Source organism: Maniola jurtina, chromosome 7 (genome assembly GCF_905333055.1).
Source record: "Maniola jurtina chromosome 7, ilManJurt1.1, whole genome shotgun sequence".
Classification (NCBI taxonomy): Eukaryota; Metazoa; Arthropoda; class Insecta; order Lepidoptera; family Nymphalidae; genus Maniola; species Maniola jurtina.
Genome location: NC_060035.1, coordinates 7,661,639 through 7,944,262, shown reverse-complemented (window position 1 = coordinate 7,944,262; position 282,624 = coordinate 7,661,639). Strand labels below are relative to the sequence as shown.

Here is a 282,624-nt window from a genome sequence, read left to right as displayed (position 1 = left end):
GGTATTGACGTAACGATCCTCCGTAGCCATTGTGGCGGATTTACTTTAGGGTTCTCACTACCAATTTTAGTTTTATAGCACATCGACGTGACAAAAGTTTTATAAAACTAAAAGGTTTATAAACTTTTACAACAGAACAAGATAAAGTTGAAAACTAAAACCCGACTGCGATCGTTTTAATAAACGCTGAAATTTTATAGAAAAATTGTTTTTTTTTTTTTACCGCTTGGTATATATTAATGTTGTAGTAGATTTATATTTATGAACTCATCTTCTCTTTCATTTGACATCCCACTTAATACAAAAGCAAAAAAAATAATTTCGAAACCTCTGCTTTTTTGATGTAACATCCGTTAGGTAATTTTTTTCGTAAAAAATATAGCCTATATCACCCGGGCCTTTACAACGAATCAATTGACACCTCATTCATCAAAATCGGCCCTGTAGCTTAGGCGCTACGGTGGAACACACAGAATATGGATAGAAACATACATATTAAGTATATTCATACAGTATTCCCTTCCTATTGGCTTTGCCGCAGTCGGGTAAAAAAATTATAACTGCCTTGAATCCGCCTTAATATGTCTATTTGATTCTTATGTTTTCCACCGATGTTTATGAAACATATAGATACATACTCGTTTTTAAGGATTGAGTGATTAATAATTTGCGTATATGTGTCTGTCTGTTGCGTTATTTTGGCGCGATTTCGTGCCACATGGTAGACGATATTATTATTACAGTATTAGTTGTATCAGACGATTCCGACATAATGACTGCAACTGCCGACCTCAGATGCGGACGCCTTTACAACCCATCCACTTTAACAAAAAGTAGAGAGTTAGCTTAGATCCCAGGGATGGACAAAGGCTTCTAACTAATATTACTACTTACGTAATACTTTGTATCCCCAAAAATCAAAAAGTTCCCACGGGATTTGTAAAAACCTAAATCCACGTAATCAAACTTGCGGGCATCACCCGGTTCATTTTCATATAGATTTTGAAAATTCAGGCCCGGAGAAATAAATACTTCTTTGGTTGTTTCCATAAATTGGTGGAGAACGTGTGCAGTCTAAAGTGATTTGAGTGTAAAGTTTACCCGCTAAATTGTCTCAGGGCGCTGAAAGTTATGTAAGCTAATTAGGTAACCGGCCAATCTTGTTATCGTGCTTGACAGCGGCAAAGGGAATAGTTTTCAGTAGATTATTGTAGTTGTGTTTTAGTTTAACGTAGTATAAGTTTTCACAATTCTCTTGTTTTAATGAAACGACTTAGTTAAAATACAAACACTTTAAGCTCCATTCGTATATCGACCTCTAAATTTCAAACAGTAAGATCGTAACTAGATCGTTATCGTAAAAATTGTTCTCAATATAGAAAGGGCATTTCAAACCAGCAGTGGTGGTGGTATATTCTCTTGAAGATTTAAAAGCACTTACTAAACATTTATTTATATAATAAAAGCGTTCTGTTTCTATTATACTAGATGTACTTAATATTTCAAATGGGAAAGTGTGTTTGTCTGTCTGCTAGCTTTCAAGGCCCATCCGTTTTTAAAATTGACCTTGACGAGATTTTTAAAATCTAAATCCACAACAAACAAGTCCCGGTTACATTACAAATATTTGATACGGAGATAGCTTGCATCCCAAAGACGCACGGATAAAGTGTACTTATCCCGTTTTTTTCCCACTGGATTTTTCAAGAATCGAAACTTACGCGGATGAAGTCGGGGGTCTCATCTAATAACAAATAATCATATTAATGACAACAGTATATAATAACAAAGAAAATATTATTAAAATACCTACTCCATCACAAGTTTTCCTAAGTTACCTACGTTAAAAGCGTTACACACAGTAGCCATGTTTTGGTAGAAGCGAAACTGATGTAGGTACCTAGATTTCGCACCCCCTCGTAGTACATAATATTTCAGACTCCCAAGTTGTTTTATGTAAGCAGCTATGCTGAGGCCAACCACGATTTACGAAGCATCCACGTACAATAAATCTTTGTAAAGATAACAAGCCACAGACTACAGTTAATTTATTATAATACTCTCCAAACAAATTTTCTTCCCTGGATACGGATAAATAAATAAATATGGAAATTTCTGCCATAAAATTCCGCTCTATTTATCGCGTCTAGCTACAGTAATGAGCTTGATATTTACTTATATTTTGGACGGTAAGTTATTCAGCATAGTTTAGGTTTTATACCAAAAATCTGCGTCTCTAACGGATATAGAATAAATACTTCTTAGTCTTGCATTAATTCATACTTTTCCGAATCAACGGTTGGCATTTTTAACCCCCGACCAAAAAAGAGGGGTGTTATAAGTTTGACGTGTGTATCTGTGTATCTGTCTGTGGCATCGTAGCGCCTAAACGAATGAACCGATTTTAATTTAGTTTTTTTTGTTTGAAAGGTGGCTTGATCGAGAGAGTTCTTAGCTATAATCTAAAAAAATTGGTTCAGCCGTTTAAGAGTTATCAGCTCTTTTCTAGTTTTCTTGTAGAAAAGAAGGTTACATAACCGTTAGGTTCATAATATTATGTCAATAGACAAATGTCAAGCTGTCAAGATGGACGTTGCCTAAATACATAATTATTTATTTTGAAAATGATGTTTTGGAAAACTCAAATACTTTGGATCGTCGGGGGTGTTATAAATTTTTAATTTACACTTGTATACAATAATTCTTCAGCAGTCTAGTGTGTACATAAGGGCCTAGAAAATGTAATAATTATGCATGTGTTATCGATAAAGTGTGTAAAACAGTTAGAGTGTAGATTAACTAGTTAATCTACAGATTTCCAAAACAATAAGATAAATACAATAATGTCTTGTGATAGGACACATGAATGATTTATTAAAGTTTAGCCATGATTTGGAATAGTTCAGTAAATATCGATATGAAGACGCCCGTAGGGCCTTTGCACACCGCGTTTTTTAAACGCTCCGTTGACGCGCGTTTTAGAAACGTGCGTCGACGGTGCGCTTTTATCCTACAGAGCAGTTTGTTGTCGTTTGTATCGATACACACGTGCGTTAGCATCGCGTTTGTATCGATTCAAACGCGCGACACCGGCGCGTCTGTATCGCTACACACGCGCGTCTGTATCGATTCAAACGCGTGTAGAATTTATACAGGTGTGCAAAGGTCTACAGGCTGAGTCTGACTTGCGTGCGTATCGCGACTATAGCGCTACAAACGCGCGTCAACGGCGCGTTTGGAAAACGTGGTGTGCAAAGGCTCTAAGGTTTCTTCAAAGGCCTACCCACCTACCTCAATACCTACATCAATTTAAGAAAACATTAGGTAACACACTTCTACACCCACCTACTCGTACTTAGGTCGACCCTTTCGAAAATTTCTTGCTTAAAAGGCGTATCGAGTTCGTAGTGGAAATAAAACTACAATAATAGGACAACCAATATCTTTGATGTAACCTCATCCTGTGAAGAAAACAGACGGTCTCGTATTGATTCTGGGAAATATAGGCGAAAGCATTCATTCTCCGTCGTTTACTCTATATATACTTACCCACTTAGTGTCGAATGTCTGTCTATATAGTGTCTTACTGCACATAGAGCCGTGATAGCCTAAAGGTTACTCCTATTCCGGAGGTGTCGGGGGCTCGATCCCTCTAACTTTTCGAAGTTATGCGTTATAAGCAATATATCAAATGATTTAACGGTAAAGGAAAACATTGTGAGGAAATCTGCATGCTTGGGAATCACACTAATATTATAAAGGCGAAAGTTTGTATGTGTGTGTGTGTGTGTGTGTGTGTATGTTTGTTACTCCTTCATGCAAAAACTACTGGACAGATTGGGCTGAAATTTAGAATGGAGATAGATTATACTCTGGATTAGCACATAGGCTACTTTTTATCCCGGAACATAAAGAAGTTCCCACGGGATTGTTAAAAAACTACATCCACGCGAACGAAGTCGCGGGCATCAGCTAGTTCTCTATAACGTTCTCAAAGGTACCTATGTGAAGTCTGCTTATGCCCTATCCGCACTGGGCCCGGGTGACTATGGCTTAAAGTCTCTTTCTGAGAGGAGGCCCGTGTTCAGTAGTGAGCCGGCATTGAATTGCTAACGATGATTATGATTATGAAAGAAGAAAAAAGAAGAAAAGCAATTCAAATTGTTTGTCGATTACGTTGAGCTTCTAGTACCGTTATAAGCACATTACTATTCTGCTTGAGCACGGGGTTAGATATCACGAGAGCATGAGAATACCTGACATCGTTCTCAAAGCTTATTATCCTCGCGACAAAGCGCGACACGCGTACTATAACTTTATAATGCGCTTTTAATATCGGAATAATATTACTGCCTTGAAGCTGAATCATACATACAGTACCTACATAAAATCTGTAGCTAGGTGTCTTAATGTAATGAATTTTATTCTTTCTATAGAAACATCTTTATATTTTCACCATTTGTTTGTAATCTCCAGAAAGACTTGGATAGGTTCGAAATTATTCATAGGTTGCTCTGAGTATTACGATTTTTTCACTTGAGTGTTGGTATTAGTAAAGCGAAACCAAGCACAAAATAAAATTTTATTACCGCAGCTTTCCCCTTGAGATTCAACCTGTCCGTGGCTCGTTAATGGCTTTGGATGATCCTTCGTCACCGCCGTAAGTGCTCTAAAGCTCACGAATTCCTATACCTAACTATAAATGTAAGCATCCAATAAGTAAGTAAGTATTTCTTAGCATAAAATTCTGATGGAATATTGTTCTATACAATGCCAGAGTTTAATATTATGTTATCTTTAACTAGCTGTTGCCAGCGATTTCGTTCTCGTGGATATAGATTTTAAAAATCCCGTGAGAACTCATTGATTTTCCGGGATAACAAGTAGCCTATGTGTTAATCCAGGGTATAATCTATCTCCATTACAAACAGCCATATCCGTCCAGTAGTTTTTGCGTGAAAGAGTAACAAGCATCCATACATATGTACAAACTTTTGCGTAGGATTACTTATCATGGAATAGAATTTAGACGATCCTGATCACGCGTTCACACTCGTTGAAGGCGACATAATAATATTGTGATTTGTGTTGTGAACAACGCGTTATCATACTATCAACGCTACAAAGTTTTGTGCCGGTACTACTAATGGCTCGGCTACATTTTGATCGCTGCGTATTTGTGGCACGTCTGAAATGTAATATAAAACATTATATTTTCGCTAATTAAATAGGTTACATAAAAATATGATAACAGAAGCGTATTTGCTCGGCGTGACCTGATTAAATTACACCCTATTATTATAATATTTCGAAATAAAAGCGAGAATACAATTTAGCTTTTCCCCAGCCGGTTAACTTAACAACCGCGAGGTAATACTGAAATTGAGGCTTTAGAAATTCAACTCGTCGGCAACCGGTGACCCCGCCGTACAAACGAAGGAAGCACAACTATCGACCAAATCCCTGTAATTACACGTCACGCACACAAACTCAACATAAATTCTACGAAACTGGCCACTTAACACCTTCCGATACGCATTTGACACAACGTAGTGATTATATTTTTTTGTTTGACACTTCAATGAAATAATTTAATTTTAAATCGTATCGTAATCGTGCTGTGCAAATTACACAACTTCAAATTGAAGTCTAGGGTTGTCAGAAAATAAATGGGGTAATTTTGCCTAAAAATGAGGAATTTTTTTTTCATTATATTTAGACAAATTTATATTTTATTTTTGATGACAATCATAATAAAAGTAAATAGACAAGTGTTCTGGGAGCGAAGAGGACTGTTTTGTTAATTAAAAGATAAATTTAAATTGATTGAACAAAACTTATAACGGACGCTATACGGATAGCTAGAATATTTATCTTTATTTAGATATATTTTTTTAAGGTCATAAATGTCAGAAAACACAAGACAAATAAAATATGAACCCATTTTGAATAAATAACTTTGAATTTGGCTTAGAGAAAAAAAAAACCGCTACCCAAGAGCCGCTTTGTGTAATTTGGTAAGAGATCTACGATATAAGGATGTAAACTTGCCCGGTGTATAACACCAAAAGTAGTGAATAGTCTACTAACCCTGCGAGCTACGCTAAACAAAATCGCCAACTGGTACATACTTGGATTATTATTAAATATTTTTAGTGAATATATTGTGTTTTTATATTTGACTTTTCAACTTTTTAATTTTTAACTGTCAGGATACGATTATATAGTATATATGGTGATGGGCACCCTGTTAAGCAGAGATTTTCAATAGGGCCAGAGGCCCTATACTGTAAAATTCAAAGTTATGTAAAAACAGAGTAGGTAAATTTTAATACGTTGCAATCTATTATTATTATTTTTATCATCGAAAATCCATTGATTTGTAACTGTCATAATAAAGACTAATCTAATGAGATCTCATTTATTAATAATAATCATCGTGAAAGGGAAAAATAGGGAAAAATAGGAAAATAGGCAAATTTTCATATGTGAATGGTATCATTCCATAACGCACACATACTCATCAACTGACAGTTAGCCCTGCTTCATTTGACTTTTCGGAGCATACCATCCTGAGTATTTATTCATCCAAGCTCGTCGGAACCGAATTTCGAGCTGCCAGTGCTGTACGCCCTTCACATTTCAGTTTCATTCAATTTCTTTATTAACTTTCCTTTTACTACATGGTTATTTATTTTGTTGCGAAACGAATGGTTTTATTTGTACCTATAGTACGCGACAGGTTAGGATGGCAATCGGAAAATGAGGCCGGGGGACGGCCCGTACACCCGCACGTCACCTGCGCTCACCCGCAGTGGGTTAGCGCGGGATGAAACGTAAGGTACTTTCTATGAGATACTGTTTATGAATGAGAACTTGAATAAAATCCGTTGTGTAATTTACGAGATTCTCGCTTTCAAAGAGAAAATCAATTTCTTCGATTCCTTGGCACCTCAATGTTATCTTATTTTTCCCTTTTCTAAAACACTATAAAACTAATTCGCAATCTGTATCTGTTTTTGTATTTGCTTATATACCTACTAGACTTCTAAAGTCTAAGAAATATATGGAACTAAATTTATGTATGTAAATGTATGTATGTATGTACTTGGCTGCTATTGTTTTATTCCTAACTGATCCCAGGAGCCTTGTGACATCTGAGGTAAGTATCATAAATTACCTCTGGGAACAAGCATCGCCGTATGAGACGATGCTCGGATGGCTTTCTCCTGTCCACCAAAAATGGGAACGTACACTTAGCTTAGGTTTAGTTGGTCTTATTTAAAATATAAAATAAGTAAACCAATTATTTATATATTTCACCTCTTTATTTATATTTTGTGCATTTAAGTCAAAATCTCTACGTGGGTATATAGAGGGATGTGTTCTATAAACTTAGGCTCACTATTTGGCTACTAAATAATATGACCTCAGTGACAGTTCTTTTCAACAGCAGAATTGGCTGTTTGCCGATGCCCTTAGTTACCATCGAGATGCTCGATGGTAACTAAGGGCATCCAATACTGCTAGACGCTCAAGCGATAGAAGTCTTCAAACCAAAACAAAATTCTTAAGACAAATGAATAAAGCCTGTCTTTGTATTTAACATCGATACAAAGAGTCGTTATACTGTTATAAGTACTTATAACTTATTTGGGATACGCGGTTTCCGAATTAATTAGTAGCGACCGAGTTATGATCTCGGTCCCCTGACTTCGAGTTTCTCGTAGCAGTAACTTCGGGATAGAAGAAAGACAACATGCCACGCAGCCCATGTTTTAATCACAACTCTGTCACCAAACATTATCAATAATATTAATTACATCTCATTGAATTCTCATGAATAGTTTAATATATAATATTTATAACATATCATAACATGTAATCATTGTAAGGTCTCCACGATACAGGTTCCCTAGTGTGGAGGCCAAAGGCAAAATGACTGTAAAACTTCTTTGTCAATAAAAATTTATTTATTAACATAACGTTTAATAAATACAATCCATCAATCCAACCCATCCAATCCATCGAATACAATTTAAATATATAAAATACAAATATTTCTACCTAGGTATGTCCGCTAGAGAATTTGAAACTAGAAGTTTCATATTAAAATGTAAAGGTTCTATTTTAACGTTTTTTATTAAAATGTAAAAACATGCCATGAAAAGGAAATCAGAGCTTGCATATTTAAACTTAACTGAGAAACATAAATGAGCTTCTTCTTGAAAGAATAAAGAACAACACAACTTGATCAACGAGGTGCAAAAGTGTTCCATAAAAAGTTAGTGGTAGACTATTCATTGAAAAAATACCTTTTATTAAAAGCGCAATATTCCCCTTTTTCTTAACAATGAAAGTAAACATAATACACTTAGTAGAAGTAGAATTAGCTTTTTTTAAATCTTAAAACAATATAATTTTAAAACTTTTTCAATAGAGCTTGAAGTTTCACAATCAAAGTTTTTAAATAGCTTGAAGTAATTATTCGCCTTTCTTGACTTAACAAAAACCGCGAATAGACGAGTAGTCAAGTACTTAAGATAAAACTGTTAGGCAGATATTATTACTAGAGATTACATGCATGTTTTTAGTATAGATACGGTCTATTTCTAGAACAGCCAGCATTACCCCGATAAATGGACCAATCTGGTGTATGTTATCGACTTTTTGTCATTCAATTTTGCGCTAGACCTACTTTTTTAGGGTTCCTTACCTCAAAAGTAAGAACGGAATCCTTATCTAGATCTATCATCTGCTGCATTGTCACTTGCCGCCAGATGAGATCGCTGTTAAGGAATTAATTGTGTCGGAATAAAAAATAAATAAACTTTATAGCTAGGTGCTTACTAATTAATTAAAACGAGCAATTCTTCCTAACGAGCCCTGAAATCAATTAAGAAACTTAAGTTTCCATGTAATTAACCGGCTGTATGCGCTGCGTCGGTATCAAAGCTTTTATAAGCTCGCTCGTAACTCAGGAACATTTTAAATGATATGATGCAAACTTGGGGTGGAAGAATTTACGCTGTTTTATCTCGACGCCATTTTAAGCTTCCAAAAGTGCACAAGGTGTTTGTTTTGGGAGCTCGTATGCTGAAGAACAATTATATATGAGTCCATTCTCAAGCCACGTCTATACCAATAAAAATAGCTTTATGTGTCGTGTTGAGTGAAATAACCATATGTATCGAATTAGCAAACGCCATTTTTATTAGTGTTCTCTTCATAATTCTTACGCTCACATTAATTGAAAATACATGCACATTCATAAGGCTAGGCCTCTAGGATTCAATTTTATGGTCATCTAGACTTTGCTCAAAATATTAAATAATCAAATCAGTTGAAACGAAATTTCCTCGGGCCGCGCACCCTAACGATGGATGCATATTTTTCACGACGTTTTTCAAGGAATTGGTTTTTCGCTTTTGACCATTTATTGAGATTTTACGAAATCTCAGTGACCGTTTTTGGGAACGCGATCAAAACGGCTTCTAAACTCGTAAAAGGGTCATAAAGCAGAAAATTCTACGTCAACGCGAGTATATCTTATTTAATCTTAACAATTTCTGTAGTAAAGTTTTACGACACGCTTTATGGGCGATACCATTGCTGACATACTAGAGTTTATCTTACTACAGGTAACGTAGCTAAATCATTGATGGAAAAAGTTTTTTTTTAAGGCTAAGTAGATATTATATTTTAATAATTTTCGATTGATGTAATCCAACAATTAAATAAGGCACCTTTAAAAAAAAATGTAGGACATGTTCAAACACTCAACAGTCTATTGAAGAATCAGCAGTAACTACACTAATGTATATAATATACATACTTGAAAATTTTGATTGGTACTGATAGTTATTTTCGATTGACCATTATATTATTTTCTCGTAAAAATACTGCGGATTGATGAGTACCTTGCTTTTTCAATGCATTAATGTGCCTCCTCGTAAATACATTGTTTCAGTCTGAAGAGCCTTATTAAAACTAGCATATTTTTGTTTGGTTTAAAAATGGAATATTCGTACATGTTACTTATATTTATAGATAGATACGTCAAAACCATTCAGTAAATTGAAAACTATTGATGTAGGTACATACCAATCTTACCTGTCACAATTTACAAAATTTTTCAATATTTATTGTAGGTATTTATTAAGATTCTAAACATAAGAAAGGTATAAGATATAATAATCACTTTAGTGTGCAAGTTTCATTGCTTTCACGTCACGTTTTGTTTAAAAGACTGACTGTGAAACTGGCTTTTATTGTTCATAACTTCACAGTCCACAAGCACAATGTTCTGCAATTCGGAATGTACCTTGTTCTTTATGAGCAAATAAAAATACTCGTCTTATCGTTTTGAAATTGCCAACCGAATACTGATTGATGGTCTTCCTTCTCTCTTTTAGGTTAAAAATAGAATACTTTAAGGCACAATATGTTGTAAGGGAATCTTGCCGAAATTCAGGGTTGTTATAAAAAATAAATCCATACGAAATAGATATAAGATAAAGACAAAGATAATATAAGAGAAAATAATATCGCCGCTATTGTTCAATGCTTACACTGAACTTATAATGCGCATTACTCTTGAAGACTGGACCGACGGTGTTGCTATTGGAGGCTACAAGATATCAAATCTGCGCTACGCCGATGATACTACCTTGTTTGCGACCAGTGCTCGTCATATGGAAGAGCTACTTCTCAAAATGGAGCGCGTCAGTCTAGAGTTCGGATTAAAAATCAACCGCAGTAAAACTAAGATGATGGTTGTAGACCGTGCCAATAATAATTCGCCCGAAGTCACTCGAATTGCGAACTGCGAGGTCGTCCAATCCTACATATATCTTGGTGCTTTAATCTCGAACAATGGGGGCTGCGTAGAAGAAGTAAAGCGGCGTATGGCGATAGCGAGAACTGCAATGGACAAGCTAAAGAAAATATGGAAAAACAAAAACATCACAAAAGCTACGAAGATCAGGCTCGTTCGGACACTTGTTTTTCCCATTTTTCTATACGCTGCGGAGACGTGGACTTTGCGAACAGTCGAGAAGAAGAAGATTGATGCTCTGGAGATGTGGTGCTGGAGGCGAATGCTAGGAGTCTCATGGACTGAATTTCGCACCAACGTCTCTATACTCCAAGAACTCGGCATTAAACAACGTCTTTCGGCGTTAGTACAGGGTCGCATACTAAAGTTCTTCGGACATGTCTCCCGGCGTGAGAGTGACTCCATTGAGCGTCTTGTGGTGCAGGGCAAGGTGGAGGGTACCAGAGGGCGAGGAAGGTCGCCTACGCGATGGACCGACCAAATTAAGTCCGCTGTGGGCGGTGCCGTGCACGAGTGTACCAGAATGTCGACCAGCAGGGAGAAGTGGCGAATGCTCGTGAGGCGTGTAACATCTGCCCCCCAAAACGTCACTTCATGATGACCACGACCGCTCTGCCAAGAGTGTAACGACAAAGAAGAAGAAAGACAAAGAAGATGTTTGATGCAATCGGCTCCCTCCGAAGATTGCGTAATGTTCTTTCTATTCCTACTAAGGTTGCACTGGCTCAGTCTCTTCTTCCAATGACATCATGTATCACATTATGTGTATTATTACTTTATTTAATTAGTACACTTCTTCCACATTCTTTAATTTTTATCATAGTCTCTACCCTAAGGTTGTCTGGAAGAGATCGCTTTTTTAGCGATAAGGCCGCTACAAACATCTATTTTTGTTATAGTTATATATATTTCTTTATACAATAAAAAATATATTACCTACATAATATTCTCTCACATACCAACTAGCCTACTTTTAGTGTACCTAGCAGATATCTATACGATTCGGCTAAGCTACATGCACTTATAATAACTTACGTACTAACAATAGACTGAAGCTTCTTGAAAAATAAATAAGATTTCAATAACTTTAACTGCTTTAACATACCTTATAAATATGAGAATGTTCCAAATAAGTCCCACTCATGATTTTACCGTCTTCAGACTGTTAAGAGTAATACTTAGAGCATTTGAACTTACTTGAGAGCCTCCTCTTGCGTAATTGAATTAATAAACCTCACCCGAGAGCTCATCATAACACCCCTCGAGTAGCTTGTGAAATATGGATGCAGGTACCTATGTTGAGACACCCACATATCTATCTATCTGTATATAGGTCTAGTCATTTATATATTATGTATATAATTTGCTATTCTGCAGATATACATATTTTTCAAATATTGAGTTTAGACTGGGAAAATGTCATAAAAATGCGTGAAAATGTGCATAAGAGAAAAATATGAAAATTGAGTTTCACGATGTCGTGAAAGCTTGCAACTACCTACTTCAGTTGTAATTTGCTTTGCTTTCATGTAGGTATGTCACAAATCATATTTGCTAGTTTTGAAAGATTATTCTAATTTCTAGTGTCTGTAATCTGATAAACTACTCTGGTTTTGTGTTTTGTACGAAATAGGTAGGTAGGTAATAGCATATTATTAGATTAGAAAACTAAAAGTTTTATTCAATGACTAGTAGGTAAGTAGGCACCAACGACATTATGACATGTTACTTGGCGTATAAAATTTGTACTCGGTTATGAACAAGACCGAAAATATAAAACGCACTAGAGTAGAAGTGACAGTGCTCTACAAATGTGAGCCAAGCTTTGTAGTTTTAAGTCTCCAAGTTACGAGTAGATACGTATGTAACGTATAACTTACTTCTTATTACATCATATTTAATACAATTGGTAACTACCAAATATCAAAAAAAGATAAAATACCTTTGATGCACAGGGTAGTAGAGTTATTTCCTTCACAATTTCATGATTTTCATGAAGTAAAAGTATGTTTGGGAAATGCGGAAAGTTCCGCTAAAGTTGAACTAGTTTCGCTAAATGAAGCCGGCCCGCTGCAAGCTACGAGTTTTGCAGCTCGTTTTTCTTGTTGTTCGAATTGTTTGTGGTTCTGTTCAATTGTGTTCTACTGTTTTCGTGTTACGAAATGTAGGATTATTGGACTATGTTAAATCTTAGAAGGCGATTGAAGACCATGTTATAATATGTCGCCATTAGGTTACTAAGCAATGTCATGTCGCAATATTATGACTTGTAAGGGTGTATGGTGTAAACTATCAAAATAATCGGGCCAATTTTTTTTATCGATGTCAAGTAAGCCCCTCCAGGTAATTATAGTTACGTCTTATGTGCGAGTGGTAACAGGCTAACCTGAAAGTTTAAATCTACCAGGCATCGAACCGGAACACAAATCGCTGGGTTGCACATACAGTACTTACCTAATCCATTTGCTGGATGCGCGGTTGCTAGTCGAACGCCCTGGGAGGGCTTTCGACTAGCAACCCAGACCTACAATTTAGAAATTCTAAGTTTCTTAATTGTCTCTGAAGAAAACGGTACCGGGGATCTCTTAATTACGAAACAACAGTGATCACCATTGCGCCGTGGCGAGATTCAGATTTTCCATTATTTTGTAAGCTTGTGGAAGTGAAGTTTACATAAAATATCGTTATAAGTAGGTACTTACCTCAAAGCTACCAACATGTGTATGTTCGTAACAAAGTAGAATATCTTTCTTCCGTAACTGATTTCTAGTTAGGTCAATTTAGAAACTAAGTCTTTCTCTATTTCTCTCTTGGTTATTCCTGCGGCGATAAAAAGTGTAGTCCGCATCCACGCTGCGCCGCGTGCAGAATAGAACTAATAAAAATTGGATCCATTTGAGTTGTTTTTGAAAAACCAGCTAAGTGCAAGTAGTTCTTGCACAATCAGTGTTTCGTTATAAAAAAATGTGTGTCTCTGTCTGCTTTACTAGCTTTTCATGTCATCGTCACGGACATCATATACCAAGTAGGCACCGGGGCAACTATATCCTTGTATATTTATCACGTTAATGGAGATAATTATATAGATACCTATATAATTTTATAATGATTCCATTCCACACTTTTAACCAACTTACCTATCTACCTACCTAATAATATGTAAGTAGGTAAACTGTGTGGCAAAAGCTATACTGACAGATACAAAAGTGATTTCATGATCTATTTTTCTTTGGACTAAATATATTAACAGAACGCTCAAAATCGATGCGTTAAAAATTTGATGTGATACACCGTCAGTAGTCGTGTACCTAAGGTTCCTTGCAGACAAACCACAACCACCTCACCACAGTGCCTAGTGGCAAAACTGTTGCTAGGCACAAAACTATGTGAGCACAGCGATTTGCTGCCTCACATGCAAGCGGCTGTCCACACTACGACCACCGCATCGTGCCATTTTTATGAAATTTAAGGCAGCTACAGCAAGACCCATACATAGTTCACACACCACCATTGCCTGGCAAAATTATTGCCGTCTGTAGTTGTGATGTGGTCCGTCTGAACAGACACTAAGTCTGTCTACTCAGCACTGATGGTAGGCAGTCTGAATGACGCACTGCGGATTAAATCACATTTACAATCATGTCCATAGCGAGTTTTTGCGGCCTAAAGTTAACTGGGAGCTTTCTATGAAATTAGTTTTCCTCCTGACGTGGAGTAATATGAAATCAAAGTTTTTTAATATTCCCAGTAAGTTGTGAATCGAATTGGCTTGGTCGCAATCACAGCCAGAGGCATTTTAGAAAAACGCTCAAGCAACACTAAGCAGATAACTCTTCTGTTTTTAGGGTTGAAATAAATTATGAATAATTTAATGAAAATCTACGTTATATATAATTAGGTATTTTCAATAGTATTTTTTATTAATATCTGACAATCGACAATTGCATGAAATGCGTAACTTAGGTAGTACATTTTACACAGTTTCCAACACAGATTCAGGAATAATATCCAATGATCTTTTGCACGTTTTTTAAGAGTTTTTTTCTTATAAATTGACATCAAAACGTATTAAAAAAGGTATTTTTTTAACCTTTATCAAGCGTTCTAACGTTGGGTCCGTCGTAAGATAACGTCCTTTGTTTAAGTTCTATATTTTTCGTAGACCTGTTCCAGACGTGGCATTTTCGATGTCCCTTCTCTTTTTCGTTTGATTGCACTTGGATAAAAGTAGTCTGAAAGAAAGCCGTGAAATGAATTTTCAAGCCTATTTTATGAAAATGTTTTGTTTAAATCTCATTCTTTAAGTTTGTGTTTTGAAGTATTTTTTCAATATACGTATAATAGTGACGCTGGCATTTCCAGTTTATTTCAAGATAGGTATTATTATACTGTACTAATGATTACATCCCGTTACCTACGCGTCGCGTCCGTTCAGCTGTTAACCTAATATAAAGCCCCTGTTTTTAGGGTTCCTTACCTCAAAAGGAAAAACGAAACCCTTATAGAATCACTCTGTCTGTCTGTCTATCTGTCTGTCCGTCGGTCTGTCTGTTCGTTCGTTTGTCATGTCTGTCAAGAAAACCTATAGGGTACTTCCCGTTGACTTTTTAAGTTCACATCATTTTATGCCGATCTTTTTATTTTTGAAAAATTGTATAAAAAACCTGAATCTACATGTCTTAATGTAGGAACATAAACAACTCAGATTTATATCAGAATAGAATACATACAATAGAATATATTTTTATTCAAATACTTTTACAAGTGCTTTTGAATCGTCAAAATATTCTACCACTGGTTTGGAATGCCGTTCCTACCTAGTTCATTATGTTGAATATGCTTTTGTAAATGGAAATACCTTAGGGATATACCTATTTGTATAGCGTAAAGAAATAGCTGCAATATTCGACGAGATGCATACCTAATTCACGGGAGCCGTTGCAAATAACCGTGCCCTTTTATGCGGTTCTGCATCTATGCTCCAATAGGAGTGTTAATACCTACCGTTGATAGCTATTTTAAAAATAAATCCCCCTTTAAAACGTTGGAAGCTAAAATGTCATACATACTACAAAATACGTACCTACTGCGCATATTGTAAAAAATTGGTTTAGCATTTTTTGGGTAACTACAATATGTTTTTATGATTAGATTTTGTTTAGATTTTGCAGTCGCCGAGCTGCCTACTGATTCGCTAAGTCAGTGTTGTAACACTGAATGATAGCCACCAAGCTCATTCGACATTTATTTTTAATGCCTTGAAGGTTTTTCTACGAAAATTATTATAATATCACTCTTTGAAGCAGCAATGCAAACCAACCAATGTCAAATTAACTTGGTGGCTGTCATTCAGTGTTAGACCATGAGTTAGCGAATCACCCCGATGTATGACGTGCAGCAGACAAAAAACGTACGTTTACGTATATCCCCAAGTTAGACGATATGGTTACATTCTTCAGTTTGACCTTGGTAAAGACTGACTAAATCTCTGAAATTCTTTCTTGTCGACTTGCCTGGCGCAGTGATGGCGCACTGTGGTCATATCAGTGGGAGGTCCCAGGTGCGATTCCCGGCAGGGCAAATTTGGAGTTTTATAATTCCTAAATTTCCTCTGTTCTGATCTGGTGGGAGGCTACGGCTGTGGTTAGCTACCACCCTACATGTAGAAACCTAAGGGGTATAGATTTTAATAAAAATTGCCATACCAGGTTAGCCTGCTACCATCTAAGACTGCATCATCACTTACTACCAAGTGAGACTGCAATTAAGAGCTAACTTGTATTTGAAGAAAATAAAAATAAAATATAAACTGTCTAAGTACGAGTAGGTACCTACCTTTCTAGTTATTAGATATTTCGTGTCACACTTTTATAGGATAGCCTTTGAATTTAATTTTTGCTTTTGATTTTAATTACTAGTTATTTTTTGATATTTTGTAATATCTATCCAATGACTACTATCGCTTGAGCTGATCGCACAGAGCTTACTCTGTGCGATCACTTCTTATTAGCAGTTGCATTCACAGATTGATTTTTAGCAGCTTGGATAACTTCCTCAATTACGCTCGGGCCGGGCGTCCGTCGCGTCGTCGGTACACAAGTATTACAATAAGCTTTTAGCTCAACCATCTCGTTATGAAGTTACGGCTGCTAAAAAGGGTAGGTATATGATTAATGAGCATAGGCGGGAAATACTAGTAGCGGTGTGCATCAAGTCTTTATGATTGAAAGCATCTTAAGTTGGTTTTGCTTATTTGCACCGCTTCAGCGAACATTGCACAGCATTAAGTCAAAAATCAAGTTAGATCTCAGACTATGTCAGCAATTAGTATTTCATAGTTAGACAGCATTCGGATGCGGGAAGATAATTTAGATTCCATAATTCTGCTCTGAATCAACTGGATGACGACGCAATGTACCTACGTTTCGGCAATTTTAGACGTACTGTACGTGTTTACGTGCAACATTGTTTTGTCCACGTTATTTTTCTGGAAGATACTATATTTAGGAGATTTATAGGTAGGTACAACAAAATACCATTTATAAAAGTAGTAGTATATTATTTTCCCCTAAAGCGTAACCCTTAAAATGTAGTTTAGAGAATACGGTCTGCTAGGTAGCTAAATCACATTTTGACTAGGTAAATTATCACTTATAAATTAGGAAAATAAAATTAATAATTAGTAAAGCAGGGCACTGCTATTTTCAAGAACTGACATTGGGTCGTACCTATAGTACGGCACCTCAGTATCTACAAGGCCATACTGAAGAGCAAGTTGTTGATGGATTATCTTGGCTACTTGATTATGTCTGTGCAAGTATTCGCCGTTAGCAAGATAAGAACAACCGGAAACAATATGTCTAATTATACTTTTAATTAATAATATGAATTAATTATTATTGTAACAAAATAAACGGCAGATAATAAGTTGTAAAACTTCTACCTCTTTACAAAGTTTTCATTTATTTTTTAACTTCTAGGGTACAAGGCATTGTGTAACATTCTCTCGTTTAGTCAAATATTGGATCTGTATTTGAAGGACCCTATTATGTGAGACGAATTTGAGGTTTTTGCTGTGACAATATTGGACGTCAACGTTCGTTCATAAATATTTATTAAACCTTTCAGATTGACCGACAGGATTTGTACGACCCTACGACCATGTTATATTAGAATTTTATGATGATTTTTATTTCATTTCAGTGCTACTTTTTATACATATTAAGCATATTTTATTTATACGCTAGGTACCTATTTCACTTTAATAGTTCTCATGAATATAACATATCTACTGTTCAATTATACAAAGAGATTAGGATAACATAATATATTCTAGTACCTACCTACTTAGAATAAAAATATTTTGTATTACTCGTAAAATAAACTTCGACAAGTACTTTTGAATCGTCAAATGAATTTTCTACTACTACACTCTTTCCTAGGTATTTCCTACCGAGAAGAAGGGTGGGTGGAGGGATTGGTAGGTAGGCATTTTTTAAATACCGTATAGGTAAGTATTAGTTCTGCCTTTCTTTATAGTATAATATAACTCAACGGACTTGCGTTCTTTTTAGGATAGAAGCAAGGTTAGATAATTTAATAATTTTTACAATAAGGATTTTAAAAAGTTGACCTAAAAATAACTTCATATTAATTTTTCTTTTAAAAACCTTTTGTGTTTAGGTACTATGAGAAAATTTAATACTTCAGAGCTGACCTCTTAAAAAGATCGCTTATTTTATACCTTGTTTGTTAAATGAAGAGGGTGAATTTTTACGAGATCATAACGAAATTCTTACAGACCCTTCGTGCTACCTAATCGAGTTAACTTTTTGTGTTGAAAATTTTTAATAAAAATCCTGTCCGAAATATACGCATGCGGTAAATTTTTTACAATACGTCATAGCATTTTCACACCATCATTTCTCTACAACCTGAATACCTATTTTGGTCTAAACTTCAAAGATAGTTGATGTATCTCTATCAAAGTTTATCACAGAATTTACAAAGATGAAACATAGAGAAAGCCCACCGAATTCAGAATAGTTATGGAAATAGTAAGAACCGATGTGATCTCGTCGCCGCGGAAATATAAAGACTACTACCGTTACGGTAGTAACGTCAAAATCGTTTAAATGGATTTTGCTTTATAAATCGCGTGGACATGATTTTGATTTTGCGGAATGAAAAGTAGTTCGATGTATACTCCGGGATGTAAGCCAATAGGTACAAGATATTTCTGTAGCTTTCGTCAGTCATTTAAACGGATTGTGAAAAGGTAACAGACAGACAGAGACATTATCTAACATCACATTGCCTAAATTTGTTATTCAGATACAAGTTGCCCTTGACGGCGATCTCGCCTGGTGGTAAGTGAGGATGCAGTCTGAGATGGATGTGGGGAAATAAATCGGCGACACGCTGTTTCGATTTTTAAAAACAGGATTTCATCGCTATCGCTTTACTTATTTACGATTCTGTGAGGAAGGCCTACAAAGTTGTCACACGAGCTACACGCTGTAAAGCAATCTATCTCATACATATTTAAGACTCCAGCTTTTTTAACATGAACGACAGGGTTGAGGCAAAGCATTTTCCGCGCCACTAAGCACAATAAATTTAGCGAAACTTAACTATAATTCTTAACCCAATATGAATAGAGATCAAAATGTAACACAGACGATCTTGAATGGTAGCTAAAGACTAAAGTATCTACATTTATTCCACGCAAGATGTACAGAAAACAGTTTAATATCGACCTGAAAGAAATATAGATGGACGATCACATAATATAAGTCTATTTTGAAATTTTTGTTATTCGTTCCATTTTTACAAAAAAAAAATACGGGGAAATATATTTCTTATATATTATGTTGTTATACTTACGGTGGTGTTAGAAATACATGAACATACTACTAAATATTGATGCTTGTTTGTACATTTTATGAAAACAAATATTTTTTTGTTAGGTAGGTATTGTACCTAAGTGTCTGGCGTCTATTAGGACACCAAAACGAATCGCTTTAGTTGCCCCCATAATTTAGTATGAAATTATGTAGGTACATAATCACATAGTCGTGGCGAGGAATTTATTCTTATGATATTTACATATTATATGATTTATATTATATGATTTATTTATATTATATGATTTGATTCATCTCTATTGGATGCAAGGCTAAACAATAATAAATTGAACTCATAAGCTAAGCCATGATTAACAACCGTTAGTAATTCTTTTATATATTCTAGATTCTGAATATGTGAAGTTTAGTTGATTGACTGCATCACACAAAATGCATTGGCAAAAGTACCAAATATAAAACAACTTAGGTACTAAATATGACTTCATTTTGTGCATATATAGCTATATATTATGTGTTGTAGAATTATGTAGAGGCTTATACAGTAGGTAACTGACTCTATCTTGTAGCTAGTCTAATTAATATACGAGTACATATAATAGATCCTACAAGATAATAACATGATATGCTCTTACCGTTAAATACAAGCACGACCTTTAAATAGATTTTGATGGATGATGAAACCACAGTGACATTCTTACGAAGCATCATCAATCTTATGTCTTTCCGAAGGAGTGATTAATGCTATCGGGTATCAAAGGAAGCTGTGCAGGAAAAAAAGCAAGTAACAAAGAAAAAGTTGAACTATTAAAATTGAACCACAGAAAGTTTTTACTTTAGAATGATAAGGTTTGATAACAACAGACTTGTTCATCTATTTCAAACTATTACAAAACGTAATACCTATAATAAGTCAAGTAAATAAAAGTTTATAATAAATGCATGATATTTTGAAACCCAATTCTAGGTAATAATAATACAATAGCCTCTTACTGAGCCTTCACAAAAGCTTCCTATAAGTTAAACGAAGTAAAATTCTTCAATTTATTTAAATGGTTCTAGTTCTTTTTCAGTCAAACGATGAAAATTCGCATTTCGCAAGCGTTAATACTGTTCTCAATTTAACACACTTGCCGTGGTACGAAGGGGTTCGTACTTAATTAATAATTTCGGCATAAGCGTAATGAGCGGTTGGAATTCCGAGTCGGTGCTTATAAATTGATCTATTATTGTAATTAGAGAAGGCGTTATTCGCCTTCCCTCGCGCCGTGGTCGTTTATTTATACGAAGTATGATTTTTGCCGGAAATATGTAAAATCTTCACATAAATAATTCAAGAATGTATAGCTTTTTCCTGCTTTTTTTTTGAAAACTTGGAAGATGCTCGCACAACATCGGGAAGAATGGCATATACACGAGGAGGCCTTTGATCCGCATTGGATAGAAAGGCTACCAAAGGAGAAGAAGGAAAATACTAATATTATAAATGAGAAATTGTGTATGTCTGTTTGTCTGCTAACTGTTAACGACCAATCTGTTTAACCGATATTGGCAAAATTTGGTAGGTAGATGCAGAGATCATCACGGGGACAGACAAATGATAGAGCTCCCACGGGATTTTTAAAAATCTAAATCTGAAGCCGAAATTGCTGGTAGTATCTATTTGGTACATGGACAGATTGCATCTCGGAGACAAATAGGTATAGGCTACTTTTTATCCAGGACGAAATTCAAAGAATTCCCATGGGATTTTTTGAAAACCTAAATCCACGTGGATGAAGTAGCGGGCATCACCTAGTACCTATTTAAGTGTACTCTACAATATGAATACAGTATAATATTGTGAATATGTATAACAAACGATCTAACGAATAATTTTATTCTAAATAAAATGCACTGGCTGAACTAAGAGGGAGTGTAATTAACAAATTCGAATTAGCAGCAGAATTTTCCCGGGCGGTGCTTATAAATTGATCTTTTATTGAAATTAGAGAGCAAGACTGCCTTTCATTCTCCTATATTTATGTCAAGTGCGGTTTTCAGTGCCAAATTATTTAAGTACTCTACGAATTGAGTTACTATTATACTAACTAAACAAAAGCTGTTGTAGTTTTGTACTTAGTTATAGCGTCCATTTCCGCTATGTGAGTTTTAAGAAATTAAATATCACCTGCTTTGCGTTGAAGGAAAGCATCGTGAAGAAACCTGTATGACTGATAGTTCTCTATAATGTTCTCAAAGGTGCGTGAAGTCTAAGCCGCACTTGGCCAGCGTAGCGGACTATGGCCTAAACCCTTCTCACTCAGAGAGAAGTCCTCAGTAGTGGGCCGGCGCGGTTGGATTGATCATGATGATGATGATGATGATGACAATACTAATAAGTATTAATTCAAGAAATTTTCTTCATACTTCCGGGACGACAATTTTCTCTAAACAAATTTTACGGATATCATACTTTTAAAACCTGTTTTCGAATATCTGATTAAATTGTTAGAAGATTGTTCTTATTTGTCGCTAAACTAATAGGTCACTTCAACACATGAACAAGGTTTTTTTACCTAGGTTATACTTGGTATACGCTATTAGATATAGAAGTTGATCGTAAATATCTGAATATTCTACAATCATCGCAAACTATTTAATAAATACCTGAAAGTACAGAACTATTGTTAACATTGTTTTGAAAATCAAGGTTTGGGAAGTTCATAATTTATCTACAACCTGGGGGCGACTGCTAGTATAACTTTAACTGAGTAAATATCTCCCGAAATTGCATTACATTCGTACTTCATTTTGTGTGTTTACCTCTATAACTTTCGTCACTTGAAGGCTGAGATCTGTATCACTACTTTGACTTTGTACATGACACAGGATTTCAGTGTAATCTAAGTTGCTTTAGTACGCAAGGTAGGTATCGCACAAAGGAATTCTTGAGTGCGAACTAATCTTTGTAATTACGGAATGTTAATAATTTATTTTAATTTGCTTTTGTTTTCATAACCTGTAACCTAATTGAATTTCCATTTTTAAGAAGGTAACATGTTTTAGGTGCTGGTATGTGGAAGATTATGTAATGCTGGTTAAAATAATTATAATAATTATGTTATAGACGCATATTAGGATTGATATATGATTTTGAAATTTACATATAGGTAATAATATAATTATAAGTATTATATGTATAGTAAAAAGCGAACGAGCAGACGAGTCACCTAATATTATTATTATATATATATTATAGTATTATTATATATATATATTATTATATATATAGGTGATAACCGCCTCCTATGGACAGTAACCAGACTCCAGAGTAACCGCTAATGCGTTGCCGGCTTTTCAGGAATTTGTTGATCCGCCCCTTGATCATTTGAGAACAAGACGTTACAAACATTGTATCTGTCGTATATTTAAGCTACGTGGAATTACCATTCCATAAAAGTATCACATATTATGTAGGTACATTTCTGTTTCGTTATTCACGACATAGAACTTAAACTAACGTTATCTAAATGTCACTGAACAACGTATCTCGAACTATTTTCGTATTGGGAAACGGAAACACGATTAAGGCAGAACTTGGCGAAGCGAAACTAATTTGTGCTCGCACCTTTGAGAAGAAACAAGGGGAGAGACAACTTTATCTGTGTCTACTTAGGGACAATAGTAACAAAGGGAAAAATAATTTCTTTCGTTCAGTCTTTCTTCGAGATTTCTTTAAAGCTGTTATTTATAATGATAGTGAGTATTTTCACTATTTGAAATGTGGATACTTATGTAGGTATTTTATTTGTAACAATTTGTGTGAGAGACTTATGAAAAAAAATATTTATCATTAACAAATTGAATGGTGATTGTTTAAGACATCGACCTATTCGGGATGTTGGAGGTTCGATCCCAGGCACGCACCTCTTACTTTTCGGAGTTACCTATGTGTGTTGTAAGGAATTAAATATTACTTAACGGTTAAGGAAATCTCGTGAGAAAATCTGCATGCCTGAAAGTTCGCCATAATGTTCTCTAAAGTGTGTGAATTCTGCGAATCCGCACTTGACCAGCGTGGTGAACTATGGCCAAACCATTTTCCTTCCGAGAGGAGACCCGTGCTCAGTAGTGAGACGGCTTCGGGGTTATCATGATGACGGTGGTAACGTTTTAAAATAGAATCTCACTTATAGAATTCTTAGAAGTGTCGCCTGTGTGTGCCTATAATATTATGCATTGTTATGCAATGTATCGTACAAAGTTTCAACTCAATCGGATGAACAATGCGCGAACGCATAGTATACGGAATACAGAATCATTATTTTATATTTATGTAAAATACGAAAGCGTTATCACTTTTCACTCCATTTACCGGACGCTGCAGCTAGGTTTTTCCTCATCGCTGAATACGTTTAGCCTTACCATCATCCTTACTCAATCAAGCCGGGCCATAGGCTTTGAGTGTAGCGAAGAAAAGTCTACGAGCCGGCCAATGCACGTAAAACCTATTTAAATGTTACTTAGAGGGTTCTTTTAACTGAGCCATTTGTTAGCCTTTATTTATAATCGGAATTAATAATTTATATCACCTGCAGTAACAAACTGAATTCAAAGTTTTTCATTAAAATTTCTAAATAAAACCGGTCAAGTGCGAATCGGACTCGCTCGCGAACGGTTCTTTACTATCGTACAAAATTATGTACTTTTTAATTTACACAGCGGCTATTTTTTAAATTTTATTATTTGACTGTAAAAATTTCAACTCTCTACCTCTTATGGTTCATGAGGTACAGCCCGCTGACAGACAGAGAAACAGACAGATGGACAGACAGCGTTAATAGGATCCCGTTGGCACCCTTCGTGTACGGAATCATAAAAAAGAAATAAAAGGAAACTAAAAAATTCCAAGTTATTGCTGAATTTTTAGAGCGATTTCTAGAGCCATATTTCACTCGAAATAGCACGTTGGTAAGGGTTAAGAGCTTTAAATCTACAAAATAGCTCCGCAGGATATAAATTATTATTATTTTATATGTTACGCAGAAAATTGAGCAGAAATAATCTAGCCCATCCATATAAAAGTACTGCTCTGTACAATAACGTCAGCTGCTCACGAGCGCGGGTATTTTCTAGAACCCATGAGAGATATGAACTGCAATAAATTAAAAGAACAAAGCTATGTTTTGTGGGATGGAGGGATTGGTTTTTATCGTCGCTTTATTTATCTGCTAGCTGATTCCCGCGACTTCGTCCACGTTGAAGTTTTGAAAGTTCCTTGGAAACTCTATGATTTTCCAAAATAAAAGCAGTATGTCAATCTTCAAGTCTTTATTAACAGTTAATAAAGACTTGTAGGGTATCTTTTATTTTGAAAAATCAAAGAGTTCCCATACTAGCCAATTGTTATGAATTTAAGGAAGTAGGTACTGTAAAATAAGGTAGGTATTTAAATACGTGTATTATATGTATTTAAGACATGTATTCAAATTTTTTGAATAATTTTTGTTCGAACATTTAAGTTTATACCTCTAATTGCAATTACTGTGAAGATATTTATTGTTGAGTTGTACTCAATGACTGTATATCAGGTGTTAGGAGTGTAAAAATATATTATACTTAGTTCTAGGTTTACTTCGTTATTATCGATACTTACTACGGTTCAGGGATCTTATAATAAAACGTCGATGCTTCAACGTTATTGGCATGCGTCAAGTATTACCTACATTTAACGCTTGGTAGGCTATAAATGGACTATTTTTCTCGGATTTCACGTCATCCATACTAATACTAATATTATAAATGCGAAAGTGTGTCTGTCTGCTACCTTTTCACGGCCCAAGAGTTTAACCGATTTTGACGTTTGGTACAGAGTTAGGTTATATCCCGGGGATGGACAATGGACATAGGCTACTTTTTTCCCGAAAAATCAAAGAGTTCCCACGGGATTCGTAAATACCCATCTGCTTAACCGATTTGCATGAAATTTCTAACCGAGGTAACTTGCGTACCTACAATTGACATACCTAGGGAACTTTTTATCCCGGAAAATCAAATAGTTCCCATGGGATCTTTAAAAACCGAAGTTGATTCAGGATCATATCGAGAGTTCCCTCACTCTAGATCACTCTGTCAATATTCAATCAATTTAATTGATTGACCCATGTACCTACCTACGCAACAAAGCACAGTGATATAGCGTATAATACGTCATTGTGAACAGTGCAGATACAATTACTCCCTAGGCCCTCGTTATCGTGATAATGTATGCTTTTGTTAGTAATATGTGATTATTGGATTATTGATGAATTTACATATGTTTGCATAATGGCTGTTTACACGTTTCTATTAGAAAAACTATTTAGGCTTAGCATATGAGCAACTTATCACAGTACTTAGTTGTTTTCCCCACCAGCTATAACTGATACCTTCAAAAGAATAGCCATCTTCTAGGTAGGCGTGCTCCTCCTAAAGCTGCATCATCGCTTAGAGAATAATATGTGTCTACTACAATTTAGCTGTGAATTATGATTGCAGATGAGCGCAAAAAACTATAAGTTCCTACCTAGATAAGAAAAGTAGTATGTAGTTATAGAGGCAGTCACAGAGCATATCAGGCGGGTTACAAAACCAAAAATTATTTTTAATAGGGATACTACATGATAATAATGAAATAAGGCAGTTGTAGAAAGAGTTGTTCTTTGATCTCACATTCTAGGGCTTCTTCTAGAAATCTCTTAAAGTAATAAGTTGTGATTGTGCATGTTCTTTCAATATTTATGTTTTAAACTTAAGTTTTGGTGCAAAATATGTAAATAAAATAACTGGCTAAAAATGGTTTTTATTTAAATTGAGTTCATTTTAAAAACCCTAATATCGTATCAAAAGTTCACACAGCAAATCATCAATTTTTACTTTCAAAATACGCGGTCATAGGAGAAATGCCTTACATTTCCAACGGTTCTAATACAAGGTTTTTCACGAACAGTAAACACTGACACCTACGTCATAGCGAGCTAACAATGATGCTGCCTCAGCTAAGCTCGTGATTAGTAGGCACATAAGCTACACTCGTGTGACGCGTTTAATCAGAAATGCAAGCGTCATAGAGATTTACAATTTTACTGAACTACCTTTGATTAAGTGCAAAATATGCTCGTATATTTTTTCATCTACTTTCAGATATATTTCAATTATCACACTTAATATTATAAAGGCGAAAGTTTGTATGTGTGTGTGTGTGTGTGTGTGTGTGTGTGTGTGTGTGTGTGTGTGTGTGTATGTTTGTTACTCCTTCACGCAAAAACTACGGATTTGGCTGAAATTCAGAACGGAGATAGATAATATCCTGGATTAGCACATAAGCCACTTTTTATCCCGGAAAACCAAAGAGTTCCTACGGGATTTCGAAAAACCTAAATCTACGCGGACGAAGTCGCGGGCGTCAGCTAGTAATATCATAAAAAGCTCCCGTCATATTATATATGTGTGGAAAATAAACCTCTAACTCAATGTAAGAGCCACATTCCTGTTAAGTTAATTAAGTATCTACAGGCTACAGCCCCTTTTACGACGTCTTTATTTTATCACACCAGAAATGTGACCCAATAGCTTTTCTTCACCCCTATATTTTTATTTTCGCCAAATTCTGATACTTTACACATATAAGTATATATAGCTACTCTTTGTGAAAATAAAAGAATAAATGCTACAATTAAACTTAGTTTAAGAGTTTTTTTTTTAAATTGTATTGAAAATATACTACTTCTTGATCAAATACGACAAATCGAATTATCAATCATGGAACTTCTCCACTTCGACAAACGTCTGAGTTGAACAAACAATGTTAGTTTGCTCGACGTAATCTCAGACAGTTGGATACAAATATCCACAGTCACACTGTAAATATACAAGGCAAAATAAATGAACCTATTTAGATAAAGACTTCTGTTCTGTTCTGTTCTGTTTTACTATCATCAATTAGTCAGCTGCTGAAATTCCCTATTTGAGAAAATCAAGAAGTAGGTATATACGCCCATTTGTAGATAGGATGATAAATCGTCGTATCGTAAGCGAAATTTACTTCACTTCGACATCGGTTGACAATGATTGATATAAGACCTTGTTTATTTTTGCACTTTCGAAGCAAGAGAAGAGAGGTGTACCTTTATCTTAGGAATATATCGTTCGGTGGAGATATATTCGCTGAATCCACAATGTCACGTGCACGATTCTCAAGGCACTGCTCACACGAGTACGCGACAGGCCGAGATGGCAATCGGGGTATGAGGCGGGGGGGACGCTCCGCACACACGCAACTCACCTGCGCTTTACCGCACCGGGTTAGCGCGGGTGAGTTGTGGTGAGTGAGTTTAATTTCTTATAAAACTGAAGGCTATTAGGTAAATTAGGTAAAGGAACTTTCAATTTTTTTCTCAGTTTCTTTAAAGAGGTCGTCTCATTCATAATCAGATTCGACGAACTGCTGAAATCTAATTTTTCTATGTCACAAGCAGGAACCGTAATTTGGGAACTCTCTCAAGGAAATGCGGAGAAAGTTGTACGTTCAAGGAAAGTGAAAATTAGATTACGCTCTGATGAGAAAAATTTCACGAGGGTTTTTACGTTCATATAATAATTTGTGTTTGTAAGATATGTTTGGTTCAGTCTAGGGAATATTATTTAAATAAAGCAGCTACTGTGATTGCATTTTTAATATTGACACAATACTATGGAGTTTGGTCAGAGGTTTTAAGTCAGGTCGACTGAAATCCGAAAGGTTGGCGGTTCAATACCCACTCGTTGCAAAATTGTCGTATCCACTCCTAGCACAAGCTTTACGCTTAGTTGGGGGAGAAAGGGGAATATTAGTCATAATTAAAATGACTAATATTCTTAGAAAAAATTCTATCGCTTAAATAAAAAAGCCTTTTTACTGGATTTGTCATTGAAAAAAGATAGCCCGCATCACGATGTCATTAGAGTAGGCCCATTCACGGCCCATTCATTATAATCCTTTGTTTTCGTTTTGTTCGCAAATAACCTCCATTATTGTTTTGATAATGCATTTTAACCATTTGTTGTTTTTGTAGATTATTTAATTTTATTTTCCGTCTTGAGCAACTAAAATCCATTTGCAAGCCCAATAATAAAAGTGCATGTGTAACGTATTTTTTCTAAAGTATTTTTCCGAATAAACTGTAGGTAGGTAATGGTAGGTAAATAGAATTATAATGTCTCTCGGACAAGGTTCCTCTATGACGTCCAATCGTCAGTCAAACTACTAACTAGAACATAACTTCGCGTATTATAAAACTCCTCAGATGATATATTCACGACAACATTTACATATGTACATGTAAGTATCTTCTTTGAGACCGCATTTTAATTATACTCGCAACCCGCTCGGCGCATGCATATTTTCTTTTTAGGAGGTTACGGGGTCATCGCCTCAAGTTATTTAGAACATCGTTTTGTTAAAAATGTAGTCAATAAAATTCCCTTAGAATTTTCTGAAAAATATGTGTTTTCAAAATCTAATTTCAGAATTAAAACATGAATGTGAAGTTCTCGTCCGTGTTGGTACAGAATATGTTTTATATAAAAGTATTGCTACTGAATTAATTATTTAAAAAATCACAAAAGTAGGTATATCAGGTCTCCAGAGTCAGGTATTCTTTTAGAGAGAAGACTTAATGTATTCCTTACTTCACGTCGAGAGATTTTCACAAGGGGATTTAGCAGTGAATATTGATATTTGCAATTTCAGTCTATATAAAATATAAAAGGAGGAACTGACAGACTTATATATTAATGGATCTACTTTGAGATTTTCAAGTTAGTAAGTATTCTTTGTAATGTAGACTAAAAAGGATTTTTCGAGAACTCCACCGAGCAAAGTCAGGCCGAGAAAGTCAGCGCATACTTTATCAATATTAGTTTTTGTATAATAGAACAGTTATATTAACAGCCGCATTTACTTGTCTTACTAATAAACGCGAAGATATTTCTGTCTGTCCATTTGTCAGTCAGTATAATATATCATCTTTTCACGATAGGCTCAGACATAGCTTTCAGTTCGAAATAGACAGGTATTTAATTGATTTGCAGGATTTTTTGAGACCCAAGGAGAAATAGAAATCCTACGTGGATAAGTGGATAAATTATGTTCTGTAACAAGTTTATTTCTCGGAGCTTGAGAGAGTTAGATATAATTCGCAAACTTATCTATTTTGGTTGTGGCTGAGAGCTTAGCGTACACTTTTGTATCAGCATCGACAGTTCGATACTGGTTCGAGTTTAACCCTCTATCTCGGGGGGATTTAGGAACTTTGTATTTTAGCGACTGGCAAGACAACATTCTAAGCGTAGGTACTACATAGATTGGAGTAAAATATACACGAAAATACATTAAGTTTGACGATAATTTGTTACTGATGACTTTTTTACTCACTCAGGGATTAGTTGATTACCACCACTGATAACCGTGTTCAACATCAGAGACAGCAGCGATTCGAGGAATTTTATCGACCCATTGAATAACTCCTGGGAAACACATTAGGTGGTAAAAAGTTTTTTCACAGTTTGTAAGTGCGTACCTGAAATCACAAATACGGTGAACTATTCGAACTTAACATGGCTCTCTCCGTCACTTACTCCAATCGTAGTCCCGATTTCATTTGAATATTAAGCTACCAAAGTCTATGAAATTTTGCAGACATATTCTAGAAACTAATATCGGTGCCTGCGGTGTTTTAGATTTTTCTAAAAATATGTAGTTTTAAAATTACAGGGGCTCAAAGATTTGTATGTTAATTTTTAAGACCGCGTAACTTTGAAACCGAATATTTTAACGGAAATCTGGAAAACCACAGGCATAGATATTAGTTCCTGGAAAGTTTCTACAAAATTCCATTGAGTATGATTGGTTAGTATTCAAATGAGAGACGAATTACGTTTGTATGGAGAGAGACCCCTCTTAAAGTTTTTACAATAATTACAATTCTTTTTTTGACGCTGGTGGTGAAAGTTTGACATGTACAGCTATAAGGGAATTACGAAGTGGCAATGAGTTTCTCGATTGAAATGCGTGGAAATTTGTGTGTTGATACCTATTAAGTTTCGGTAATCTTAGTTCATTTTCTGGTTCTGTTTCTCCAGAGAAAAAGGTACGATTCGTTGTCTGTCTGTCAAGACCCGTCAAGGGAATCAAAGTCTATGGGTTACTTTCCGTTGACCTAGAGTCATGCAATTTGGCAGGTAGTAATTTGTTATAGCACAATTAAAGAGTAAAATCCGCAAACCCCTGAACACTTTACTAACTTTTATAGAATTAATATATGTATATATTGTAGAACACACAAAACGACCCTGTGCCTTTTCATTTGAATAATTGTGTTCCCATTACATCTGATGTCTTTGATCACTAGTTAGGTCTTTGAGCAACTGTGTTGAGAAATGTATGCTTCACCCACCTTCACAAGATCCCTTTCGAAGAGATAGTTGTTGCGCATCCACGCAAAGAGATGTTCCAAACAATTATACACTTAAGAATTACGTATACATTCTTTAATTATCTAGAGAAATACTTACTTACAGAGTACTTACTTTGGAACTGTAACAAATTTAGTAATATTATGTAAGTATTTTATTATTTTCAAGTAAAGTTAATACTGATACCAAGCACTTATCTTGTTTTATTTCTAAGGAAGGCAAATGTATCACTTACATAGTGCATTAAAGGTTTGTTTTGTTTGGGAAACACTTGATAAAATAAATAAAGGATAATCCCCAGTACAACAAGTGCGCCATAAATATTAAGAAGTGCATTAAGGCGTGTCTAGAATAAAGTAGCCATTAGCCATTGTTTCATTACAAAATAAAATATTCACTGAAAGGTCACTTTGAAAATGGAGTATACTCCATTTTCAAAGTGACCTTTCAGTGACTTTGAAAATGGAGTATACTCCATTTTCAAAATAACTTTTATAATAAATAAGTACAGTACAGTCCAGGCCTGAAATATAGCAATTACCGACCTCGTATAGTTTAATCAATCACTTGAAAAGTCCTCGGCTTCGCCTCGGCCTGTTCTTTTTTTATTATTATTACTTATTTATTTTATCGGCCAGTAATCGCTTTATTTCAGCCCTGAACTCTAATGTACTATTACGGGCTTGGACATGAATGTATGTATATTATTTTGATGTTTATCGTGATATAAAGTTTGAGTTAGTTTTCAGTAATCCAAAATCTGAATAGCTATTTACTGCCTATTACACCCGTGCCTATACACCCGTGTTTAAAACTTATATTAACTTGCCTAAATTCTAGTAAGAGTAAAAAATAAATTTTATGATTTGCCTACAGTGCTTTACTTTAGGGTTTGCTGTTCCAAGCACACAGTGTGTTTGTAACAGCAAAAAATGTATTCATATGACATAACATAATGAATCACATGTCAATAATAATAGCTAAACTTAAAAGTAAACTCATTATTAGTAAGCAGTGAGAATAACTGTAAAGACTTGAATGTTCAGAATTCAATTTATCATTCAACTTAAAAAATTCACAATTTTTTCTGTATACAATTATATCAAAATTATTAGCATTATATCGCAGAATGACGTAGTAAAAAGAAGAAACACACCGTGTATTATGCACCCTTACGGTCAAACCAAAAACCAACACACTTATGGTCAAAGCAATAAAATAAAAGAAACAAAATTGTCACATCCCTGTGGCAAATAGTGAGAAGTTGGTACTTTGGTAGTAAACGTTGGGGAGACAAGGCAATATTAAGTTTGTTTGGAGGATTTTGTAATAAATTATACATTGCATCGTAGGTAAGTATTACCATGAATTTGCATTGATGAAACTTTTACATACACGTAAGAAAATATCACGTTATTTTCGTGCTAAAGTTCGTAGACACTATGACATTAATCGTCCGACTTGTTTTGGTGCCAATGTTCGTATCTCGGCTGTAGGATAAGTAAACATATCTTTATAGCCCAGCTTACAAGTAGTTAACAAGAAAATATTCGATTCGGCTCGGCGCCCACAGCTCTTGGGTAATGGAAGCAGTTTCATAGTAAATATACCAGTTTTTAAATTTCATGACCTAATGGAAGAAAATATACCAATACAAATAATATATAAACTCTGCTTTGTAGAAATTTTAGTTATTTATATTATTGATACAAGCAAGCTTTATTTTACGGAACTTCAACACGTACCTACCTACTATGAATAAATAAACTTCTTTATAGGATTTGAGTAAAATCTTATTAGTAAGTATTCATTTTCTAATAGATGGAGTATACTCCATTTTCAAAATAACTTTTATAATAAATAAGTACAGTACAGTCCAGGCCTGAAATATAGCAATTACCGACCTCGTATAGTTTAATCAATCACTTGAAAAGTCCTCGGCTTCGCCTCGGCCTGTTCTTTTTTTATTATTATTACTTATTTATTTTATCGGCCAGTAATCGCTTTATTTCAGCCCTGAACTCTAATGTACTATTACGGGCTTGGACATGAATGTATGTATATTATTTTGATGTTTATCGTGATATAAAGTTTGAGTTAGTTTTCAGTAATCCAAAATCTGAATAGCTATTTACTGCCTATTACACCCGTGCCTATACACCCGTGTTTAAAACTTATATTAACTTGCCTAAATTCTAGTAAGAGTAAAAAATAAATTTTATGATTTGCCTACAGTGCTTTACTTTAGGGTTTGCTGTTCCAAGCACACAGTGTGTTTGTAACAGCAAAAAATGTATTCATATGACATAACATAATGAATCACATGTCAATAATAATAGCTAAACTTAAAAGTAAACTCATTATTAGTAAGCAGTGAGAATAACTGTAAAGACTTGAATGTTCAGAATTCAATTTATCATTCAACTTAAAAAATTCACAATTTTTTCTGTATACAATTATATCAAAATTATTAGCATTATATCGCAGAATGACGTAGTAAAAAGAAGAAACACACCGTGTATTATGCACCCTTACGGTCAAACCAAAAACCAACACACTTATGGTCAAAGCAATAAAATAAAAGAAACAAAATTGTCACATCCCTGTGGCAAATAGTGAGAAGTTGGTACTTTGGTAGTAAACGTTGGGGAGACAAGGCAATATTAAGTTTGTTTGGAGGATTTTGTAATAAATTATACATTGCATCGTAGGTAAGTATTACCATGAATTTGCATTGATGAAACTTTTACATACACGTAAGAAAATATCACGTTATTTTCGTGCTAAAGTTCGTAGACACTATGACATTAATCGTCCGACTTGTTTTGGTGCCAATGTTCGTATCTCGGCTGTAGGATAAGTAAACATATCTTTATAGCCCAGCTTACAAGTAGTTAACAAGAAAATATTCGATTCGGCTCGGCGCCCACAGCTCTTGGGTAATGGAAGCAGTTTCATAGTAAATATACCAGTTTTTAAATTTCATGACCTAATGGAAGAAAATATACCAATACAAATAATATATAAACTCTGCTTTGTAGAAATTTTTTGATTTGCCTATTTTAAATTAGCTAATTGAAATTGTTAATTAATTTCAAAACAAAATTAAATCAAAATTGGCTTAAAGTAATTCAATTAATATCTAGAACGAATTCGACAGATTCTTCTATTAAATAGAAAAAATACTGATTTAAATAGAATATAGGTACAAGAACTAAGAGCGCAATTATAACTGTAGTGATGATGTACCTAGCCTAAAGTAGAACGTTTGTGAAGTAGCCTAGTAGGTGCCACTTTCTGCAAACTGGGCTAGAATTCTCATAAATACATTTCGGTATGAATTTTAGTGTTTAATTAATATTTGTTGGATGTTTTATTATAAAGTCATGATCGTAACTCTTTATATTACTGTTAGCTAGCTAGGTACTCGTCCTTCCTCGTATAATAATAATCAATATAGGATATCGCTGTCGTGTCGCATTCGTATAGCTTGAAATACCTAATGTTTCCATATGTAATGCGCTTCGGGATAATGTTCAAGACTCGTATCTTTTTCGGTAGTGTTCTATCTCGGGGTATATTACTCCTAACAGAGTTGTTGATAAATAGTCTACCCTCGTAGCTATGCCTACGGCGTAGATGTGCTACGTAGAATTTATTGCCTGTTGGGTTTTATAAATTATAGTTTATCAGTCTTTGTTTAACAGATAAAATGGGCATAATATAGTTATTAATACTTGCACTTATATAGATTTTTCAGTTATATAATAATAAAACCATATTACAAAGTTTGTGGGTGATTACTATAGGTACCTACTCGTTAGCAATGGAAATGCTGAATACTAAATATGATTATAAAATGAAAAAATAAAAATAAATTGTTTATTTCAGGCCTTTGCCCACATAGTGTTAGTACAAAATTTACTTAAAAGCTACATTGGTACAAATTAAACAAAAAAAACTACAAAGTCATTTACTTAAATACCTACTTTCCGTTACATACTGAGGCACTAGGTACCTACAATTATATTGTAAGTATATTCAAACAATAGTTTCACTGTAATTGTGTGGAAATTGCAGAGTGAAATTACAAGCAACATAAGGTAGGTATTTCATAAAGTTAACTAATAAATCATTTCACTACATCGTTTATAATTTGTTCCATCAAACCCAAAACATAAACTCCATTGGATTGGAAGGGATTTGACACCAAGCCAGTCTCAATGACGCTGCGTAATTAATTAGGGTCCCGCAAGGTGTAGGTCCAGTGACGCAGGCTCCTGCAGAGGCTGAGTGCCAGAATCGTCAGTATCCGCCCAACCTCGGATGTGCTCGCTCGTAATCTGTGTACGTCATCGACGGAAACGGCAATCGCGCACGATATTTTTTTTTCTCATTTAAAGTGATTTTATTTTCACTGTCCGCAGCCCCAACAAAACAACTCACAAATAAAAAACATATTTTCTATCATTAATCAGGATTATTGTAGTGCGTTCGTTTATTTCGGATTTTTTGTTAATAAAGTTGAAATGGCGTGAATTTTTCGATGAAATAAATGTTTGGGGATTAATTTTGATTTGATTAATTTTTGCAATGTACGCTCGACTGTTCGATTGCTTTAATGAATGTTTGGTTATTTTATTTTTACGATAGGAGAATTTAAGATAACGTGATATGGTTCAGTTTTGATTACTTTTACTCTATTATAGTAAGTAATTTAATATTTTATTCAAATTATTATTGTATTAATCTAAGCTGTACATACGTACAGATTTATGTCATTATTTATTTATTACTAACTAGCCTTTGCCCGCGACTTTGCACGGGTGGACTACCCAAATTTCAAATCCCTATTTTACTCTTATACTTACTACTACTACTATACTTATATTTTATTGGATGTCTTTGTCATTATAGCTATATTTTAGCCCGATCCGTCCAGTAGTTTATTTTGTGCGTTGATAGATCAGTCAGTCAGTCAGTCAGTCAGATTTGCCTTTTATATATTTACATTATGCTGATATTATAGGATACGAATCATCTGTACATTTTGAACTGTTTCATAAATGTGACAAAGTTTCACAATATCACAAAAGATTTCATTTTTGCAAATAAATTTATTTTGGTTAAAAATTATTACAGAAAATGGCAATTAGTTACGCTGGTCACTGATGATACGATTTTTTGTTTTTAAAACCAATTTTATATTTTAAGATAAATCGTTAATATTTGAAAGTAAAATTGTTACTAAATGATTCAAGAAATTGAGTTTAACCGTGGAATCTTCGACAGAAAAGTTCAGTTGTCCATTGAACGGAAATCCTGAGGAGTATTTACATTAAATGGCTTCATTCTATTTCTGAGTAGGTAATAAATTTTTGTTAAGTAAGTAATTCTAAGCTAGCATTTTAGCGTTTAAAGTAAATGCCTGCTATACTATTATTTACTGCATATCAACTACAATGAACATCATAATCTGTTTATTTTAAATGTGGAGTACAGTGAATATACTCGTTATTTAATATATATTTGATTCATTTCAGAGATTAATCTCAAAGTAATAATGTATGTATTTACAAGCAAATAAATACACACATGTTCCGTATTGAAGCTATTAGAAAATGAATACTTACTAATAAGATTTTACTCAAATCCTATAAAGAAGTTTATTTATTCATAGTAGGTAGGTACGTGTTGAAGTTCCGTAAAATAAAGCTTGCTTGTATCAATAATATAAATAACTCTAATCTACAAACTCATATTTTACCATTAGGTAGATATGTTAAACACAGACCGCTTTTATTCCATCTTAAAAAAGCGAAAAACTAAACTTTTCATTCATACTTATGTTTTATTCAGCAAAGAATCCCCGGAATCGATGCTGATCGTGAATAGAAGGAAAATTCTTGCCGATCCTTGTTACAAAGTTCATTACTAATTCACGAGATGCAAATTTTGAAGTTAAATGTAATAAATTCAATATGTTTTCACATTATGTTTCCCGTCTCTACACTATTAGACATCACTCATACCTAAGACGGGTTAATAACTAAGATAGTTTTTATTGCGTCCGAAAAACAATAACAAACCGGTTCGTTCGGAATATGGAATGAAATTTATTACTTCATAATGCTGTCAAAATTTAACCGATGTAATACGTTTTATTCTTTACATAGTTTTTATCATAAGATTATTTACATAAAAGATGAATGCATATTTTATCCAAATTCGGTCTTTGATAGTCAACCAGATAGGTATTTCTTTAAAGAATTTCATTTCATTTGAATAACACTTGGGTGGAAATATCATGTATGGGATCGCCTCAGACTATCCGGTTTTATTTCTTTTCCCTAAATGATGAAAGTTCGATAATGGTACAAATAAGACCCTAATACATCACATTATAAGCGACAGATTTTCGTAGATAAGGCGAGTAAATGTCTTGTGCTTGCAATAAATCTTAATGATATATCACCACAAAGTTTATTAACGAGGAAGATTAGAAAATCAAGAGCGGTCGTAATTTAACACTTTTATCTATGCGTGTATCTAGTTATGAGAGTTCAGGATTCGTGAAAACTGAATTTGTTAGTCCATATAAACTTTAGCGCGATTTGATTTTATTCAAACATATGCCTGCCATGCATCGCAATGTGACCGGTACGGCATATATAGGTACGTTGATTGTACTAGTATGTCAGAAATCTTGATGCAACGTCAAACAAACAAACTGTACAAACTTTAAATTTTGTTTCATCATCATCAGCCTGTGGACGTCCACTGTTGAACATAGGCCTTCCCTAAAGAGCGCTACCACACTCGGTCCTCAGCCTTCCTCATTCAGCCACTTTCCGCCAGCCGCTTTATATCGTCGGTCCATCGTGCTGGAGGGCGTCCCACACTACGCTTGCTTAAACGCGGTTTCCACTCAAGGACTTTCCGGCTCCAACGGCCATCGCCTCTACGACAGGCATGGCATGATGCAGTACCTCACTACCCATGACGTTATAAATGCGAAAGTGTGTTTACTTGTTGGTTTCTTAGATTGTCCTTCAATCACTCCACAACGGAGCATCGAACAGACGTAATTTTTTGCATTGATACCTACAGTTGAAGACCTGGAGAGTGACATGGGCTACTTTATATAAATCAGAGTTCTCACGGGATTTTAAAAACCTATATCCACGCGAATGAAATCGCGGGTTTCAGCTAGTGTCTTATAAGATAGGATTAGGATAGGATTGGGTATGTTTAACATTTTCCATTACCCTCAAATGAAACGTAAATATTGATCTATAATAACGTATGACAATAATAAAATTATGCAACGGGTGGACTTTGACCCTACGACTTTATAGATTGAAGTTCGGTTCTACACTGTTTAGCTTTTCAAAACATTCTAAAGATAGTTGAACTGCTTCAAATAAATACTTTTCAGAAACTGATCTACCTAAGCTACGGTAGAGCGACTGAGACTTCAAACAACGCTATGCCGTATTGTCCTATCCTATCCTTTTGTTAAAATAAAGCGTCCTTTTTTTATATGAAAAGTTTTATCTTGACAATAGCCGAGAACTTTCATCTGTGGGTACAAAGCGTACATATTATTTATGTATGTAACGGCCTCAAAATTACCTACCTATATAACGACATGTTTGTTATTCGTAGCCTGTAGCTGTTCGTAGCAGGACACAGTTTAATCCAAGTTTATGTAACTCCAAGTTAATTAATAATAATATTTATATTCTGTAACGTGGAGTTACATGGATAGTGAATAATTAATTATTTGTTATCTTCTTCTTCTACTGTACAGCTCCTTGACTCCCTATCTCCGCGCCAATACTTGTGGCCGCCAGATACAACAGCATTTTTTGACTGGTAGAATAGCTTCTTCAGAATGTGTTTTCCTAGGTAGATGTTAAGTTTAAGCCTAAGAGCTAACAATAGCAGATAATATGCATCGGAAGCTCACCAATATCCTGGCCTAGGTAGTAGTATGTAGGTGATATCAATCTAGTACACAGCTACATAATATCATTTTCAATACCTAACATATGAGTGCAACCGTTATACGAATATGATCTCGTTACATAAAATTCGGAATAGAGAGAGCAAAAACTTTGCACATCGCTAAAGGCGTCTGATAAAGTGCTACAGAAAAGTTTGAAGTATTTTATATAATAGATTTTACGGAAAATATTTGCGTCAAAGCTTTCCGTAAATAAAAAGTTTTTAAAGATCTTCTATAATATGTAATGATAGTAATTCTCTTCCGTTTATTTTCGTTAGAGTTTGGGGATATAATATTTAAAACATGCAGTTCAAGCACCTCTACAGGAGCTATATGAAAATATACTATTACTGAAAACGCGCAAGCAGACTAGAGCGTCTCGCTACTAAAAATAAGCGATCGATTAAGCGAAAGTAATCATAGGGCACACCGTCTAAGCGCGTCGGTCGTTCTAAAATATGTTTATGCTTTATTAAGGAATTATTCGGCTATAAGGCTTTAATTCAATTGTTCTTAAATAACTATTGGGAGTGCCAATACAGCACAATGCACTCTCCAATTAGCATGATAAATGGAGAAGTAGATAAAATAAACGTTTATTTTGCCAAATCGAAACATCGATGCAGATACGATATTCATAGTTTACGGCTTATGCACATACATAAATATTGCTTACAATTTTGCAAAATGGTAGTAGGTATATGAAAAACCAAATGTAATTTTAATCAATTCGCTTCGAGTATTAAGTTCCACTGGAATGGCCGAATGCGTCAGAAAACCCGTTTTATTAAGAACAAAAGCTGCAATAACTATACGTTAACATGTACGTTTATTTTGCAATCATGTCGTGCGTCAGGATATATAAAACTTTTCTTGCCAAAAAAATTCAACAGAACATTTTTAGTAGAAAAAGTTGCATTGTTGCAAAACGTCCTCTTTTTTTAGTTGTCTGGAGGAAGGCACTTAGCGTTGTACGTTACTTAAAACTCTAATGAGCTATTTAAAAAAGAAAACTGAGATGTGTTAGATTATTGGTAAGAAAAGTTTAATTAATTGGAGCTTATTGTTTTGCCGAAATCTCTTTTCTTGGACCAACAAAATAGGCTGATTAATCAGGCTAAACAGCTCGAGGTCCTATAATTATAATGGTATCAAATATTCCCCAGTGGATTAACAAAGTTTAAAAAGGGCTACCCTTGTCATAATCCTATTTAAATTTCATTATGAACAGGTAGAATCGAATAATTTATACAGAACTTAACTTGGACGGTTTCAGGCTGGAGTCCTTCATTATAAAATTAAACTCAGTATAAATAAGTTTCCATCAATTTATTTCAAGGACCTTAAATTGGATTTCATTTTTAAGTAGGTATATTTTAAAACCATTTCAAGTAATATTTTTAAACTAAACTTTTCAAGCAAATCTAGAACCCTTTCAAACATTTAGACAGCCCAGACAATCACTGCCGACTACTGTATCCAGCATCACTTAATAAATATTTGTTTCTAGCTCAAATTGTACCTACGAGTACCTACATTATTAGCAGTCGCTGAGACGCGCGAAAGCGCCTCTATTTTGTAAGTTCATACACGAAAACCAGACACGTACGAACCGATTCGCTGTTCTGTTTCTAATTTCTAGGCATCACTAGAACAGAATCTGTTCTTCCAGTATTCCAGTATTCATACTATATATTCATATTATCACATGTTCACAAAATAGATGTGACATTTCACCGCGTTTAATAGCCTCATCGGGTGACAGAAGGGCTGGCTCATTTTTTGCGCGAAGGATCAGCCTGGCTGTCCAGCGCGGAAATGCAGCCAGTATTCTTGGCATCATTCCACGCGGGTATGATTTGTATAGTAATTAGATAAGGCTAGCTTTAAGTTTTATTGTTATATTTTCTTTATTAAAAAAAATAGATGTTTTTATTATTATTAGATAGTTCAACTATGGAGCCGTAGACGCTTTGATGGTCCGATGCACCCTTTATTCAGGCATGCTTTACTACGTCTAAATAAGTCGATATCATTATTAAATACATACTTAACCAAAAAACATTCTGCGAACGATTTAAGGTTATCCTCATCTTTACCGCAAGAATTATTGCTGATAGGAGGTGTCGTAAATCCTCCCTCGTAAGGAGGAGGGCGCTCGAAGTATTTTGATTTAATGTCCGCTCGTGTTGACACGTCCTGTTTTACGTGCTTATCGCAATCAAATACAAATAACCGATCTGTGCTTGTTAACGATTTAATATCATGACATTTGTTTGACCGGTGACGATTAGCGAGAAATAAGTTGAGCTAAAAACTAGAAACAAGTTGGTGAGCAACGAGAAGCGAGTGTGTAGTTGGAATGATTTTGTCGCTGGGCTATGAACGAGTGTGCGATTTTGAGTGTAGATGCTTGCAGCGCAGCGGTGGCTAAGACATACCTAGTACGTTTAATTCCTACATAAGCTGCGCTGTTTTGATTAAGTAGAGAAACTTCAAACATAGCTTAGGTATTCCATTGCCCGCTGAGTGACTCTGAGCTTTTTTATGAGAGCCACTATAAGTTTGATTGTATAATTTATTTCAAAATTTCCAAATAGCATAAATCTAATTCTTTTGGAAAGATGGTGGCGTATAACAAGAAGAAGAAGAGTTATTCCTTTTCATTCCATCTTTTACATGGAAGACTCGTTTAACCAAACAAAAGCAAAGATGCCCTCTACGATTTGATGTTTTCACGCCGTTAGGCACGAGTTATTGCCAATACGAGGTATCGTAAAACCTCCGTTTCGTATTGTGATTTAATGCTCGGCGCACACAAAGACGTTCTGTTTTACATACTCAAAATGTCTGAAATTGTGTTACTGCTAGTGTTGGTTTCTAAAATACGGTTACTGGCTCATAGGCTGATATTATAAACCCAAGATATTAAACTTAGTTTTTTAACTCGTTGATCAATATAGCGGTACACTGCACGCGCGCGTAATAATGGCAAACCTACCTACTATACCCTATCCGTGGAATTAAGTTAGTAACTAGCATTTTCTCTGTTTCATTTGGCTTTACGTAACAGAGAGAGCGTTATTCTATTCCATTCCATCAGCCTGTAAGCGTCCACTGCTAGACATAGGCCTTTCCAAGAGCGCGCCACCAAACACGGTCCTTCGGCTTTCTCATCCACCCGCTCCCCGTAACCTTTTTCAGGTCATAGGTCCAGTGCGGTTACCGGTACGCGGTCTCTACTCCAGAACACGTCCGCTGTCATCGGCCGACTGTTCTGCGACGGGCATAACCTGCCCATTGTCACTTAAAAGCTTGCTAATCCTTTAAAGCTATATCAGTCACTTTTGTTCTTCTGCAAATTTCCTCGTTCCAGATTTTATTCCTGACAGTGAACATAGCTCGCTCCACAGCGCGCTGAGCGACTTTTAGTTTGTGATCGAGGCCGACTGTCAGTGCCCACGTTTTTGCTCCATACGTCATCATAGATAGGACACACTCATTGAATATCTTAGTCTTAAGGCTTTGCGGTATCGACAATTCGAAGACCTGACGTAGCTTTGAAAATCCTGCCCAGCCCAGCTGAATTCTTCTGTGAGACTCCTTGTCGCAGTTGTTCCTGCCGAATTGTATAATCTGGCCGAGGTAGTTACATTCTTGAACAACTTCGATGCTGATTCGATTTATGTATGCGAAAGAGCGCTATACGTACTTATCATACTAGCCCGCGAAATGAAGTTAGCTCGTCTTCACTCGGATTTAAGTTTTAATTAGCTAATTATGTGAAAATCTTTTATTTTCGAGAAAAATTAACTTATGTCCATCTTTAAGATACAAATTGTGCGTCAAAATTTGTCAAACACGTTCCAGCGGTTGTGCAATGAAAAGATAACAAACAGACAGACACCCTTTTTCATTTACAACATTAGTACGGATTGAAATCTACTCATCAATATCATTGGTTATCTTTTACCAAACTCATATCGCTGCGTTTTAACAAGTTTCGAAGTAAGCGTAGATGCACACTTCCTTTGATACAATGCTTTTTGTCAAGGGTCGTATCCTAATGCAGTTTGGTGATTATTCTCTTTTAGAATCGCGGTTATTCCCATCCAAGGGATTTTAAATCACGCTCTAACATTGTATAACTACATCGATAGTAATTTCAGTCTTATATGCTTCAGAAAACATGCGGTAAAGTTTTCAAAATAGGTTTTTGGCGAACGAACATAAAAAGTGCTCTAATTACAAACAGTTAATCACTGTAATAGGAGTTGGCGAACTGTGAGATAAACGACGGTCTCCGGTAGTAATTATTCAGTCAGTAGTTGAGTATATGGGTGCATAAATATGCCTAATACAACAACTGGCAATAGATAACAACAAAAAAGCTTTAATAATGATGAAGTCCTCTTTAGAAATATAATTTTAAATGAAAAAGGTTTAATTTCATTTAGAATGAAATAAGATTAAAATGATTTATTTATGCAGTAGGCACGTAACTTTAATTAGCTTGTTATTATCGTCACTCGCTAGGTCAATAATATTAGAAGGAGATCAATGCACAATGTATAAAGTGTAGAGTCTTTTTGATAAATATGTATAGGTCGAGTGTCAATCGGGGTTTCGGGGTTTGAGGCAGAGGTTTGTGACGCCCCGTACACAAGCACGTCACACGATAAGCACAGACTGAAATATATCTCATACAGTCGTCTCGTTATACCTACGCAATAATCTAAACTTATAATTTCTCACGTAGATGCCGTTGGGACTACGTGAAAGATCTATTCTATCTCAACTGCTCTGTCTCTAGACTTTCAGTAACTTTATTTTTTTAAAGTTAATTTAAACCATCAAATAAAATTCTAAAAATCAGCGATGAAACCAATGACGATGCATTACAATTGAACTAACCGTGACTAAAAGTATCTATATAAAGTGCAGTGCTTAAGATATTGTACCAGTGTAATGTCGATGAAAAATAACTTGATTTGTTTGAAAATGCAATGGGCTGGCGGGGGGGAGAAGGTGGTGCTGAGTGGTTGCTTCGCCGATACGAAGCTGTGCATTAACTCATGGTGTCATTGATATCGGAACTGAGAAGCTCCAAGATGTCGGCAGGTAAATATACTAAATATGATAAGATATGTACCTATTTTAAATTGACGAATTAAATAGAACGGGGCTGTAACTTACAGATGAAATGTCAGAAGGTATAATATATTGCGCCTACCTACGAATTACCTACTCTACTAGGTTTAGCCATATGCTATTTAAATGTAATTAGGTAGATAGATACACACTAGTATAATATAATTATATCCAGCTGGTGTTTGTAGATACAACATCAAAGAAGGTTAAAAAATAAGTATTCCCGTGTTTTCTATTTTAATGCAAAATTTTCTTAACGATAAAAGCAAACTCTTGAAGCCTAATAAGACGCTGCGCAAGTGTTGCTGGCAAATTACACGGAAACTTAAGTTCTTTAATTGAATTTAAGTTTCTTTAGAAAAGTGCTCCTCCTTTAAATTGTAATTAGGCTCTTCTGTAGGCTTGAGCCTAAAGGGTGTATGTAGGACGTAAATTTTAAGGTAATAATGTACAGCATTCTTGGTAACTTAAGCTGAGGATAGGTTAACATAAAAAAATATGAATTAGAGTCTACAGATGACGCGAGAGATCATATATAAGTTAAAGATGCCCCAAAATTTTGCCTTACGCATGAAATATATCTGCTTTAGCTTTTTTAATGTTTATAGTACTATGATTACTTACAATTAAAAAATTTGTAAGAATTGCAAACGTTTTATGGTAAAACAATAAATAAAAAAGACTAGAGTAGGTAGCGTGCGACCTAGTACAACTAATATCGGAAGGTTGAGTTCAATGTAGGCTACGCGGGCCCGTCCTTCGATATATTATATCTTTGGGTGAAATATAATATTATTCAGGTACTTTGACAGCGGGATCAGCTGTGGCTATGATCGGAGCCAACTTGCGCTTCGGTTCAGCAGGCGCAACTAACTCCTCCGTCGTCAACAACACCAGGCTGTGTCCGCCAGGAGGCGCTGCGAGCGCTGCCGCGTTGTTGGCGCTCTCTGGACTTGGAATATCGGCGAACATTGCGCTCATGGCGGTCATATTGAGCAAGAAGCAGTTGAGAAGGTAAGTTTTTTGTTGTTTGTTATCCCAGTTAAAAGGGCTGTAACATATTCTTAGGGAAAGGAAATATTGTGTGGTGGACAAAAAGTTCGCGTGACTCAATCCTACACTGCCGCCATGGGACAAAAAATTCTTCCCCTCAAGTAGTGACACGCACAGACGTTTTATCTTCTCCGGCCCTACTCTGTCGGAGACTCGGATTTCTTAGGTACGCTCACTAGAGATCGAGATAAGACTGTAGTTTAGCTTAATTTAATTTGTAAATTGGATATCAGACCAGCTCTCGATTTTGATTGACTAAAAACAGAGGTAATGATCAGCTGGTGTTGATTTTTTTACTGAGCTTACTGACCGTATTCATTTCGCAAATGGAATGAATATAAATAAATGAATATTCCTTATATTTAGGGAGACACGTTTTATGTAAACTTCATTGAAATGTGATATTATTTTTGTTAAGTAGAGATAAAAGGTCGAGTGAAGAGCACACATTCCAGATAGTTGTTCCCCAACGGGTGGTTATTCTAAGTCCCCCCACTACTTCCGGCAACAAACATGACTATCTCTGTGTGACTGTGTGCGCGTGATGCCACCAACAGAAGTCGCTGGAGGGAGAACGCAAGAGTAGCAGTGAAGGAGAGTTCATAACTACAACCGCTCTGCCACGAGAGAATGATTAAATAGATTTTTTTTTTAAAAAAAAAAGGCCTCTGTCATCTCTAAGACAAAAATTAGAAGTTTCTACCATAAAAAATAGGTAATAGTGAAAAGTCGTAGCCGAATTTCGCATAGTGGCATTATTTTCTAAAAGTCTAGTTATATTCCAGTTTCACCTGTCTGACCCGCACTATAAAGAATAGCAGCTTGAAATATAAAACTTGGGGAGCGCGGTTATTTTCAACATTGTGCTTCAAACCTACTTATATTTCCTTGAAATATATTCCATGTAGTTCTTTTCCTTCAAATCAGAATACATAGGTTCATGAGAATATTATCTCTATAAAGAACAAAAGCGACGAAAGTTTTGAACTGCGTCCTAGCGCTAAAGTCTGTAGTGCAGTAGGATTATGGGATAATCCTATCAGAATCCAATCAGTGACGCCCGAAAGCTATTTCATATAGAAAGTCCAGTATTTCCTATGCAAATAAAATCAATACTTAGGTACAAAATGTAGTACTCAGAAACTTAAATTGATTGTAATTTGATACAAGTTTCTCCACTGTCTTGGTTATAATCGCCTAAGCGTTTAGGCTCTCTAGCAGCCATGGCGTCTAAACAATGAAACTCAAGCTTCTCTGTGGCAGCGATAACTTGCTCGAATGCGTCCCTTTGGACGCGCAAACTGCTCGAAGAAAGCCAGGTTAGGCTTCAAAGCTCGTTACAATACTACCCAATGAATATCCATGAGTGATTGCTGCCATACTTCTAAAACGCAATAATAACAAATACAGGCGGTACTTAAAGTCAAAGCAATTCCACAGCATCTGTGGCTAACGATTGTTATCATCAAAAGTTATTATATTAAGAGATGATAACGGAAAACGACGGCGGCTTAACGAGCTTTCTGGGGCAGTGAGGGAAAACGCCCTTCATAAACCACGTACAATCATCCAAATCGCAGCAATTATTATTTTGCAATAAAAGTAACAGCTTGCTAATGATACGTGACTGAACATCATAGGTCTGTTTTTATATTATTAGAGACAACCATATAGCACGTCATAATAGCCAGCTGTTGCTCCTCTGAATGTTTATACCTAATACTATATCTAATACCTTTATCGATTTAATGTAAGACTAGCTGATTCACCCGGCTTCGTTCAGTTCAAAGATATACCACTATGTAACATGTTGTACGCGCACTACACCCGCACCACAAGCGCACCATACATACGATACACACTACATGTGCATCACACACGCAACACACACGCACGCATACGCAATACACACGTAACATACTCGTACCTCGCCTGCGCTATGTACGCACCCCTATATATGCACCACTATCTCTATAGGAAATAGATGATGACCACGGCTTTATAAATATGAATTTGGGTTTTTCGAAAATCCCTTGGGAACTCTTTGTTGTATGTATGTATTCGGATTTTGCGGGACAAAAGGAGACCATATCCGGGATGCAAGCTATCTCTGCACCAAATTTCATCAATATCGATTAATTGAATGGACCGTGAAAAGCTGAACATCATAAGTGAAAACAGACAGACAGATAGTTATACACATGGATTATATTCTGTAATCACTACACATTGTTATCAGTACCCATATTAAAAATGCAAAAGTGTCTTTGTTTGCTAGTTTTTTGGTTTGTCCGTCAATCACGTCGCCACGGAGCAACGGACGACGTGACCTTTTTGCATGGGTATAGTTTAAGGACATAGGCTACTTTTATCCTGGAAAATCGAAGAGGCACCGCGGGATTTTTAAAAACCTTAATCCACGCGAATAAAGTCGCGGGCATCAGCTAGTGCTTGAATACAGAAACTCATTGCATTATTCGCTTTAAGGTACCTTCCTTTAATATTGAATCTCATAATAGTCTCACGATATACCTACCTATGTCAATATATTATTTTCGGATGACTGCGTGTTTCCATCAAGCGCTTCCTAAATTGATTTCAGTTTCCTAAATTGATTTTTTTTGTTCGCTAATCTTCCAATATAAAAGGTTGAGCTTATTAAAAATGCAAGTGAAAAGGAAAATGTATTTAGTATATAAGTATATCCATTTTTTTTTTTACAAAATAGTACAATTTCTTTTATCTCTTCTTTCTTCTTTTGAAATTATTTCACCTTTCTTAAATATAAATTACCAAATAGAATATGCATATTTAAAATATGAAAATAAAATATCCAAAAGCTTATAAATAAAAAATCCTGAAAAGCAAATTGTGCGTTATTTCACACTTTTGCTAGCGAAATTTTTTAGCGATTATTAACATTAAAAATTCCTTAAAACCTAGTTTTTTTTTAAATAACAAGCATGAAAATTTATTCATTAAAATGTACCTTCCCACATTGCTTAAGCAACAATGTTGTATGACAATGTATTTTCTTTGAACGGAAACAAGGTCAAGGGATCAAAACTCATACTCACTTTTGTAACATTTATCTTAAACTATCTATACATATAATGTTTGTGTTCTTTTGTGATATTTTACATTAATCTTAATATTCTTTAATGTTTAGGTAACTTATTTTCGTATTTGAACCTGATAGACTAATAAATGAAGTACAAAATTAGCATAATTACCATTTTACACAGAAATAATACTCAAATATACTTAATAAAAATAGCATTTTTATACGAGTGTAATAAGATACGTCATATATAACCGGAACCTGAAAATTCTGCATACCTACCACCAAGACGAATCGATGTTGCCGTACAATGGACAGTGAAAGTCTTAAATTGACTTAACTTTAAAGAAAATTCAAACTCGTAGCATGAGAAAAAAATCATAAAAATGTACCTTTGCACATTGCACAAGGTTGTAATCGTGCATCGTGGTTCATTTTACATCTTGAGATGGTAATGTAAAAGCATGTAAAAGTGTGTCAAGGTTCGGTATAGGTGTTGTTTTTATTAATGTGGGGACGCTAAAGATAACGTTGAATAATGCCCGTATTCACAATCATTACTATGAGGTCTCATAGTGCGCTCAAACGCATAGTGTAGGTTCCACCAATCAGATCATTGTAAATTGACGTGATACAGTAATCTGATTGGTGAAACTCACACTATGCGTTCGAGCGCACTATGAGACCTCATAGTAACGTTTGTGAATATGGGTGGTGTCTTAAGTTGCCTTCAAACCACGGAAATATACCTAATATAAACTTTTCTTGACCAGAAATATAACAAAAAATATTTGCGTCTTTATGTATTTATACGAGTTAAAATACGATATAGATACTTTTCAAATATCTACTTGTTCATTTTATTCAAATTAGAATTAGGTATAATAATAACTGACAATTGGATAAAATAAACTTACTTAAATTTAAATTAAAACTTGAAAAACATTAACGTAAAAACTAAAATGAATTAAATTATATCTAAAACCTCATCGAGACCACCACAGCGAGGCATACCCAAAAGGCTAGCTCTCGGGTCCCTTAAATAAATAATATAATTTTAATTTATTAGACTAGCAATAAAATACTTGTTATTATAACGTAGGTATATAAACATAAATTTATCATCCCGAAGCTAGCAAGCACGTCCCTAATTTCTTAGCATTCGCGTACATTTCGAGGGTGAGATAATATTTAAGTTTGCTACGTGAGACGCTCGCAACCATCATATCCCATGAATGAATAAAATCTTTGCATAAGAGAGAGGATGTCAAAACCAAAAAATGTATCAAAACGTAGGCATATTATGATGCTTTTAAAATTTAATCAATAACTATAGAAATAAAATAAAAATCTCGTATAAAAATTGTAAGATAGGTAATACAAATAGTATGGTGCCCAAAACGCTGACGCTATTCTTAATTTTTTTTTTTAATTATATAAAATCACAAAATAAAATACAATATTTACACATAATTGTTGACTCCAGCTGAAACCACGTAGGTTTATTTACCTGGAGTCGTACATTAATTCTAAATTTTAATGACTTACTATTTTAATATACTATGATAAATATGTGTACATACAACAAAAACCACCAACATTCAACAGAAACTCCTTCAAAGTTCTTATTACTATTAGATTTGGGCTTTTTTTGGCTACCTTAACGTCAGCACTTGAGGCACCAGACTCATGGATAATTTTTGTGATGCATTATTATTTATTAACTTTTTCCGACTGCTAATACGCGACTGCCCGAAATAGGAGTTAAATTATTTCAGAATTGATACCTATCTATTTATGTATGTAGGCATGTGAGCTTCTCTATTCCACCACAACTTCTAAGTGCTTCAACAGATTTGGATGAATCGTTATCATCCCGAGTGACACTGACTATAATTTTATTTGAAAAAAAGTCAGGCAGGGCAGTCCTGTTTTTTTTTTATTAAGTATAGCTTGTTTGCAATATATTATCTTTGTGCATCTGCCCTTAAACCCTTAGTCCAACCACTTGTTCATGATTTTAAGATTAAATTTTTCGACAGGTGGTCACACGGTCTGCTCTTCCACCAGGCAGTTGTGGACTGCGCACGAGCAGCAATATTGCTTCCACTCGGCATTGCTGTATTCCGATGTCAGCCTGTGTACAAGTGTTCACTAGTGGAAACTGCGTTCCTATTACTTGTGAGTACATTTTTAATTTTTATAAACGCCCATGACATTATGTGAGGTGGGCACGAGAAAGAGCCGCGGTTCTGCAGACACATACAGCTTTAGAAGTATCATCATTTAAACCTGTGCGTGCGGCCAAAGCAACTACGAAGCGGGAACGTCAGCCGCGCGGCGGTCAGTTCCACGATATTTAATGGTGCCATGGACACCAACGAGACCACAGCAGTCACGTAGATGTGCATTATAGATACGCGGCGTGGACCTCCTGCAATTCATACCGTATCCAACGTTCTGACGCGTTGGAGTAGCCGCAGCTGGAATACTCGTAGCACACGCAAGCTCACGTTTAGTGCACACCCTGATGCTGTGTAAGTCCGCGTGCATTGTATGTACTTACATAATCATTTTCTGTTTAACCAGCCCAGTTTATGGTACGAAATTGATGTGTCTGGAATAAGTTTGCAAAAATCACGTATAATTTTTATTTTATGGCTTGTCGTAAAAATTTCTTGCATATTGCACATGTGATATGTAATTCTAGAAGGCAATTGTTTGACTGGACCGAAGCCAGGGTGCATTCATACCTGTCAGCTTTAGAGGAAAATTCAATTACGTACAAAATAAAATTACGTAAAAATAAGAGCAAAAATATTTATTTGCCTAAGAAAGCTGTGAAAATACTGCAATGCAATCTATTGCATAATACAATGCATATTAGTTAGTAAATTATGTTTATTATTAATTATATATTTTATATTTAGTAGGTAATTAATAAATATCATCATCATCATCGTCAACCCATTGTCGGCTCACTACTGAGCACAGATCACCTCTCAGAATGAGAAGAGTTACGCCATAGTCTACCTAGCTGGCCAAGTGCGGATTTAAAACGAACATACTTAACTCCGAAAAGTTAGATAGAGGTGCGTGCCCGGGATCGAACCACGGACCCCCAAAGAGATCGTCTTTGTCTTAATCACTAATCACTGCTTTTTGATTATACAACATACTTAATATTAGCAATTCATGTTCAAAAATCTTAATTTATAAAAATTTAATAATTTCTTTCAAATTAGCTTCTTATATTAATTATTCTGTTTGTTGAAATGGAGTTGTAAATAAAATTTAATCCTTAATTGGCTTCTACATGACATCGCACTAGAGTGCTTGTTGATGGCGAAATGACTAATTAATATTTTAAACAGCAACATAATATATCAAATTATTTGTGTCGTATTCACATTTCACTACAAAGCTCAGACAAAAGTAATCTACTATAGTAGTACTATATGTATAGGAGTAGTATAATATACTAAATCGTGCTATTTACTCAATACTTAACACAAAGTAATTATAAATTAAAATCAGTTTTATAGAAAAATCTAGCAAAATTCTTAACGCAATGTGAAATGCAAGCATCTATCATTGTAATGTAGGTACCTAACTAGTATAAATACCTAAATATCTTAGTACCTTAGGTATTTACTAAAAGCAATTTTCGTACAATTTTTCTATAAAATAAATCCAATTCCTTTGAGCAAATTGAAAATTCATGAAGCTACTGACGGTCGACGGTCAAGACAAAGAGATTTTACCTGTGGATTGCGCTTTCACTCTGAAACGAAATAAAAATTACAGCGGTAATAAATTGATACATTTTCAAAGTGTAAATTGTCACAATATAATTTCTTTTTTTTAACCCCCGACCCAAAAAGAGGGATGTTATAAGTTTGACGTGTGTATCTGTGTAATTGTCTGTTGCATCGTAGCTCCTAAACTAATGAACCGATTTTAATTTAGTTTTTTTCTTTGAAAGGTGGCTTGATCGGAGAGTTCTTAGCTATAATCCAAGAAAATCGGTTCAGCCGTTTGAAAATTATCAGCTCTTTTCTAGTTACTGTAACCTTCACTAATTGCTGTCGGGGGTGTTATAAATTTTTAATTTAAACTTGTTTTAGTTCATAGTTACAAAAGTTAAAATTTATTTATTTTGTGTTTTAGTTTACCTCTATATCTACCTTCAATTCTTTTAAAAATAACGCACAAGATTGACGTAGACCGTAGTGTACGCATCAGTGCTTGGTCCCAGGTGTAAAAGCACAGTAAACGTTTTGTTTATTTAGCATTTTTTCAGAATTGAAACGCTTACTCTGTTTGCGATCAAATCTGTAGGAATATATCTATACTTACTAGTTACTAATATTATAAAGACGAAAGGGTGTCTGTCTGTCTGCTAGCTTTTAACGCGCCAACAGTTGAACCAATTTTGATGAGATTTGGTACAGCGTTAGCTTACATCGCGGGGATGGATATAGGCTACTTTTTATCCTAGAAAATCAAAGAGTTCCCACGAACCGATTTATATGAAAGGTTCAGAGGTAGCTTGCGTTCCGGAAATTGACATAGGAACTTTTTATCCTGGAAAATCTAAGAGTTCCAGCGGAATATTTACAAAACCTTAATCCACACGGACGAAATCGCGGGCATCATCTAGTTTGTAAATAGTGGTAAAGTAAACCATGTACATTAATTATTTATTTATTGTTATATTGTTTCAATACTATGTCAAATAAAATATAAGTACCTAATATTTATTTTAATCCGATTGAAAAAATTTCAGACCTTGCAAGTAATCTATCAAAATATAAAAAATATTGTGAATGGAACACTTACAATTTTAGTCAGGTACTCAAATTTTCTTACAAAACTCATAACAAGATTTGAATTGAATTGAAATCTTGTTTATTTTGCTAAGCAGAATGTAAGATTGCTGCTTTATACTTTGAAAAGCTATTGCAATGGATGGAATGGAGATATTTAACAAAATCTTAGCACCGAGAATTCGCTTTAGGTTATTTATAGTAATCTTTATTCTCCAACTTGTTTGAATATTTGAAGTAATATCTTCTACTTATTGAAAGGAAAGAAGGTTTTTACTTATTGAAGAATTTATTATATTCTTTATGTATTTATTTTAAATATTCATATACACTTACTTTATTTTTAATGATTTTTATGGATTTATGCTATTTTCACAAAACGTTCGGTCATTTAACCGGTAAACATAAAAAACAAGAAAATAGATTTTAATTACGGTCATTTTCAAACCACACTGCCTCAGTGGCAGGTTGCCAATTTGGCATTATGAGCAATTTTGTCCCAACGACGATCTTAGCAACATCCCGCCGGATAAGAGGCATACTAGACCCTTAAAACTAGTATAATCAGTTGGTGGCACTAGCTAATGCCATTTGTAACATCGTTGTTTTTATTTAAAAGAAAAGTTTAAAATGCTCCAATGCAGTAGAAAAACAAATTTATCATGGAAAGCTTTCTATCTAAGTTTTATTGATCGCTTTTGATATGGTACCTACCATATGATCAATATTAGCCAATCATAATAACCACGAAACGTGAAAAACCGTGATGGCTCGATTGATTTGCTCTTAAATGTATAATTATTATTGTTATCGAATGGCACTTGCATCTTTTTAAAACTGCATAATATTCTATGAACAAGGTATATAATGTACCTGCCATTGTGTTTTAAAAAGCCTCTAAGCACAATAGCTTAGATAACTTCTATTGTTCGAAACTTACACAATAAGATTCTTGTCTACATCGTTACTTTATCGATACCTCAAGGTTGGTACCCACGTGATGAAATTTTTTTTACCTACGTTTTAATAATTTGATGATTAACAGAATTGAAATAATAGTTTCAATCATGAGGAATAGCGGAAGAATCCAAAGAAACGACAAGTGGCAACCCTACAAGCTTACAAATCTACAAAAACCGAACTCACATAATATAATCTCCGTAATTGCGTAACAACAATTATACGCTTTTCCCCAGGTAACAGTCTCCACAGTCAACATGCTGACAACGGTACTGAACGACAGCCCTATATTCCCTGAAAACGAGGAGGAGCAAGCTGATTTATCGGCCCCGTTGCTAATGGATAGTCCTCAGGTAGCTACAATCACTTATTTCTATTATTTTACTTTGAACTTCTTTTGACCATAATTATTTCAGATTTTTTGATTGGTATACTTTGAAGATAAGGGGGGGGGGGGATATTTTTTTCGCCGTTTTGCACGATAAATCATCTCTTTTAGAATATACAGGTACCTAATAAGCCCTTTCATACGATACTCCACTTTGTATAGTTATCTTCTTACTTTGGAAATTGAAAATAAGTATTATTTGTTCATGAGCACATTTTTTTGTGTGATGTAACCACAAATTCACGGTTTTCGGATTTTTCTCCTTACCTCTACCTACAAAATTTATGATTCTAGGTCGACCGGAAGTACCTTATGAGTTTCAGACTCGACAGACAGACAAACAGACAGACATACAACGAAGTGATCCTGGGTTCCTTTTTCCTTTTAAGGTTCCTAAAAAACGCTGAATATATGTATCACAAATAACATTTATCCTGTTCACCAATTTAGCAATTTTATTACAGTAATAAATAATTCGTTCCTTAGAACATTCTATCTACTCGTGTATCAGGTTTTAGCAGTTCACTATCAAAAAAGGTAAAAAATCTTTTATCTCTTGCCATTGTAACGTTCGACATTGGCCCGCTAAAGAATAAAGATGACCGTGACCGAAAACTGAGTCACAATGTTACCTTTTTTATTTTTTAAGAAATCTCTATCTAATGACATAGATCACATAGAATACCCCACCAGAACATTGAAATGCCACAAAAATACCTTGAAAGAATATATTATTGTTCATGTCCACATGTCTAACATAATATAGATCTACACCTTTCTCATTATTGTAGTACACAATGTTTTCTGACAATTTAAATGAAATTGTAACATCATATGTATTCGGTATTGTAGTCAAGAATAGCGTCGAAATAAACATTTAGTTTAGTTGGTTCCTTTGTTTCAGTGCGTCCTTTTCGGCACGTTTATGATATGGTTCGCGTCTATTACGATAAACCTTGGACCCACTTTCTTATCGGGAGCGTTGGCGGCGAGCGCCGGCTCTTACGGCTCGTATGGCCCATCACCGTCCTGTCCCTTAGTGCGAGGACCGTTTAGACATTACGTACTTAATGCTCTATGGATAGGCGTTAACGCTGTCTGCGTTGGATTGACACTATTCCATTTACGGAAACTTCATCGGGATCTTACTAAGGTGCGTAGAATTTTAGTAGATTTACAGGTGTCTTTGTAAACAAACAAACAGTTACGAAAAGTTTAATCTAGTTACCCAACAGATCCATTACCACATAGCATATTACATTCATCGTAATAAGTGTTATAGTTTGTCCCACTTGTCCATGTTAGATAGGATATCGCATATCATTCATCGCTTTATAGCCGATCAATTAATTAGCAATAGCAACATAAAGGGTAGTACAAGGTATCTATCATTTTGTGATTATAACTTAATTTCATCTCTATGAAATTCCACAAGAGATAGCGCTCCGTAACTCATTTTAAATCACAGCGAAGCACGGTCACAGTATGTCTGCTGTGGTACGTTGGTTCTGATGCAAGCGATGTACCTACTATAAATATATAAAATCAGTTGGTAAATTGCCAATATTTTACCTAACTTTACATATAAGATTTAAATTTTCGCGCACGAACTTATTTGGAATAGCATCACACATGGCCGTGACATGTACTATTCCGAAAATTGTTTTCCCGAAGTCGTGAAGTTTTCGTAACAAAATTCAATGAAATTGGATAAAATTTAAATCTTATCGCATGCAGGCTAACGTAGAGGCTGTACGAGTAGCTGGTCTAGTGACCACGCTAGTCAGCATGGCAGGTGACAACAGGCGCATGGACTCGCTGCCCAACAGCGTCGGACCGAGGGTATGTACGCATGCATTGCATGCGTAGACTTCTTGCATCGTAATCTTCAAATTGCACAGTAGCGTAGGCTAGTGTGAATGTCTAATACTCTCAAAAGGATTTCAAACTACTACTTTTGTAACTAGGTACGCAAGTTTCAACGACTGGAAGTAACTTGTACTTATTGATTTTTATCTCAATTTTAGGCAATTTGAAATTTGAATTTCTTACTTAATTCCCCAGTTTTAATTAAATTTTAATTATAGATTTTTTCGATCGCTCCATAGATTCTTATCTCACGATTAGTATAGGCACCCGTCCTCTTATATGTTTTTTTTTTTTTCAACTTTAAATTAAAATCTTTTTCTTTGTAACAGTATACCTATCTACATTTTAATAAAATGATTATTCAAATTTAAACTAATGGAGAATATCTTTCAGACAGTCGATGGCGCACTGGCAGACGGTCAATGCCGTTCGACGGGTAGCGCCAATCTTCCACTTGGAGGCGGTCGCAGACTGAGAGGGTATCTAGCTAGAGTGGAACGCGAGGGAGTTCGCCGCGTGCGCATGTTCCTGGTCATCACTGCGGCGTACGTGCTATTCTGGGGGCCACTGTTCATCATAACGCTGCTGCACCACCCGGCTTTGACTTCACATGTAGCGTATGAAGTAAGATGCCATTATATCATTTTCATTGATACCTAAAAAGTAATAGTTTTTACAAAATAAAACATCATCGAAATTAATAGCTTTTATTGAAGGCAGCTGCAATATTCTGGCCCTTTTTTTAATACGGGTATTTTTGGCCCACTGAATACAAATCTAAACTCATTTTCAAGCAAAACAGCTTAAGACTGTATTGATTTAAGTCCAAAATTAATGATTTTGATCACTGAATACAAACTTTCAAACAAAACATGAAACTGAACTAAAATTGAGTCCTACTCTTGTGATTTCCATCAAAACGGTACAAATGAATCACAATGAAATTCCATAGCTTTCACTCAGTTTTCTGCTAGTCCTGTAAAATTTTATTTCAAGCAATTACTCCGTATTGCTTGCCAGCACATTATCGTTTCAACGATGTAATAAAGGTTCCGCTTCGTCAGGCAACTTTTTCAATATCAATCAACTAGTATAATAAGGTACTTCTTCAACAGCTGTACTTTCAAATCACGCTGCACATATCGTACGTGCACGCAGCAGTGAACCCGCTGTTGTTCCTCGCCCTGCACCGCGCGCTGCGGCGAGCTACGCTGCAACTGTGCTGCGGGTGCTGCGTGCACTGGAGTCAATTCGTACTGGCTCTCACTGCAGCCGGTAAGCTTCAGTGAAGTGATATAACCATTTCCCTTTCTTTTCCTTAGAATACGTTTTCAGGAATGAAAGTCTGATTGAATCTGTCTTTTGTATATTATGTTATAATTTTGGTCTATTAACGAAGATGTAGATTTCCCGTCTACACAGACAGATTTAACATAAAACTTTTCATGCTACATTAGTTTACTTCGAAGTTACATTGTTTCTACACAATTATAGTAAAGTAGTAAATGAACGAGCAATGTATTCAGTAAGATGACAGTCGTGAAAAGGAATGTTGATTCGTTCTGGTCAGCTTTGTTTTAATATTTGGGCATAATAAAACTTGTCTTTTAGGGTTCCGTACATGTTTATGTTTTTGTCACAGTGTGATGGTACGGTGTGATCGTCTATACTAGTGGTTAAGATTAGGCATTATGAAGAGATAAAATAAGAAATAAACTCAGCTGAATTATAGAAACACCTAGGTATTTAAGTCATGAGTTATTTACAAGTAATTAATTGGTACAGTACGTTGGGTGAACACGTAGACTTCTCGACCAGCTAACAGGTTTACACGGATTGAATTATAAAAAATTAATGTAAAATTTCAACTCCTCAAAATAAATATAATGAGTGGAGAGATTTGTTAATTTAGAACGTCCTGTTAGTGTGGAAAATCAGTTGATACGTGTATTTGCCTTATTTAGGCCATCGGTTTGAGACCAACCGGCATTCCTCAAGCACGGGGGGAGCCCTACACTGAAATCTCAGTCTTTTAGCATTGTTATCGGGGCACAGCACTTGGACCCTCCTATTTTCGCTGCGAAGCGTTTTCAATTGCCTAGGTACGGAAACCTAGGTTCTTTTCAATGAGCTCTGGGCTCGCCCCAAAACCATGGTATTTTTGTATATTTATATATTTGTTTGATTGATTGTCAATAAATTGGCCAATTTATTAGTTCGGAGAGTCCAGCTGTATAAAGACATGACGTGTTTGCTTTGTGCCGGAATCTCGCTGCTGGTACGTCACCAATCAACCATGTACCATATAATATCAAGCAAAGGAATTACAAAGTACAGCAAAACTAGTATTTTTATCTATTCAAAAACTCGGTGATTCACAAATTCAGCTGGCGTCGGTTTTAACAGATAATGTTACCTAAAATGCTGTTTGGGAAAGATCGGTACACCATAAAAAAAAAGGTACCTACCTGCCTCGCCATCTGTCCTCCGGAGGCAGCGTGTATTCCATTGTCTCGTTCAGGGTATTTTAGTAGGTAGATGAAATTTAGCTGTTACTCGAAAGTATCCTCGACAAGGTCCCTTTAAGGTGTCTTTAGCCTGGGATTCGAACCCAGCCAACCCTATTATCTTTAGTAGTGGAGAGCATTCTTGGTATATTAGTACTAATCGTTTTGTGATAATAAAAGTATAAGGAAAAACCATCGTGAGAATTTCACATAATGGTATAAAATACCATATGATGAAGGTAAACTTGATCGAGAGTTCTCTATGAAGTCCGCGCTCAGTAGTGAGCCGGTGAAAGCTGTTCATGTTGATGAAGACGATGTTTATACCGCGGTAGCTAGTAGTTTATAGCACACCACCTTATTTTAGCTATTGAGTAATTTTTCTACCAAATCTATAATTGTAACGACAAGTGTCATTCCATCAGACTGCATTAGACTGCTAATTCAATTTTATTCCCTATTTAATGCTGAATAAGAGCTAGTATTATAAATAGGTGCACTGCTGAAAAAAAAACCTAACCTAATTTTTACTTAATAATAGGAATTGTGATTGGTAAATAGGTCATATGAGAAAATCTTAATATTGGAGCTCAAGTTAGTTCGATACATGGTTTCTTCGTATCTTTGGCTTTGTTAATATTACAATACGATAGTCTAGCCTCCAAACAAATTGAATCTCCATTATTAAATGTCTAGGAAAATGTATCTAAATATAGCAAATAAAAGATGATAGTTATACCCAAGTGCATTTATTTCTGGTAAATAATTGTTTATTTACTCATACAGTTGAGTATTTAGAAAAAAAGAAGAGAAACTGAATTTATTATTTAGACTGGGAATTAAGTAACTTTATTACATTAATTAATTCTCGGCCGAATATTTGCTTCCTAAGCCATACTAATTATTGAAAGGGAAAAGCAAATATTCAAACAAAAAAACCCTTTCGGCTTTATATAATATTATGTACACCATTTTATCTAAAATACACACATGCCCACATAATCAATAGAGATATTATCTATAATTCTTACTTCTATAATAAAGTAAATTTTAAGGACACACATTATGCGTAAATTATAATATATTCATTATTTATTCTAGATATATTTGAATCCTAGTTCCACAAAGAGAAATGTCCCATTTCTATAATTTTGGATGCAAATCTAATAGTTATACACAATATTGTAACACCTCCTAATATCCAAATAATAATATCATCTCTAATTTAGTTTGTAAAATAATTCTTTACTCAAGATTTTTGGAACTGATTTTCAAATAATCTAGTTTAAAATTAAATGTAAATTAGTACATCACCATATATCAGCTTCTGCTGGCCCGGATACACACTATTTTATTCTATTTATAATTTTTCTATTATTAACTATACAATTGCAATATATTTCTACACTTAATTAATATTCACTGTTAGGCTCTACTGCACGTTGAGCCAGACCTCAATCGAATGTTCCTCTCGGTCCCCCAGTGTAGACTTAAAACGTCCACACGGATATCTTTTGTTCACGCCCATGATCTGAAATGAAAAAAAACCCAGCGAAATTTCGGTTTCTGATTGGTTCACTCTTGCGCACAGAATTACCCTGGCTGATGGCTAATTGGCTGAAAATAAAATGTATTTCGAACATCCCTTAATGGGCCGTACCTTTTGCTTTCTCACGCTCTTGCCTTGCCTAGACCACTCGCATAACACGTGATTACAATTTTGTACACTTGTAGAGATTTCTAAGTTAAAATTTACGACTTTTATCTAATTTATGACCGACCCTAACGCAATTTAGCTTTAGAGCAATTTATTTTGCCCTTTTGTTTTTTATACTTCCTTTCCTACAATTACTCAGAATCTTAACTAATTTATTTCTTTTCGTGCGAGATTTTTGTTTTTAAGAGCAAGGCTTCAAATTTCCGACAGTCATAAAACCGTATGACGGATGGCAAGGCCATCTCACGCTCCCCCAAAATAGATTTTTAATACACGTAGCTCCTTTTGTCCCTGCAGCTGTGCTAGTCGTTTCAAAATCTATTTTTCCCCTTATCTGTATTAGAACGCTAGTATCTGACCTCCTACGCCTATCTATTATACCCTCGGGCATGACCATAGCTATTTAACTCAGGTATCTCTTTGTTTAGTGTACCCCAAACTACCTGTTTTCTGTCCCTTTTAATACTCTAGTTTTACCTATCTTTCTATTTATCTACATAGTACCTAAACAAATGAATGGCATTGTAGTTACCCTTAACTTTACCAGTATGAACGTCTATTAATGTATATACATTATTATATGGAACTGCCCCTATTATGTACGGTCCTTCATATAAGCGCATGAATTTTTTTGTCAACTTTTTATCCGCATCTGACTTCGTAAAAGTCTTAAGTTTCACTAAATCTCCGATTTCGAATTGTATTAACTTATGATTTTTGTTATAATGTAATTGCCTACTTTCGGCCGCCTTATCTATGTTTTGTCGTGCCTGCTGTCGAATCTGTTCTAACGGTTCACCCTGTAAGTCTGCCCTCACCGATGAGTCAGTGTTGAAATCAGTCGATAGCAGAGTACGCTTTCCATATATAATCTCGTTTGGCGAATATCCCGTTGTAGTATGTATTACCTGATTATAACAATCTTCTATATCCGATAATAGATCTACCCATGAACGATGCGATTTGTCGCAATACGTCCTGAATAATCTACCTAACTCTTTATTAACCCTCTCTGTCGAATTTGGCCGCGGATTTCTAACAGATGTGTGCGTTAATTCGATACCTAGTTGGCGAATACCTAACTCGAAAACTTTTGAAGTAAAGTTCGCGCCTCTGTCTGAACATAATGTCTTAATTGTGACCTGCTTATGAAACTTTTTTACACAAGTTAAAGTAGCCTTCCCACTAGCCTGGCGTAGTGGGTATAGTCTGATTAACTTACTATAAGCATCTTGCATTACGAATATGTATTTAAACCCAAATCGTCCTGCTGGTAAAGGTCCAAAAATATCGCAAAAAACTCTCTCTCCTATTTCCTTCGCTATTACAGTTTTAATCGGCCCCGTGTGCGTTTCCAAAGCATGTTTTGACTTTTGACATGCCTCGCAAGCTCTTACAACACGACCTATTATACGAGACATATTTGGGAAATAATATTGACGTTTCATCAGAGCATAAACCTTGTATCGCCCGAAATGACCTACTTCTTCATGTATGCTAACTATCAAATCCCTTAGTATGTTCTCGGGAACATATAATCTTAAGATATCCCCTTTTATGTCTGTTCTATAAAGAATCCCTTCTTTAAGCACGTAGTACTTTGATTCAGAAGCGTCTGCTGTTTGCACGCGTCTAATTATCTCACTAGCAGTCTTGTCGCGACTTTGATAACTACCTATCTCTCTCCATCGCTCCCGCACTAATCGTCCTAATGATGTTTTAAATAGATTCATTTCAGGCCCCGTGGCCTTGTTAGTTAATACATCAGTGGTCCCCTTTAAGTGTCGAGACAATACGTCTGCTACAATGTTTAGTTTACCTTTCACATGTTCGACTGTGTAATTAAATCGCCCTATATAATGAACCCAACGTATCATCCTAGCGCTCAATAGTTTGCACGTCTGCAAGAATATCAGGCTTTTATGATCAGTCCTAATGACTAAATTCGCTCCTCTCAAATATGTTTCAAACTTTGACAAACTGAAAATGATGGCCCATAGTTCTTGTTCAGTGACTGTCCATTTGCGTTCTGTCTCTGTCAATGCTTTACTACAGAACCCTAATATTTGTTCTTCACCAGCTTCATTCAATTGATAGACATAACCCGAAACCCCCAAATTACTGCTATCGGTTTGTAAATAATAAGTTCCCTTAGGATCTGGGTGTACAAGAAGTATCGTGTCTATAAACAATTTCTTGACCCTTTCAAAACAATCGTTAATTTCCTCTGTCCATGACCATTTCGTATTTTGTTTTAATAGGTCACACAGTGGTTTAACCTCTTCGCTATATTTTGAAATAAATCTTCTGAAATAATTTATTAATCCCAGAAATCCTCGTAATTGTTTTATAGTCCGAGGTATAGGGAAGTCTAATATGGCTTTAACCCGTTCAGGATCCATACGTACCCCGTTAGTATTTACTATGTGTCCTAACAACTTTACCTCTACACATAAGAACCGACACTTCTCTAACCTTCCAGTTAAACCTGCGGTTTCTAATTTATCTAACACTCGATCTAAATGTTCTAAGTGTAACTTTATGTCCCCCGTAGTGAATATGACTATGTCGTCTAAATAGTTTACGCAAAACTCTCGTACTCCTACTAGGATATAATCCATTGCTCTCGAAAACCCTGCTACAGAAGTCTTTAATCCTTGAGGTAAAACATTATAAGTATACGTCTTCCCCATGAACGAGAACCCAGTATACTTCCTAGAATCTTTATGCAAAGGTATTTGAAAATAGGCATTATTCAAATCAATTAAACTGATATAATTTACTCCATGAAAGGATTGTAAAATCTCAGATGTGAGTGGAGGCGCGCCCGCGTCACCTACCATTTTCTTATTCAACTCTCGTGCGTCCAATAAGAGTCTTATTGACCCATCTCGTTTCTTTGTGAAAGTGAGAGGACTACAGTAAGGAGTCGCTTCCTGTCTGATCACGCCTAGTTTTTCTAACTCTTCTAATTCGGTTTTTACCTGTTCTCTATACGCCAAAGGTACCGGATAACTGTGTTTTACAAAAGGTGTTTCGTCTAATAGCTCAATAACGTGTTCGTACTTGTTTGTCAAACCTAAACCTTCCGTAAATACCTTACAGTGTTTGTTTAACACAGGTAGTAATAATTCCTTTTGTTCATTACTTAAGTTCGCGTCATCTAATTTTAATCCCTTAAATTTCTCATTATCTAAATTCATGTCTGATACACTTTGTTCCACTGGCCTAGAGTTTTGATTTAATATTAAATTAATCGTGGCTGCGTTCGTCTCTCCCCCTAACCTTTCGATTTTGCAGTCCGAATTCAGCCTAACACAAGACCTAACGCCCATATGTTCAATAGTCAAAGTGTGTTCACCATTACAGTTCACTATTCCTTTTACCCGCTCTAACCAATCGTATCCTAGAATCAATGACCTAGGAAGACGTCGCATAACTAGTACAGGTGCTTCAACTAAAGTACTACCTAACTGAAACTCTATTAGCACTAACCGATTTGTGCTTTCACTTCGCGATCCAAACGCGCCTTGTATTTGAATTGCTGGAATAGCGATCTCTGGCAATGTCCCATGTTCTCTTAGAATAGAGTCGTACAATTCCCTAGTTATTCCACTAATCTGACTTCCCGTATCTATGAGTGCACTCATACTTCTTCCATACAGTCTAACACATACTTCAGGTAACCTAGGTAAAGAATAATCAACACTCACATCGGTTTGTTCATCTAATTCATGATACATTGTGTACACATTCAAACCTCTCCTCATACAAGTTTCACAAGTCACGCCTAACTCATTACACTCTGTTACATTTTCAAACTGGTTTTCCAATAAGGTTCCTATACTCCTAATTTCAAATTGACTACTATACTCGTTATAATCAACGCCGCCTCTTAATAACCGCTTAAGTCCCTTATCTCCGGTCCCCAAACTCTGTCCTGGCTTCCATCCACTATTAATTAAGATTCTATAGACTACACCTGTCCCTTCGTGATCTGAGGTCTTTCTGACGCCCGTGCCACACAAGACTAACTGACTTGACCTCGTTTGTGTTGGGCATTCTAGTTTTTTGATGAACCCTCCCCCACATTCTTAGACACAGTAAGATTCTCGCCCTCTTTCACGAACGTGATAGCCGGCCTAATTTGTTTAGATTCGGATACCGTAGGCCTGTTAAAGTTAACCCTAGAACCTAATCGACCACGATAGCCGCGTCCCCTCGTCGAATTTCCCCTAGCTCTCCAACTTCTTGTTGACATTGTTGCTACAATAGGTCGTCTCGATGATGACTCATTGTATCGTCTACCTCTGTAATTATTACTAACAGTACCTCTCGTAATTTGCCTAGGTTTTTCAACAATATTTTGCTCTATGTTTCGAAGAAATTTCGCTCCGTTCATGATGTTAACTTCTTCTGTTCTAGTAAACCATAATCGCTGTATATCTATAGCATAATGTCGCATAATAGAATTGACCAAATCTCTCTCACTAAACGCAATAGTTAATGACTGCATTGATTCTGCTTGCTCAGCAAAATGTTCGGACATCGACATTCCCGAATCGCTTGAATATACCGCATTAATCAATTTATATCTTATAGATTCCTGAATTTGTTCGGTCCAATAATTTCGTCTAAAATCAATCTCGAAGTCAGCGAACGTAGTCCAGCCCTTCGAATACAAGTCCATAACCTTCCGAGCATGCCCCGAGATGCAACCTAACGCTATATCTATTTCGCGATCTAATCCATTTACCGCCCTTATATATTTCTTTAATCGTTTTAGAAAAACGATGGGGTTAGTGAATGGTTTTCCGTCGAAATTTGGTTTAGTTACTGACGGCTGTACAACATATAAATTCCGGGTCTCAGATAATGTACTTGTGCTCGCGGTTTCAAGATTCGACCCCTGCCTATCAGATTTTTCATTTTCATTAATCCCGTTCGACTCGTGTGAAGAAATGCTCGCGATTTCATTTGAACCGGTATTTGAATTTAACTGTTGTAATTTTGCTTCGAATTCGGTGATTTTTTTCAAAATCAACTCTAATGTAGCATTCCCTAAGGTCGTTGTTTGCTCGCTCGATTCTACGGTACTAACATCGCTTTGCCCCGCACCTACTTGCTTTGTTCTACGTCCTTTTCTACCTGAAGACATCCTTTTTTTTTTTTCAATTTGACCCTATTTCTTTTACCTACTTTGGTACTATTTTAAATTTTATTTGAATAACTTTCATAAGTCGCGAAGCCGTATTTTTAATACTAATATAATACTGATACTAATTGCAATCACATGTTTGGGTCTGCTTTGATTATATGTATTCTCAGAGTTTGAAAAAAATTAAGTCTGAGAAATAAGCAAGGAATAATAGCTCGATCTCTGTAGTATCTTCTGAAAACCTGTAAATTTTACATTTATAAGACATACAGCTTATTTCTGCTCTCCTGCTCCCCCTATACATAAATAAATGTAAATGTACAACATATAAATATAAAACAACATGCAGTGTGTCCTTAAAACTTATAATTTATAAATAGCAATGTAAGTTTATAAATTTTTCTCTCTCAAATACCCAATCACAATTTCTACGTTGTGTTATTTTTATGTTAATGTAAATCTAGTCATATCGTTATTTCGAATACGTACATAGATCCCTGGTCACTCGGCATCAAATTTCTGTGATGGTACGGTGTGATCGTCTATACTAGTGGTTAAGATTAGGCATTATGAAGAGATAAAATAAGAAATAAACTCAGCTGAATTATAGAAACACCTAGGTATTTAAGTCATGAGTTATTTACAAGTAATTAATTGGTACAGTACGTTGGGTGAACACGTAGACTTCTCGACCAGCTAACAGGTTTACACGGATTGAATTATAAAAAATTAATGTAAAATTTCAACTCCTCAAAATAAATATAATGAGTGGAGAGATTTGTTAATTTAGAACGTCCTGTTAGTGTGGAAAATCAGTTGATACGTGTATTTGCCTTATTTAGGCCATCGGTTTGAGACCAACCGGCATTCCTCAAGCACGGGGGGAGCCCTACACTGAAATCTCAGTCTTTTAGCATTGTTATCGGGGCACAGCACTTGGACCCTCCTATTTTCGCTGCGAAGCGTTTTCAATTGCCTAGGTACGGAAACCTAGGTTCTTTTCAATGAGCTCTGGGCTCGCCCCAAAACCATGGTATTTTTGTATATTTATATATTTGTTTGATTGATTGTCAATAAATTGGCCAATTTATTAGTTCGGAGAGTCCAGCTGTATAAAGACATGACGTGTTTGCTTTGTGCCGGAATCTCGCTGCTGGTACGTCACCAATCAACCATGTACCATATAATATCAAGCAAAGGAATTACAAAGTACAGCAAAACTAGTATTTTTATCTATTCAAAAACTCGGTGATTCACAAATTCAGCTGGCGTCGGTTTTAACAGATAATGTTACCTAAAATGCTGTTTGGGAAAGATCGGTACACCATAAAAAAAAAGGTACCTACCTGCCTCGCCATCTGTCCTCCGGAGGCAGCGTGTATTCCATTGTCTCGTTCAGGGTATTTTAGTAGGTAGATGAAATTTAGCTGTTACTCGAAAGTATCCTCGACAAGGTCCCTTTAAGGTGTCTTTAGCCTGGGATTCGAACCCAGCCAACCCTATTATCTTTAGTAGTGGAGAGCATTCTTGGTATATTAGTACTAATCGTTTTGTGATAATAAAAGTATAAGGAAAAACCATCGTGAGAATTTCACATAATGGTATAAAATACCATATGATGAAGGTAAACTTGATCGAGAGTTCTCTATGAAGTCCGCGCTCAGTAGTGAGCCGGTGAAAGCTGTTCATGTTGATGAAGACGATGTTTATACCGCGGTAGCTAGTAGTTTATAGCACACCACCTTATTTTAGCTATTGAGTAATTTTTCTACCAAATCTATAATTGTAACGACAAGTGTCATTCCATCAGACTGCATTAGACTGCTAATTCAATTTTATTCCCTATTTAATGCTGAATAAGAGCTAGTATTATAAATAGGTGCACTGCTGAAAAAAAAACCTAACCTAATTTTTACTTAATAATAGGAATTGTGATTGGTAAATAGGTCATATGAGAAAATCTTAATATTGGAGCTCAAGTTAGTTCGATACATGGTTTCTTCGTATCTTTGGCTTTGTTAATATTACAATACGATAGTCTAGCCTCCAAACAAATTGAATCTCCATTATTAAATGTCTAGGAAAATGTATCTAAATATAGCAAATAAAAGATGATAGTTATACCCAAGTGCATTTATTTCTGGTAAATAATTGTTTATTTACTCATACAGTTGAGTATTTAGAAAAAAAGAAGAGAAACTGAATTTATTATTTAGACTGGGAATTAAGTAACTTTATTACATTAATTAATTCTCGGCCGAATATTTGCTTCCTAAGCCATACTAATTATTGAAAGGGAAAAGCAAATATTCAAACAAAAAAACCCTTTCGGCTTTATATAATATTATGTACACCATTTTATCTAAAATACACACATGCCCACATAATCAATAGAGATATTATCTATAATTCTTACTTCTATAATAAAGTAAATTTTAAGGACACACATTATGCGTAAATTATAATATATTCATTATTTATTCTAGATATATTTGAATCCTAGTTCCACAAAGAGAAATGTCCCATTTCTATAATTTTGGATGCAAATCTAATAGTTATACACAATATTGTAACACCTCCTAATATCCAAATAATAATATCATCTCTAATTTAGTTTGTAAAATAATTCTTTACTCAAGATTTTTGGAACTGATTTTCAAATAATCTAGTTTAAAATTAAATGTAAATTAGTACATCACCATATATCAGCTTCTGCTGGCCCGGATACACACTATTTTATTCTATTTATAATTTTTCTATTATTAACTATACAATTGCAATATATTTCTACACTTAATTAATATTCACTGTTAGGCTCTACTGCACGTTGAGCCAGACCTCAATCGAATGTTCCTCTCGGTCCCCCAGTGTAGACTTAAAACGTCCACACGGATATCTTTTGTTCACGCCCATGATCTGAAATGAAAAAAAACCCAGCGAAATTTCGGTTTCTGATTGGTTCACTCTTGCGCACAGAATTACCCTGGCTGATGGCTAATTGGCTGAAAATAAAATGTATTTCGAACATCCCTTAATGGGCCGTACCTTTTGCTTTCTCACGCTCTTGCCTTGCCTAGACCACTCGCATAACACGTGATTACAATTTTGTACACTTGTAGAGATTTCTAAGTTAAAATTTACGACTTTTATCTAATTTATGACCGACCCTAACGCAATTTAGCTTTAGAGCAATTTATTTTGCCCTTTTGTTTTTTATACTTCCTTTCCTACAATTACTCAGAATCTTAACTAATTTATTTCTTTTCGTGCGAGATTTTTGTTTTTAAGAGCAAGGCTTCAAATTTCCGACAGTCATAAAACCGTATGACGGATGGCAAGGCCATCTCAACAGCTTACAACTACTTTGTGAATCGTTGTTTTCAGTATTTGTTGTTTAAATACTGTATAAGTGGTACATAACATCTCCAAAATTTTATATTCCTAACTGAATTAGTTTTTGAGATAGACCCTGTCATAAAATGGTCTACGACCTACAACTTTGGCAGCCTCCCATTTCACAATCTTTTTTTAAAAATAAAAAAGAGTTAAAATATGTTAGTATGAGCTCTACAAAATGGTACTCTAGATATGGTGAAAAGTGATATGGCAAGAAAAATAATTCCAGCTTCTTTTTCACTATAGAACCGCCCTGAAAAATAGTTTAATTCAATTTCTAATGATTCAATATTCTGTTTTGGCCCAGCGATATACACTAAATACCGAAATTTCAGGTTTGTCACTCATTTCGCATACGAGCTACAGACCCGCGACACGCTAACAGACAGACAGACAGACAGACATCAGAGTGACGTAAGACATTAATATAGGGCTCCGTTTTATACATTATATAACCATTATATACTCGTAATTAATACTTACCTAATTGAGGATTTCAACCCAATGTGAAAAGAAAGGAATAAATAGGTGAAGGTAAGGCTGTAAAATATTATGGTTGTATTATAGCCCAGTCTCCTCTCGCACCGTCATCGTTCTCGCCGGCCGCGGCGTCGCCCGAGCCGCCGCCCGCGCCGCCGCCGCCGCATACCGGCGCGCCCGCGCCTCACACGATGATGGTAATTACTTCTTATATGTAAGTGTTGACACCGTAATACGTGGTTTATCACTCGCACGCACCGCACGTACCCCTACCCTAGCGAGTTTCATGTAATGCGTATTCAAAACTCTTTTAGTTTCCGCTATTCTAGAACTTTCTAAACAATCTGTACGTTTCTTTGTTGTTTACAGTGTCTTACTGAACTTTAAAACTACCGAGCTATCAATCACCTACTGATAATGTCTGTGGTGTTGTTTCGTTTTTACCTACAACGTACAGACTTTTACTATAATGTCTTGAATTGCATGGTTTCAGTTTAATTATCTCTATGTCAATGGCGTATTGTGAAATCGTTGGCTGTGATCCAAGTGGTAGCGTCCCATAGCCGCCCTACTCGTGGTAAAATGATCTCAAAATCTCGATCTCAGAGTTGGGAGGTTGAGGAGTGTGATGCAGAGAGTATGTCGAGTGCGCGTGTGCAGGGAGACGAGGATATGATGGAGTCGTGGAGCGGCAGCGTGCGGCGGCCGCGATCGCCGAGCCCGCTCCTGCCCGTCGTCTGAAGCGCCCACCGCGCGCCCGCGCCGCCCATGCCCGCCTGTCTGCCACCTTCCGTGCCGTGTAAATAACACTCGGAGCAAACATCTCATACATATAATACGGATACTCATCTTCTCGTGCACACTTTAGTGTATAGAATCTGTCTTATGAATGTTGTTAAGTAGATGTACTTTTGAATATTAGAAGTAAGTAATCATAAATAATCAAAGATTATTACCTACATTATTGAAATCTAAGTATTCACTTTATGATGATAAATAAGTAAATGTCCCTATTTATAGATAGCTGTATTGTAAATGTAACAAAAAACGGAAAGCTCAATTCTAAAGAAATAACGAGTAGCAATAAATTTTACATTGACAGGACACAAATATTCAATATAATATAGATAACAATAAGAAATATTTTTGCGATCATTTAAATAAATATGACCATATAACACCAAACAAAGGGTAAGCCCATGAAATATAAATAGATAGATTAAAAAAGCAACTAATTGTAAGATGTACCTAACTTCATTTTATTTTGATTTTTCTAACGTTGATATTCAGTTTTTATTTGTGGGTAGGCAGGTATTTTTAAACCAAGTATTTTCTTTAATAGACTGTAAATAGGATTTAATAATCGTTGTAGTTAGTAATTTTTCAAAAATAATAATTATATCGCTCTATTCTTAAATTAAAAAAATGATAACGTTAATGCTATTAAAAAATTATTTGTAAAATTTGAAGAGGTACCATTTTATTATTTCCAATAAACCTACATAATTTTATCACTTATTTATTTTGCTTAGGTATAGCTAATAATTATTTTATGATACCCAGAAGTCCAATGATATACCGAAGTCTCATGATATTGGAACACTGGGCTAATACGAGATCGAACACTTCATAAATAGGTTACGTTTATACAGGCCGATGTAATGCAATTTATGTAACGTACGACAGCTCAACAAGGCTGGATATTATTAAATAGACATTCCTATTTAACTTTCTATATGTTGAATTTATTGTTGAGATACAGCAATTTCAGATGTTTTCTTATAATTATTTTACTTAGACAATTTAAATAGAAGCGTAAGACAAAAATAGTGTTTTGAATCGATTAATTATTTGAAAGTAGAGTTTTCAATACATCCTGCAAAGACTGATTTTATCATTTATTTTTTACACTTGTTATTATTTGAGAAACTAAAAACAAGAAATAAACAAAAAGGGTAAATTTTAACGTCCCGTATAAAGATATGGTGAATTGTAATATAAGTATTACTATTTCTAAAAACCTTTGAAAATATTTTGATCTGTGAAGTAGAGTTCAATTGTAAATAGATTTTAACCTTAAGTATAATGATTATACCTTAAACTAAGAAGAATTCCCTTCGTGATCATGCACCTCTATATATTTGAATGATTTGTACCTACTGGGAACACAGTATTAAAATTCTACTTTTCTATTTTAAGAATACTGACAAAAAACTTCAAATGGTTCAACCTACCAAGGTTTTTGACATAATTCATTAACTGACCTAAGAGTAAGCAAGCTTCCCACATGAATAATTAAGCAGTAGGTATAATATGTCTATTTGATTATATTAATTTGCTTGTGTACCAAATTATTAAAAGTGCCAAAGATAAGTAAAAAACCTGCTGACATAACAATTGAACCAAAAATTACGCACTTTTCGTACTAAGTATAAGAATATCAAGTATTATAAGCTATTGGTATTATTTTTATGATGCCCATTCATTAAAAATAACAATTTTATGAATTTTGTAACTCTGGATAGTTATAATATTAAATGTACATCGACTTGTTAAAAGGGTTGTAAATAAAACCAAACTGTAAAATATAATTAACTAAAATGACTAAGAGGTAAAATGTAAAACTTATATATGTGTTCTTATAACAAAAACAAATAAAATAACAATGTTAAAATAAACAAATAAACAAAGTGAAGTAACATAAATGATTTTGTTTTTCATACCCTTAGTTCCTATGAATGTATGCTACATAAATTATAATAAATTACGTAGGTTACCGTAAATCGAAGTGATTGAGGTAGGTAATCTACGTAAATCTTAAGTAGCTACAAAAAGCTTGGAAATATCCAATTATCTAATTGAAGAAAGGTTCATCATCATCCTCAGCCAATATGCATACCTACTATTGGACATAGGCCCTATTTTAAGTTGGGTAAACTTTCTCTGTCTTCGACCTTTCCCACTCATTCGATGCCAGCCACCTTCCGAGAAAAGTTATCCGTCGCCAAGGTAAAACTTGCTAGACGCTTTTCAAACTTATTTTTTTCATGAAAATCTATGCCTAGTACAGATTTATAGTCAACCTCGTGATTTATATTTACAACTAGCTGATGCCCGCAGCTTCGCCCGCGTGGATAGGTCAGATCCCCTGCAGCCATCAGGATTGAAAAGTTGGACTCGAAATTTTTTATGAAACAATGTCGCAAAGTTCCTCTATCGATTAAAAAAGAAATGACGCAAATCGGTTCAGAAATCTCGGAGATTTCGGTGTACACAGGTAGAAAAACACAACTCCCTTTTTGAAAGTCGGTTAAAAAAGTAGCCTATGTTACTCCCTGGTCAATTCTCTACTTGTCCGTGAAAATCCCGTCAAAATCGGTTCAGCCGTTCCCAAGATTAGCCTTTTCAAACAGACAGACAGACAGACAGACAGACAGACAGACAAAAATTTTAAAAACGTGTGATTCGGTTATAGTATCGTTCAAATAACCATATGACCTTAATATGCGGTAGTTATTTCGAAATTACAGACAGACACTCCAATTTTATTTATTAGTATAGATAATATTATTTTCCTTTTAATTGAACTTACAAATTCCTCATTTAATGAAAGGATTTTTTAGAATAAATTCTTATTAGGTATTTTCCGATATTTTCTTGCGACAACTACACCAACTTTTCCAGAAGTGACGAGGTACGGATATGTGCACTTATCTTTGAAAGTCTGAGTTCACCGAAAATAAACCGAAGACATCTGCCACTTGTCCGTTTCTTTTTCTTTTGGCTACCATCCATCTTGTTAAGCTGCACATTATTTTTCTTCAGTAAGTATATATGAAAATTTAATTTTTGGTTTTGTATACATTTATTTATTCACCACCAGCTTTCAAAACATTTAAAAAACCGGTCAAGCGCAAGTTGGACTCGCACATGAAAGGTTCCGACTTCTGGTACGGTACCATTCATGAATTATGATGATTTCGTGATTCATGATTCATGATGTACATACAAGATAATATAACACTACGTACATTTAAAAAATACACCCTGTGAAAATTTCAACTCTCTACCTATTACGGTTGATAAGATACACAGCGCTGACGGACGAATCCAACAGGACCCAATTACTAAGCCTCCACGGCTTAGTAATAGGGTCCTGTTGACGGACCGTAAAAAAATAACCGTAAAAAGAATCTTACGGAAGGTCGAAAAAAATCGTAGAATTCGTCAACGACCTCATATCAGAAATTTTCGGAGTCGGAACATTTTTTAAACAAAAAACACGCACGGGGCTAAATCTCGGCTGTAAGGTGGATGGGGTAGTAATTGGACACCTGTAGACCCTGTACTGGCTAAAAAGTCTATTGTTCTAGTTACCGTGTGAGTGACCACATTGTGTTGGTGAAAAATAATGCCCCGCAGCCCGGAGCTCAATAGATCTTAGATCAAAGAACTTAGATAAGAAGTAAGTAGGATCGATACATTGCTATAAAAAATTAAATTAAAAAAAAAGTAATTGTAGATGTCATAAGATTTTTTCCAAGGAGGTTTACATTGAAATTACCTTTCTAATTGTTTTTTAAATCCAAAAAAAAATTAGGAGTAAAAAATTTGTTGGCAATTATTTTTATATAGCAGTTATGCATTAAAAATGCTCTTTTGCGACCGTCGCGTCGCTCTGTTTATTTCAGTTTACTTGTAGCAAGTAGGTATATGTACATTTGTATTGATTAAATTATTGTGCCGACGTCATCAGCCTTGGTGTCTTGGAGCGTAATGAGCCGTCGCAAACGGTTATTATCCCCATTTAATAGTTCCACCATTACGGAAGTTTAATATAAAGCGCAGAAGCGGAAATTACTGAAGATATATTAAAAGATTAAACACAGGGTCCTTGTACTTTGAGCTATTGAGGCTTAGCTTCCGTTCCTCTAATATTCAGTCCCTAAATTGATGCTCTCTTGTGACTGCAACATGTCCAACACGGCTCCTAGAAGCTGTAATACAACAAGGAAACGTATGAGCTGCGCTATGGTAGCCGCATTGTTTGTCGCGTTTAATATATTGGGTGATGCCATAACACTTTTTGTAGGACACTATCAAATATCAAATCGCTTTCATGACTTTAACAACACCTTGTCGATGAGTAAACCGCAATTTGACACTGATTGTACTTGGGCTGCAGGCCTTCGTGGTCCAGGCTTTAAAATAGGAACCTTATATTTCGATGTACATAAGTAACGCTCAATCCTCTAGAGTCGTAGTACCTAAATGTTATTTTAGTCTCGCAAAGAGCCAGTTCACAGCTTTGTTTCACACATACTTAATGCTCCAAATAGGGTTTAACGTTTTAAATCGCCCATCGTTCTCCAACTTTCGAAATTGCTCTCTAAGCTCATTTGTATCGCGAATAAAATTGAACATAACATTGCAGATAACATTAACTAAATAGTATAAAGCTGTTAAAGGAATTAGAACTTTAATGAAACTATCTCGAATCTAACCTATTTATGTGCTCACATACTCGTAAAACTATGGGGGGCTAGCACGGAAATTGTAAATTATAATTAACAGGTTTTATTAACTTCTTAATGTTCTAATTGCAATCCGATAATGAAAAGAGTTCAAGAACAAAGTTTCAAACATTGCGTGTTGCCAGTGATTAATTCAAAACATGATCGCTAATACTATGAATCTCATAAAAAAGCACAGTCACTCAGCGGCCGATAGAGATACGAGCCGCTACGCTTGAAGTTTCTCTACATGATTGAGTCAGGAAATGAAGAGATCCGTAAAGTAACCGTCAGCTTTCAGCACGTCATGTGTGGACGCCGTTCGTCATCTAAAACTTAGATGTGAGGAAATTCTGAGTAAGTAATATTATAACAATAGCATAAGTACCTACAATTTGGTATATTTTTTAGTACCTATAGGTATGTAATACTTAAATAATATAAGTTCGATCATCTCAAAGGATATTTCCCCTGGGCGAGATATTTCCCTTCAGAGACTACTCCTCCAATGGTCCCTGAAAACCTACAAAAGAATATTTGAGATAATGATATTATAAATTGAAATTTTCCGAAACTTCATCTACATAAAATATTAAAATTCTGATTTCAGGCGTATATATAATTTCACATTTCAATGAAATTTCATTACCGATTGACTCTATTGAATGACGTAATGCTCTTTGTACGTTGATGTAAAAATATATAAAATGAAATAAATGTTAATTACTATAATATCTTAAAATTTAAAATACTTATGTACTTAAATAAAAAAATATATATACTTATATAAAATCCTATCAAAAAATTGACAAACATAGGTACATTGGTTTGTTTAATTCAAATAGCTGGTTTTGCGCAGTTATATGAAATTAGTGAAATAGGTATAAGCACTTTATTTTCGCGTAAAGATGCCATGCAGGAAAATAAATTTCATTAGATGTGTCCCTATATAGGTAGGTAAGTACGTAGTTTGTGAATATGAAAGTCAAAAGTTATATGGCGATAGAAGAAATCATATTTTGTAATAAGTGAAGTTGATATCGGAGATGGTAAAGCTACAGGGAGTCAGTGACAATTACTTTGGGAGTTGAGAGTTCCGCCCGGCTGAAGAAGTACAAAGATATTATTTCAATGGAAACGTGATATACATATCTTCGATTGAAATAGGTTTTCCTATCATAGCTTGTACCAGAAGAACTGCTGAACTGCGCTATTTATCGAAGCTATCCTATATTTTCTTAATTTGAATACTTATTGAGCAATCTAACAAAATGAAATATTGTAGACTAGATGATGCCCGTGACTTTGTCCGCGTGGGGTTTTGAAAATCCCGCGGCAACTGTTTGATTTTCCTAAAAAAGAAAGAAGAAAGAAGCCTATGTCCTTCCTCAGAATGCAAGCTATCTCTGTACCAAATTTCATCAAAATCGGTTCAACGGATGGGCCGAGAAAAGCTACCAGACAGACAAACAAATAGACTTTGACGCATTTATAATACTAGTATGGATGTGGATTATACTTCAAATGAAGTAAAAGTATTTCAGTACGTAACGACACGTTATAATTTTTCCGTTATTCTAGAACTAAGCAAAGAATTTATATATAAGAATTTATAGTAAAATGTAAGGATTAAATTCGAGTGGAATAAAGCGCGGCAGTATATACCTATGTATTTTTTATTTTACTGTGGGCTGTGTCCAATGAAGTGCTTTGTATCACAAAAATGCAACGATATATTTCCGTACACTACAAGCGAGGCCCGAGGCCACAACCTAATAGCCCAGAAAATAAAGGTAGGAATATGAATTTTCTATATTATAATAGCAAACTTCCTAAATCGATTCTGATGGACTAGGGCGTGCAAATCACTTTGAGCGATTTTAAATTATATCATCACGTATTGGTAGTACCAATACGTTTTGTATTTACCAACTTAGTACTTACCCTATCTTTGATAACAATAATTGAAGTTGAAGTTTCTTTCTACGATTTCAAAATAACTGTCATTTGCAAAAACTAGTAAGGCATTTTAAACAATTTATTCAAAAAGGAAAATGTGGAATTTCTTATATTTACAGATTTTTAACTTATTATTTGCATGGCATTGAAAAGCTAACAACCACTTTTAAATATTTTGTCTGTCTGTTTCCTAATCCTCGAAACGATTAAACCGACGTAGATGGGATTCGGTGGTTATTGCTAGTATGCTAGAATAAAAACCAAGAAGACAAGTGTAAATTAAAAATTTATAACACCCCCGACAAGTGAAGGTTACAGTAACTAGAAAAGAGCTGATAACTTTCAAACGGCTGAACCGATTTTCTTGGATTATAGCTAAGAATACTCTCGATCAAGCCCCCTTTCAAACAAAAAAAACTAAATTAAAATCAGTTCATTAGTTTAGGAGCTACGATGCCACAGACAGATACACAGATACGCAGACACACAGATACACTCGTCAAACTTATAACACCCCTCTTTTTGGGTCGGGGGTTAATAAAATCAAATAAAATATTTAAATTGTCACTGGGTGTTATAAGTCAAAACGCGACGACTCACACTCTATAGTATCCATTTGGTAAAATGAAAAATACACTTACCTACTCAGGGCTTACCTTCTGGTAGGTATAGGTACCTACACTTTTACCCCTAGCAATCACGTAGGCAATAATTTATACGTTGCAATTTAAATTGTACGTTTTGATTCTAAATTGTCTACTCAAGTTGGTTTTTTAATGTATATTCAATTTGTAAATCCAATAAATTAATACTGCAGAATGTGAGTGTATGTCTGTTACCCTTCCACGGTCCATCATCGTGCATCCCAGATACTTACATAGGCTACAATTTGCCCTGAAAAATAGAAAAGTTCCTACGGGTTTTTTCAAAACCTAAATCCACGCGGATTAGTCATGATTAGCATGGCTAATATTCTTTAAAAAAAATATATATTAGACTTATTGCTTAGGTGTTAATTTTTATTTAAGAATGGCTGATGCGCCGACTTTGTTCGCATGAATTTAGGTTTTTGAAAATCCCGTGGAAGCTCTTTGATTTTCCGGGATAAAAAGTAACCTATGTTACGTTAACCGATTTGAGTCAACGCGTTGACCCAAGATCTATGATTGGTTAGGTAAGTAATAATTTTATTTGATTGATAAGCGCTTTCGCAACTAGGCCACGCATCCCTCGATTACTATGGAAGTAATATGGAAACTAAGTGGAAATGGGAGGTAATCTCTGAAACTATTCATCCGATTTCCAAAATTCTTCTATATTTCATATACATACATATCCCGAGTGCTTTATGCTATAAATTATATATGCATTAAGGGCTCAGTCAGTTTTAAAAACTAAAATATATGGTGCAGTAAAATGAATCATATTGTAATAATTATTATAATTAGATCAATTTGTGGTAAGTGTGTCAACGTTGTCATAATTAATTACAGTCGGATGAAACATATTCCACTGTGGGTTACGGTATATTACAGTGAAATAAATATATTGCCGTAGAAATAATAATCCTATCTCAACGATAAGATAGGATAAGCCGTAGGGTAAGTAATTAGTATTTCATTAACTATTGAGACAACGTATAAGGGTTGAATATTATACAATCAACTATAATCATCCCTTAGCCCCCTAAATCCCTATCATTATAATATTATGTGCCGTTTCAATATCTTAAGGGTTTCAATACCTTCCCACTGAAGAAAGATGAAAGCCCGGCTTCGTTCGGGTGGGCTTTAATTGCATTGAGAATTAATGCAGGTGCAATTTTTTTAACCGAAATCAAAGCTGTTGCGAATATGGAAGGAATTAAAACGTATATATTAAAATTATGGTTAAAAGTCAAGTTTTAATAAACTATTAGACTGTATGCTATCGGTTTGCTGCTACCCGTTAACGAGTTCCGTCCTCCGTCTCCAAAACTAATCATCAGATCTTCACTAAAACATTATACTTCAGGTACCTAATTTTGATGTTAATTTATTGAAAATTTGATAGTACAACCTTTGTTAAAAAAGATGTGTCAAAATTAGTTAAATTAGACTCAGTCATGTAGGTAATTATATCGACAAAAGTTATTTATTCCTATCCCGAACGAACCCTAAACCCGAGATAAAAATATCCTATCTATGGATCTAAAATATAAGCTGATAGATGATGCTCGTACATTTGTCCACATGGATTAATATTTTCCGTGACCAAAAGTAGCCTTCCCCGGGAGGCAAACTATCTCTGTACTTTTCATTAAAATCAGTTAAACGGATGCTAGCACACAGGGAGACACACTTTTGCATTTAAAATATTAGTATAGTATGAATGAATATGCCAAGTTGCGTCCAAATCTGTTCTGTAGTTTCAGCGTGAAGCGTGCATAAACAGACAGACATAAATTAAATTCTGCTCTATCTATATCGATAATACTGCTTCCTGCAATTTATTTTAAAATACATTTAATATACCTACAGAAATTGAAGTCTGATTAGTATGACTGACATGTTTCCGCTCTACTCTACTTCGGTGGAGACGCACCCTAAAGCGCAACGCACATCTGCAGCTGTGTCTGCAGAGTGGAGTGGAGCTGAAGCGTAGCAGCCTCCTATTTTGATAACGACTCGGCTGCAAAAAAAATGAGTGTACCTAATATTTTCAGGGTTCCTGTGAGTTTATTTATTCCACCATAACTTCTAAATGCCTGAACTGATTTGGATGTAATGGGGTATCGTTAGAATCCTTACATGATTAATTATTTATTGATTAATAATGGAACTGAGTACAATTTTTTTGAAAAAAAAACAGTTTGGCGGCTGTATTTACCATTTTCAGATGTGGTTTTTTTTTACTTTTTAGATAGTTTTTTGACAGGGCAGTGGGCAGTTTTCGTGTTTTTTTTTTATTTTGTTAGTTAAGATATATTTTCATTAAACTAATTTCAAACGCAAGTCAAAGATTATAATATAACTTGTATAGAATTCATATATCTAAGTAAACCATTTGATTATGGCCCAGATAGGTTGATCCGCCCTTAATCAAACTAGTATGTTTCATATTCATAAGCTTGTTCAATATACCTTTATAAAGCTTGTTAAAAACAGCTTACTTAGTACTTTTATTTTCCAAGTCGCCATAAATTGGCAAAATGTTGCTCTCCACTCTCGTATTTGTTTGTCCTTTGTTACGTTGAATAATAAAACGGAAAAGTAAATAACGTCACATGTTAACATGCATGTGACTCTTAAACTTCTAGAAATAAGAGTTATAATACATAAAAACTTTCATAGCCTCAGACCGTCCAACTTGTGTGCTGGGATTGCGGTTTTATAAAAAAAAAAACAAATGCCTAGCCGTTATTGGCAACTGTCCGTCCCTACTCGAGAATTCCCTTGTTCTTTGATACAATGTAATGCCGTCTTGTTGATGAATATAATACTTTCAGTAGACCTAATAGGTTTATTGATTCATGTGTCATCATTGTCATCATTTAATATTTGAGGAGAGCAACCGCCCAGTTTCTTGCTGGTTCTTTTCTGTAGAAAAGGCTTTCCGAACCTGTGTATATTGGTTAGTTCTTTTTCAAAAGCACATGTAAAAAAATTTGAATAAAATCTTTCGTTTTCTATTTGTTTATCTGTATATAGTAAGTCATTTGCTTACACAATGCCATGGCACTATCAAGAAAACTCTTATTCTGTTTTTTTTTATTAGGTAAATAGGTGCTTGTGCCTCATTTACTTCCTGCATATAACGTAGCATAAATAATTATTTTAACTTATCTTACTAACTTTTACACTTTCAGGTCTTCACTGTTGCGCCGAAATACCAATTCAAAACACATGAGATTTATACTCCTACGTAGGGCTCATAAATTGTGGCTCACCTCAACCCGACGGGTACATAAACAACTTGGTAGGTATCTTAGATAATAATATATAATACTGACGCTGAACTGGAGCGAGGGAGAGCAATTAAAATAAGCATTGTACCATCATCTGTTAAATTGTCATTTTAATGGAAGTTCATTAATTAATTTAACGAATTGAAAGCACTTTGTATTGAATAAAAACTTTTTGGGGTATCATATAACTCGTATCAGAGACTAATGGATTGACCTACAAAAATAAAATAAAACTAACTTTCTCTAGTTTTATTTGCTTACTGGAGTGTTTTTTCAAAAGGATTCAGCTGAGCAATTCTCTTTTAGCAATGACATCCAATTTTTACGGACAAGGGACAAAACAAAATGGTTCCACGAGAAAGTGAGCGTGTTACCAAACCACTGATTAAGTAAATTAGCCACATGTACCTACCCACGTAAGCTTTCATACATATTATCATGAACAATTTTTATAGGCCGCTCTAACTTATATTAGGTAGTTGTTGGGGTTAACTGGAAAATCTTTGGTCATTAGGCAATCGATGAATCGAAGGGTAAAATAAATGGTGCGTAACAACCTAATTTAACCAGTGAAATCTATTAAGGTATGTATAGTACGCGACAGGTTGACATGGCAATCGGGGTATGAGGCGGGGAGACACTCCGCACATCCGAACATCACCCGGGTTAGCGTGGGGGCTGTGCGGGTGTGTCGGGCGTCCTCACCCCGATTGCCATGTCGACCTGTCGCGAACTATACATACACAAAACGTGACGACAACGACTCTCGATGGCAGGCAGCAGTTCGGCAGATTGTCAAAAAGAACGCGTGTTATACGATGTTGTGTAAGAAATTGTATGAAACTCGCCTTATTGCAGAACGCGACAGCAGCAGCGTTTCCGATTTCGTTGCGCGATGCTCCCTCTAATCCAATCCTTTAGAATAGATATTCACTAGAGGATAAATAGCAAAATGTTTTTTTTTTGTGTTTGCGCTTTAAGAAAAGCAATGATGGTGGTTGAGGTTGAGCGTGCTTGCTCAGAAAACCTCTATTCACTATTGCCTTGAAGGTATTTAGGCTGCATGTTGTATGTTTGCCACGGATAAAAGGTGACGCGCGACTCCCTGAAGAAGGTAGTGGGAAGCGAGTGGAGGAGGAAAGCGGAGGACCGCATTTGATGGCGCGCTCTTGAAAAGGTGGTCTTGGAAAGGTTCAGCCGTGGACGCATACATGCTTATGGATTGGATTGGATTGGATGGATAAAAAGAAAAGTTTATGATTGTTTGCAAGCTAAAATTATATACTTAGTTACGAAAATCATTGCTAGATTGCAAAAAATATTGTACCTATCTTTTATTTGATCATACATAATATTAATTATACTATACCTACCTATTTTCGATTTCAGATAAGTATATACTTATTATGTTACGAAATAAAGTAATAATACCGTAAAAGAATAAGACTGGCTAGATGCTAACAAGGGTGTAGGGAAAAGGGACAAAATGAGGACGGTCTGATTTCCACAGAACTGCAAAAACGCCTTCTTTTGATTATTGTGAGAGATGACATTTTCCTAAATTAAGACTCGACTTTATTTCGCTAAATGTAGAACGGAGTTTCTCGCTTCGCTTGTACCCTTAAACGCTATAATATTTTTAGAGGAATTTTGAGAGTCGAGACCGATTTAGTTAAACCTTTTAGTAGTCAGAGGGTTTGAAACTGTTCTTTTGGAAATCCTTTACAGCAGCCAGCTAGTCTCTTGAGAAGCGAATGGCACCTTGAATTTCATCACCGCACTGATTTGATGTTTTTAAAGTATGTAGATATAATAGACCCTTAGTGCTTTTACAGGCTAGACTATTTTGCACTATCTCTATAGACACAAACCACCTAGAGGTTGAATTGCCTATGTCTGTAGGTTATCGTAGTCACAACATGACGTCCTGGACAATTTCGCAGATTAAAACCACTTGTGTCCAGCGGCTCCTTGCGACTCGTTTGATGTGGTATGTCCACATAGCGGGGGTTTACCAACACTAAATTGTTTTACTGCGAGGTCGCCATTCTATCGCCTTTGTAGCTACCCAGCATCCATCGATCCACTGAGCTATGTGTCTACTCATTGCTACTCCGAACACAGAATATTTAATGGTACCTATCTACCTTTCAGGCACAACTTTGCAATTAACTAGAACGAAACATCTCTTTTTCCCAAATGAAAGTTTTTCGGCGCAAAGTTAGTCTATCGGTACAGGATATATTTCGGAGAATGTGCCCAACAACTTTTAAACCTGGTTCTTCCCTTAACTTTCTACTATCGTATCGCCAGGTATCGTCCAGATCTGCACACGTAGTACTTAGTCGAAATTCCACGGACACGTCATGATTTGCCTCTACGTTTCTAATTTGAACTAGGCTAGGATATGGAACGCCCTTCCATCTACTTGCGTTCTACCGACATCAGTTATCCCCTTCACTTTTAATATAGGTATAATCTATTATAAATTATATTAATATATATAAACTATAATATACCTTCAAGTCACGAGATTCACTCTTGACTTGAAGGTATAGAAGGCATCTTCTAGACAAGCGCACTCCGTCGTGAGGAGCATCATCACTTGCCAGCAGGTATGATAGCAGCCAAGCGCTAGTCTATAAATTAAAAAAAAATTGTCTCCATAGCTTCCTTCTACACTGACAACTGGCATCTGAATCATTGTACATATTGTATTGAACATTCTACGAAAACATTATTAAAACGAAGCCTTGCAGACAAATTCATCTATCTGTTGAAAAAAATCTTATATTTCCGAAGCCAGTAGGTAATGAATCATGCAATATTCCAATTTGTCTGAAGTTGCGAAGAAAGTTATTTTTTCATCAGAGTTAACGAGTGTCTATAATAATAATTCGTTACTTCTTTGGTGTAACGTAACTACTCACGTAATAAATGTCATATGTATGTATTACAAAATTTGTTTGAGCTCGGTAGTTTTGTATTAGATTTTTTATTTTCCGTGTTAGCCACATTAAACGTTATAATTATTACCCACTACATGACTCGCTCCGGCCACTGAAAAGTCCCGGCTGCGTACGGATGGTCTTAAGTTTAATATGTTTATGGCAACCTTTTCCGAGATAAATTCTATTTAGGTATTTACTTACCTCATAGTGAAAAGTTATATGAAACCCGTTCAATACTTTTTAGATTAACTTTAGATAGATATAGGCGTAGGGTGTGGTAGATTCACGCCTTTTTAATAAACAGACGCTGCAGGCTACCTTCACTTTTTATGTAGAGTAGAGACTAGCTGACTAATTGAACTTTTTCCTAAAACTTTCTAAATAGTGGCAAACACTACATTTAAATAAAACCTTACAAATTTTAAGCGAATAAGCAGAAAACCGCGTATCACTTTCTTTAAAAAAAAAAATTATTACATTATTTACATCACCTAATGTAAAGCTTTTTATATGTTTCAAATCCATCATAAAGTTACTTATCATATTGAAGGCTACTAAGTTACAGAAAAGCAAAATATTAACAAATTCATTTTCTTCACAAGATTTTTCATTAAAATATAAATGAATAAGTACATTAAATACATCGTTCAATTTCGCTTCCTACAGCTTATCACCTATTACATTTTTTGTAACACTGCTAGACTGTAGTAACTGTTTATCTAAAAGTAGAGAATAAAATATTTAAAAAAAAATTATTTTCTTACATAATTTTTCCTGAATGGAATCCAAAAATGAACCCGTTTGTTTTTATTTTTAGCTTCTCAACCATTCTATCGATTTCAACGACCACTATATTTAATCTATGCATTATATTATATTAACAGACCTAAAGAAAAGACCAACACACCAGCACAACAAAGAGGTCAAAATTTAGTTTACCACCACGAACTTTTACAGTTATATTCGCTTCAAATATTTAGCTTTATGTATTTTAGATTCTGTTCACGGAATTCAGTTCTACGTTGAATGTACGGAGCAGATTGAAGAGATTTAGTCGGGTCACTGGGGTGGGTTAATACTAGGCCCTTATTCACCATGACATTCAAATCGAATCTTGCTCATAACCGCAGTTTTGTGACCTTATTAGGGCCATAGCAGACACGATAATTTTAGCATCAGCGATCCATGGCTCATGATAGTTCTTTATATAAAACGATGTGAAAGTTAACATCATAAAGTGCGTATTAAGCTAGTAGTTAGTAGTAGTTGTAGTAATAGTTAGTGGCTTAAGCAATTTCGATGCTAGGGACTTTGTCAACGAAGGACTAGTGTATTTTGGGTTTTATTGTTTACTAGTTGACACCCGCGACTTTTTCAAACGATTCAGATTTTTCAAAATCCCGTAGGAACTATTTAATTTTCCGGGATAAAAAGTAGCCAATGTGTTAATCAACGGTTTAATATATCTCCATTCCGAATTTCAGCCAAATCCGTTGTGTAGTTCGTCTTGGGGAACAGTACCAACCAGAAAGATAGCTAATAGCTGACAGACAGGAAAACGCATTCAAAGCGCACTGGATGTACCGGGGTGTAAGTTTGTAAGTATGTCTATAAAAAAGAACAAGTCATTTGATACACTTGGATTGTCTGAATAATAAATAATTATTGTCTGGACAAAAGAAATTCATTCATAGTAAGTAAGGCAGTCAATGCGTGCAAAAAGTCAATATAAATATATGTTGCGTTATGGAAAACACATGTTTCTAATGTACGACAGACACTTATTTGGGAATAGAAATAGAAAAGTTTTTTATTTAAATAAACTTTTACAAGTGTTTTGAACATTTATACTCATATATTATGTATATGTAGGTAAATACTAACTCCTAAAGTAACATAATAATTATTTATAGCATGTTGTTACTTAATCCAAGTTCCACTTCAACGAGAATCCTTGGCAAAGAACATTTGCTCTGAGCTCTGCTGACTTTGCTGCTAGGTCCTAAACAAAGAGCAGGCACTGTCCCAAGTAAACAGTGAACCAATATCGAGTCCAACGAATGTATAGCTAGGCATAGATCATCGATGTATAACATGGATAGGTATAAACTAGAGGCAGAGATATCTCTGAAAAGAGGCCTCAACCTGACATGACAAGAGGACCGTCAAGAAGGGGTCTTTTTACCCGACTGCGGCAAAGCCAAAAGGGGGTAATGATTTTAGCAGTCTATGTATGGATGTATGTATGTTTGTATCCAGATTCTCTGTGTTCCACCGTAGCGCCTAAACTGCTGGGCCGATTTTGATGAATGAGGTGTCAATTGATACGTCGTAAAGGCCCGGGTGACATAGGCTATTTATTTTATACGAAAAAATTGAACGGATGTTACATCAAAAAAAGTGGAGGTCGCCAAAAATATTTTTTTGCTATTGTATCGAGTGGGATGTCAAATGAAAGAGGAGAAAATTTTGAATTCCAGGGTATACATTTACAACAACACTAAAATACACCAAGCAACATACAAACAATTTCACTCTAATATTTCAGTGTTTATTAAGACGATCGCAGTCGGGTTTTAGTAGTCAACTTAACTTTGTTGTCATTTGTAAACAAGTAAAATACCAACGTGTTTTGTGTTGTGTTGTCATTTTACAAATTCAATAATTGACAATCAAAAAGTATACCTATTGGACCTATTGTACCTATTTTGAGTAAATGCTTTGAGTTTGAGTTTAATCGTCACAGAAAAGTATGTCACCAGAACAATTCTCTCGTGTAAATCGAAAACCAGTAAACTACTAAATAAGGCTAGTGTTGTCTATTTTCAATGGCCAAAAATTCTAAAAGCCTTACTAAAGGTGTGTATTGACCTCTTATATAGGTCAGTTGGGTGGCGAAATGCCAGCACGACCCGATTGTCAGAGCGCGTCGTCAACAAATAAATTTTGGTTAGTTTTATATTACAAATTGATAGAGAATACTTGTGTACTGGTCTGTTAATGATAATGATAACTATTGTTATTGTCGATTCAACTGATGGACGAGTACGTACTGCTAAATATAGGGATTTAGTATGCTCTTGTGCCGATTTAGCGACACTCTGAGACTGGTTTGGTGTCGCCTGTTCGTCTAGTAAGAGGGTTAACCGACGCTGGTTCTTCAGATGTGAAATCCCAATTCCACTGCAGCTTCACGGCATGAAAGCTATGTCAACAATACTTATTCTATGAATTTTCTCAATTTCAAGTCACCTATAAGTGTCTCTGAGCTTTGTAATCAACCCCACAAATATGAGACAGTTTATTGGAATCGTCCACCTGATTCCGGGTGTTATGATAAGATCTTCGAATCATCAAGTAGTGCCATTATAGTCAAAATTTAGCTACAATTTTTACCTCAAAGATATCATGAAATAATTCTTCTTGCCCTCGAAAAAGTTGAAATAGCCCATCGGATGAGTCAAACAAGTTTTTGTCGGTGTTTTTTCCAGAACACTGGCCTTAAAAGGTCATGGAAAGGGCGGATAAACACACTCAAAGAGATGCTTGATGCTAATGCATCTATCTACCTAAGTTACTCATAGGTCGAAACTGTTTGTGATTGACAACAGTTCAAAGCGATCTTTTACTAAATTCGCCATATTATTACTGTTTCATTATAAACTAGTTCCCCGCCCTAACTTCACTCCGGTTTATTAATTAAATATATATGCCTGTGTCCATTTCAAATAGTGTATCTTTCAAATGGTGAAAGATTTTTTTCAAATAGGTGCTGTAATTACGGACATTACCCCCTTGTTGTTTTTTTTCTCTACATACACACAAATTCATAAAAGCACTTTTTGTTTATAATATTAGTATACATTAACCTACGAGTATAAAGCAACAGTCTTTGAAAATGGATAAAGAGCAATCAATTGCGAAGTTGGCAAATGTTGAGCGTGTATTTCAGTGTCAGTTGTAATTAAACGCTCGATGGCAAATGTGTGGTAGACCGTTGTGTTTATTGGCTTTGTTTAACCTACCTTAACCACAGATACAAGAGATCGTATGAATATCTACCAATTCTTTTATTCTTAGGTATATGCAAGAAATAGCAAGAAATACGCCTATTTAGATACATAACGCATATTTTGACACTCGTAAAGAAACCTATAATGTATTTTCCGTTAACCTGGAGTACTGAATCATTAATTTTGACAAAAAGCAACAAAAATAAAGGAAAAAATCCGGAAATTGATAATAATTTGTAGTTAAATCATATTAAAAAACTTTTTGAAATTACAAACTAACTAATTTTGCAATTGGAGATAATTTATGCAACACTGTAAGACTTATATCCTTCTAACGTACGGAACCCTCGGCCTCGGTGCGCTTGGCCAGGTTTTTTCACATATTTTTAATTTGCTGAATCTATCTGGTTATGGTTTCAAGCTACGCTAAAAGTATCTTTAAGTTTCTGAATGTTAAAGTGTTCGCCCTAATGATACGACTGGGACACAATGTAGCTGCAATGTTGAAGACTACGACAGTATTTCGAAATACGCTCTCCTGAATATAAATATTTCCTCAAGGCTCCGCTTCTGAATTATTCACATTGTTTATTTACTTTTTACTTCGCGGATTGCTAGGAAAATAATGATAACCTTTTAAAATGATTGGTTTGGTAGTGCCTCTCCGCAGAATGTATGAATGAAAGTAAATCGAACTGAAAATATTTACCTACCTAGGGTTGAACCTACTCGTAGTGACCGATATAGTTTGGTGTTCAGCTTTAGTCTTATTGATTTAATCACAATAATGATATCATCGTGTTCATCATTTTCGAAGCGAAGTTTGGCGCTTAATATGCGGGTAGGTTTCCTTTATATTTCTTCCCCTTCTTTTTACATTTTGGTTGAGCTCTGTCGACCAGAGAATTAAATATCACTAGCTTTAACGGTGAAGGAAAACAATGTGAGGAAACCGGCATGCCTGAGAGTTCTCAAAAGTTTTCTCAAAAGTGTGTGAAGCCTGCCTATCCGCACTTGGCCAAACCGTACTTGGCGCACTAGACCATTGCCAAACATATTTTGAGAGGAGACCCGTGCTCAGTAGTGTGTCGGCGATCTGATGGGTCGATAACGATGATAATGTTCTTAGTAAATAGTAGGTAGGTAAATGTAGATTTATCGGTACCTACAAAGTTTCTATCTTCTTCTTTTTGATAAATAGAGTTATATAAATAGTAAATAGAGTTGTCAGTTGCTTTGATGTTATAATCCGGTACAATGATACAGCGTTCTATTTTAAGCCTCACCAGCTACCATTAATCTTGTCTGGAAGTCTGGAAACATCAAGGAAGATCCGAGCCTGCGGTGTAAATAGATGCTATTCATCCGTAGTATTTACACGACGTTTTGGTAATTGGCTTTAGTTTATTTCTTATACAATCGCTATTTGGAATTTTATTTAAAAGTTAGGTAAAGTTGTAGTTTTCTACATACTAGTATGCAAGCAAGCATAAATAAATAATACCTTAAAACTTTACTAGAAAAAATCCTCACGCATCTATAGTTCATAATATTATGTCTAGCGAGCAATGGTAATTAGTAACTCCATTACTGGTATTAACTTAGAGGTAAATTACTAAGAAGGATTTTATTTTCTTTCAACCTCAATGTGGTGCCATGGTGGTGCCCAGCACACAGACCTAGTCATGGGTAACACTAACAAGTAACAACTAAGAGAACAACTCATTTTCCATACCTACTGACATTCTTAAAAACTGAAGAACAGCCAACATAACTTGAAAAATAAGATATCAATGTAAACAGACGTGGTAAAAAGCGTGGCCTCATTTACCTACCTGTCCTATGTATGGTAAGGTACGAAGCTTCTCTGCGTCACATATTCCACTTTAGAAATGTTTGCACAAGATAAAAAGTTACAAAACTTTATTTATGTGCTTTTACGTTCAAAAAACTAGCAAACAAACATTGATTTCACTTATTAAGTACCTTACTTATTTTCAGAGAAATAACCTACTCTTCTTACGTAGGTTTAAATTTTTCAGTAGGTAGGCATTATAAATTAAGTATGTGTGTGTTATTTAGACGTAGATCAAGCCTAGGCTTACGGTAAGTACCTATAAATTATACATAGATACCATGATAATAATAAAACTAAACTAACTTCCGTCACCAATAAATACCTCTTTCCGCTTTTTTTCGCATTTTCAAAATGCGTTACAACTTGCATCCGCGTGCTACATGTACACCCTTCGCGCTTCGTCTCGTTGTATGCTATCTGCTTTAGTCACTATTAAAATATAAGGTTGAGCGAAGACTTAAGCTCAGCATATTCAATGAGCCCATTAGAATATAGACTGCAGTTACCAGTCCTCACCGCATGGAAATGGAATAGCGAGGATATTGCCATCTTGTAAAAGACGCGCGATTTACCGTATCCACGTCACGTCGTGACTTCGTGCAAATTGGAATGAGTTTCGGCAATTTGTAATTTCTGAACTTTCTGAATTATTAGCTCAGTGAGGTCTGATTGATCTGTGGTAGGCTTCTTTACCACCCCTTACTTTCTAGTGGTTTTGGAAGTCGATTTTTAAATATTTTTTTTTATTTTAAGGCTTTTAGTGTAAGTAGTCGTTCTTTGGTACCTAGAATATCAATTTACCAGCAAAACTTTCCAAATCACACTTAGGAGTTTGCAGTACCCTGCAGGATCAGGTGGGACTTAGAATTCAATAGAAAGGTCTATGCTTGGCATTTATAATATGATTTCACCAGGAACATTTTCGCATCGCATCACATCACACCGCACCGCACCGAACCGCACCACACCGCACCGCACTCCACCATGCTATACCACAACACACCGCACCGCACCGCATCGCATCGCATAGCATCACACCGCATCGCATCGCATCGCACCGCATCGCACTGCACCGCACCGCACTGCATCGCATCGTTAAAAAAAAATATATACAAAAAAATATATTAAAAAAGCAAAACAAAAGCATACATAAAAAAACGGGCCGAATTGAGAACCACCTCTTTTTTGAACTGATTACCTACGATGCAGATTTCCCTTTCTACTATAGCATTTTTTTACGACGCCAATAAAAGTTATTCCCTTTTCTTTACATAAAGATTTGGTATCTTTCCTGAACGGATGGTACATATGAATACACGTTATTGGTGCGACTTCCAAACATAAATCAACTCTCATGCGTGACGTCCATGAGAACATGGCCGTTCTTGTCTGCAGTTAGAATATGTACAGATATATTATGTGTAGTGTTTGCTTGTGTAGTTTATGTTTTCACATAATTTATGGTATTTACGACGCTTAGAATATACCTGGACGAAGACGCGAGCATTATCTAGTACCTACTCTATATTTATTATCCATAACTTGTGTGTGTTCAGGCAAAGCAGTGAGTGCGAACACGATAACGGTTGCGATGGTTTTTGTATCCGTGATTAGCATAGTAGCTAATTATATTGTCCTATTTTACATTGCGAGCCAGTCTTATACAAAGTATTTACTTAAATAAACCACAATTTGCTTTCTAATAGCTTTAAACTTAGATAAACCTTCTCCAAGAAATTTGATTGATGAACGGGCGTGGCAGCAGAATCAAGTGAATTTTCAATTTCAAACTTATCCGGTCACAGATGGAACTCTGTAAATTCAATTTGTCGACCCTTTTAAGCTAACCGCGGGCATGTCGCCTCTATGTTATGTGTTTTGCTAAGACCTTTCCTTGTTAACACATCGCCAACTCTCATTAAGATGCTCGAAATTCCACATAACTTTTAACACTCAAATAGTTCTTATTTAACTTAATTTTTTTGATAAGAAATTACGGAAAATTGTGTTGACGGACTGACTGATTTTATCAACGTAAAGCTCAAACCACTGGATCGAGCTGATACAGATTACTATTATTAGGTTGGCATCCACTAAGAAAGAGTTTTTGATAATTCGGTTGAATTATCAAAAATTCCAATGGAATCTTTTTTTTTTTTCTTTAAATCTGGCTTTACTCTGATTAGCCAATGTCAAGTTTGTGATAATTTTCAAGTTATTGAATTTATACAAGTATGGACTCCGTCTGCGCCGGCGCCCGCCGACACACGCGCGGCGCCCCTTTAGAGCGCCTCCCAGTCATTTCCACCACCAAAAACACCAACTAACACAAATACCAGCCACTCTAACAAAAAAAACACTCCAAACAAGCACAGCACGCGCGCCAGCAAACGCCATCACAGACGAAGTCTCAATGGAATCTTTAATTTAAACATATAAATTCATGAAAATGAAGTCGCGGAAATAAGTTTACTGTAGTACAAATCACAATCGCCATTCGCGTTTGTCTGTGTAATTTACTCATAACTTTTAATAACTTCTAATTTTTTTGTTGTATTTTAAAGCAGTTTAGCACACCACCACATTCACAATTTGTCTACAGATTTCAGAATACGTAAGCCTAATACCTATCCGTTTAATAAAGCCGTGGCAAATCAACTGCATTGTCAATTACGTCTTTCGTTTGCGTTTGAACTATATTCAAATAAAAAACTATCCATTCTAAGTATAAGAACTATTTATTAGCGCAAATTTTCCTTGGTTGTGACGGATAGTAACTATAGGTAGACAAGCAAAGTAGAGAAGAAACTATTAGTCTCATTAAACCGCAAAGTATGGTAATCAATTAACCCATAAAAACTTTAATTCCAACAGTAGTAACAGCTAATCAATGTTGAAATACCTTCTGACTTGGCAAAGGCTCAATTGTTAATGAATGTTGGCTTGGGTGCTGTTTCCTATTGCACTCTTAAATGCGTGTTGGCTTAGAACTAAACATTTAAGTTTTATATAGGTAGGGTATTATAAAAATCTATTCAATTTTACGTATGGACATACCTAATTGACATTATATCTTACCTGTCTATTCATTCTCGAATCCGAAAGCGATTGCAGCATCAAGCGCTCTACCCACCAAAGCCGCTGAGACGAACCCGTGCGAGTTAGTGGAACAACTTTGGGCGGGCGGCACGAGAACCGCGGCATGCATATAGTTAGTGATACTCGATGAAAGCTGACGAGCAACTGAGCGAGTGGGGAGCAATCCGCCGACATGCCTCCGGGTAGCACGCACGGGTGCAAACCGTCGTAGGCATAAATGTTTCAAAATAAGCCCAACGGCTTTGCGGTGTGTAGAGCACTTTACCAGCCTCTTTGAGGTGGCTTTTGGAAATGTACGAATAGAAGAAGAATCCATGAAGTAGTTTTCCAAAAAATCGGTTGAGTCACAACAAATTCATAAGCTACGTTCTACTTGCACTTTCACTACAACTTGAGACGTGTCAGTCGAGCGGACTTTCCACTTCTCATCACTTTTATGAAAATTTATGAAAATTGCTGCATTAGGTACTTCGTTAATCGATCCGATACTTTGTAGCGTATTAGCACAGAGTATGGATAATAGATAGATTGCCTGTCATTGGGGTAGAGTCATGTGTACTTACTAGTTATCAGTTTGGTCAGCTGAACAATTGAACACGTCTGTGCTCCACTCCGCTTTAGTGGAAAGGAAGCTTTATTTTCTTTTAACGGAATTCATAAGGCTACTCTGCCAGTGTTCCACGTCTCATTGTGTTGGAAAACAACTCTGCATTTTCATGCTAAGTGTAATCTTGTAGTATGGAGATCGTTGATTACACTATTGTGTAACCATTGTATAACCAAATGAAAATAAGCCTTTGTTTCTGCACGGCCAGCAAAACAGCACAAAACGAATTATATTTTAATCGGCTTTACACCGAGTACGTATCAAAATTCATATGGAAACTGGTAGAAATTGCAAGAATATATCACGTTATATATTTTCGCCGCCAGGTGTGTTAGCCAGATAACCTCCGGGCAGTTTTAAATTAAAAATGTTTGTCTTTCATGTCTTCAACAAAACTGTGCTAAATCCATAACCATACTAATATTATAAATGCCACCCACTATACCGATCTTGGCGATTTTTTTTACAGAGATAGCTTGCATCCCGGAGACGGATATAAATAGATTAGGTAATTTTTATTCCAAAAATTAAATTGTTCCCACGGAATTCTTAAAAACCGAAATCCATACGGACGAAGACGCGGACGTAATCTTGTACATAAATAAAGCATACAAAAAAGTAAGTATCTAGATATCTGCTAAGCTCATAAACTTATGTAACCCTTGGGAATAGTGTAAAATAGCACTGATTGAACAAACAAGAAAAAGCCATTTAAAGTTGTGAAACAGTTTTTGTGATTCCGTAGATGCTGGAATCACCTGCTACAAACACATTTTAAGTGATCAGACACACACCCTTTCGCTGAATAACAATGATTAAAACTCTTGAATTTTTATAATAATAATGGGTTTTAAAGTTTCATCTAACATAATAATACGTACTTAGTTCAGCATCGATAACATCTGATTTTCCCTTTACTTAGAAATTACTTATTATATAATATAACCACAATAACTATGTACTAACTAAGTGTTTTTTGACTGGCGAAGAACGTAGTCCACCGTTATTATTTATGACGTCAAAAATCTAAATTTTTTGGAGGATTTGAAATAATAAAACAAAATATACATAGTATACCAACAACAATCGTTTTCGAGAGATTACAATCCGCATGAAAGTCATTTTCACATAAAAGCAACCAAGCGTTAGCTGGAATGGATTTGGTGAAACGTAGCAGCCATTTAGGAAAGGCGGAGGTTGTGGTATTATTCCTTTCTTCAGCTTTTACTCGTATGTCGCCCTAAAATGCTGCTTCACTGACAGTAATTCTGTGAACATAACAGTTTAGCAATTAGATAGCAACAAACGAATCGATGATACTCGTAGTTGAAAAAGTTGTAGAAGTCTATATAAATTCATTTAGCAACATACCACCGATTGCCCCATTAACATGTTTTACACATTCATTGTACTAAAGTATATTATGACTCGTTATTATATTAGTCATACCACAGAACATTTAATAGTATCAGACGCCTATAAAAATGATACCAGGTGCAGAGAGAACTGCCACTTGCCTTACTGTACGTACTGGCTTATAAAGCAAAACAGTAAATTTAAATAAAACATGGATTGAAACACAAATACTTAGAAAATATGTATTTACCGAAAAAAATGTAACATTTTAGGGGAGGAACTTGGGTCGAGTCCTCGATTCAACGTTTATGGAAAATGGTCCGAATGAAAGATTAATGAGTGGTGTGAGGCGGCTTCAGAAACAACAGATTTTTTTATCACCTTGAACCTCGACATTTTTTGCTTCAATGGTTGAAAAATTGTAAAGTTTAACAATTTTATTCGAAGCTTTTATTTGCTATAAGTACCTACAGTCAATACTTAGTAAAGAGTTATGATTATCCGTCCTAATATCAACACTAATGATAATAATAAAAATACGAAAATATGTCTGTCTGTCTGTAGCTTTTCACGGTCAAGATAAAAGTTTATCAAGTAACTCTACGAAATAGAGTACACATAATATAGCTTGCATACTTTCAGTGCCGGAAATCGCAGTCAGAAAAAGAAAGAGGGAAGAATTAAAAAAAGCAGCCAAGTGCGAGTCAGACTCGCGCACCGAGGGTTCCGTACTCGAGTATATTTGTCGATATTTTGCATGATAAATCAAAAACTATTACGCATAAAAATAAATAAAAATCTGATTTAGAATGTGCAGGCAAAGCCCTTTCATATGATACCCCACTTGGTACAGTTATCTTACTTTGAAAGTTGAAACACAATTTTTTTTAAATGATGTAACCACAAATTCGCGGTTTCCAAATTTATTCCCTTACTTGTGCTATAAGACCTACCTACCTGCTTTTCATGATTCTAGGTCAACGGGTAGTAGCCTATAGGTTTTCTTGACAGACACGACGGACGGACAGACGGACAGACAGACAACAAAGTGATCCTATAAGGGTTCCGTTTTTCCTTTTGAGGTACGGAACCCTAAATACAGTCGCGGGTATCATCTTGTATTAATTATGTAGTCGTACCTACTCGACCTATAAATCAAAAAACAAAATATAATGTGCAAACGATAAAATGAATGAAAATGAATGGAACTAAACATGACAGAAGTTTACCGATTGTTCCCCAATACCTTTTTCTCTCCACATCTGCCTGTGGGATTTCACCTTACATATTCTCGTGATAACTTATGAATCATGCAATATTTCAATTTCCCGTTTATAAGAAAAGGCATTTTTTCATCACACAAATAATATTTTATACATATCTATGATTTTTACCTCGTATCTCTTTTACACAAAATAGTTTATGTACGTAGATTGTATACGTATACGATTTTGGTTAGACTTCAATCAAGGAGGCAAATCTATGGAGCTAATAATAATATTTGTTTTGCGTCTTGCGTAGCTAATATTGTTGATGCAACAATATCAACATCCATACCAACATCTAGGGAGCTGTCATGTTAAGATACCGTGAAATAGGTTTCTAGAAGTAAAGATTCCATTTAAAGTCAAACAGATTTTTGCAACTCAATTGGAAAAAACAGTTATGGGAACTCGGTGTACCTAAGTAGTTACTTTCCAAATACCTAACCTCAAACTTCAGACCACATCTAACATTGGGCATCGATAGAGCAGAATCGCTTAGATACAGCTTGACCAATGATGTACAAATTCAACTTCAAATTATTTTTATTCAAGTAAACTTTTACAAGTGCTTTCGAATCGTCAAAATAATCTACCACTGGTTCGGAATGCCGTTCCTACCGAGAAGAACCAGCAAGAAACTCGGTGGATGCTCTTTTCAAGTATTCAATTTACAATAATAAGCCATACTTTAAAACAAGAGTGAATAGGCACCTTCTAGGTAAACGCGTCCCATCTTAGACCACATCATCACTTTCCATCAGGTGTGATTGTGGTCAAGCGCTTACCTATAGTGAATAAAAAAAAACTGTATACAAGCAATTGCAGCGCCATGTATTTCTGGAGCGAGTCAAATCCAAGCTTTTTTATCATTTACATAATCTTCGATTGTATAATAAGCTTTACTTTACTATAGTATAACCATTAGCCACAGTCTATAATGGATGCAATAATTTAACACAGATCATCCAGTGTAATGGTATAGCCTGGCAGAAATTTTAATTAAAGATAAATTATCATCATCTCAACGCAATGCCGGTCCACAATACAATAGCATTACTTTTAGACATGTTAATTTATTTTAGTTTAGAGATTACAACATTAGACATAGGTAGTCCGTACAAATTGAGAACTCACTCGCCATTTTAACTCTAAGTGTCAATTTTCATGTCAAAAGTACGGTTCACCTTTAGAGACTAAAATCGTACTCTTGGCATGACAGTTAGGCATGATAGTTAAGACACACAAAGTTAAGATGGCGTGCTAGATCTGATTTTGTACGCATTGTATGTGCGAATCCAGAGCGATTCAGGCTGCATAAAAATTGCTTATTTATATCTAGATTATAAACACGGATATACACACACACATTTGTAAATAAGCAAATCTTTCTTTTTAAAAAGGTTCTATTCAATCGCCCGCATTGGCATGCAAATGCCTACACTACCCACTCACGGTTTAAAGAGCTCTCACAAAAGGATACTTTATTTTCTGGGAAAATGATTTCTATTTTTAGATTTCCAATTATTAATAGTTAGTTTTCTTAAAATGAACCTACGTTGTTAACACTAAATGATGAGAAAATATTGATTAGGACATTACGAAGTAGGCAAATGATCAGAATAGAAAATCTATGTTTAAATCCAAGAGTAAGAAAACAGTACCGCTGAAGCCTGCAGTTTTAATTGGCTATTTAAATAGGTATTTATTTTTATTTAGGTTGATACAAAAATATAAATAAATACCTTTGAAAGATTAGATTATTGATCAAAATATCCAATTATTTTGCGGTAAACTAAAACTTTATATCCTATACAAATTCAAGTCAGCAATAAAAACATAAAAATCCCTCAAAGCGAGCAAAGGATTCCTCTGTGAGCACTAGCGTTAAGTACTCAAAGATAAGGTTTCCACAAGCAAGCAAAGGAATGAATTGCGTGTACTGTAGGTACACGTAATTCATTCCTTTGCTTGCTTGTTTTATTGCATTTGTTTATTGAATTTATTATTGATATATGGATGGATGCTTTGCATATAATATCAGTAGCTAGACATCTAAATTTTACTTACACCTACAGTGATTGATTGACATTACGGTAACAAATAAATTAATACACTGTACCCACTGATTTACTATGTACTAAGATACAATTCCTCAAAGACCGTATTTAATCTCAAATGAACAAAACAATTACCAACACCGGAATTCATAATCAAGATGCTTCTTCACATCAATCTAATCGACATGTTTCATAACTCACACGGAACCATTAACGCATTGCATAAAGGTTGAATATGACACATGTCGTTTGAATTGTATTCCAACGCTCCGGCTACACGCTCCGTCTTGCCTGCGCAGTTAAAACTGCACAGATAAGACCGAGAACTGCGCAGTCCAATCTTTAGCAGCTTTTCCAACTGCGTGGGATACCGTCTTGCCGTCCAAACGCACGTATCTAACAGCGCGGACTGGCTTGTGCAGTTAAGCTCTCAGGTAAGACGGAGCGTGTAGATGGAGCTTAAAGCTCCTATTTTGAGCATGAATTACAGCGTGAAAGTAGGTACTTTAAAAGAACAACGCATGTCGCACACTATGCATAAAGTTTTTTTATTTGATGACAAGCTGTTAGTCCTTGACTGCAATGTCACATGGTGTTAGTGACCCAATATGCCTTATCGATTTTTGTGCGGTGGCATCGTACCGGAACGCTATGCCTAATAGCATGTTTTGTGAAAGCTAATTTTACGAAAACCGGCTGCAGATATTACAAGAAATTGCAGGTATTTGTGAAGATGGATCAAAATGTACGTACTAATATGTTCAACGATAATTATATGATTTGTTGTGTGAGGAAATCTGATATATAGTAGGTATTTTATGACATCCACATAACTCGCCTTAAATAACGTAATAAGATTGCGAGTAGAATAAAATTACCTATCTACCAAATACAATATGCTTTGTGGTTTTATTGTTATGAGCAACAATGGAGGCTTACATTACATTGGGTGAGATCTCATTATGAGTAAATAGATCCGCATAATGGGTATCTTTTCTGAAAACAGGCTACTCTCTAAATATACAAAGTCTTTGAGGTATGTTTGTGTGAAAAATGTATATTTCTTCGATTTTTTCCTGTATCTACGCTAGAGATTCCTACTCTTAATTTATACTTAACTGACTTCCATTCTCATGTCTTTCTCCAAACTGTATTTAGAGTATCTGCATCTTTATCTTTTTGATATTGCTAAAAAAGGACGGAAAATTAACTTAAAATGAACAATTTAAAATTTTAGTTCTTACCTACCTTAGATTAAGGAACCTATAGGCACAACAAAAACACTATGCCCAAGACTGGCCTCTAAAGTCACGAGGTTTGACAGTAAATATAAGTTTGTCGTTTATATCTTAATACATTTATAGTATTCTAAGTTCTTCTCTTCATTCCAACTTGAGAGTAGAAAATGCTTTGTAAAGTAGGAAAAGTTATCAGTAGTAGACTCTAGAAGGAATCAAAAATAAACTAAAAATAATAATTATTTAATCCACATAGACAAATTTTTACTACGAATACTTTATGATACCTACTTACACAGACCATTTAAAGTGTATATACGTACACATAACATAGTATGTAATGTTCAAGCAAAAAGAGTTGAATTTTCAAACGACTTATTTTCGTTTATATAGTTTATCGATAATCGTTTTCCGATACCTATGGATTTGGTAAACTTGCAAGTATTCAGATAATAAATTTTGGCAATTTTAACTGGATATAAGAGATATAAGTAGTTAAAACGACATATTTTAAGTTTAAATATTTAAGCTTAAGTATTTAACATGATTGCTTTGTTAATAAAATAAATAATACATATTTAATTAATGCTGCTGTCTGTCGCAATCTACTGCATTCGTAAGCCTTTTGCCTTGCCAAAATGTCACTGCGCGTATTTAAAATAGCTTTTCACAAAAATGTAATAATAAGTAGAGCATTTTCCACTCGGATGGGTAACAAAACTGCAGCTAAGGTTAAAATATTGAGAATTTAACAACTGCATAAAGTACTAAAAAATTTAGTGATAACATATTATTTACCCTTTAATAAATTCCACTTGGTAACTGCAAAAGTATAAATTAACAAAAAAAATATACAATTGCCGAGTAGCACTACAAGTAAATGAGGTAAAAGTTTTACAGGCACAGAGTGAGGATGGTAGCTTATTCTCCTTAAGTACTGTGTAACTGGTAAGTACCTACCTGGGTAGTATTAACGCGCGAGATCAGTTTCATCCAGAAGCTGTAGTATAACTTTGTAAGCTAAAGTTAATTGGGTGTTAATCTGTTATTTTATATGAACGGGAGACTACGAGAAAAGCGATCTTTCATATTATAACTTTGATAGAGAAATACGCATGGAATTGGGAAGTACTTAAATACCAAATATTTTTATGAAAATACGCTAGTAGTTCACTATGCTAGAAAATATGACGTCTAATATTAATTTTAATTTTAACTGTATTACATTTTGCATTTTAAAATATATTTAGTTAGGTGCGAGTTTTAATTAAGTTTTTAAGCTCATTTTATATTCCGGTGCTTTTTAATTTCATATTAATTTTATAAGACATCTGAACGTTGAAGCTTTAATTAGTTCATAATTATTCTGAAGCTCCGTCGACCTCATTAGAAATGGACTTTTAAAATAGTTTGAAAGTTTCTTCGTTGAGGTTTAGTTATGTACCTTTATCCTGTGACATTACCTTTCCTAGGGTTCCGTAGTAAAACAAGAAACCCTTATAGTTTCGATCAGTCCGTCTATCTGTGTGTCGTATCCATTTTAAAAATAAACTATAAGAGCTTTTAGTTTGAAATATAGTACAGCTATAGAAATCTATTAGGATTACACAGAAACATTTAAATTTAAAAAGAAGGGTAGCTTCTGAACATATGAAAAATTGTACAGGATATGGTAATCCCATACTAAACGTTAGCACGGGGATAGAGTAAATCTCAAATAAAGCCCCACATAGTTTCCATTTCCTAAATTGGCTAGAGCCAAGGATAGAGAATATAGAGCTGATTGGTTTTAAATACCAATGTACCGTAGATGTACTCGTATCGTACCTCGGTGCCTACTCATAAATTTTTCAATAACATTTGATAATTATATTTACTGGAAAGTACAAATATAGGGAAACAATACTAATTCTAAAAACAAATTCTACATACGTGCCCTTACAAAAGCCCAATTTCCAGGTTCATGTTGTCATATTTTTCATACATACAAAGAACTACTATATTGCTTCACTGGATCGATAAACACAGTTACTTGCAACTGTGAGGACGTCAACACGTATGAGTATCAATACAGTCAACATACAAAATGGTGTTTGTTTTTATTTCGTTCTAAAAGCAATACTGTACTTGTAAATTACAGTAAAATTCGCGATAGTAATTCAAATAAAATGTACTGTAGACTATAAAACATCGATGCAAGAGCGGGCAATAGAATTGAAAAAAGAAGAATACACATACCTCATAGATATAATATATTATCTGTGTATTTAATCTAATGTCTACTGCTATAAACTCGTACTTCGCTCGTACTTTACTGTATTCTGAGTTCTGACCACTGTCGGTTATCGAAAGATACAAGTTTGATATAATGCGTAAAAAAATACTTCTCACGTGCCACTTCAACTTTGCTGTCAAATGTCATATCAAAAGTATGATTTTAATCCTCATTTTAAAAGTGAACTGTACTTTTGATATTACAGTTGATCTATAGAGTGGCGCGTGAGAAGTCATTTTGTACGGACTATATCAAGTATCAAATATGACAGTGATCTTTATTTGTGCTCTTCTTATTTGAAACCATAGAGCAGAGAATGTGTTTTGCTGTTGAAACGCCCTTATTTTTCAGTGGTAGTAGCGAACTTCCGCTACAATATGTATCGTAGCGGCGTAGCTTCGGCGTAGTGGAGGCGTAGCGGTGGCTTATCGGCAGCGTAGCCACGCTGGCTTTGGGGCAGCGTAGCAATGACGTAGCAGCGGCGTATCAACGGCGTAGCAGCGACACAGTTAGCACGCCTAGCGACTTTCACTGCGGCACACTGGGTCTTTGTAGGTATATTTTGGAGCTAATGAGTTGGATAGTTTGGTTACTTTTTTGATAATTACGGTGATAAACGGTGGAAAAATTCGAATTGAAAATTTTGAATCTTCGCCGTAAAAAACTTAAACGTTGAGAAGAAAATCGTGTCTACGTAAGTTGATTGCACCAAATGCAATGTATTTTTCGTATCAGCATTTTTGCATGCAAAACGAATTTTTGCATTAATTATTTTAAAAGTACTTGTAAAACAAAATAATTATTTTAACCATAGAACCAAAACACAACATAAATGATGTATTTCTAAAAGTTTATTTCTAATTTATTGTTAAGGTAAATAATAATTAAATAATATTCTGAAAAAATGATATCATAAATGAATTTTTGAAAGAAAACCTACATAACTGGGCATATTGTATAAGCTGTGGAGATTTATTTTTAACATAAAATTAATTTATATAACTGTGAGCCTTAAATAACCAATTGAATTCAAGAGACAAAAAGAGTAAACTGATCGTATAAAAAATTCTAACAAAGACTCAGTTAAAATCACTTGTAAGTATCATTTTTACTTTTAATTGAGTTTCTACTTTTATCGGCTCTGTTCACTTGTTTACAAAAGATTAAAGTAGGTAAGCATTTAAACTTTAAAGTCTATCAATGTTCTTAAAGTTAAAAGAACTGAACACAAAATAACAAAATAATCACAGCAAGTTTCTTGCCCGCAATAAAATCTTGTTAAAAACTTTTCTCGCTCCAAGAAAGAAGCTTTCGCTAACTTTGTATTATTACTTTTGGGGTTATTAGTATTTAAATTTAGTACGATACAATAAAAACTTTCAGTTATTTTGTTATTAAACACACAATTCGTGGTCTTACTGTGTTCATAGAAGTACTTGTACACCAGTCCAGTGTAGATTACAACGTGGGGTTATTCAAGGGGCGGACCAACAAATTCCTGAAAAACCAGCAACGCAACGGTTACCACCGTTGCGTTGCTGGTTTTTCTCTGGTGCTGCAAATGTTCATGGGCAGCGATAATCACTAAACATCGGGTGACCCGCCCGGTCGTTTGCTCGCTATTTTATTATAAAAAAAACTTACATCAAGTATTTACATAAAAGTCCTGCTTATGTAAATATTAGATACTGAGTTACATTTGGGCGGCTGCAGGGGGTGCGAAAGGAAACACCAGTTCCTTATCCTAATTTTATTACTAAAAATTTACATATTATAAATTAATTATTACATAAAATAATCCTAATTGCTCCGCCGATTTGTGGCGGAGGCTTCTAAAGCTAATTGTGATGTGTTCGTGCCCAGTCCTCGCGCATGGTGACCGTCAATTTCGCTGCGTCAGGCGTCAGGTTACGCGGCGACTGTAGGAACGGTTTTAGCAGGCACGTCTAGCGTTACGGCCTGACTATGCCTGCGTAACACCTCCACCCGTTGACCAGCGCATATTGAACAAGTTGGTTGGAGATATGCGCTGCGCTGGAGCATGATCTTCTGTCCAGATGTTTCAGAACCAGTGCGGTTTCTGAACTTCGGGCTTTCAGCCTCTATGTAAGTACCTGAATTCGTTCAAGTTGGGAGGTACGAAGGGATGGATAAAGGCTTAAGAATGGACTAGGCTTGGCTATGAATATAATATACTTAATTAAAATTAATGCCTACACTATAATATAATAAAAGTTATACCTACTCTGTAATAATTTTTAGAACCTATCTAAGTTTTATATAATGGGTATTAAATAACATATTAAAATGATAATTTAAATGATTTAACTATCCGAAAAATTTAATATTAATGTGTCAAAAGTTTTTTTTTTTTTTGATGGGTATCACATTTTAAGGTACAGTTATCGTATTATTATCAAGAATAGCACGAACTTACGCTAAACTGCATATCTATCCAGGAGAATCGTTAAGAATTTTTTTTTTTGAAAAATTAATCTAACGTCGAAAAACAGAAATTAAAATCAATTGCAAAATTAAGTCATTATCATAAATCATCATCTTTAAGGACATATTTGTTAAAAAGAACATTAAATTAGGAAAGAATAAGGATGTAAGGACTTGAACGATTCAAGACTTACTTTTAGTGCGTTTTTCCTTTCGCTGAATCGATTTTTGTATTCTCCTCTGCTGCGGCCGCCGGAAGGTAGGTCCCAGGATAAGATTTCCGTCACAATTGCTCGATGCAGGTGTAGACTGGAGAAATTCCTATCCTACCGACTGCGCCAGTTACATTTGGGCGGCTGCAGGGGGTGCGAAAGGAAACACCAGTTCCTTATCCTAATTTTATTACTAAAAATTTACATATTATAAACTAATTATTACATAAAATAATCCTAATTGCTCCGCCGATTTGTGGCGGAGGCTTCTAAAGCTAATTGTGATGTGTTCGTGCCCAGTCCTCGCGCATGGTGACCGTCAATTTCGCTGCGTCAGGCGTCAGGTTACGCGGCGACTGTGGGAACGGTTTTAGCAGGCACGTCTAGCGTTACGGCCTGACTATGCCTGCGTAACAACTGTCTTAATATAGTTTTATGTAATACTGAGGAACGTGTTACCTAATTGCTAGTTGCGACAGTTTAGTCCCTTCTGCTGGATGGAAGCAACATTGACATCAGTTACAAACATCATCATCATGATCAACCCATCCGCCGATTCACTGCAGAGTACGAGTCTCCTCTCAGAATGAGAAGGGGTTCGGCCCTAGTCTACCACGCTGGCCAAGTGCAGATTGCCAGACTTCAATGAAGAACTCTCGAGGATGGGACGCGGGCGACGTGCGCGTCCCAAGGTCGGGGGACGCACTTCGTTGGTGCGTCCCGGAGGTGCGTCGATGGGGACCGAGCAGGTCCCCGGTGGAGGGTCTGCCTTAGCAGACGTCGCTGGCTGGGTCGCGGTTGTTTGCTTCGGCCGTTCCCGTGACCCAGTCGCCAGGCGACGCGCAGTAGCGCCGCTGGGGTTTAGTGGGTATTCCGGTCGCCTCTCGGCCGGCGAGTCCCACATACCCTCCCTCCGGGGGGGATGCGTAAATGCATTCCCCAGCGTCAACAAAAAAAAAAAAAAAAAAGGTGTGCAGGTTTCCTCGCGATGTCTTCCTTCACCGTCAAAGTAAGTGATATTTAATTACTTGAGACTCACATAACTCCGAAAAATTAGAGGTGCGTGCCCGGGGTTGAACCCCCAAACTCCAATTAGGAGGTGGACGTCTTAACCACTAAGCTATCACAGCTTGATATCAGTTAATAATGCAGGTACCTAATAATTAATTCTAAGAGCATTTTTCCTTATTCCTATTTGATAAGGGCGCTTGAAATCAATGATACCCGAGCAAACACTTTTTCAGCCCACTTTTTCTATTGTAGGTTCATTTTCTTGTAATACCTTTACACATTTTACTGATGACCGATCAACCACGATAAGGGTTCTTTGGTGAATGAAACTTCACAGTAGGCGTATAATAATAATCGGAACAAATTCTGTGATATCCTATATAATATATCTACCATAATATAATTTAAAGAGGGTAGCGTAATGGATCAAAGCTCCAATGAAAGAGGACGTCTAGGGAATTTATTATCAACAATACAGGTTATACATTATATAAGGCCCTCACGTGACTAGAATAAATATGAGCGTACTTATAATAAAACTGTAACCGGACGATTCATGTACATTAAACATAATTATTAACTTGAAATTTTTTATCGATGAGCAATTCGATGTAGATATCGAAACAGTATTTATTTAATGTTTTGTCTGTTACAAATGTGTGCAGTCACACTTTTATTCTTTATGTAACAGTAACTTTTATTGATTTTTCAACTTCACTGGATAATTTTAGAATCGAGCTTGAACCAGACATAGTCAATTTAATATTTCTGCTTGTCTCTTAGTCAGGAGGTTGTAAATTGTAACATTATAATTATGGTATAATTAGAAGCCTGGATTCAGAAAACATATAGACACAAAAGTAAATATTTGGAATGCCAAAGACCCTACAAAAAGAAAGAAAGGAAAGGAAAGATTCTACGACTGCCCAATGGGGCAGATGTACTTATTATTGTTACTATTGTTACTTACTACTATTGTTACTTATTTATTGTTAATCCCGTGGGAACTCTTTGATTTTCAGGGATAAAAAGTAGCCTATGTCCGTCCCGGGGATATAAGCTAACTCTGTACCAAATTTCGTCAGAATCCGTTACACTGTTGTGCCGTGAAAAGGTAGCAGACAGACAGACAGACAGACAGACCACTTTCGCATTTATAATATTAGTATGGATTATATAAAAACTGTATCAAAATCGGTACGAGAGGTTTGAGAAAAATGTTAGCGAATTTACAAAGAGTAGGTAAAGTATTTTCTGTCTTCATAGTGTCCTTGGGGATAAAAACAAAAGTGGATATTAGTATATAGGTATTGTTTAGAGTTATTGTCATAAATGTAGCTTTTCATAATATTTACGCGGTCACCCGTAATGACCATTGTCACCAAAACCTAGAAACTCTTATATAACTAAATCTGCGAACAAATACAACAATAAAGTCTTTTGTAAACTTCTGTGGCAATTGGCCAAATTATATAGGTACCACTTGTCAGTAAGTAATAATTTTCTTTTTCTATGATATGATTTGTTGCAATCTTCAAAGTAGGGAGATTAGGTAACAACTAACACATATCTTTGAAGTATAGAGTGAGTGTATGAAAATCTTTTCACATAAACAAAACACAAAAAATATTTAGCTACTTAGGTATGTCCGTTATAGACTTTGAAACCATCCAACCGATGTGCGCCAAACCGGTTTCATTAGAAAGGCAATAATGCGGAGATGGTTTTAGACTACTAAAATAATGCATTGGGTTACATCCTTTTTTAGCGTAGTACTACAAGCCGGGTATCCGCTAGTTAATTATAAAAAATATCCGATTACAATTTAGTCAATGCTATCCTATCCTACTGCAAATGCTAAAAAATGCGAAAATGAGTCAAGTATGTGCACTTAATCTTGACGATATTTTAAAATAAATAATTTGAATCCTAACATAGGACTTATTATAAAACCTAAATACCTATACGGCCGTAGGCGCATGTAAAACCTATTGATTTACAAAAAAACCTGTGCTAGAGCTTTTTAACCGACTTCCAAAAAAGGAGGAGGTTCTCAATTCGTCGGAATCTTTTTTTTTTTAATCTTACCTGATAGTGACCTAGCTAACAAAAAACAAGTAGGAAACGGTTATTTTTTAATCTGTTTTATGAACATTTGTCTGGCATCTAGACGCATCAGACTCTTCAGCACAATGGCTGGTCATTAAATACAAGATGTGCTTGTGCGCGTGTGCTCATACTCCTAACTGCCATTATTTCATGTTTATTTTCCGCTTCTTGTACAAAAATAAGTATATTTTGCAGGCAAATAGTGATCTTGTAATCTAGTGAGCATGTTTGTCTACGTCACCCTTACTTAACATATATATTTTTTTATTTTAATGGTTTGATCCGTTTTGAACTGAGTACAGTTGGGACCAGGTGGGACCAAAAACGAAATACTAGGAGTGAATATAAGTACCTAATGCTAATGATGATACGATTTATTTTATTTTTAAATTGCGTCGGGGTCCAAAAATATTTTTTTCACTTCCCAGATTCATTGATGTTCATAATGAATCAAGAAAAAATTCTAAAGCAGAAGCTCGTCCCGAATGAGACTAAAACAATTTGACTCTAAAACCGCACTCAAATTAATGACGCGAATGGCGCGAATAGAAATTCTCTTCAATTCACAGCAGAGTTGTGCTCTCTCATTTTAAAATAGATCCATTAGTAAGAGCATTGGAAGAAAATACTAGTTATCATGGTTTGTTCCACTTAAAAAATAATTAATACTTTAACTCAAAATGAGACTTCACATTCTTCACATTTATGGATTGAATTACAGACAGACACTTCAATTTTATCTATTCGTATGGATATATACATTACTAGTTTTTGCTCGGTGCGCGAGCTGCTAAAGCAGCTCACGTGACGTGGTAAGGTTAACTTTATTATATCAAACCAAATTGATTTATTAAGATACACAATTCACCCCGAAAAACCCCATAAAATGACAGGCATTTCTATTTTTTGTAGAAAATGTAAGTCCGCCATCTTGGATTTGAAAATAAATGTCATTATCAAAATCAGCACCCTGAAAAACCCTGAAAACGATATCCATATTATTTTTTGAAAATTAGGATAATAATTTAGTAGGGTGCGTGGGTGCGCGGACCACTAAAGTGGTCCACGAGCATGCAGAGTTTGTTTCACCGAGTAGACCTTCGGATCCTGATCATCTTTTGCCATGAAACCACTCTTCCATCTTTTATAGCCTCCGAGATAGACACCGACGAAATTTGTACGGCGGCCATCTTGTTTTTCCAAAAAATTCCACTTTTTCTATCAATCGTTTACTACTTTCTTCAAAGATTGTGAGTTTCAACGAAATCGGTTGGAAAACAAAAGAGTTGCAAAAATCACGTCGGTCGCCATCTTGTTTTTCTGAAATGTCATAATTTTTCCCTACTTGCTTCCACCAGCCAAACACATCTGTCCTACATTATCGTATCGTTTTCCGTCTCTTTCTAGGAGAATGAGACATTCAATATTCGCCATACATTTTCTATGGGGAAAAAAATTCCGCCATTTTTAATTTTTTTTCTATTCATCGAGTAGACCTTCGGACCCTGATCATCTCTTGCCAAGAAACCACACTTCCATCTTTTATACCCTCCGAGCTGGACACCGGCGAAATTTGTATGGCGGCCATCTTTTCTTCGCCATTTTGAATTTTTTTTCAGCTTTTTGGCAATTGGATGACGTCATGAATGACATTTGCTCGAGCACCCCCCACCTATCTTCAATACCTTAAGCGGGCCCTCCACCCGTCTCCGAAACCCTCAATCATCAGCTCTCTCCATAATTTTGGCTTACTAACTTTTTGTTTTCTATACGATACCATCAGTGAAAAAAAAATTTTTCATACAAAATTTTACAGGAGTTTCTTAGTTGAAAATCTCGTAAATCTCCCCAAAAGTGGCAACACTGTTTCTATATTTCGATATTGCCGGCTGAGTCACACAATCGATTCATACATATTGACTTTCCAAAATGTTGCCAACTGCCTCAAAAACGTGATCAAAATTTCGAAAAATTAAAAAAAATACAAAATGGCCGCCAACTCGTTTCACACAAAGATTTTACACGGTTTCATAATTTTCCTATTAACTACAGGATATACTGCTCCCGATGACGTTTCAATCTTTCCTCTCGCTCGCACCCACACGAAAGGGGATACCGTGAAAAAGACCGTGTCGAAAATCACTTTTACTTTGATAAATTCCAGTGTTGCCAGTCTCCGGTGACAAAAATACCCAAATGTCATTTGTACGAGCAAAACACATAATCACTCATACTCGGATTTTGCTAAAAGTGCGTATTTCTATTTTTTACAATTTCCCGAAAATCTTGAAATTTCCCTAAAAATGGGGTAATTTTTTCCCACCGATCTATAAATCGAATCAATACGTACAACCGCTTCATAGAAGCCGAATCGCTCCGATGTTGCCAACTTTGGGATATTTAACTTTTAAAATTGCGTTTTTTCGTACCTCTAACATAACGGCCGCCATGACAGCCGCCATCTTGAATTTTTAAAAACCACTCCCGTTCTGTCAAAATACAGGATAATCGTGGGCGAAACACGAAAAAATAATTATCCTCGATTACCCCGTCTCGGATCTGTGGCGCTGCGGTTAGGGGTCGAAAAATGAAAATTTTGAAAACGCTACGGCTCGGCCGCCATTTTGTTTTTTCAATTTTTTCTACTTTTTTTATTAATTTGTAACCAATTTCTTGAAAGTTTGCAAAATTCAACGAAATCGGTTGGAAAACAACGGAGGTGCAAAAATCACGTCGGCCGCCATCTTGTTTATCCGAAATGTCATAATTTTTCCCCAGAGGGTTCCCGAAACCAAACACAACTCCCCTACATCATTATATCATTTTCCGTCTCTTTCTAGGAGAACAATTATGTCAATGAGTGAGTGAGTGAGTGAGTGGTAATCGAGCTATATATAGTATAATAACTAGTGTTTTGCTCGGTGCGCGAGCTGCTAAAGCAGCTCACGTGACGTGGTTGGGTTAAATTTATTATACTAAACCAAATTTATTTATTAAGATACACGATTCACCTCAAAAAACCCACAAAACGACACCCATTTCAACTTTTCTTTTAAAAAGTGCATGTCCGCCATCTTGGATTTCGAAATGATGTCATTACCAAAATCAGCACCCTGGAAAACCCTGAAATCGACATCGATATTGTTTTTTGTAAAAACGGGGTAGTTGAGGTTAATAAAGTAGGGTGCGTGGGTGCGCGGACCACTAAAGTGGTCCGCGAGCATGCAGAGTTTGTTCCACTGAGTAGACCTTCGAACCCTGATCATCTTTTGCCAAGAAACCACTCTTCCATCTTTTATAGCCTCCGAGATAGACACCGACGAAATTTGTGCGGCGGCCATCTTGTTTTTCCAAAATTTTCCACTTTTTCTATTAATCGTTTACTACATTCTTCTAAGATTGCGAGTTTCAACGAAATTGGTTGGAAAACAAGAGTTGCAAAAATCACGTCGGTCGCCATCTTGTTTTTTCTGAAATGTCATAATTTTTCCCTACTCATATCGCGCTTCAAAACATATCTCCCCTACATTATCGTATCGTTTTCCGTCTCTTTCTAGGAGAATGAGACATTCAATATTCGCCATACAAAATGTATGAGAAAATAAATTCCGCCATTTTGAATTTTTTTTCTATTCATCGAGTAGACCTTTGGATCCTGATCCTCTTTTGCCAAGAAACCGCACCTCCATCTTTTATACCCTCCGAGCTGGACGCCGGCGAAATTTGTATGGCGGCCATCTTTTCTTCGCCATTTTGAATTTTTTTTCAGCTTTTTGGCAATTGGATGATGTCATGAATGACATTTGGTCGAGCACCCCCCACCTATCTTCAATACCTTGAGCGGACCTTTCACCCGTCTCCGACATCCTCGATCATCAGCTAGTTCCAAATTTTTCCTCGATTTTTTTTTTGTTTTCTATACGAAACCATCAGTGAAAAAAAAAAATTTCATACAAAATTTTACAGGAGAAGTTTTTGGGGAAAATCTCGAAAATCTCCCCAAATGTGGCAACACTGTTTACATATTTCGATACTGCTGGTTGAGTCACACAATCGATTCACACATGTCGACTTTCCGAAATGTTGCCAACTGCCTCAAAAACGTGATCAAAATTTCGGAAAATTTGAAGAAAATACAAAATGGCCACCAACTCTTTTTGCAGAAGCAAATTAGATAATTTTACAAGTTTCCTATTAACTACAGGATATACCGCTCCCGATGACGTTTCAATCTCTCCTCTCGCTCGCACCCACGCGAAATGATCGTCCCTGAAAAAAGACAATGTCGAAAATCACTTTTTTTTTGATAAATTCCAGTGTTGCCAGTCTCCGGTGACAAAAATACCCAAATGTCATTTGTACGGGCAAAACACATAATCGCTCATACTCGGATTTTGCACAAAGTCCGTATTTCGATTTTTTACATTTTCGCAAAAATCTTGAAATTTCCCGAAAAATGGGGTAATTTTTCCCCACCAATCTATACCTCAAGTTCATACGTACAATCGCTTCATAGAAGCCGAACCGCTCCGATGTTGCCAACTTTGACATATTCGAATTTTAAAATTGCGTTTTTTCGTACCTCGAACAAAACGACCGCCATGACAGCCGCCATCTTGAATTTTTAAAAACCACTCCCGTTTTGTCAAAATACAGGATAATCGTGGGCGAATCACGAAAAAATAATTATCCTCGACTACCCCGTTTGGGATCTGTGGCGCCGCGGTTAGGTGTCGAAAAATGAAAATTTTGAAAACGCTCCAGCTCAGCCGCCATTTTGTTTTTCCAATTTTTTCTACTTTTTTTATTAATTTTTAACCAATTTCTTTAAAGTTTGCAAAATTCAACGAAATCGGTTGGAAAACAATGGAGCTGCAAAAATCACCTCGGCCGCCATCTTGTTTTTCTGAAATGTCATAATTTTTCCCCAGAGGGTTCCCGAAACCGAACACAACTCCCCCACATCACTATATCATTTTCCGTCTCCTTCTAGGAGAACAATTATGTCAATGAGTCAGTGAGTCAGTCAGTGGTAATCGAGCTATATATAGTATAACTAGTATTTTGCTCGGTGCGCGAGCTGCTAAAGCAGCTCGCGTGACGTGGTTAGGTTTATGAGTTGTATTAAACCGATTTTTTTATTAAGATACACAAATTACCCCGAAAACCCCATAAAACGACACTTATATCAATTTTTTTCTTAAAAAGTGCACGCCCGCCATCTTGGATTTAAAAATAAATGTCGTTATCAAAATCAGCACCCTGGAAAACTCTGAAAACAACATCCATATCATTTTTTGTAAAAACGGGGTAGTTGAGGTTAATAAAGTAGGGTGCGTGGGTGCGCGGACCACTAAAGTGGTCCGCGAGCATGCAGAGTTTGTTTCACCGAGTAGACCTTCGGACCCTGATCATCTTTTGCCAAGAAACCACTCTTCCATCTTTTATAGCCTCCGAGATAGACACCGACGAAATTTGTACGGCGGCCATCTTGTTTTTCCAAAATTTTCCACTTTTTCTATTAATCGTTTACTACATTCTTCAAAGATTGCGAGTTTCAACGAAATCGGTTGGAAAACAAAAGAGTCGCAAAAATCATACAGGCCGCCATCTTGTTTTTCTGAAATGTCATAATTTTTGCCCTACTCGCCTCCCCCACCCAAACACATCTCCCCTACATTATTGTATCGTTTTCCGTCTCTTTCTAGGAGAATGAGACATTCAATATTCGCCATACAAAATGTATGTAAAAATAAATTCCGCCATTTTGAATTTTTTTTCTATTAATCGAGTAGACCTTCGGACCCTGATCATCTCTTGCCAAGAAACCACACTTCCATCTTTTATACCCTCCGAGCTGGACGCCGGCAAAATTTGTATGGCGGCCATCTTTTTTTCGCCATTTTGAATTTTTTTTCAGCTTTTTGGCAATTGGATGACGTCATAAATGACATTTGGTCGAGCACCCCCCACCTATCTTCAATACCTTGAGCGGACCCATCACCCGTCTCCGACATCCTCGATCATCAGCTATTTCCAAATTTTTCCTCGATTTTTTTTTTGTTTTCTATACGAAACCATCAGTGGGAAAAAAAATTTCATACAAAATTTTACAGGAGGAGTTTTTGGGGAGAATCTCGAAAATCTCCCCAAATGTGGCAACACTGTTTACATATTTCGATACTGCTGGTTGAGTCACACAATCGATTTACACATGTCGACTTTCCAAAATGTTGCCAACTGCCTCAAAAACGTGATCAAAATTTCGAAAAATTAAAAAAAATACAAAATGGCCGCCAACTCGTTTCACAGAAAGATTTTACACGGTTTCATAATTTTCCTATTAACTACAGGATATACCGCGCCCGATGACGTTTCAATCTTTCCTCTCGCTCGCACCCACGCGAAAGGGGATACCGTGAAAAAGACCGTGTCGAAAATCACTTTTACTTTGATAAATTCCAGTGTTGCCAGCCTCCGGCAGTAAAAATACCCAAATGTCATTTGTACGAGCAAAACACGTAATCGCTCATACTTGAGTTTTGCTAAAAGTGCGTATTTCGATTTTTTACAATTTCCCGAAAATCTTGAAATTTCCCTAAAAATGGGGTAATTTTTTCCCACCGATCTATACCTCGAATCTATACGTACAACCGCTTCATAGAAGTCGAATCGCTCCGATGTTGCCAACTTTGAGATATATAACTTTTAAAATTGCATTTTTTCGTACCTCGAACAAAACGGCCGCCATGACAGCCGCCATCTTGAATTTTTTAAAACCACTCCCGTTCTGTCAAAATACAGGATAAACGTGGGCGAAACACGAAAAAATAGTTATCCTCGACTACCCCGTCTTGGATCTGTGGCGCCGCGGTTCGGGGTCGAAAAATCGAAATTTTCAAAACGCTACGGCTCGGCCGCCATCTTCTTTTTCCAATTTTTTCCACATTTCCCATTAATCGTTTACTATTTTCTTCAAAGATTGCAAAATTCAACGAAATCAGTTGGAAAACAACGGAGCTGCAAAAATCACCTCGGCCGCCATCTTGTTTTTCCGAAATGTCATAATTTTTCCCCAGAGGGTTCCCGAAACCGAACACAACTCCCCCACATCACTATATCATTTTCCGTCTCCTTCTAGGAGAACAATTATGTCAATGAGTCAGTGAGTCAGTGAGTGGTAATCGAGCTATATATAGTATAATAACTAGTGTTTCGCTCGGTGCGCGAGCTGCTAAAGCAGCTCGCGTGACGTGGTTAGGTTTTATTTTATTATATTTAACCAAATTTATTTATTAAGATACATAATTCACCCCGAAAACCCCATGAAACGACACCCATTTCTATTTTTAGTAGAAAATGTAAGTCCGCCATCTTGAATTTGAAAATGAATGTCATCATCAAAATCAGCACCCTGGAAAACCCTGACAACGACATCCATTTCATTTTTTGTAAAAAACGGGGTAGTTGAGGTTAATTAAGTAGGGTGCGTGGGTGCGCGGACCACTAAAGTGTTCCGCGAGCATGCAGAGTTTGTTCCACTGAGTAGACCTTCGGACCCTGATCATCTTTTGCCAAGAAACCACTCTTCCATCTTTTATAGCCTCCGAGATAGACACCGACGAAATTTGTTCGGCGGCCATCTTGTTTTTCCAAAATTTTCCACTTTTTCTATTAATCGTTTACTACTTTCTTCAAAGACTGCGAGTTTCAACGAAATCGGTTGGAAAGCAAAAGAGTTGCAAAAATCACGTCGGCCGCCATCTTGTTTTTCTGTAATGTCATAATTTTTCCCTACTCATATTGCACACCCAAACATATCTCTCATACATCAATGTATCGTTTGCCGTCTCTTTCTAGGAGAATGAGACATTCAATATTCGCCATACAAAATGTATGGAAAAAAAAAATCCGCCATTTTGAATTTTTTTTCTATTCATCGAGTAGACCTTCGGACCCTGATCATCTCTTGCCAAGAAACCACACTTCCATCTTTTATACCCTCCGAGCTGGACACCGGCGAAACTTGTATGGCGGCCATCTTTTCTTCGCCATTTTGAATTTTTTTTCAGCTTTTTGGCAATTGGATGACGTCATGAATGACATTTGCTCGAGCACCCCCCACCTATCTTCAATACCTTAAGCGGGCCCTTCACCCGTCTCCGATATCCTCAATCATCAGCTCTCTCCATAATTTTGGCTTACTAAGTTTTTATTTTCTATATAACACCATCAGTGAAAAAAAAATTTTTCATACAAAATTTTACAGGAGTTTCTTAGTTGAAAATCTCGAAAATCTCCCCAAAAGTGGCAACACCGGTTCCATATCTCCATACTGCCAGCCGAGATACACAATCGATTCATACATATTGACTTTCCAAAATGTTGCCAACTGCCTCAAAAACGTGATCAAAATTTCGAAAAATAAAAAAAAAATACAAAATGGCCGCCAACTCGTTTTACAGAAATAAATTTCATCGTTGTACAACTTTTCCAATAACTACAGGATATACCGCTCCCAATGACGTTGCAATCTCTCCTCTCGCTCGCACCCACGTGAAATGATCGCCCCTGGAAAAAGACCATGTCGAAAATCACTTTTTCTTTGATAAATTCCAGTTTTGCCAGTCTCCGGCGATAAAAATACCCAAATGTCATTTGAACGAGCAAAACACATAATCGCTCATACTCGGATTTTGCACAAAGTCCTTATTTCGTTTTTTTACAATTTCCCGAAAATCTTGAAATTTCCCTAAAAATGGGGTAATTTTTTCCCACTGATCTATACCTCGACTCCATACGTACAATCGCTTCATAGAAACCGAATCGCTCCGATGTTGCCAACTTTGAGATATTTGAATTTTAAAATTGCGATTTTTTGTACGTCTAACTTAACGGCCGCCATGACAGCCGCCATCTTGAATTTTTAAAAACCACTCCCGTTTTGTCAAAATTCAGGATCATTGTGAGCGAAACAAGAAAAAAATAATTATCTTCGATTATCCCGTTTCGGATCTGTGGCGCTGCGGTTCGGGGTCGAAAAATCAAAATTTTGAAAACACTACGGTTCGGCCGCCATCTTGTTTTTCCAATTTTTTTCACATTTTCTGTTAACCGTTTACTACATTCTTTAATAGTTGCGAGTTTGAACGGATTCCCTTAAAAATCAAAGGAGCTGCAAAAATGACGTCGGCCGCCATCTTGTTTTTCCGAAATGTCATAATTATTCCCCAGTCGACTCTCCCATCCGAACAAAACTCCCCTACATCATTATATCATTTTCCGTCTCTTTCTAGGAGAACAATTATGTCAATGAGTCAGTCAGTGGTAATCGAGCTATATATAGTATACTAGTGTTTCGCTCGGTGCGCGAGCTGCTAAAGCAGCTCGCGTGACGTGGTTAGGTTGAATTTATTTATTAGGATACACAATTCACCCCGAAAAACCCGTAAAACGACACCCATATCAATTTTTTTCTTAAAAAGTGCATGTCCACCATCTTGGATCTAAAAATGAATGTCATTATCAAAATCAGCACCCTAGAAAACCCTGAAAACGACCTTTACATTATTATTTTTAAAAACAGAGTAGTTGAGGATAATAATTTAATAGGGTGCGTGGGTGCGCGGACCACTAAAGTGGTCCGCGAGCATGCAGAGTTTGTTCCACCGAGTAGACCTTCGGACCCTGATCATCTTTTGCCACGAAACCACTCTTCCATCTTTTATAGCCTCCGAGATAGACACCGACGAAATTTGTACGGCGGCCATCTTGTTTTTCCAAAATTTTCCACTTTTTTTATTAATCGTTTACTACATTCTTCAAAGATTGCGAGTTTCAACGAAATCGGTCGAAAAACAATAGAGTTGCAAAAATCATATAGGCCGCCATCTTGTTTTTCTGAAATGTCATAATTTTCCCCTACTCATATTGCGCATCCAAACATATCTCCCATACATCAATGTATCGTTTTCTGTCTCTTTCTAGGAGAATGAGACATTCAATATTCGCCATACAAAATGTATGGAAAAATAAATTCCGCCATTTTGAATTTTTTTTTTGTTCATCGAGTAGACCTTTGGATCCTGATCCTCTTTTGCCAAGAAACCACACTTCCATCTTTTATACCCTCCGAGCTGGACACCGGCGAAATTTGTATGGCGGCCATCTTTTCTTCGCCATTTTGAATTTTTTTTCAACTTTTTGGCAATTGGATGACGTCATGAATGACATTTGCTCGAGCACCCCCCACCTATCTTCAATACCTTAAGCGGGCCCTTCACCCGTCTCCGATATCCTCAATCATCAGCTCTCTCCATAATTTTGGCTTACTAAGTTTTTGTTTTCTATATGACACCATCAGTGAAAAAAAAATTTTTCATACAAAATTTTACAGGAGTTTCTTAGTCTCGAATCTCGAAAATCTCCCCAAAAGTGGCAACACCGGTTGCATATCTCCATACTGCCAGCCGAGATACACAATCGATTCATACATATTGACTTTCCAAAATGTTGCCAACTGCCTCAAAAACGTGATCAAAATTTCGAAAAATTCAAAAAATTACAAAATGGCCGCCAACTCGTTTTGCAGAAATAAATTACATCGTTGTACAACTTTTCCAATAACTACAGGATATACCGCTCCCGATGACGTTTCAATCTCTCATCTCGCTCGCACCCACGCGAAACGATCGCCCCTGGAAAAAGACCATTTCGAAAATCACTTTTTCTTTGATAAATTCCAGTGTTGCCAGTCTCCGGCGACAAAAATATCCAAATGTCATTGTTACGAGCAAAACACATAATCGCTCATACTCGGATTTTGCAAAAAGTCCTTATTTCGTTTTTTTACAATTTCCCGAAAATCTTGAAATTTCCCTAAAAATGGGGTAATTTTTTCCCACCGATCTATACCTCGAGTCTATACGTACAACCGCTTCATAGAAGCCGAATCGCTCCGATGTTGCCAACTTTGAGATATTTAACTTTTAAAATTGCGTTTTTTCGTACCTCGAACAAAACGGCCGCCATGACAGCCGCCATCTTGAATTTTTTAAAAATCACTCCCGTTCTGTCAAAATGCAGAATAATTGTGGGCGAAACACGAAAAAATAATTATCCTCGACTACCCCGTCTCGGATCTGTGGCGCCGCGGTTCGGGGTCGAAAAATCAAAATTTTGAAAACGCTACGGTTTGGCCGCCATCTTGTTTTTTCAATTTTTTCGACATTTCCCATTAATCGTTTACTACTTTCTTTGAAGTTTACAAAATTCAACAAAATCGGTTGGAATACAAAAGAGCTGCAAAAATCACGTCGGCCGCCATCTTGTTTTTCCGAAATGTCATAATTTTTCCCCAGTCGAATCCCCCACCCGAACACATTTCCCCTACATCATTATATCATTTTCCGTCTCTTTCTAGGAGAACAATTATGTCAATGAGTCAGTGAGTGAGTGAGTGGTAATCGAGCTATATATAGTACTAGTGTTTTGCTCGGTGCGCGAGCTGCTAAAGCAGCTCGCGTGACGTGGTAAGGTTAACTTTATTATATTTAACCAAATTTATTTATTAAAGATACAAAATTAACCGCGAAAACACAATAAAACGACACCCATATCGATTTTTTTCTTAAAAAATGCATGTCCGCCATCTTGGATTTCAAAATAAATGTCGTTATCATAATGAGCAACCTGGAAAACTCTGAAAACGACATCCATATCATTTTTTGTAAAAACGGGGTAGTTGAGGTTAATAAAGTAGGGTGCGTGGGTGCGCGGACCACTAAAGTGGTCCGCGAGCATGCAGAGTTTGTTCCACCGAGTAGACCTTCGGATCCTAATCATCTTTGGCCAAGAAACCACTCTTCCATCTTTTATATTCTCCGAGATAGACACCGACGAAATTTGTACGGCGGCCATCTTGTTTTTCCAAAATTTTCCACTTTTTCTATTAATCGTTTACTACATTCTTTAAAGATTGCGAGTTTGAACGAAATCGGTTGGAAAACAAAAGAGTTGCAAAAATCATACAGGCCGCCATCTTGTTTTTCTGAAATGTCATAATTTTTCCCTACTCATATCGCGCACCAAAACATATCTCCCCTACATTATCGTATCGTTATCCGTCTCTTTCTAGGAGAATGAGACATTCAATATTCGCCATACAAAATGTATGGGAAAATAAATTCCGCCATTTTGAATTTTTTTTCTATTCATCGAGTAGACCTTTGGATCCTGATCCTCTTTTGCCACGAAACCGCACCTCCATCTTTTATACCCTCCGAGCTGGACGCCGGCGAAATTTGTATGGCGGCCATCTTTTCTTCGCCATTTTAAATTTTTTTCCAGCTTTTTGGCAATTGGATGATGTCATGAATGACATTTGCTCGAGCACCCCCCGCCTATCTTCAATACCTTAAGCGGGCCCTTCACCCATTTCCGATATCCTCAATCATCAGCTCTCTCCATAATTTTGGCTTACTAACTTTTTGTTTTCTATACGACACCATCAGTGAAAAAAAAATTTTTCATACAAAATTTTACAGGAGTTTTCTAGTTGAAAATCTCGAAAATCTCCCCAAAAGTGGCAACACCGGTTGCATATCTCCATACTGCAAGCCGAGATACACAATCGATTCATACATTCTGACTTTCCAAAATGTTGCCAACTGCCTCAAAAACGTAATCAAAATTTCGAAAAGTAAAAAAAAATACAAAATGGCCGCCAACTCGTTTCACAGAAAAATTTTACACCGTTTCATAATTTTCCTATTAACTACAGGATATACCGCTCCCGATGACGTTTCAATCTTTCCTCTCGCTTGCACCCACGCGAAAGGGGATACCGTGAAAAAGACCGTGTCGAAAATCACTTTTACTTTGATAAATTCCAGTGTTGCCAGTCTCCGGCGACAAAAATACCCAAATTTCATTTGTACGAGCAAAACACTTAATCGCTCATACTCGGATTTTGCGAAAAGTCCGTATTTCGATTTTTTACATTTTCGCAAAAATCTTGAAATTTCCCGAAAAATGGGGTAATTTTTCCCCACCAATCTATACATCGAGTCTATACGTACAATCGCTTCATAGAAACCGAATCGCTCCAATGTTGCCAACTTTGAGATATTTAACTTTTAAAGTTGCGTTTTTTCGTACCTCTAACATAACGGCCGCCATGACAGCCGCCATCTTGAATTTTTAGAAACTACTCCCATTCTGTCAAAACACAGGATAATCGTGGGCGAAACCAGAAAAAATAATTATCCTCGATTACCCCGTCTTGGATCTGTGGCGCCGCGGTTCGGGGTCGAAAATTCAAAATTTTCAAAACGCTACGGTTCGGCCGCCATCTTGTTTTTCCAATTTTTTTCACATTTTCTATTAACCGTTTACTACTTTCTTCAAAGATTGCAAAATTCAACGAAATCGGTTGGAAAACAACGGAGCTGCAAAAATCACATCGGCCGCCATCTTGTTTTTCTGAAATGTCATAATTTTTCCCCAGAGGGTTCCCGAATCCGAACACAACTCCCCTACATCATTATATCATTTTCCGTCTCTTTCTAGGAGAACAATTATGTCAATGAGTGAGTCAGTGAGTGGTAATCGAGCTATATATAGTATAACTAGTGTTTTGCTCGGTGCGCGAGCTGCTAAAGCAGCTCGCGTGACGTGGTTAGGTTGATAAGTATTAAAACGAATTTATTTATTAAGATTCAAAATTCACCCCAAAAACACCATAAAACGACACCCATATCGATTTTTTTCTTAAAAAATGCATGACCGCCATCTTGGATTTCAAAATTAATGTCGTTATCAAAATCAGCACCCTGGGAAACTCTGAAAACGACATCCATATCATTTTTTATAAAAACGGGGTAGTTGAGGTTAATAAAGTAGGGTGCGTGGGTGCGCGGACCACTAAAGTGGTCCGCGAGCATGCAGAGTTTGTTCCATTGAGTAGACCTCCGGACCCTGATCATCTTTTGCGAAGAAACCACTCTTCCATCTTTTATAGCCTCCGAGATAGACACCGACGAAATTTGTACGGCGGCCATCTTGTTTTTCCAAAATTTTCCACTTTTTTTATTAATCGTTTACTACATTCTTCAAAGATTGCGAGTTTCAACGAAATCGGTCGAAAAACAATAGAGTTGCAAAAATCATATAGGCCGCCATCTTGTTTTTCTGAAATGTCATAATTTTCCCCTACTCATATTGCGCATCCAAACATATCTCCCATACATCAATGTATCGTTTTCTGTCTCTTTCTAGGAGAATGAGACATTCAATATTCGCCATACAAAATGTATGGAAAAATAAATTCCGCCATTTTGAATTTTTTTTTTGTTCATCGAGTAGACCTTTGGATCCTGATCCTCTTTTGCCAAGAAACCACACTTCCATCTTTTATACCCTCCGAGCTGGACACCGGCGAAATTTGTATGGCGGCCATCTTTTCTTCGCCATTTTGAATTTTTTTTCAACTTTTTGGCAATTGGATGACGTCATGAATGACATTTGCTCGAGCACCCCCCACCTATCTTCAATACCTTAAGCGGGCCCTTCACCCGTCTCCGATATCCTCAATCATCAGCTCTCTCCATAATTTTGGCTTACTAAGTTTTTGTTTTCTATATGACACCATCAGTGAAAAAAAAATTTTTCATACAAAATTTTACAGGAGTTTCTTAGTTGGAAATCTCGAAAATCTCCCCAAAAGTGGCAACACCGGTTGCATATCTCTATACTGCCAGCCGAGATACACAATCGATTCATACATATTGACTTTCCAAAATGTTGCCAACTGCCTCAAAAACTTGATCAAAATTTCGAAAAGTTAAAAAAAATACAAAATGGCCGCCAGCTCGTTTCACAGAAAGATTTTACACGGTTTCATAATTTTCCTATTAACTACAGGATATAACGCTCCCGATGACGTTTCAATCTTGCCTCTCGCTCGCACCCACGCGAAAGGGGATACCTTGAAAAAGACCGTGTCGAAAATCACTTTTACTTTGATAAATTCCAGTGTTGCCAGTCTCCGGTAACAAAAGTACCTAAATGTCATTTGCACGAGCGAAACACAAAATCGCTCATACTCGGATTTTGCTAAAAGTGCGTATTTCGATTTTTTACAATTTCCCGAAAATCTTGAAATTTCCCTAAAAATTGGGTAATTTTTTTCCTGCAAACTATACCTCGAGCCTGTACGTACAATCGCTTCATAGAAGCCGAATCGCTCTGATGTTGCCAACTTTGAGATATTTGAATTTTAAAATTGCGTTTTTTCGTACCTCTAACATAATGGCCGCCACGACAGCCGCCATCTTGAATTTTTATAAACCACTCCCGTTCTGTCAAAATACAGGATAGTCGTGGGAGAAACCAAGAAAAATAATTATCCTCGATTACCCCGTTTCGGATCTGTGGCGCCGCGGTTCGGGGTCGAAAAATGAAAATTTTGAAAACGCTACGGCTCGGCCGCCATCTTGTTTTTCCAATTTTTTCCACATTTTCTGTTATTCATTTACTACTTTCTACAAAGTTTGCAAAATTCAACAAAATCGGTTGGAAAACAACGGAGCTGCAAAAATCACCTCGGCCGCCATCTTGTTTTTCTGAAATGTCATAATTTTTCCCCAGAGGGTTCCCGAAACCGAACACATTTCCCCTACATCATTATATCATTTTCCGTCTCTTTCTAGGAGAACAATTATGTCAATGAGTGAGTGAGTGAGTGAGTGGTAATTGAGCTATATATAGTATAATAACTAGTGTTTTGCTCGGTGCGCGAGCTGCTAAAGCAGCTCGCGTGACGTGGTTAGGTTGATAAGTATTAAAACGAATTTATTTATTAAGATTCAAAATTCACCCCAAAAACACCATAAAACGACACCCATATCGATTTTTTTCTTAAAAAATGCATGACCGCCATCTTGGATTTCAAAATTAATGTCGTTATCAAAATCAGCACCCTGGGAAACTCTGAAAACGACATCCATATCATTTTTTATAAAAACGGGGTAGTTGAGGTTAATAAAGTAGGGTGCGTGGGTGCGCGGACCACTAAAGTGGTCCGCGAGCATGCAGAGTTTGTTCCATTGAGTAGACCTCCGGACCCTGATCATCTTTTGCGAAGAAACCACTCTTCCATCTTTTATAGCCTCCGAGATAGACAACGACGAAATTTGTACGGCGGCCATCTTGTTTATCCAAAATTTTCCACTTTTTTTATTAATCGTTTACTACTTTCTTCATAGGTTGCGAGTTTCAACGAAATCGGTTGGAAAACAAAAGAGTTGCAAAAATCACGTCGGTCGCCATCTTGTTTTTCTGAAATGTCATAATTTTTCCCTACTCGCCTCCCCCACCCGAACACATCTCTCCTACATTATCGTATCGTTTTCCGTCTCTTTCTAGGAGAATGAGACATTCAATATTCGCCATACAAAATGTATGGGAAAATAAATTCCGCCATTTTGAATTTTTTTTCTATTCATCAAGTAGACCTTTGGATCCTGATCCTCTTTTGCCACGAAACCACACCTCCATCTTTTATACCCTCCGAGCTGGACGCCGGCGAAATTTGTATGGCGGCCATCTTTTCTTCGCCATTTTGAATTTTTTTTCAGCTTTTTGGCAATTGGATGATGTCATGAATGACATTTGGTCGAGCACCCCCCACCTATCTTCAATACCTTGAGCGGACCCTTCACCCGTCTCCGACATCCTCGATCATCAGCTATTTCCAAATTTTTCCTCGATTTTTTTTTTGTTTTCTATACGAAACCATCAGTGAAAAAAAAAAATTTCATACAAATTTTTACAGGAGGAGTTTTTGGGGAAAATCTCGAAAATCTCCCCAAATGTGGCAACACTGTTTACATATTTCGATACTGCTGGTTGAGTCACACAATCGATTCATACATGTCGACTTTCCAAAATGTTGCCAACTGCCTCAAAAACGTGATCAAAATTTCGAAAAATTAAAAAAAATACAAAATGGCCGCCAACTTGTTTCACAGAAAGATTTTACACGGTTTCATAATTTTCCTATTAACTACAGGATATACCGCTCCCGATGACGTTTCAATCTCTCATCTCGCTCGCACCCACGCGAAAGGGGATACCGTGAAAAAGACCGTGTCGAAAATCACTTTTTCTTTGATAAATTCCAGTGTTGCCAGTCTCCGGCGACAAAAATACCGAAATGTCATTTGTATGATCAAAACACATAATCGCTCATACTCGGATTTTGCGAAAAGTCCGTATTTCGATTTTTTTCAATTTCCCGAAAATCTTGAAATTTCCCCAAAAAATGGGGTAATTTTTTTCCTCCAATCTATACCTCGAGCCTATACGTACAATCGCTTCATAGAAGCCGAATCGCTCCGATGTTGTCAACCTTGGGATATTTAACTTTTAAAATTGCGTTTTTTCGTACCTCTAACATAATGGCCGCCACGACAGCCGCCATCTTGAATTTTTAAAAACTACCCCCATTCCGTCAAAATTAAGGATAATCGTGGGCGAAACACGAAAAAATAATTATCCTCGACTTCTCCGTTTCGGATCAGTGGCGCCGCGGTTAGGGATCGAAAAATGAAAATTTTGAAAACGCTCCAGCTCGGCCGCCATCTTGTTTTTTCAATTTTTTTGACATTTTCTATTAATCGTTTACTATTTTCTTCAAATATTGCAAAATTCAACGAAATCGGTTGAAAAACAAAAGAGCTGCAAAAATCACGTCGGCCGCCATCTTGTTTTTCCGAAATGTCATAATTTTTCCCCAGAGGGTTCCCGAATCCGAACACATCTCCCCTACATCACTATATCATTTTCCTTCTCTTTCTAGGAGAACAATTATGTCAATGAGTCAGTGAGTCAGTGAGTGGTAATCGAGCTATATATAGTATAATAACTAGTGTTTTGCTCGGTGCGCGAGCTGCTAAAGCAGCTCACGTGACGTGGTTAGGTTTATGAGTTGTATTAAACCGATTTTTTTTATTAAGATACACAAATTACCCCGAAAACCCCATAAAACGACACCTATATCAATTTTTTTCTTAAAAAGTGCACGCTCGCCATCTTGGATTTCAAAATAAATGTCGTTATCAAAATCAGCACCCTAGAAAACTCTGAAAAAGACATCCATATCATTTTTTGTAAAAACGGGGTAGTTGAGGTTAATAAAGTAGGGTGCGTGGGTGCGCGGACCACTAAAGTGGTCCGCGAGCATGCAGAGTTTGTTCCACCGAGTAGACCTTCGGACCCTGATCATCTTTTGCCAAGAAACCACTCTTCCATCTTTTATAGCCTCCGAGATAGACACCGACGAAATTTGTACGGCGGCCATCTTGATTTTCCAAAATTTTCCACTTTTCCTATTAATCGTTTACTACATTCTTCAAAGATTGCGAGTTTCAACGAAATCGGTTGGAAAACAAAAGAGTTGCAAAAATCATGTCGGTCGCCATCTTGTTTTTCTGAAATGTCATAATTTTCCCCTACTCATATTGCGCATCCGAACATATCTCCCCTACATTATCGTATCGTTATCCGTCTCTTTCTAGGAGAATGAGGCATTCAATATTCGCCATACAAAATGTATGGAAAATTAAATTCCGCCATTTTGAATTTTTTTTCTATTCATCGAGTAAACCTTTGGATCCTGATCTTCTTTTGCCACGAAACCACACCTCCATCTTTTATACCCTCCGAGCTGGACGCCGGCGAAATTTGTATGGCGGCCATCTTTTTTTCGCCATTTTGAATTTTTTTTCAGCTTTTTGGCAATTGGATGACGTCATGAATGACATTTGCTCGAGCACCCCCCACCTATCTTCAATACCTTAAGCGGACCCTTCACCCGTCTCCGATATCCTCAATCATCAGCTCTCTCCATAATTTTGGCTTACTAACTTTTTGTTTTCTATACGACACCATCAGTGGAAAAAAAAATTTTCATACAAAATTTTACAGGAGTTTTCTAGTTGAAAATCTCGAAAATCTCCCCAAATGTGGCAACACCGGTTGCATATCTCCATACTGCCAGCCGAGATACACAATCGATTCATACATATTGACTTTCCAAAATGTTGCCAACTGCCTCAAAAACGTGATCAAAATTTCGAAAAATTCAAAAAATTACAAAATGGCCGCCAACTCGTTTTGCAGAAATAAATTACATCGTTGTACAACTTTCCCATTAACTACAGGATATACCGCTCCCGATGACGTTTCAATCTTTCATCTCGCTCGCACCCACGCGAAATGATCGTCCCTGAAAAAAGACAATGTCGAAAATCACTTTTGCTTCGATAAATTCCAGTGTTGCCAGTCCTCGGCGACGAAAATACCTAAATGTCATTTGCACGAGCAAAGCACGTAATCGCTCATACTCGAATTTTGCTAGAAGTGCGTATTTCGATTTTTTACAATTTCCCGAAAATCTTGAAATTTCCCCAAAAAATGGGGTAATTTTTTTCCTTCAATCTATACCTCGAAACTATACGTACAATCGCTTCATAGAAGCCGAATCGCTCCGATGTTGCCAACTTTGAGATATTTAACTTTTAAAATTGCGTTTTTTCGTACCTCTAACATAATGGCCGCCACAACAGCCGCCATCTTGAATTTTTAAAAACCACTCCCATTCCGTCAAAATTCAGGATAATCGTAGACGAAACCAGAAAAAAATTATTAGTTTCAATTTCCCGTTTTGGATCTGTGGCGCCGCGGTTCGGGGTCGAAAAATCGAAATTTTCAAAACGCTACGGCTCGGCCGCCATCTTGTTTTTCCAATTTTTTCCACATTTCCCATTAATCGTTTACTATTTTCTTCAAAGATTGCAAAATTCAACGAAATCGGTTGGAATACAAAAGAGCTGCAAAAATCACCTCGGCCGCCATCTTGTTTTTCCGAAATGTCATAATTTTTCCCCAGTCGAATCCCCCACCCGAACACATTTCCCCTACATCATTATATCATTTTCCGTCTCTTTCTAGGAGAACAATTATGTCAATGAGTCAGTGAGTGAGTGAGTGGTAATCGAGCTATATATAGTATAATAATAAGTACAAAGAATAGGTACTAGAAAGGTTTAAAATTACTTCTAGTTTACTTTACACTTATGTAGGTATGTCTACGCATATTTTTGTTTGCAGTAAAATACGGTCAGAATTTTGGTTAGTTAAGTATAATGAAACTTTCATGATCACATTGCTGCGGGTAAAAATTCAGTTCTATCGATCATACCCCGGCATAATCATACTTTTTCTTTGTGTAGGTCAAAAGTGACTAAGTAGAACCTACCTTTGATATCCCTATCAATCACTGAAATAGACATTTACAAGTACGCTGGAAGAGGCGTGCTTGTGCCGATTCGAAGCGCTCTACACCGAGGAAACCGAGAATTAAAATTGACAATTTGTGTCAAATTGTTCAGATATCTCAAATTTGTTCCAAGTACGCCCACAACTGACACAACAAAATTAGGAAGATCTAGTTGCTTTAAAACAATCGCACGTCCAAAGTACCTACTTGTATGAGTAGAGATCAGTGTTCCTAAGGTATTCTAATAGTTCCGACATCAATGGATTCAAAAATATTTAAAACTGTGTAGTTATCTACGAGATATTGAATTTATTATGGTGCTGAATTATAGATTTTCAACGTAATTTCAATACAAGGTCGTAATAAGAAGTACCTACCGAATACTTTGTTTGCTAAACGGCCTAATTTCTAAATCCAAAGGTGGAAGAAAAAATACGTATTTCAGGTAAACAAAGGGCCAGCGTACAAACGATTCTAATGATCCTATTATTTATTCAGAGTCGTCGGAGCAATGACGGGCGTTATTAATGTTAAAGGTTAATCACGTTATCTATTTGGACGGGCTGTTCAGCGTTCAGGATAAAGATTTATCTATAGCTAGGTAGAGTTATTCGGTCTCTCTAAGGTTCCATACAAACGAACAGCATCGTTGATAGTGATCTAACTGCAAAATTGCAATTAGGATGCAGGCTCGGGCGGCAGATTTGATTCATTTAACATTTTATGTCTAATGCAAAATAAAACAGCATTTACAATATTTATAACTAGAGGATGCCTGCGGCTTCGCCCGCATGGATTTCGGCTTTTTTAAACCCTGTAGGAACTCTTTGATTTTCCGGGATAAAAAGTAGCCTATGTCCTTCCCCGGGATGTACCCAAAGTCTGTACCAAATTTCATCAGAATCGGTTCAGTGGTTGTGCCGTGGAAACGTAGCAGACAGACAGACATACACTCTAACATTTATAATATTAGTAAGGATTTGACCATTTAATTAATGCAGGCTCTCTACAAAGAAAGTATTTAGAAGCCTTCTATCTTAATACCTCGTACCTAATTGTATCTCGTATTATAGAACTGTTTTCAAGATTACTTCATTCTCTTTTACTCTATAGCTATATAAAGGTAGGTATTGTAACTGCATTTTTAGCAGTTTTATATTTGAATTTAAATAAAAGCACGTAGGTATGCAGGAATACATTTACATAATAACGCTGCATAAAAAGTAGACGCCAGACGTTTTAAAACGTAAGCGTACATTCTTTTTATAAGACAAGATAATATTCGTACCTAAAATTAGAGTTTTTTTCGTTTTTATGATAATTCTACTATATAGTATACTCGTAGTACTTTAGTGGCATTTCTAAAGTAAATTCTGTAGGTTAGTATCTGTAACCTATTGAGTTGAGAGTTCCTGGATACGTCAGTTAGTTTGACGTCGATACCACATAAAAAGGCCACTGGGGCAACCTTCAGTTTTATTTAACCGTTTGTACCCATCGATGTATATGGATGGGCCCTTCGAAGATAAAAAACGCGCTCAAAAAGTCAATAGAATTTGCAAAAGTCTCTTGACTTTGTCAATGACGATGATGTAAGATTCAAGCGTATTTTTGCGGACGGAATTGTATGGGAAAGGCTAATCCATATACATCGATGTTTGTACCCGTTTACGTACACAATGTTTGCTGGAGTATTATTAGTAACTTTACTCAAAGATTTTGGATAATACCTTAAGCGGTGTAAACCTAAGTTATTATACCAAATAGTAATAAATTGCTAGTGCTGCGCAGGTATAATATCAGATGTCTTTACGCTAAATGGCATAGGTAGATTGCCCCAGGCGCCAGGTACCCCCAACGCGAAAAATTATAATAATATTATGTTCCTTTCAATATAATATAAGTAGACACTTGTAAAAATAATATAAAACGTGAATCTTCTAAATGAGTAGACACTTGAGAGTGACCGTGGTGGATGGGAATTGGGTTGGGCACCCGCCGACCTCGACTTACCCAACCAAGAAGGAAGAAAAGGGATGGGGTAAGGGTGGTATGATAAAGACCTACATTTCTTTAGAATCTTATAAGAATAGTAATAAACATGAAGAATAATAAGAGCGTAATTTTAATTTACTACAATATTTCATTTTATTTTTATCAAACTGTTCCACGTTACGAAAGTTTTTACCAATTCCTAAGTAAGGATAACCTAGGTATACTTAAATAGGCTACTCTGATGTACTTAATATTTATTTATGCTAAAGATAATAATAATAATATACGAGTGTGATCATGAGAATAAAATATTTTTATTGTAGTGACTAACTCTTTCTTTAGAGTCATGGATACATCACTGCAATTAAAAAAGTTTGATTAAAAACAAGAATTGGGCTTTATTAAAATTCTTATTCAACCGGGTCATCGTACATTTGAGCTTCGGTAAAATGATAGGATCGACGACACAAGGCACAACTCGATCTGGCTCAGTGGGATTTTTATTCTGACGTTGAATAAATTCTGCTAGTATACGTAGGTACCTAATAGGCGTGTCCCCAAGCTAAGATGATATGATAAGAAACAAGGACCCAGCGCTAAATAGTCGTCAAAAGGCTAGCGTAAGGAAAACCTAATTACAAATTACATATCCGCCCTCATGCATGAAATAATACCTAATTATCTATGCTTATCTTGTTTGGGTAAAGGTTCAGTTGCCGCGTGCAGAGATGAACCTAATTAAGCTATTATGCTAATTGAACAACAACAGTAGCAACAGCTGCTGTTCTAGTAATATTCATCATAATACATATAAACCCTTAGGTACGTTCATACGAATATATTTCTGGGTTGAAAGAATACATGCCAAAATCATATTGAAAAAAGGAAATGAAAAGATCTATAGTAAGACCCACCAACGCTCACTGCCTCTGAACGTGAAAGCTGAACCGTAAACGAAGTACAAGATTGTTGAGCTCTGAACACTATCTAAAGTGATATCTAAAGTATTTCTTTATCCTGTAAAATTACGATAAATAGGCACTGTGAACTGAGCCCTGTCACAGCTTTCACATCACGTCATATCTTTTAGTTTACTGCTCCCAAAACGTGATAATGGTAACACAGAACACGCTACAAGTTCTAACCAACTCTCGGCGTGCCAATAATTCCCTGAATACCGCAGTCTTGTGCTCTACACTTCTGTACGTGCGGTGTATGTAATACGATGAAATTTCTATTTTCTAAGGAAGGATATCTATATTTTCCTGACTGGGTAAGTACAATCTATTTTTTTCTAATAATGATAATTTTAGCCAAATCACGTTGCTTAGGCATTCCAATAAATTTTTTGCGTCCAGATCTGCTTTTTTAGGGATAAGTTGATCAGGTATGAATACAAAATCCTAAATATAATATGTATAAGATAAAAATCTCTACAATAGAAAGTCGACGTAAATTACAAATTTTCCGTTTCAGAGAGTCAGTTATTGGAAATATCTCTCCTTCCGTCCCTCGTTTATCCTAATAAAATTTTATCCAATTCAAATTATTATAATTAATTGATCGGATTAGTTTTTATAATTCTATTAGGTGCTTTAAACGAGCAATTCTTATAAATACTCGTATATACTTAGCTGATGCCCGCTACTTCATCCGCTTGGGTTTAGGTTTTTTTATAAAAATTCCGTAGTAACTATTTGATTTTCCGGGATAAAAAGTAGAATGTCACTTTTTGGATCTTCAATCTACATATCCATGCAATAATTCAAGTCGTCGATCCGTAGCGAACTTGTGGCATGATTAGATAACAAGACCATCAAACAAACATACTTTCGAAAACTTACTCGAAAACGGATCTAACGATTTGGATAATGTTTTACTTTGCCAGTCTATCTAGATGAGTGTTATCCCTAAATTCCCGCAAGATAACGCCCAGCAAATCGAAGGAACCAAAATAACTGCTAAGTACATACGATAAAGCTGACAGGCACTTCTGGAACTTTAACTGAAGGTATTCGTACTACTACCATTAAACCATTAACTTTGGTTCGGTGTACAAACAAACCAATAACCATCAGACCATAAAACCAGGATCGTTTAGATTGTTATAGAAATAGAATGTACAAAACCAGCTAACCTATCAAAATAGGAGAAGAAATAGGTTTACCGTTCGTTTAACGCCGCTATAAGCGGATTTATGAATTTGCAAACGAAATTTACCTGCCAAACAAAGATAGTCGGCTTTGTCCTTTGTTACGTTGTGGCTTTTATCAACGCTTTTAGGCATTATAATACACACTATTCGCTCAAGGCGATGTTATATAAACGTGTAGGTCACATACTGTAATTAGGTACATACCTACAAGGTAGGTACATACTTATTCAAATGCCGAAATTCCACCATTAGCAATTAGTAAGGACCGTTACAGAATGAAACTCCCGATCTTTTTTTGTTTTTTTTTTTTTTTTTGAGTAGAGATACCCACTTGAAGAGGTGCGGATAAAGAAAACGAACCAAAAATTAATAACAATATCGCGAGCGGCGAAAAAGTTATCGCGAGTGAAACAAGCGCGAAATTTTTTCTTGAATTTTATAGACTCTATGCTTACGTTATTAAATATCAGTCGTGTCATACTCTCGTCATTAAACTTTTGAACGAGGACTTATTGCGAGGTAGGACATGTGATTTATTAGTTGGCAGTCTTCACTTTAGGTGTCTATGTAATATACCTACCTACTCCTTACTATTCTATTCTTATCTTAGGTCTTAACCATAAACTACTACCATCAGTTTTGAGTTCATGATTTTAATTAGATTTTAACAGTTTCACGGCACTTGCTGACCTTTATTGTTCACGGAATGAAAATCTGCAGTAAGGTATTTTAAATCCGCACTATAAATTGGCACTCCATTCAGCTCGATGCTGATAATAGACTAGAGCAACAGAAGCTCCAGCATGAATAATTCACTTAATCGAAACTAAAGACGAAGTGCTGGCAATTTCGCTTCTGCTAATTGTTAGGATCAACTTAAGTAACAACTAGTTTCAGACAGTTTTTTTTTATAATTTAGTGGCCTATCTATAGAATAAATGACCCGATGCTCCGATTTTTTCTTACCGTGTTTGATTTCTATTGATTATAATTTCAGGACTCCCGGGTTTAAATGTTCATAGTAGTTTAGTTAATATCCGTAAGTAAACCTAGGTAAGTACATACTCGTTTTGATACTTTAATTGTGCATTTCAATCCAGACTTCTACCCTTTACTGCATTGCTCAATATAGTTAGAGTGCAAACGACAATAAATTTAATGCGGTTGTAAGCCTAAATTATCGTAGTGTGCCCTAATTAAGCTATCAAACAAAGATTAATTCGTTGATAATACATATGTATTATAGGTGGATAATAAATTAGATTTATCCTAGCCAATATACCTACATAGGTATGTATTATAGGCGGATAATTAATAAGATTTATCCTAGCCAATCATTACCGTTTACCTATCCGATAAAATCAAATAAATTATATTCTACCTTGTCATCAGCAATCCGTTGAGGGTTGGAGATAAAAATCTGATATATAGTTTTTACCCGACTATGGCAAAATCAAAGGAAGGATAATGTGTTTAATAGTATTTCAAAATTCTAACTAGATTTTCTCAGTGGATCAAGTTTATATCCTAGGCACTAGCCTACTACCTAAAGTATACATAACTAGACGAAACCAATACTTTGAATAGAATTTTTTAAAGCGAAAACAGAAAAATGAAATAAAAGAGCGTTAACACTCTTCCGCGAGCGTGCCTTCTAAAAATTGTACCTACCTATAATACTTAATCTTATTGGATGTCAAATGGATCAGTAACTAGTAGTAGGTAAATAAGTAGGCATACCTGGCTATAAAGTATAAAGTTATAAACACAGATAGAAAAACACTCTCTCAGACCAGAAAAAAGATTTTCACGTATATCACGAGTAGGTACGTAAGGGATTTTCCGGTCGACAGTTCCATCTATCAACCTCACGTTTTCGAGAAAAACCGTTTTTGAACACGAATGAAAATGGACTAAGTATAATACATAGGTAGCGATTAGCCCGTAATCATTGACCTCTTCCAATACAAGTAGGTACGCTGGACCTGCGATTGCCGACTTGTTTTTTGCCACTTCGGCGCTCATAGCAGAAGTAACCGTCATATTATTATGAGCGTACTCGGAACTAAATGTCAGTGATAAGACATATGGCAACACCATGTCAACACGAAGACCATTTGACACAAAGAATTCCTGCTAGGTAGGTTGGTTGGGCGCTTCGGTTCGCGTAATGGCACAAAAAATATTGTAATTTTGTATGGCACAACTCTTCCAGCGTAAATACCTATTTGTAGATACTATTTCCACTTCAGTGTGCTTAATTAAAAAAGGTTAAAGAGTGTCTCTTTAAGGGGTAGGTACATACCGTTTCCATGATTTTTAAACCATAGAAGTAACAGCTAATCGGTTCATTTATTTCCATATAGGTACTAAGTTTCTTAGGAACCCACATAAAAGAAAATGTTATGTTTACTGTTGTAAGGAAACATCGATTTAAAGTTTCCTTACTATAGAAAATAGTACAAATTGCGCGCGACATGATGTCTCTAGCTCGATTGTTTGATGTCATTGCTATTGCGTTTGGCCTAAGTCATAAAAGAAAAGACCTAAGTTCATTGAAGTATAAGTAATTATTATGGTTATCTTACAAGAATTTATAATCTTTCCAACACTTTCCAACCAATTTTACTAAAGTGTCTTACCTACACTTGACGGAAATTCATAATTTGTGGAACTGGGCCTGCATCTTGCTGGGTATCGCAGCCTTGGAGTGCCTTTAGTCCGTTTGAACCACGGTCCCTTCACTGTGTACGATAAAATCTTTGATACAATTTTTTTTACAGCCTAATATCTAATAGACTATGGGCAGTGCTGTCCTTTTCACAGTGTTCTGTGCAATAAAAGTATAGCACTGCTGGTGAGCGTGCCATTTTGGTTTAGTTATGTGAGCAATCCTTATGTAGTATCAATAAATACAGCGGTTTTGCCGTTGTAAAATTGCACCACGCATCTAAGTTCTATATCAGTGTAAACAAGAACAACAATAACGTTTCGAAGCTACGTCCAAAGTTTTATCAATAGCAATGATCCATATGGAACCTCAAAGAATCAAGAAATATTATATTACTAGACACTTGTTTGTTAATCTATTGACAAAAACTTTAGTAATTTATCCTAACTTCGTGTGCGATCCTCAATAATTTTAGCTGATGAATAAAGTTATGCCATATTCCACTTGCCGTATGCTACTACCACAGGTTTATTACAACGCTCCAACAACTGGAATAAGTTCTGTTCGTCTCTAACACTCGATTATTATCTTAAAAACAATACAAGTCCCGAAACTAAGTTTATTAAAGTTCTTTTGTAGATACAATTCTCACTTATTCGTACTTAATCTCAAAAATGAGCTGATTTTATCGGCATACCTATATTGCCGATCAACGCTTATGGACTAAGAAAGCTGAACTTTAAAGTTTCTCTGCGTATTGTCCCCAACATAGGCAAGAACGATCAGCGACTATGAAGTTTGGATCATGGTGGCTTTGAGTTATAACAGGTCTGCAATATAGATTTATTTCTTTTGATCAATCGAAAATAGCAAATTAGTAACACGATCTTGATATGTATTTTGGGTTATAACAGTTCGCAAATATCACATAATATCGACATCAAAATTATACACATTAGAAATGATTTCTTGCAATTTCAAGCTTTCTAAGCTAATCAATCATCATCATCCCATCAATCCATCGCTGACTGGACACGGGTCTCCTATCAGAATGAGAAGGGTTTAGCCATAGCTGGTTACCAAGCTAGCCAATTGATTGAGATTGGCACACTTCATACACCTTTGAGAATATTAAGGAAAATTCTCAGACATCCAGGTTTCCTAACGATGTTTTCCTTCACAGTTCCTTCAAAAAGTATATTGAATTGCTTGAAATGCATATAACTCCGAAAAGTTAGGGGCGCGTGCCTGGAATTGAACCCTGGAACCCCTGGATGCTGATTGCCGACGTCTTAATCACTAGGCTATCACTAAAAATCAATACCTAAGAGCAAGCATTTTTTGAGGAGGTAGGTATACTTCCTTGTGAGTTGTGGAGACGAATAACGATCATCAATCAATGCGATCTCAGACTTACCTACTTACGAGCACATGAGCTTACCCGGAGCTAAGAGACCGGAGATATATTTGAGATTGTGGGTAATACCCGCGAGGGTTCGAAAATTTTTTTGAAGATAAAATGCTCTCTGATCTTTGCTGTTTCTAGTTTGCTCTGGCTAGAGTTACGTGAATCATTTAAAAATAGTAATGGTGACCTTAGCGAATTTTGACCATGGTAGATGGCAGCAGATTTCAGTCAAAACGGTCTAAATTATAGTAGAGTTTCAACAACTTGCAGTCAGCTCCTCCTGTAAAATTTAATTTCGGGCAATTACACTGTTTTGTTCACCAGTTCCCTAGATATGTTTTGTTTATGTACCTATATGATATTATTGTGTTTGTTGGTTGTACGGCTACTGGCTAGACCTCTAAAATAGTGCTGAATTTAAAATGGCCCAACGTGTCCGCGGAGAACCGCAATGCATATTCTGACAGCCAGCAGCGACGGTCTGTGGCTTTGTACAAATTCGTTGTTACTGCAAATGTTAACGAAAATATAATTAGCACTCAGTCTCATAAATTAAGTCATACCTATTATTACAGGCATAAATGCAATAACTAACATAGTAAAAACGACATTATAGCTACCATCAATAGTGTCTCCTGACTTACGAGCTGAGTAGGTGTAGGTACCTATGGTGCGCGACAGGTTGAGATGGCAACCGGGATGGGAACGCCCCGCACACCCGCACAACCCCCGCGCTCCTACACTCACCCGCTGCGGGTGAGCGTAGGTTTACGGGGCGTCCCCTCGCCTGAATACTCCGATTGCTGTCTCATAAGATAATCGACCAAGATAATCCGGAGACAGTTTGGTAAAACTCTATGAAGTCAACCTCTAAAATATTCTATAATATAACTTTTAATTCTTACTTATAAGCTGTGATAGCCTAGTGACTAGGACGTCCACCTCCTAATCGGAGGTCGAGGGTTCGATCCCGGGCACGCAACTCTAACTTTTCGGAGTTATGTGCGTTTGAAGTGCCTCCGGAAAACATCGTGAGGAAACCTGTGCCAGATACTCATATGATATTATGTAATATGTCAAGACTCAGCCACCGTGTAACGTTGTGAAGGCGTAACATTTTTTTAAATAAATAATTCAAAGCATGACACAATACTGACGGACAATGTTACCCGCCACCACTGCGTCTTAGACGAGTTGTCCCGTGCAGCCGCTTGAAGCAGGAGGGCACCTCTGCCGCGCGGCGCGTGCGCAGCAATGGTTAGGGTAACGCTCGAATCGTTTTTTCACGTCAGACGCGTCGCAGTGAACATATCTAAAGGTAACGTGTTCCTGTTGGGAATACAGGAACACAATATCCCTTTACCTGCACTACCAACTACTCCAGTGATCTTGTAAACCCGTTATACGGGTAAGTACTGAATTATTCGCCGTAGGATAGTTTTATATCGTAGCTAACCCACGTGTCATGGATGACCTTGCATTGTTCTTTAGAAAATCATTTTACCATATTTTACGTTAATTAGCCAATGCAAGCTTTTCATTTTGTTTAGTAATCATTTAATCTTGTTTAAAATTATATTAGCCTTTATAATACATCTACCTTCTTACTATGTAAATTATTACTAGCTGCCTTCTGCATTTAATATGATCTTTTCTTTTGTACCTATGTTAACGTAGCTTCACTCTTTTACTTGTAACTCCGTCTGATTGTGACCATGCATACTACCATCTCACGCTGTGCTTCCGCTTGCTTGTACCGCGTGGTTCACGATCGGATGCGTAGTGAGAAACTTTGCTCACCCACTGGAATGTGCGTTCCAGGTTTCACTGTGACCCTCAAGATTCACTGTGACCCTCAAGATTCCCGGTACCCCTCGAAGTTCTTTGTGCTCCTTTGGTCTACGCCAGGCACGCTTACTCGTGGCACCCTCTCCTGGTGTCACGAACCTCCAGGCGCACCTCGCGGCACCCTCTTCTGGTGCCACGAACCTCTCCACACCTGGCCGGCGGCCTGCCACCGAGCACCAACCAGCGCGCATTCCATTTCACCGAAGACCATCTTGCCGGGTCCCGCTATCTCCGGGACGTCACCGCACGGCACAGCAGGGAAGTACCGCCTACTGCAAGCCTTAGAGACTGTAGTGACAACCGCGAAAACCTACGACCCTACTTACTACTAAATAAATTCTTGTGTTGACTTTGGGGTGTTTCTTTAATCTCTTCACCACTGACCGACCCCCAACGTCACAACCGGTTTGGAAAGCAGGTTCTACTAAAAAGCTGGCAATAAACTCAGCAGTTGCTCTTTTTAAAACACAATGTTATATTGGGTAAACAATATGCAATACATTATACATAAGCAATTAAGGAGTTAACGGGTTACTACCACATTTTCCCATCACTAACTTTTCGATGTAGGTAGGTACCTATACGAAAGGTCAACTGTTGAAACAAAATACAAACGAATTGCGCTAACGTTTATTACCTCTCATCTCATTTAGGAACCCATCCTATAACAAGATTCAGGAAATAAAATGCTGATTCGCTTTGGTGCGCAAACTCAGCACTCAACCCCGACAACATTTTTCCTTTATTAGTCAAAGACCTCGACGTTTAATCGCGATCAGCCATGAAGAGGTTGATTGATATCGATAAAAAAGATATCATGAAGCTTTTGCGGTTTTTAAAATAGATACTTACCTACTTAAATCTACACGAACATCTAGTTACGATAGGAATAACTATATGGTGACCGTAACTATATGATTTTCAACAGTGAAAAGTACCTAGTTAGTTAGTATCTAGTATAGTTATCTATTTAGTCTTAAAATCTCGTCAAAATCGGTTAAGTGAATGGGCCGTGAAAGTAGCAGACAGACAGACTGACGGACGGACAGACTGGCAGATAGACAGACAGTGACAGTTGCGTCAAGAGTCCCTAAAAACCGGCCAAGTGCGAGACGGACTAGCGCATCGAGGGTTCCGTACTTGGGTATTTTTTTCGACATTTTGCACGATAAATCATTTTTCGACATTTTGCGCGATAAATCAAAAACTAATATGCAGTTTAAGAAATTAGCTAATAGTATCGACTAATTTGTGAGTAACTCATGTCAAACTCATTATTTTGACTAATTTCTTAAACTGAACACTTTCAAGTAAAGATTTTTATGTAATCCTGTGTAGATGATAGTGTTACTGTACCTACTTCCATCGTCAGAATTAGAATGCCATATGCCTACTTTGTCGTATTACTTTATAAATTGCGAAAAACCAAATTAAATTTGAATTTCGCAGTCAAACCCGCCTCATGCACCTTCAGTAAAATAGTTCAAAGTTCAAACCCCCTCCAAATTGGCGCTAGCGTAAGCAATTGGATGCCGAGTTTGAAAAAACAGTAGTTAGGTACCTACCTACGTAGGTACGTACCTAAATAATTGTTAGATAGGTAATTAAAATTTACCGCTCTCTTTTAAATTTACCAACTGGCTACAGCTGCTGTATATTAGCGGAAACTTTTTACAACTTTAGACCTACACACGAAGATTGTGCTCCTTTTGGGTACCTCTCATATTATTACCTTACCTGTTCCTTACCTTTTTTTTTTTTTTCTCTTTCTGTTCTGGCTTTACAAAGATTAGACAATGTCAAGTTTGTAACTAGTTATTTGTAACAAGTTAAACTATACAAGTATGGACCCCGTCTGTGCCGGCGCTCGCCGACACACGCGCGGCACCCCCTTAGAACGCTTTCCAGTCAGTTTTAACAAAAAAAACACTCCAAAAAGGCAGAGCACGCCCGCCAGCTAACATCAACACAGACGAAATCCGTGCCTTACCTAGCCTAGCTACTGTCTTTATTGTATTTATTTTCATAATCTATTTTTTTTTTTTTTTGGACTTCGTCTGTGATGGCGTTTGCTGGCGCGCGTGCTGTGCTTGTTTGGAGTGTTTTTTTGGTTAAGAGTGGCTGGTTTTTGTGTTAGTTGGTGTTTCTTGGTGGTGGAACTGACTGGGAAGCGCTCTAAAGGGGCGCCGCGCGTATGTCAGCGGGCGCCGGCGCAGACGGAGTCCATACTTGTATAAATTCAATAACTTGAAAATATCACAAACTTGACATTGGCTAATCAGAGTAAAGGCAGATTTAAATATATATATAGATTTTTTTTTTTCTTTAAATCTGGCTTTACTCTGATTAGCCAATGTCAAGTTTGTGATATTTTCAAGTTATTGAATTTATACAAGTATGGACCCGTCTGCGCCGGCGCCCGCCGACATACGCGCGGCGCCCCTTTAGAGCGCTTCCCAGTCAATTCCACTACCAAAAAACACCAACTAACACAAAAACCAGCCACTCTTAACATAAAAAAACACTCCAAACAAGCACAGCACGCGCGCCAGCAAACGCCATCACAGACGAAGTCCAAAAAAAAAAAAAAAATATTATTAGACAATTTTTAATGACGTAATCCAAGACGTGCTGCCATGTTAAAGTAGGTATGTGGCGGTTGCTCACACCGAGACCGCTGCCGCGCGTGAGGTGGGACCACACCTCGCGCCATCCCTTCTTGCCCCGCGCTCCGCACCGGACCGCGGCGCGGCGCGCGCGCATCGTGTCTCGACTCTCGAGTAGTAGTCTCTCGCCGCACCTACCTACCTACACGCGCTTGTTCCGCGTGCGCTTGCGTTTGCCTATTGTGACCGTTACTCATTGTAAATATAAATAATAATAAAAGTAAATAGTGTGTCGAATTGTGTGTATATATTCCCACAGTGGTATCCCCGGCGTTTGGCGTATTAGCAATCGCAGATAGGTACTCGGAACATTCTTCATAATTTTGTGAGCGTCGCACCACAAGCCGGTGGTCCAACTATAGGCGGAAGCGATTTTAAATTTTTTTTTCTTTTTTAAAATATGGCGCAGAACGGAAGTCGAGCAAGCGATGTAGATACTAAAAGTGACGATCCAGAGGTCCCCGGGGAGGTATCAAAAATAGGCACGCCATTGCGTTGCCCACCTTTTTGCCCCGAAGAGGCAGCCTTATGGTTTGCGCAACTAGAAGGACATTTCATTCTATCTAAAATAAATAGCGATACTACAAAATTTTACTTCGTTACGACGCAATTAGAGACGAAATACGCCCTACAAGTCAAAGACATCATAACGAATCCGCCTGCTGTAAATAAATATGACAAATTGAAGACGGAGTTAATTAATCGCCTTTCTGCGTCTCAGGAAAAGCGCATTCAACAATTACTGAGCCACGAGGAGTTAGGCGACCGCAAACCTTCACAATTTCTTAGACATTTGCAGAATCTGGCTGGACCTTCGGGGGCTTCTGACTTCATCAAGAGTATCTGGACAAATCGCTTACCCCAAAACATACAAACCGTAATCGCGTCTCAAATTGCAGAACTTGAGGTAGAAAAACTGGCAGAAATCGCAGACCGCGTACACGAAATAGTTCCCGCAGCACCTCAAGTCGCAACTGCTTCGGCATCCAGCAGCAGTAACGCTGACATGGCGAAAGAGGTGAGTGAACTAGCCAAACAGGTAGCACTACTGGTGACCAAATTGGATAGAGGAAGAACACGTTCTCGTTCTCGCACAAACCAACGAAGGTATGATCGCTCGAGCTCCTCTAGGTCTAAACAACCACCTCCAGACCACCCGCACTGCTTTTACCACTATACTTTTGGAGCCAAAGCGCGGAAATGCAAGCAACCGTGCACTTTTAATTCGGGAAACGTACAGGGCGGTCGCAAGTAGCGGCAAACGACTGTCCTTCTCCAACAGGCCGCTTATTTGTCACCGATCGTACTTCAAAGATACAGTTTCTTGTGGACACGGGTTCTGACTTAAGCGTTTTTCCTCGATCCGCCGTTAAGACGCCGTGTAAGAAATCTAAATACGACCTGGTAGCAGCTAACAATACAGTCATCCACACATACGGTCCGAGACAACTACACCTGAACCTTGGACTCCGAAGAAACTACACCTGGAACTTTACCGTAGCAGATGTTTCACGACCTATTATTGGAGTTGACTTCTTGAGCTTCTACAATTTACTTGTAGACTGTCGAAACCAACGCCTTATTGACAACGTGACATCACTCTCAGTTCCAGCTACAAATATCCGATCTGTGGAAGATATTGCATCTGTAAAAGCGGTAGTCGGAGAGACGCCATACCACCAAATACTACGGGAGTTTCCAGAAATCACGCGACCCCCAGGAATACACTCATCAGCTAAGCATAACACGCTTCACCATATCAGGACAACGCCAGGACCTCCAGTTTCATGCAAGCCTCGACGCCTCGACCCGACACGAATGCAAATAGCTAAAAAAGAATTTGAAGACATGCTTACAAGCGGCGTAGCTCGGCGTTCAGAGAGTTCTTGGTCTTCTGCTTTACACCTGGTGAAGAAAAAAGATGACGGTTGGAGACCCTGCGGGGACTATAGAGCATTAAATTCCAGAACGATCCCCGACAGGTACCCCATCCGACATATACACGATTTTTCTTACCAGCTCTCAGGGTGTTCAATCTTTTCAACAATTGATTTAGTCAAAGCCTATAATCAAATAGCTGTAAATCCAGAAGATATTCCGAAAACAGCAATAACTACACCTTTTGGCCTTTACGAATTTCCGTATATGACGTTTGGCTTGAGAAACGCGGCCCAGACCTTCCAAAGGTTCATGGATGAAGTCTTACTTGGTCTTGATTTTTGTTACGGATACATTGACGACATCTTAGTTTTCTCCGCATCTCCTGAAGAGCACAAGGCCCACTTACGCCAACTGTTTGAGCGCCTGCGACACTACGGTGTCGTTATAAACTCATCGAAGTCTAACATTGGCCAGTCTGAAGTAGTCTTCCTTGGATACCGTGTATCGTCTGAGGGTACTAAACCTCTGGAGTCTAAAGTCGAAGCAATAGTAAACTATCCAGTACCCAAGACGGTAAGAGAGCTGCGACGGTTTCTAGGAATGATTAATTTCTACCGACGCTTCGTTCCTAATGCTGCGCATCTACAAGCTCCCTTGAATGCCCTCCTAGCTGGTCCAAATACCAAAGGATCTCAACCAGTGCAAATGACTCCAGAGCTACTAAAGGCATTTGAAGAGTGCAAGTCGTCACTGTCAACAGCTACTCTTCTAGCTCATCCGGATGCATCAACAGAATTAGCAATAGTGACAGACGCATCGGATTCTGCTATAGGCGCGGTGCTGCAACAGAAAAAAAATGGCGTATGGCAACCTTTAGCTTTCTATTCGCACAAGCTTAGCAGCGCGCAAAGAAAATACAGTCCGTATGATCGAGAGATGTTGGCTGTCTACGAAGCCATTAAATATTTCAGGCATATGGTCGAAGCGAGAGTATTTGCCGTTTTCACTGATCATAAGCCACTTACCTTCGCCTTTAAACTGAACAGAGACAAGAACTCGCCAAGACAATTCCGGTACCTCGATTTCATTGGACAATTCACAACGGATATAAGGTACTTACCTGGAAAGGAAAACGTAGTCGCAGACGCACTGTCCCGTATCGAAGGGATAACACCAGCTATCAACTTTGAAGAACTCGCACGATTTCAGGAAGAAGATCCTGAACTGCAAGACCTCCTTCTTCACGGCTCCACGTTGAAACTGAAAAAGATGGCTACACCTAACAATAACTTACCTGTTTACTGCGACACTTCTGTACAGACGCCTCGTCCGTATGTAACACCTCAGCTAAGAAGACAAGTGTTCGATTCACTTCATAATCTTCATCATCCCGGAAGTTCAGCTACTATACGACTGGTCTCTCAACGTTTTGTTTGGCCAGGGATTCGTAAAGACTGTAGAGAGTGGGCTAGGCAATGCTTGCAATGCCAAACTAGCAAAATTTCTCGCCACACTATCTCCCCTCTTTCTTCCTACCTTACTCCTTCTTCCAGATTCTCTCACATCCATCTCGACATCGTAGGACCGTTACCCCTATCTTCTGATTTCAGATATTGCCTTACCGTCATCGATAGGTTCACGCGATGGCCTGAGGCGTATCCCTTAAAGGACATGACAGCAGAGACCTGCGCAGCTGCTCTAGTATCTGGGTGGATAGCTAGATTCGGCTGTCCTTCACGGGTGACTACAGACCGCGGCCGAAACTTCCAGAGCCATCTCTTCAAGGAACTCACCACCCTGATTGGCGCACGTCACTTCGTCACCACAGCCTACCATCCAGCTGCTAACGGCATCATAGAACGGCTACATCGTCAACTGAAGGCGGCTATCATGTGCCACACCTCTTCACAATGGACGGAAGCCCTTCCAGTAGTCCTCTTGGGTATGCGAAGCTCATGGAAAGAAGACATTCAAGCGACGCCTGCTGAACTCGTCTATGGAGAAGCTCTTCAACTACCCGGACAGTTCCTATCTCCGAAGCAAGATTTTACTACAAGCGACGTCACTCAATATGCCACCCGTCTTCGGTCTTATATGGCCCAACTCACTCCCAAACCTACTTCTTGGCATACAACTTCACCATTTTATATTCCCAAAGACCTAAATACTTGTTCACATGTTTTTCTCCGTCGAGACCATGTTCGAAGTTCACTAGAACCCCCTTACAGCGGACCTTTCAAAGTCTTGAAAAGGCAACCGAAATTCTTCTCCATTGATATCCACGGGAAACCAAACAATGTATCCATCGATAGACTGAAACCGGCATACGTCGCGAGAGAAACAAAGGTTCCAGAGATAGACGCAACACCTACGTCATCAACTTCCACTGCTACTCCTAGCACCACTGAAGCGAAGAGGACAAGAAGTGGCCGGCTCGTCAAGTTCCCTGATTATTATCGACCGTAGCTGGTAGCTACAGTCTAGCCAGGGGGAAGATGTGGCGGTTGCTCACACCGAGACCGCTGCCGCGCGTGAGGTGGGACCACACCTCGCGCCATCCCTTCTTGCCCCGCGCTCCGCACCGGACCGCGGCGCGGCGCGCGCGCATCGTGTCTCGACTCTCGAGTAGTAGTCTCTCGCCGCACCTACCTACCTACACGCGCTTGTTCCGCGTGCGCTTGCGTTTGCCTATTGTGACCGTTACTCATTGTAAATATAAATAATAATAAAAGTAAATAGTGTGTCGAATTGTGTGTATATATTCCCACAGGTACTTTACCCTAGATTTACCACAAAACTGGCCAGCAGAGTAATTTTAGGGTATAAGGTTTGAGTAATTTTTAGAATAAATTGTTGTTAAATAAGATGATTAAATAGGTACACAAAACATTGATTAAATAAACTGAAATTAAAACGAAACTAAAAATAAACTAAATTATTAAACATTTATACTAAATCCATTGCAATTAATATTGTAAATGAGAAAGTGTGTCTCTCTGTTTGTATGTCTGTAGCTTTTCACGGTCCATCGATTTAACTAGTTTTGATGAAATATGGCATATTTGAACAATGCAATTTTCTGTCCCAGAAAATCAAAAAGTTCCCATGATATTTTCAAAAAACCTCAATACTCTATAGGTAACTACATCGAAGAAGTCACGGGCATCATCCGTTTGGTGAAAAGAGCGGTGGTTCTAGAGACGGATACGGAAAATCAAAAAGTTCCCACAGGATTAAAAAAAACTGAAACTTATTACATTGGCTCTAAAATTTATATAATTAATTATAATGTTATATCATGCGAACGAAGTCGCGAGCAAAAACTAGTTACGACTAAGTAGGGGTAAAAATAAATTAAGGGCTGGCAACACAGTATCTAAGAAATGTCAACAATCGAAAAAAATGTTGCGTGGTGACGGTGAGAAATCTGTAATGTGATGATTAAGAAAGAAATCTAAAATGTACAGTTTAGATTTGATTTAATTTACAAATCATCCTACGTTTTGTATTAGATATATTATAAAAGAAGTGAAAATGTTAACACAGGTGTATTGGATATAAAATGTCCGAGGCGAAACCTGATGTAGACAAACGCATTGAGTTTGATTCTATTTTGCCTGATACAGGTATTTTGTTTTACGAAGAATGTCCTTCAGAGTATGAAATTGAGAGGCCTATACTGTTGCCATTGAAATCTTCGACACAAACTCGTTTCGAGCAGCTACAACACGAGGCAGTGCAAGTGTGGAAAAATAAACAAAAAACATCAAAAAGTAACGCAGCATAACTCGGTGTCCAGTGAAGTGTTATAGTTATTATTATCCAAAATGGCTTATACGTTGTTCATTATAGAAATAATATCGGCGTTCGTCCTAGCAGCCACACTCTTGTATCGATATGGGGACTGTTATAGAAACCACATATTGGTCACTATGTCTGTTCTTACAGCATGGTACTTTTCCTTTGTTATTATGTTTATATTACCTTTGGACATATCTTCAGTAAGTATTTGATAATAATAAATAAATGGTAAGAGTTTTAGTCTAAAATGCAATACTAACCTAAGCTTTGGTCTGTTGCAATAATTTCTCAATTAGCAAGAGACTAACAGTTAATTTGAGTTAGATATTATGTTGTGGGTTCTAAAAACCAATTTTTTTTTCTGATAAGTATTTCTTAAACTACTTTTACCAAAATCACTTTTTAGATATAGGTTTTTTTAATTTGGATACAAGTTGACTTCAATCTCACCTAGTGGTAAGTAAGGATGCAGTCTAAGATAGAAGCGGGCTAACCTGGAAAGGGTATGGCAGTTTTCATTAAACCCCTTTAGTTTCTACATGGCATTGTACCGGAATGCTAAATCGCTAGGCACTTGGTAAGGTGGTAACTAGCCATGGCCAAAGCCTCTCACTAGACAAGACCAGTTTAGCACCAGGGAGGGATGGCAATATAAAACGATTATTCTTTGCAGACAGTGTACCGCCAGTGCCTCGACACAGCAAATGCTGGGCTAACTACTGTAGCTCCACAGATTAATATCACTAGCACAATAGCCCCACCAGATAATCATTGTCAGAAACCATGGAGCTATGTGCCAGATGCTGTGTTTCCCAACCTGTGGAGGGTTGTGTATTGGACATCACAGTGTTTGACATGGTAAGGGCAAGTAGTATTGTCATACACAAAAGGGTTGCAGTGAGACAAAATATTTTAAAAATAATGGTTTGTGCATGTGAATACACAAACCCAAGGTCATATACACAACACTCGTATATATACATATGTATGTAACATACATGTTCACACATGCTTGCACACACACACACACTAACTTTTTTTCAGGAACTACCTTCTGCACTATAGGTTTTCCTAGTGCAGAAAGTACTAGTGTTTATGCACCATGTCCATGTTTATAGCACACTAGCTGACGCCCGCGACTTCGTCCGCGTGGATTTAGGTTTTTCGAAATCCCATGTTAACTCTTTGGTTTTCCGGGATAAAAAGTAGCCTATGTGCTAATCCAGGATATTATCTATCTCCATTCCGAATTTCAGCCAAATCCGTCCAGCAGTTTTTGCGTGAAGGAGTAACAAACATACACACACACACACACACACATACACACACACACACACACGCACACACACACAAACTTTCGCCTTTATAATATTAGTGTGATAAAATAAATTTTTATTCTTATACAATCACAACTAGCCAAAGCTAGTTACTTTGACCATGTAAATTTAAGATAAACATTGCCAAATATTCAAATTAGCTTATATATCCCCTAGGATGCAAGCTATCTATGCATATCCCTCGTAGCTTTACTTGTAAGTTAACATAATTAAAATTATCATTACATCATTATCTTACAAAGCCAAAAAGTTACCATCAAAAAGTGTACAATGTTACCTATTTTGAAAAAATGATTTGACTTTTGACAACTTTCTTTTTTGGACTGGTACTCAGCAATCAAAATCATTATACAGTAGAAACCTAAATCTAGAGACCTTTGTAGAAATTACAATGAATTATAAAAAAACCAGTAAGAAATATTTTAGATATATTTTCATTTCCTGTTTCAGGCTCATTATGCCAATGATGCAATCATACAGCAAAGCAGGGGATTTCACTGTAAAAGGAAAGCTGAAGTCAGCCCTAGTTGACAATGCCATCTACTATGGCTCATACCTACTCATCTGTGTTATACTTCTCATATACATAGCGTTGAAACCAGGAGTATATTTAGATGGACCTAAGATAAAAGCCATAGCATCATCAGCGAGTAACACATGGGGCTTATTCCTATTGATCTTGCTTCTTGGTTATGCTTTGGTTGAAGTACCAAGAAACTTGTGGAACAACTCAAAGAAGAATTACACTTTGACATACAGTTACTTCAAGGTAGCTAAATTGAGTACTGACAAGTGTGAGGCTGAAGAAACAGTAGATGAAATAATAGAGGTAAGAGACTAAAACATATCCGACATCCGTAAATGTTTCCACAAAAATTCCTTAATTTGATACACAATAGTTTAGTTTTAGAAAGAAAAAATATTTAATTTCAGCTACCTACTTGTAATTTAGAAGCTATGTTTATTTAATATTTACTTTGTAACAAAGAAAATTTTTCACCACCCAATAGGTGAAAAATCCCAAAATAAAATTTATTTAAAAAAAACAAAACAATAGAATTAAGTCCTTACTTTTACTTCCAGCTGACAAAATATATATATATAAAATGGATATAGGGAAAACCTTCGGGCGCCAGCCAGCTGGATAGAAATCTCCACAGATAGACTTGCCGAGGCCTGGACTTTTAATCGCAAGTCAGAGATTCGGTCCACCTAGCCGTGCTCTCTATTCCGGGACGCCAAATGTCCTCAAGAAATAAATATTGGTGAATAAAAATCAAAGAATTTAAAATTTATTATTAAAAATTAATTTATTAAATTTCTAAAGTTTTATACAAATTTTATTTATTAAAGAGGAAAAAAAAAATATGACAATTTATAATAGGTATCGCCCCTTTGTTCTTGTCTTAATTTTATATGTCTTATATATAATTATCAAAAATAAACAAACTTATAGTACCTGGGCCACATGGCCACACACTAGGTTATAAAAAAATAAAGTCCAAATTATCACAAAATTTGTTAAAATAGAGAATAAGCTAGGCACATGTCGAATATCTAACTAATTCCACAGGCCGAAAACTGCATTCCATCACACCAATTCCGGGATGGAATCCGATATAAAACGTAACATGTACGATCCAAAATGAAATTTACGGGAAAATCCTCATGATAAATGCTCAAATGAGGCGTTAAATGATAACAACCTAGGATCAACGATCTAGGATCAACGGAGATCTAGGATCAACGATCTAGGATCAACGGCTGTAACAAGGAAATGTTAGGTTAAAATTTTCATTCATTTTCTTGTTGGAAAATTCAATGTTCTAATGGCGAGATTGGGTAGAAAAATGAACACTTACCGCTAAAAGCGCCGTGTCCTACCACTCTATAGCCCTCTGGCCCATAAATATGTATTATACTTATTTAGTTTAACTTTCACATTTTAAAAATTAATAATTGACGAGCAAATGTTTGCGTGTCTATGTAGGAAGAAAAAGTGAACCTTCAAAATGGCCACCGAAAGATGCCAACTTCATTCGGTAAACGAGCTGTCAAAAATGTTACTAGTTTTTTTTCCAATATGAAAGAAGGTTTGACAGATCGTTGAATTACATTCCCAAACGTCACGCCTTAGAAACGTCATGGTGAAGTTTGGGACACTGACATATGACGTATAAAAGGTCTACAAACAGATTTCAGGTTATGTTAATAAAAATATGCGATCTAAATAAAGGATGTAACGGGACCGCTAAGGTACACGTTACAATTTCCCCTTTCTAGAGAAAAGAAAAAAAAACCTTTTTTTTTTCTTTACCCTAAACAATTCTATAAGACAAAACAAAGGGAACTACCAAACAAAAGGAAAGTTAAATATCTAAATTTATGTAAGCCAAAACAACCAAATAATCATTAATAAATACAGATTGAGAAGCAATCCATTAAAACAAAATTCCTAAACTAGATTTGCATAGTAGGTATTGGTATACTACTGTCCAAGACACTAGCATCAACGCTGTGAAATGGCAAACCAAACTAGCGAAGAAGGGAAGAAAACTTTCTAAAGAGTGTGTGATTAGGATTGGTATACTACTGACCAAGACACTAAGCATCAACGCCGTGAAATGGCAAACCAACCTAACACAACATAAGCCAAAATAAAAAGAGTCTAGAGTTAGTATGCAACTGATCAATCCACTGAGGCACCCTCGCCGCGTATTGACGAACTAACCTAGCTAAGGGGTTTTCGGAATGGTATGCAACCGAACAAAGCACTCAGGCACCCTCGCCGCGCATTGTCGAACCATCCAAAATAAAGATGCGCTACAAAAGAGCAACACCTAAAACATCGTCCTGCCTTAAAGCAAGGACCTAGCGAACATGTCCACATGTGTGAGACAAGGCCAAGGATGAGTACTAAAGACTCACATAGAAAAAAATATATACATCTACTTGCCCGATAAAACAGACACAAGCAGGAGGATAACATGGAGCATGTGCCAACCATGATCCCACAAAAGATCTGTACATATTTACAAAACTACCTGACTGACTATAGCAGAACAAGCAGGAGGATAGTACGGGGCATGTGCTAAACCGTAATCCCTTAAAAGAAAACTATACATATTTACAACAAAATTAGGTAATACGGTGCAAACAAAGGCAAAACCGCAACCAAAAATGAGTTCTTCAAGAGCCTGGTAAAACGAAGCAACTGCATAACCGCTACCAAAAGATCTCTTATAAACAGAACTATAAAATCAAAAATATACAATATATACAAAAAAAGGAGGTAATGCGGAGCAACTGCATAGCCGCAACCTACAAATCGGTAGGACTGACAAAGGAGCCAAAAAAAATCCTACACAAAATAATAATGAGTCCTTATTGTGTTAGCTTCTGCTAGATTCTTTTCCTGTTAAAATTAATTTTAAGTTTTAATTTTGTCAAATTTTAAGAATATCTTTTATATGGTATCTACCTATACTATTTTTTTCCAAATCTTTTAATAAATATACATTTTCTGAAATTTTCTTTATTATTTTACATTTAACAAATTTAGGGGCTAATTTTGCGGAAAAGAAAGAAGCAGCATTGGATTGCACAAAGTTGCGCCTCCAAACTGTGTCTCCAACACAATAAGAAATGCTTTTTCTTCCTTCATTGTAGTATTTGGCATTTCGTCTATATGACTTGGCCAGATTACTAACAGTTTTATCAAAAATATTACTCAAAGTAAGAAGTGCGTCCGAATAATCTGAACGACTACCAATAGTTAACTCTGAAGGGTCAGAGATAGAATAAAATTTATGTAAGGATCCATCAAGGAAAACTTCCCTACCAAACATAAGAAAATTAGGTGTGTATCCTGTAACTAAATTAATAGTGCCATTAATAGCTGCCTGAACATGGGGTAAATATTTAGACCACGTTCTATGATCGTTCTCAACATAGCATGCTAGACAAGTCTCAATAGTCTTATTAAAACGTTCAACTGGGTTATTCTGAGGAGTATGTTATGAAATATTTTTGGAATATTATATTCTTTAGCAAAATTCAAATTTATTTAAGTTATTTGCAAGTCTAGAATCTTTTAATCTTTGATATTTATTTATCTAAAATGCTGAATGAATTTAAAATCTTTTGAAAGTAAAATAATAATAACATCTAGGTAACAGGACTTCGTTATCAAAATCTGGTCCAAACAAACGATCAGAAAGTCTGTGTAATTCGACGGTGCATTTGTCATACCAAATAACATCCTAACGAATACAAATAGACCACGACCTGGGACTACAAACGCTGTCTATTCTCTAGAAGATTCTTCTAACAAAATTTGGAAAAAGCCTAAAAAAAATAGATAAAATTAAATAAAATAGATTTTCCATCGTCGTGCACCTATCATTTTCAAGAGAAAACTGGCCACAGCGACACCTATCAAGTTTTTGGCTCCGTTTCTTACAAAGAAATGGCCTTTTTAGGTAAGTAGCATTTTCACTAGTAACACATAAATAATAGTAGTATAAAAAACCTCAAAATAAACTGCGCTTATTAACTAGGCGAGCACACTTAAATTGCTATGCTAAGACAAACATCTTAGTATCTAGGCATACAATATTCAAAAAAGAAAAAAAATAAGTTACAAGAATACAAATCACCTTAAAATATTACAAAAATACAAATTAAGACAAGAACTAGAACAATTAAAATATTTATTCACCAATACTATGAGAATCAACACAACTAGGTTCCCAAATAAAAATCAGTCCCTGTTCGGGGCTGCCAATTGTAACAAAGAAAATTTTTCACCACCCAATAGGTGAAAAATTTAAAATAAAATTTATTTAAAAAAAACAAAACAATAGAATTAAGTCCTTACTTTTACTTCCAGCTGACAAAATATATATATATAAAATGGATATAGGGAAAACCTTCGGGCGCCAGCCAGCTGGATAGAAATCTCCACAGATAGACTTGCCGAGGCCTGGACTTTTAATCGCAAGTCAGAGATTCGGTCCACCTAGCCGTGCTCTCTATTCCGGGACGCCAAATGTCCTCAAGAAATAAATATTGGTGAATAAAAATCAAAGAATTTAAAATTTATTATTAAAAATTAATTTATTAAATTTCTAAAGTTTTATACAAATTTTATTTATTAAAGAGGAAAAAAAAAATATGACAATTTATAATAGGTATCGCCCCTTTGTTCTTGTCTTAATTTTATATGTCTTATATATAATTATCAAAAATAAACAAACTTATAGTACCTGGGCCACATGGCCACACACTAGGTTATAAAAAAATAAAGTCCAAATTATCACAAAATTTGTTAAAATAGAGAATAAGCTAGGCACATGTCGAATATCTAACTAATTCCACAGGCCGAAAACTGCATTCCATCACACCAATTCCGGGATGGAATCCGATATAAAACGTAACATGTACGATCCAAAATGAAATTTACGGGAAAATCCTCATGATAAATGCTCAAATGAGGCGTTAAATGATAACAATCTAGGATCAACGATCTAGGATCAACGGAGATCTAGGATCAACGATCTAGGATCAACGGCTGTAACAAGGAAATGTTAGGTTAAAATTTTCATTCATTTTCTTGTTGGAAAATTCAATGTTCTAATGGCGAGATTGGGTAGAAAAATGAACACTTACCGCTAAAAGCGCCGTGTCCTACCACTCTATAGCCCTCTGGCCCATAAATATGTATTATACTTATTTAGTTTAACTTTCACATTTTAAAAATTAATAATTGACGAGCAAATGTTTGCGTGTCTATGTAGGAAGAAAAAGTGAACCTTCAAAATGGCCACCGAAAGATGCCAACTTCATTCGGTAAACGAGCTGTCAAAAATGTTACTAGTTTTTTTTCCAATATGAAAGAAGGTTTGACAGATCGTTGAATTACATTCCCAAACGTCACGCCTTAGAAACGTCATGGTGAAGTTTGGGACACTGACATATGACGTATAAAAGGTCTACAAACAGATTTCAGGTTATGTTAATAAAAATATGCGATCTAAATAAAGGATGTAACGGGACCGCTAAGGTACACGTTACAACTTTTCCATCACATCTTTGAATAAAATAGACTGAGTCAGCCCTTCACCATTAACTTCCTTTCCTTAATTTAATGTTTCACATGGTTCCTCCTCCTAATAAAAATCCTACCAGTGACTATTCACAGCTCCCTTTCAGTATGATAGCATTGACAGCCTGCTATGCAGTTGCCGCCGAGCTTTATAATTATTTAGTATAGTACGCGACAGTTGAGATGGCAAATCTATTCGAATATTATAAATGCGAAAGTGTTTCTTCGTTTGTCCGTCCTTCACACCATTACTAAGCAACCAATCGACTTGATTTTTGGCATAGTGATAGTTGAAAGGATGGAGAGTAACATAGGCTACTTTTATTCTGGATAGTCATTGAGTTGTGATAGTCAATCTAAATCCACGTGAACAAAGTCGCGGGCATCAACTAGTATGTTGTAAAATTGACTAATCTTATCTGTATAACCATGTCTTTGTTTTTATATTAGCCCTGTACCTACAATGAAATAAATAGAGATTGTAGATTATTATCATAGTCTGATTAGTTCATACACCTTGTTAGTAATTTGTCAAAATGATACAATAAGAGATTTAGTGAAATGGAGAACCCTCAGACATGTGGGCTTCCTCGCAATGTTTTCCTTCACTGTTAAAACAAGTAGTATTTATTTGTTTAAAATACATATTACACAGTGAGCGATGTCTGAGAATTTTGGTCGCGCCAAGACTACAACACTCACCACTTCTGTATAAACCACGTCTCATAGACTAAACCTTTAAAACGAAAAAAATTAAAAAAAAAAAGCCATGCTAATCATGACTAATACTCCCCTTTCCCGTCCAAGTAAGCGTAAAGCTTGTGCCAGGAGTGGGTACGACAATAGTGCAACAGGTGGGGTTTGAACCGCCGACCTTTCAGAATTCAGTCCGCTTCTCAACCTTTGAGCTATCGAGGCTCTAAATTGCTATTGCTTTGTCCTAGACATTAAACTCAGTGACAGCAGCCGTGGGACCGGGTCACCCACTACATAGGCATGTGGAAACGATAGTGCAAAAGCTGCCAATACAGCTGCGAGACAAGCTGAATTCACGGGCGCCGCCGGAAAGACCAACGGCCCCGTCTTTCAAAAGTCTTGTAAACTTGCACAAGAAAGTAAGTGTAACAAATGGCAATTTAAATTTTAAACCATTTAATTCATGCTAATACTAAATGTGTCTGTCATTTTCACAGCCCGTCCGTTTAACTAATTGTGTCGAGTACTAGTTTTATCCCAGGAGATCGAAGTATTTGCACAGGATTTTTGAAAACCTAAATTACGCGGACAATGTCGCAGGTGTCATCTATTAATTAATTCTATTTCAGTGCTTACAGGGTAAAATTGGCATCTCCCGCTAAATTCACAAATGTTTCTTACATAATGTAAGTGTAGTTAGGGGGATGTTTAGCAAGGCATTGCAAATGGTGTGTGAGCAGTTGGGAATAAAACGGCATAATTCCAGACGATCAAAGCGTTGCACGTGCTGCAACGCACGGAGACGCAGTGGGGGTTGATGCTGGAGCGAATCTTCCACCTGGAAGACGTGGCGGCCAACGCGCGCTCGCCCGACCACCGCTTCCAGCACACCTTCCACACGCCGCGCCCCCGGCTGCAGCGGCTGCTCTACCCACCTATCATTGGTACGTTTTTTTTCTCTCGTCTGGCTTTACACAGATTAGCCAATGTCAAATTTGTAGTTATTTACAAGTTAGGGAAACTATATAAGTATGGACTTCGTATGTGCCGCCGACGCATGCGCGGCGCCCCTTTAGAGCACTTCCCAGTCAGTTCCACCACCAATAAACACCAGCAGAACACAAAAACCGGCTTTGTCTATCTGTAGTTGCCCGTACGAGTGAGCGAGACAGATAAAATTGTACATACAATGCTCATAAAGAAGCACCGTTTTTGTCAGGTGTCCCATAAACCTAACGGCTTTTATTTTGTTCAGAATGGTACTGGGAGTGCCTCCTTAAGCAGTACTTCCTGAAAGCCATGGGCGTGGTAACTTGCGTGCTGTCGGTGGCGGTGGTGTGGTCGGAGCTCACGTTCTTCTGCAAGAAGCCCGTGCTGTCCATCTTCGCGAATATCAACAACGCGGCTAAGGACAGCTACAACTATGCCGTTATCGTCGTGAGTATAGTTTTTAGATAGATAGAAACCAAAGGAGTATGGTTTAATGAAAAACTGCCATACCCCTTCCAGGTTATAGTGAGTCAAAAATGGCTTGATCATGATGATGATGATTTGTGTTTCAGTCGGTATCAACGCTAGTGATCGCATACATGTTCTACTGCGCGTACTCGACTGTTCTCAAGATCCGCCTGCTCAACCTGTACTACCTGGCGCCGCATCACCAAACCAACGAGTACAGCCTCATATTCTCCGGCATGATGGTGTGTCGCTTGACGCCGGCCATGTGCCTCAACTTCCTCAGCCTCGTGCATATGGACTCGCACGTCATCAAAGAAAGGGTCAGGGAGACCTTTTACACCCAGGTGTGTGTTTTTAAAAGCTTTTCATTCGTTTTTAGGGTTCCATATCTCCAAAGAAAAAGAAACCCTCATAAGATCACTTCTTTGTCTCTGTCTAGACCCATCAAGGGAATCAAAACCTATACGGTAATCTAGTTGACCTAGAATCAGGTAATTTGGCAGGTAACAATGTCAATGTTTGGCAGGTACATCATAAAAAATGTGTGTTATTTGTTGAAAAATGATACAGAACCCTTCGTGTGTGACTCCGACTCGTACTTGACCAGTTTCGATAGATGATTATGATATCATAAGAAACTCGTGAGGTATTATTATGTGATAGATGTGATATTAGATGGCTTATTTATTTTTAGATAATGGGTCACATGGATGTCCTGGGTATAATCGCGGAAGGATTCAACATATACTTCCCTATGCTGGTGGTCATACTGTGCCTGGCCACGTACCTGTCCCTGGGCAGTCGGCTGCTGTCGCTGTGCGGCTTCCAGCAGTTCGTGGGCGATGACGAGCTCACTACCGACTTGGTAGACGAGGGCAGGGAAATCATGAAACGAGGTTTGTACTGTATTCTGTGTGACTTTTAGGGTTCCGTACATCAAAAGGAAAAACGGAACCCACAAAGGATCACTTTGTTGTCTGTCTGTCTGTCCATCTGTGGTTTTTTTATTTATCGTGCAAAATGTCGAAAAAATACCCGAGTACGGAACCCTCGGAGCGAGAGTCTGACTCGCACTTGGCCGGTATTTTTAACTGGGACAGTCCGGGGAAATCCAAAACTATAGGAGATACAGGGAAACGTGAGTCGTCTCTTAAAATAAATTTTGTCAATTTTTTTTTTTAATGTCGATCGTCTCAATTTAATGTAAGGCCGCGGAATATACACCTCTGTAAGTTTTACGAGGCTCTGTAGGCTTACGAGTAGATACGGAGAGAAAGCAGCACATATTAGACCTGTATAAGTATAAAATTTGTTTCCTAAAACTAGAAAAACGCAAACGGCAACGTGCTGAAGAATCTATGGCGCGGCGTCGGGACTACAGCGAGCGCTTCTCTAACTACAGGTCTGCCAGAGACGAGCAGGACGGAGGTAATACGACTTACATGATCTTTACTTAATCTTTTTTTTTCTTTAAAAGAAATTAGTTAACCAAGTTTCTCATGCTGACTAATATTCCCTTTTCCTAACAAAATTTTCTTAACAAACAACCTAAATTATTTTTTAAACACTATCATAATAATTTGTAAATACAAAAAAAAACCTTTATTACAAAAATGTGTAGCATAGTCACGTCAAAACATTGTGGAGATAATAATACGTGTTACCTAGAATCTGCCATGAAATATGCAGGTTTCTTCGCGATATTTTCCTTCCCATTTCCAAAAAAAAACGTGTGATCAAACTTACTACCCGTATCATTTTATTTATTTTAATGCTTTAAAAATACACCTCTAGCACTAATGAGGCCGCTATAGCTTTGAAACTGCACACAAAACATTACCACAGCCTAAATACATACATCATGCAGTCAGTCGATAAAGACGTCTAGACAAAAGAAAAAGCAGTCACGGGGGATATACCGACCAGCAAAACAAACTGTTTTTATTAGTAATTTTGTCTTGGGTATGTAGTTGCTACAACCTACAACTGTATGTATTTACTGTGTATGCGCTGTGATAAAATAAAGCTTCCTAACCACTTCAGTCTGTGTTTTCTGTTCTTTAACTGTTACTTTACTTGAGGTGGTAAATAATAATAATAATAATCACACCTCCAGCACTAACGCCACCACGGTTTTGTACTTGCACTGAAAACAATACTATTATCAGTTATTGTGCATGTCGGTCACATTCCAGCCCGCACCGGGCTCCTCAACGACGTCGACTCAGACTACTACGTCACGCCCAACTCCGACCAGTCGTACAAGCAACCTGACCCGACGTACGCCCGACCGGAGCTCAGCATAGAGGACGAGCTCGACCAACGGTTCGGGGACAGCACCCTGCCTGCCGTGAGGACGGAGTTCGACGGCAGGCGACGGGAGAAGATGACCATGCCGCCGAGGGGCCTGTTCGACGATGTATAAACTCTTATCCTTAAGGCGCATGAGACGGGTCTGCCCGCGAAATTCAAATTTAATTTGGTTTTTCGCAATTTGTAAATTAATACGGCAAAGTAGGCTTATGGCATTCTAATTCCGACAATGGCAGTATCATCTTCACAGGATTACATAAAAATCTTTACTTGAAAGTGTTCAGTTTAAGAAATTAGTCAAAATAATGAGTTTGACATGAGTTTACTCACAAATTCATCGATACTATAGCTAATTTCTTAAACTGGACCCTTCCAAATAAAGATTTTTATGTAATCCTGTGAAGATGATACTGCCATTGTCGGAATTAGAATGCCATAAGCCTACTTTGTCGTGTTAATTTACAAATTGCGAAAAACCAAATTAAATTTGAATTTCGCGGGCAGACCCATCGCATCCACCTTAAGCGCACGTAAGTCTTTTTAATTGACATCCAAAAAGCAGGAAGTTCTCAATTCGGAGTGCTTTTTGATAACAATTATGATAGAGGCCTTGACAACACAGACAACAGAAGTCAGTTACTTTCTTCCGTCGACATTGCCGCGGAAGTAGGTATTTAGGATTTTTTATAGTATTAACGGTAGCGCAAGGAGCATAATATGTGAGGAGAACTAAACCAAACCTCAACTTTATCCGGTATTTTTACTGTATAGTAGAAATTAAGAAAAATGCGAGCCGTTGCGATGCGACTCTGCGTTTTACGGCGCTAATTTAAATATCCAATTTTGTGAAGGTATACAGACTTTTGCTATAGTATTTTCGAGATACCATAATATAGTTGACACTTCAAAGTTGACAGTTAAAGCGATGGACCCTTACCAAATCTAGTCGATATTTTTTTTTGTATGAAGCAAACACAAATGAAATTTTGAAATTGATTTTTTTATTTAATTTATCAATGTATTGTCTTAACTTTCCTTAATTTAAAGTATACAGTTTTTTTTTTCTGATTACTATTATGTATTTCCGTTTGTAAAACGGAAATACTTAATAGTAATAAACGTTGTATGGGTGAAACGGAAAATTTGGGAGCTGTCAGTCATATCACGATATCTTGAAAATAGTGTAAATAACCTATCGACAGGACACTTGTTTGGGATCTAGAAAACGGTAGGATACACCTGGATAAATTGCACCTTATAGTATCCGAAGTGCTTTGGCAGTAACATCTTATCAATAGCTTTTAATGTCTCGGTCGCAGGGTCTATACCATCTTGTCGATCTTCATGTACATACTCGTAGTTCTAAAATTGGTTCAGCTTAACATTAAATCCTTAAATGTAATACAAAATATACTTTTACATAGTGGCCTTGTTGAAATAATGTTTATAATTTTATAAATAGTAAAAAATAAAGTCGCCTTGTTACTGGCGTTAACATAGCATAAAAATATATACTTACTGGTTTAGGAAAAGATGGTATTGATCAAAAATGTAAAGTTAAGTATATAACTTGCCTAAACTTAATATTTTGACCAACATTTACGACAGAAAAAAAGCGCCTACTTGACGAACGTACGGCACCATTTTATAGTATTTTTTTGAAGCCAAGAAAATATTTCAAAGGCATGTGGAGATATTTTCGATGACCTCGATTCTTATTAGCGGGAGGTCGCGGGTTCGATTCGCGGCAGGGCAAATTTGGAATTTTATAATACCAAAGGTTAAAGGTTACCACCATACCAGCGATTTAGCGTTCCGGTACGATGCCGCGTAGAAACCAAAGAGGTTTAATAAAAAGTGCCATACCCCTTCCAGGTTAGCCCGCTTCCATCTTACACTGAATCATCACTTACCAACAGGTGAGATTGCAGTCAAGTAACTTTTATCTGACTGAATAAAAAAAATTATGGCGAATAAGTATTTCATTTTAGATAGGTTTATATTTATAGGGTTTATCCTAGAATAATGAAGTTGTGGTATGAAATTTTTGTCATTTAAATTAAGTATTCCATTACACCATATTCCATTTAAGTATTGGCATTATGTTCTAAAATAATTAATATAGTATATTTTGTCGAAAAACCGTTTCGGACTAGTTTATGACTTAAAAATAATTCATCTGTGCATAAATACTGATAGCAATAATTTTGGGTTTATAATTTCGAAAATAGAGAAAGGAAATAATACTTTTGGAGTAGGTACGTACTACATTTTTCGCAGTTTAACACTGTAATTAGATCATTTTAGTGAACTGGCAAAATAAAAGAAGGCTTGCCTTATGCTCTGACTATATTTGTTTTTCATTGATAGGTGCTTAAAATTTGTAACAATCAAAATATTAAACAGTTGAGTATACCTTCATGAATTAGTATAATTTGTATGTTTAACAAATCATAGTAAATTAATACTTTAATAAATACTTTTAAATAGAATAAGATATATATCGATTATTAATTTATGTGTATAAAAGACTAAAGTGATTTTATTTGTACAAAATATTATTTAGTTTTGTCCATTGTTTTCGTTGTGTACGTAATTGATTTAAAACTTTGTTAAGTATACCTATAATAAATAATGTTAATGTACAGCCCTATAATTTATTGAAAAGAAATCTAATCGCATTGTACCTATGGCTTTTATAATGTTCATAGAATATTTACCCAAACCGTGAGTACACTATGATGTTTATAGTTTGTCTACTGAAAGTTGATAGTGAAAAATGGTGGCTTTAAAAAAGTTAAGTCGTTTGTTTATCTAGGAGTAAACTGATTTTTGTTAATTTTTTTTTAAATATTTTAGTTGTAATTACATAGTAGGACAATTGCTTACCCTAATCCTATAAATTAATCGATATAAAGGTTTCACATAGCAGAAAACATAAGAACTTAAACTGAACTACCGACTACATCAATAATATAATTTATATCATAGTTTTTATAAAAATATGTATCAGAATAATTTTATTAATCAAAGTCAAAATCATTTATTCAAAGTAGGTACAATTGTACTCTTTTTGATGGTCAAAATTATTAAATTTGTACGATATAGTGGTGATAATTAATTACGAAACTTAAAACTAAAGCTACGAGGGTTCCAAACGCGGCCAAGTCTGAGAAAAGCCCACAACATACTCAGCCGGGTAATGATTTCTATTGGATTTACAAATTAGAAATTATTTATTGCAAATTAGATTCCACATTTCCAACTGCTATACCTATTGATGGCCCAGGTATAAAATTATAAATCCTGCAGAATTTAACTAATATAAAATATATTAAGTATTACAGGTACTATCATTTATTCCGTAGTGTTGTACCATGGTGTTTCTAAAAACGCTAAAACATCACTATCAGCTTTCGTTAAACAGACTCCTGTACGAAGCTATTTTAGGTCAATAGATGTAACTTTTCTCACAATGGAAATCGCTAACAATAAATATAAAGTTTTCAAATACCCTGTTAATCATGATGATTCGCAAAGAATAATGATAGCTGATACTATAGTAACTTGGCGTCCATACTTAGTGCATTTAAATATTTTAAGAGCTTTAGTTCCCATTGGTTTTTATTTTACTTCTCTTTTTCAGTAACGGCTGAAATTAATAATCAATCTATCTGTAATCTGTCGATTAGTAATTTTGTTCAATTTTTTGTTTCAAATCTTTATTGCAGACAAATAAAAGGATTTACAGAAACAATTACGACTATTTATTTATTTATACATCTTTATTGCTTACTACAATAGGTACTGCAAAGAATAAAAATACAGGATACACTTAAAACAAAGGGCTATAATTATATATTTTAAGTTAGGGTTATAAGGGGACTATGTATAGAACTACACAACATGCAAATGCAATCTTGCAAACCTTTGGTTGGAGAAAGGAAAAGACAATTGTTGCAAGCGGAATGGAGCTGAAACGTTATTTATTCAATAATCTGTGGCCCTTTTTGACAAAAACAATTGCAAGCTTATCGACAGATTACAGATAAATTAATTGTTATAAAATCCAAAAAGTAGGTGCATAACTCACACTTTTGGATTTTTATTTTTGGGCATTCAAAGACAAAGCCATTTATTGAAAATAAGGTACCATTGTACATTTTGATTGTCAATCGTAAAGCTTTAACGGTTCCAAACGCGCCCTGGCCTGAGAAGAGCTCATAAAAAACTCAGCTTCTTTTTAGTATCCCCATTTTAAAATATCACTTAGAATTTATTAGATAAGCCTCAACATCAACACTTAATTTAAATAAAATAGTAAGCATTTGTTTTTACGGCTATTATAGTTTTGTGCTATTTTATGTTTATAAGATTAGCCGATGTGCTTTAACGGACGTTGCCAGATCTTGTTCTGTGATAATCTTACTCAACAATAACTTTCGTTGTAAATGTTAGTGATAACTGGTACGTGTATATAATTATTCGTTACTGACGTCAATTCAAATGATTATTTTCACTTATTATATTATTATTTATTCCATTCCAAATTCTTGTAACGCAATATATTATATTAAATAAATTCATGTGATAATTTCGATTGTCTTTTTTTGTCTTTCAACATGAGTGAACAACAAGAGTGGTCTTTCGGACGCTAGTTGATTCAAAAGAAATAAAACAAAAGTCTTATGTGGAAACTCATATATTGGGTATAAACTCATATATTTTATGTCAGTTTTTGTGTATAAATAAAAAGGTAACACTGGTGTCCACTATTTAAAATAGACTTTTATAGCATCTACTTTAGATCTCAGCTCGTGTGAGGATTCTTTCGACAAGTCTTGAGCGTATATTTGGTAAATATCACGTAATTTGCTTATTTCTTCCGTTTTCTTTAGTTCTGTAAAAATACACAGATATGAATACAGGTAATACACCTTTCTTTTATAAGTATTTACACATTTTAAACTTACCTTTTAAGCGTTTGATCATAATTTCCATTAAATTAAGCGCGTCTCTCCTATTTCTAACTTGATTACTGTTCTCTGCAAATAAAAAAAAAAACATTAAGCAGAAAGAAACCAAATGAGTGAATAACGATCTTCAGTAACCACATCAATTTTTACGATAAAATTTCTCCAAATCCATACTTCCATACTAATATTATAAATGCGAAAGTATTTGTCTGGCTGCTCAATATTCACGACCTTTCCGTTAAACCATTTTTTACAAAATTTGGTGCAGAGATAGCTGTATCTCCAGGAACGTCCATAGGCTACTTTTTGTCCCGGAAAATCAAAGAACTCGCATGGGATTTTAAAAAACTCAAATCCACATGAGCGAAGTCGCGGACATTATTTAGTAAATAAAATAAAGTCATCCTCGGGGTTTTTCTATGAATTCGCTAATATCTGAAATTTTAAATAGATGTCTGACGAAGACTGTCTATTTATTATGTTTAATACATCACAAGTCACGGGTCACTGCATACCTACTATATAAAAAGAGGGTAGTTGTTTACTTACTGAGTGTATATTCTATTATGTTAGCCACATGGTCAGTCACGCTGCTGATTGCCTTGTCTCCGTTCGACAGCGCCACGTTGTCAGTTTCCATTGGCTCCCCGGCACTGTTAAGTATAGCAAGCTTTTCCACTACACCGGCAATGGACGCCAAAATAGCCAGTTGTGTCGATCGAGAACTTGTCGGATACGCTTTGGAGCAATGCGTGAAGAAAAGATCTTGGTATTTTTCTGCAAGAAGCCATACTAATATTATTAGAAGTGTAAAAGCGCATCTGTCTGTCTGTTATTTATCTACTGCTAAATTGATCTTGACGAAAGGCACAGCTTGCATCCTATAGACGACAAAGCGGACTTTTTCCCGAAAAATTCTAACAGGATTTTTAAAAAACCTGAACCCACCCTTATGTCGTAGGCATCACCTATTTGGTACAGAGTTAGCCTCCATCCTGGAGACATAGCCTACATTTTATGCCGGAAAATCAAAGAGTTCCCACAGTATTTTGTTATCTGTAATGTGTGTGAACATGTGCGTTTGTATGAGTATGCGTGTGTATACATAAATGTATAATGACCTTGTGTGTGAGGATCCTTGGGCCACGCTTTGCCCAACAGATCATAAGCGGCTTCTTTGAGCGCAGTCAGCTGCTCCCGCCTCTGTCTCACTCCATCATTGTCTTCTTCATCTGAATCCTTGTCCATAGCCAATTCATCCTAAAATAGCAACGTAAAATAGTTTTAACTTCATTACATACTTCAGCTTCACTATTATTTATCACTGATTTTTATTTCGCAAGGCTTGGACGGCGAATTTCGGATTTAAAACAAAGCAGTTAAGGTTAACTTTAATTTGACGTTTTAATGTTCGCTCGAATTTTACCAATGTTTGCGAGAAGTGAAATCTCATACTAACCCCAAGGCCCGTAACGTGTAGTTGGACAGAATCTGCTTAACGATCTCATAGAGTGGACAGAGGACGCGCACCAGAGCGACGAACTCTGTTGTATAAGCGCGTGTTACCGAGCAAGGCGTGTTGTGCTTACCTTGGACAGAATCTGCTTAACGATCTCATAGAGTGGACAGAGGACGCGCACCAGAGCGACGAACTCTGTTGTATAAGCGCGTGTTACCGAGCAAGGCGTGTTGTGCTTACCTTGGACAGAATCTGCTTAACGATCTCATAGAGTGGACAGAGGACGCGCACCAGAGCGACGAACTCTGTTGTATAAGCGCGTGTTACCGAGCAAGGCGTGTTGTGCTTACCTTGGACAGAATCTGCTTAACGATCTCATAGAGTGGACAGAGGACGCGCACCAGAGCGACGAACTCTGTTGTATAAGCGCGTGTTACCGAGCAAGACGTGTTGTGCTTACCTTGGACAGAATCTGCCTGACGATCTCGTAGAGTTGATGGAAGCGGTCGCAGCTGGCGGCGGGGAAGGCGCGCGCCAGAGCGACGAGCGCGTGTCGCTTGTACACCGGCTCCTGCTTGCGACTCTCCGCTACGAGCGCGTCCACGCACTCCGTCGCTAGCACGGGAGACATGGCTGCCTCGCCTTCCTTAACGCTGCAAAATAGGCTTGTGACTTATTTTTTTTTTTGAAAGAATATTAGCCATGCTAATCATGACTAATACTCCCCTTTCCGCTCCAATTAAGCGTAAAGCTTGTGCCAGGAGTGGGTACGACAATAGTGCAACGGGTGGAGTTTGAACTGCCGACCTTTCAGAATTCAGTCCGCTCCTCAACCGTTGAGCTATCCATATACATATACTCGTAGGCTATGATGGTAACATTTTGAGTATATAATTTTATTTATACGTTTAATGGCGTCTAAGGTAAGCACTCACACGCATAAATCCGCTAGAGCCTCTAAGATGTGTTGTTTGCCGTCAAACGTCTTCCCCTGCACCGCCGCGAGCAGGGAGCGGATGAAGGCTTCCCGCTCCTCGCCCAGACCACTTGACATCTCTTTGCATATCGTTTTTATTGCATTTGCCGCCTGAAAAAGTAGAGGACAGTGCACTTAGTATGAGATTTTACATCTCACCAACAATCGTAGAATTCAAACGTCGAACACACTTCTTTAATTATTATTAACTTCGAAGTAAAATGGACGTAAAGCTCCTTAATTTAAAGTCAAAATTCAGCACCACTGATTTTAATTTCGCATGGTTTTCGCTTGAGCGCTGGCTGTAGATGTATGGACGAACTCGAGCTTTAAAACCAGGCAGTTAAGGTCCATTTTACTTTAACGCTAAAGAGCTTCGACGCTCGAATTCTATCAACGTTTGGTGGGATGTAGAATCTTATAATCTTAAGGTTCTTTTCCTTACTGCCGTCCTAAAGCTAAAGTGTCGTTAACTACCAAAACCAAGTTTCGAGATATGATCAAAAAAGCGCGAATTTATAAAGAAATGATGCCATTTGACAACTAATAAACGTATACGAAACTTGAAACTATAGAAATGTAGAGCAAACAGAGCACTTTCGAATAGCTGTATTTTTAAGTTTCTAGAGTAAATAATAATTATAGCAGGAGAGTTTTGGCTTTTTAGTCTAGCATTTTTTCTAACAACGGCTTATATTTACATAACTTAAATGTCGTTAGATTACCCTTTAAGACGTTTATGGCTTGGATTGCATTTACTTTTTGTATCTTTTTACGGAACTTAAAAAGATTATATAATTTCTAAAGTAAAATGACTCTAAAAGACTTTAGCGACATTATATGTTAGGTTATGATCCTAAAAACTATCAATAACAAAACACTTAAATGCGGCTCTTGTAATTTAAACACATTTTAGTCTAGAACAATAGAAATGATTTGTTTCCAGTAGCGGTTTTTGGGGAGACTTGCTAAACTAAAATGTGGCTTATTACAAAAGATCGCACCGTAGCGACGTTTTAGGTTAGCATTGTTTATAAATATTTGAGGTTTTCCAATGAAAGTGACGGTAACTACAACAATTGAAAGATCATCAGTCCGAAAGTACCCATGCTCGTCTAGAATCTCCGTTATGTACCGATGAGCAGTCAGTGATCCCTGTTCACGAGCTCCTCCAGTCCGGGAAACACACACAAATTCGATTTTTCCGTCGATTGACATGCCACCCCAGAACATGCTCGATCCCCCGCCATATTCTACTCTTTCTTCTATGCAAGCCTGAGCAAATCATTCGCCTTGTCTTCTGTACACTCTCTTTCGCCCGTCATAATAAAATAAAGATACTCTTGTCTCATCCGAGAAGAGTCCAGCCCTCCATTGGTCGAGGGTTCAGTTGACATGCTCACGGGCAAATTGCAACCTTTCCCTTCGATGCTGTGCAGTTAATTTCCGACCCCTAGCAGGTACGCGGACCGCAATTTTCTTCTCTCGCAACCTTCTTCTAATCGTAGACGTGCTCACTGTAGCTCTGCGAACTTCTCGGAGCTGCCGTTGCAGCTCAACGACATTAAGGAATCGATTGCGCGAAGAAGATATCACAATAAAGCGGTCGTCTCTTTCGGATGTGCAGCATCGTTGACCTGATCTTTGCCTCCGGATGTAGCCCCCAGTCTCTTGAAACCGTTGGAATACCCGCTGCACGGAAAAACGACTCAAATTAAGTTGCCGTGCCACATCACATTGTCGCATCCCTGATCACAGTAGTGCAACCACTTGAGCGGCTTCTTCAGCCGTAGTGTCCATCTTGAGGGTTAGTTTTCTTGCGGTTAGGGTTAACGTCAACTCTCAACCTCTTCAACGTTTGGATGGTGAATGACCTTATTTTTTACTTATACTGGCCATTTTATAGCCCATGAAGTTCAAACAAGCCGTGGTCCCTGTAATGAGGATTTTTGCAACATTTTCTTTGACGTCCCGTATTCAGAAGGTTTATATCGTTTATGAAATGTAACTATTATTTGATAAAAGGTCGTTAAACGTTCTTTGCATTGATATCAATAGTGTTTGGGTTAGATGTACGGCCTTGGTAATATTACAGGTTAAAGCCTCATTTTCAGAGGTGCGATTTTTGTGACGCCGAGTGTACTTTAGCATTATGAAATCGTAGTTTGTTTGCTTGCTGAAAAGCTACTTCATTTTATACACATAGAAAAAACAATTTTAAAACATGAAATGTTTTTGCAGTATTACAATAAATATTTGAAACAACAAAAAGACACACCTCTTACGGCGAGTCTTTTTGTTGTTCTTGCCACTAGTAGCTAGTTCATTATTGATTTATTTTAATATTAACCATTAATATAAATATAAATAATGACTAAATTGATTCACAATAAAGTTACAACCTGGCGAGATGCGGGAATAGTTAGAGACATTTAAGTTATGTATTGCGGGATAGAGTCATTTCAGTCTAGGAAACAATATTTTTTTGCAAAATATAACTAAACTGTAACGCGTTTATGTGTGATTAAAGATATTTTAGTCTAGCATTTTCGTTTAAAGACATTTAAGCTATGGAATTTAAGAAAAAAACCTTGTAGCAATAAAAATTAATGCCGCTTAGAAACATTTTAGACTGGCAATGTCAGTTAAATACGTTTAAGTATTGTTATTATATAAACAGGTAGTTACTTAACGACGTTCTTCATATTGCTATATCAAAAACTACAGCAGCTAGGAAAATACCGGTTAGATTGGTCGATAGAAAAAAAAATTCTGAGTAAGATAGTGTTAAAAAGTCAAATTTGACCAAATGTTGGTTAACGACGTTTTAGCTTGAGGAGGGCAGCTTACTCTTAAGGCTTTGCAAGTTTCAACTTTACCGCTACAGCTAGCGTACTACCGTAATGACAGACTTGGTTTCTTGATTTCCAAAACATATTATGTATGTTGTATAAAATGAGATCTTAGAGATAGATCTTTGCAATTAGGCATTGTAAGATCTACATCTCCTGAGCATGCTCCGGTGTCGGGGCGAAACGTACGCCGAGTGGTTTGTCTGGTTTAGCGAATTATAGCAAATTAAACTTTTGGTCCCTTGTATGTCCAAAACATAGGCATCTTATTTAACATGTTAACTGTAATATACTGACCTGTATCTTCTTTGTCCAGCTGCCCGACACGAGCGCCTGCTCAATGTATGCCCGGATAGCAGGCAAGTGTTGCCGGATGCCGCTCTCGCGCGTTGGGCTCATGTCGGACCAGATCTCCTCAAATGTTTCCACCGTCGTCGAATCTATACATATAAAAATCGGTCAAGTGCGAGTCGGACTCGCACACGAATGGTTCCGTACCACTGTACAAGAAATAACACTTTTTTAATTTTTTTCAATTTTAATGCACGCCATTAAAATTTTGGTTGAAAATTTATATTTTGCTTTCTCTTTTTTATAATTTTTTAAAAGTTTTTCTCTTTTATAATTTTGAATGACAACGTTGCTAACTAACCTATCGACAGATTAGATTGATTATTTTAGCTGTCAGCTTGAATTCTACGGGAATCCGAATGTGTGTGAAATGTGATTCTACCATGTCAATGGTCCTTACCATCTTCTTTAGGCGCGTGCATGGCCAAAAACACTACAGGTGCTAAAGTCTCTTCATTGTCCTTTATATGCTCGATCTTGGCCTTGGCCACGGACTTCAGAGTCAACGCGATCGCCGATCTTGACGCATCGTCTTCCTTTGTTTCGTACAAAGTTACCAATTTCTTCATTAACTTCTCTATTGATTGAGGCTAAAAAACGAAGCTTAGTTACTTTAAAGTAGTATCAATGACTTTCGTGTTACATGGCATTTGAAATTCGTTATCGCTGATGAGTAACAAAATATACACAACGCACGAGAGTAGAAGAGATAGCTATCAATGAATGTTATCCAAAAGCGGTGCGGTTGATTCTAGCACCTTGGGGTCCCAACGTCTATCGGTTTTTCGAACTACATATGTGCCTCGCCCATTGCCACTTCAACTTTGTAACGCCTTGAGCTCTTTTAATTACTCTGGTTCTCTAACAGATGTCCCCATTTGAGGTATTAGTAAGCGACAGTTGATACAATATGGGAAAGGCAGGCCAAAAGTAGAATGTAGTAATGTTGATACAATAAAAAAATCCTAACCTTAGCATATGCAGACACTTGACCGAGTGCCTCGGCATAGTTTTTCCTTACTGTCGCATTTCTATCGAAAATCCCATTCAACAGATTGGACATGATCTTTCCCGCGACTGGTTCAAGTTCGGCTCTCAAGTAATGTGCGGCGAGAACTAAGAAATGCGCGCACGCAACCTTCGTGCCGAGTTGCGGCGATTTAGTCAATTCTAGTATACTCGGTAACATTTCCTTGAAGGTGTCGATGGTAATGAATGGCATACACTGGAACGAAATCAAAAATGTTTTTAAACAGTCCTATTTGATACCTTGGATAGGGTTTCAAGTCAAAATATCATATGAAAATAAATAAATAGGAAAACTTCTAAAAAGGCAGATATTTTTTTTCTCTCGTCTGACTTCTTTACACTGATTAGCCAATGTCAAGTTTGTAGTTATTCACAAGTTATGGAAACTATATGTATAAGTATGGACTTCGTCTGTGCCGGCGCCCGCCGACATACACGCGGCGCCATTTAGAGCGCGTCCCAGCCAGTTCCACCACCAATAAACACCAGCAGAACACAAAAACCGGCCACTTCTCACAAAAAACACTCTTAAAAAGCACCGCACGCGCGCACGCAAACGCCACCACAGACGAAGTCCAAAAGGCAGATATTGACACATGAACGGCCGAAAATAATAATTATCAATTATTTTGCAACATTGTCATTTGTCAAAAAAGACAATACAATTTTAAAAAAGTAACGTTGCTAAGTAACCTATCGACAGATTACAGATAGGTCTGATTATTGCCTATTAATTTTGGCCGTTTATGACGAATTTGGAATTTGAATTGAAAACGATTAATTACAATTTTCTAACACTTTGTGTCTAATGAAATTTCATTTGGCTATTGCAAATTCCATTTCTATGTCGTTAACTTACCTTAACAACGGTGTCAGTGGTGTAATGGTGCCGGGCCGCGCTGGCGCGCATATCGTCCAGTAACTCGCGCGAGCCACTGTCCGCCAGTGCTGTGCTCAAGTACGACAGTTTAGCGGATTCCAACTCGCCCGCCGCACCTACTAGAGCCGGCACTAAACGCGGCAAGAACGGCGCTAAGCTGCTACCCGCCGCTGTCACTAGCTTCGACACTGTTTGCAAACTATGAAAACCAAAACTATATAGTTCACGCACTTATACATAGACAAGTAAACTCCAACCATTACGTGATTTAAAGAAAGAGGTCACGAGTCACGACCATCGACAATGAAGAATGCGACGCAGAGACATAGGAGAACACTGAACAAAGGCTTGATAAAATATTAATTTTAATTAATTAATAATAATAATTAATTAAATAAATATTTCAATAATCAATTATTATTTATTTCATTTCAACAAAATTCTAGACACAATTTGAAACTCCTTCGTTTATACTCCTTTGTACATACAAAGGAGTATTGAGTCACTTGCAGTAGCACTTGTACATGGTCGCATTAGTGACCCTGCTCTCTAAAGGAGAATTTAAAAAAAAATTCAAAAGAAAAATAAAACCGACTTCAAAAACCAAAAACACTAAAAAGTAGAAAATAATTTTTGTTTAGCTACACATGTAATGTACCTAGGTATGAAGTCGAGCGAGCATATTAAAACAAAATTAGAAATCCAAGAGTGAAGCTCGCCCGACTTCATACCTAGGTACATTACATGTGTAGCTAAACAAAAATTATTTTCTACTTTTTAGTGTTTTTGGTTTTTGAAGTCGGTTTTATTTTTCTTTTGAAAATTTTTTATTTCACAATTTTTAGTGGCCCCACTGTACTATAATATGCTATGCCCAGTTAAAACCCTACTGTTTACTAAGCTATTACAGTGATCGCGAGCAATTTGCTCTTATCCATTGAGGAGTTCTGTTCTCCATCTCCGAAGATATTCATCAGATCTTCACCAAATTTATATGGGACCACCTGCACAGTATACCCTTTCAAACAAAAAAAAAAAAAATTCCAAATCGGTCCAGGGGTCTTTGAGTAATCGGGGAACATACATAAAAAAAAAAAAAAAAAAAAAAAAAAAAAGATCCCGACGAATTGAGAACCTCCTCCTTTTTTGGAAGTCGGTTAAAAATAATAATCAACAACAACCTTTACAAAAGTTTTCTAATTTAAATACATACATATTATGTATAAGCCCGTGCGGGATAGCGCGTATGACATGTGGGTGTGCAGGGCGTCCCCCAGCCTCATACCCCGATTGCCATGTCGACCCGTCGCGAAATATAGTTTAGTAACTTCCCCAATTCCATAATTTATACCGTGTTGTTCAGACACTCCAGTCAGCGAATTTCCCCAAAGGTAGTTTTGAAAAGGTTATTATTTTAGGGATTAAAAGAAAGAGCATGGTTTTAGAAAGTTTTAGAAAATTATGATTTAGTATTTTACGTTTTATACAACCAATTGTCAATAGAAATGGCAGCAATGACGCAGACTAAGCAAATTGACTCACCTAACACTCCTCACTTCTTTAACCAGATTCGTTATCCCTGTATCAAGTAGAACGGGCAATATTGCAGACACGATTTCCTTCCCGTCTTTACCCTGGTTAACATCTGAAGCCTGGATGCATAGCTATCGACAAAAAATGTATTGAGCTTTTCGCACTGCGACAGAACTTCAGAAGCCGCCTTTTTAGGGTTCTGTACCTCAAAAGGAAAAAAGGAACCCATATAGGATCACTTTGTTGTCTGTCTGTCCGTCCATCTATCTGTCGTGTCTGTCAAGAAAACTTATAGAGTACTTCCCGTTGATCTAGAATCATGAAATTTGGCAGGCAGGTAGGTCTTGTAGCACACGCAAAAGAAAAATCTGAAAACCGTGAATTTGTGCCTACATTACAAAAAAAAATTAAATCAGATATAAATGGCGCAGTCCGTCATTAAGTTGCAGTGTTCTACATGAGTTAGGTGTATCCTGTGTCGTACAGGGTAGACGGAACCCTTCGTGTGCGAGTCTGACACGCACTTGACCGGTTGTTTCTTGAAGGATCTGGCCAGCACTTACGAGTTTTTTAAGGCTATGTACTTACTTTGGAAAGTACATTGGCGGCGCCGCTGGCGGCCTGGCGCGTGCCCTCGTGCACGTCGTCCATGACGCGGAACAGCTGCGCCCACAGCGTCGGCAGCTGCTCCAACGACTGCCGCAGGTTTTGTGCGCCCCTGCACACTCATAGTCAGTGAACAGAATCGCCGGGTCACTACTGAGAACGGATCCTCAAAATGACAAGAGTTTCGCCATAGACTGGCCAAGTGCGATGTTAGCACGCAGGCAGCCCTAAAGTAGCCCTATTTTTCTATAGTTTTACGTCTACATAGCCTAATATTTGACATATTATCGATTCAGGATCTAACCCAACAGTTCCCTCACTCTAGTTCACTCTCCCACTAGTGATTAGACTATCACCGATTAATTCACCGCTCACTATCCAAATACCAATTTCAATGGATATAAATTGAAAAATAAAGGATGTTCATACAAACTTTTACACTTTATATAGACACCTTAGGGTAGAATTTCCAAAAAATCGATTCTTAGTGAGTAAAGCAAGTCACTATTACATATTTTGTTGACTTTGACTTAAAATATATTTTTGGGCTGTAATAATTTTATTGAATAAAATATTATGAATTACTGTACCTTAACAGATCTGTAAGAGCGTTGCAGCAGGACATTCTGACTCGCCACTGATTCGACGTCATGTTGGCCACCAAGTCGTTCAGAATCTCTTTATGATACTTATGAACCTGGATAAATCAAACACAAATTGTCTATCAATAATTCCGTCGTAATCACTGAAATTGACATAAGCAAATACACTGAAAAAGGCGAGCCGAGTGGAATGGTGATTCAAGCCCCACCGAGCGTATCGGAAATTAAAATTGACACTTTGTGTCAAATAGTCTTCGTGTTGACTCTATGTTGACAGGAGAGATGTTTCATCATTAATACTTAGTTCCACTCACTTAGCTCCACTAACAGTTAGTTACGCTCACATGACATTCCCTGCTGTTTGTCATCACCAAAATGGCAAAAATCAAGTTGCTTCAAAAATAGGCCGTAGGCGCAGGTCCAGCCTAGGTATTAGTAAAGGTCAGTGGTCGTAATTAGACGTCACTTAGCACATAAAGAGTCTTAAATATTAGGTCGAAACGCTAAAACACGTCAAACAAAATTTTAGATAATGTTAATAACTTTTGAGATGATTTTAGTACTCGGGAACGGTGATAATTATGAATTTTTAATCCATTTGTAATCTGTCAATAACTCAGCAAAATTGTTATTTGTCAGAAAAGGGCAATTTTTGACAAATAACGATTTCGGCCCTAAGGTGAGAATAAAAACAGAATACTTGCAGTTTGCTGTGTGTTGGGCACGATGGCATGCCATATGCTGGCCATGGAGTTCTGTATTCGCGGCGTGGGATCGAATCGATATCGATACAAGCGTGGCACGATTCGAGGCAGATGTTCACTCAATTGAGCGCCAGCTTGAAGCGCTATCGAGTGGAAACCGAATGCTGCTCCTGATAAACAAGAGACATACTTATAGAGTGCACCAAAACCATTAACTTACATTTCTATAATCATTGACAGTGGCTATTATTTATTGTGACCATGATTTGAAAACCATTTTCATTTGAAAACCATAGCAACTATGCTATGGGCCTGATAATAAAAGCTCAGTTACTCAGCGAGCAATTGATGTTCTTTAGGTAGTCAAACTAAGAGATCCATATTAGAACCAGAGTAACCAACATAGCTTAACGAGTTGCCAAGCTGAAATAGCCTATTGGATCGAGATACTTGAACGGCGACCCCCCACCGGAAAATGCAGGCCCAAAAGAGAAAATTTAACTAAATTAGTATGTAAGAACTTTGAAATTATACTAACCTCTCTTGGAATTCCACATAGAATTATGATGTGCCAAGTGCATAAACTTGTACAGTAAATCCGGTTGATTTAAATCCGAGGCTAAAGAACACAGTTCTTTGTATGTAGAAAGATTGCCTCTAAAAAATTGACACTGATATAGTTACAATATAATTCAAAAGCATAAATCCATACTAATAATATAATAGCGAAAGTGTCTGTCTGCTAGCTTTTCACATGCTTTTTTATAGACACAGACTACTTTTTGTGCCAGAAAATTAAAGAGTTCCCATTGGATTTTTAAGGGCTCGTTGGTTTAATCGATTTTAACGAAATATGGTAGCTTGCATCCCCTATAAAGACAGGCTACCAAAAAGTTTATCCACTGCAGCTCTAACTTGGTCGGTCGCGTAGATTTAGCTTTACTAAAATCCTATGGAAACGATTTGATTTTTCGGCACAAAAAGTTGCCTCACTCTCGAGGTATTTTTAACTATATACACGAAAAAAAACACGTCCATCTGCTACCCTGCTGAGGCGTGATTGAAGGGCAAAGCAATAAACCAACAAGAACGCATAGTTTCACATTTATAATACACCTAGGTAGTGATTGTTTTACGTACCCAGTAGGCGCAGTTCCCAACTGTCCTTCCTCAAATATCTTAGTATCTTCCGTCACTTGTGTTACGGAGCGCTTACCACTTGTAAGCTGTTCTATAATTTGCGCTACTAACGCCTTCTTCTGACTTTCATCTGAATTTTGATATACCAGACTTAGCCCTTTGCTGGCTACGTCTTGAACAATATCTGCAAAATATTCATACTGATATTATAAATCAGAAAGTGAGTTCTTTACAATCCTGTAGAACAGTATAAACGTAGGTGACGTGACGTCGTCTTAAATTGAATAGGGCGATCAGGCAACGAGCAAGCGAAAGGTGCTGATTGATTACCGCCATCCATAAACATTTAAAGCAGAGGAACCACCAATGCGTTGCAGGTCTTTGTTGATCCGCCCCTTGAATAACCCCATGTTGAAATCTAGTGAGAACATCGTTTTAGTCGCATCGCTGATTTAAATTAAATTGCATAAAAACTTAATTTTACTACACAAACTCAATTTTAATATTTCTAAGGATTTGTATTCCTCCATGCTAAGGTCGTCACCCCCTTTAGTTATTCTAATAATGGTAGGATCTGTCTTGGAATGATAATGTGGCTTCCTAGATCCTTCATATAAGTACAACACGACTAAGAGGACGAAATTTCGATTCTTATTCTATTTTATTATTATCAAATTTAAGTAAGTCTAGCAAGTAAGTTCAATTTCCGGTACCCAAGTCGATTACCCATCCAGTCACCGACACAGTAATTGTTTAATATGCGCTGTTACCAACTAGGCCACACATCTCTCAACGAAACACAAGCAAAGTTCGTCAACGGTATATTAAAATATTCTCACCACTATTCTCTGATAGGAAATCCATGAACTTATCCTGTAGCTGTTGCAGGGAGCTCTTTATTGGCTCGCGCTCGGGGCAGTTTTTCAGTAATGCTAACAACCAAATACTGGTGGCCTAAGGAAAAAAATTACATTAGATAAGTTAACTTTTGAAGACAACAGCAATGTCTTATCAATATTTAGCGAAACATAATATCATTATCATTAGTTCATCATCATTAATTGGTTTATAAATTGACTGTTAAACAAGTGACACCGTAATTACTTAAAACGCACATAACTCCGAAAAGAGTTGCGCACGCGGAATGAACCCCGGAACCCCGCCCTCCCTTTCGCCTCTCCCACATAAAAATTCATGTTCAAGGTATTGTTATAGTCCGAGTTGAAAAGAACAAGCGTTAAACACGTGTTTATTTGAAACCTGACATTTCCCATGTAAAAACTGTCAAATGTCAATTTAGTTGTCAGTTAAAAAAATGTTCTTTTGTGGTAAGACTTTCCAGTGTGTAAATGGCCTTTCGTATGACTTACCTGTCTAGAGTGTGGGTGTGGATGTTTCCCAATTTTGAAAAGCTCTAATAGTAGCCATTTTAATAGATCATCATTTTCTTTCAGCGCTTCTATGTCTTTTATTTTCGCCTCGCCCTTTGAACAAAACAAGTATGTATATAAATCTAAAATATAAATAAAAGGTTTATAATTCAATAAATAAAATTTATTTGAAACTAGATGATGCCCACGACTTCGACAACTGCGTAAATTTAGTTTTTCAAAAATCCCGTGGGAACTCTTTAATTTTCCAGGGTATAATTGCCCATATATAATTTGCCCATGTCTGTCTCCAGGAAGAGCTATCTCAAAAAGATGATGCTCGCAATTTCGTCCACGTAGATTTAGATTTTTTTTAATAGTTCCGTGGGAGCTCTTTGATTTCTCGGGACAAAAAGTAGCCAATGTCCTTCCCTGGGATCTCTGTACCAATTTCTTCGATAACGGGTAAACAGATGGGCCGTGAAAAGCTAGCAGATAGACATACATTTTCGCATTTATAATATTAGTAAGGATATAACATTATTACCTCTTTAGGCAGTTCGGTCCACAGATCTCTGTTTTCGTTAGAATTGACACCTTCTACACAAAGCACTAAAGATTCGCCTATTTGTAGATGAATTTCAAATTCTTTACTCTAAAACATAAAAAGTACATTTAGCTCACGTATGATTTATGGTAATCTCATTTTTTTAAATAATTGAAGTTTCACTTACATCTTTAGCCATTTGTAAAAATCCTTTAACAATTTGTTTGGAGAACACAAGTCTTTCGCCGCAACACATTAACCCTAACGTATACAACGACCTTTCTTTAACTTTTGATGGTATTTTTGCATTTCCCACTATTTTAAACAACCTTTCGGCGACTGAGAACTTCGTCACTTCACCTTCGGAAACTGAGGTGTTACTTTCGTTGACTTTGAAAGGGTTCTCGCTTGCTATTAGAGATTCTTGACTTGGAGATGAGTTAGGTAATGGTAAAGCAGAACATCGGACTAGGAGGGATATTGCAGTACACGATGTACTCACTAAAAGTGTTTGAGGATTTGATAAGAAGTTGGCTGAAAGAAAAATTGAGGAAAAAGATAAATACACACCTACATATGATGTTTTAAAAATCAAGATTTGATTAGTATTTCTTTGTAATATTGCTTTCGCCTTCAAGGTCGTAGTATTTGAGTCAAAGGGTTCTAGACAACAGTTTTTAGTCAAACTAAGTACAGAATAGTGTACTTAATCAATTTTTTTTTGAATAAAACTTATCTCAATCGGCCCAGTAGTGTTTAGCGCACATAAAAAACCTAGTAGAGATATTATGAATATAGCTTACCAAGACATATTACACCTTCTCTAAAAGGTTCCCAACTACTAGGATTGAATCCTTTTCCACCGAATTTGCCGCGTCTCGACAAAACTATACATCTCTCACACAAATGGGTGAATGCCATCAAATAACCACACTGAGACTCCAAACTCTTGTTGCTGCGACTCTGTACTACACATTCGTTTATTTCCTTCTCTATGTCCGTTTTATTACTTGTATGGACAGAAATTATAGCGTAAATAGCCGCAGATGTTTCACGGATTTCTTCCTTAGTGCTGGTTGCGAAAAGATTCTTCATAAATGGCAGTAATACAGTGTATTTTTCAGCCATTTTTGATGGCACACAGCCCACAATATCCAAGAAGCATGTTAAAGGCATGATACCTTAAAACAAATTACTGATAAAATATAATTATAGGTATATTAATGATAAGTAACTATGTATTAGCTTTTTATCAAAAGCCTTACGTCCAGCTAAAGCGCGTGGATTCAAGCCTAAAATCGCTGATTGAAATATGTATGGATAAACAATTTGATCCGGCGTATCGCTGATCGACCCAGTTTTATAGTATGGCGAATTAAAGCAATTCGATTCGACTCGGTAAGCTTAGTGAACGCCAGCTTTAACTTTTCAGATAGAAAGTCCCTTTCCGCTTGGCAAAATACACATCACTAGTTTAACCCGACCGAAATCCTTGATTGCTTGGAAACAAGAACAGAGCAGAGCTTGACGTGTTCAGCCTCATTCAGACCAATCAGATTCAGAGATGACGTGAAAATATGTCCTTACATGTCATGTCTTTTGCTAATAAACTGATTAACTAGTCTCCATCTCTGCTATTGTGAAAAGGGCTATAGTGAGATATTTAGTAAATCTCATTTTTATTTAAAACATGTACTTACCTGGAGAAGCGTTCAAAAGTGAAGTAATCATCGTTAAATATCTATCGAGCACCTCGGTTTCCAACAAATTTTCTTGGAAGTATTTAGCTAACATCGGTGAGGTGGCATTGGGATGCTTTGAGCAATCTTTGAGGTTTGCGTCGCGGTTTAGACACATCCTCAAATACCTCAAAATCTGGAAGTGTAAATATTTGTTATTACAGAATTGTGAAGTATCAGAGTTGGGCTGTAAAACTATACATAATTAAATTGTCTAATCTATTTGGTATCTTTGGTATAAGCATCACAAATGTGAAAATCGGTCTATGAATACAAGGGCATTATTTGAACAAAATATATACCTAAGTAAATTCTCTATCAAACTCATTGTAAGTGAGATAGTTTTTCTTTTTTTTTTCTTTAAAAAGCATATTATTAGCCTTGCTAGTCATGACTAATACTCCTCTTTCCCCTCCAATTAAGCGTAAAGCTTGTGCCAGGAGTGGGTACGACAATAGTGCAACGGGTGGGGTTTGAACCGCCGACCTTTTGGAATTCAGTCTGCTCCTCAACCGTTGAGCTATCGAGGCTCAACGGTTGAGTTTAGAGATAAGTTATATGGTTATACATTAACATCTTTTAAAAATTACCTCTTGATATGTCTGTGGATGAAACTGCAGAACGTGATTGCCAACCACAAACCTGTGTTTAGCGTTCGAGCCCTTCTTCCTCTTTTGCATCTGATCCCATATGTAGTTGACCACGTCCTTGAACTTCGGTACTTTCAACTGCGCCTCTTGGGCTTTGTCTTTATCTTTAGAAGTTACATCCTCATCTATATTCACTATGTTATCGTCTTTTACTGAGACGTTGTTCACAACATCCTCTATTTCGTTCGGTCGTGATGTACCGTACAGACATTTAAGAGCTTCCGTTGAAACATCATCTTGACTAAAAAAATATTAAGTTACAAGTTATGCCAAAATGCTGCATAGAACGAAATAATATTTAAAATCTGTTTCTGGATGGGGACTGGGGGACGTTTTTTCCCATTGTCCTTTATAATTTACACTCGTTTTAAATAAACATTTCAGTGACCCGCATTCGTTACACATATAGCGGCGTATATAGCGGTGTAGTGGTTAAGACGTCAGCCTCTTAGTCTGCTGGTCCATGGTTGAACCATGGACCTCTAAATTTTCTGAGTTATTAATATTATATATATTTATTATACACTTTATTTGTACCAAAAGATAAAAAAAAATATGTGCATTTTAAACAATTAAATATCACTTGCTTTAATGTTAAAAGAAAATGCATGCCTGAAAGTTATCCATAATGTTCTCAAAGGTGTGTGAAGTCTGCCAATCCGCACTTGGCCAGCATGGCAGACAATGGCCAACCCTTTTCATTTTGAGAGGATACTTGTGCTCAGTAGTGAGCCGGCCATGGGTTGATCATGAAGATGATGATGATGATGATTAGTTACATACCTGTCTCCGCTGGCCAATAACAGCAAATATCTTGAGGGGACGTAGTCTTGCGGGAACACCGCTGCTGAGTAGCGCATAGCGATGTATCGGATCATAGGCTCCTCACTATGCATGTAACTGTTTGAGAAAATGTTATGGATACAGTAGAATAAACTTATAAGCGTTATTATGGGTACGCTAGAATAAACTTTTTGGCGCTGGGCTGGACGCAACCCTGCTCCAGCTTCCCCGTGTGACGTGTATATCGTTGGTCTAGACTCTTGAGTCTAGAACCCGCGAATCGAACCTAGGACTTCGTCTAGACTCTAGTCGAAGTCCTGGGTTCGATTCGCGGGTCGTGCCAAAACTAGGCATTCGATTGAGTTTTTGTGCCTAGAATTTTTTTGTACTAGCTCGGAGTTGGAAGTCGGTGATTTAATTCCTAGCCTCGGAGAGCACGTAAAGCCGTTGATCTTACGCCTGATCTCTCTCCGGTCGTGTCGAATTTTCGTCCCATCAGACTATGAGATTAGGGGAATAGATAGTACACCTGTAGACTATAATATTTCCCGCGCAGATGGCGACGTGATCTCTCTTACACACTTGAACGCAGTAGTTTTATAAGCGGGAGATCCTGGGTTCAATTCCCGGCAAGAGCGATTTAAGAATTGAAGAGGCTCTAGTCGTGGCTAGTTACCAACCTACCGCCGATGCCGCATAGCCGCAAGTTAGTTCGGTTCTATCTTAGACTGCATCATCTAAGTGATGATGCAGTCAAAAAAACTTACTGATCTAATAGCGCAAAGAGCGCGAGTGCTTGCGGCTCGTCGAACGGACTCGGCCTCGGCTTCTTACTCTCCGAGCTCTCTTCGTCGTCCATTTTATCGCTGGACGTGCTGGCGCCTTCTGACGTGTCCATTGGCTCCACTTTATCTGCACGAAAATTTTGACAACTGTATTGTAGTATGAAATTTGACGCCTCACCAACGTTGATAGAATTCTAGCGTCGAAAAAACAACAACAAACAATAATATCAGAATAAAATGGATCTAAACATCTGTGGTTTAAAGTCAAAATACAATACCACCGATTATTATGGTATTCATATGATTTGAAAACTTTGGATAGCAATAGCTAATTATACCATTGATCGCAATCGATTAACTCAAAAGCTAGCAGACAGCAAGATACACTTTCGGATTCATAATATAAGTATAAATATACAAAAAGCCAAAAGTTAATAACTATATAGATATGGTATGATGTTACTTTTGAACATGGCTTCTAGCATATAAACGGTATGTGATTTCAGGTGGAGTCAACAATTTCATATAAAAAAATGTAAAAAATCTTTGAATAAATAAAAAAAAATCACCTTCAGGATTGATCTTGTATGCCACGGCCATCTCTAACAAGGCGTCTCGTAGCGCTGTCCTCATCTCGGGCACGGCTTCTGGAATCTTCTTCACAAGCTCCTCGAGCAACGCGAATTTGTCGCTGAACGACTCTGGACATTTTAGTGCTAGTCTGCCTATAAAGATTAATAATAGGCATAATTGCGATAAATGACCAAAAATATTACGCAAAAAATATTGATTAAAAAACCGGCCAAGTGCGAGTCAGACTCGCGCACCGAGGGTTCCGTACTAGGGTTATTTTTCCGACAGTTTGCCGCATGCTTGTTAAGGCTGCATATGCAAAAATAATGTTTCGATTTGTAGCATTCCACATTGTCGCATTTTCTACTTCGGCGTAAAAGTCTTTAGACACAGTTTATACGGAAGTGGTGAGTGCAGAAGGCATGCCTTCTATGACTGGTACATCATTCATTAGACAAACGGATTGTGGCACGCGGACCGCAATGTAGAAAGTCTTGACTATTCGCCACTTGTGTATAAACCATGTTTTATGACTTGAAAACAGACCTAAACACATGTAAGCCTTGGGCTGGTGTTCTGCATGTTCTTCAGATCTTATTAACTTCAATAATCCTCTCAAGAATATAACCGCCACCTTTGCCAGCTGAGCTTGATCTCCGCTAAAAAATATAAAAATATTCACACGCTATTACAAATGGGTACTTAAATTAAAGCAACTCTTTAATTTTTGATTACAGATTACCAGGTGTATTTTCGGTAAATTGCCAACAAAGAAAAAATCTATTGACGTCTCAAGCCACTGAAAAAGACTGCACATGACAACATACCTGTTGATTACATTCAGTAGAAACATGAGCGCCATATTACGGAGACGTGAATTTGTGTTCGGATCAAACAATGACGAAAACACTACCTGTAATCAAAAAGTACTATTATGTTACTTGTGAATAATAGCTAGTACTACTCTTAATCTCGAGTAATATTATATCATCTGAGTAACACCTAAATGGCCTTTTACCCAAATGAGGTAGATTATGTGTTTAGCACTGTCTTTTATCTATACTAATATTATAAAGAGGAAACCTTTGTATTTTTGTATGTTTGTATTGAATAGGCTCAAAAACTACTGGACCGATTTCAAAATTTCTTTTACCATTACTTAGAGGGATTCTTCCGAATCCGTATAGGCTATATTTTATCCCGGAAAATAGATAGGATTTTTCGTGGTAGTGTCCACCCGTGCGAAGCCGGGGCGGGTCGCTAGTAGGATATACTTTGGAAAGTGTGTTCACGCACTTCACTACCTCATTACACTTTAGACACACAACCCGTTGCCATTGCCATCTCAACCTGTCGCGTACTATAGGGTCCATCATTGGCTTCAATTAAGCATGAATTCTCTCAAGCGCAAGCTTATATCGCAATAAAAAAACAGTGTGTATTGATCGATTTACCGGTTCTATAAAAGTTACCTAACTCACATTTCATTAAATAAAATTAATCACTGTGTCTTTTCAAGAGTCATACGCTATTTATGACATCTTGAAACATCAATATGTAGTCTGTTTATATTTTTTGGAAATTATACTGTTACATATCTTATGCTTACCTGAATACAGTGCGGAAACATGATTGCTGGACCAGTTGCTTTATTGAGATATTGAATCAATTTTAAACGGAGTCTTGTACACGCAGGTACCTACAAAGGTCAAAGACAAATCATTTATTCAAATTGGGTACTATTGTACTCTTTCTGATTGTTTATTGCTAAATTTGCAATACAATGATGTAGTGGTGATAATTCATTAGGTAAGCGTGCAAAGCTGATGAAAGTCATATAAAATAATTCACATTTCTACGAACGAATCTTTTTTGAATGCCTGCACAGCGCACATTCGCCCACATTCACACAGCCTTATTCGCTGAACTCTGCTCATTATCATACTAAATTGATTTAAAAAGTTACGTTTTTAATTCTGGATGGTTGAGTGTATTATCCAATGTTAGGGATAATATAATCAAGACAAACTACTCACAGTGCTTAAGGGAAGAAAATGTAATGACCCACTTCAGTCTTCCAAAATTGAAAGAAGTCAAACATAATTACCTTCCGGTCATCGGCGGGGACTTTCAAGCCTGCCCAAGTGCCCAAGTACAATGCATATAATGGAGACACTACTGTAGGCTGTGACCAGTCTACTGAGCTAAAAACAAAGTAAATGCTTCGTTAATTTGGCACAAACATACCACCAATTCTTTTTTTGAAATAAACCTAATATTAAGTGCATAGGAGGGACTTCGTCTGTGTTGGTGTTAGCTGGCGGACGTGCTCTGCCTTTTTGGAGTGTTTTTTTTTTTTTGTAAAACTGACTGGAAAGCGCTCTAAGGGGGTGCCGTGCGTGTGTCGGCGAGCGCCGGCACAGACGGGGTCCATACCTGTATAGTTTAACTAACTTGTTACAAATAATTACAAACTTGACATTGGCTAATCTTTGTAAAGCCAAACGAGAGAGAAAAAAAAAGTGCATAGGACAATTTAGTACATCATTGTACTCTGAGTAGCAAAATTCTCTCAGGTTACAAAATAAGATCTTTTCATATGTGCATACCTGTTGACCCTAATCAGTGGGCTATTGGCGTGATTGGCGATGCTGAACCGGGAATCTGCCGCCGCGACGATCAGCGGTAGCAGTATGTCGCTTGAGTTAAATATATCTTTGCTTATGAAGTTAACAATTGACAATTTCATCTAAAATGTAGAAAAACAGATATGAGGCACGGTTTTATACATGAATATGTGATGACTCATAGCAAAGATATTACTGTCAATATACGTTTGACATTAGTTAAATTAGAGATTAATTTAAAACAATGAAGCCACATCTTAGCCACACGCCACTTCTGTATAAACTGTATTTGCCTGTGCCTTGGACCAAATGGATTAGCCACTAATAGACTGGTGTCCTATTCTGTGATGAATATGAATATGAATGAATAATTGAATACCAAACTTAACCACTGTGCAAAATATTATAAAGGAAAAAGTCATTTTCGTCAGCAAGACTGAAGTAATCGAACAGTTCCTAAATCTTATTTTTATGATGTCTGTGGTATTTATAATGGGCTCTCAGTAACACTAGACACTAGAAATCTCAAAGATATTTTTATTTTCACATTAAAAGAGTTAACAAGGTAGGTACATACCTCTTCAAGTTGGTTAGGATTAATTTGATGTTTTTCTACAATCCTCTTGTATGATTTTAGACTCATACCAGGTGGTACCTGAAAATCGCTTTCACCTGCATTCGGTAGAGCTCTAGGAATAAAAGGAGTATTTAAAAATATATAATATATATATAAGTATATTTAACATAATATGACCACTTTGTTAAATCTAGATTTCAACTACTACAGAATGATTAGAATTAACTTTTATTTATTAGAAAGTAACCTTAGAACTCTACATTATTTTGGGTACTGATTTTTCTACAGTGGGATATATTTAGGGTAGGGTGTTCAAGTACCCCCTGTAGGGTGTAAATATGACCCCCACAACTAACATGCACACATCTAAATAATATCTGTCGCCGCGTGATGGACTGATTAAGAGTGTGACAGTAAAGTAAAATATTCTGACACTATCCTGTGTATATACATAATACACATATAGAAATATTATTAATAGACATATTATATTATGTAAACTTAACACTATGAGGTGCTTTGGCTCCCCAGGTAGAGTTCTAACTTCTTAGGTAATCTTATATGGGGCACTAAAGGACCCCACTCTCAATGTACCCCACTTCAGGAAAATGAGTTATCCAAATTAGTGGTTAGTGTAACAATACAATAATTACTTCACTTGAAATTTAAAATATTGTTGTCTCATTAAATTGACTCACCTATATGGCAAAAGGAGCACATCAGTTGCAAACTTTAAAATCAATGCAGATACTTTTGGCTTCTCTTTTAAATTAAGACTTTGCTCCTTAATATCACCCAGCAATGGCATCACTAACATTAGAATACTGAAATAAATGACAATGGATAAAAAACTTGCAAAGGTATGTACTTGAAAAGATTGATAGTATTTCTATTTAGTTATCCATATGAAACTGCTTGCAGGATTTCTAGTTTTGCCTGTGCGGTCTATTGGGTTTGTATTTTGTAAAGTTCAGTGTTCACCTAGTCTAAACAATGAGCTTTATTTGCTCCTACCCTTATCACAACAAGCACTAAGATTGTCTACTGCACAGAATTTTCATGACATTACCTACATAGAAATCCCCACAGTAAAGGAGGAAATAGACAGGTCACTTAAGGCCTACAAACTTGAGCATCGTAAGAACAACTTATCTAACCAGCGTTTGGATGTCAGTGTTGGATTTTCCACCTAAACACAAAATTGGTCAACATAATATAGTATACTAACATAATACTTTATATTGAAGCACAGTGTTGGACTGTACCAAGAACTGATTGCAAATAGATGAGACAGAGAAAAAAATAACAAATAGTTTACTAGGTAAAATGACCAGTATTATTATTTACCTATCCTGGTGTGCCTGTGGTTTATTCTCAATTGCTTCAAGCAACACTGGAGCTAAATTCATTTGTTGCTCCCGTGGAAGTCTTGGGAAACCCATAGTTATATAGATAATGGTAAAATTCTGTAATAAACAATGCAATTTTTATTTTATTTTATTATTAGGGACTTAAGGTCACATTGGCATCCTTAAAAAGGTGTTAATTTGATTTCAAACACAGATATTTTACGTAAATTAAGAGTTCTAAAAATTGTGTTATCATTATGATAATGTTTATTAGAGAAAAGCATAGCAAACCTTTGGAGCTAAGACATTTTCCTAAAATCTATGAACTATTTAGACCAATCATATATTTTATTTGCAAAAAAAAAAACTAAAGTGAAATACTTACGATAATAAAACTATTGGCTGCTGGATCTTTATAAAGCTGAAGAAGTGTTTCAACAGGAAGCTGCACATCGTTACGGCATTTAACCCTCTTGTTAACATGAACCAAGAGTTCCATTACCTTAGTACGAATCTACAAAATTATTGTTTATTTGCATTTTATGTCCATAATTTGCAATGTAAAAATATAGTGAAAACATTATCTGACAATATACTTAATTATTATTTATAACCATCACTAACAGCGGTTTGCACTTTGTATATTTATGCACAAAATAAGCTTATAATATTAAAATTATAAGATCCCAAACTCATGCCAGCAACTCATTTGCATGGATTTAGGGTAAAACTCCTGTTGGAACTCTTTGGATTTCCAGGATAAAAGTAACCTGTGTCACTCTCCAGGTCTTTATTATCATCTTTATCTCTTTTTATTAATCAGTTACTCTGTAGCAGTGTGGTTGAATGACTAACAAACATGTTTTTTATTATATATTATTTTTATAATAAACTGCCATATACCACTGCTAGGTTAGCCCGTTTCCATCTTAGACTGCATCTTCACTTACCAGGTGAGATTGCAGTCATGGGCTAACTTGTTTCTGAATAATAATAAACAAATGGGTTCATTCAACAGCTACAACAACAGCTAGTTCATGTGATAATGTATTTAACTATCAATGACTGGCACAATATCTACTTAACATCAACATTTTTTTAATAATATAAAATAAACTCTATACAAATAGTTACTTGCAAAACAACACGCACCTGCTCATGAGGAGAAGATAGTTTTAGGATAACGGGAGGCAGAAACCTATTAAGGCAGCTCTCGAGTTGATCATCCGAGTCGGCATTTCCAAGCCGTAAGAAAACTCGATCCAATAAAACTGCAACAAACAGCCGGTTCAAGTTGCAAAAGTTATCGACTTCGACATGTTGTACGTGCAAAATTAGCGCGCCTTACTTACGTGAATCATTGGAGCAATCGTTACTACTTTCTGTTACTTCCATTTCAGACATTTTTTACCATTTGCACACTGATGTTTCCAAGCTGTTTTACTTCTTTTCAAATCAAAATCACTGAACACATCAAGAACCAAGATTTTAGACCAACAATCAAACAATGACATACAAAAATTTGACTGTCAAGTGTCAGTGTCATTGGTCTAACATGGATCTAACTCTCTAACCAGACTTCGTCTGTGTTGGTGTTAGCTGGCGGGCGGGCTCTGATTTTTTGGATTGTTTTTTTTTTGTTAAAACTGACTGGAAAGCGCTCTAAAGGGGTGCCGAGCGTGTGTCGGCGAGCGCCGGCACAGACGAGGTCCATACTTGTATAGTTTCCCTAACTTGTTACAAATAACTACAAACTTGACATTGGCTAATCTTTGTAAAGCCAGACGAGAGAAAAAAAAAACTCTCTAACCTAAATCATGGACCAATGATGTACCGCTGTACCGCGTACAGTGCGTCAAGGATCTTTTGTTCTTTTCCTTTTGATCTTTGTTGTGTATTCAAGTGCCAAAAGAACCTTGTCGTACTGTATGTGGTGTTGCTGAGTAAAAATCTGAATTTCACTGGATTTTTTTAAATATTGGTCATTTAGTCCCGGAGATTTAGAAATTATTAAATTCCAAACCCCTGCTGGTAATTGAACCCGGCACCCCTCACTAATAAAATCACTGCGCCAGGAAGATCTTCAAGGAGGGTATTCTTATTTTATTACAATAACCAGAAGATAAAATAGTACCTATTCTATTTTATTATTTAGAAAACATTCAACAAACAGTAATAATAAGTAAAAGCAAGACAAGAGCGCCTGCGGGTGTACCGACACTATGTCAGTGAACAGATCTGTAACCACCACACCACCTAGCAACTACCACGCCCACATAAAAGTGAATATGGAAATTGGGGAAAAATAAAACAATTATTTTTACTTTGAATTATTATCTAAAATATATTAAAATGAGGAAATTAAAGGAGTAAATATTTAATTTATGCAGTTCCTAATAATATCACATTATGCACAATTTAGATTTATTTTTTACTATTGACTGGATGAAAAGGAAAAATAATTAAAATTAATTTCTCAGAGTGAGTGTATTCTTGTTTATAAGCAATACATAATACATATAGATTTATAGAATGTTACAGCACAAACGCAACATTTTCTAACATAACACAGCACTCAGTCACTAATCTAAAATAATAAAAAATCTTGATCACACTCTTTAATAATAAAATTGTCATTAAAAAGTATTGAATTTTATTTGTAGAGAACTTTTTTAAAACATTTTACATCTACTTACTTCGTATTTCAGGAATGTTTAAATATTTGATTTAAAACAATAATACAACCATGGCCGTAGCCAGGAATTGATTTCAGGAAGAGTTTTCTGAGATTTTTTTTTCAATTTTAGCCATAAATAAATAAAATACTCCTAAGCTTAACCAAATGCTACCAGCTCACGTACTTGTAGCCAGCTAAAACTAGGTGTAACCGCACTTTGTTTTTTTAGTCGTGACCTTTAATTTTAACAATAATTTTGTTTCAGTCTGTGATTTTAGGCCAGCCTTTTACCTACGGCCATGAATCTTGAATACAACCTATGAAATACAATCATATCCGCACAATATAGCGTAATTTATTAATTAATTATAAACAAATCCATCACTACTTATATTGTACCATATCATATCGGTAATTACATTCTAAAATAATAAAAAAATTCAATAAGCACACTTATAAGTTCGTAATTCCTGCTATTCAATACCATGAGCAAATATCATGACAAGGCCAGGCTCCACCATCATGTGGTCATCGACATGAGTGTTGTCACACTGCAGCACAAGTACAGCTTGTTTCCCAGGCACTCTTTTGCAAACATATTTCTCGTACAGCCTGTAAAAATAGAATAATGCATTGAGCATTATAAGGGATAGCATGTGGAAGTCCCTAAAAGAGACCTACTTCCACCAGTGGACAAACCTTGTTTTGATTTCTTGTACATACCTTCTATTATTTTGTCTTGTTTCTAGAGATGACAGGCCGGGAGGCCACCGTCGTTCGTGGCAGTTCTCCATCAAGTCGTCAATAATGTGGGGAGGGCAACCCGACTCTGACAAACTTCTCTTGATCATCATCTGTTTTGAAATTAACTTTACTTGTATTTATTTGTATTTTCATAATTTTTATAATAAGAGTAATTATCTTTGTACACAAAAGAGAAACTGATTGACTGAGTTATCAATGTCCAGCTCCCCTGGTCAAGAGAAACTTGAAATTTGATTTGATAAGAGATATGCTTTCTATAATGAAAATATTTTTTTAGAAATTCCACCTGAGTGAAGCTGGGACAGCTTAGCTAGTCCCTACTATTGTTGTATTTTAACAGTTTGTCTGCACTATCCTAAACATTTAACTGATTAAGATGAAACTTTCACAGTTCTAAAGTATAATATGGTGAGACTTATCGGCAAAATTAATAATGATCCGAGTAGCTTATTAACATATTAGTTACTAGCTGACGCCCGCGACTTCGTCCGACTGGATTCAGGCTTTTCGAAATCCTGTGGGAACTCCTTGATTTTCCGGGATAAAAGTAGCCTATGTGCTAATCCAGGATATTATCTATCTCCATTCTGAATTTTAGCCAAATCCGTTTAGGGGTTTTTAGTGTGTGTGATTTAATCACATCACACTTATAATATTATAAAGGCGAAAGTGTGTGTGTGTATGTTTGTTACTCCTTCACGCAAAAAGTGATTAAATATGAATTGATAAGTTGTTATTTTCAACTTGAGCAAAAACTACAGTTTTATATTACAATAACATAGAGCTTAGGTCATCACCACAGCTACCAATCAAATCCATAGATTTATTATATTTTGAACTCATTGTTAGGACATATATACTTTATTTTCATTACTAACAGAAATATTACATTATAGTTGATTTATTCATGCTTGTAAGTGCTTGACTGCATATTTCTCTAAAAATAAGGGACAAATAAGATATCGTTTTGCTTTAAATATTATGTATGCAAAGAACATTGCTTTCTAAATCCCAATTTAACTTGCTGATTCGCCAGCTTAAAGAAAAAAAGTTGCCCTATAAGTATTTGGATGGGATTGGTTTCAGCGTGGACCTGTAGGCACAGCTCGCCACACCGCGCGGGTGGTGTGGCGAGCTCGGCCGCTGCTATATTACCACCTGCAGGACGTCATCGGGAGTGGATATCATGCCGCCCCAGCGCGTGACGCGCGCGCGGGCAAGCGAGTTGGCCCAGCGGATCACTTCCTCGCGCTCCATTTGATCGGCGAGAGCGCGCATCGCCGGATTAGATACCCGCATCGCACGCATGAATTCCTAAAAAAAGCATTCATCAATTTTACACCAAACATAAAGTTCAACTATTAGAAAATTGGGGCGCATGGGACATTATAAATGGAATGTCATCTCATCTATCTCGTCTATCTCACAATGAAAAAGGGGTTGTAAGGTACTCACTTTAAGCAATGCCAATTCACGTTTATGCTCATTGATGATGAGACGTTGCTCAGCCAGCTCTTGTTGATAGTCATTGAGCTTGCCCTGCTGAGAGGTGATGAGGGCGCGCAGCTCACGGACACAGTTGTGATCGCTCAACTCATCTTTAGGTATTACCAAGCCACAGCCTGCCTCACACGGTACCGGCCGTTTGGGATTAAATTCACCTGTTACATCAATATAAAATACAATTTTGATTGTCAAACAGTTAATTAATAATGAAATTGGATGGAATCTATAGTACTATATATTACAATTAAATAACTTGCAGTATTTATTTCTTTGTAAGTTCCTTCACACAAAAGGCACTCAAAATTACTGTAGTAACAGAAAACTGAAATACTGATCTATTCATGATCAAAATTTTTATCCACTTGGATTTGAAGTACTAACTTAACTTCACTCTTGCAAAGTCATTAGCAAAAGTTAGAAACATGAACAGTAAAAAACATACTTTGTATTTTATCAAACAACATAGAAATATGCAAATATATTGTGATTATAATTAGATAGATATAAATTAATTTATTATTTTAAAGCAATGCCAGTTTTTTACAGAAAGGATAGCTATAGAATAGATAAAGTAATCTTAAAGTAATTCTATAATAATATACATACATTCAACTAAATGTGAAGCCAATGAATCTAGTTTTAATACAGAATTGCATCCATGAGGTGCATTATCACAACTTGTACATAATCTGAAAATGTAAACATTTATTAGTTACTAGCTTGTACTACCATCTGTGTGGGTAGACTTTTATCAATTCCTTGGTATTCTCAAAACGTTTCTTAGTGGGGGTCTACGTTATAGAGATCCTACATTCAAAATCTAATATTTTTAGACTTATCAGTCTGACATGTGCATCAGTAATTGGACTGCCAGTCATATGAATATAGGGTGATGGTAAAACCATTATATTCATACGAATGTAGGGTGATGGTAAAACGTCACAATTCCTATGATGGGTTATAGGGGAGGTCAAATGCTATCAATATCAAAGATGGCCCATTTTTGAGTTATTCATTGTGATTACTTATGACACTAGCGAAGTACTAATTTTCCTTATAACTATGTATTGTCAGAGAAGGACCCATCACATAGCCATATTCATAATAATCAGAATAAAATTGACCACAGCACATTTTGACAGTGAACTGCTTTCTCCCTCTAACTTTTAAATATGTATAAACAAAGATAAACAAAGCAGTTTTTGATAGCCTAGTGGTTATGACGTCCAGCCCTTATTCAGGATGTTTGATTCTAGGCACACAGAGTTTTGTGCATTTTAACTAATTAAATATCACTTATTTTAATGGTGAAGGAAAACATTGTGAGGAAACCTGCATGCCTGAGAGTTCTGCATAATGTTCTCAAAGGTGAAGTCTGCTGATCTACATTTGGCCAGCGTGTTACACTAAGGCCAAACCCTTCTCATTCCGAGAAGAGACCTGTGCTCAGTAGTGAGCCAGTAATGTCAATATCATCATGTCAATCATGTTTGTCAAAAAGGGAGTTTTTTTTAAATTTAAAATTAAGAAAATTCTTCCTTATTTTCTGAGATTTTTCTCAACTAAATTTCAATTTATTATACCTGTATAATATTGTTGTATCATGTTGGATATAGCTATCTATATCTATTTAATGATGTTTAAGTGCTCCAGAATAAGGAGATTTCGGTCTTTGTATTGGGCAGTGTGAGTTCAATAGGATTATGATAGGTAGGAGTTCAAATACAATACCATTTTTTTTTTAATGAAAACAGATAGCTTGTTTAAAATAAACAGTACAACTAAACAGAGGCTCCAAAACTTATTAAAAAGATCAAAGTGGAACAGTGGAAAGACTCATATGCTCATTACCAACAAACCAGTGGATTGCTAGCAGCAACTGTAAGTAAAATTAATAATTTTAAAGTGAACCTACATGACATCATAACCTGAAATTAATGTGCAAGAAGCAAGTTAATATAGTACACAGCAGTTACGAAATGTCATACCTGGAAAGTAGGTTACGAAGTATTCTCGGAACAGGTCTTAATTGGCTAGCTGTCACTGCCTGCCGGTCTACTGGACATGTTGGTTGACGACTAATCCATTCTGTTATGCAGGCACGACAAAAAGCATGCTCGCAAGCTGGTGCCTACAACAACCCCAATGGAAACATTGATTCGGTTATGGAATAAGTAGGTACTACATTTATTTTTTTAAACCTGTCACAACACAAACCTGCAAAGGATCCTCTAAAACTCCTGAACAGATAGGACAAATAAGTTCTTCATCGACGTCACCTTGAAACCTTTTGATTTCAAATCCCATTCTTGGTTTTGGGCCTGGGAGACACTCATCGGTTGTTGGTATGTATTGTTAGAGTTAACAGTCAATACACAATCAAATAAAGATCACATTTATCAATAGATTTGTTCCACCAAATCCAACTGAGAATTAGGAATTAAACGAAACAAATAAGCTTAGGCAATAAGTACCTATAAAATAACAATGAAATAACAACAAAAAATATTAATAAATTGCACTTTATGTAAAAAGTACTCTGCTCTGTGTGCACAGATCTTTTTTAACAGTTTATAGCTCTAGATTCTAGCTCTTTTTAACCTGTTCATAACGGACATACTCTGTGCCAGTGCACAGAAAGGTTGGCCAATCGGATCGATCGACAAGCGTTGGGCAAGCTCAAAAGTACTCTGTGGCCAAGCTGTAAACTGCTGTAAACACCCGTCCACACGCTTGCCAGTGCTTGTTGATGGCTTGTTGACTGTTGTTTGTTGTTTACCACAGTCACAAGGCCACAGGCGTGGGGCGCGTCCATAACAGCACGTTTACAGATGGTTTGCAGCCTGTCCATGCCATAAATACGATATGAAGTCAATGGTCCAATCATTGGTCCAATCATGATGCTAAGCTTTACCTCTGCCAGTTTTTCACAATACCTCTATGGATTTTATGATTTATGCTCGTTGCATAATGGCAACATCATTTTTATCTGCCAAACGACAAACGTCAAAAAAACCAATCCATTTAGCAATTTCTTTATAAGTTTCTCTTGTAAATTATTTTTATTTAGGTGATGTATTTAAGAAGAAGCTGTTAACAATATGTATTTTGTAACTCCTGTGATTTAAAAATAAGTTAAGAAAATCAGTGGTCAACATGAGTGTTTTTAAGTCTGCGATGGGGTACTTCAGCTCTGGAGGTGCCAACGGTGGCAGCGATAATGATTTTGTTGGACAATTTGTTGAAATAGGGAACATGAAATTGAGAGTGAAAAAAGTCATCGCAGAAGGTAAGCATTATTCTATTATAAGTAAATATTTGGCTATGTTCTAATTTTGTGATTGGTACTCTCTGTACTGATTGGGGGCGTCGAAATTCATTGTCTTAGGTTTTAGACTTCCTGCTTCGTGAAAACCTTTGAAATAATTGCTCAAATAACATTCAACATATTACTGACCACCTGATACTGGCGACTTCGTATGCGTGGATTTAGGTTTTTGAAAATCCCGTGGGACCTCTTTGATTTTGCGGGATAAAAAGTATCCTATGTTACTCTCCAGGCATTTAACTGTACCCATGGAAAAATTACATTAATCTTTTGCGACGTCATTGAAGGACAAACCGACAAACAATCACCTTTCGCATTTATAATATGGGTAGTGATTTATTCTGAAATTCAATTATTTACAAAATATGAAAAAACTGATTACAGCTGGGCAGTTACCATAAAAATATGTCATATTGCACCTCCAAAGATCCAGGATAATCTAATCAAAATCTTTCTTTTGATTTGCCATTATAGAAATATTTTCAATATCTAAACTCACATAAGTTCATCAGAATATGCCTAACTTGTTTGAAACTCATTTGGGGTCCTTATTACTCCTTATCGCTGAGTGTTTGTGTGATGTGGTGCAAAGCATACTCCTGCTTGCTTCAAGTGTCTACTTTCCCATGTGTCGCACAAACACCTCCCTAATAAGAATCTAGGGTGGGTTTGAAGTTAGTCAGTCCTATTCCGATTTATTTATGATTATAGGTAATAATTTATTTTTGCAGTCCTTGGTAAAACAAAATCAACAGTTACAATTACTTTTTCATACGACTAAATGACCAAGTTATGAGCGAAACTTAAAAATTTCTATTGTTCATTGGTCTCCACTCTCAAGTGACCTTAGAATACTCCTGCCAAATCCTGCATATTTTCATAAGATCAAAATAGAAAGTATCCAACATAAAATCAGGTTCCTAAAACATTAAATCACCTTCATTAAATTTCTTCCGAAAAAGTCTGTTCAGATTTATACTTGTCTTAAACTGCAGAAGTCCTTTTTTAAAAAAAAAATACCCTGTTCCACTTTATTTGTAGAAACATAGTTGATATTGGTTTTCTAGTTAACATAGCAAGGGGGCCAGTAGATATCTACTTCTGGAGCTAGATTATTAGTACCCTCACATTTTGCATGTGTCTAGACAAAAAAAATTACATAGATAACTAAATCCCCATTTTAATTCATGCTTCTTGTATAACAAATCTAGTATTGACTATTTTATGGTTACATTACAGAAATTTAATTAATTTGTTACACTGTAGGAAACACAAACTAGTTGCACTTTTATTATGTTTTTGTTTGTTTAGTATGTATATTTGTGAAAACCTGTTAGATAAGTTGTAAGCCTATGTAGTACAAAAAGCTGTTGGTTTTCCTGATAAAATATAACAGTCCAGCATCTTTAGAAACAAGCAGGCCGGCTGGACGGCGTGGCGTGGCATGACGTCGCGTTACTAAAATACAGTCAGTTGTGTATTAAAAAAGAATAAAATAGTATGCTACGATAACTACTGAACAGATTTTAATAGAATGTTGGATCATTTTATCAGACAACGATTTAATGGAAATAAATCAGATGGCTTATTGGTAGCCAATACCAATTCACCATTTACCTAGTTCCAGTTTCAGCTTAGGAGTGCTGTACCTTCCAGCACCAGGATTGAGTTTTTTTAAATAAAGAATATTAGCCATGTTAATCATGACTAATTCTCCCCTTTCCCTCCGATTAAGCGTAAAGCTTGTGCCAGGAGTGGGTATGACATGACAATCAGTCCGCTCCTCAATGAGCTCCTTCGTTGAGCTATCGAGGCTTTAATCGGTAATAATCGAGGTTAGGACTTAATTTTTAATAATGGAGTATATAATAATTAGTATACAATATCACTTTACCATCAGTAGTTCCAGAATCACCACAGCTTAGGAATGATGTACCTACCCTCCAGCATCAGGATTGAGGAGTTTGGACTTGGAGTACAGTGATGAAACTATGTTTGGTACCTACTTAATTCACCACAACAGTTGTTGAATCCTCAAATCGAGGCTGGCAGTACCCCTGCAGCCTTAGAATTCCGATTAGAACTAGAAATTTTAATGGACTATCTTGCAAACTTCCTCTATAGAGAAAATCAGACTATTAATGCAAGCTATCTGTGCATCAAATTACATTAAAATCAATTAAATGTATGGCTTGTGATAAGATAACAGACAGTCAGACACACTTTTGCATAGTGATATATTTTTATGTCATCTCTTAAATATTATTGAATCAAATCTAATTACTTAAAACTATTTTTCATTAAATTTGTACAATTTTCTAAAAATTCTGCCATCAAATTGGTTTTTATTATTATATCAGGTGAATAATGTTTGTTCCTCTTCGATTTGTTAACTATAAAAACACTTCTCAATTATCTGTTATTACAGGTGGTTTTGCATTTGTGTTTGTTGCTCAAGATGTATCCTCAGGAGCAGAATATGCCTTGAAAAGGCTAATGGCTGCAGATGAACAAGCTAATAAAAATATTATACAAGAAATTAGCATATTAAAGAAGCTATCTGGGCATCCCAACATAATAAAATATATAGCTGCTTCATTTATCGATAAAACAAAAACAAGCCATGGAATGGGGGAGTATTTATTATTGACAGATCTGTGTAGTGGAGGAAGCCTAATGGAGGCATTGCAAAATAGAGGGCAAGCATTCCCACTTCCCACAATCCTAAGGGTATTCTACCAGACATGTAAAGCAGTCCAACATATGCATGCGCAAGTGCCTCCTATTGCACATCGTGATCTCAAATTAGAAAATTTCTTAATATCGAATGAAGGTAAGCCTTAAGCCTTTTTCTCTGCTGGACTAGTTTTCACAGTTACACAGAGTGTGATTTAATTTTTATTTCATTATGAAAATTTCAGGTACAATTAAGTTGTGTGATTTTGGATCTGCCACCACAGATGTGTTTGCTCCTAATCCTTCTTGGAGTGCAAATCAAAGGAATATGTTAGAGGAAAATGTAAGTTAAATTATTTACTTTTTGTTTTTAACCCCCAACCCAAAAAGAGGGGTGTTATAAGTTTGACGTTATAAGCTAAGGTGTTATAAGGTGTTATAAGCTCCTAAACTATTGAACAGATTTTAATTTAGATTTTTTTGTTAGAAAAGTGGCTTGATCGAGAGTGTTCTTAGCTATAATCCAAGAAAATCGGTTCAGCCATTTGAAAGCTATCAGTTCTTTTCTAGTTACTGTAACCTTCACTTGTCGGGGGTGTTATAAATTTTTAATTTACACTTGTTATTCAAATTGTGATATGAAATTTAATAGACTTTATGATAAAATTTAGTAGTACTTATTCAAAATATGATTTGAATTGAAACATTGTATATTGATTTTGCATAACAACAAACTTTTTCAGTTGGCCCAGTTCACAACACCAATGTACCGTGCCCCAGAGATGCTAGATACTTGGGATAACCGTAAAATAGACCATGCAGTAGATATTTGGGCATTAGGATGTATATTATACACACTGTGCTATATGCAACATCCTTTTGAAGACTCTGCTAAATTGGCGATCCTGAATGGAAATTATAACTTGAATCCCAATGATCAACGCTACAAATGTTTCCATGAAATTATAAGTGAGTATTCTTTAGTCAATATTAATTGAAAGGATCTTTTATTGGTTAATGATTTTAATGCATAGTATACTTTACAATAAAAGAAAGTAGTGGGGAAAACATTAATAAATACTTGTTACTCTTTGGCATTTAATGGTGTTAGCATTTAATGGTATACTGGTTTAATTACCACAAAACTTACACTTACATAAAACACATGCATTTGTATGGGTTTACAAGTTTAACATGTGTTTGAACTATGTCTTAAGCTTTTTGTAATAGTGAGTAAGTATTTATTTGTGGGGACTTCCTTTAAACCTGTGTTGCTGAGTAGCTGAGTATACTTTTTTTTTAACTATACATATAATAGGTGTGTGCTTGCTTGACTGTGATGACACCGCAGATTCTGTAAAGGAGGTAAATCTACGGATGCCTTGCGGTCCGATAGTATAAAGTCGAGGGGTAACTATAGAGAATAGTACCTACTCTCCGAAATATACTATCCTTGTAGAATACCGCCCATGTTCCTAACTCTAAAGCTTAGAACTGACCAGGCATCGTCGCCGATAACTCGTGCGGCGATCGACCTGACAATAATACTACCATAATTTTTTATATAGGAGAAACTGATCAACTTATGTACAGGTTAAATCACTGAGTCTTTCTCTCTCTTTGTCCTCATTGCTGAGGCTCATACCCCTTTCCTTTAATCACATAATTATAGGGGTTTTCTTTCATAGATAATGCGGTGGGTTACTAGAAAGTCCCACATACAACTCAACTAAGAGAAAGAGACTTTAACTATTAGGTTTTTACAGTTATTTTCAGATGTAAGTGATAATAAGAAGGACCGACGATGGGTTAGCGTGCTCTCAGAGGCACGGAGGAAACTAAAAGGCCTCCGGAGTAGGTCTCATCCAGTTTCCGAATTGGGTCAACTGTTAGTTAATAATCGCCATCGATTGATATGAGTTTTCACATCAACTGCGTCTTGCATGCACATTTTGTCTGTAATATAAACGCCTGAGAGCGTGAGCTAGTGGGTAACGCGAGGGCTTGTCCGCAGGTGGCTGCCTGACGGTGAACCCCGAGGCGCGGCTGGCGATCAGTGGCGTGCTGGAGCGGCTGGCGGCGATAGCGGAGTCCAACAACATCAATCTCAAGCAACCACTCAAATTTGAGCGTAAAAAAGTTGAACAATCTGTGGCCACTAGCTCGCCAGGTAATAAGAAGTCAAGTAAATATTACACTACCATATCTTAACGCGCCGCGGCCCATCGGTTCTTGTGATAAACGAAGCGCCTTAAGTGTCCAAAATGATTTGCAGAACTTCACACCCGACCGGTCCATTGTTTTGTTCTGTTGCATTTACAACTCGAGCTAAAAATGGTCAAGCATTTTTTGACTTTTTACACTCAAATTTTTTTATTTTTCTCATGAGATTTGTTTTGGATTGAGTTTCATACCTGATTGTACAGTGTCTTTACTTTTAAATATTGATTACCGCCAAAACGAGAATCGCCAAAGGTAAGAAATATATTGGATAAATTGTTGGCCATTTGAGAAGGTAGTATAGCATTTATTTGACTTTTACAATTTTTTACTTTCTACTTACATTAATGTGAATTATGATTTATGTATAGGAAAATAGCTTGAAAGGCGCTACTTGCTCTTTGCGGTATCTCACATAAGCAAGCAAACTACAAAGATGTTCTGATAAGAATTCAATCAGAATCGAAAGAATGTCTTAGTTTAATTTTATTTAAAATTAAACTCTATTAGTTTATAAAACACTTTTATGACCAAAAAAGACAGTACACATTTAAAAAGTGTGTACATTTTTTACTTATTAGGTAACTTTAAGTTATGATATGCTAGCTACATATTAATTGCACTATTTTATTATAAATCAAGCCATGTACACATTCCCGTAGGTCTAAACTCTAAGAAATAATATTTTCACAATTATAAATATAAATACCACATACATAATAACCTAAACATTTTTTTCATTAATAGAAGATAAAGATGTACTGTTCAGAAGTTACATTTTTAAATAAGATACCTAACATTCAAGTATTTTTTTTGTATTTAAAACAAAAGGGAAAACATAGGTTTTTAATATGCAGTGGGTTTATTTGGTTGTGCACAATTTTTTTGACCTAGAGTAGTGCCATGTTTTTCCGTAGGGGACTTTGTGAAAGAAATAGCACTACATTTAGATCTGTCATTACTGACTCTTATTTAGAGAAATTGAGTACAACCGAATAAGTACCATATCCATTACCATCTGGTCGTTTATTTTTCGCTACTAACACCTGGGAAAACAAAAATATTTGAGAAGTGCACTAACAATAGGTGGCTTTGCAATCGGCACTATTAAAAGTTTATGGATTCGCTCTGTGTCTCACATTCTATTTGTGTATTACTAGTCGATGGTAAAATTATAATACTAAATAATATAAGCTTATTAATTGTACAAATCATAACATGAATCATGGATTTATGAAGACAATATAAAATTAGAAATATTACATTTAGGAAATATATGGAGAGCATTATAATACGTGTTTCCATATTTTTTTTGTCCTCATTTAGTCGCTTATACAAATATTGGGCTAACGGCAATCTTTCGATGTGTTAAATCAATTCATAACTCATTTTTGTTTATTTATATCTAATGTAAGGTAAAGGGGAAATAAACTGATATATATTATCATTATTGGTTTGTTTTTATTTATAAGACACTTCATGGAGTAACAATGTAAGAGGAATACTTTTGAATGGATTTCAAGGAAAACTTAAGGGTAACTTTGAAATTTAAGCTAGCATTTTGCACTAACAATTCAGGTAACATTAATTAATAACGCTTACTAATTTCACAGTATTATGTTATTAACATTTACGAAATGTTTTATAGGAAAGATGAAGAATTTCTAATGTGTCTTCAAGAATGTTTACAAAGAACTTATGTAGGTAATATACCTAATATATTTTTGAAATATTATCTGTAACTTCAATCATATAAAAGACTACTTTAGGACTTCTGATTCAGACTTTTCTTGTAAAAATATTCATTTTCTATTCATTTGAGTTGTTACATTTACATAATACGTAAATACGTAGTTAAAATTACACATTTGTTCAACGCCTTGAGTTCATTTGTACTTCTACTATACTATTCCTTAAAAAGTAGTTTATCTGCTATATTAAGAATCGGTTAAAACCTGAATAGAGAGGGGCCAAACAAGTATCTTGGAATGAATGGACAAATTTTTTTGCCAATCTATAAGTACTATTAGTTGTTATTAAAGTATGGCCTTGTTTTTAGATAAACTACGCAACATAACTGTACCTTACAGGTAATTGATATTATTTCTTTGTAAATCGTTACAAATGATTAAGCTCGTAGATACCATTGCACGGTTAATGTTTTAACTAGATGTTAGGGCTTGTATGAACTCTTCTCCTCTGGGTCCTGGAAAAAGTCTGGGTTTCTCTGATGTCCACTCTCATGTTGGTACCACTCTCGCAGAGTACCTAATCAACTTTGCGAGAGTGGTACCAGTTTTACTAATAGATAATATGGGCAAGGAAGGACAAGCCCTAAAGCAGAAACATGCCCAGATATGATCAGAACATAATATGAAAATGAACTGTTAAGGTAGGTGTTCATTGTCGAAATATATTAAAATCAAATTCAAACCTTAAAGCATTTATTCAAGACTAGCTTATGCTCGCGACTTCGTCCGCGTGGACTATACACGAACCCCTATTTTACCTCCTTAGGGTTTGAATTTTCAAAAACCTAAGAAATGGTTTTTGGATGTCTACGTCATAATATCTATCTGCATGCCAAAATTCATAAACATAAACTTAAAACTAAAGCTACGAGTTATAATGCTCTGGTACTTTGACTGCTTCTCTCTCTGCGTCGTATTCTTCATTGCTGAGGATCGTTGCTCCTTTTCATTAATCACAATGGTAGGAGTTTTCTTGGTAGGTATAATAACGCGGTGGATAACCAAATCCTTCCGCATACAACCTTGCTTTAGAGAACGAGATTTCGACTCTTAGGTACTTACAATTATTATTATATCGGAATATATTAGTAATAACGGGACCGACCAGACACATGCTCTCCGAAGCACGTAAGAAACGGAAATGCTAAGTTGGACCTAAAAAGTCAGTCATGAGTCATCCATCCAGTTACCGACTTGTCAACGTTTTTTAATAATCGCAGCGATTTACAGCCGTTGTCCCAATTACTAGGCCAAACGTCCCTTGACTGCTTTTAAACTAAAAAATCTTGAAAATATCAATATTGAATTCTTAATCTTCACATTACAAATACTTCTCAATATTTTTTGTACTTTGAATTTACAGCTATTGGCAAAATTTGGTTGTTTTGACATTTGAAATTAAAATTACTAACATACCAGTTATAACTCTTATTAAAAAAATCATACACTCCTACTGTGATATTGTAATGGTGATGGTAAAGGACTGCTTATTCTGTATTAACAATAAGGCACTGGGAGTAACATCAAGCACGATTGCGGTATGTTTTTACGTGAATCGATAGTAAAGTTGTGATTGCGTTATTCGTTTTCTTGCACGTATCTCTCTACTATATTTATCTAATCACAAAATCAAGGTTTCCTGATATAGATAAGTGTTTTAATTAGGTAGGTTACTAATTGAATGATTTATAAATTGTCTTGTTATCTAATAGGCTGATTAAATAAGTATCTGACTACAGAAATTGCAATTCCGTTAGTTAAATTCCCATATGGCTAAAACTTTTGTGTATGATTTGCATGTATTTAATTATTACTTATATTATTAGTTGAAGCTTTTGTTTGTTCCGTTAGAATGAGCTACATCATTGCATGTTTGTTTATTTAAGCCGAAAGTTTCATGCCTTTAGTTTGTTATATTTTCAGTAAATAAAATTTGTAATTTAGTATCCAAAATTTTTAATTAAAAAGTACTTCAATAAAATATATTTCGTATTGTGTGCAAATTGGAGCGTTTCGGGTTTCTGAACAATGTGCCAAAATTGCCGGTACAACTAAATCGCTGATGGATAATAAGCGATATATTGTTTTAATTATCTTAATCTAAAGGCACGTGACTTTCAAAATAACGCCTTGACTTATCTCCATGCATATCACGTTTTCTTTTCATTTTAGGTGTTTTCAACTTTTTTGGGTGCCCGATTGTTTTCTCGTTTAAATGACCCGTGGCGCATGAATCCTTGGACTCCACTCGCATCTTGAAAGCTTGCTAGAGATAATGGATATGCTCGCAATGATGAGTATTGTTTTTATTTATTAGTATTTATACGCTATTAGGTATACCGCACTGTCTTCTGCTACATTTTGTGCCAAAGACCGATAACAGGTTATAACATTTTTAACCGACTTCAAAAAAAGGAGGAGGTTCTCAATTCATCGAATCTTTTTTTTTAACACCTAGAATTTTCAACATATATTTTAATCTTCCGTAATTTTTTTTTGTCAAAGCAAACGGCCGGCCAGGCCATACATAGATTGGATATTAAGTTTTTTTCCATCTAACTTAGCGTAGTATCGTATAACCCAAGCAACTAAATGGCGGCAATAAGGCCTGTTTACTCATACATATTATGAAACATCCGTAGTGTATGTAAAAGAAGTTGTTACCAGAAATGCAAGAAACTTAGGATTTTTATAGCGCAATGCAGAACCAATTTGGTAAATGTGTTGAATAGTTAATAATAATTTGTCAAAACTTTTTTAATACTATTTCTTAAGCATTGTACCTATGCAATTCCTAAATAATACTAAAAAACTTAAGTATAAAAAATAACGTAATATTGTTATAACAGAAAAGTCGTTATGTCGTTCTTTCATTCAGAAGCTGAATGAAAGGACAAAGCCGAACTTTATTTAAAAAAAATGAAATACTTAATATTTTTCGTTTATGCCTTGTGTCGTCATCAATCGTCTTCCGTACATCGTGACGTTAATATAATAAATTATGTTATAAATAAGAGAAAATAATGACATTTATTTAATTATTCTTCTTAATAATTAATGTTTGCCCCATAAACTATCGCTATACAAAACATCACATTGTATTACTACAGTCCAAGACTGTACGGATGAGCCATGAAAAGCTGACAGACAGACAGGATAGTATGGATATGGATGATGGATTAAGTACATACATTTCTGGTAACATAATATTATACAATAGAATATACAAATCGCCACTAGCATTTCGGTTTTTTAGGTGCGGGTTGTAGTCATAATTTAATTAATTTTCATTAACTTGACATTGAATAAAAGAGGTCAAACAAGGCAATTATTTCGGTACTATTTTTGGAATAGCTACTGTACAACAGTTGCTGTATGGGTACTGAACAGCGCGATTAAATGCTTTTATATTATATATGTATAACATGCTATTTTATATTACTTAGGTATGTTAATTTTTAAATTTTCGGCTTTTCGTGTTGTGATATTTTAATAGTATAGCTTCTGGATATGGCTGTTGACGAAATGAATTGTCTCTAGGACAATGTAGAAACTACATTTACATAATTCGTTTTTTATAGTTTGTTTGTTTTAGGGTTCCGTAACTCAAAAGGAAAAAGGGAACCCTCATAGGATCACTTTGTTGTCTATCCGTCTGTTAAGAAAACCTATAGGGTACCTACTTCCCATTGACCTAGAATCTTGAAATTGGGCAGATAGGTAGATCTTATAGCGCAAGTAAAGGGAAAAATTCGAAAACCGTGAATTTGTGGTTATCACCAAAAAAAATTAAATTGTGTACATGCACAAATTAGTATTTTCAATTTTCAAAGTAACTATACCAAGTGGGGTATCATATGAAAGGCCTTTACCTGTACATTCTAAAACAGAATTTTATTTTATTTATTTTCATGCAAAATAGTTTTTGATTTATCGTGCAAAATGTCGAAAAATACCTGAGTACGGAACCCTCGGTGCGCGAGTCTTACTCGCACTTGGCCGGTTGTTTTGTTTGTTGACTTTCGTCTAATTCATCTAGAATGTTAGAGATAGGAAATACTTGTATATTTGTATGTACTTTGTTATTAGATTAAACTACTAGACAATAATAAGAAAGATTGAATTAGTCTTACATACAAAAAAACATTCCACGAGAAAGACAGAAATAACTAGTAGGTACTATCGTAATTAAACGAAACAAAAGTTTTTTTGGTTGTATATGCGTATAGTGCGCGACAGGTTAAAATGACAACCGTGGTGGAAACGCTCCGCTCACCCTCCCAGTGCCCGCGCTAGCTGGGGAGGGGGGGCGTCCCCCCGCCTCATACTCCGATTAGAATAGAATAGAATAGAATAGATTTTTATTCAAATAAACTTTTACAAGTGCTTTTGAATCGTCAAATAATTTACCACTGGTTCGGAATGCCGTTCCTACCGAGAAGAACCAGCAAGAAACTCGGCGGTTGCTCTTTTCAATTGTGCAATTTACAATAATATTTTATACTATACAAGCAATTGCAGACCCGCGCATTGCTGGAGCGAGTCAAATCCATGCTTTTTTATCATTTACATAATCTTCGATTGTGTAATATGCTTTTGCCAGGTGCATACTTTTAATGGATTTTTTAAACTTTGGTAAAGGCAAGTCTAATATTGACTGTGGAATTTTATTATAAAATATTACACTCATTCCCACAAATGACCTTCCCACTTTTCTGAGGCGGAGCGTAGGAGTTGCGAGCTTATTACGATTTCTAGTTGGCCTGTCATGGAAATCACCGATTTTTTTGTAGCTGAGGATGTTTTGTCGTACAAAAATTATATTATTGTAAATGTATTGAGAAGCTACTGTAAGAATACCTATTTCCTTAAATTTCTCTCGTAGTGAATCGCGCGGTTTTAAATTATAAATTGCGCGTATTGCCCTTTTTTGTAAAACGAAAATTTTTCCAATATCTGCCGCTTTACCCCATAGCAAGATTCCGTAAGACATAATACTGTGAAAATAGGCAAAATATACAATTTTTGCAGTTTCCACGTCAGTTATCTGTCGAATCTTTCTAACAGCGTAAGCAGCAGAGCTGAGTTTGCCAGCAAGTGTTGATATATGGGCGTTCCATTGAAGCTTTGCATCTAAAGTTATCCCCAGGAACACGGTGGTCTCCTCTACTTTCAACATATCATTATTTATCATTAATTTTATGTTATTTGTCGTCTTGGTATTGGGCAGTGCGAATTCGACACACTTGGTTTTCTTTGCATTTAAAAGCAAATTGTTAACAGTAAACCAGTGAGTGACCTGCGATATGGCTCTATTTACATCGTCATAATTATTCTCATTTCTATCTAATTTAAAAATCAAAGACGTATCATCAGCAAATAGTACAATATCGCAAGTATTTTGGACAAAATATGGTAGATCGTTTATATATACCAAGAACATGAAGGGACCTAGGATAGAGCCTTGAGGAACACCCATTAATGAGGCTGATCCGGATGACTTCACATCATTTACACATACTGTTTGTATACGATCACTGAGATAAGACGCAATAAGACTAAGCGCAGTGTCTTTGACTCCATAATAGCTCAATTTAGCTAAGAGAGTCTCGTGCTCAACGCAGTCGAATGCTTTAGACAAATCACAGAAAATTCCAACGGCATTCTGTGAGTTCTCCCACGCATCGAATATATGCTTTAAAAGCATTGCGCCCGCATCGATTGTTGATCGTCCTTTAGTAAAACCATACTGCTCCGAGTGAAGTAATTTATTCAAGTTAAAGTGCAGGAGCAGTTGGTTGAGCATAATTTTTTCAAATATCTTGCTAAAAGTCGGCAGAATCGAAATTGGCCTGTAATTATTTGGGTCACTTTTACTGCCCGATTTGAAAAGAGGAATCAATTTACTGTATTTCATAAGATCTGGAAAGGATCCTGACTCTACGGACTTATTAAAAATTAGAGCAAGATATGGAGCAACAATATCAATAATATTGCTGATTACTTTTACTGATATCCCCCATAAGTCTCCTGTTTTTTTGTACTGTAAAGATTTGAATACCTTAATAATATCATGTGGGGTAATTTGTTCAAACTTAAATAGTACACTGCACTCAGAAACATTGCCCCTAAGAAGATTATAGGCTTCTGTTGGCGACGAGTTAAGGGAACTAGTAGTGGTAACTGGGATGTTTCGGAAAAAGTCCTCAAATGTCTTTGCAATTTCTATGTCAGAGTCAGTAATGTGATTGTTAATTTTAAGTTCCAATTTATTATTATTTTCCATTTTATGTTTCCCAGTTTCATCTGTGATGATTTCCCAAGCTGCTTTTATTTTATTATCTGAATTAATAATTTTTCGTTTTATGTGAATTGACTTAGCTTGTATGCAAACATTTCTAAATAATTTTGAATAATTTCTTACATATTGAACAAAGGCTGGAGTAAAATTATATTGCTTTTCTGCATACAAGTCAAACAGCTTATTCCTACTTTTATAAATGCCAACAGTAGCCCACTCGCTAAATTTAAGATTTTTAAACAATCTTTTTTCTATGATTTTAAAAATAGAATTAAATTGGGAATTTATTAAGTTAAAAAAAGCATTATACAGTTCATCCGGACCACCCTGTGTAAGGTCAAGTGAAGGTAAAGTGAATAAAATATTATGTTTGAATTGCTTTACTTTTTTTGTAGTGACTGGCCTATACTTTACTACTTTTATTGTATTTAGTTGACAGCTGGGAACAGATATCATTTGTCCACAGTGGTCGGATCTAAGATTGGTGATAATGGATTTTTTAATAATTTTACAATCACCAAAAATGTTATCAATACAAGTAGCTGAAGTTGCAGTTACACGTGTGGGCTCAACAAAAATGTTTTCTAAATTAAAACTTTTAAATAAGTTAAGTAATCTATCTGTAAAGGAGGTGTGAAGTAAAATATCAATATTAAAGTCTCCACAAATCAATAATTTTTTTGATGACCTACATATCCGCCTCAGTGCCTCCTCCATGACGTCCTCAAACAGAGAAAAGTCACCTGAAGGAGGTCGGTATGCGCAAACTATAATATATCGCTCCAGCTCAACACAGGACAGCTCAATAGTGCGTTCGACCGAAAGATTAAGAATGTCTTTTCGTTCCTTGTAATTAATGTTGTTGCGGGTTATTATCATAGATCCTCCGCGGATAGCCTTCTTTCTTGTGAACGCACTTGACAATGAATAATTTCCAAGATTGACAATTAATTGATAACTATTGAGCCAATGCTCAGTAAGGCATAGAATATCAATATCTAATTTTTTTATAAAAAGTTCAATTTCATATTCTTTTCCAGACAAGCCCTGTATATTTTGGTGTACAAGATTAATAATACAGTGCTTGTCTGTTGTATCACTACTTAGTTTTAAATTTTGGCTATCTTTGCCGGTGAGGCTCTGTATGTTTTGATGTACAGTATTCATCATTTTTGCCATCTCAACCTGTCGCGTACCTACTATACTTATTTTGATTTCCATAATTATTATTAAGAACCACGAGTATTCCTATTTTATTGTATTTATTATTTAAATCATAGTTGTTTAATAGGTTTTGCAGACCAAGTGCGTTTAAAATTATTAAATAAGTTGTCTAGCAAATACATGATCTTAATTTTTTAATTACCACAAAAAAATTAAGGGGAATACAGAAGAGGTTTGTAATAATTATTATTTATTATTGTGAATGATATTGTTCTAAATGTCCAAACGAATGTTTTCACTTTCATTTTACAAAGTTATTAAAGTTTCTGTTGTTCTGAAAATATGAATAAATGTATCGACACTATTTTTACGCTACGAATGACGAAATGGCATGACAATGGCGTTCCTCACATGTACCTATTTTTATGTATATTTTAGGGCACTTACCTAATTTTTTAAACTACTTACCTACCTAATCGAATTATGATTAAGCTGATTTTTTTGTGGTAGTTAAAAATTAGTGGTGTGTAATATACCTACATATTTGCCTTAAAATATCTTTAGTCTTTATAAATATAATATGTGTATTATTAACCAAAAAAAACCCTTAACGGATAGATGTCACGAACCCTAAGCAATGAGAAATACCATGAGAGAGAGAAATACCACAATAGAGAGAAAGACAACCGCCCGGCTAGCATGGGCAGTAGATAAAAATTATATCCCCCGATTATATCCACTGATGTCATAGAAATCAGTGGATATAATCGGGGATATAATTTTTATCTACTGCCCATCTGTTTGTATAACCACGTATCTAACAAAAAAAAGTAAAAACATTTTAGACTTCATCATCACCAGGTGAGAGTACAGCCATCTGAATAAAAAAACCTTTATAAAAATTGCGATTTTCCAGCTAAATTAGTCTAAATTTTTGTATTTTATGTAAGACACTAAAATATTAATTTGTTAGGTTTTTACGGTTTTCAGCAATTTTATTATATACAATAAAGATAGGGGGTTAATTAATACACAGGTACAAATATATAATTTTACTTTGCTGCTTAGAATTTTGATAGTCTTTTAGTTACCATTACATCTTTTGATTAGTTTTTAATTGATAAATAAAATACTTAATTATATTACTAATTACCATTTTAAAAGCACATTTTATCAGCTTTTGACTTTTTACTATGTATTAACTACATAAAAATCATCTACTTAAATAAAAACAAAACAGTATTTAATAAAATCATGTGGACAAAAACACCACTAAAGATTGTTACAACTTGCAAACTAGGTATACTATTCTTCAGGATTGAAATTGTTCCCGCTTTTAACCCATATAATATTTTATTAATTGTTATGTATAAAGTGAAATATAACACTATAGTCAAAAATGTATAGTCCATACAAGACGAGTTCTCACGCGTTAATTTAACTCGATATGTCAATGTCATGTCAAAAGTACGGTTCACCTTTGAAATAAGGACTAAAATCGTATTTTCGACAAGACGACTGACACATAAAGTTAAAATGGTGCGTGAGAACTCATTTTGTACGCATTATATACAAAATTATCATCCATTCAAAGAAACTATACATCTAAATTATGTAGGAAAAGTGCTATACAATTTCGTTTGTGGTTTTGTTTAGAATGGGTTTCTGCAGAACACAGTATTAGCATAGCGTCCTCTTGGTCTTCGTTGCACCCGCCGGATTCGGTGCTCGCTACATAGTGAAATCAGAGCTTCGTCAGAGAAAGTACTCTACTCCTGTTTACTTGTGTCCAGGATGCACAATTTCTTGCAAATCTCAAACGGGAAATCCGATGCTCACGTAGTAACTTAAGGGCCTTAGCTGGTCGACTGCGTATGTTGGCAGCTAGAAGCCTTCTCCTCACCATCTATAGTCTATCTTGAGCTCCCTCTACTTTATTTTTTTCTAGATCTACATAGGTAGATACTCTTGGAGTTCCTTAACGCTTGTCTCACTAAAAAGCGGTAGTCCCGCTCAGTGGAACCTTATGTCGCAGATCCTTGCCTCTTCTGAAGAGGTCCTGTTTCATGGTATTGAGACCAGACCTTTCTATCAAGCTATTTCATGTCGGCAACACGTTTTATACATTAAAGCTCTGTAGTTTTAAATTATTGCCAATTAAAGAAAAAAATCAAAACCGCCCATTTTTTAAAACAAGTGTAGTTAGATGGGAGGGCTATTATTTAAATGATGAGACGTCTTCTGGGCTGTGGGGCGGGTTGTAGAAGGGTGACAGCGACGTTGAGTTCCTTGATTTTTACGTCGACTGTCACCCTCCCATCCTGCGCCCTCACGAGCCAATTTTACGATGTAATTTTTAAATCTTAAATGTAATAGGTACATAACATGCATTTTTTTTTTTTTTTTTTTTTGTTGACGCTGGGGAATGCATTTACGCATCCCCCCCCGGAGGGAGGGTATGTGGGACTCGCCGGCCGAGAGGCGACCGGAATACCCACTAAACCCCAGCGGCGCTACTGCGCGTCGCCTGGCGACTGGGTCACGGGAACGGCCGAAGCAAACAACCGCGACCCAGCCAGCGACGTCTGCCAAGGCAGACCCTCCACCGGGGACCTGCTCGGTCCCCATCGACGCACCTACGGGACGCACCAACGAAGTGCGTCCCCCGACCTTGGGACGTGCACGTCGCTCGCGTCCCATCCTCCGCTTCATCCACTGTGCCCTCTGCTAGTCAGAGGGACACGCGGAGAAACCTCCCCCCCTGCCAGGTCATTAGCCATAGCCAACAATATCTCCGAAGAGAAATTATTAGCCATGTTACCGGGGCGCACCGGCCCGAACACTGCTCTTCCCCTCGGACGCATCCAAAAGGGACCAGCAGCATCCAGGCACACTGGGAGGTTACCTGGCTGGCGCCCCACATAACATAACATGCATGCCACTGTACAGTATTGGGTGCAGATAGCGTATATTGCAGGTTTGGGTGCTTTGTGTATTTTTATTTTATTAAACTTTTAACTTTAACATATTACCTTTAAAAAAGAATTTTTTTAATAATAAAATAATCATGCGTAAAAAAAATTGCTGCAAAAAAACATTTTATTTTAGGACTGTCAAACGACAAATCGTTTGAATTGAAAAGGTTGTGAAACATAATATTATGATTTAAAAGGTAATTTCATGAGTGCTGCTTTAAAAAAGAAGACAAATGATAATTTGACGAAATAGTTATTTTTTGTGCAATATTAAATTGACATAATATTTTATTTGTTATTCAATTTCAACATACAATTTGTGAATATTAAAATAGGTAAGGATAATATTGCGAAAATGAGATAGGTATATCTACTTGCTGATATTGCCCGGTATGCGTTGCAATGCGATTTGCGCCCTTCTTACCTGTATGTCGATGGTCTGGGCTGGCACTACAAAAAGCCACTAAACAAGAAAAGAAGATGTTGATAGTACTATGCCAGAAATGTCCCAATAACTGTAAAGTTACAACTCAATCGGATGATCAATATGCGAACGCATAGGTAACGAACTCAAACAATAAACATACATCAATAACTTTTATACTTAATACATATAACTATTCAGACTAACCGTGTTTCCGGAGGGGCCCTAAGGAGGTTAAATATAACCCACTTCGAGTCAATTCACGTTGGCAGTGAATTTAAGCGAAATTCTAAAATTTTACATAGCATATTAACCTCTATTTCCAACATGTAAAGCACTTTCTACCGAGAAAAAAATTGCGAATGCGCGTGAATTTTTGTCGCGTAGTTTCGACTCGCTTCCAATGTGAATGGACCCTTAGGGGATGAATTTGTAAAAATCCATAGTTGGTAGGTACTCATCTACGTTATAAGGAACTCCTATGGAAAATTTCATCTTTCTAGACTCGCCTGTTTAAGCTGTGCATTATTTGCCTGTCTATTAGGAATTTCACATGTAGATTGGTAATGTTTGCAGATAATGGGATCTGTGGTTAATTCTGTTGTACGCAATCTTTAAACTAAAATGATAGATTTAAATGTATTGCTATCCCTTTCACAGTGCTCTCTGCGAAAAAGAGAAATTTAGACCTATCAATTTATTTTAGTTTAGAGATTGTGTATAAAAGTATCAGCCACACTTTCAGGTTTTTAGTAAAGCGATGTGCTGCCACAATGTGTGAAATGTCTCCTTGAAACATTAAATATAATACACACTTAAAATTACTCTTCTATAAAGTACTGTAAAGCTGTTATTTCATTTATAGGTATTTATATATTTTTTTATTAAGACACATATTTGTGATAAAATTTTGTATAGAAAAGATTAGTAAACATTTCATTCTTTTTTCGTGTTTGGCCATTAAAATTATTATTTATTGTATTGTTAGCTTACAAACATTCCACTTACTCAACTTTTACATGAATAATGTATGTACTTGTATTTATATATTGTTCTATTTAATAATATAAATTGAATATAATATCCTAAGAGAGATTATCTGAAGGGTATAATATATTTTCCGAAATAAATAGCTAAATAGGAATTGTTTAAGGTGATATATACACTAGCTATTCTTATAACAGATATATCATTAATGCAATAGCCACTAATTGAGCGATATCTAAAAGTAATATTATTCCATCACAAATGTTAGGCCTTAATTTAAATACTTGTTAATGTATAACTTATAGCAATATTTTTGTTACTACTAGTAAATAATTTATAAACTTGTATATTATATTGAATTTTAGAAATAAATATAGACTTAAAAGACAATTCGTTTATAATTTTCGAAAATTTATTATGTTATAATGCCCAATATATATTATGACTTAAACGCAACCATCACTATTATCACTGAATTTGTGGTACTCTTGTTTTAATAGTTTCAGCTATTAATGATTTCATTATTTTTGATTTATTTAACCAATTCTACGCATCTTAAATCTCTAGACTTAAAATCTTAATTAAGGAGAAGTAACATCATTTATGGGTATGGAACGAAGTTGTTCAAAACGATCATTAACTTAACTCTTGTAAAGAGTTAAAAATGAATAGATTATCAAAAATAAAATTAGTGATAATATTTGTCACTTTAAGTTTAATTTTAACTTGCACAGATCAACGGGATCAACGTGTCTCGTTGTATAGGTAGGTATAGGCAAATAAATATGTTTTTTTAAATAATGGATTGTTAAAAAACATATGTTACATTGAAGCCATTTTAGGAACGATATGAAGCCGCGTCATATCGTTCCTAAAATGGCCGCCGACTTTTCTGTGACAAAGCCGACCTGAGCGGCCCCGACCGGGTTCGCTTATTTTGCTCTGTACCTATTATCCTTTACAGTTGCAAATCTCTATTGGTTCTAGTGACTAACCTGTGCAGTAAAACGCACACTGCCTAGGTATCTTAAAATTTGCTGTTGCGTAAGTTTGTCCATCAGAGCCCAAGAAGATTGTGACAATTTTACGCACTAAAACCGCGTGCGGGCTGACAGATGAATAAAAATTCAACCTTTAAGAGAAGTGTATTCCGAGCACTCTCTATAAAAACCGAGTTTGATTTCTATTTTGCTTTTAACCAATCCAACTCAATGAAGTAGACACGTTTTACACATTATTTTTTTAAACGAATCTTCATCTATGCTAATAGCTGTGTTTGTCAGATTCACGTAAAAATATATTGTTTCAAACATACAACGGACTCAAAGATTTTCACTGAGATCTGAGAAACCACAGACACAGATATTAATTTGTAGAATGTGTCTACATCGAATTTGATTGGTTGAGAATCAAATCCCGTTTGAATGGAGCGCGCTCCGAATACACTTCTCTTCATCTATTAATACTTGTGATATGAACGTGACTTGTCCAGCAATCTCAAAGCAGTTACATTGTTTTAAGGTGAGACCTGTCAGTTCGGACGTGACATAACAGATGATGAAAACTTCAGGTTTTATATCACTAACATCCCCTTTTCATTTCAGTGAACAGAGAAGCGGTACCGAATAGCCAAGAGCCAGCCAACCCCCGGCCGCCGGAGCCGGCGCGCCCGCCGCCGCCTGCGCGCCCACCCGCCGCCCCGCACTACCACGCGCCACTACCACAAGCACCGCCCACTTCTGGAGGCCTTTTCTCTTCAATCAAAGATGGCGCTGGAAGTTTTTTGAAAAACTTAAAGGATACTTCGACTAAAGTAATGCACACGGTCCAACAGTGAGTTTCCGACACATTTTTGTTTTTTGTAAATTACATGAGGCGTTAGTATTTACACTGGATTTTTTTAAATTTTAGATCCATAGCGCGCGCAGATTTGGATATAAGTTATATAACAAGTCGTGTAATAGTGATGTCTTATCCCTCGGAATTGTTGGAGAGTGCCTATAAAACTAATCATATTGAAGATGTGAGGGTAAGTTCCGCCTTTGATTTATTTCTAATGTTGAATCTTTGAGTTTGCGGTGGTTAGCTTAGTTATTACTTATTAGTTAATATGAAACTAAATATATCTTTGTGACCTTCCAATAGGTATAAATTATTTTGATCGACACTGGGTCACAGTTTAACATTCTCTTACATTGATTGGGATTGACATAATAGGTGCACTGCACGCGCGTACGTGACGCTGTAAATACTATATTTTAAAAAAAAAGTAGCGAGAAAGGCGGGTCACCTGGTGTAAAGTGATTACCGCCGCCGCCGCCGATTCAATAGTGAAGTGGCGAGGGTGGAACTCGATCAAATAGTTCTGTAGCATACTTTCAGATATACCCTACCCTCAAAATAACGAAATGTCTGCTACTCAATGGAACGAAAAACAATAAACGTCCACCGCGCGCATGTTTTGCTCCATAGAATGGCATACATTTTGTTTTCACAGTGTCCCGTCTGCATGCCCTTTTTTCTTCTGCGAAGGAAAGAAACCTCTTATCTTCTGCCTTCTGTCCGACTTGCACGGACTAAAACAATCTCTAGTTGTCTTCGAGGTCAGCACGGAATCGCATTGCGTTACTTCGTGCTGACCTTCTCGTTGTTATCTCTTCTCCTTTTGTCTCTCCTGTCTCCGTATCATTAAGCCCCTTAGCATCTGGACGTATCTTTTCTCGCGTGTGCACGCCCTGGGCGCTTGCTATATCCAGTCCCTTATGTGAGTAACTTGTGAAACAGATGTACCTAGAGAGCCATCACCCGGGCGGTAAGTACTGCGTGTACTCGGTGCACGACGCGCGCGCCCGCTTCCCGCGCCGCCAGCTCGTCACGGACACGTCGCTGTGGCCCCTGGACGAGCACCGCGCGCCTCTGCTCGCGCCCTACTACGCGCTCTTACAGCACATGTACCAGTATTTGGGGAAGGACGACAAATCTGCACTTGTGATCGCTTGTCAGGTAAACATTTCCATTTATGTTCGTTTATTTCATTTACCTAGCAATCGCATGAGGACTTGCCCCCGTGGTAATTTCGAAAAATCCAGTCCTATTCCTTGTCCACATTATAAAGGGAACCTCTGTGCAAAATTTCAGGTTTCTAGTTCCAAAGGTTTGGGCTGGGCGTTGATGAGATAACACTTTTCTTTTTAAATATTTATTTAGATAATAATGCATTTAAAGTAAAAACTTAAAAGTCAATAGAGATATCTCTATCTGTCAACTATCGCCTGCAATTTACGGTGTGCAAAGAAAACATTTTGCACAGGTAAATAACAAAACGATTTTTTTTCGTTCTAACTTTTAGTACTTCCTTCAAAATCTATTAAAAATATACTGAATTAAAATACCAGCTAAGACGTCCCAACATGATCCAAAGTCATTCTTGTTCTTAGTTTGACCGTATATCCCGCATGTTTCAGTTTTTTACAAGTAGCTTTGCCTTTGTAACAACTATCAACGTAAGATAATAGGGACAGGGACTCCTCAATGCCTCAAAGTAAGTCATTCGAGTTTGATCTCGCTTGACTTGCCTTAGAGAATCATTTTCATTTTCGTAGGACGGTAAATCGAGATCCTGTATGTTGCTGTGCGGTCTCCTAATGTACGCGAAACTGGTTACGGTGCCGGAAGATGCCCTGCAGATATTTGGCGTGAAGAGGGCACCCATCAACATGCCGCCCAGTCAACTCCGATATCTGTACTATCTAAGCAATATTATTAGGTAGATATTAACTTGTGATTGTGTGATGTGTATTTTACGCTACTTTGCGTTTTCATCACACTAATATTATAAAGGCGAAAGTTTGTGTGTGTGTGTGTGTGTGTGTGTGTATGTTTGTTACTCCTTCACGCAAAAACTACTGGACGGATTGGGCTGAAATTTAGAATGGAGATAGATTATACTCTGGATTAGCACATAGGCTACTTTTTATCCCGGAAAATCAAAGAGTTCCCACGGGATTTTGAAAAACCTAAATCCACGCGGGCGAAGTCGCGGGCATCGGCTAGTAATTCATAATCTTTATATGATAAAAAAATCTAAGAAAAAGTAAACATGGTTAACATAGCAAAGTCACTTGCTCCAAACTAGGATTCCCCATGCTATGAGAAGCCAATCTTTCGCCCAAATATACAATGGGCGCCTTCATCTAAGGACGGTGCTAGGATGTATCGCGAGACATGAGTGGAAGCGCAAAACAGGATGACTGAATTTTTTTTGCGTACCCTTTCCAAATGGAGTCTCATAAAATAATCGAGGGTTGTTCCATCATATTATCCCGATTGCTTTGTTTAAATTCGCAATTGATTCATTTAGTAAGATGATATTTTATACCTTTCGAGATAATATGATACAGCTTGCAGTATTGTTTCAGACCAGAACCAATTCTCCCGCATTTTAGGCCTGTGTCTTTGGTTTCTCTTACCGTACAACCCGTGCCACTGTTTACTAAAGCGAGGTATGTATAATTATTAAGGCCTGGTCAAACAATGCGTGGCGGCAGCGAAGGATAACGGCCATTACATTTGGCAACAGCATCTCCTAAAGACTTGCACATGGTACAAGGAACTGTTTAAAGCAAGTTACACTGCGTAGTTGCTACGTAGTGTGACGTGCTTTAAACTGGCTGCCGTCGCGGTGTGCGTGACCAGGATTTTAAAGAAATTGAAAATATTTTTATATTCTGATTTACTTTTTTGTCATTTTTTGTATTTTAGAGATGGCTGCAGGCCGTTCCTTGAAGTTTTCAATGAAGATAGACTGATCTCACCTCCATTAAGAAGTTATGAAAGTATGCACATGTACAACATGGCTGAAGGAAAGGTATAAATAGTATAAAGTAAATTTTGCGAATAATATTATCAGTTTTAGACTTCTACCATCCTCTGTATCCTGAAACTCGATTAAAAATATTCGTCAACTTTTAGTGCATAACATAGATCGCATATGGTCAACAAGAAGTGTGTTTAAGACGCAATTAACTCGAGAAAGGCAAGCGTTCTTCGAGTCTCCCTATTTAAATATTAAGTAAATGTTACATTATTAGAATGATATCATCGATTTCTGAACTAGAAACATGTTTTGTCCATTATCAGGTAACTCTACCCTTGGACAGTACGGTGGTGGGTGACGTGACAGTAGTGCTGTACCACGCGCGCCAGCAGCTGGGGCGTCTACAGCGCGTGCCCATGCTGGCCGTCGCCTTCCACACCGGTTTCCTGCGCTACGACCAGCATGTCATCAAGTTCACCAGGTACCAACTGCGCAGTGATCCGTTCTTGTCTATCATCAGGTAGCTCTGCTGTTGGACAGTACAGTTGGTGGGCGACGCGTGCTGTACCCACCAGCAACTGGGGCTGAATATATTTTGGAGAGTGTGATTGGAAGCGTTCCGATTTTGTTTCGAAAAATGTAAAGGAGACTCCGGGCGAGCTTCCAGCCCTATACGCTTGGCTAGGATTTGGAATACTCTTCCGAGATCTGTGTTTCCTACTAATGTAATCCGGGTATCTTTAAAACGGGCATAAGGTAAGTTAAGTGGGTACCTTCTAGGCAAACGCGTCCCATCTTAAGCCACATCATCATTTCCCATCAGGTGTGATCGTGGTCAAGGTTGTGCCTGTAGAGAGTAAAAGAAAAAGTGTCCACAGCGCGTGTCCTGACCGTCGTCAAATTTACGTTGGAAGTCTTTGATTTGCCGGGATAAAAAGAAGCCTATGTCCGATTCCGAAATGCGATCTATCTCTACGAAATTTCTTAAATCGGTTCAACGGATATGCCGTGAAAAGATAACGGACAGGCAGACATATTCTTTTGCATTTATATTAAATGGGTGTTTCAGGTCAGAAATCGACGGTATAGACGAAACAAGTGCAGTGAACGAGCATTTCTCCTCCAACGTGTCGGTGGTGATCAGCCTCGTGGTGCAGAACGGGGAGCGACGCAAGCCGCGTAGCGACATCTGGGAGGAAGATCACTCCTTCCCCATTCGGACACCGGACGTGCTGTTCTCTACGACGCTGGAGAGAGATGAGACCATTGACAACTTTGGTAAGCTATATATACGTTTTACGAGGGATGTGTGACGTAGTTATGACAGTGCATATCAAACGATTGTGACGACCTCCCAGGCGCAGTGGTAAGCGCTGTGGTCTTAGTGGGAGGTCCCGGGTTCGATTCCCGGTAGGGGTTCCAAACCCCTACCGGGAATTTTATAATTTCTAAATTTCTGGTCTAGTCTGGTGGTTTCGGGCGTGGCTTGTTACCACCCTACCGGCAAAGCATAGCGATTTAACGTTCCGGTACGATGCCGTTTAGAAACCAAAGGGCATGGGTTTAATAAAAACTGCCACACTCCTTCCAGGTTAGCCCGCTTCCGTCTTGGACTGCATTATCACTTACCATCAGGTGAAATTGCAGTCAAGGGCTAACTTGTATCTGAATTAAAAATGACTCCGATGGAAAAGCACCCCTAACTCCGGCCTGTTATAAATCAGTTAAAAATCAACATTCTTAACATGTCGTCCCTTAATGATGAGTTCCAGGTGAAAAAATGGGATTACTATTTTGTTCTATCATAATAATTATTATTAATGTTATGCATTTTAGTACAAAAATATATTGTACAGTAATAGCTAGAATACGTTTTTGTACTTTATGATGCTTGAAAGCTCGTTGTATTGTAATTAATTGTTAATTAAAATTGTATGTTTATGTATTTATGCAGCTAGTCTACGAAGAAATCCACCATTGCCTTCTTCAAGTATGTTATGTAGCTATTTATGTGTAGATCTAGATATAGTGTGTATTTTATTGATGTCTTGTTTTTTGTCCTAACTCAAGTGTACCCATATTTTCTAATACATTTGTTATTTTTTAGCTTCTACTTACACAAAAAAAACTAAGTTCTTGCATGTTGCATAGCAATTTCTTAGTTATAATTTTTGGATTTCACTAATCATCCACGAAAATATCTGGAACGAGATTTATTGAATTTGGGATATTGACAAAAAGTTATCATCATCATCACCGCACTAAAATGAAAAATAACGATACAAAATAACTAGTCTATATCAATATTGATGGAGTTGTTTGAGTTTGCTGCTGCCGTCATACGTCGTGTATTAATGCGTCCGAAATAAGAATAGGAAGGCCATATTATTGCCTATTTGACAACTGTCACTTGAAAATGACAATGCACATAATTATTGATGTATTTCGACATTATATAACTATAATAAGCTCTATAAAATCCATTGAAAATATATCAAAAATATATTTCTAGCTATGACAGCACAACTTAACGGATTTTTCCCCCTATTCTTAATTCGGGCGCTGACATCTTTTTTAACGGAGTTCAAAAAAAGAAGAGTTCCTTATTTCGTCGGAATCATTTTTTTTCATCTGTTTTTTACGACTATTGTTCTAGCATTTCCATTCCATCGATCCACAGTTACCGCGGACTATCCCCCAAAAGAGCCCGAGAAACGTCCCCCGCGCCCCGCGCCGCCCGCTCCGCACCGCCCGCCGCCCCCGCACACAGACACACAGGGCCCTACTACGAACACAGCGGATTTCTTAAACCTCGCCACGGAAAAACAATCTCAACAGGAATCCAAGCCAGCGAGTGAAAAATTGAAGGGTCAAGACTCATTCGACTTTTTCGGCATGATGGAAAAACCGGCCGACGAATCGTTCGGCGATTTCCTGAGTCGCACTGGCAACGTGACGGAGAACCCACAGGTAATCCATATTAATATTATAAATGCGAAAGTGTTTCTGTCTGTCGTTCTGCCTGCTAGCTTTTCATGGCCCATCTGTTTAGCCGACTTTAATGCAATTTGATACAGACATAACTTGCATCAGTTTTGAAAACCATTATTTCTACCGAATGTCTTAGTCCTGGGCACCATCTATTTGATACAGTGATAGCTTACATCTCTAAAATGGATATAAATTTTTAATAATTAAGGTTTTGTAAATTTTTAATAATTAAGGTTTTTTAATATATTTAGACAAAATATTTTCAGCCTTTTTCGTCGGAGTCGATCTTCGGGGACCTTCCCGCGCCGCCACCTTCCACGTCAAACGTCGTGAATTCGAGCGATCCTCTCACCTTCGATCCATTCGGGTTGAACGATCCGCTGCCCAAGCAAGAGCCATTGCTGACTCCGCTGATCAAAGAAGAGGGTAAATTTACGTGTAGCCTATTCGGTTGTATAAAAAATTCTACAATGAACTAAATTAACAGGTTAAGACGTTCCTTTTCACGTTGTTCTTTGCGTTAACAAAGAAAGAAAACTAATTTATTCATCTTGTGCAAGTCACATCAGTATAAACAAACCAAGTAAAGGGATAGCGCCGATCTTAGACCTCATTTCGTTCCGTTTAAAAGTGTAGAACCAAACAGACACCACTGCCGATTGCATGACAAATGTTTGACAACTTTTTAGCTAGCTTTTATTTTAGGTAGCTTGTTACAATTTTCTCTAATTTTAAAATAAATAAGTTGCCTATGTTACTCAGGAATAATAATATGGCCTACTTATGGTGAAAGAATTCCCAAATTCAGTTCAGTAGTTCCAGAGATTATTTCCTACAAACAAACTTTACCTCTTTATAATATTAGCATAGGAGTATATGTATTGATTTTCTTTAGTGCGGCCACAAAGTATACCAACGGAGCAATCCCAGAACAAACGGGACCCGTTTGCAGAGCTGGGCATGTTGGGCGCGGGGCTGGCCAGCGCGACGCCCGCAGCCACGCCGCTGGTGACGCCGCAGGCCACGCCTCTGGTCACGCCGCGCGACTCGCCCGCGCACACGCCCGCGCACCAGCCGCACACGCCCGCGCGCTCGCCAGCGCATCAACCCGATTACAGGTATAGACTAGAGTTAAACGATCACCCGTATGGCCCCATGTCTAACCTCAAGGTTATATTCTTCTTATTTTTCCATTATAAAATTTATAATATATAGATATTTAATATCTATGTTATCTCTCCTCCTTGTCTCCTTATCTTTGTATGTTTCCCTCCCTCTCCTTGGGCACTTACACAGCCGAGATCCCCGCTGCTGCTCCCGTGTGGTTCCTGTCTGGCACCTGCACGCTCCGAGCTGATTCGCCTCTTGTGCTAATAGTGCGCGGCGGAGAACTACAACCGGCTAACCGTAGCCGATTGTAGCTCTCCGCCGATGAGATGAGGTCGTGTTACTGTTTTAAAGTGATTGATTTGATGATTAAAGATACGCTGCTTATGAGACGTTGACCCCGGTCAGTAACTGGATGGGTTGGACCAACTTTGAGTTCGAACTGTCCAAATTTGGCCGTTTCGATTCCACCATGCTTCATTAACCTCTGTTAACAACCTTTTAAAAAAAGAATTGAAATATCGTTCTGTTAGTCGAATCGTATGCGGAAGGATTCGGAAATTCCCCGTATTATTATTTTAAGAAAACGTTTCCCATTATATAAATTATAGAAAAGGGTCACAGCCCTTAACAATAAGGAATACGATGCAAAGAGAAAGTAACGAATTTACACTCTTCATACAGCCGAACCCACTTCGAAACAGCAAAGCCGCCTACCGGGCCCGGCCAAGAAGACAAGGGCAAGAAGCCAGCGGACGTGTTCGGCGACCTACTGGGCAGCCAGGGCTACGAGTTCGCCAAGCGCGAAGCCGGCCCGCGGACCATGAACGCGATGAGGAAGGAGGAGATGGTCAAGGAAATGGATCCGGATAAGTTAAAGATTCTCGATTGGGTGAGTAACAAACACGAGTCGCGATGATCTCTTTTGTACTATGCACTGGATAGGCCAATGGGTCTAACTACATTGGTGTGCTTTCAGTTTGCGTTGAGGTCAGCCGTCATCTAAGCTGCCGGAAGCAATGCATGCGTCGACGCATGTACCTATTAACTTAGATTACAGTTACGCGTGTTGCGTGTGCGTCACAAACGAGAGAGAGTTCGTGTATTATTGTGTAAACTACAGGGTTTGACGCATGCGTTGGCTTACACCTGGGAAGCTAGCGCATTCTTCTAATGCAAGTTGCAAGCGCACCAGTACTTAGATTTTTTTTTGACGGGGAGAGGGGGATCTTAAGATACCCGATCTCTTTAGGATGAGATCGGGTTATGCTGGGTGGTGTACCCATTTGCAGGGCGTGTACCCATTAAAACTTCCTTTGTGGGAGGAGTGTACTTAGACCTATTCATTTGGAAAAGACAAGTCGATTCAATGATCTGTGCGATGGATAACTTTGCTAGCAATAAAAATAGTTATTTATTTAAACTGAATATTTTACAGACTGAGGGCAAGAAAGCGAACATCCGCGCGCTTCTATGCTCCTTGCACACTGTGGTGTGGGACGAGTGTCGCTGGGCGCGCGTAGACATGGCGCAGCTGGTGTCGGCCGCGGACGTCAAGCGCAGCTACCGGAAAGCATGTCTCGCTGTACATCCGGACAAGGTAACTCTACAGCAATATCCGCGCGCTTCTCCGCTCCCTGCACGCGTGGACATGGCGCAGCTGATGTCGGCCGCTGGTGAGCAACGTTATCTAGTGTCCAATGTGTGGCTACCACCACACGGACAAGACAAGGAGGCCCTGAAAACGCTTTGTCTGATGCCATAACTTTCCGGATTAGCGTTCTTCCATCTTTATTTTATTTTCATTTTATTTAAGTATCCTAGGAAAATCAATAGCGAAATATTACAATAGATTTCTTAGACGCTAATTACAGAAAAATGGCCAGTTACAGATAAATCTTAGACCGCATAATATCGCATAGTAACACCAGGCCAGCCGAGACCGCAATCAAGAACTAACTCATGGTAGAATTTTTAAAAATGTTTGAACCTGTACATTTACCTGTTACCGCAACAGAAGCTATGACGCGTCGAGTGTGTATAGATAACTTTTGGTTGTAGGGTGCGTGTAAATAGCTTCCTACTCACTACTGAGCATAGATCTCCTCTCACGATGAGAAGAGTTTGGCCATAGTCCACTACGGCCAAGTATGGATTTGTAGACTTCACACACCTTCGAGAACCTTATAGAGAACTATCAAACATGTAGACTCCATCACGATGTTTTCCTCCACCGTTAAAGTAAGTGATATCTAACTTATAGCATTTATCATTTATTTTATAGCAAATGGGGACCCCGAACGAGAACTTAGCGAAAATGATATTCATGGAGTTGAACAACGCGTGGAGCGACTTCGAGAACGACGCGAAACAACAAAACCTGTTCCAGTCGTAATCTCCATCCAACTAGTTACAATTTATAACCATCTATACTTTATGCTGGGGGTCATGTTATCGGATGAATACAGCACGCGCGATATCGATATAAATTTCATGTTTGGTCAACAGCAATGTTCTTTTACAAGTTAAGCGATCTACCATTCAATTCTGTGTACTTAGTATGAAACATTGTATCTCTCCAACGTTGATACTATTCGAGTATCGTAAGACCATAACGCTATAACGTCAGAGTAAAATGGACTTTAAATCCCAAGTCTTAAGTACAAAATTCAGTACAACTGATTTTAACTACCCAAGGACTTGCGCTTGGAGCACTGGCTGTAGATGTAAGAACGAACTTGAGCTTTAAAACAAGGAAGTCACGGTCCATCTTACCTAGACGCAGAAGGATTTTGATGGTCAAGTTAAATCAACGTTAGTGAGGTGAGGTGCGTGTGAGGTTAAGCACAGTTTCGTAACTCTGCGTTGTTACTGAAACGGCTACGCGAGCGAACTTTATGGTGACAAAACCCTCCGGTGCGTGTATATCTGAAGTATTGTAGATATATAAGAATGTCATAGTTTATAAACAAACAAAAAAAATGAGTCAAGTTTCTATCTCTTTCAGAATTCTCCCTGCGGAAAAGATACTAAATTTTGAACCATCAATTTAGTTTAGACTACAACAGGCACTTTAAAAAAAACTTTGTTTGCAAACTAAGACATTTTTATTCGAATTTGCGCGAGTATAACGCTTTCTGACCTTCTTGCCCACACACCGTCGCAATGCGAATTTTCGCGGAATCTCGATAATGTGTCCTCAGCATTATACAATAAAATATTAGCAGAATTACAATAGCCGGGTCAACCCTTAACCGCTTCATTTCATAAATACATGAATAAAATGGATATTTTACGATAAAACGCGGTGAACAGTGTCCTTATATGTAAGCATGCTTCATAGCTTTGTTACTGATGTTAGTTAGATATTATCAATCCAATGGGCAGTTACTTTTTCTCTCTTTCAAAGTTATTTTAGGAAATATATTTTTTTTTGAATTGTGGCGCTTACAATTAAAATATTTTCATTCCAACAAGTACCTATTTTTTAATCGTTGATATTACATATTACTAAGTTTTCAGTGATAGTTATGTTTACCTACCAGTATGCGATGATTATATTGTATTTATTTTTTAATTTGAAATCCTCAATAACAGTTTGTGCCTTAAAGAAATTTCAAATGTTATAACGGCTATTGCTGAAAGATTAAGGCACGAACACATATTTCGTTGTTGTGTGACATGACAGAAGGCGATCGGAGGTATGTTTTATATGAGGATGTTCACACTGCTGCCGTCCTATATCTAAAAAGTGGTTAGCTGTTAAAATTTGTTTGAGTTATTGCCAAAAACATAAGTATTTAGAAAAACTAATGTTTCTAAAAAAGTTTATTACGTGAAACCAAACTAAAAACCTTGGTCCTCCTTGGTATACTTTTAGAAACATATTTTTTTTAAATCTCCACTATTTGTTGCTTTAACGCAAAAACTATTTTTTTGCAGTTAGCCGCTTTTTAGATATTTAAGACGGCAGACGGGTATGTCGTGACGTTCTGGGCTGGAACCGTGATGGTTGATTGCGCGATCGTCGCGCCACAACATAGTAATTTGTTTGTATCTCTATAATCAACATCGGTCTGTTTAAAAATTAATTATCATTTACGTCTCGAAATATTTTGCATTCAAGCTGTAATATTATAGTAATTCTACGTTTGATACTTCCATTTTAATATAATATTGTGTAACTTGCAACCCGTTGGAGAATGCTCCCTATATTAACCCTGCGGGATAGCCTGTACTCCTTATACCTACGGGCTTTGTACTACCAATGCGCTAGAGTTCATCATATTATGCTTATGTTTAAATTCAGTTTGGTGCAGTTAGATGTAATTAATTAAGTGTAAAGAGTTTTTATTTTCATACTATAACTGACCGCATATATATTCAACACACAGGACTTGCTTTTGATTTTCGTTAAAAGGCTGTGTCCTTACTCTTGTTACTTACTTAATTTAAATTTAATCAAAAATATTATCCAAGAATATTATGCAGTGCAATTAATTAGGTACCTACGTATATATGATTATTATCATTGACTATGTATATTAAAAATATAACAAATTCTATACTTACAACATTTAATAATATGGCTATGTTTGTTAGAAAAAATATTTATATTTTCATTTTAATGAACAATGTTTTACTTATGATTTTAAGCTTATTTTGAGGTTTAACGACATATTATATTGTACATAACGGGTAGGTACATACCACGATTAATATGGTGTTTTTATCTGCCGATATTTCGATTCGGTAGATAATAAATATGGTATGTACCCGTTATCTATAGTATAAAATGTTTTACTTATTTGTTATAGACAAAGTCTGACATAGTACTTACATGGTAAACAATTGTTTGTTTGTATTTTTGGCTTAAGGATTAGTCTAGAAAATCACACATGAACAGAATTTAATAAAATGGTGAAGTAATAATAAGATTCTCGTATCTTTCATTCACTTTAGATAAAAATAATGTATTGGAAGTTTTTTAGTTGATCTATTTATGATACTGTAACACGAGCGAAATAGAAATGGGTAGTGTTATTTTTTGTATATTATGTAAGACTTATAATATTTATGTTAAGTTAACACATTCCTGATATGTAGAAATGGCCACGGAAAATAAGTAGTGTCAAATATTCACATAGGCTGCCGATTACGGTACTCCAATAGTTTATATTGGCTTTATAATCCCAACAACTCAAGATGCAGACAAACTAAACTGTGTTGTAAGGTGTTGTGATGCAAAAGGAAGCTATTGGACTCATTGAATGAAGACGTGCTACTAGTCTGTTGTGACTCGAAGCACGCCGACGCGACGCTCGAACCGCGCGTTTTCAAGCTAACGTTAACTGTGCGTAAATCTGTCACTTACCTAGTGTGAACGGGAAAGGGACAGAAAACTTTCCGTTCATATTAAGATGCATCAGACGGGTCTGAAATTCAAATTTAATTTGGTTTTCGGAATTAGTAAATAAATACGACAAAGTACGCTTATGGCATTCTAATTCCGACAATGGCAATATCATCTTCACAGGATTACATAAAAATCTTTACCTGAAAGTGTTCAGTTTAAGAAATTAGTCAAAATAATGATTTGACATGAGTTACTCACAAATTAGTCGATACTTTAACTAATTTCTTAAACTGGAGCCTTTCAAGTAAAGATTTTTGTATAAACCTATGAGGATGATACTGCCATTGGCGCAATTTAAGTGCCATAAGCCTACTTAGTCGTATTAGTTTACAAATTTCGAAAAATCAAATTTGAATTTCGCGGGCAAACACGCCTCATGCACCATATATATAAGATTTACGCGCAGTTTACATATTATACTTGAAAACTTACAGTAGAGCCCCTGATCGGTTGATCGTCACCCCAGACAGATTTGCAATCATCAGTGAGACTCATTTGACTAAATACTGTCTCATTGTAACATACCACAATCTTACACAACACTAGTGTATCTGCACCTTGATCTATATTTGGATGAACGGAGGAGTTACGATTCTACAAAACCGCAGTATATCAGTGTGAACATTTCTTTAAAATAAAATAATAATTTTCCCTTAGTATATTTAAAAAAAAACTTGACAGTCTGTGCTGGTCCGTAGGTAAATCAGACTAGTGTTTGAGTAACAGGAAGCCAATGACCTAAAACATCATTGCAGGAAGCTGTAAAATTCGCATTTTTTACGTTTTAAAGATTTGTTTCGACTATTACTCAATAATTTTAGTTTTGATGTCTCTTGAATTTATTCCGTTGAGGCAGTGCAACTGTTCCTAGATTATTTTATTAAAGACGCTTTTGCTAGCGGCCTAGAAACGAAGTATTACTGAACCTGTTATTTTAAATTTTATTTGTGTGTATATTTTTGCTTGAATATTGATAACTAGTTTAATATGTTCTGGTCAATAACGAAATGTTCGAAAAAATAATAAATCATAATGGCATATATTTGGATGGTGTTTTCTTTATACATTTACATATTGTAATAATGTGACTAATTCTAATTTACACAATCTCTAATCTAAATGTGTTGCTATCCCTTTCATAATGCTCCTTGCGGAAAGGATAACTCTAGATTTAGACCTGTCAATTAAGTTTAAGAGATTGTGTACAACAGTATTAGCCACATTATCATAATATTTTACCTTGGAATTTTACCCATCAAGTAGTGATGGGTAAAATTTTATACTAGAGAATGCCCGCGACTTCGTTCGCGTGGATTTAGGTTTTTAAAGATCCCGTGGGGATTGTTTGATTTCCGGGATAAAAAGTTGCCTATGTCAATAATAGGGACGCAAGCTACCTCGGTACCAAATTTCATACAAATCAGTTAACCGGATGGGTTTTTAGGAATCCCGTGGGAACTCTGATTTTCCGGGATAAAAAGTAGCCTACGTTCGTCCCCGGGATATAAGCTAACCCTGTATATTTCGTCAGCATCGGTTAAGTTATTGGGCCGTGAAAAGGTAGCAGACAGACACACTTTCGCATTTATGATATTAGTATGGATTCATATTATGCAAGTTTAATTAAGCCTTGACTGCAATCTCACCTCGTGGTAAGTGATGATGTAGTGCAAGATGGAAGCGAGCTAACCTGGATGGCAGTTTTTATTATTAAACTCGTAGCCCTTTGGTTTTCTACACGGCATCGTACCATGAAAGAGCGTTACCTGTATATTGTAAAACAAATTTTTGTTTATTTTTACGACTTATATTATTATTTAAAAAATATCCGAGTACGGAACCCTCAAGTGCGCGAGTCTGACTCACACTTGGTCGGTTTTTTGTACTAGCTTTCAAACAAAAGAGTTCATATTGAAATCGGTCAGTTCGATTGAGGGTTACAATCATTTATCTGTTTCACATCAATCTATCTGTTTCATCTGACCTTGGTCACTTAGGCCAAAATACTCAGCGAAACCCAGACAATAGAAACGTTATCAGCTTATGAAACCTTATTTTGCGTCGTAGGCTTTGATTATAGAAAGTCGAAGTTGAAAAAAAACCGGCCAAGTGTGACTCAGACTCGCGCACTAAGGGTTCCGTACTCGGGTATTTTTTCCAACATTTTGCATGATAAATCAAAAACTATTATACATAAAAATAAATAAAAATCTGTTTTAGGTTGTTATTTTGAAAATTGAAACACATTTAATTATTTTTTTTAATGATGTAACCACAATTTCGCGGTTTTCAGATTTATTCCTGTACTTGTGCTATAAGACCTACCTACAGTACCAAATTTCATGAATCTACGTCAATGGGAAGTACCCTATAGGTTTCTTGACAGACAGACAGACAACAAAGCGATCCTATAAGGTTTCCGTTTTTCCTTTTGAGGTACGGAACCCTAAAAACGAGCGCCTGAGAAGCAAATCCTAGTTTGGTGGGGGTTAAAATAAGATAATCTGTCTACAGATAAAATTAAACAATAACCTTATGTAGGTAGTTATATTTATTGTAAATGTTAGCTCTCTTCCATTTTCACATCTAAGCAACCGTATCTTTCGAGAAGTTCTTGTTTTTTTCTTCTGAGCAGCGCTTCTTCCACGTCCTTCTGCGACGGGACGGCGACGTGGGAGGTCACTGTGGACTCGCTGATATCTTCTTCGTCTTCTATTCTTTTGTCGTTAGGCTGTAAGAATATCAAAATATATTTTAGTACTAGCTTTTTGATCAAAATCAGATATTTTATTCACTGATTGTAGGGGTGCATACAGTTGTTTCACAGAATGCAGTTTCAAGCCATAATTTCTAAAATACGGCGAGACATGGATAATAACAATTAATTACTACAATACATATTTGAGTTTAAAAAAAATCTTACATCTTCAGGGTATATATTTTCTTCTTCCGGCACATCTTGATCTTTGTTTTCCTCTTTATTTCGCTTCCATTCGTCAACAGCTCTGGCTATTGCTGAAGTAATGAAAAAATATTAAGTGTTAGTTGCAATTACATTTCTTCAAAAAATACCCTAAACATTTAATTTACCCTCAACTGGAATTAATACATATAGGGTTCTCTGTTGGTAGATCGAAATTTTTAACACACTATATCTGGCCGAAAATGTTTCGCCACTTTTCTTCACGTCGAATAAATTCAAACGCGCCGATCGATTAAATTCGCTCATTTTATTTTGAATTTTTTTGTTGTTGACTAATCTACTGTTTCATGAGTAAACTGCATTATTACTTTACACTTGTTAGATAGCCCATTTTCCGTAACATACACATTTACTAATAAAGGGTCGCCTTTCAACATTACATACATTCTTTCATTTGCAACAACATTATTAGATTTATTATAAAAAAATATGAATTGGATATCAATATTCAACGATGATGCTCATGATGATAATGATTAAAGATTAAGAGCCGGCGCACATATGGCGGAGCGCAGCGCAGAGCATGCCCGTGAAGCTTTCTAATCGCGTGACACATTACGCGAATTTGTACCAGAGACTGCGCAAGCACGCGCGGGACTGCGCGCGTGCTTGCGCGCACGGATGCACAATTGATTTTAGATATTATTTCAATGTGGACGATGTCAATAATACTTTGACTGTGAAAAATGCTCTGCGCTGCGCTTCGCTATATGTGCCCCGGCACGTGATATACAATCCTGCGCCCGAAGACTCGCTCCGTCGACCCTTCATTCAACTCCATCTAATCGACCTTCGTTTATACTACTACGGATATAGTATGTTAGCAACCGTAGCATTCTACGTCTAGTCGCGTCGTCGGCACGCATTCGCGTATGGGTTCATACGGGTCTTACAGTCTCTCTCGGCATCCCTCTCGAGCGGCAGCAACAGGCCGTCGTCGTCGTCGCGATACCCGTAGTAGTCTGCGTCCACGTCGCGCATGAGGTCGGCGCGCGTGCGCCGCGGCGCCGCCGGCGGCTCCTGCGAGAACAGCTCTCGGACGCCTGCAAGCCCATAAGGAATATAGGCGGATTTCAAGAAAGTTCATTCACTAGCTCCACAGCACATATTGTTACCGCCTATTATAAATGAGACAGAGTGCTACCTTGAGACTTCACGCCTTTTTTTAATTACGTTTGTCTGAATCGGCATTCGAATTGGATGCACAGCTCAGAATAATATGCCATGTGTCAGACACAAGTAATACATGTGTCTAATACTCAGCTGACCTGACTTAGCCGATACTGCTGAGCGGAGCTGAATTTATTTGGCTCACAAACAACTACTAATCGAACTAAATCACTAGTAGTTAAGCTTGGTCAGTGAGATGGTAAGCAGCTATCACTAGACTAGTTAATCATACCTGGTAAATCTTTGGCAGCTCCAAAGTATTTGTATCCTCTGTTCCCAGGCACCTCTTTCCCGTCCTGATCCAACATCTTGGGCCCAACGCGCGCGTGGTCCGGCCCCCCGAGTGCTTTTATTTGAACTTCCCAGTGACGTTTTTCTCGCATAAGCTTGTTGATCTCATCATTTAAATCTCTTATTCTGAATTCGCCAAGACCGGCTGAAATAAAATTGCAGCTTCATCAAATTATCAATCATGAGATGTTTAAAAATGTTTGAAATATGAATTGATGCCTATGAAAATATTCTATAAAACTGAAAAATTTCCTTACTTCAAATAACAGAGGTCATCAGAGGTACGTCCTCTGTGTATAAAAAATGTAATGGTCATTTCCAGATAAGATACTAATATTGAGGTAATTTAATAAAAATGTTTAATTGAAAAATATCTTGTTATTTTTTATTTTTCTTCGATTTTTTTACACCACGCTTGCCAGTTTTACTAACTAAACTAGTGTTACTCTTATTTTCTTTTTTCTTGCTTTTCTTTTTATGAGCTTTCAAAGGCTTATCCTTTAAGATACTTGAACTACACTGTTGGGCAATATGACTGTTTTCGATTGGAATTGCACTTGGAGCTTTAGGAGTAACCAGTTCAATTTCCAGATCAGTTTTTTTATCTTTGGTTTCGAGTTTTTTGCCGATTTTAAGGATAAAAACATCTTTGTTATTATTAATTTGCTTCTCTATGTTAACTGGAATAGGACAGTTCGATGGAGTGACGTTGATTATTTTTCTCTCCTTATTTTCACCGATTTTGTTGTATCCTTTGTATGTATATTTCAAATTGGAAGTATATGTGTGGCTTTTATCTGGATAACACAAGTCTCGAGGTAATTCGAACTGTATTTGATCACCAGTATTGTGAGGATTATCTTCGCATATACACAATTCTTGTATTTTATCGTATTTTCCTGTTCGTTCCAGCTTAGTCGATTTTGGAACTCTAATTTTTAACTCGTTAGCATTCATTTTTGTGAATATTTCATCATATTTAGATCCATAGTCTGAAAATTATAAACTCAGTTATTCTGATTTGATAAATATCAGTAAACATAACTTTTAAAAACTTTTAAATAGAAATAGATTGTATAGGTACCTTGGTTATAATGGTATTTATAGTTTGTGTCATATTGTTTTACTGAGCCACGTCCGCTGGAGAATTGAGATGTGGGGCTATCGGACCGCCTTTCAGACAATATATGAGGACTCCTGGATATTTCTTTTTTATTATTAAAACTACTTTCATCTAAAAGAATTTTACCCTCTCTATCCATTTCAACATTTTGACACGAATACATTGTCATTCCATTATCCTCTTTCGTCAAAAGTGTAGTGCATTTGGGCTTAGATCGCGTGCTAAAAGCAGTAGTGATTTCTTTACCGAGAAAAGACATTCTGGTCGTGAGCTCAATAATACCTATCGAATCACTATGATTAATGCCGCCACATGACAAATAAAACATGTTACTAGCAAGAGGAGTTGATGTTGTACACATAATATTATCATTTGGTTGTTCTTCTGTCCATTTCTTACATAGTTCTTCTCGAAGTTTTAAAAATTCTTGCGTGTAGTCAATTTTAGACTCGGCAATTTTTGTAACACAATTCGAGCAAGGAGGTTGTTTATTTATTTGTAAATTTATAACAAATTCCTTAACACTGCATATTTTATCGTATGTCATTGCAAACAGTGCTGATTTCCCAACATTTATATTGGTAAAATCGTCAATTTTTCCATATGAAGGATCATATAAGGTTATTGGCTGCTTTCCCAAAAATGTTGCTGCTATAACTAGGTTGCTGCAGTCTAATTCACAGCATTCGCATTTCATAAAAATTTTATTAACTATAATTTCAATAAGAAAAAGGTGATATGGAAAGTTAACATTTTCTTCTTTTACAAAACTTAATTCTTGTTTCGTACGATCAATATCTTCAGACAGAGACTTTATGGACTTTCTTAAAGAATTGGCTTCATTAGTTAATACTTTGCTCATATTTGCAATCTTATCTATGTTGCTTTGCAAAACAGGAGTGCTTAAGTCAACTATGTTTGTAGATAAATTGTCTTCAACTGTGTCTTTTACTTTAACATCGTGTTTCTCGTCTTTAGAATTAGATGACGATTTTTTTGTTACCTTGGTTTCTTCAGTAACACTAGATTTTTCTTGGGGCCTTTCTTTAATGGTTTCTTGACTTTTTAAAGATATTTGATTAGAACTTTTGGCGGGCGATGCTGATGATGTATTAAATGGTGATGTGCGTATTGGACTAGACACTATTGATGGAAGTTTTGGAGTCTGTGAGGCTACTAACGGCTGAGGTGATGGAGATATCGGAAGAATCTTCTGAGATTGTAAGCTTGGTTCTTTTACAGATAGAGTTGGTGATGGTTGTGGAAGTGCAGTTTGCTCGTTATCCATTTTTGATTAAATAAGGTCTTCAGTTTAATTATCATAAAATGAGACTTCACATAATTTTGAATTTTAATGAACCATTATTTTTCACCATAGCCTAATAGATTCTTATATCAAAATTTAAAGTAGGTAAGTACTAAGTACTTATTTTTTTGAATTCATATCTGGAATTACGTAAATATAAGTTGAATATCTTAAGCTTACCATTTTGAATCTGTGCAACTTTTTTCGCTATCTCTCTAACAATTTGAAGCCTCCATTTTTCAGCTTGTGGCAGATCGTTGCACTCTGACGCGAGATACGGCCGACGTTCCCGTTGTCCACCAGCTTCTTGAACTTGTGCTGCGCGCCATCTTGCTAATGTTGTCCTAAAGTGAAATAGAGAATGTGTCAGAGGAGCACTTAGAGGTACAAGGTAGGATACAAAAGAAGAGACAAGAAGTAAGCAACTGTCTTGAGGAAGATAATAAAATTTGAAGATGTAAATTAAGAAAACTAAACAGCTAAAATGGCGCTGGACAGGTCACATGCCAGTGAGCCAACAGAATAATGAATGAACACATAACAGAATGGATTCCATGATACAACACCAAGAGGAAGAGAAGAATAATAAAATATGATACCCCACTTGGTATAGTTATCTTACTTTGAAAATTGAAACACATTTAAATTTTTTTTTTAATGATGTAACCACAAATTCACGGTTTTCAGATTTATTCCTTTACTTGGGCTATAAGACCTACCTACCTGCCAAATTTCATGATTCTAGGTCAACGGGAAGTACCCTATAGGTTTTCTTGACATACACAACAGACAGATGTTGAGGAGGCTTGTGTATATACAGGACACGCTGATTTGGAACCTCCAGACAGATGTGCATATTTATTATACTAATTTTGTAAATTGAAAATCAGCAATAAAGGCTTTGCATTTGTATTTGCAGTTTAAGATTCATGTGTATTTACTAACAAAATACATATACTGACTATGGTCAGAATAAATGATTTTTTATTTTTTGATTTATATGTCCTACAAAATACAACGGACGAACAGAGCTACGGCGAAAATGATGCAGAGAATACTTAACTCATTGGCTGAGCACCGCATGTGAGTCTAAAATAATAGTGTGCTAACCTGAAGAGATTTTACCAGTTCATTTAACTGGTTAGGTTAGTAATCATGTAATGTAGCCTACTATACCTTTTACCTACTATTTAACCTTCTATTTTTTTATAATTTTACTAGAGGATGCCAGCGACTTAGGTTTCTAAAGATCCTGTGTGAACTTTTTTGCTGGGAACTGGGTTGCAAGCTACCTCGGTACCAAATATCATGATTTTCTGGGATAAAAAATTGCCTATGTCCGTCCCTGGTATATAAGCTAACCCTGTACCAAATTTCGTGAGAATCTGTTAAACTGTTGGGCCATGAAAAGGTAGCAGACAGACAGACACACTTTCGCATTTATAATATTAGTATGGATAAGTATGGATATGGATTATTTAATTCCCAAACTGAACAAATAAAGAATCAAAATCTGTTATTGATATTATTAATGTAATTAACTTGAAATTAATTTAATAGAAAGTTTGCAAATATAGTAGGTAAATCAAAATACTTTTCTTTCAATAATAAGCAAAATATGTACCTATAATTAATTTGATATTTAACAACTTACATTGCTTTCTCAGCATTTCTTGCCTGCAAGAAAAATAATAAATTAAAAAAATATGAACTCAAATTACACACTTATATAATTAATAAAAAAGCAAGACTTCAAGCTACCTTTTTTGCTGCAAAAACTTGCGTGCATTTATGATTTTTAACCGACTTCAAAAAAGGAAGAATTTCTCAATTTGTCTGACTTTTTTTTATAATGATCAAACTTATATCAAGTTTTAATGAATGTGGTAACTTCTTTATTATGCAGAGAACTTACATAGTTACTAAACCCAGTGATTACTGATTTGAGCTGTGGGTGATGTCAGTCAGTCAGTTTATAAGTACATAAGTTTTCATGTCAGTGCATTACCTATTTATTATACTTATGACAACTTAGGAAATAAACACTTAGGAAAAAGGTAAGCAATATCTTTTACAGTCCTAGATTTTTAATAACATTGGTACAACAAGAAAAATAAGAGCACTTTTATATAGATAAGTATTACTAGTGAGCTAAGGAGCAGGCGGGTCATCTTATTTTGATTACCGCTGCCCAAGAACATTTGCAGCATTAGAGGAACCACCATACATTGCCTGCTTTTCAGGAATTTGTTGATCAGTCCTTTGAATAGCCCCATGTTGAAAAATAGTGGGAACACCGCCGAAGGAAGTGGCACTGGGAGGGAATTAAGGAATATTTAGAGAAAAAGGAAACAAAACTACAACATTTAAAAAATGCTTACCATGTTTAATTATTTAGAGTATAAGTATACAAATATTAGGAATACTTTATCAATTTATGTTACGAAAGCTTTAGAGTTCAGGTTTTAATAGTTACAATTGTTATGTATCTTGATTTCCTGATTTCAAATGATTTTCCTCACATTTTAGCTGATGTTTTGTACAATGCAGTGTTGCCAGTGGCAGATAGTCAATTGTAACACGAGACATCTCAAAATGTAACATTTTCACAAGAAAAGTAACATTTCCTTATTTTTCGTGGAAAATAAAAGTAATAAGGTACACAAGTATATGGCACTTTATTATACAAAAATTTAAACAGTTTTCTAGTCCCATTAGTTAAGCTTAAAAAGAATCGTAATAATAATTATTGTTGATTGAATAAATTGACTGCTGATCCTGAAAAAGAAAAACAAATCAATATGTAAAATAATAATATACCAACGGATCTAAAAATGTCTTTGAATAGCTATAACTTATTTTGTTAGGTAATCAATTTATAATACAAGTGTAAATTAAAAATTTATATCACCCCAACAAGTGAAGGTTACATTAACTAGAAAAGAGCTGAACACTTTCAAACGGCTGAACCGATTTTCTTTGATTATAGCTAAGAACACTCTCCATCAAGCCACCTTTCAAACGAAAAAACTAAATTAAAATCGGTTCATTAGTTTGAGAGCTACGATCCCATAGACAGATACACAGATACACACGTCAAACTTATGACACCCCTCTTTTTGGATCGGGGGTTAAAAAGATTAAAATCGTCTTATATCGGGCGATCTGGCAACATAAAACTGTTTGAGTTTGAGAGGCTACGCACTAGGTGGACTTTGTCTGTGTAGCCTTTGATGGCGCGCGTGTGGTGCCTTTTTGGAGCGTTTTTTTTGTTTTTGTTTAAAGTGGCTGGTTTTTGTGTTTCACTGGCGTTTTTGGTGCTAGAACCATGCTGGAACTAACTGGGAAGCGCTCTAAAGGGGTGCCGTACGTATATCGGCGAGCGCCGGCACAGACGAAGTCCTTACTTATATAGTTTCCCTAACTTGAAAATATCTACAAACTTGACATTGGCTAATCTTTGTAAAGCCAGACGAGAGAATAAAAAAAAAACGCACTAGGTAGGTACCCAGTGAAGAAAATTACGCGGGAATTTCAAATTCGTTTTGTTAACTGAACAATACTAGGTGGGTACCTAACTACTTACCTTGGTCTCAGCAAAGAGATCGATAGATTCGATAGCAAAACTCAAATTTTAAGTTACGCCGGCCGGTATCTACTCAGCTCGTCTCATTCCTGTAAAGAAAACCGAAGTTACCTACAACAATAACTAAGTAGTAAATAGCTAAATGAACTTCTGGAAACTAATGTGACTTAATAATAAGATGACAGTCAATACAAAAACGAACTGCTTTCAGTTGCAAATACTATGACTTTGTTTTTGCATTACTGATTCCCTAATTAGTTAACTACTTACTTATTTACTTAAAACTACATTGTATACAACATTTAATTACCAAGCATGTAGTGTTAGCAACACATATACACAGTCAATAAGGATAACGAACAAACCAATCACTTTCGAATTTTGACGAAATAAAGATACAATTTTTTTTTGTACTTAGATACATAACTACAATATCACTACCCCGCAACGAATAACTTTATTATCCAAAACAAAGTTGAGTCACAGAGAAAAACAAACAAAACACTTTTTTAATCACAGAGTAATTACAAAACAAAGTGAACTTAGACCAATAACTTAGAGAAAGTGAAATAAACTAACAAATGGGTCAAAATTTACGACAAACGAAAACTGTTTTGGATGCGTTCCGTTTCACGATTATTTTTGGTTTGCTGGGAAAAATTTGAATATTTTTATGAAGTCCTAAAAGTAACGTAAAGTAACATTTTGAGTCGTGTAACATGGAGGAAACATGAGGGGGTCAAAAGTAACGTAAAATGTTACAAAAGTAACATTCTGGCAACGCTGGTACAATGTAATGTACAGTACATTGTACACAGACAGACCCAAGAACATGGACCTATTAGGTCGGTGTCACTAATCTAATCAGTAATCAGTCTACGTCATAATTATATCTCTATGGTCTACGCCATGTCAGTTATGTCTACGACGCGATGTTTTTAAGGTTTTCCCAGGATTTCGTCGGTGTTGGTGTTAGCTGGCGGGCGTGCTCTGCCTTTTTGGAGTGTTTTTTTTTTATAAAACTGACTGGAAAGCGCTCTAAGGGGGTGCCGTGCGTATGTCGGCGAGCGCCGGCACAGACGGGGTCCTTAATTGTATAGTTTAACTAACTTGTTACAAATAACTACAAACTTGACATTGGCTAATCTTTGTAAAGCCACACGAGAGACAAAAAAAAAAAAAAGGTTTTCCCATTGTTTCCCAATTCCCATTTCCACGCCCACACAGCCTTTGTTGACAATCGAAAAAAGCCGGAGCAATTTTCTTGTTAAATATAAGAATAAGTACCTAGTTATGTCGCTAAAGCTAAAGTCTAATAATAATTGGGCATTATGTCCAGTCGATATCCTTCTCGTGGTGTTCAAAAAATTAGACATAAAATCGTTATTGAATTGTATGAATGTAAATATTTATTGGCGAAATACTGTTGAATATTATTGTGAGGTACGTATTTTAGTCCTTCTTTCTTAGTTATTAAATATATATTCTGTACTGTGTACTGTACTTACTATTTAGTTGATATCCACAACAACTGTCCTTGTGGATTGATAATATAGTAGGTATACGATTGAGACTTAAAACTTCCGTGAGAACTTCTATTTTCCGGGATGAAAGTATCCATGTTTCCGTTTCGAGATGCAAGCTAACTCTGCCTGCACCAAATAGATGATATCCGCGACTTTGTGTGGATTTAGGTAAGTAAGTACCAAAAATCATGTGGGAACTATTTGATGTTCAGGGATAAAAAATACCTTTTATTCATTCTTGGGATGCAAACTATCTATACTCGTAAGTATACCAAATTTCGTCTAAGTTAGTCGGATAGGCTGTGAAGTGTGAAAAGGTAACACTTTCGCATTTATACATCAGTGTGAATTTTTTGCATAACTGTGACATTGGGTTCATGATTATGCATTGTGATCTCGGTACAGTCAGAACAGCATTCAGTGCTATTTTTTACATTAACAGCATGTTAACCTATGGAAGGCAATGCTTCAAAATGCCATAGATGATGAAGGTGTTACATTTGCTGAGAAGTCTAACTTGGGAGAGCGAGAACAATTTCTTATTGCACAGCAATGGTATAATGTTACAAATACAAATGTGTGTTTGCGACATTGCTACAAATTTGATAGTAGCATTAGAAATATATATGTACATAAAGGTAGGTTATTTAAGTAATAAGAATTAATTTTTACAAACTCAAACTTACAACTTACTATTTGAATCATTTGTGACCTTTTTGCAGTCTGTGCCTTTTTGTTTCAGATAATCTCATAGTAGTGACTAATAATGCTGTAAAATATTTTAATATAATGAATTTTGAACATATAAAAGTGATAGACAAATCATGTAAGTGTTAATGTTAAATAGTTATTATAAAATATAGTAAATATTCTTAAAATTGCTGGGTTTGTAGTCCTAAAAAGACTTGTTTAATTTCTCACGCTAACTACATTCTTGATGCTATTCCCATGCTGTTCCATTTAAAATTTTAAAAATAATGTGATATTTCATTTTATTTGAGGTTTATTTAATTATAGGTGTCAGATATGAGGAAACATCATCAATGATTGTTGAACTGTTAGTGGCACCCGAGCAAAAATTATCACCTTTACTGACTCTCACCAATAAATTGCATGCCAATTATGTTGACTCTGAAAATGTGAAGCAAATTATACTGAAGGATATAGATTCATATATGTAAGTGTTTACTTAAGCAAATTGTATAAGTTGTAGGTATAACAAGTTAATGGAGTAAAATGTGATGCCAGACATGCCTCTCCATAGTGAATTCTCAAAGAACTGATGATAAACCAAGGGCTTTTGTCATCCTCAAGTTCTATGAGCATATTACAAGGAAGAGTGGTATCATCCAAGTACACAGTTGAGTTGAGACCACACATCCACATGGTTGTTTTTCAACTAGGGGGACAGATATAGGATCACTTTGTTGTCCATCCGTCCGTCTGTCCGTCCATCGTGTCTGTCAAGAAAACCTAGGTATAGGGTACTTCCCGTTTACCTAGAATTTTGGCAGGTAGCTAGGTCTTATAGCACAAGTAAAGGAATAAATCTGAAAACAATGAATTTAAAAAAAATATTTAAATGTTTTCTAAGTAAGATAACTATACCAAGGGGGTTATCATAATATGAAAGGGCTTTACCTGTACATTCTAAAACAGATTTTTATTTATTTCTATGCATAATAGTTTTTGATTTATCTTGCCAAATGTCGGAACAAATACCCTGCGTGAGATTGTAATTATTAGTAATATTGTAATTATTAATAATAGTTAATTAGTATGTGTTTCCGGCAAAGGGAGTGAGGGGGGCGGATGATCGGGGCGGCAGGTTTCAAAAGATTACGGGATAGCCAAATTATCCCTGAGTGCAATAAATAATATGCATCGCGGACAAAGGCGCGGGCCAAACCTAGTGTACTAATAAAGGGGTGTCAGAAAGAACTTGAATTTTGCAAATGTTAATATTAAATCAGCCATCTTTTGAAGTCATCTTTTATGTTTGTTTATTTTTTATTTTTTTCAGAGTCCATTTGAATTCTTGCTACGAATATAGCTGTGATAGAGTTCTGTGGATGCACACAGCCAAAGAAATTGGTTGGGAAACCAAAGCTATGGCGAAATATCACGGAATCCAACAATTTTGTAGTTTACATATTTACAAGAAAAATGTGTATATTCTATTAAAATGTGGTTCTGTCTTAACTCCTGACACAGAATGCAACATGCTTGTCTTTCTTTTTCGTTTCCCAGAGCAGTTAATTGATTGGAAGCCATTTATGTTTCATGAGTGCAGTTTGCTATTCAAAGGTAAAATATGTTTTATTAATTTATTGTGCCTTAATATAATATTTAGGAGCTAGTTTTTTTTGGACTTTGTCCGCGTGGAATAAGTAGTTTTTTTAAAACTCACACATTTTTATCCTTTGTTCTATTTTTGTCTTTTTTAGGGTTCCGTAGCTCAAAAGCAAAAACGGAACCCTTATAGGATCACTTTGTTGTCTGTCTGTCCGCCCGTCGTGTCTGTCAAGAAAACCCGTTCTTCTAAAGGGTACTTCCCGTTGACCTAGAATAATGAAATTTGGCAGGTAGGTAGGTCTTGTACCACAAGTAAAGGAATAAATCCGAAAACCTGAGCTCATGTTGTCACGTGACCCGAAAATTATACCTAGGGCGCGGCGGCGCACCACTTTGACTCCATTCGAATAGTTTTTGATTTATTATTTTCGGAAAAGAAAAGCAATCAAGTGCGAATCAGACTCACACACGAAGGGTTCCGTAACATACTACAAAAAATATTAGTGCTCCCTACCTCAAAAGGAAAACGGAACCCGTATAGGATCACTTTGTTGTCTGTCTGTTAGTTAAAATAGGATAGGTACTTCCCGTTGACCTAGAATCATGAAATTTGGCAGGTAGGCAGGTCTTATAGCATAAGTAAAGAAAAAATTCGAAAATTTGTGGTTTGTGGATACATCCGTGAATTTGTGGTTACATCACATAAAATATTTAAAATGTGTTTCAATTTTCAAAGTAAGATAACTGTACCAAGTGGGGTATCCTATGAAAAGGCTTTACCTGTACATTCTAAAACAGATTTTTATTTGTTTTTATGCATAATAGTTTTTGATTTATCGTGCAAATGTCGGAAAAAATACCCGAGTGCGGAACCCTCGGTGCGCGAGTCTGACTCGAACTTGGCCGGTAAAGGGTTACTTTTCCTCTCTGGGGTTACGGAACACTAAAAATAAAAACAATCCTTTCATCCATTATCTCCCAAGTTTGCAATAGGATTTTTTAAATGTTGAATTATTTTTTCAAGCACCAGCACCCAGTGAACGCTCTGTGGCGTTAGTTCAAACACGCAGGCACAATAGCTTTGTAAAGATCATGCCGCTTCGAGATGGGGTCACATGTGTTTTAGAACATGGACATATTTTGATCCTAGGGCGTGAAGATGGAATGGTAAACAATATTTTTACTATCACTTTTTAACAGGAATTTAAAATAACTAAGCGACCGACAGTAAGCGACGACTAGTTGCTGCCGCAAGTTCTGGACGACATTTTTTATATCTTTATAATTGTTATTTTTACCCGACTACGGCAAAGCCGAAAGGAAGGGTTATGATGTTTAACTACGGAAAATACTACGGAAATGTTAAAGAAGCGTGATGTTGTCGCCGCGCCGATGGACAGTGACTAGTAGTACCTATCTACTACATATTATACCTAGGTATAATATCATACCTAGGTACATTACATGTGTAGCTAAACAAAAATTATTTTTTACTTTTTAGTGTTTGTGGTTTTTGAAGTCGGTTTTATTTTTCATTTGAAAAATTCACAATTTTTAGTTGCCCCACTGTATTATAATATACTATGCCCAGTTAAAACCCTACTGTTTACTAAGCTATTACACTGATCGCGAGCAATTTGCTCTTATCTATTGAGGAGTTCTGTTCTCCATCTCTGAAGATATTCATCAGATCTTCACCAAATTTATATGGGACCACCTGCACAGTATATCCTTTCAAACAAAAAAAAATCTAAATCGGTCCAGGGCTCTTTGAGTAATCGGGGAACAAAACAAAAAAAGAATCCGACGAATTGAGAACCTCCTCCTTTTTTGAAGTCGGTTAATAAAGACTAAAATCGTACTTGTGACATGATATTTGACACACAAAGTTAAAATGGCGCGTGAGAAGTCATTTTAGGGTTCCGTACCTTAAAAGGAAAACGGGACCCTTAAAGGTTCACTTTGTTGGCTGTCTGTCTGTCCGTCTGTCGTGTCTGTCAAGAAAACCTATAGGGCACTTCACGTTGACCTAGAATCATGATAGGTAGGTAGGTAGGTCTTATAGCACAAGTAAAGGAAAGAAACCGAAAACTGCGAATTTGTGGTTAACTTCACAAAAAAAAAAATTGTGTGTCAAAATTCAAAGTAATATAACTATACCAAGTCGGGTATCATATGAAAGGGCTTTACTTGTACATTCTAAAACCGATTTTTGTTTATTTTTATGCTTAATAATAATTTTTGATTTATCGTCCAAAATGTCGGAAAACACCTAAGTACGGAACGTTCGGTGCGAGTCTGACTCGCACTTGGCCGGTTTTTATGCATTATATACCATTTCTATTACCTTATTTAGAGTTATGTGCTATCGACGCATACTGGGCTTCAATAGTCCATATAACACAGTTTAAGTAAAACGTAAACATATAAGATTTTAAACCTTAAGGGTGTCTGGGAGAGGGTCGCAACGACTCTTTAAGTGTCTGGCTATGCATGACGTGATTTCTAATTCTATTCTGAAGATAATATAAAAAAATATACTTTATACTTTAACATATATGATTGATTTGATTTTTATACCTTTTTTACCTGTTATCTTCCAAATCCACCATGATCCAAACTTCATAGCCACTGGTCGTTTTTCCCTGCGTTGATCTGGCTCTCTATGGGTTTAGTTTAACTTAACAAATTCTATTAACATTGTTTTTTTCTTGTTTACAGATTGAGATTTATCTTACTAGAAAATTGATGGATCCAAGCGAGGCAAACTTCCCTGAACTAAAGCTGAATTTAATGAATTACTTGTGCAAACCGGAACCGAAATCGGAATTAAGCCTTCGTATAACTGCACTTGAGATACATGAAGACATTTATACAGGACATCATCTGTTTGTGTCAACAATGTTCAATATATATGAACTGTTATTATAGTGGAGTAAACGAAGCATTTTCGTCAGAAGTCCTCAGAAACAGCTCCGATTTTGATGTTTTTTTTTAAATTGTAGTGTTTTATATAATATTTAAAATCAGAAACGTTTTGAAGCGGGGAAATAACTTTTATTATTTTTTAATCCATATGTATGATATTTATACATGAAGTCCAGTAAAACCTTATCTTCTCTTTGAGAGGTTGTAGAGGAGGTTAAATGCTATCAAATGACTTCTTAACACCTATACGCGTATAGAAATTATGACTCTGGTACAGTTTGGGGCCCTAACTGGAGAACCTATGAGGATTATTATTATTTTAGTACACAAAATTATTAATTGAGATGGCTGCCACTTAGAAACTTAGTAAAAAATTGGCACTATAACTTACTTTTTTTAAATAAATTTTTAAAGAAACAAATACGTATTTTTTTCTGAAAACGTAATAACTCAAAAACGGGTCCATTTTGCGCATAGGTGTTTAGAGGTCATTTGATAGCATTTGACCTCCTCTACAAACTCTCAAAGAGAAAGGTAACGTTTTACAGGACTTCATGTATAAATTTCATTCATATGGATTAAAAAATATCAAAAATTATTTCTCCGCTTCAAAACGTTTTTGATTTTAAATAATATATAAAAAACAGAAATTTTAAATAATCATCAAAATCGGAGCTGTTTCTGAGGACTTCCTAAGATTGACTATTTTACTGCTTTATTGACCCCACTATTATTTATTTAAATATTATAATCTACGGTAGTAAAATCCGCGATCTCATGTGTGTGCCTAATATTGTAATTAACTAATTAATAAGCTGAATCTAGAGTTATACCAAGGTACCAAGTAGGTTTTAGAGCCTATATATTTTGTACGTTTTTTTACATTGTGGATAAATAAATCAATTTTTTGAAAAGGAGGCATTTTCGAATTTCTGAAAGGCCGGCAACTCGGTGGTTCCTCTGGCGCTGCAAATGTTCATGGGTGGCAGTAATCACTGAACATCAGGTGACCCGCCTGCTCGTTTGCTCACAATTTTTTTATAAAAAGGCTATTTATATATATAATATATATAATATAGATATTCAACTTTGTTATTTGTTAACAAGATAAAGTTGAGGTAGAGAAGTAGGTACTTAGTTATATTGAAAAAATACGTAATAACCTTTGGGTTTACTTATTTATTTTCTACAGAAAAGATACATCTGAGTAAAACCATTTCGATGTTTGTTTCCATGATGATTAAATAGATACATCATTTATATATTAAATAAACACTTATCATTTATATTTTCGCTTACGCAAAATCAGTGTGTACCAGACACAATATACACTGTATAATTTATTGATATGTACAAGTTTTATTGCATTCCTTAAACTATTATTTATCTAATAATAAAACAAGTTTTGCCCTTTAGATATCCTATATTCTCTAAAAATTGATTGATTAACAATCCACGTCGCTTCAGCAAGGTACCTTGTTCGCAAACAGCGATACTATCAAATCTGACCATAACTTTTCTGTCATTTCGCAAAACGTACTTCATCCATTGACTGTTACGCCACGGTGTCACTGTCGGATACAGATTCAAACCAAAATAAATGATTTTGAGATATATTTTAGCGGTCAGTGGCGTTCGGGTTTGTGTAGGAAAATCCTCTGAAGGGTTCCTGATCCATAGAGCGAAGGACTTGTGGTTCGACCGCAGTGAGGCGCGGCCGCTCGCCTGTGAACGCTCGGTCGAAGTATTGCGTGTCCATTGGATGCCTCTGTAACAACATGTAGGTACGTTCAATGTTTTGCTTAGGATCACATTGACTATAGATACAAGAATTCTAGTCTTAGAATTCTGTGGTTTATTGAAAATTAATCAGTAACTTTCTATGACAAACAATATCCTAATTTAGGTATAAATAAAGAGGAAACCTATGCACGGAATTCTGCTCTAGTGTGACAAATCAAAATAAAGGGGGTGCTTCATATTATCTGCGCGGACAAGACTGAAGAAAAAATCGTGTGTTCTACTCAAAAAACCGGCCAAGTTCGAGTCGGACTCGCGCCTCGAGGGTTCCGTACTTGGGTATTTTTTTCGACATTTTGTACGATAAATTAAAAACTTATGCATAAAAATAAATAAAAATCTGTTTTAGAATGTACCTACAGGTAAAACCCTTTCATTATGATACCCCACTTGGTATAGTTATCTTACTTAGAAACTGTTAACACATTTTTTTTTTTAATGATGCAACCATAAATTCACGGTTTTCGGATTTATTTCTTTACTTGTGGTAAAAGACCTACCTACCTGCCAAATGATTCTAGGTTAACGGGAAGTACCCTATAGGTTTTCTTGACAGACACGACGGACGGACAGACAGACATAACAAAGTGATCCTAACTATAAGAGTTCCGTTTTTCCTTTTGAGGTACAGAATCTTAAAAATTCAATACTATAAAGAACGAAGAACTAACGGACGAGGGCAAAGACGTGACGTGGTCATAATTACTAAGACTTCTCATACGCGGGCACGGCCCTTAAGACTAAGAACTAAGATAAGAATCGTCAGAAACTACGATCATCTTTTCACACTCACCACACGAGGTTTGAATGGCGCCTCAAGCTCCCTTCTCTCCAATCTGTCCCATTGTATTTGCTCGAAGAACTTCTGGTCTCTGATGTCGCCGTGCATACACTCGGGCCCGCCCAGTCGCGTTTTGGCGTCTTTATCCAGTAGCTGAAAATATTATTTTAACTATCATCTGTTAATTAAAAAGATAAACTGCCACTTCCGACGAACTTTCCTGTTCATCGATCTTTGATGGTCAGCCATTTACTCGTCGCGACCAAATCACCGAGCCCAAACACGGCACATTATTACGTAAGACTAGATGATGCCCGCAGCTTCGCCTCGTGGATTGGTCAGATCCCCTGCAACATCAGGATTGAAGAGTTGGAATCCAAATTTTTTATGGAACAATCGATTAAAAAAAAACTACGCAAATCGGTTCAGAAATCTCGGAGATATCAGTGTACATAGACAGAAAAACTCTATTTTTCAAAGTCGGTTAAAAAAGTAGCCTATGTTACTCCTTGGTTACTTGTCTGTGAAAGTCCCGTCAAAATAGGTTTAGCCATTCCGACGATTAGCCCGTTCAAACAGACGACATTTTAATTTTATTTATTAGTAAGTACATATATAGATGCGGACTCGCAGACTGTCCTGGTAGCAGCAGGTTACGGTTCCTATAGTAGATATTTGATCTTACTACTCGCCCTCTAAACCCGAACTTAGGTACAATCAAATATAAATAAATCAATTGTATGTCTGAAATCTCTTCACCGGGCGGCCCAGAAACGATCTGATCATTCTTAAACGGCTGAATAATTTTCATCAAATATAGCCATCCCGCTCGATTTAACGTGTTACCAAGATGTCTTGCTTATGGCGGGACGTGCCGTTTTTAGTTACACATCTAGTCCCGGTCAGTAAAACCCTGATATTTACCTACCCTAGTTAATATGCTCAAAGACTCCGGCGAAAGGAAACGCGGGTAAGACGGCATCTCATTGCAGATGGACCAAAACAGCTCGTCTTCGTCGCAGCCACTGAACGGGCTCTGACCGATCAGCATTTCATACAGCAGCACACCGAACGACCACCAGTCCACGGTCTGGTTGTATTTCAGACCTTTGATTATCTGCAAATTGAAACGTTTTTAGTACTTACGGTGAGATTTTGATGCCCACTTTACGGTCTAAGATACTCGTACATCTCTTACCAAAATCAAAATATTTTTTATAAATGTTGATAAGATCGTTGCATCATCATCATCGCATCTATAGCTGGCCCACTTCTCGGAATGAGAAGTGTTAAATCATCCGCCATAGGTCACAATACAGCATACTTAAGTGCGGATTGGTAGACTTTACACACCTTTGAGAATATAACTGAGAACTGTCAGATGTTTTCCTTCACCGATAAAGCAAGTAAGTTCAAAAGGACCCCAAAGATGAAGTTGTTATCACTAACTTATCGCCGCTATCTACGGGTTGCCTAATATTATTGATACGAGTTAAAGTTCATAAATAAAGATTTTTTGTTTGGAACTTGGAAGCATGCAAACGCGAGCAGGCGGTAAAATGTTCTTAACTTTTAGGGGTCTGTACAGAGTTTTAGGGATGGCCATTGTAGTTAAAACCTTACCTCAGGAGCCATGTAGTCTGGAGTGCCACAGAAAGTATCCGCCGTCTTGTCCAGGTATATCTGCAACTTGCACATGCCGAAGTCTGCTATCCGCACGTGACCGTCAAAGTCCAGTAGAATGTTGTCCAGTTTCAAATCCCTTTAAATTAATTATCATAATAGTCCACTGTCCGTTTAATTTATAGCTTAAGTAGTAAGTATGGCAAAAAGACGTAAAGCTAGGAGACAGGTAGGTATACACTATCCTTATTATCATCATCATGATCAACTCATCGCCGACTCACTACAGAGCACGGGTCTCGGAGTGAGAAGGGTTTTGTGGGCAGACTTTCCACACTATTGATAACTGACATGCAGGTTTCCTGACGATTTTTTTCTTCACTGTTAAAGTAGTATACGTATAAGTCATCGGTATAAGTACTATACTTTTAACTAGGTACTCCATGTTCGCGCAGTTTTTTTAGGGTGTTTCAAGCTTATTTTATTGAAACAAATAATAATTAACTTAAGATTTTTTTTCTCTGCATATTGCAAATAATATGTTCTATTTTTATGAATTCTTAATTTATTTTTAAATGAAGAAAAATAATCCACCAAAATGACAGTTTTATATGTCAGTAATTTTGTAAAATTATAATTTTTTTGTTTGTATTCTTATAATATAAAAAAATCAAAAAAGATTTTTGTCTTCCATTTTAGTAGTTTAGGACTTAACTTTAGTAAATAATATATCTCTTTTTTTTGTTAATTGAACAAGTAACTTTTGATGTAGTGAGCGTCAAAGATTACACGAAACCCAAAATTCAATATTCGTCTTTGGTATTTTAGGCAATAAGAAAAAAAACTATCAATAAATTGCAAAGTGTTGTCTTCCAATTTAATAAAACAGAAAATTTTCTACAATGTAGCATAAATACGTTTTTAAGTAAATGCAGGGATTAACTAAATATAAGGGGTCAAAATTGCTCAAAAATGGCTCAGAGGGTATAAATCCTCTTAACAAGGGTCAATTGAAAATTTATAACACCCCCGACAAGTGAAGGTTACAGTAACTAGAAAAGAGCTGATAACTTTCAAACGGCTGAACCGATTTTCTTTAATTATAGCTAAGAACACTCTCGATCAAGCCACCTTTCAAACAAAAAAAAAAACTAAATTAAAATCGGTTCATTAGTTTTGGAGCTACGATGCTACAGACAGATATCAGACACACGTCTGATAACTGTCTCCTCTTTTTGGGTCGGGGGTTAAAAAATCCGGTATCATACCTGTACACAATTCCTCTCTTGTGAAGGAATTTGAGCCCGGACACTATTTCAGCGGCGTAGAACCTCGCCCTCACTTCCGGGAATCGTCCACTCTGCTGGATGTGGAACATCAAGTCGCCGCCGTTCAGGTATTCCATCACGAAGAACAGGTGGGACTGAAAAAATGGAATATTTTTTTAATTAGATTTTTGTAGATTATACTAGCAATACAACCGAAAGTGTGTTTGTTGGTTTATTGGTTTGTCCTTCAATCATGTCGTAACGGATCAATGTGATTTTTTCATGGGTGTTAGTGACCTGCAGAGAATGTAGGGTGCTTTTTATGCCGGAAAATTGAAGAGTTATAAATCCAAGAGGAGCAAGTTGCGGTCATCAGCTAGTCTATATGAATTAATAGTATAAAGAGGAAAAATTTGTTTGTTCAAATATTATTCTTTGACCATTAGAAAGCTAATTTATACAGATGTAACATAGGCTATAAATTATATAAGCACCGTGGACAAAGTCGCGGGAAAAAGATAGTTATAAACTGATAATTCAGTCTTATTTTTTAGTTTACTGACGTTTTACCGTAACGGTAATAGCTTGGATATGGACAATGGACATCAAAAAGATCTATTGGCAATCTCTGGTGTGAAGAGTAGTGCTAGTCGTTTAGCATCATCATCATCATCTCAACCCAACGCCAACCCACTACTGAGTACGGGTCTCCTTTTAGAATGTAAAGGTCATAGTCTGCCAAGAACTTTGAGTGAGAGAGAGAGCTTTGAGAGCTATGTAGGCACGTTTCATCACGATGTTTTCCTTCAATTAAAGCGTTAACTCCGAAAAGTTAGAAATGCGTGCGCGGGATCGAAGTTCGAACCGTATCTCACAAATCTTATTGAAGTCTTAACCAAAAGAATATCACAACTTAGGCATGGTCAGCATACTTTGCCCGATAATACCTAATTTTGCATGGGTTCGTTGTCTTCCGCTGTTGAAATTCCCGATATGTAGGTACCTATCTTATTCAGCGGCATGTATATATTTATCGGCAAAAGGCAGGCAACTTACATCAGTCTGGAAAGTTGCGAACAAATGACAGAGGTAAGGGTGGTTGGTGCCGAGCGCGAGGACTTTCCTCTCAATCAGAGTGCACTCCACGTCATCGTCTTCCAGTACAACGTCTTTTTTCAGGCATTTCACGGCGTAGTAGTATTCTGTACCTCGGAGCTCTGCTAACATTACCTGTAATTTAGTGCATAGTATATAAATGTAATGAATAAAGAATGATGGCAACAAAATAGAAATGTACCTACCTACTTACCTATCTCAAATGAAAGCTACCTACTTTGCCACAAAAACTAGCCGCGTAAACAGAGATAGAGTCAGTTGAATACAGACCGTACGTAGGTAGGTATATTTACTACTAGCGACCCGCCCCGGCTTCGCACGAGTGCAATGTAGACTATCGCAAATTAACATGAATTGTTTGTGATGATGATAAGCCTAAATTCATAAGAAAAACTTTACTAATGGTATATAATATAAGTGTTAGGGCCTTTTCAGTGCGACGCGGATGGCCTGCGCGGAGGTCCGCGGCGGACGGTGGGGTGTATGAAACCTCAACAGCGCGTTCAGAGCGACGCGGAGCTGTCCGCGTCGCGGAGTTGTTGAGGTTTCACATTTTGCCGTCCGTCGCGGGCGTCTGCGTGGGTCGTCCGCGTCGCACTGAAAAGGCCCTTAGTCTAAAATCTAAGTAGATTGCAAAACTATGTTACGCGCGCGCCAGAAGGAACAAAGTATAGAGTGATTAGGTACCTATAGATATTTAGGTAAGACGTGTTTATTGGTAATTACAACATGATGGCCTCTTATATGAAATAGTATGATTACAGTTTTGATTTATTTAGCAGGAAATATTACGTAGGTACTTTGTCAAATGCGCGATATTGTCGTTATTTTCGTTTTAATCGAAATAAATGGGAGTTTTCTCCGTATTTCTGGCTCGGCGTCAAAGGCATTTGGGCCAAGCAGCGAGATACCGGGAACACATTGATCTCGTGCTAAGAAACTCAAAAGTTACATATTATGTCTTACTAGATGATGTCCGCGACTTCATCCGTGTGAATTAAGATTTTTTTTAATGTCGTGGAAACTCGTTGATTTTTCGGGATAAAAGGTAGCCTTTTTGACTCTCCAAGATGCAAATTATCTCTGTACCAAGTATCATAAAAATCGGTTAAACGAATGGGCCTTGAAGAATTCCGTGGGATCTCTTTGATTATCCGGGATAAAAGTAGTCTTTGTCCGGGATGTAAACTAATTCTACCTTATCAAAATCGGTCAAACGTATGTGCTGTGAAAAGTTAGCTGATAGGCAGACAGACACTTCCGCTTCATTATCATAATAGTAGTATTGTTTAGAAAAAGAAAAAGGTCTGATTTAGCGGAAATAATTACCTAAACACAGTTACATCGTTTAGGTGTCTAAATACATAAAGACTGAAAACTTCTTGACTGTTGTTAAGAGGCCAACGTAATGGGGCATCGCTTATGAGATCGTCTGGTCACGACTATTTAGCACGCCTACCAAGCTATCCTACTTATAAAATAATAGAATTAAATCTCTTTCCTTTATTTCTTCAGAATGGTGCAAACAGGAGTTATTTTTAATAAGTTAATCTATTGTATTCACGAGGCCGATGACACGTGGCGAGCGACGTTTTAAATGTGAGTAGTGATGTCGACACCAGAAATAGCCCGACTAGAGTTGTAATACTTGCAGGGCAGGTAAAGGAGACAGCGAGTGGCAAGATGCCATTATGTTCTGCCAGCTTACGCTCCTTATGGATTAATCACATTTATCACGACTGATGCACGTCACAGGTAACGTGGTCTGTTGGACCTACGTAGAAAAATAAACCGTGTTGTGCTGATAGGTAGGTATAGAGATTTGAGTAGGTAGGTCCTAAGTCCTTGTAGGTACCTATAACGATTTAGAATTTTTCTAGATTTTTCAGCGACTTCCAAAAAAGTTACTGGATCTATGCATGGCTTAGTCAAAGACTCTTTCATATTATAGGTAGGTACTCGTAGATATTCAATATCATAACTGGCTAGCCTGGTCCTAGAATAAACATAAGTGAAACAGTCATCTTTAAAAAAAATACAATAACTAGTTACCTGCTACCCGTTTTTATTTAAATAAAAAATAAAACATGGTAGGTACTTAACAAGTATTTTAATAAAAAAACGATGAATCCTACATGTGTAGGTTCTTATTTGTAAGTAGATATATTTATGGGTAGTTAAAAACTACGTAAGTGACGTAAGCGTTGGATCTAAGAGCTGAAATAGGACTCCGCTTCCGCATTATTACTATCCCAAGAAAATCTCTACCATTAGGCATGTGATTAATGCCGAAGAGAGAGTTAACTAAAACATAAGAGTTATGTAGGTACGCCAAGTGCCAATGCAGTAGCGTTCCGGTACGACGCCATGTAGAAACTAGAAATCAATACGTAGGTTTTGCGTCTTCATTCCTCATACGCATGGCTAAGGTTTGGAATACTCTTCCGCGATCTGTGTTTCCTACCAATCCCATCTTAGACCACATCATCACTTTCCATCAGGTGTGATTGTGGTCTTAGCGCTTACCTGTAGTGAATAAAATAAAAAAAAGGTACCTAAGGGGAAGGTATGGCTTCCGTGTTAGACTGCATTATAACTTGATGAGATCGCAGTCAACAGTTACCTAACTTGTAACCGAATAAAATATATTCTTGCACGATCAGTGTCCCCTAAACTAATACCTAAGTAGGTAGGTACCTAAGTGACCGACAGAGATGATTTCATAAGTTTTGCTTTTTTTTTTGAGTACGGAAAAGTAGGTAAATAAATTTATTTACCTACTTGTTATATAAACTGTTATAAAAATATATGTGCCCCACTGAGACTGTTCTTAATCGGGTTCATCGTACTCAAACATTTGATATAAATATAATAATTTGACATTTCCTGCAACCGAGACTCGAGACCAAGTCGAAACGGACTTTGTATTATTAATTATCGATAGAATGTTGTCACTGGCCCTGTTTTGAAATCTTCTTAAAAATGAAATCGCTATAATTTCTCTTGGTCACACCATATACCTAACTTGAGAACGACTGGACCGAATAGGATAATTCTTAATTTATTGGGTTTTTGTAATTGTAAGACTAGGTTTATATATGAAAGAATTTTTTTGGAAAACTTCACGGGAAAAGTCAGTTCCCGTGGGACGCGGACCAAGTCGCGAGCAAAAGCTAGTAGCTTGTACACACAGAACACCCCCTACTTGTACATAAGCTCTGAAGTAAACATTTTTTCTCACGTTTATTACATTCAAATGAGCGAAACGAGGTTTTGCAAATATTTGTAAGATTTATCCAACACATTATTCAAAATTAACGGATTACCTATTTATACCGTAGTACTTTGTGATTGTGAGTTTCAGGTAATACTGATTGTGATTATGCTTAGCGAGGTAAGGAAGGTCATTAATGTAAATGAGGAACAAAAACGGTCCTAAAATAGAACCTTGTGGGACCCTTATTTTACAACTGATCCGGAATATCACTTTCCATTCACGTCTACCTTTTGTATTCTATTCATCATCAGCTGTATCTCGAGTGCTACTCGTAGTGAACATCTTTTTAAAAAACTTTGGTCTTTCTTTATAAAAACATTTTTTTAAACAATACGAACAATATGACTTTGGAATTGGAATTCTATAAGATTTGGACCCAGGGTCTCTGTCTCTCTCTCCATCTGTCTAATGGTTTCTACTTTCTTCTTGAACAGACATAAACTTTGACAATAGTGAAGATGTGATGATGTTCTTTGCGTCTGATGGAATAGGCGCATCTTTCAACAGCTTCATAATCTTAAAATTCGTCGCAAGTTTGTGGTGCCGACACAAAAGTGTTTTGTTGTAGGCGATAGCCAGTTTTTTTCTTGGCAAATTCTCTTGCTTTATGTTTTGTATTTATTTTTAGAACGATATGTTCGCATTCATTTTTAACCGACTTCAAAAAAAGGAGGTGCTCAATTTGACTGTATGTTTTTTTTTTTTTTTAATTTATGTTTGTTACGCGATTTTTTGTTTGGTAGGTCATACTTTAGAGCTTGTCCCATTTTCCATTTTTGTCTAGTGAAGATTTGATGAATATCTTCGGAGATAAAGAACAGAACTCCTCAATAGATAAGAGTAAATTGCTTGCGATCAGTGTAATAGCTTAGTAAACAGTAGGATTTTAACCAGGCATCTAGCATATTTTAATACAATGGAGCCACAAAAAATTGTGAAATAAAAAATTTGCAAAATAAACCGACTTCGATAACCTTGTTTTTTGATGTACCTAGGTACAAGTGTTTATGAATTCCGAGTGATTTAATTTAAAATACCCTTATAAAACTAAAATAAGATTAAACTAAATCAATAAGATCGAAGTATACGGCACGCCTCAACTATAGGTACCTAGGCACGTTGAAGATCGCATTCACTTCTATTTAGGTACAAGTGGGCCAACAGCAATGAAAGAAAATACATTAGTCTTAAAATATTATGTATTCATTTGAAATATCTACTCGTATGTTCACCAAACAGCTCAAAACAATGGCGACAAAACGAAAAGTGAGTGTGGGACGTCCACTGATATTATACAATGCTGCGTAGGCACCTACTCGCTACTTATTTAGTATTTTTATGAAAAAACTAGATCATGAAATATAAATGTATGAGGGTTAAACTCGGAAATAAATCGGAATATATTCGACTAGTTTCGAACCCATCTGGGGTCCTATTTCAGTCTCCTTGAGGCCTATTGAAAAATGACCCCGGTTGGGTTTGGTTATACTCCGACAAACACGTGAGTTTAGTAGCTATCATACATTCATGTTACTTACTTACAATGAATATCACTTACGATAGTTTAGACGTTAAAAAACTAGATGATGCCCGCGACTTTTGGATTTATGTTTATCAAAAATCCCTTGGAAACTTTTTGACTTTCCGGGATAAACCGCAGCCTATAACCTATGTTAGTTTCAGGGTTGTAAACTATCTATGTACTAAGATTCGTTAAAATCGTGAAAAGGTAATAAAATACAGACAGTAGACATACTTTCGCGTTTATTTAAATTTTAGTATGGAAGCGTGGATTAATTTACTCACCTTACCGAAGCTTCCTTTGCCCAAAACCCTTATAAACTGGAAATCTTCGATTGTGTATTTCCTGAAGCGTGGGATGGTCCTGGCAGGAGGCGTGAACCGTCCAGTTTTCCGGAACAGGTCATAAGCCGTCGAATGCTCTGTAATAATTTTATTTATAAGTCCTACAAGTGCTACTTTCTGTTTAACTTAGTGATTATATCCGATTATTATTATTATCACCGGCGATGGAAACTGGTATTACGTATAAAATTTTCATAGGTAGGTACCGGATTATTAAATATTTATAGGATTCTAGCATTTTATGAAAGCGCCCAAAGTCATAACAATTAATTCAAGTTTCTATTTTTATTATTAAAGTTTATTTAAGCCATGATTTTATTATTTGTAAGAAGAAATAAGTAAGTAGGTATATTACAAAAGAAGAAAATAATCCGTTTTATGGTATTTTTAAGTACGTAGATATAGCTACCTAATATTGAAGTCGCAAAGTGGAATATTATATTGGCCAGTCCTTTTCTAAGGTTGTAGGTCTAGATATACCTAGCTAGGTATTAAAAAAATAATATCACACACAAATCCGAAAATTTTCCCAAGTAGGTACCTGGTAAATCTTCTTTGCTGCCTGATCCACCAATCACTATACAGAAGTAGGTTTGATAATCCTATTTTTATATTGTATTTTTGTTTCAGATACTTTACTTAGTTCAAAATTATTTAGGTAAATTATCTCACGAACTAGTGAGTAATTGATTTTCAAAACATAAAAACCATAAGATAATACGAGTACCTATTATGATTCATCATCACGAGAACTATGCTTTCAGTTATGCTGTTTTGTAGGTAGATAAGTAGAAAATTCACGTGCTCTTTAAAAATACCAGGTTCATGCAGTATCAAGGTCATCTTATTAAAGAATGCAATATTTTAATTAAGTGGTTTAATAAAAGGCATCTCGGAACATATTTTGTTTATATTTTTCGAAGGAATCCTCCCTTTTGATGCTAGTAGGTATGAAAGGTGAAGTTTCTTGTGTAAATAAATAAATATTAGATATTAAGTAAGTTTATAAGTAGGTAGTTTTCATCTTATACAATAGATAACAAAGTCAAAAAATCTGTGGTTATCACGAAATTAAATCTACACATCCTTAGCTTTAAAAACTTAAAATTTGTGTTGAACAGTTATGAGTTTTACGATGCTTTAAAATAAATAAGCATATAAAGGCAAACACTAGCAAATATTAATAAATAAAATTAAAGTTCAAATAACTTTGTTGTACGTAGGAACCGTCTTATGCCATATTTTGTGCTACGGTGGTGCTACGTCATCATAACTCTACCCATTACTTTCTACATCCATGCCTCGACCACCGAGAGGTTCTATTGTGTTTTTACATAAGTTCCGATTGCTCTCAAAAAACCGAACGAACACATAAACGAATTAACCTAGGCTACAACCCGCAATCAATAAAAATAAAGTATAGGTACGTCAAGTTACCATAACTTAAATAGAAATAAAAATAAGACGGTTTTCTAAATTGCAAGGTTAATATAAATAGTAGATAGGTATACGAGCATCTAAAAGAGTGTAATTATTTAAAGTTTTAACAACTAAGTATTAAAAAAAGACAATGAGCAGGTATTGCAATATTATTTGAATAAAAGTGTCTAGTACATATTAATTTATGTGACCAAACATTTAATTATACATCGGTGATATTTGAACTTTCTTATGATAATTTTTTTAGTTTAAAATTTTTCACAACATGTTAGGTAGGCGGAAACTATAGATGTGGGATGAGAAACACTCAGCACCCCAAGAGAAAGTCCTAACGTGCTGCTAGCGTCGTTATTTTTAGCCGCTTTCGAAATACAGTTCACTTTTTGCCAATTGTGTCAGGAAGCACAAATTTATTACATACGAACTAAAAGTTCTTCTTGAAATAGAGTTTATCGAGTAGCTTGTTTGCATGGACTAAAATAAACCTGACGCTTCACAGAAATAGAAAAATATACTTAGGTGCCTATTTGAAGAGATTTTTAAATAAAATTGGATGGTGCGATGTTTATTAAATTGTTAAATAGAATAATAGACTTTCATGAAACGTGTTATGGAGTTAAGGCGGCAGTGTAAGCAAAGCTTTCATTTGTAAGAAGAAAATATGTAGAGTTGAAGGACACCCAGATGAGATAAGTTTGTCCGAGCTAGTATTTGTTTCCTTACCCAACTCTTGTTCTAAGACGTCGTGGGTAAATGTTTGGGGAGGTGTGGCGCCTGCCGAGGTACTGGGGTTGTCTCCACCTGCAGATAAACATTATAAAACTAACTGCCCAAAGACAATTTAGGGCATCAAATTTCTTACATTATCGCCATGCCTGGGAAACAGAGATCGTTGTCACAATACAACTAACTACTTACTTAGTATTTTATAAACAGGTACCTATTATGTCTGAGATTCTCATAAGATTGGCTCAAGAATTTTAAAATAAATAAATAGTAGGTAAGTACACACTTCAAAAGAATTTATAGCTCAGTTAAATAGTAAAGGTACCTACTATTTAGGCTAAATAAACTGAGTTAAAAACCTGTCTCTTCACTCAGAAGAAAAATTCATAAACTCAAATGTTTAGTGTGTGTTCAAATGTATAAAAAATCCAAAAATATAGCACCTTCAACAATATATTAATTTGGTCTTTGTATTTTTACTGTTATAAATATTTGTTTGGTCTTTTTTTATCGACGATCTAGTCAAATATCGCAAAATTGCCGTAAAACAAAACTCCCAACGAGCAATGCCAACAAAGAGTCTGACAGTCTGGATGGATAAAAATACCTACGTAACGTTTGAAGCCCCGCCAAATAAATCGGCGATCATCGTAACTTTCGATTGCACTCGAGAACTACAAGGGCTGGCATTGGCTGTATACGATGATTGATCTAACTGTGTCATAAAATATGCTGACCAATTGACCAATTCGTGGCTTGGAAATAAATATCATTATGACCAAAGTCTTCTTAAAAGTATGATTCGATAAAATCTACACAAATTCATTAAATTCACTAAACATTTAAAAACGGCTTTCTTTATGACTTTTATTTTGTTTGAAAAGTAAAAATGTACGTAGGTGTACAATGTACATAGCAAAAAATAGAAAGTCTTTGTTAATTTCAGTCGCAACGATTCTATTAATTCTGTACAGTACAGGTGAGCAGGAAGGTACTGGCTTCTATCCAGAGAGCGGCAGCCGCATTGTGCGCCCACGCGACGCGCCATAACATAAACAAACATGTTTTATCCGAAACTGTTATGGAATAAATTATATTATGCATAGAAGACATAATATATAATACTGTTATACATATGAATATTGCTTTTATTTCAAACAAACCTTTCTTTGATGTCGTTCGAGATGCCAATGCTTCCACAAGGAGTCGTTGGTTCACTCCACACAAATTTGCCGTTAACTTTTCACATTTTCGATGACAGTTAACATCGCAGTCTACAACAAATAGAGCCATGTTGCGGGTTAAGAGTTAAGACTCTTTTTAATATTTGGACACTTGCTCCGTGCTGTTCCCTTCCTGTGTAGGTACTATAATGTGCTTTAAAGCCGTGCAAAGCATGCGTGCATCGGTGTGTATTTTATATACAAGTTAGTAATACATATAATATTGTTTAACATTACCTTTTTTAGCGTGTAGAAAACCTGATGGCGAAGTTGGTGCTGAAGAATCAAAGCCCGAGTCAGCAGAGCCCGTTGATGTTCTTCCATCAGGATTGTTTTCACATTCGCGATATTCAGCTGAACCATGACTAGATCCTGATTCACCTTGATCTTCATGCCCGTCTTCTTCTGTATCTTCCGATGAATCGTCGTCAGATGATTCAGAAGAAGAAGAAGAAGAACGAATTGTTTGAGGGTTTCGTTTTTGAAGAGGGCGTGGTGTAGCAATAAGTGTTTTCAGTGCCTTTTCTTCTTTAGCAGGTTTTTTATTAGAGAACACTTGCAAGGCATCTGTAGATGAAACGGGCTTGTCTGTTATTTCAGGTTTAGTTTCTGTCTCTGTGGTCTCATTTTTTTGTATTTGTGAATTGCTTGTACTTTTTTCTTCTATATTTATATCATTTTCTTTCAGTAGTATTTTGTTATCTTGATCAACTAGCAAGTTTGAATTTTTTATTTTGTCATCTGTTTTTGCTGCTTCTACCTTACCATCTTTTTTATTTTCCATATCAGTATTTTCAATTATTACACTTGCTTCTTTTGGTGAATTTGAAGAAGTCGATACCACGTCTGGTTGCTCAGCTTTTATCTCAAAAATTTCAGTAATTCCATTATTCTCATCTGTCTCCTTCGATGACTTATTGATGGGAAATTCGATAGTTTTTTTCTCAGGTATGTTATTTTTAGATACATCGATTATCGCAGTATCGGGAGATAGCTCAGCGTTATTTTCAATCGGGATTGTACGAACTTTTTCAAACTCATCTTTAAGATTTGTTTCGTGGCCTATATCAGAAGATATAACATGTTTTTGTTCTATTGTAATTAAGTCTTGCGTGAGATTAGGTTGAGATGTACTTGATATATTATTCGATTCCTTTTCATTACTTATGCTTGATGTTTCTTTTAAATGATCTATTAAATTCGCTTCTGGTATTATAACGTTCTGATTTTCAATAGATTGTTCCTTATTCAAACTCTTTTTTCGCTCATCAATATTGGATTTCTTACTATCCTTGGATTTTGTGATATTTTTTGTGTCTTCTGATATACCTTTATTTAAAGTGACTTTGGATTTCTCCATATCCTCTGTAAATTCTATTCCCTGATTATTTATGTCTTTTGAATTATTTACATAGTTGTTTTCTTTTTTATTGTTCTCGCCTGATTTGCTAGTCTTATTTATGCTTAGTGTTTCTTTTAAATCATTCATTGAATTTGCTTGCGGTACGGAAATATTTTGATTTTTACTAACGTTTTCCTTATTTAAACTCTTGTTTTGGTTTCCAATATTGGATTTTTTACCATCCTTCGATTTTGTAACACTTTTAGTATCTTCTGCTGTATTTTTATTTAAAACTACTTTCGATTTCTCGATATCTTCTGCGTATTGATTATTAATGTCTCTTAAATTATTTATACAGGTGTTATCATTTTCACTATTCTTCTCTGATTTGCTAGTCTTACACATTCTCATATTAAGATTTGATTTCTCAGATTTTATAAAGTCAGGAGTAGCTACAACTTTTTTATCATTTAAAATATTTTCATTGGTTTTAACATGTGAAGAAGAAGAAGTATTTTCGATAACTTCGGAATAATTTATATCTTTTACAGTAGAAGTATTTGTCAATTTTTTGTCATGAATATCGATTTTAGTATTTATTTTTCCTTCTAATTTATTTATAGGTGCATTTATAATCTCATTTTCTTTTCTTGGTGTACAAATTTTCTTTGCCTCTTTAATTGTTTCTACACAATTTGCATTAGTTACCTCTTTGAATAGTGGCTTATCTACAATTTCATTTTTTTCTGTATCAATATCGCAAGTTTCTTCTTCTGGGAACCAAAATAGTAATCGTTTACTCCGTTCTTTAGCTTCTTCTAAGTTTTGTTTTCTTTGAATTAAATATATTGTTTCTCTTTTTCCAATTTTTTCCCAAAAGTTTCCATCTTCAGGTTCTGGGGATGTTAAATTTCCAGTATCTTCTAGAGGTGTAGATTTATCCTTAATTTTTGATTTTATACTTTTTCTATGCCCTTTTGTTGTTTGTAGGTTTACATTTGGTAAATTCTTATCTTTCCCATTATTATGATCTACTTTTTTCATACTTGTATCTTCCTGGATATCTGCTTGTGGTTTTACTTGTTTTTTCAACTTAACACTTTTTCTTCGACCTTCAATTTCAGTTGAAATTTCATTTAAGGGGTTTTCGTCTACTCTACTACTAAATATAATATCTTTTTTACATGGCCGAGACGTTTCTTCAACAGTAACATTTTCAACGAAAAATTTCAATTGAGGAGTTGTCGAAGTAACTTCTACAGTTGATGTTATTTTTGTTTTGATTTTAGGTTTCAATATTTTATTCATGTCTATCTTTTCTTCAGCAGGTAATAAATTTAAAGCCTTCGCTTTTTTGGGAATTTCTTTGATACAATCTAATTTACGGATATTATCACCAGAGGAACATTTTCGTAAGCTCCTTCTTTTTGAGAATATTTGCTCCTTATTGTCTTTTGATGCAAGGAGATCGTGCAAAGAGTGGTCTGATTGTGTTGTGGTTAAGCGATTTTCTTGATGAGATAATTTTCTTATTTTAGTGTCTTTAGGCTCCAAGTTTATATCAGTAGTGAGATTATCATTAGCTCCAACTTTACTTAAATCTAAAGATGCAGTACTTAAATTCTCTCTCCTAATTAATGAATCCAATAAAGAAGCTTGTTCAGCCAGAAGCTCCATCGAGCAACGTCTGTCCACAGATTTGTTTGGGAAAGTTATTACATCATCATTATTTAACTGTACAGAAGATTTTTCGTCATCTATGAGAGTTTTAGGAGAAATTTTTGTACAGTTATCGTGTTCATCGTCAACTTTTTCTTTCAAGGTAAATTTTTCTACTAATTTAGCTCCCAATGATTTCGTTTCTTTTTGTGTTTTATATGCCAAATCATCGGCTAATTTTTCTCTCCATTTCTTTGATTCTGTTTGATTTTCTGTTTTGGGCGAATCGTTATTAGTGGCTTTATTTGGTGCTTCAAGAGGCTTGCGCGGAGAATCTCTTTCTTTTCTTTTTACAGTGTGTAGTCTTACTACTGCCCGATCGCGTTTAATGGTAGATCGTCGAGGACCAGGTGACGTGTCAATACCAGTATCAGGTTTGTCATGTCCGTTTTCTTTATTAGTTAAAGGACTTTCACGTCTCGGTGGCAACCCTGTAGGTGTAGTCGAATTTGAACTTAGTAATTTCTTACGATATTTGTCTCGAGATACGTCAATATCTGCAGTATTAATGTTAATAGGCCGTGAGGTATATGTGGATGGCACATAGCTTCTACCTGATATAGGGATCCTTCTAGGACTATTTATTCTAACCGGGCTCGAGGTGCCTTTCTCTGAGATAGGACTTAGCATCGGTGAATACGCACGACCACCACTCGTTAACCATCGCGAACTAAGGGGCGCGCGAGAGTATCCTCCAAGAGATGAATGAGAACTGTAACTTCCACCGGGGTTGAGATAAGAAGCACTGTACGAAGATCCGAATGGAGAAGCTGCACTACTATAACTATACGGCGAACTTGTGTAAGCCGAAGATCCACTGTAATACATGTTGCTTATATGATCGGAAAACAGAGGCATAGTACCGCGATAAACTATGAACACACGACAATTTAGCCCGCCGACGACGCCGTCGGGCGAGCGCACGGTTCAGACTGATCGAAGCGCGTGCGCCGCGCACCTGCCTCCCGCCCACTTGACTCCCGCCTCGTGAACCATTCGTATGATTGATTGATGACGTAAAAATATTGATTCTTGCTATCTCTGGTTAGACATCTCAATACTTTCTATTTAAATAATGATTCAGCAATTTTTTTAGTTTTAAATTATTTATCTCAAAACAGCTTAATGCATTTGTTGGCTCGACTCTGGTATAGAAAGACGAAAATAAATCATAACACGAAATCCATATATTTAGCGTCAGCAGTATGCCTAGTTTAAATAGTATACTTTCATGCTCAACAATTAAGCCAAATTACTTAAGGGTATATATTTACTATTTAATTATTGAATTTTTAACTGTTTCTTGCATTTACTATTTATTTAGTTATATTTTTGTAGTACATAATTGTTAATCTTCGTGAACATATGAAACAAATTCATTACTTTTGTTTCTTCCTCATCTTCACAAACTCCTCCCTCTTTTACCATCCGAGCCCACAGCCGTTTCAATAATGATATATTTTTTTGGGAATTTTTGTCTGTCTGTCTGTCTGTACGCGAATTATGCGACCACTACGGAACGAATTTGAATGAAATTTGGTACAGTGGTAGCTGATACTATGGGTTAATTAATATATAGAGTAGTTTTTATCCCGAAAAAAATTAGGGATTCTTCGGGATACGGGATCTAAGTTTTTATCGACTTTACTCCATAACTCCGTCAAAGACTCGATTTTCACAATTCTTCTTTTTTTTACAAAGGTTTCACTGTCAGGTTAGTACAATGTAAGTTTGGTGAAGATTTGATGATCATTTTCGGAAATAGAGGATCGAACTCCTCAACGGATAAAGCAAAACGATTAGTAAAACAGTAGAAAGTTGACTCTTAGTCATAATACAACACATTTAATATACCACATTCATACCCATTTCTTGTCTATGGAATTGGTAGGCTCCCCATGCGAAGCCGGGGCGGGTCAACTAGTGTGCAATAAACCAATCTATTTTCCCTCGGTCGAGCTCTATGCAATTACTAAGGTCTTAACAGTGAGCCAATATTGTTTATCTATAGATATGTATTTATCCTATGCACAATTTTGCGTCAAAACTCCAAGCATCCCTACGGCCCAAAAATTAATACCAAACGTGTCGTAGATCTCATACGGTATGTACAATGGAGTCGACTCGGATTGCAATCTCTAAGACCCATTACGCACGGTCGACTAGTCGCCCGGCAACTCGGTTGACGTTAGAATCTGTAATTTATATGGAAGTTACCGTGTGTAAGCGCTGGGAATCGCGGCATTTTCGTGCGTATACAGTATACACACGGCCACTTCCACATAATTTGCAGATTCTAATCAGGCGCCGTCGACCGAGTTGCCGGGCGACTAGTTGACCGTGCGTAATGTTTCCCATCGCCCTTACCCTTAGAAAATTTTGATTTTTCAGGTAAAGTATCCTTGTAAGTCTGAAAGAATGCAAGCTAGCTCTTCCAAATATCGAAAAAACAAGTAATTTATCTCATTGCATTTCAACTGAGAATATTTTTTTTTTTTAAATAAATCAAACAAAGTGATTTTTTTATGGGAATTACAAAACCTAAACCTGAATTTTAGTTAATGTTAGAATGGTAATATAATATAAAACGTTACATAATTTGTGACTTAAGTATTTTGTAACAATTTCTCAATTTTACTGTGCACTTTAGGCAGCTTGTAGAGACTACGGATACGCTACGGATAACTTGGTGCTACGATGGTAGCTAGTACCCGCGTAGCGACAAGCGTAGCACGAAATATTTAGCGTAGCACAAGTTTCGCTGGAATGCATTGTACATAATTTATTATCTAATGGAAAACAGTAAAAACTATTTCTATTCAAAGCGCTTTTGGATAATTAAATTTAAATCTACCCAGTGTCGTTAAGCTAATCGCACATTAATTTTTATAATTTTTATGGTAGTGTTTAATTACCTACAGTTACACATAGGTACAGGAATGTTTTTACATACAGGAAATTTTTAAATATTTTTTAAATACTTATCAAAAATTGTGAAACCGGCAGGATTCGAACCTGCGTCTTCTGGGTTCGCGCCCGACACTCTAACCGCCAAGCCATGGTTGCACACACATTACTAGTCTAGCATAAATTGCCCGCCCCTCGGGAATACTAATTCCTGAGGTCATATCTAGGACGGCGATATTACAACTATATACGGTACTGTTTAAGTATTCTGTAATATTACTGTCCTATGTTAAATTCGCCCTGCGGGAATTAGTGTTCCAGAAGGGCGGACAATTATTCTTGCAGCTTCCTAGATCTGCTGGCAGGATTAGTGCAGTCAAAATTTTTCCCATCAAATTGTTTATTTCCTTTTTTTTTAAATTACATATAATTAATATATTTCAATTTATACAATTTAAATGCATATTTAAAGTATCACCTGCACGCGTACCTGGTTTGCGCAGGTAAGCGCGTGCGTGTGGACGGTAATTAACATGTTAGATGCACGAGCAAGCGCGGCTTCTACCCTCGTCAACCCGCTGAACTCTGAAGATCACAGTTCTCGCTTGCACGATTTTACTTGCTTACACGAGCGCGTGGACAGTCTTTCAAGCCGCTCTTCAGTCCAGCGAAATCGATACAGATGAAACATGTATATTATTATCTTGGTGTGTAAACATACCTACTCTTTAGTTATAATATATCTACCCATTTTTTTTATCAAACCCATATCCTTTTGGTTTCTACACGGCATCGTACCTACCGGAACACTAAATTGCTTGGCGGCACGGCTTTGCCGGTAGAGGGTAACAAGCCACGGCCAAAACCTAGTTTCTGGTGGCAACTAGCAACGAAAAATTCTATTATTAATAATTATATAAATTATTGGAAGGTTTTTTAAAGTGTTTATTACTTAGTAGGTACGCACGGTACAAAAATACCACTGAGAGACACACTGTAATATTATGTAGGTTGCACACGCATCGAATTAGAAGAAACAATTATTTTAACTAATTATTTCCACACAATGAAGCTTACTTGTAGGTACATACAGTGTGACTATTGTTCCGTTGTTTCATCTTTCGCTCCGTTCTAACTGCTCAGGCAAGATACAGCGTGTTCCCGGAGAATAAAAGTGGACATGTTAGTCGAGGTGGCAGCAAACTCTTGGAATACTTTTTTTGATGCACTGTTAACTGCCCAATGGAAGTTAGTGCATGCCGGGAATAAAACATGCACATTACACATGCTTTCTTCACACACCCTTTACATGTTACCTGGACACTACAAAATATATTCAAACACCTTAATTCTTAACCCCATAAAAATAGAAAACAGAAAATTACGTGCAATAATATTAATTAGATAAATAAAGACGACCAAAGAGTTTGTATAAATTTTAATTACGTTATCCATACTAATACTATAAATACGAAAGTGTGTCTTTCTGTCCTGTTCACTTTTAAGGTCTAACTATACTGGTGCGCTTTCAACTTGCGTTAGACGCATGAGCTAACTACCCAACGTTATATGCCTGTCCCCATGCGTCAAGTTCGCTGGGAATAGCGCATGCATCAAACCCTATGGTGCTCGCATTGATTTTAGAGCCACCCCTTATTCTGAAGTTGCTCCATCATCTCCCTCGTTTGTGACGCAGACTCAACACTACACGTGGACGCAAGCATTGCTTCGGCAGCTTAGAAACGCAAGTTGAAACGCAAGTTGAAAGTTCGCCAATGTAGTTAAATTGATTCACAGATCAACCATTAAAGGCCGCCCCAGAGGTGCTGCCAGCGGTACGACCACACCAGGTACCATCATTAGAGGGCGCTGTAAGGTACGGTTCTTGGACGGTATTGAAACGTAGTCAAAACTGTAACCCACTTGAGCAATATTATAAATTTTGCGCTGGACTGACCAAATATGAACTTCGTCCACGTAGAACGTTTAAGTGTAACAAAGTAGTATCGTTCTTCATAAAATATTCTATTATAATGGTTAAAACTACATTAAAATCCACAAGAAGTTATAAAAGTGATACTATTCACAATAGCGCATGATTTGTTATTAGTTTCATAGGCTACTCCATATTTGATCAATTTTCGCTACCCGATAAGTAAGTACATAGTTTAAACCCGACATCGTCTATGAATAAAATGTTAACAAAATTACCTTCACACTTAAGACCCTGTTTAAAGAACCCGTAGAGAAGAGCACCACAGTGGTCACAGAATGTTGGTGACATGAATTGGTGTGGACGAAATCGATGCGGTACATCTACTTTGAACCTCTCCCTCAAATACTGCAATAAAGATACTATAAGTTTATCAAAAATACTTAAGAACCTACTTATATAGAATATAATCTATTAGTAGGTACTGCTACGTAGTACCTGCTACGAATAAGTAGGTACAGGACCTACGACTGCAGCAAATGACCTGTACACATTTATACTTATGCAAAAAGTGAAAAATAGTCAATAGATAGTGAAAAATTAGCATGTTGCATCGTAGAAGAAATATCGTTAAGGATGTCGATTTCCAGACAAAACCGCCTAGAACTAAAATGCTAAAAAGTTCGTGATTTCAATCAATCAATCATTTTATTGGGGGTTGGGGTTACATAATATCTATTTAATTTCGAACAAAACTATAGAATTAACAGCTCCAACAGCTTTCATCCGGGTTTTTGCTCCTACTGTAAATTTTTATTTCGTGAAAATATGACACCGTTTTGTTCGCCAGCTCCTCATTTCTTGACTACGGCTCTAGCTACACTTACCCAGGTAGGTACATAATTGCTAAAACTATAGTAAAAGAATAGGCGATTGCTATAATATTATTGTGATAATTTGTGGAAAGGTGGGTATTTCATATTGTACGAGTAGCTGTGTTTAGCGCTACTATATATACCAATTAATTCATTGTCCTTACCACAGTGGCATCCGAGTAGGCGGTAGAGCCGGGACATTTCCCCAGCAACTTGCTGTGACAGCGCTTATGGACTGCGGTCTGACACACGACACACCTGTATCCCTGCTTGCCGAACCCCCATAGGAACTCTTTACAAAATGCACAGAATGTTGGCTGCCGGAAAAATTTCGCCACGAAACGATGACCGTTGACCTCATGGATTCTGCAAAAAAAATTTAACAATTTAATTAATAGAATTTTTTCTTATTTCGTGTTCACCTTATTGCAAACGAGAAGACCTAATTAAGTATTAAGTATATAGGTACACAAAAGTGATCACTTATAGTGCTACAAGGTAACTCATACAAATCTATACTGAGAATATATACATGTACTAACGAAAACAGAAAAAAATGTACCTTCCATTACTAGTATAATAAATATACTTAAATGTACAGTACTGGAAACACTAAATCAGACGTAAGTAGCTTAGCAGTTAGCATGCAAGGAAAGTATATGAAAATAAATTAGATCGTAAAAATATCTACCATTCAATCTTGATTTCGTGTAAACAATGTTTCAATCACTGACATAAATACGAATATCGATCTAATTTTGTTTTCGTTGATCTGATACTCGGACACTCGAAAGTGAATTTGTAAAAATATACCAAGCATTTTCGGATGTATCTAATGCACAATGTTTAGGTATTTCATTATTCTTACGTAATGAAATAGGTCGATTTAGGCTTTTCTATGTAAGCCTACCGATACCTAACTCAGGCCTGGTCAACGGGAAAGCTAGGCGCTGCTAGTTAACACCTTCCTAGGAAGTTGTATGGTACAAGCACGGCCGTAGCCAGAAATTGATTTCGGGAGGGATTTAATTAGGGCCATTAACAGAAACCTGTCAAAGTAATTTCTGTTTGGCCCAACTTGACTACGTTCCTGGCTAGTAGCATTTTACCTTTTCCCAGATAGAATTCCAAACCAAACAGGAGCGTGAGTGGAGCGATGGATAGTGTTTTTACTTTAGTCCCCCCGGAAAACATGTCTTGAAATCGAAACCAATCACAAGCAAGTTTAAATTAAATCAGCCTATTATTTTTGGGAGCTCTCATTCACTTACTGGCCAATGTTTATTACGTCATCACTGCAAAGGTTAACCATGTATATAACCTAAGTCTCTCTACTGAGACTATATTTTTGCTTCATCATCATCGACGAGTTTTTAACCCCCAACCCAAAAAGAGGGGTGTTATGAGTTTGACGTGTGTATCTACGTATCTGTGTATCTGTCTGTGGCATCGTACCTCCTAAATTAATGAACCGATTTTAATTTAGTTTTTTTTTGTTTGAGAGGTGACTTGGTTGAGAGTGTTCTTAGCTATAATCATAGAAAATCGGTTCAGCCGTTTGAAAGTTATCAGCTCTTTTCTAGTTACTGTATGTAACCTTCACTTCAAATTCTTAGTCGAAGTAACGGCCCGGGATTAAAGACTCAAGTTAAAGATATTCATAACCTGAAGGAAAAGCTCACTTAAGGTTAAAAAAGCTTACTTAAGGTTAAATAAGCTTACTTAAGGTGCTTGATGGCGCCGCGCCGCTGCGTGATTCGCTTGGCGCGTGAGCGGCGCACTTGCGGTTCACCGTCGCGGTCGCGCGCGCCGCCCGCGCCTCCTGCGCCCGGAAACCACTGAAACCACGCGACAAAACCTTCCTTACTAAATTATTATTTTACAAAGTTTTAACTAAAAGCTCTTATGATATTTCGACCCAGTTGCATGAATAGGGTCTTGGAGTTGGACTTAGTAATAAAACGATGTGATGTTTTGTACGCCGGTATGTAAAAAAATGGACTTTTCTAAATTCAAGCACGGTACGGAAGGCGATCAATGACATCGTAAACGACTGATATTTTTTTATTTTTTTAACAAAAAAACAGAGTAATTTCTGCAGGAAAATATTTTTATGTTGAAAAATAGAAAAATATTTGTCGTTTATCGCCTTGTAAAGTCATTGGTCGCCTTAAATGTACAGCGTGACGTTAATACACCTAATTAATAATGTTAAAAATTTCGGAAATCATTCGTCGTTAAACCAAGTCTACAAACCTCATTTTTATTTTTTACATTTGTGTGAATATTTGTCAGTATGATGATTCCCTCATTATTGCCAAACTAGGTAAGTAGACCTACTCATTAGAGATTGCTGTAGGTATATATTTTCATATACATTTTTATATGGCGACAAATAATTAGATAAATGGCAAATATATTAAGTTTCAAGTGTTGAATCAATGGATATATAGAAATCTTCAAATACGCTAGTTACAAATAGTGGAAGTTGGAAGGGAAGAATATTAGTAAATAGTGTTTCAGGTATCCACTTGAAATCGCACAAATATGTCCCATCTTTTTGATGTTTTGCAATATATATATAATGAAGTTAAAAGTTTGAGCATGTTAAATGACTTGTAGCCAATAGAAGATTCATGAACAGACTGAAGTGACATCCACTAACGTACCCAAAACAAAGCCGACATTCTCGACATTCTCGACAACGTCTCGACACATCGCCAATTTACATATCACTCTTTTTGTTTATTTATTTTTTTGTTTATAATGTGCCACCCTTACAACCGTAGGTTAGCTACTAGTTGCCGGTTTTCGCTAAGAAAACGTCGCAACCTCAAGGTCTTTTTCTTGAATTCTCTGGCAAGAGTCCGATTCGATCTGCAACGGTTTATACTCTAATGGCATATGATGAGTATTGGGGATTTGCTTGACATATCCGACTAGTTTGCATCGCTGCGATCCATGACTCATTCGCAATATTATTTTCATTCATATAACGTAATAACGATGTAAGTATCTAGCTAACTAGGTATACAGCTACGTTCTACAACGTTTACCGTAACGTTAATATTACGTTCGGACGGGCAAAAATTGTTTTTCGCGGTATACGTTCGAAGCTCATTGATGCTACCGCTGTAGTGACAGTTACAGTGCGACGATTGCAATCACACCTGATTGGCCGATACTCTCACTATTGGCTGAAATACATTGTTGCTTGTTGCACAACAAGCCCTTTCATTTGACATGTCAGACGGTACAGTTTGCGGAACTTTTTTCTTTTAATTTTCCCTCTAAAAGTGATCCCCATATTCAAAATTCATTTATTTTCGATACACGTCCGTGAAGTCCAGTTTTCTGTGCGCATCACTACACAGACTAAATTGGGAAAAAACATTCGCAGTTTAAAAACATTCACAGATTTAATTATTTACCTACGTACCTACTCCAACGGTTCACTAGAATCCACGAGCTAGAGCTTTATTACTTCACGCGACTTAGCTAGAGCTCGAACTTCACGCGGGTGAAGCTGAGATCAGTGGTATAATGTTGCAAAATTATGGAACTTATTTATTACTGCTCAATCAAGAATACCTTCCTTAGGTTCCTTTCATCTTAGACAGTAGACTGCATCATCACTTACTACCAAGTGAGATTACTATCAAGGGGTAATTTGTAATAGAATTTAAAAAAAGGTAGCCGTATAGCATTATCTTCCACACGTACGAGTAGCAGGCTTAGCACAAGTATGTACAAACGGCAACGTCAAAAGTTTTTCAATAAGTATCTTGTTTTATTTTAGTTCGTCCATGTACCTAACTACAGCCAGTACCCCGAGAGAAAACAGTTATAAAACGAAAATTGGTATAGCTACTTAGTACCTACTGAATAATAGACTAGAGCCAGTGTCCCAGGGGAAAACAGATGTAAAACAAAAATCAGTACCGTACCTACCTAACCTACTTAATAATAGAAATAAGAGAAAGTATAGGGCTAAAATCCTAAAACTATAGAGCTAAAAAAACTGCCAGTAAGGATACGCCCGGACAAGGATGCTCAGCCTCGAAAACCGTACCTAATCTCATCACTATCGACATCATCAACCCATTGCCGGCTCACTATTGAGCATAGGGCACCTCTCAGAATGAGAAGGGCTTAAGGTCATAATCTGCCACGCTGACCTAGTGCGGATTGGCAGGATCCTACCTTTGAGGACAATATGGAGAACTCTCATCGAATGATCTCTGGATTGAATTCGATTATTTAAAAAAAAAATTACTATTCCTAGTTCTGAATAAACGGCTTTTAAACAGTCACCTTTTTAGATCAGTTTCGAAAATAGCTTCTCCATGTTCGAAATCGATCAACGTCATCGTGATGTGGAACTTCATAGCCTCGTTCTAAGGGTTCAGTAGGTACCTAACATACGATCTCATCAAACGTTTAAGCGCGCTGTTCCTCTATTTATATCCGTGCATTTACTGTTCGATATACGCCACTCAACCTTGATTCCAGTTTCTTACTCAATTCTCCACTCGACTGTTCCAGTTAATCAGATGGTGTCACAATATATACAATACAATATTTAATTATATCCAACTTAAATACACCTGTGTTATATTATTATGTACGTAGGAGTAGATTTGACACATGTTTTAGTCGTGACTGAGATTATTATTTTAGAGTAAAGTAAGTTTATGAAGTTAACAAGTGTAAATTAAAAATTTCTAACACCCCCAAGAAGTGAAGGGACAGTAACTAGAAAAGAGCTGATAACTTTCAAACGGCTGAACTGATTTTCTTGGATAATAGCTAAGAACACTCTCGATCAAGCCACCTTTCAATCAAAAAAAACTAAATTAAAATCGATTCATTAGTTTAGGAGCTACGATGCCATAGACAGATACACAGATACACACGTCAAACTTATAACCCTCCTCTTTTTGGGTCGGGGGTTAAAGAGTATTTGTTGATAAGCTTCTATGAAATTCACTGCTATTAATCATAGTACCTACATCAATTTCCTATCTACCACATTAAAGTTTATTGCCAGTGTTTAAAGTTAAATAATAACCAGTGGCGGACTAAAGCTAGGCCGGGGGAGGCGGTCAGCCCCGGGCCTCGGACCTAAGGTTTGCTTGGCTGTCGCGTATGTGCTTGGAGAAGTCTTATTTTCTGTACATTTCCAAAAGGAAGGATTCATTTTACAAAAGTTAGAAAATTTGTTCACTCGCGAAATTCAGAAGACAGGCATATCTGAATCAGATGTATACAGAAAACTTTAAATGCTCTTGTTTTGTTTGTTTTCATATTCACATATTACGCATTTCAGTGCCACCAAATCCTAACAACAAAAAGCACCAACTGGGGTCTCATTTCAATGATGCCGCCCGATTTGACGGTAAGTCCGCGGCTGATAACTTACCATATGCCACATTTCTACACACGTGACATAATATAATAGGTATAATATGTAGGGCGTGTATGTATTGTAATAATTTATACCTGTTTACGGGTGCGTGTTACAAAGCTTGTGGAAATATTTACATCTGACCTGTTGATACACACAATACCTACACTTCTATGTTTATGTTGTACCTACTCGCGTACTATTATAAATATTTACAAGCCAGGCAAACCCCCTTATCAAATGTACTTCGAATCTATCGATGGATACCTACCAAAGGCTACGAACCTACAAAGATAAAAACGGTACTAAGATACCTACTGAAACATCCGAAAAACTTACATTTTCAGCACAAAGACGCTGGTAAGCGGGAGGGCGCGTGCGCGGCGGCGCGGGCGAGGTGCGCCGGCGCGCCCCCCCGCCCGTAAATATCATCGGCGCGCGCGCATGCCCGGCGCTCGCGCCGCCGCTGCCTGAACCGCTGAACCGACACGAACTCTGCCTCTGCGACGGAGTGCGATTCAACCGCTGCCGCCGCCGCAATTGCGTATTTATAAACGAAATTCCACGCGAGCTATTTGCGGCCGGATACACTTTTTACACGACTTTCGGCACTTACGACGTACGGAGCACTGAAGAGAGGTGAGTTCCTGAATTGTCTGCCGGAGTCCGTGAGTCAACAGTCATCGGCCGCCTTCGCTCTACGAGAATTTAAGCGATACACAAAAATGCGCTTAAAATAATTACAAGAGTACCAGAGTCCAGAATACGGTGGCGAATAAAGGATAGAGAAATTATTTTTAGTATGTACCTACGCTACGTCCAGATGTTTACTTCTTTACAGATTCCGACAATAGATGAGTAACATGAAGCAGTTATTAAATTGATTAAAGCAATAAAAACCAAGAAAAAAGCGTTATAATATGTCTATCTACTTGTCGAAATTATGTTTCGTAGGTAAGAAAGTAACTTTTGATCTTCTATTGTATAAAACTACTTACTTAGGGATAGATAAGAATCATTCTGCGTACACTCGTTTAAATGAACATATTTAAGTACATCTACACTAATATTATAAAGAGGAAAAGTTTATTAGTTTGGATGTAGGAGGTAATCTCCGAAACCACTCATCCGATTTTAAAGATTCTTTGACTAAAGACATGGCAAAAGCTAAGTAGTACATTATAAAATTCATAAGCGCTGACTTTACTCCACGGCTACTCAATATTTTCACTCGCGGATAGGTAGATACTCATATTTATGTTAACTGACTGATAGGCCAGTAAGAGAGTTTGGTTGCGGTATGTGTGCGTGGGTGCGAATGGATGGTGAAAATCTCATCTTAACACATTGGTTCCATATTATGAGAAGCTCGAAATTGCCTAAGAATGTTTAGAATAGACACAATCATTAACTAACAATCAAAGTTTTAGAGAACATCATGTCATGCCCGTACATAATATTATAAGTAGGTATACATACTACTTCGTATATCTCTACCACCTATCAGTACACTTCGATTCTTAATTAATTAGCCTGATTCTCAAATGTTTTGAGGCTTTTTCAGGCCTGACTTATAAAGAAATCAATACATGGTTAAGATAAGATTTAATCTTAAAGTTGATTAAGATAATTTTGTTTAATAGGTTTAAATTACTTAAAGTAGTATTAATATTCATTAAATCCTACGCAGTCCTAATTGTCTGGAAGTAGATCCTACACAGGTAAGAATTTCCAATAAGAATTTAAATCAAGATTATCTCTAACTGTAACCTCTTAGCTCTTATCTTCCTTGTCATTGGAGGAGAGGGATGCGTATCAGTCACACAACCAGCATCTTTCTCACCCTTGACATCAGAACCCCTTGCCTTGGACCTTGTTGAGGTGGAGGCTCAGAAACCTACACAGGTTAGGAGATTCACAGTTTTTAAATGTTGACGATTCCTGCGATAGTGCTGCGATACGTTCTGCCTAACATATTGTGTCAACAATGGAAGTCGATCAGGATTATACGACTCTATTATTCATAAATTGTTACATCTCCCCCAGGAATAAATGTTTTCATTTAACATCGTTGGGATATATATAGAAACAGCGACCAATTTTATTTATATGTATTTTGTTTTAATTTTACTAAACTCAACAACACATCATTCACACGTGCTCTTGGATGAATTAGTGTTTAATTTCATCCAAGCACGTGCCACATAACATAAGTATGTATACTTACTCATTTTTAAGATCTATTTTCTATCCAAAATTGTAAAGAGTGCGTAAGATGATCTCAAAATCTGAAAACCAAAATGATATATAAAATCCTGTTACAAAAACAACAATTAAAATACTAAGATGACGTCGCGGCCGAGATCGTTGCACCACAATTAATCACTCAAGCGCTCAATAGTTTTTAAATTGCTCCTGAGCTCTCGCGCTGTTCCTAAATTTATTAACTCTGTGGTACAACTGCTTGTCTTTCATTAATTGATAGTGATTTTTTTTTTTAATTTCACCATAATTAATCTCTCGTAAGAGAGTAGTATATTCTTTGTAATTAATAAATGTACTAAAGCGATAAGACCGTGTGACATTGGAGCGCCGCGTGAAACGAAATTAAAACGAAACGAAAAACGAAATTATTCCTAAGCTAGCTACTTACAAGTTCTACAACTTTTTCATTTGTTGAAATATTTTAATAATTCTTTCATATTTTTAAATATTTTACTTAAATTATAATCAATTCATAAAAAAGGGAAATTGCCCCATTATGAATTTTGTGATAGTGTTATCTAACTTAATTGGTTTCTAGTTAAGTTAACGCAAACTTCCAAAAACAGAATAGTTAACGGGAAATTCCGTGGTTGAAGTATGCTTACAGAAATATACGTATCCAGTGACATAGGTATGACGAAAGCGGTGCGAAGCTCCACCGTCCGTTTACATCTTTCCATAAGCATGTACAGTTGACGACGAAATGCAGGTGAGAGGGACTGCCATCCTGACTGATATATGGAGTCGTTCACTAGTTCACTCTGCAAGATTTTAAAGATAAGTAAATTAGTTCCTACCAATTGGCCATTGCAGTAGTTATCGGGCATGCACCATGAATACCAGCGCGTGATTCACTAACTCAGTGATCGACACTGCATGATAGCCACCCAGCTGATTTGAATGTGCCCATTCGCTACATTAAACGTGTGCAGCACGTTCTTGTTGTAGTTTGCGTTGATATACGCAATATAGGAACTTAGTGGGTTATTATGTGGGTTTAATGGTAAGGAAAGATTTGAGAAATCCTGACAGGATATTTAAAAATCTAAATCCACGCGGATGAAGTCCAGAAAATCAGCTAGTGTGTCATATAAAAATGATTGCCCTTACCTCTACCTTAAGAAGTGTTCCATAATAACAGTAAATATAAAGCTGCGCCAACATGCACCCAAGATACATTACAATCGAAATAAATTCTGCGGACATTACAGAAAGCTAAAACGAAATTAAATTAAGCAGGTATTAATATTACCTAAATTAAATATTAAGGTTGTCAGATTCAATTTTAATTTATTAGTTGGCTAAGAAACGTCTAGTTCTATATTATATCAATATTACATATAAGGTATGTTACCCCGACAATTTTGTACGTGGTCATGCAGATTACCCAGACCATAACGAAAAACTGAAATATCATCGCTTCGCCAAAAATAGATTCTACTTCCTTTACAAACCTGAAACAGACAAGCCATCTAGGAAACTCTATTCACATTTTTTAAAGTACTTCAAACGTGTTAAATATCGGATTATGATTAAGCTGATTATTTTACGGAAATTGATTTGTTATGTAGGTACCTCGTCTATAACTATATATATATATATATATATATATATATATAACTCGCGAAGAAAACGTAAGTACCTATGGAGACGTAGAGTTCGTCGTAGAAGCTGTAGAGACTATGTACACTAGCTGCTTATAAGCTACAATTGCCTCAAGAGCTCGTAGGAAATTTTGAGGTATAAGTAAAAGTACCTACTTAGTTTTTATCCGGTCGCAGTAGCATCACAAAATTGACAGATTTTTAAATGAATTTTAATTTTTATATGACGACAACGTACTTCCTACAATACAACTAGGTAATATAAATGTCTAGGTACCAAACAATAAGTTCGTAATGATCCAAACAGCACACGAATTTCTTCTGCAACGCTCGCTTATGATTTTCATTTTGGTCAATATATTCAAAGTGATCTGTACTTTTCCCCTCAGATTCAAATTCATCCACAAAATGTTCAAACTTGTGTCTAAGGATTTGCAATTGGGTTTTAGCTTGTGCGTAAAATCCCACTATTGTACAGTCCATCGTCACATGGCCATAAGCTTGCAGAGTAATAAGGACACTCATGTACACAACTGCTATATGAAATCTGAAAAAAAAAGATCAACGTATTTTAAAAATAGGTGGGCACCTACCTAAACTTAACCAGGCATAAAAAATATAATTTTATAAATAGATTGAGATCGTCATTTGACTTGTATTGTAAGGTACCTAACCTAGATTAAATAAAATGAACATAATATGCACCCTCATGCATGCATGTATGCATGCTCCTTGCTGGGTCACTCCTTAGAAACAATGCGTTTAAAGCTATTTTTATCAACCCTAGTTATTTGATACTTACATTGGAGTCTCACTCGTGTCAAAAGGGAAATATCCCGGAACTTGAGCTTCTTGTCCCAAACTTTTATTTATAAGAGGATAAGCAGTAAATAGAACACCACAAATGCTTACAGCAATGCAATAAAGTTTGTGGAGACGAGTCATCGATACTGCGTTGGCCCTTGCTATGTCCTCGTGGAATGAGTTTTTAGGTGCAAAATATGATCCTAAAATCAGTTCTGCCATAAGTAGATCATGAAAATGATAAGTTACAGTAGTTACATAGATTTATGTAAGTAAAAAATCGGTCAAGCGCGAGGTGGACTAGCACACGAATGGTTCCGCACCATCGTACAATAAATCTCAAACCAATGTAATAAAAATTTGCAAATAAATGATGGACAGCGCCATCTTGATGTGATTTAGTAAACTAATTATTTGGTCACACACAAAATATCTTAATTTTTTTGTGATGTAACCACAAATGCACGGTTTTCGGATTTCTTCCTTGACTTGTGGTATAAGACATTGCTACCTGACTTTCATGATTCTTGGTCCACGGGAAGTACCCTCTATAGGTTTTGGTTCCCTTGAATGGGCTGGACAGATACGACAGACAGACAGACCGATAACGAATAAGGGTTCACTTTTTTCCTTTTGAGGTACGGAACCCTAAGAATATTTTATCTCTACCTACTTAGATAAAAATGGAAATTACTAGATATACTTATATGTACTCGTATTTATAGTTTTCAATATTCGTTCTATAGGTAGTGATTGGAGAAGACAGGTACCTACCTACCTAGTACCTACTAATTAAAATGACTTCTACCTACTAATTAAGGACCCCAAAGCATTAAGGATGCTATCTCCTTTTTTTACTCAAGAATTTAACACTTCTGCTTACCCTTAATTACGTCAATCATATTATCGATGCGCCGAACTCTCAAATTAAAAGCAATTTGTTTGCCGAGTGTATTCAAAGTGGTCAGAAGTATGAATAAGGTTCCCAAGAGTTGATCAGTGCAATGCAGGTTCTACAAATAGGAAGAGTTTTTATCAGCTAGGTATTTGTAAAATTATTTTTAAAGTTCAGTAAATAGAGGTCTTTTTGCCGAAGGAAGCTTTATAGTGTTTGACCAAAGTAGGTATGTGGTAGACTGCATTGCTTGATTATGGCAAACTGGCTTGGATGGATCAATGGACTTGTGAACTCGATTGCGAAAAAACTGCATCAATCATAAATACATTTTTTTTATTTTAGGTAGAGTTAGGTTAGTTAGTTATTTTTTAGATAGTTTAGTTTAGTAGAGTAGGTAGTAGTTTAGAAGGTACCTAAATATCTACTGAAATTAACCATCTTTACAAACTTTCAATGCTTTTATCAATCACGTTCTCAAAATTTCCTTTGCGCTGCTGTGGCGATTTTTATTAAGTTAACTTGCCTGAATAGAAAGTAGCAGGAGTTGTAAATTGTAAGTAATCACAGCAATCCATACTAAGATGCGATAGTAGTAATGAAGCCTATATCTCCAATTCGTGACAGGAGGCGTAACAACTTTAAAATACCCAACTCTTGCTAATGTGTTGAACTGGGTTCGAAATGCTTCAAACGTTTCGAACATCTTATTAGAATGTTCTTAGTTATCTACTTGATACTGTTACGGTACGAAGGTGTACAGGCAAGCCGCAAGAATGAATCAAAGTTGCAGATTTTATAGCCTCCGAATAATTGAAACATGATAATTTATTGAAACACAGGTTGCTCCAAAAACGAATCGGTAAGTAGGTAATTTTTTTATTGCGGTTAAGCCTGTAAGTAAAAGGGGTCAGCGCCCAGTGTAAAGTTACGGAGTAGAGTGAAGTAGATTATTTTTGAATAGGTATTAGGTATATTACGAGGCTGTTATACCAAATTAAATGAGGCTTAGTTTGTATTGTTATCAAGAGAGAAGAGTCGGTCTTGTCTTATTCCACAACTAGGTGCATATGTCTCTAGGTATCCGAGTACCTATGCAAGAAATTAATGGAAAGGTATTATTGACATAAGGAGGACCTTGTTTCTAATACACTACGCACTGCTAGAATATGGAATGCGCTTCTATCTTCCGTTTTCCCCGCTAGCTATAATATATTGCTAGTTGGTACCTAGCTACCTACCTTCAAAAGAAGACTGAATAAGCACCTTCTGGGCAGATGCGCTTGGTTCGGAATGCCTTTCCTACCGAAAAGAAACAGCAAGAAACTCGGCGGTTGCTCTTTTCAAAGATTTGATACACAATATTATGTCATGTATAAAAGCATTTGAGGTCCCGCGCATTGCTGGAGTGCGCTGCACTCTTGTAAATATTGTCTCTTGTAAGTTACATACCACCAATACCATCTTCATATTATTTCTCTGACTATTATCTCGTGTACCTATCTATACCTTACCTTCTCGTCTATCAAGCTCTTTTCAGACAATAATAATAAAAACCGGCCAAGTGCGACTCAGATTCGCGCACTGGGGGTTCCGTAAAAAATACTCGGGTATTTTTTCCAACATTTTGCATGATAAATCAAAAACTATTATACATAAATATAAATAAAAATCTGTTTTAGGATGTAAAGGTAAAGCCCTTTAATATACCCCACTTGGTAGGTATAGTTATCTTATTTTGCAAATTGAAACACATTTAAATATTTTTTTTTTAATGATGTAACCACAAAGCGGTTCTCAGATTTATTCCTGTACTTGTGCTATAAGACCTACCTACATAATTTCATGATTCTAGGTCAACTGGAAGTACCCTATAGGTTTCTTGACAGACACGACGGAGGACGGATGGACAGACATACAGACAGCCAACAAAGTGATCCTATAAGGGTTCCGTATTTCCTTTTGAGGTAAGGAACCCTAAAAATATTACTTTATTCATTTGAATACCTAAACTTTTACAATTGCTTTAACGTGAATCGGTAAAATAAGCTACCACTAGTACGGAGTGCCGTTCCTACAAGAAAAACCAGTAAGAAACTCGGCGGTTGCACTTTCAAAGTTCGATCGTCCTTTAAGCCTTTTACTAGTAAGTATTAAGACCTACCATCGTCTCAGCCCTCAAAATCAAGAAAAAACCAGTTGTCAGTAAAAATAACAACCTATATATCAGCTTTTTAAAGACTTTGTTGGAGGTGTTTATATTGAAAGCAGTTAATTACCGTCAGACAGTTAAAATTTCCGCTAATACGTCGTTAAGTTAATAAGCACCTAACACCCCACAAATGTCTTGTTCATGTTCGTAAATAATTTACAGCCAAGTACCTAGTACCTAGCATCTATTTGATATCGGCTTTATGTTTCCGCCTGTACCTGTATCGGTCGATGGGCGGAACCCACATAATACCTAGCTGCCAATGCATAATTGGCGATGTTTACGGCTTGCGCCACTGAAATGGACATAGTACCTAATATACAAGTACCTAATACACTGGAAGACGCGTGCCATACAAAATGACATTTATTATTTGTGCCGATTAGAAGCGCCCCACCGAGCGTACCTACCAGGAATCAAAATTGACAATTTGTCTTCATGTTGATCATAGAGATAGAATCATTCATCTATGATGTTGATAGATGTCCCATCACTAACATTTAGTTCCGAGTACGCTCACATGACGCTCACTGCTGCTATCAGCGCAAAAATGATGATAATCAAGTTGCTTCAAAAATCAGCAACTGCAAGTCTAGTGTGTATTAATATACGTCAGTGACCTGCGCAGACGAGGGACCATTGTCCGCGGAGGACAAAAATGAGTCATTAAGCATCGCATGACGCACACAAATCGCGATGGATTACGGCGTACGGCGGAACACCGTAGTAAAAGATGAGGACCTTTCATTCCTCCACTGACAAGCCCTTTGAGCAT

General features: G+C 36.4%; 10 protein-coding genes and 2 long non-coding RNA genes across 20 annotated transcripts; 7 read left to right on the top strand and 5 right to left on the bottom strand.

The window, feature by feature from the left end:
* Positions 1–35,502: 35,502 nt before the first annotated feature.
* LOC123866820 lies at positions 35,503–72,436 on the top strand. The gene is made up of 11 exons (XM_045908521.1): positions 35,503–35,523; positions 44,001–44,308; positions 45,151–45,352; positions 50,495–50,633; positions 54,478–54,594; positions 55,534–55,782; positions 56,367–56,471; positions 56,892–57,122; positions 57,614–57,773; positions 69,844–69,953; positions 70,363–72,436. The coding sequence occupies exons 2-11, from the start codon at positions 44,263–44,265 to the stop codon at positions 70,495–70,497; spliced, it is 1,494 nt and encodes a 497-aa protein (XP_045764477.1). The 5' UTR covers positions 35,503–35,523; positions 44,001–44,262; the 3' UTR covers positions 70,498–72,436.
* Positions 72,437–137,360: 64,924 nt separating this feature from the next.
* LOC123866608 lies at positions 137,361–138,437 on the top strand. Its single transcript, XR_006796231.1, has 2 exons — positions 137,361–137,648; positions 138,062–138,437. It is a non-coding gene; the product is annotated as an uncharacterized LOC123866608 (long non-coding RNA).
* Positions 138,438–141,154: 2,717 nt separating this feature from the next.
* Positions 141,155–145,101, top strand: LOC123866738. The gene is made up of 3 exons (XM_045908417.1): positions 141,155–141,772; positions 142,069–143,966; positions 144,246–145,101. The coding sequence occupies exons 1-3, from the start codon at positions 141,155–141,157 to the stop codon at positions 145,099–145,101; spliced, it is 3,372 nt and encodes a 1,123-aa protein (XP_045764373.1).
* A 1,222-nt stretch (positions 145,102–146,323) lies between these two features.
* LOC123867261 (LMBR1 domain-containing protein 2 homolog) lies at positions 146,324–158,587 on the top strand. Of its 2 annotated transcripts, none has more exons than XM_045909239.1 (10): positions 146,324–146,636; positions 147,110–147,294; positions 148,224–148,602; positions 154,824–154,994; positions 155,342–155,519; positions 155,831–156,012; positions 156,138–156,377; positions 156,728–156,929; positions 157,360–157,461; positions 158,262–158,587. In XM_045909239.1, exons 1-10 carry the CDS (start codon positions 146,463–146,465, stop codon positions 158,456–158,458), a joined length of 2,010 nt encoding a protein of 669 aa, XP_045765195.1. In that variant the 5' UTR covers positions 146,324–146,462; the 3' UTR covers positions 158,459–158,587. The 2 variants fall into 2 exon arrangements, with proteins under 2 accessions (XP_045765195.1, XP_045765194.1); XM_045909238.1 differs by having other exon boundaries at positions 158,229–158,587.
* Positions 158,588–163,032: 4,445 nt separating this feature from the next.
* On the bottom strand, positions 163,033–187,971 carry LOC123867260 (proteasome-associated protein ECM29 homolog). Its single transcript, XM_045909237.1, has 37 exons — positions 187,807–187,971; positions 187,607–187,725; positions 186,840–186,968; positions 186,453–186,571; positions 185,804–185,929; positions 185,106–185,217; positions 184,511–184,650; positions 184,009–184,105; positions 183,511–183,600; positions 182,729–182,814; positions 182,448–182,560; positions 181,898–182,053; positions 181,311–181,455; positions 180,544–180,660; positions 179,701–180,001; positions 179,072–179,246; positions 178,175–178,552; positions 177,559–177,905; positions 177,372–177,479; positions 176,825–176,938; positions 176,294–176,408; positions 175,455–175,638; positions 174,853–174,971; positions 174,315–174,484; positions 173,599–173,705; positions 172,991–173,120; positions 172,412–172,533; positions 170,849–171,068; positions 169,931–170,185; positions 169,361–169,550; positions 168,907–169,049; positions 165,717–165,868; positions 165,242–165,434; positions 164,444–164,582; positions 163,872–164,099; positions 163,320–163,391; positions 163,033–163,246 (listed from the first exon to the last, which is right to left on the bottom strand). Exons 1-37 carry the CDS (start codon positions 187,856–187,858, stop codon positions 163,119–163,121), a joined length of 5,691 nt encoding a protein of 1,896 aa, XP_045765193.1. The 5' UTR covers positions 187,859–187,971; the 3' UTR covers positions 163,033–163,118.
* A 955-nt stretch (positions 187,972–188,926) lies between these two features.
* LOC123866778 (E3 ubiquitin-protein ligase NRDP1) lies at positions 188,927–193,954 on the bottom strand. 2 transcript variants are annotated; one of them, XM_045908468.1, is made up of 7 exons: positions 193,620–193,954; positions 193,391–193,533; positions 192,009–192,091; positions 191,352–191,557; positions 191,052–191,210; positions 189,855–189,985; positions 188,927–189,743 (listed from the first exon to the last, which is right to left on the bottom strand). In XM_045908468.1, the coding sequence occupies exons 1-7, from the start codon at positions 193,707–193,709 to the stop codon at positions 189,605–189,607; spliced, it is 951 nt and encodes a 316-aa protein (XP_045764424.1). In that variant the 5' UTR covers positions 193,710–193,954; the 3' UTR covers positions 188,927–189,604. The 2 variants fall into 2 exon arrangements, with proteins under 2 accessions (XP_045764424.1, XP_045764425.1); XM_045908469.1 differs by having other exon boundaries at positions 191,055–191,210.
* A 424-nt stretch (positions 193,955–194,378) lies between these two features.
* On the top strand, positions 194,379–227,180 carry LOC123867012 (cyclin-G-associated kinase). 2 transcript variants are annotated; one of them, XM_045908846.1, is made up of 20 exons: positions 194,379–194,691; positions 197,159–197,563; positions 197,652–197,749; positions 198,150–198,375; positions 199,421–199,576; positions 214,833–215,061; positions 215,140–215,257; positions 216,013–216,231; positions 216,831–216,994; positions 217,647–217,730; positions 217,990–218,095; positions 218,368–218,525; positions 219,114–219,322; positions 219,999–220,034; positions 220,725–221,014; positions 221,302–221,461; positions 221,931–222,153; positions 222,827–223,034; positions 223,581–223,742; positions 224,427–227,180. In XM_045908846.1, the coding sequence occupies exons 1-20, from the start codon at positions 194,559–194,561 to the stop codon at positions 224,535–224,537; spliced, it is 3,495 nt and encodes a 1,164-aa protein (XP_045764802.1). In that variant the 5' UTR covers positions 194,379–194,558; the 3' UTR covers positions 224,538–227,180. The 2 variants fall into 2 exon arrangements, with proteins under 2 accessions (XP_045764802.1, XP_045764803.1); XM_045908847.1 differs by lacking the exon at positions 219,999–220,034.
* LOC123867018 lies at positions 202,928–204,989 on the top strand. Its single transcript, XR_006796311.1, has 2 exons — positions 202,928–203,176; positions 203,550–204,989. It is a non-coding gene; the product is annotated as an uncharacterized LOC123867018 (long non-coding RNA).
* A 2,919-nt stretch (positions 227,181–230,099) lies between the features above and the next one.
* LOC123867017 (pre-mRNA-splicing factor ISY1 homolog) lies at positions 230,100–236,978 on the bottom strand. Of its 2 annotated transcripts, XM_045908853.1 has the most exons (7): positions 236,813–236,978; positions 236,086–236,108; positions 234,612–234,775; positions 231,944–232,147; positions 231,435–231,584; positions 230,482–230,573; positions 230,100–230,289 (listed from the first exon to the last, which is right to left on the bottom strand). In XM_045908853.1, the coding sequence occupies exons 1-7, from the start codon at positions 236,813–236,815 to the stop codon at positions 230,122–230,124; spliced, it is 804 nt and encodes a 267-aa protein (XP_045764809.1). In that variant the 5' UTR covers positions 236,816–236,978; the 3' UTR covers positions 230,100–230,121. The 2 variants fall into 2 exon arrangements, with proteins under 2 accessions (XP_045764809.1, XP_045764810.1); XM_045908854.1 differs by lacking the exons at positions 234,612–234,775; positions 236,086–236,108; positions 236,813–236,978 and adding exons at positions 232,449–232,994; positions 233,087–234,522.
* Positions 236,979–239,191: 2,213 nt separating this feature from the next.
* On the top strand, positions 239,192–245,704 carry LOC123867014. 2 transcript variants are annotated; one of them, XM_045908851.1, is made up of 8 exons: positions 239,192–239,460; positions 239,986–240,181; positions 240,286–240,369; positions 240,561–240,720; positions 241,567–241,850; positions 242,863–243,005; positions 244,560–244,778; positions 245,516–245,703. In XM_045908851.1, the coding sequence occupies exons 1-7, from the start codon at positions 239,311–239,313 to the stop codon at positions 244,767–244,769; spliced, it is 1,227 nt and encodes a 408-aa protein (XP_045764807.1). In that variant the 5' UTR covers positions 239,192–239,310; the 3' UTR covers positions 244,770–244,778; positions 245,516–245,703. The 2 variants fall into 2 exon arrangements, with proteins under 2 accessions (XP_045764807.1, XP_045764806.1); XM_045908850.1 differs by having other exon boundaries at positions 244,560–245,704.
* Positions 245,705–245,925: 221 nt separating this feature from the next.
* Positions 245,926–274,899, bottom strand: LOC123867011 (putative protein kinase C delta type homolog). Of its 4 annotated transcripts, XM_045908845.1 has the most exons (13): positions 274,409–274,899; positions 270,385–270,500; positions 268,827–269,028; positions 268,066–268,195; positions 259,827–259,937; positions 258,661–258,738; positions 256,438–256,574; positions 251,295–251,468; positions 250,239–250,393; positions 248,971–249,109; positions 248,276–248,464; positions 247,360–247,500; positions 245,926–246,534 (listed from the first exon to the last, which is right to left on the bottom strand). In XM_045908845.1, the coding sequence occupies exons 1-13, from the start codon at positions 274,499–274,501 to the stop codon at positions 246,385–246,387; spliced, it is 1,815 nt and encodes a 604-aa protein (XP_045764801.1). In that variant the 5' UTR covers positions 274,502–274,899; the 3' UTR covers positions 245,926–246,384. The 4 variants fall into 4 exon arrangements, with proteins under 4 accessions (XP_045764801.1, XP_045764797.1, XP_045764799.1 ...); XM_045908841.1 differs by lacking the exons at positions 268,066–268,195; positions 268,827–269,028; positions 270,385–270,500; positions 274,409–274,899 and adding an exon at positions 260,124–264,167; XM_045908843.1 differs by lacking the exons at positions 259,827–259,937; positions 268,066–268,195; positions 268,827–269,028; positions 270,385–270,500; positions 274,409–274,899 and adding an exon at positions 260,124–264,167.
* Positions 274,900–276,232: 1,333 nt separating this feature from the next.
* On the bottom strand, positions 276,233–279,785 carry LOC123867016 (odorant receptor 85c-like). The gene is made up of 7 exons (XM_045908852.1): positions 279,626–279,785; positions 278,741–278,945; positions 278,216–278,485; positions 277,689–277,788; positions 277,445–277,549; positions 276,940–277,095; positions 276,233–276,357 (listed from the first exon to the last, which is right to left on the bottom strand). The coding sequence occupies exons 1-7, from the start codon at positions 279,642–279,644 to the stop codon at positions 276,310–276,312; spliced, it is 903 nt and encodes a 300-aa protein (XP_045764808.1). The 5' UTR covers positions 279,645–279,785; the 3' UTR covers positions 276,233–276,309.
* Positions 279,786–282,624: the final 2,839 nt, after the last annotated feature.

Coding starts and splice junctions, on each gene's coding strand:
- LOC123866820 (XM_045908521.1), top strand. CDS start 44,263: ATGGTGTCATTGATATCGGAACTGAGAAGCTCCAAGATGTCGGCAG. Junction 44,309..45,150: donor AAGCTCCAAGATGTCGGCAG/GTAAATATACTA, acceptor GTACTTTGACAG/CGGGATCAGCTGTGGCTATG. Junction 50,634..54,477: donor AAACTGCGTTCCTATTACTT/GTGAGTACATTT, acceptor GCTTTTCCCCAG/GTAACAGTCTCCACAGTCAA.
- LOC123866738 (XM_045908417.1), top strand. CDS start 141,155: ATGGCGCAGAACGGAAGTCGAGCAAGCGATGTAGATACTAAAAGTGAC. Junction 141,773..142,068: donor ACGCTGACATGGCGAAAGAG/GTGAGTGAACTA, acceptor CGTACTTCAAAG/ATACAGTTTCTTGTGGACAC. Junction 143,967..144,245: donor TCTGTACAGACGCCTCGTCC/GTATGTAACACC, acceptor TTCTGATTTCAG/ATATTGCCTTACCGTCATCG.
- LOC123867261 (XM_045909238.1), top strand. CDS start 146,463: ATGGCTTATACGTTGTTCATTATAGAAATAATATCGGCGTTCGTCCTA. Junction 147,295..148,223: donor ACATCACAGTGTTTGACATG/GTAAGGGCAAGT, acceptor TTCCTGTTTCAG/GCTCATTATGCCAATGATGC. Junction 155,520..155,830: donor GCTCTACCCACCTATCATTG/GTACGTTTTTTT, acceptor TATTTTGTTCAG/AATGGTACTGGGAGTGCCTC.
- LOC123867260 (XM_045909237.1), bottom strand. CDS start 187,858: ATGTCTGAAATGGAAGTAACAGAAAGTAGTAACGATTGCTCCAATGAT. Junction 184,651..185,105: donor ATCCTAACCAACTTGAAGAG/GTATGTACCTAC, acceptor TCTACATTTTAG/ATGAAATTGTCAATTGTTAA. Junction 178,553..179,071: donor ACTTTTGAACGCTTCTCCAG/GTAAGTACATGT, acceptor ATTTGTTTTAAG/GTATCATGCCTTTAACATGC.
- LOC123866778 (XM_045908468.1), bottom strand. CDS start 193,709: ATGGGATTTGAAATCAAAAGGTTTCAAGGTGACGTCGATGAAGAACTT. Junction 193,534..193,619: donor TTTTAGAGGATCCTTTGCAG/GTTTGTGTTGTG, acceptor GGGTTGTTGTAG/GCACCAGCTTGCGAGCATGC. Junction 192,092..193,390: donor CTTCGTAACCTACTTTCCAG/GTATGACATTTC, acceptor TTACATTTTCAG/ATTATGTACAAGTTGTGATA.
- LOC123867012 (XM_045908846.1), top strand. CDS start 194,559: ATGAGTGTTTTTAAGTCTGCGATGGGGTACTTCAGCTCTGGAGGTGCC. Junction 197,564..197,651: donor TTTCTTAATATCGAATGAAG/GTAAGCCTTAAG, acceptor TGAAAATTTCAG/GTACAATTAAGTTGTGTGAT. Junction 216,232..216,830: donor CACTTGTGATCGCTTGTCAG/GTAAACATTTCC, acceptor TCATTTTCGTAG/GACGGTAAATCGAGATCCTG.
- LOC123867017 (XM_045908854.1), bottom strand. CDS start 234,413: ATGGATAACGAGCAAACTGCACTTCCACAACCATCACCAACTCTATCT. Junction 232,995..233,086: donor TAAATACCATTATAACCAAG/GTACCTATACAA, acceptor TATAATTTTCAG/ACTATGGATCTAAATATGAT. Junction 230,574..231,434: donor GAGGGATGCCGAGAGAGACT/GTAAGACCCGTA, acceptor TCATTACTTCAG/CAATAGCCAGAGCTGTTGAC.
- LOC123867014 (XM_045908850.1), top strand. CDS start 239,311: ATGTCGCTAAAGCTAAAGTCTAATAATAATTGGGCATTATGTCCAGTC. Junction 240,182..240,285: donor AAATATATATGTACATAAAG/GTAGGTTATTTA, acceptor TTTTTGTTTCAG/ATAATCTCATAGTAGTGACT. Junction 241,851..242,862: donor GTGCAGTTTGCTATTCAAAG/GTAAAATATGTT, acceptor TATTTTTTCAAG/CACCAGCACCCAGTGAACGC.
- LOC123867011 (XM_045908841.1), bottom strand. CDS start 263,805: ATGCCTCTGTTTTCCGATCATATAAGCAACATGTATTACAGTGGATCT. Junction 251,469..256,437: donor GCAAAGGAAGCTTCGGTAAG/GTGAGTAAATTA, acceptor ACTAAATTACAG/GTAATGTTAGCAGAGCTCCG. Junction 247,501..248,275: donor CTTTGAGCATATTAACTAGG/GTAGGTAAATAT, acceptor TAATATTTTCAG/CTACTGGATAAAGACGCCAA.
- LOC123867016 (XM_045908852.1), bottom strand. Junction 277,789..278,215: donor CATTACGAACTTATTGTTTG/GTACCTAGACAT, acceptor TGTCTGTTTCAG/GTTTGTAAAGGAAGTAGAAT. Junction 277,096..277,444: donor GAACACTTCTTAAGGTAGAG/GTAAGGGCAATC, acceptor AAAATCTTGCAG/AGTGAACTAGTGAACGACTC.